The following is a 246804-nucleotide window of genomic DNA, read 5'->3' on the forward strand; positions in this document are numbered from 1 at the left end:
GTTGCCTGGGCAACAGGGGGAGGCGGGAGGAGATTAAGGAGCGTGCCTGTCTCCACCCGGGCTGTGGAGTCTGGGGCGGGCTGGGCTCTATGGTCTACCTCCACTCTAGGAGGTAGCTGGAGTCCAGAGGAGGATCAGAAAGCAAAAGGTCTGGCCCTACGAACCTCCCAGAGGGGGAGAACTGCAACCCCCCGCGTCTACCTGGAGCTGCAGGGGCCAAGCACCAGGTGCACCTCCCCTGGCAGCCCCCTCCTGGGGAGCTGGACTGCCCAGCCCAGTCCCTGGGGGTGCAGGGCAGCGTGATTCTGAGTGCCCAGCAGTCGCTGGGCAACCACCATGGGGCCAGCATCTCGGGTAGAACTTACCAGGCTCCAGCCACCCAAGTCACAGATAACTTCCACACCTCTCATCTGGCATTCCGGACATCAAGACTTTGGGGAGCCTTCACATCAGAATTTGAGTGGCCTGTCCTTTGGGGGAGGGGGTCCTGAGTTTATCAAAACGTGTTGATTTTTCCACGGAGGGAGTAGCTCTGGAGATAAAAATCCTCAGAAATCCTGAAACCCCCCTCCCACCCACTCCTCTTCCTCACGTTATAAATAATTTTGAAAACAAGAGAAGCGCAATGAGTGATGAGCCAACAGGGGGCAGAGCTAGGCTGTAGATGGGAAGCAGTGTCCATTTTGGGATTACATTTGATCCAGTCATGCTCTCTGGTTTAGAAACTTCCAGGAAAATGTACCCCCTGCCTTTCCCCATCTCCACCCCAACTGGTCAAGAACACTAGTTGTATCAATAAAGGTTGGTCATATATGCTAGAGGATTCCATGCCCCCACACAAAGAGGAACCAGTTAACTCCCCCAGGTAAGGTTTCCACAGAACCAAGGAGTTGTTAAGCTTTAATCACAACTCATAATATGTCTACCTTTCTTTCTTTCTTTCTTTCTTTCTTTCTTTTTCTTTCTTCCTTTCTTTCTTTCTTTCTTTCTTTCTTCCTTCCTTTCTTTCTTTTATTCTTCCTTTCTTTCTTTCTGTGCTGGCTAATTACTGTATTCCTCTATAGAATAACAGAAGCAGCAGGACATTGAGATTCACAAAGTCCCAGGCTGGACCATACCCCTCCCAGCCCCCTCCAACTAAAACATTTCCAGCCAGGTAGAACACCAGCTTCTTTCTCAAGATCTCTGAGTCTAGAAAGCCCCAAATCTTCCCTGTTAGGTCTCATTCCAGGGTCTGGTTACTCTTGAGGAACTAACAGTCTTTCTTTGACTAGCTTAGTAACTCACACCCATGTCCTGCAGTTCTGCTTTCTGAAGAAACAGAGAAACTGACCTCTTTTCAAATCAAACCTATGTGTTGAAGATATTAAACTGTCCATTAACCTTCTCAAATTTTCTCCTTTTACTACAATCATTTTTTCTTTTCTTTAACAAAACCCTTATTTAAAGTTACACCAAATACAAGTTTGTGGTATTAACCCTATGTATCTTCTCCAACTAAAATATCATTATCATCAAGTACAATTTCTCTCATACTTTTCTGATTTCTAGATATGAACACCAGGAATTAGACTAATTTTATGATTAAAGTGAACTTTTAAAAATCTACTGTTACCACATTTGTTTGCTTTTTCTATCATTAAATGAAAGAGTAAGAGGTCAACTATATCTAAATGCTTTGACATAATAGATGAAGGAAAAAGAACATGTGTACAATGTATAAATTTGCTCAAAGGATTAAAAAAAATTCTACCCATTCAAAACTGCTTTCAATTGTGACTTTCATAAGTTAAAGTTGAGAGTTCTAAGAAGGTATGCTGTTTGACTCATAAGGTAATTCCAAATAGAATCATGGTATCATTCCCATTTAAAGAAGGATGCGTTTGAGTCCAACCCATTTTATCTATGACAAGGTCATTGAAACAGAAAGATAAGTAACCAGCCCAAGACTGTTACAGATAATGGCTGGGGGTGCCCAGGGCACTTTTAACCCCACTAACCTCTCAGAGGAGCATCTTCTGAGACCACCTCAACCTGCCCTTTACCCACTCTATTCCCACTGCTACAGCTGCTGGATCCATAGCAGAGAGGAGAATTCTTCATCAATTCAACAAATAATCATCAAACACCTGCCACATGTCTGGCAAACTGGACAAAGATCTTCACCTCTACGGAGCTCACTGTTTAATAGAGATACATAGAATGTTTTAAAGAAACCATTAATTTGCCCAACAAATGTTTCTTGAGTACCTAATCAACTACTATGATAAGAGGGGAAATATATCTAAGTAAGATATAACTACTTCCCTCAAAAAGAGAAAACACACACACACAAAAAAAAAAAAAACCACAACAGAGCATAATGCAATTAATTAGAAAATAATATCAATATGGAAAAGTATCATGGAGGTCTAGAGGAGGCATCAGATCATTTTGCCTGGATAGTGCTGTAGAGGTGTCATAAACCAGGCCCTGAAGTAGGAGTTCCCAGCACCTAAATCCGAGCACCTAACAGATGCTCAATAAAGTGTTGTTAAATGAATGAATGATATATTTTCCAAGTAAACAAAGGGAAGATATCAGGTGGAGATATCACAGTATAAACCAAGGCTCCAGGACATATTGTTTAAGGAATGATGAGTGAACAACTCATTATGAGCAAAACAATACAAGAGGAACGGGGAAGATGGAATGCTGGTGTGGAGGCATATGGAGAAGGAACTTGAAAATCATGCCAGGAACGTGGAGTTTGTCGTGAGGACCAATAATTTTTCAACAGCAGAACACTTGTTTTAAACAGCCTCTTACAAGAAATCCAAATTATAATAAAATTGATCCAAGTAGAGCCGTCCTAGTTGAAACAAGGATAGGACCTGATACTCTGCCCCTGGCCACAACCTCACCATCTAGGCACTGCTGGGGAACCTAGTATGTCCCTTGGAACACTGTTTGGAAACCAGTGCCATGAGCAATGGATCATCACTGAACATTATTAGATGTTCAGTGATAGGAAGCAGTCAAGGAGAGCAGTTGGAATGCTTTACAAATTGTCTAAGCACAAAATAATGAGGACTTAAAATAGATCAGTGATATAGGGAGTGAAATGGAAGGCAAAGAGATTTTGAAGATGGAATCCTTAAAATGTATGGTCTTTATGCTTCTGGGAAGATAATTTCCTCTCTGGTACATCTGAATTTGTATATTTTAAAACAAATTGTGCATGATAACGGTTACTATAGTCAACACATTCCCACACTTGTCAAAGCTTATGGGGGGGAAATACAAATTCCTTTGTAAGAATAGCTTAAAATGGCGTGTATGTCAAAATATAGATTTTGGGATTCTGAGATGAGCAAATAAAAGATTTACAAAGATAAGTAAAAGGAGGGCATAGATGAGCGATATCTAATATTTCTTTAATTTACTAACCAGGTGACCAATTTTGGGGCAGTGATCAGAGTTATGTTGATTCTTTCCCTGACCCCCTCAAATGTAAGCATTGAAGTATTTTACTTAAAAGTCACATAAAATTGATCATTGCTCACTTACTTTTAGACACAATTGCCCATTAAAAGTTCCTCCTGGATTGAAAGCTTGTGATTTAAGGAATCCTTGACACTTCTGCACTGGGTAAAACAAAGATATATGCTTACACAAAATAAGCTCATGGAAGAGAGCCAGCAAAGCGGAGCTGGGAAGCTGAGGAAATTCATATGATGAAGATAGCTGGCATTTAGCCAAAAGTGAAAACTATAAATATTAATCAGATGAGAATCAGTGTCACTTTACTGCAAAAATATTCTGTAATTAAAAGGGTGTGTATTGTGTTGTGCATGTTAGCTCAATTGCCGCCAATAATATTGGATGCCAGCAGCTCCCAAATGCTAGAGAGATACATAAGGGTGTCACCCAGCAGAAAGTTTACTACATAAACATCAACCATGGATGGCAAATTCAAATGTTACTTTGAAATAAAGGGGAAAGAAATCCCAGGGTTCAAAATTGTTTCCGTCTTTAAAAGAAAAGGCAAGGAGAAATATTTGTTGGACACACCTATCATATGCCAGGCATTTATGAGACACTTTCCACACATCATGTCACTTATCCCCTACCTCAAACCTTCAGAAAAGGTGTCATCATAACCACATTCCAAAGTTGGCTTTGCCATCCAGGGTGTGACTATGGATGAGTGTGTCTGAAGTGGAAGAGAGGTGAGATGTGCCTGGCGTTGGTAAAGTTACAAGATCATGAGATTAGTGCAAATTATTTTCCCCACTTTATAGATTAGGCAAACTGAGGCATAAGGACATTAAGTAACTTGCTCAAGGTCACACAGCCAATAGGTGATTGGGATTCTATTCACACCCAGCCCATCTGTTGTCAGAAAGAGATGATGTTTATAAAGCGCTCAGCACAGCAGTATATGCCTAATGATCTTTTCACACCAGGGAGTTCTCATGCCATCTTCCGACCTATGCCATTCGGCATTTTGCAACCCTTACCTACCTATGCTCCAATCATGCAATGTTTTGTTTTTTGTTTTTGTTTTTTTGCTGAAAAATCAAGGAGTGGGGAGAGTTACAAGAATTACCTGTAAGGCACCTTATTTCTTCTGGTTAATCGCCATCCAAATGAGAGCTTCAAGGAAAAACCATTTTCCTGGAACATTTCCAAATCTGCCATCTTCAAAGGGAAAAAAAAAATCAATCTGAGCCCCAGAGCCAAGCTTGAACACCTATAGACAGCCTTGAAATGTAATTTAAACAACCACCAAAATAGCTTCTACGTGTTAAATACTGAGGATACTGCCAAAGAAAAGAAAATGGTAAGTCCGTGTGAGTTTCCAAGCCTGAACCAATTTAGCATCAATTCTTAGCTATACTGACCCATTCCCCATTTTTATTCTGAATTTCTGTTTTGAGCAGTGCAACCCAGCAAGCTTACAGAGGTCACACCCATATAGGAATATAAGAAATCCCAACAGAGAAGCTTTCTCTTTTTTCCCCTAAACACATAATAACAATTTCCAGATCCCATTTTATCTTCGACCTTTAGACTTTCTGAACCCAGGGAGTTCTGACATGGAGATACAATTTTCTTAAATCCCCCTGAAGCAATCATTTTATCTGTGACAAAATTACAGGATCACCCTCACGCCCTGGGTTCTTTTCTTTTGTGCTGTAGGCTCAAGAGAGGCCAGATCACAGACATTCAAGAACAGAAAACTTGGACTCGAAATCAATAATATTTTATTTTGCCCCCCTTTTTTAATGGTTGCAATCTGGTTCTTGGTGCATCCTTAATCCCAGCTGCACACACTGCAATTCTCTCTTGTATCCTGTTTATGCACATCAGGTCCAGCCCCGCTTCTACCAAGAGACCACACGCTGTTGGGGTTTCCCAAGCTAGACAGCGGAAGACATGACCTGGTCAATCTGAAAAGCGGTAGAGGTTCCCTCCATGAGGACAGTTATATGAGCAAATACCTTCCCCTCTTTGCTTAAGCCCACCTGTGTTGGGTTTTCTGCTTCTTACAACAGAAAAAAAGTCCTGATTAATTAAAACAGGTTTTATGACCAGCTTTCCCCTCAATAATAATAACAAACAAACAAAAAGAAAAGAAAAGAGAGAAAAAAAAGTTTTACCCTGAGATTAGGAAATGGGGTCTTTCTCTAAGGATGGATTACGGTCTATCTCTGGATCTGAAACACTCTAATTTGGGAAGAAAGTAAGGCCCATTTGAATTAAATGTATTAGCAGAAAGAGTATGCAATTCTTTAACAGGTATTTATTGAGCATCAACTGCATGCCCTACGAGTCAATGTGCCAAGCACAGGACACACCCTGAGCAAGAGGCAGTGTCTGCCTTCGATGCTCACTTTCCAGGGGAGGGAAGCAGAAAATAAACAAGTCCTGTGCCACGTGGTGACATGTGTTTTGGAGAAAAATAAAGCAGGGCGAGGGCATAAAGAGTGGAGGATGTGTTGATAGAGGCCTCTCATCTGAGCAGGAATCAGAAGGTGTGAGAGCCGGGGTGTGAGCAGCTCTGAGGGAAAGGTGTTCCCAGCAGAGCAGCAGGACAAACACCAAAGCTCAGGGCGGGGAGAGTGCACAGGGCAGGGCCAAGGAACAGCCAAGGAGCCAGTGTGGCTGGGCTACAGGGAGGCCGAGTCTGAGCTAAGAGGGAGGCCAGATCCTACAGGGCCCACCAGGAACTGTAAGGACTTGGCCTTGACTCTGAGTGAGGTGGTGGCCACTGAAGGATTTTGAAAAGAGTAGAAATGTGATCTGACATCACTTCAAGGTTCACTCTAGTTGCTGTATAGAAAATAGGTAGGAATTGGGGGAACAAAAACCAAAGCTGAGAGATAGTGTCTCTGGGGAATTCTACACACGCTTTTAGAAGTAAGTAACAGAACATCTCTAAATGCAAATAGTCTGATAGAAGTCTATAATATGCGCCAAAGTGCAGAACTGAGTATTGAAAAACAATTCCCAAATATACACGGAGAGAAAGAGTTCAAAACCGCAGCATGTAAATAGTTATTATTTTCATCCCTCATACATCTAGACCAGGGGTTCTCAATCAGGGGCCATTTTGCCCCCCCAGGAGACATTCGGCAATGTCTAGAGAGCTTTTTGGTTGTCACAACTGGCAGGGAGGAAGAAGGGGAGAAAGTGCTACCAGCATCTGTGGATGGAAGCCAGGGAGGCTGCTAAACATCTATAATGCACAAGACAGCCCACAACAAAGAACTATCCAGCCCCAAGTATCAACATGCTGAGGTTGAAAATCCCTAGTCTAGAGAATGTAAAGATTTATTGTTCTTAGTTTCTGTGTTAATGACGCTCAAACTTGCCATAAATATGAAATCAGAGAAGCACAAACTGAGTTTGATTATTTTTCTCTTCGGCTAATTCTTTGAAAGGCAAAGACTAAGGATGCTGTTTTACATTTAAGAACAACTTTTTTGGGTGAAAAATGAATAGTGGCCTATGCTCTCAAATGGAGCATTGTGGGGGGAGGGGATTGACATAAAAATATTCCTAAATTTGCAACAGGAAGAAGACTTAATTTTTTTTAATATGAAAATGTCATTCCAGGGAAACAGAAGTACCTGGCACAGATTTTGCTTTGGGGAGGAAAATGCCTTTGAAAACCCAACTAGTTGTATAATTAAGTGATAATGAATGCAGAGCTGTACTTTGTATTCCATTCCAGCACATTGGAGTTGAATCTGAGCTTGAAAAGCTAAATCCCTCAGTGCTTTGGCCCCTCATCAGTGAAGTGCAAATCAAGGCCTTTAACTGCTACAGAGGGGGTGGTTCCAAAAAAAAAAAAAAAAAGTGTGAACTACACATATTATGTTTTCAAACTGCCTGTTTTCTAATGATATACTAAGTTGTATATGCAAACTGTATTTAGTAAAAAGAAATGTAGCCTTGGAACAAGAAAGCAAATTATCATATGTGATATGTTATGCACAATGGAATCATAATTTTTTAAGAGAAAAGAGCTGTTTCCATTTTATTTGGAAAACAAAAATGCTTTTTGGATTTTTAGCTCACTGATGATTTCACTTAGAGAAAGATTAAATAATATTTTACATTTGTGCTCTAGTTAACATCATGTATAAAATATGTGGAAGTATATATGTGTGTTGGATTGAGCTTTTCGTTTAGTTATAGAGATACAATAGAGTACAGTTCGTCCTTGGAAAGTTGTTTTAACAAAAGCCAGTGAAACTTAAAAAAAAAAATACTGTAATAAAACCTTAATAGAAGACCTGAAAACATAAGAAATTTATAACTTGATGGGCTACTTAATATTTTATCATCATAATTAAAAGACATAATATAACCATCCTGTGGATAGGCAATCATCCAAAGAAGCTGCTACCATTTGATGTTTTTCTCTTGATGTTTAAGAACAAACAGAAAGTTAGAAGAGATGGAAATTTGTTTTTGTTTCTATACAAATTGACATTTTCTCCAAGAGAGACTAAAACAAAGAATTTATTTGTTCCAGATACAAAGAATTTAAGAGGGAAGCCTGATGGGGAGCAAAACTGACCATCCAATACATGTTCAAGTTCAAGTAGCATTTTTATAAATAGATAGGCTTTAAAGGTCTGAAAAAAAGAGGGCTCTACAATGAGAGAGTAAACAAATGGCAAAAACATACTTATCAGTTCAACGCCAACTGATAACTGCAAGATTTAATAGAGAGGACATGTTCTTGCATGACCACAGGCACAATCCATGTAAGAAACCGTGGGAAGAGAACCAACCAGCCACAGGACTATTGGAAGAACCACCAAGGAAGACCAGGACAGAAGTCAGACAAGGCTGCCTGGACCAGGCTGTCCAATCAGTCCATTCCCTACACAGTGATGACATGATAACAGAAGGAGAAAGTTGGGGCAAACGCTTTTCATCTTTCTCTGTCCTGTGCGAATGTCCTTTAACCCTGGCACTACCTGGTGGACTCCTATTCTTTCTCAAGACCCAGTTTAATGATTGATTGCCTTCTCTGTGAAGCCTTCCTCCCAGGACTAAAGACAGAATAAGTCACTCCCTTCCCAGAGAAAAGATTGTATGCTTCCATCTACTAGTGCAGTGCTCACCTGTCTTCCCTACTAGGCAGCAAACTCCTCCTTTATTTGTCATGTCATGCTTTTCAATGTACTATAGGTTGTAGGCTATGGCACACACAATGCTCCATTAAACCTTCTAGCTCCAGCAGCAAACACAATACATGGTACAGAGACTGTGCTCAACAGACACTGATGAAGGGACCAGCCCTGTCCTTGGTTCTATTTCCCTCTTGGTTATGCTTCATCTCACTAGCTGGGCACCTCTTTTGTTCTACTTCCCATTTTCTTGGCTTACCTTTTTGACCCAACCCTCGCTGTGGCACCAGCTATGCCCGGGAATTACCTGACAATCTTGTACCTCAGCTGTACCCACATCTCTCACATTTCTCCATCACAGCCCCATCCAATCATCTTCATGCATGTGCAAACCTAGAAGGAAAAGGTAGTAAACACCCTATGGGACAACCATTAACCATTGGAAGATGGGAAGATGGGAGCTGGTGAAAAAAGTGTCCCACGTGTTTATGTCTCAGGGGACAATTTTCAGGTACATTCTACCCAGCCCTTAAAAGGTCCCCAAGGGGATTGCATCCCAGTTGCCCTCAGCAGTAACCAGCTAATAATATACCTTTCAACTGGCTTTCACTCCTTCCCAGTTCCATTCTGTTTAGCCACTACCCTACACACATCTTTAAATTACTTCCCAAAATAAACAAGCCTTCATCTCAGGCTCTGATAAAATACAAGTTCACAAAGGTTTTGATTGGAAAGTCCACAGGATGACAAACGTCCACAAAGACCATTCTTCAAATCTCAACAGGTCAGCTTGGAAACAAGTTCGATTGTTAGGGAGATAATGAAAGGAGACAGCAACTAGCAGGCTCTTGTGGCTAGAAAAGCACCAACCTATCAGTCCCAAAGAGGACAACACTACCAATTTTGTAAGGTGTTAGCCTGAAGGAGGCCATCTACATCCAACTTAGCATAGTCTCCAAAGCAAGATAAATTAATCCTCTGTTCTAAAGACGGCCCACCTATAGTTAGAGTTCAATCTTTTCAGATGGTGGCTCCCAGTCACCTGGGGGGTCTGTGGGGCTTTTGTAAAAGCCCATAATAATTTATATAAGCACTGTGCCTTGTCTGCAGAGAGAATAAATGTCTTCTCATTTTCACTTGGCTACCTATGTATATAGATGTGTTGTGATTAATCGAATAGGAATTCATTCAAAATATGTTACTGATTTCAGCCAGTATGCATTTTCGCTGTCAAGAATACACATCCAACCATGAGGGATATCTGCAAATTACTTTAACATTAAAAAGGGATGCCCATATTCCAAGAGTTTAACAACTCCCTATTTTAAGTAATCTATCTATATAAAGAGGAAATATGCAAATTAGGCCGGGACTTTATAATGGGTCACTACCAGACAGGAGGAGGTTGCGAGCACAAGTGAGGCCCAGAGCAGAGACAGAGACAGAGACAGGGGGGCCAGCAAGCCACCACACCGGGCTCGGGCCAGCCGCCCAGAGCCGGAGTGGACATGGACAGGGACAGGGGGGCCGGCCTGCAGCCTCCATGGCCGAGTGCAGGCCCGGAGAAGAGATGGCTGGCCCACCTCCCACGGAAGCAGCGCAGCTCCCAGCGGCGCACTGTGGTTCCCACCGGCTCCCGCGGAAGCGGCAGGTGGCCTACTGCGCGCAATATCGCACGATGGGCTACTAGTATTAATATAAAATAATAATGGCTTCTAGCATTGAGTACCTACATATATTATCCTAACCCTTTCAACAACCCTGTGAGGAAGTATTATTAGTCTCATTTCAAAGGTAAGAAAACAGATTCAGATTGTGTAAGGGACTTGCCTAAAGCCCCAGAAGTAATAAGTGACAAGGCTAAGATCAAAATCCAGGCCTATAAGACCTCATTGCCACCATCATTCATTCACTCGTCCACTCACTGAACAGGCATGTTTGGGGACATGGCCTGTGCTGTATACTTCAGGTAAACAATGTCGTTACCTAACCCCTGCTCCTCAAAACATTTTCCCTCTGCCAATTTAATTCCATTTTCCTGTCTTTCTGTTCGGCTTAGGTAGGTTTAAAGTGTAACAGAATCTGACCTTCTCTCTTTGCTTATTTTTTTGCAGCCCCTAAGAACCATCCTGACTATCCTTTTTCAAGGATTTCTTGCTCTTTTATCATCTGTTTGTTTTCTGGCCTTTCACTCACCTACAAAGAAAGATCAAAGCAGAAACAAGCCCAGTGATTGGAACCTCTCCAGCCACCCCAATTTCTTCCTTTTGCCTGGAAGAAGAGCTTAGGTCTACAGAGTGGAATCAAAAACAGGGCCCCATCATGCTTGCTTGAGGCACAAAGCAGAGGCAAGAGAGAACTGGATGGTTCCATCTTCCAAATGTGTCCCTTTTGTTCCAAAACCAGGGAGGCATGCTTCCCGCATGCATTCACACTAAGTCCTCCCTTAAAACACCACCAGTGAACAAGCCCAGAAAACCCAGGCAGCCATCAACCCTGCCACTTATCAGAATGACTGTCAGCCCAATAACACAATAAGACTGGACCAGGTCAATTTTTATTTATTTGAAATGTATGCTTTGCTAAGTACCTTTATCTGTCACAATGGCCCAGGCTATTCCCTGACAGGGTGTCTCGTGATGAACGGCTGCTCGGGGGAAGAAAGAACAGAAGTTGTTTCCAGATCCATCAACAGACAGGATGTGGGTGAACATAGTGCCAAGGCAGTCACGGGACATCTCCAGGAAATATTTTCAGTGACACTTGGGATGCCACGGTCTCAAGGGAAGCTCAGCATCACAGTACCTGGATCTGGTTTTGATCAGGATTGCCTTCTCCTGAGTCCTAGGGATGCTAATCATAAACTACACCTGAATCAGATGCAAAATTAACTATTATATGTGTTAGATGGAATTCTCAAGTCATAAAGAAGCAGTGTAGCAAATGCTCTTTGACCCAGCAATTCCACTCCTCTCGGAACTCATCTTAATGCATGCAGAGATTGGCACCAAGGATGCTCATCTAAGTGTGATGACGATGATGGTGACAGATCAAGCTTGGCACTGGCCTATGGACTTTGTGTATACTAACTCAGTTTATCTTCATGGCACACCCATCAGGTAAGTGTTATTTTTGTTTCCACTTTACAAGTGAGGAAACATCAAGTAATTAAATAATTTCTCAAAATTATGCAGCCAGTAAGAGACAGAGGTGGGGTTGTGGCCCTGGCAGTCTGGCGCTGAGACTTGTCCCTCAACCAACTACGCTAGCTGCAAGAAACCAGCCACCCTAGCATGCTTCATTTTTCAACTATGCAGAATTTTCAATTGTACATATTTTAGTCCTCAACAAAATTACCAAGCTACCTTTGAGAAAAAAATAATACAATTCTCAGGCAGAATAAAACATAGCTTGCTTTAAAAATATATATTTAAGTTTCTCTGGCTTCCTTGCTTGCAACAGCCACCATCTTGCTGCATCCTCACAAGGTAGAAGGAGGGATCATATTTCTCATGTTTCTCCTTATAGGGGCACTAATCTAACTTATAAAGGCTCCACCCTCATGACCTAGTTACGTACAAAGGCCCCATCTCCTAATAACATCACATTGAGAGTTCGGTCTTTAACATATGAATTTTAGGGGGACACAGCATTCAGTCCACAGCACCAAGACTCAAAGAAGCTAAGAAATGTGTTCAAAGCCACACAGCCAATGAGTGGTAAAGCCAAAGCTCAAATTTTGGGGACTTGATCTTCTTTCTACCATTTAATGTTTTCTAAGGATTATGAGACTATGTACCTTTTAAAAAGCACCAATGCAAACTGAATTTAATATTTTGCCCATCTATAATAATAAAAGCATAATATGCTAATTAGACTGAACATTCTTCCAGATTGACCTTCTGGATGAAGCCCAAGTCCCAGGAGCCTGCTGGCGGCCAGAGGGAAGCCCAGGTCCCAGGTGCCAGAGGGAAGCCGGTGCCGGCAGCTGGGGGAAAGAAGGCCTACTCTTGCACGAATTTCATGCATCGGGCCTCTAGTGATCTTATAAAAACTAATAAATGCCTCTTCTCCAAGCACCTAAGTGCTTACATGAAGGACGCAACCTAAAAAAAAAGATGATTCCTACCCCTTACATATATCTCATTCTAGCAATCCCCATGAAAAATAGATCAAGATTTCAACCCTTGTATTCACTATTTCATTCTTCTCTTTACCACTATTAATAGCCACAAACATTAAGTTCCAGTGGATTTCCTATCATTTCTTTTGATAAGCAAGGGTAGGTTTCCTCGGAATGTAATAGCTGAGCTGTTAGATTGTGTTGATCTGTTCATCAAATGCTATGGTGGCTCAGGGTTGCAGCACCTCACTGCTGACTGCTCTCATGATTCATGAACTGTATCTACTGTGCCTCAGCTCCTTCTCCAGTCTCAGGTGCTGGCTGCCAGGTAAACACCCCATTGTGAACAATACCTCCTTATAAATAGACTGTGCTGACTTAGCACAAGACCCACAGGTCTGGCAGCGGGAGATAGTCAGGGATGGGAGATTTGAGAATCTGAGCTCTACAGAGTGTTGGGTTTTCGTGGCGTGAACAAGAGAGCATGACTTCTGTTCTCAGACCCTGGGAGCTGTAATAAATGTATTGCCCCCGATCACTTCAACCTACAATTAGCAAAACTCTGATTCCTTTTGTGATGTGTGTCTATTTCAATGATGAGGCAAAACCAGTCCTTCACTTCGGTGTTGAATTCCCATCTCTTTTAAACTTCTGGGTTTTCCCCTCTGAAAAGCTATTTTCAAAATTTCCCTTTATGGTCACCCTCCTTCATCAGACTTCATTAGATAGCATGACCCCTCTGACACTCAAAATTGCCCCCAGAGAGCCCTAGAATGAGTCTTAGGGATGTATTTCTTACAACCGCCCTGTCTTCATTTTACTGCAATCAATATGCTTAGGGCACAAGTTGTTAAAATGTATTACTGACTCGACTTTAGGCTTCAAAAATACAAAGACATCTCTTTATACTAGTGGAACTAGTGGAGATACTGAAAATAATAAAGCCTGGAGTAGAAAGTTCTAAACTAAATCCTTGTTCGGAGGCTCCTCTGAAAAGAGAAAGTGAATCACACCAGGAAAGAAAAGTTAGGAAGTGTTTGCAGAGTTTCCCGGAGGCCGAGGCCATCTCTCCTGGAATCTGAACTGTCACCAGCACATGGAGCCTGGCTGACGTTTGAAGAGTGGGACGAGGCACCGCTTAGTATTCTGCAAAGGCAGTGGCGTGTGCTGGGGGCCAGGGGGTGCTGGCGGCTCTGGGCTCTGCCAGGCTTTCACTCCCTCCGGTCGCCCTGCCTCCCAGCAGGAGCTGACCCAGGCTTGGAAAAGGTTAACTAGCACAAACAGCCATCATTTGTGGCGAGTGGGAAAGCCCCATGTGTTGCCCCAGCGTCTCTTTATGAGGCGTGAGGGGTGGCTTCTCTCTGTTGTTCGGGCAGTTGGCACAAGGTAAGTACCCAGCATGCTTCTGCCTTTGGAACTGGAAAGGCCTGTCTCCAGGCAAGTGCTCAGGGGGGCCCCAAAAGGAAGCATCGGAAACCCTACTTCTGCACTGGGGGAGGCGAGGGGGGAAGGGGCAGGGAGACAAGTTGGGGTGGGGTGGGGTGGGGGGTAGGAGCAGAATAGCCCTTCAGTGTGCCCTGAATAAATGCGTTCACCTCGGCCTAATCAGTTCAGATGCTCTGTTTTCAGATCCCATCTGCTTATCTCCAGGAAAGTTTGGGGACCGGCTCCCGTCCCATTGTGAGTCCATCATTTTGCAAATCTATTCCCGTCAGACCTCTCATTATAACAGATGTCAGCAGAGGAATCTGAGCTGTCGGGGAACCACCAACCATGAAAAGGAGGCAGAGGCAACACGCTATGCAAACAAAACCACGGCCCCCGCCACCAACGTCAACAGGCATGTTGTCACAATATTTTCCCACATCGCCTAACAATTCCAGGGGACTTGTTTCTAAAAGAAAAGGGGAAACATCACTGTCACCATAAAGAGGCAGAATCCTTCAAGTTCCTCTCCTCCACGTTGAAAGGTTTGTCACGTATTCCTAAAATCGTCTTTCCCTGCAACAAAAATCAACATATGTCTACTCCTTACAAGAGAGTTTCTTGCTATCATTAAAAAAATGGTGCACCGGCTAACTTTAGTCTGAGTGGCAATGCAAAGAGTTTCAAGTCTTCTCCTTTGTTGTTGATAAGCCCTGCCTCTGCCTGGGTCGTGAGCAGCACGGGACCTAAAACGCTGCACCCTGGAGGAAGGAGAGCACGATTTCTTGCCAGCCCTACCCTATGGTCAGAACATTAGGCAAGCCCACTGGAACAATAGGACATGGTCAAGGGCTGCTGCTCTGGAGAGCAGTGTGTCTAACCTGGGCTTTCTGTTGTCATAGGAAAGCAAGGAGTTGGGTTTTGGAACTGGAGATAGTGGGAACTCCCAGCTCATGATTTCACTGGTTTGAGTGGCAAGTCCCTCTTACCAGATTTTATTTATTTACCGTATTTTCCGGTGTATAAGACAACTTTTTAACCCAGGAAAATCTTCTATATGCCCAGTCGTCTTATACGCCGGAAAATACGGTATTTTTAATATATTTTTTATTGAGTTCAGAGAGGAATGGAGAAGGAGAGAGAGAAACATCAATGATGAGAGAAAATCATTGATTGGCTGCTTCCTGCATGCCCCACACTGGGAATCGAGCCCACAACCCAGGCATGTGCCCTGACCGGGAATCAAACCCTTGACCTCCTGGCTGATAGGTGGACCACTGAGCCATACCAGCCAGGAACTGTTAACAATTAACATTCATCAAAACATTACTTCCTGGAACCTGAGAGACTCCCCTGAATTCCTACCCAGTGTCAAAGCCCATCAGTGATTTTGTTTGAAGATCAGAGCCCTGGCCACATCTACAAATGGGAGCTTCACTTCCTCATTGAAGAGAAAACAACGCTGTAAAGAGCATGCTCGGTCTTTGAAAGTTTGGTTGTAACCTCAACTTTAAGAGCTGTTTTATGAGGCATTGTGGGAATCAAGTTTTGCTATAACTTGGATTGTGATGTTTGATTGGTTTGTTTTTCTACTTTTAAGACCAACCATTAAGGCAAGCTCCAGTGTTATGGCCTATCTGTGAAGCGGTACCACATCCCACATAAAGACACCTTACACAAGAGTCTTATTGTGGGGATCACTCTGTAAGTCATAGAATAAGGCATCACTATGCTGTATTCCTAAAACTAATAAAATATTGTATGTCAGCTGTAATTGAAAAGTTTTTTAATATGTAATTTTTTAAAAGTTTTAAAGAATCCCTTTCTGGCATACCCTGCTCTGTGCACCACAGAAACTCACTTAACTTTCATGAGGTGAGGAAATGGAGGCCCTGAGAGTGCTAAAATTTAAAGCTGCATATTCCAGCCCTAATAACCAGCACCACCTATGAATGAAAAGCCCCATCAATTTTCACACCCATCCGCATCACGGAATTCCATGTAACCACAAAAAAAAAAAAAAACAGGGAAGAGAAGAATATTAAGGTAGAAAATGTTGCACTATATGAAGTGGGAAAATACCAGATACTAGAAGTATGTATAGTATGATAATAATTTGTGTTATAAATAGATTTATTGATGTTCCCAGGTCAAAAAATACTTATAAAACTATACATATATGCATAGCCCATGGACAGAGACAATAGTGTGGTGAAGGCCTGGGTTAGGTGGAAGGGGAAAGTGGGGGGAAATAGGGGACATCTGTAATACTGTCAACAACAAATAAACATAAGTGGAAAAAAAGTTATAAAACTAATCATCGTGATTGTCACAGAATATTGAGAATTTTACATTTTCTATGCTCACTTTGTATTTTAAAACATTTTATACAATAGATTCACAAAATAGTATTTCCTCCTTAGAAAATAATAAACTATTTGATTGGCAGTACTTAGCACAAATCATGTTCTAAATGAAAGGCAATATAATAAGAAAGGGAAATCGCTCTATTTTACTTTGTTCACTTCTCTACGAACTCCTGACACGGTGACATGGAATCTTCTGGATTTTCAGAGCTCTGATCTCCACGCCAAAATCAAACATTGTCATCCGCCGTCAGAATGATATGCTTATTAAACCGTCATTAGGATGGGTGACCTACTAACTGTGATGGGATGCAGCAAAAGGCGGAGGAGGGCACGCCGTCACCATCCAGGCAGCATCTAGGCTTGCCAGCCCCTCTAACAACGGAGCGGGACGCAGCATTGAGTCTTCAAAGAGGTCATATCCAACCACTCCTGCCCCACAGGCAAGGTGAAGTGCAGACCACGGACACAACAGGGAATTGTGTGTCTGCTGGCAGGACAGGAACCAATGCCAATCAAACAGAAGCTCAGCCTGCAGTTCAGCCCTTGACAAGATGTGCTTCCTTTCAGACTGACTGGGTCAGCACAGGGAGCTCCTGGGCGCTTTCTGGCTGCGTTTCAGAACATAATGATGTAAATGCATATTTAGCCTCGAAGATTAGCTCCGAGCAACAATGCGGGTTATGTCCTCTAACTCAGTTAATTGCTGGACTTCTTGAATACTCTGGTGATGTGTCATTGCTGAAAACAGCAAATTCATTTTGGGGAACTTGAATTTTCTTAAATTGTCCCTTCAGATTTCTAGTCAGGAATTCGTCCTGACAGTATAAAGTTTAATATTCATAATGCTCCAGAAGGCCTGTGCAGTTCAGTGTCATCTGCAGCTGCTGGAGTCTCGATCCCTGGTTACTTGCACCGTGCTTTTGGTCCTTGTGGATCTTAGGAAACCTTCCCGCCCTGGTCTCCATTTTCCATGAAAAAACTCCCCTGGATGACCTCAGGGCCTAGGTAAATAGTAAAACTGTGGTGCCGGGCATGGGGTGGGGAACCAACGCACACCCTTAAGTCAAGATACTTCATGCTTCTGAAGCTGCTTTTTTGACATCAACGTTGCTGAGATGATGTGTACGGCACAGAGTTGATGTTGAAACTATGAAACTGAGATCTTGTAGGGCCAAAAGGCTCAGAGATCAGCCATTTGGTTTTGTTCAGGAACACAATACTTGTCAAGCTACAAATTTCCAAGTCACAGGATCAGACACTGATCCGCTCAAAAGGCAGGACGTAGGTTAATAATCTACCACCCTCCTTCTCGGTAAATGGTCATCCTCCAACACTGGCACTTTATGGGCAGAAAGGGGCTTTGTGTGGAGTCACTGCCTAGGTCTGAGCACTAGCCCAGCACTTACTAACAGTGCGGTCATAGACAAGCCTTCATTTCTTTAAACTCAGCAAAATGAGGCTAATGTAGGACCTATCTTTGCAGGGTTTTTATACAAATTAAATAAAGTATATAACTGCTTTGCCCAATGCATGGGCACATAGTGAGTACTCAATGAATTTAATTCTTTCATTCAATCAACAGAAATGTATTAAGGGCCCACCCCCATTCCTTCCAATAGTTTTGTGAACCTCCAATTCCCTGTAATAGATCTCTCACTGCTTGCAATACCTAAAGTGGTTTCTGTTTTTCTGGTCCAAACCTTATTGATACAAAGAAATGGGAGAAGCCAGACAGGAGCAGGACAGTTTGTGGAATGAGAACATGGAGGTAACAGAGATGAGGATGGGATTCAGAGTTTGAGTGAAGAAATGGACCTTAAGAGGTGAAGGAATCCTTCCTTAATTAATGTCAGAAGAGAAGAAATCAAGAATGGGTATGGGTAAATCAGAGTGAAACAGAAGGACAGAGCATCCCAAAGCTTTTTCTCTCTTAGAGGCAATAATAATAACATTTATTGACCTCTAACACAAGTCAAACAATGACCTAAGGCCGTGGTCGGCAAACTACGGCTCGCAAGCCACATGTGGCTCTTTGGCCCCTTGAGTGTGGCTCTTCCACAAAATACTATGGCCTGGGCGAGTCTATTTTGAAGAAGTGGCGTTAGAAGAAGTTTAAGTTTAAAAAATTTGGCTCTCAAAAGAAATTTCAATCGTTGTACTGTTGATATTTGGCTCTGTTGACTAATGAGTTTGCGGACCACTGATCTAAGGACTTTAAATGTATTAGCTCATTTAATGGTCATTATGATGTGATGAGATAAGCAAAATTATTATCAACTCCATATGACAAAGGAGGGGACCAAGGTACAGATATATATATATATATCTGGAGATGGGCTGCCCAAGTTAGGATTCTGGCTCTGCACTAAGTGTGTGTGTGTGTGTGTGTGTGTGTGTGTGTGTGTACACACACACACACAGTGACACACACACACACATAGGTATCAGTATAGGTATAGGTATAGAAATATATATACACACGCACACACACATAGGTATCAGTATAGGTATAGATACTCAGCTGCACAGATCTGGACTAATATTATCCTTGGTTCTTGTTTATTTTCTATTTTAATAAGGAAAAATCAGCTATCTACCCACCATCCAAAACATTTTATACAATAAAGACTATTAACAAGTTACATCTACCTATGTGCTCCCCCAATTCTATTCCCATGACTTGCCCCATCTGAAATGGTCATTATACTGAATTTTGTCTTTATCATACCTTTATTTTTTTGAATACTTATCTTATGGTATATTTGTGTACATATATTAAAGTTAATTTTTCAAAAATATATTTTTATTGATTTTAGAGAGCAGAAGGGATAGGGATAGAGAGATAGAAACATCAATGAAAGAGAAACATCATTGATCACCTGCCTCCTGCATGCCCATACTGGGGATCGAGCCTGAAACCCAGGCAATGTGTCCTGATCAGGAATTGAACCAATGACCTCTTGGTTCATGGTCCAGTGCTCAATCACCGAGCCACACCGGTGGGGCTCATTTTCCTTAATTTTAACAAAAGATGATATGCTAATTGTTGTCTTCTGAGACTTAATTTTCATTTCATATTTTATTAAACATGAGATTATGTATATTATTTGTACTTTATAATTTTTTCATATTATTGACACTTTTGTCTACTTGATCTATCAATTACTGAGAAAGGTTTTCATGTAGTTAAAATTTTTGTTTTATGCATTTTGAGGTTATGTTGCCAGGCAAGTACACAGTTAGAATTTTTATATCTTTCTCATGAATTAAACCTTCCTCATTCTGTAGTAATTTCTATTATTTATCATAGTGTTCTTTGTTTTACAGTCTAAAGTTATTAATATGGAATATTTACCATTTGATTTTTTGCAATGAAAATGTAAATGGCTTTACTTTCATCAACTTATTTTGTACTTTCTGTTTGTTTCCATTTTTGTGGTATGCTTTCTCCTTTCTTGCCTCTTTTGGATTGAATTTTTTCTTTTTTTAAATATATTTTTATTGATTTAAGAAAGGAAGGGAGAGGGAGAAAGAGATAGAAAAATCAATGATGAGAGAGAATCATTGATCCGCTGCCCCCTGCATGCTCTCTATTGGGGATCGAGCCCACAACCCAGGCATGTGCCCTGACAGGGAATTGAACCATGACCTCCTGGTGACCTCCTGGTTCATAGATGGATGCTCAACCACTGAGCAACACCAGCTGGGCTGGATTTAATTTTCGATTGATTTGGAATTTATAATCACATTTCTATTATTCTAAATTCCCATGTAAATTACAGCATGCATATTTAAGTTATTAAAATCTAAAGTTAGTCATATATTTATCTCTTCCTATGCAATACAAAGGCCTTAAAATACTTTAATCCAATCAGCTACTTGCCAATTTGCATGCTGTTGTTGTTCTGTGTATTGAATTCTGTCTTGGCTTATCACCATAAGTGTTTTATAGAATTGATGCTTGTTTTAGATTTATCTGTATGTTTACGACTTTTTCACTAATCATTTCTTCTTGCATCTAAGAACATTCCATCTGGAAACACTTTTATTATTCTTCAAGTACATTCTTCAGTTTGATAGCAAACTGCCTGAGGTTTTAGTCTTCCTTATAATGCCTTTATTTCACTTTGAGTATTAGATTTTTTTGCTGAGAAATTCTAGGTTGACAGTTATTTTCTCTGTACAATCACAAAATCTACTTTATTCTGGCTTTCATTGTTGATATTCAGAAGTCAACTCCATTCAATTGCCATTCTTTCATAAATACTTTATTTTTCTCAGGCTCCTTTTGAAATAATATCTTTCTTCAAAGATTCTAGATTTTGACTGTGAAGTTTCAAAATACGGTGTGTGTTTTATTATTATTATTTACTTGATTGAGGTAGATTAGATTCCTAAACATGAGGACTGGTGCTTTCCATTGGTCCTGAAAAATACTTAGCCATTAATTCTTCAAACATACCCTCTACCTCATATATCACTTCTCTCCTTCTGAAATTCCAAATATTAGACCATCTTGCTCTATTCTTGTTCTCCTAACGTTCCTTAAGTATTTTTCATCTCTTCGTTTCTTCGTATTTCATTCTGAATATTTTCTTCAGATCTACTTTCAATTCATTCATTCTCTCTTTTACTATGTCTAATTTACTATTAAAATCCATCCGATTGTTTTTTCTCTTTTTATCTAATACCAAGGTTCAAGGCAGATCATTTTCATTGCCATTCCTTATTTATGGGGATTGGCAGCTTTATTTTTACTTTACCGATTGGCAGCTTTATTTTTATTTTACCGTTACATACTCAGCCTCTATAGATTGCAGGGTCCCAAATTAGGGTCTCAATTATGTTTCTCACTTAGGGTAGAATCTAGTTTTTCTCCTTTTTCCCATGTAGAAGAGGTCATTACAATAAAAATTCAGTTTCTTGGCACGTTGGTGGAAATGGAGGCTCACTTTGGATCGACACAGATCCAGGCACCAATCAGCAGTATCGATGCCCAGCTGAGTGATGTTCACTGAGTAGCAGACCCCAGCAGCTCATGGAAATCAAGACGCAGCTGGGGCACCTACCACAGCCTGCTGGAGGGCCAAGATGCCTGCTACAACAACCGGCCCAGAACCATGACTGCAAAGGTCCAGCAGCCTCCCACATGTGCACCAGCCAGGGACAGGGATCCAACCTGCAACCCAGGTACGTGCCCTTGACCTGGCATCAAACCCGCAAACCTGCGACCCTTCATGTGCGTAGATGCTCTAACCACTTAGAACACTGGTCAGGCCCAAGCCTGGGATTCTTTGAAATCTTTCTCTCCTGCTCCATCATAAAATGGAGCAGATGAGGTTGGCATCACATGGTTAATGGGATTGAATGTCGTATGAATCTGTATTTTCACATTCCTCCAAAGAAGGAATGTAAATAGACCTGTCTTGGCTGTTTCCTCATTTGTAAAATGAGCAAGTTGGACTACAAGATAATCCTTTGCCATCTCAAAAAGAACATGTTCGAACAACTTCTTTTCTTTTTTTTTTTCATCTGAAAGTATGAGAAAGAAGTAAGGTTTTACTAATCTGGATTGACACCAGGGCCCCACCTGTGTCAGAAGGTCTGTGGTCACATAAGATGCATGAGGAACCTCGAAGGAGGAGCAAGAGCTCCACAGCATGGAGGGACTGCAGCCCTTTTGCCTTGAACGTATGGTGGCAGTTGGGGGCCTGGTTAGTAGATGTATGTGTTATATAAATTAGATAATCAATCCTTCCAAAATGGACAAGCGGTGAAGAAAATTCCGTCAAAGCAAAAGCAGACTGGAGATAATGCAAAGAATGCACCTAGAGGTGAACCACATGAAATGGCCAATATTTCCTCAGTTTTCACATAAGAAAATTCACAATTGAATTTGGTTCAAACGAATGCTTCCAAACAACAAGGAGGTGGCATGATTCCTCGGAGCAGCCAATCAGCCACATTAGAGCAAAAACAATGACCATCTAGTGAGACTTGACAAGAAGTGAGCCCAAAGAAGGTGAAATTATCCATCTCATTTGCAGTATGAACATATACCCACTACCTTACCTGTGAACCTCACTGGGAATATATACACTACACTGCCTTCAGATACTAGCTAATGATAGAAGGAAGACATCAAAGTGACTTATTTACTTTACCTTTATATCATCTTGTAATTCTGTGTGTTGGTGTATTTTATAATGTGCATATGTTAATACCGCAGAGCCAAACGGGGTACACAATCAAAACCATGTAGATGGCTCCTTAATCACCAACCAGGGCCCCTCAGCAGTGACTCTGACTAGATGACTTATGTTCTGCTGCCACCTCGTGGCGAGCATGCTAAGAACACGCCTGTTGGGGCGAGCAGTGGGGAGGACTGGTTTAGACCAGTAACCTCCTAACTTCTGGGGATCCTAGAGCCCAGAGAAAAGAATCTTCATGTCACTGCCACAACACCTGGAAAATTTGGCAACTCAAACAAGTGGCAGATCAGGGTACTGTACCCTTAGGAGGTGACCTCACTTCTTCGGACTCCTTTTCCTTTTCCAGTTCTGAAATGCCTATGATATTCATCAAGTGTCACTCTGCATTTTACTTCCTTCCAAACTCCCATAAGGAGTTGTGACGTCTTAGAGTAGCTCCTCCTCTATCACATCGTGTGCACGGGTGTTGAAATAAACTTCTAGGCCCAGGATGGAGATGCTCTTGCCAGGGTACCACATCGGCAAACCCAAACGTAGGTAGCTTTCAGATCCCTGTCAGAGTTATGCTGGCTGGACCATATATGTGAAGTACTGTATATCCAGTCAGCCGATCCCCAAGGCCAAGCCAACTCTGGATTACCTATTTTATTTCCTTGTTCCTTATTCATTTTCTATTTTTTCTCTTCGTGGTGTTTTTGTGGGGTTTTTGTGTGTGTGTGTTTGTTTGTGTGTGTGGTTTTGTGTTTGTTTGTTTTTCTTATAAAAGCTTCTTGTCTGCTGCTCCATTTAGCAGTTCTCTGACCTCCAAGGCGTGGAGACTGGCTGCTTCATGCAGTTATAAATTGTCCGCTTTAACCATTTTTAACCTGTGTCTGTCTCTTACAATTCTTATTAAGTTGTTGTTTTTTTTAATATATTTTATGGATTTTTTACAGAGAGGAAGGAAGAGGGACAGAGAGCCAGAAACATCGATGAGAGAGAAACATTGATCAGCTGCCTCCTGAACACCTCCCACTGGCAATGTGCCCGCAACCAAGGTACATGCCCTTGACCGGAATCGAACCTGGAACCTTTCAGTCCGCAGGCTGACGCTCTATCCACTGAGCCAAACCGGATAGGGCTAAGTTGTTTTTTAATTTTTGTTTTGCATTGTTTTACTTTTCATTTTGAAACAATTGTAGAATCACAGGAAGTTGGGAGGGGGCTGTACAAGGAGATCCCATGCACACTTCTCACTTCCCCCAGTGGTAGCATCTTATATCACTACAGTGCTCACTCACCTATCTGGGAGTCGGCTACCGGTCAGCTGATCTAGACTGGTTTCAGCTGAGGCTATTGGGGGGACTCATCTCTGCTCCACTTATCTCATCCAGCCGCAGACTAGCCCTGGTGTGTTCTCATGGCAATGGCAGAGGACCAGGAGATGAAGTCCCAGTGCTCAAGGCAATTTCAGGCCTCTGCTTGCATTGCATCTACTAACATCCCATTGGCCAAAGCAAGGCACACCAGAGTTAGCATGAAGCAGTGATGGTCACCACACAGTCACATGGAAAATAGCATGAATGTAAGGAAAAGTGAAGAACAGGCACCAGGTGAAGGCCCCTCCTCCAGACTTCTACCTCATAACAACTGCTTCTGTACAGCTCCGCATTAAAAATAATCCACCGCGTGAGGTTCAATCTCTGGGTGTTGATGTTATAAACAACTAGGAGCCCAATGCACGAAGATTCGTGCTAGAATGGGCTTTCCTTTCCCTGGCTGCCAGCACCGCCTTTCCATTCTGGCCCAGCCCCTTTCTCTCAGGCCCCAGAGCCACCTCTTTCTGCTCTGGGAGCCGCCTCTTTCCACTCCTGCCCCTCCTTCCCTTGCTGCCCAGAGGCCCTGAGAGACCGGGGGTTGGGCAGAACGCCTGTGTGGTCACCATGGCGACAACACAAGCATCCCGCCCCGTCACTCGGCACCTGTGTATGCAAATTAACCGCCATCTTTGCTGGGTTAATTTACATATCACTCTTGATTGGCTGGTGGTGTAGCGGAGGTACGGTCAATTTACATGTTTGTCTATTATTAGGTAAGATTTGCTTTACGCAAGAAACCAGACCCTCTTGCATTTTTCAAGATTTCTCACTCCCATCAGATGGGTGTCACATTCTCCCATTGTTTTTGTCCCAGACACTTCTGTCTGGACACTTCTGTCTGTCCTTTCTGCAAGAACCACACGATAGGAAAACACAGAATGGGTGGTGCAGAGGGAAGCCACGTGGGCTGAAGAAGTTTTTGTTGGTGCATTCGATGTCCTTTTCCCCTTCTAAGTCATCACCTTGGATAGCACCTCTTTATGACTTCCCCCCAAGCCTCGTTCTCGCTTTAGCAATGCTGCATGCTAGGAAAAGTACAGGTTTTGAGCCCAACAGTCCTTGGTTAGCTTCTCGGTTGATTCACTGAGAAGTTATGCTACTTGGGGACAAGTCAGGTCACAGCTCTGAGCCTCAGCTCCCTTGTGTGCAGAGACGGAAGATGGCCTATTTGGAGGGCTGCTGTGAACGTTAAATGATATAATGTGCAGCAAGTGCCCAGTGTGTACCATCAACATTGGGTCCTTTCTCCCCATTCCATCTACTCACCACAAAGAGGGGCTGGGGAAGAAGATTCTAAAATAAGAGGAGTGGATCTGTAAGAAGAGTTTCATTTGCAAGAGACAGAGAACATAAGTCAAAGCAGCTTAAGCAAAAAATTAATTCTGAGCTCAATGAACTAAAAATCTAAGGGCAGAGCCCGTTAAAGACCTTCTTGTTAAGATACAGTATGATTACAGCCCGTTCTCTCCTCCATCTTTCCCCACACTGGCTTCTCTCAGACATGGGTTCTCTTTAAGGTGGCCTCTAGGATTCATCCCCTAGTCACCCCTCACAGTTTCAAGTCTAGTGGAAACCCTGTCACCCAAAGCGCATAGACTCAAAACAGGAAAGACCTGGCTCTCCAGAGGCAGGGTTGCCAAATAAAATATAAGACACCCAGTTTGAGTTAAATTTCAGGTCAACAACATGCTTTTTAAATGTAAGCATGTCCAAAATATTGCATGGGACATACTTATACTAAACATTTATTTGTTGTTTAAATATAAATTTAACTGGGTGTCCTGTATTTTTATTTACTAAATCTGGCTACCATATCCAGAGGTAAATGATAATCCTATCTAATAAAAGAGTAATATGCAAATTGACCATCACTCCAAGACCCAAGATGGCCGCCCCCATGTGGTCAAAGATGGCTGCCCCCATGTGGACACAAGATGGCCACCACAAGATGGCTGGAAGGGGAGGGCAGTTGTGGGCAGTTGGGGGGGACCAGGCCTGCAGGGGAGGGCAGTTGGGTGGGACCAGGACTCCAGGGGAGAGCAGTTGGGGGGTACCAGGCCTGCAGGGGAGGGCAGTTGGGGGGGACCAGGACTCCAGGGGAGGGCATTTGGGGGTACCAGGCCTGCAGGGAGGGCAGTTGAGGGGGACCAGGACAGCAGGGGAGGGCAGTTTGGGGAGACCAGGCCTGCAGGGGTGGGCAGTTGGGGGAGAACAGGACAGCAGGGGAGGGCAGTTTGGGGAGACCAGGCCTGCAGGGGAGGGCAGTTGGGGGGACCAGGCCTGCAGGGGAGGGCAGTTGGGGGGACCAGGCAGGCAGGGGAGGACAGTTGGGCGGGACCAGCCCTGCAGGGGAGGGCAGTTGTGGCCGATCAGGCCAGCAGGGAGGGCAGTAGGGGTGACCGGGCCAGCAGAGGAAGGCAGATGAGGGAGACCAGGCCACCAGGGAGGGCAGTTGGGGTGGACCAGGCCAGCAGGGGAGGGAAGTTGGGGGGAGACCAGGCCAGCAGGGGCGGGCAGTTGGGCGGACCAGGCCTGCAGGGGAGGGCAGTTAGGGGTGACCGGGCCATCAGAGGAGGGCAGGTGGGGGAGACCAGGCCACCAGGGAGGGCAGTTGGGGGGGAGACCAGGCCAGCCAGGGGGAGGGCAGTTGTGGGCGATCAGGGCAGCAGGGAGGGCAGTTAGGGGTGACCGGGCCAGCAAAGGAGGGCAGGTGGGGGAGACCAGGCCACCAGGGAGGGCAGTTGGGGTGGACCAGGCCTGCAGGGGAGGGTAGTTGGGGGGGGACCAGGCCAGCAGGGGAGGGTAGTTGGGGGGGGGACCAGGCCAGCAGGGGAGGGCAGTTGGGGGGGATCAGGCCTGCAGGGGAGGGCAGTTGTGGGCAATCAGGCCAGCAGGGAGGGCAGTTGGTGACGACCAGGCCTGCAGGGGAGGGCAGTTAGGGGCAATCGGGCCGGCCGGGGAGCAGTTAGGCATCAATCAGGCTGGCAGTGGAGTGGTTAGGGGGTGATCAGGCTGGCAGGCAAAAGTGGTTAGGGGCAATCAGGCAGAGGCAGGTGAGTGGTTGGGAGCCAGCAGTCCTGGATTGTGAGAGGGATGTCCGACTGCCCGTTTAGGCCCAATACCAGTGGGATTGGGCCTAAACAGGCAGTCGGACATCCCTCAAGGGGTCCCAGATTGGAGAGGATGCAGGCTGGGCTGAGGGACAACCCCCCCCATGCACGAATTTTGTGCACTGGGCCTCTAGTCCTATATAATAAAACCCTAATATGCAAATCGACCAAATGGCTGAACAATCGTTCACTATGATGCCCACTGACCACCAGGGGCAGACACTCAATGCAGGAGCTGCCCCCTGGTGGTCATTGTGCTCCCACAGGGGGAGTGCCACTCAGCCAGAAGCCTGGCTCACAGCAGCAGTGCTAAGGTCCCCTCGGGGGATGTCTGACTGCGAGAGGGTACAGGCTGGGCTGAGGGACCCTCCCCCCCCCCCCCCCACCAGTGCACGAATGTCATGCACTGGGCCTCTAGTCCTATATAATCCTATATAATAAAAGGATAATATGCAAATTGTCCCCTCAGGAGTTCGACCGGGAGACCAGGAGTTCAATCACTCGCTATAACGTTCACTGACCACCAGGGGGTGGTGTGGACCATGGTGGACCACCAGTGGTGGTAGCGGCAGAGCACTGAGGGAGCAAGGAAAGGAGGAGGCAGGGAGGCGGGGAACCTGATCGCCCCTGATCGCTGGCCAGGCCTAGGGACCCTACCCGTGCATGCATTTCATGCACCTCTAGTACTCTTAATAAAAAGAAAGAGACCTGGCTGGCATGGCTCAATGGTTGAACGTCAACCTATGAACCAGGGGGTCACAGTTCAATTCCTGGTCAGGGCATATGTCTGGGTTGTGAGCTCAATCCCCAGAGAGGGGCGTGCAGGAAGCAGCTGATCAATGATTCTCTCTCATCATTGATGTTTCTATCTCTCTTTCCCTCTCCCTCTCCCTTTCTCTATGAAATCAATAAAAAAAATTTTTTTTTAAAAAAAAAAAAAAGGAAGGAGAATGCATAATGGGTCACACACCAAAAATAGAAAAGAAAGAAAAGAAAAGAAAAACAGGTTTTACTTCTATCTTATATCCCACTTCAATCCCAAAACTTATGGTCATTTTTCAATCCCAGATCTTGATAGGTACAGGAAGATGTGCTTTCACTTCTCTTCATTCTGATTTCTCTATAGCAATACTAAAAGCCATAAAGATTATTCCAGCCAAGCCTGTGTGGCTCAGTGGTTGAGCATCAACCCATGCACCAAGATGTCACCGGCTCCATTCCCGCTCCGGGCATTGAGCAGAGAGAAACCCCTCTCCACCTAACACTAGAAGCAAGCTCCACCAGAAACACCAAATGCATCGCATCCACAAAACAATTTGCTTACGTGGAGGCCAGAGATTTCCTCAACACATGCGCATGACCCAGCACAACCCTAATTTGGGAAGTCCAGGAGAATGTGAGCTCTCAAATTCACACTCAACACCCATGTTGCCCCTGCCCAGGCAGCCTGCCCTGCTCCTGTGCAAACAGACCTTCCTTTTGTTGACCGCAACGGCGCCAGCTGAGCGACTCTTTTTTAGCCACGCAACAAAAAGACACGAAAAGAGACAGCTTTCAGGATTAATCTAGGAGTAAGGCCACACCTCCCAGGCAGGCAGGGTGCCTGTCAGCTGTCCACGGCAGGGCCACGCTAGAGGCTGGAGCAGCAGCCTGTGCCCCGTGCTCAGCGCCACCCCTGCTCGGCCAGATAAAGGCCTGGCTCAGTCCCACAGGCGAGATTCCTCCGCAGAGCAGCTGCGCTCAGGTTTTAACGCGTCCCATTGTCCTGCTGATTTAATGAGGTCTCTTGGGCACTGTGTTTGTAAGTGACAGTCATCAAAATGCCAAAGCACCGGCATTGAGTCCAACAGTCCTTGGTTAAAGGAAATTTTTTTTAATTTAAAAATAAAATACAACCATAGTAAACCCACATTACTGTTTGGAATGTATTAATTTATTCATTCTCCTCTAGCCTGAGCGACTTATCGTGGCGGAATGGTTAGAGCACAAGATTTGGATGCACGAACGAGTCCCACGTCCACACTTGTTAGCTGCGACAAAGTCTTGAACTACTTGGAGCCCAACTTTCTCAGCTATAAAATGGATATAAAAAGCATACTTTCTTTAAAGGGCTTTTGGATGGCCAAGTGAGATAATACACAAATGATGCGTAGCCTAACCTTATAAGAGGTCAACAAATATTAGGTATTATTTATTTTAACAAAACATATGTGATATTGAAAAACAATATCCAAAAGTAATTGTGTTCATATAGGCACACATATGAGAAAGTGAGTTACTTTTGGGAAAGTGAGTACGAGCAGTGACTGGCACATGACAAGTGCTATATAATTGTCAGCTATCATTATTGTTGTGGATCACATTACTGTTATTATTGTTAAATAAGAAACAAAATACAGAACCTTTGGCACCAGAACTCAATTGATTTGACCAAATGACTAACTAATGGGTTTGTCTGCTCTGCAGAGATGAAAAGGGGAGATGAAATATTATAAGGGATGGACAGGGACTCTGGTTAGAAATAGGCTAGAGTGAGAGGGTCAACAAATGATGACCCACAGGGAAAATCCAGCCTTTTTTATTTTTGTAAATAAAGTTTTATTGAAACACAACCCCACTTATTCGTTTATACATTGTCTGTAGTTGCTTTTACATTGCAGTGGCAGGGTTGAGTAGTTGCCAAAGAGACCATATGACCTACAAGGCCTAAAATATTTACTCTCTAGCCCTTTCCAGAGAAAGTTTTCTGACCCCTGAGCTAGAAAGAAGGGAATGGGCCTAGAACAGCATTTGGCACATAGTAGGTCATCAGTAAATAGGTGTTCAGAAAAAAATGAGAGAACCGAATAACTGAATGGGCAGGAAGCGGCTGTTTACTGTTGGTTCTGACCTACCAAGGGCTTCATGAAGTCAGGACCACTTCATAGTGATGTGTCAGCTCTGTTATTGTCCCGGGGAATTATGTGACCTATTGTTGGGAATGAATAGGGCATAAATATCATTTTGCAAATCAGACACATCGGTACTGGGTTCCTGCCAGTCAGTTCCAAGGGTCCCATCCTCTGCCCTAGTCGAGCCAGAGAGGGAAGCTGGTGATAGCAGAAAATGCATGAACTTTACATTGAGATACTATAGAGAACAGAGAGCAAAGGGCAGACTCTGAAACAGCACATTTGTCTCTAGTTGTAGCAAAGGAAAAGGATGCATCTGATTCCTAATCCTGCTGAACTCTACAGAATGTAGTAAGAAAGGCAAACCTCCATATTCAGAGAACAAGGAGCATAGTCATTTTGAAAACAACAAAAAGACACGTGGGAGTATACATAGCTAGAGTTTGGGATGACTAGATTATGGAACACAATTGTCTGCTAAAACGTCTGTCAAAATTCCTAACTTAACTAAAAGTGCCTGGTCTTCCCCATCAGAATGTGGGCTCTGAGCAGGTCCAGGCTCATCTCTGACCTCTGGGTCCACCCACCATGCTTAGCGCATTGCTCTGTGTGTCCCCTTTTGGTTTAAGCCAGTTTGACTTGGGTTTTCCTTTACTTGCTACTTAAATTGTCTGAGATACACCATTATCGTTGGTTATCAATGAACTCTGCTCTCCTCCCCTCTCAAATATGTTGATGGCAAAGAAGTAAAAAGGCAAAAAAAAGAGAGAGAAAGAGGTTAAGAGTTCAGAATCTGCAGCCAAACTACCTGGATTTGAACCCAAACTCTGCCACTTGCCCTTGGGCCCATTATCTCTTTGTGCCTTCATTTCCTCACGGAGAAATGGGGAATAATAATAGTACCTACCTTATAGGATTGTTGGAAATTTGGGAGGTAATTTATGTAAATGCTGACAGTAGTGCATAATGATGAATAAGACATAAAAACACTATCATTATTGCCCTGGTGCTGTGCCAGACCGTGTTGCTCTCTCTGCCCTTGCCTCAAGGAGGCCATAACCCTTGATGATTCCTGGTGCCCCTTCCCTCTCTGTGTCTTTCCCTCCACAGCCACCTCTCCTCCTAACTTAATTGGCATGGACCGTGGGAACCAAACAAATTATTTTACTGCCCAAAACAGATCCACAAGCTCACCCTGGGTGAAATGGATTTTTGGACCCTAGAGGTGTCATATATTAGCAACTAGAGATACACGCGCACACACGGAGATGATCAAAGGCCCAAAGCTGCATTTTCCAGCTATGGTGACTGAAAATCCTCTCTTGAAAGGTGGCGGGTGGGGACCCCAGTACAAAGTCCGAAATGTCACTTTCACGCTGCTGAAATATAAGCCCCATGAACTGTTCCACACACCAGAGGCAACTGTTTATTTTCTCAAATCAGCTCTCAAGGCCCCGTGAATCTTATCTGTCATGAAATCTAGCCTCTCTTTCTAGAATTCTGTGCCATCTCCTTTCTTGATTGTCCACAAACCCCGGGAGAATTGTATAATCCAAAAAGGTTAAGGGGCGTCCCTGTGGTTCCCACACTCAGGCTGTCGTTGCCCCTTGCGGCCACACGGGGTCACTGTTAAAGGCAGATGCTGCAGGTCCCCACAGCCCTGGAGCCCGCTGGTCCCAGTTCCCATGCAGGTGGTGGAGTCCTGGTCTTCCACGGAAGTCCACCCTCACGCTGGGCGTAGCAGGGCCAAAAACATTGGAGTCATCCTTGACCCTTCTCTTCCTTACTGAACCTCCCCCCTCATCCAAACTTTCCACACATTTTGTTGGCCTTCCTTGTGAACTATATCAAGAATCTGACCCCTTCTCACTACCTCACTGCCCCCACCATGGTTCAAGCCATCATCTCCTCTCACCTGGTTGGTTGCAATAGGCCCTTGAGAAGTCTCCTCACCTGCTCCTCCAAGGTCTGTTCTGAAGACAGCAGCTGGGTTGATGGTTTCCTAATAAAATCAAGATCTATTCTCAACACAGCAGCTGAGATGATGGTTTCCTAATAAAATCCAGATTATGTCTTGACTTAAAACCCTCCACTATGTCCCAGAATTCTCACCAAGGCCCTTGATCTTCTATCTCCCATTACCACTTCCAACGAAGGACCTTTGCTGTTTCTGCTCCCTCTACCTGGGATACTCTTAGGTATCCACTTAGAAAATTCCCTCATCTCCTTTAAGTCTTTCTCACATTTCACCTTTTCAGTGAGGATTACCCTGACTGTCCTGTTTACTACGCCTTTCCTCACCCTCCAAAACCCCTTTATAGAGCCCTGCTGAATGTCTTGACATTTTTAATATTTTTTAATAAAGGACCCTGCATATTCATTTTGCAATGGGCCCCACAAGTTATTAGCCAGCCATAAAGATCTCTACTTTCCTCTGTTTTCTGATTTGTAAAACAAAGGTAACAATGGTACCTTTCCCACAGGAATTTTGAGAGGATTAAATAATACATACGTATCAGGCACATAAAACTTATAAATGCATTCAACAAGAATGTATTGTCTACTATGTATCAGATACCATGCTCTCGATCCTGGGAAATGCCCATCAAACATTGTTCTCATGGAGCTTACAGTTCAGTGGGGGAAAGATAGACAGTCACAAACAAGATACCATCACATGGAATAAGTACTATGTGGAGAACTAAAATGCAGTCATGTGACAGAGTGGCCAGATGACCACTGTCACTTGGGTGATCCGGGATGGCTTCTCTGTGAGGTGACATTAAAATGAGACCTGAAAACAAGAAAAAATCAACCATGCAAAAATCAGAGGCAAGAGCATTCCTGGCAGAGGGAGAGTAGTGAATGTGCCCAAGATGGGTACCAACTGAGGTGTCAGAGACCCAGAATAAAGGCAGGGTGGGTGTAGCAGAGGGCAGTAGAGAGCGCTTCCAGACAAAGCCAGAGAGAAGACTGGAGCCCGGATCAAGAAGGACCAAAGCCACAGCAATGGGTAGTGCTTGGTTAAAGGTGTGATGGCAAGTCATTCAAGAGTTTTTAAGCTGGGAACACTTGGTCTTAACTTCCGTGTTTAAAAGTTAACTGTGACCGCTGTTTGAAAAATGGATGTGGGTGGAGGAGCAAGGGAGGAAAGAGAGAGGTCAAGGAGGAAGTTATTTCAGTCATGTAAACAAGAAGTGAGGGTGGCCTGAACCAAGGTGATAGTGGTGGGAATGAGAAGGGGTCAAATTCATGACAGGACAACACCTATTGAAGATAGAATCAATAGGCATTGTTGATGCTGATGGTGAGGAAAAGAGAAGAATCAAAGATGATCCTTGAGCAGTTGGGTGGATAAACATTCACGGCAATCATGTAAATACCAAAGCTCATGAAGTAAATACCAAATGATTAATAACAAGAATGGGTTATTTAATTAATTAATATTGAATCCTAATGAAGAATTGGGATGTTTTCATGGAATAACACCCGAACCAGAAAGGTGCCCTGGGTGTGCTGAGCACTTCAGTGAATGTCGCTTGAGGGAAGGAAGGGGAGAGGGAGGATGCTAAGGGGGAAGAGGAAGGGGAAGCTAAAGAAACTTTGCCAACTTTACAGTTTTGCCTAAAGCAGGACCTGCTGACTAGTCTCCTCAAAGAGGAAAAGCAAAGTCACACACACACAAAAAGAAAGTTTGCTGCACGGGAAGATTTGAACTAACAAAGGAACAGGAAAGGGCCCGGAGGACAGGGACACACGTGTTTGGACACATCCCCCACTTAGGAAAGCTGACTCCGGAGAGGGTCAGGACCTGATGAGTGTGCAGGAAACCCTTTTGCCCTGTCAGTTCCTAACAACAAGCGGGTGCGTGTATTTACCCTCTCAAAGCAAGGCGAGAGGAACCAGGAGGGGTGTCCGGGGCCAGGTAAAGGCAAGGACACTTCCCCATCTGTTCGCCTAGCCCCTTCTGTAGGGCGGGAAGCATTTACAAAGGCAATGCTGTGACCCTAATGTACATGCTACCTGGAGACATCACATTTCAACCAAAACAGATAGTTCCCTGAGTCTAGTATCTTATACCCACAATAATAACCTTCCTAGAAAATTCATTCCCTGAGAAATGGACTAAAGGTCACCTCTCTATGACGATTGAAAGCTTAGAATCTTTTCTAATCATGTATAGTGCTAAGCAGGACCATGTTAGGGTACACTCTAAGAAGTTGCCATTATTAGTCCATTTTTTACCTAAAAGAGTGACCGTTTCATGTGGATCAACATGATATCTGCCTCTGCAGCCTGGTGAAATAGCTTAAGATAAATACCACCATGGCCATGAGTATTAGCTTAATTAAATATATCTCTGACCCTTTCCTCAAAATCATAGAGTGTTCTATATCTTTTGAGAAAGTAATATTAAGGGATTAAAGCAATTTCAGATTACTTTGAGGGAGAAAATAATTTACCTATATTCCTCTAGGATGCACCCAAAATTCAAGCCAACCACTAAAAGACTTAAGTCTTAAAGAAATTTGGAGGGGAAGAAATGTGAAAAGAAATATTTTACAATCCTGAAAATATGGAGAAGCAAAGTGAATATCCATCCCCCTTACTTTATCATAGAACTCAAGGACTTGCTCAAGGTCAAGGTCAGCAGTCAGGGCAGAACTGGAGCCAGACCCTTGTGTGTATAGAAACAACTCTCTTTTCTGAACCAATGCACATTATATATGGAAAGAGTCTGGGATTTTGTGGATAAAAACCACTTCATTTGTAAGAAATAGAAAAATATTTAACACAGGTTACAAGAATTTGATTTCCCAGATATCAAATAATAATCCAGAATAAGATATTTATTAGAAACAAGAGGATTCTAGAATGATCATTTAGAGGAGGATGTTATGGCAGAACTGAATGACCTGATTTTGTAAGTGACTCAGGGAATTTAAAGAAAAAAAGAAGAGTATGTTTCAATAAATGGGTTTTTTTTCTGAGGATGGTGTTATTTTACTTGGATTATTTAACCTGCTCATCTATATAGCTGAGAAATTTTCATGTTCATGAGTTATTCTGTCAATCATTTGTATTCAGTGCTTACTATATATCAAGCATTCTTCCAGATATTTAAGATAAAATCAGTTCACTAAGCAAAAAACAAAAACAACTTGTCCTTAATGAACATATATTATAATTGGGGAACCAGACAACAAACAATAAATATAATAAGCAAGCGAATTGTATGGTGACTTAGAAAGTGACAGATGCCAAGGAAAGGGAACAAGAAGATCAGGATAAGAGGAAGCAGGGGCTGTGGGAGGGATGCATGCGGCTGCTTTCAGCTGAGTGGTCTGCACACGCCTCATAGAGAGGTTGGCTTTGAACAAGGACTTGAAGGAAATGAGTTAGTCAATTGGGGGAAGGTTGTTCCAGGCCTAAACAAGTCACTAAATAGAGGTGGTACTGGAAGGTATATGCTTCATCATGTGCTCTGAAGAGCTGGGATATTGCCTGTTTCTTTGTTTTACATAGAATAGGAAGCCTCAACCTAACCTATTTTCCCATGTTATACTGTGCTGTGATGACAAGACCAGTAGACCTTGCAATGGACCATTGGGAATCAGTGACCCAACACTTTCAGTTCTGGCCCAAGTATGCCTGCGGTTATACGAATCTCAACCATGTTCTTCATATCCATTTCTCAGGGCTTCTGTGTCCATGGCCTTGTCTCAGTGTGAAAACAAATAGACAGTACCCAATGCAGTTCAGCATTTTAATGACTGAATTAGATGAACCACAGATAGTCCATTTAATAGCTTAGGCATAAACTATCAGAATGGTGGTCTACCATTACAGGCAGAGCATGTGAATAGAGTAAGATTACTAATTCTTCTATGGCTAATTCTTACTAACTTATTGACCTGTATGAATCACTCAATTCTTTTATGCCTCAATTTTCACATTTACCAAGTTAATATACATTGCTTTGCCCAGTCTATTTTACAAGGTTTAATAAAATAAAATTAGCTAAAGATTAAGAGTATACTGTAAAATTAATTAAATCAGTTAAATATTATGAGTGGCCTGAATTTGTGCAACAGGAAGAGGGGGAAGAGGGGAAGGAAAAGAAGGAAGAGAAGGAGGAGGAGGAGGAGGAGAGAGGAGGAGGTGTTGGTGATGGTGATAATAGTGAAGATGATGATTCCTCCTTTTGGAATGCTACTCATAGCCCACATGAAATGCTTTATTATTCAAAATCTTGCTAACTGGCATGATGTAGAGAAAGGAGCAGTTAAACACTAACAACCCAGAATCCTGTCACCACAAGTGATGCTCAACAGTGCTACCCAGGAAGTGCCTTAGCCCTTCTTCTTTTTTTTCCAATATGGAAAAGTCTGAAGATTCCAATCATGAAATTAATCCTCTCACCCAAGAGCAAGCTATCACTTCTCACGTTGCCACCACTGAGGGCAGATCACAGGGCAGAGGAGGTGAGTGTGAGTGAAGGAGAACATAGGGGGAAACAGTGGGAAAGCAGAGGGCAGCCTGGATGGAGGAAAGCTATTCCCAGGTCTTCAGTAACTGACAGCAGCACAATTGGTGATAGTGGAGAAAGCTGACTGCCTGAGAAATACAGTTGGTGACAAACTCTTGTCTCAAAACACCTTTGAATGGTTAGAGACAGAGGTTAAACAATCTGCAAAAAGGAATATGAATCACAGTAAAGAAAGTGACACCCCACCCCATGAGGGGCACACAAATCAATAGAACTGGAGCACACGACCAGGACAGAGGAAATCCAGACCCATGTCACAGCTACACTGGACTAGGGGAGAGATTTGTGTAGCTGTTGTCTATGAAAGTGGCATATTTTAATCATGTAATAATAATGGTTAAGAGTGACTGAGTGCCCACTTTGTGCGAGGCACCATTCCAAGCACCTTACTTGATTACAGGTACATTTGGGGAAAACAGTGGCATGGATTTAACAAAATTTGAAGAATCTCTGTTCAAATGATCCTAACAAAAATCCTATATAATAAAAGCCCAGTGGCCATAATGGCAGAATGACCAGAACAACCGCTCGACCAGTCACTATGAGGTGCATTGACCACCTCTTGGTCCCTTTCCCCGGCCAGCAGGCTCCGGTCACCAATGGCCAACAGGGACCGGGGTGGGTGGTGGGGGATGTGGGTGGTGCCAGGCCAAGGCCCCCACCTCGCCGGTCGCCCCATACACAGAGGGCAACCTGCAGCGGGGGTGGGGCCGGCAAGCAGGCAGGAACAGCCGACCTCTCGGTCCCTCTCCTGACCATCAGGCTCCCATCGCCGGATGGCAAATGGGGAACCAGGGTGGGTGGTGGCAGGGGGCAGGGCTGGCTGCCAGCAGCCAGGGAAGATGGTCCTGATTGCAGGCCAGGCCTAGGGACTGTACCCATGCACAATTTTGTGCACTGGGCCTCTAGTAAAATTAATAAAACTACACAGACAATTTCTAAACAAAGTCACATGAGTTATATGTATTTTTTAAGTGTAATTTTTTTAAATCTTCATTCAAGGATATTCTTCCATTGATTCTTAAAGAGAGTGGAAGAGAGAGGGAAAGACAGAGAGAAACATCAATGTGAGAGAAACTCATTGATTGGTTGCCTCCTGCATGAGCCCCAACCAGGGCCTGAGACAGGAAGGAGTCTGCAACAAAGGTATGTGCCCCTAACCAGAATCAAACCTGAGACCCTTCAGTCTGCAGGCCAATGCTCTATCCTCTGAGCCAAACCAGCCAGGGCATATGTATTTTTTAATGCAACTAATTGATAAAGTGTATGAACAAGTCCTGTGGAGTCCCCATGGCCATTGGCAGGCTAGCATTTTCCTAGCAACTTAAAAATAGAATATTAACCCTGCTAAAGTCTAGGACACTATTGCCCTAAGATAGATCAATAGAGCACTAAATCTAGAGGCTAGTTTGCAAAGGGAAAAAGCATCTCTTGGTCTTAGAAATTTGAAAAATACTGCTTTAAGCAAAGTAGAACTGTTTTTCTTTTGTTTTGTTACATTATTTTTTACTGCAAGACTTCTCAGAACCTTTAATAGGCGAATGGACATGGTCAGTCAATAAGAAAGGGAATCAGAGGCAGGCTTTTCCAAATTATCTGATGAGAGAATTCTTCCTTCCCCAGCAATCCCTGCAGCATCTCCCAGAATAATTTAGGAAATGCAAGTATGGGTTCATTTTATTATTTCCCTGGGAATCTAGAACATTCCAAGCCCCAGATATTTATCCAGGTCCCTCAAAGAGAAAAGAATCATAAAGAAGCCCCCAACTACTTTCCCTGGTGTATCCCTTAGGGAGAAACAGCTGTGTAACAGACAAGCCTCCAACCATCATTGGCTTCCCAGAATAATAGTTAATTTTTTTCTCAAGCAATAGTCCTATGCAAGTGGAATTGTCCAGTAAGATTGGAAAAATGCTCCTGTTCTCCACACCCCGAAGTTCTGATTTGATGGTTCTAGAGTAGTTCAGACAGGGAGGAATTTTTTCTAAGCTCCCCCAGGATTCTATATCATGACTGAAACCCACTGAAACAAGGGAAGGGCTTCCCCATCTGGCATCTTCCCATTCACACCTCTGGGTTAGCTTCTGAAGGCCGTCTGTATTGGGAGTTTCTTAGATTCTTGATCAATGTAATGTGATGTTGTTTGAAAAATGCAAAAAGAGAAAGACTTGCCAGAGGAAGAAGTTGTTTTACCAAAACTAGTCTCTCTAACCGAGTCCCCCAGTTAACTCAGTGTCATGAGATGTGCCCTCAGAAGCCCATCTTGTTGATAAGCCCAGACTTTCTCCTTTCTCGCCCTTTCCCAGCACATCAGTGGGACTGGAGCACCGCCTGCTATTTGTTTATGCGTAAAGAGTTATTGTTTTAGACCGTAGAGGGTAGTGGTTAAAAGTATCGGCTCTACAGTTACACAATTTGAAAACTGGTTCCCCACCCACTAGCTGTGTGGCCTGGGGAATGTTGCCTAACCTCTCTGCCTCAGTTTCCTCATCTGTAAACTGCAGAAAATAATTATAATATTTTATGAGGATTAAACAGATTCATCCATGGAAAGGTCTAGAATAATAACTCATAGGAAGGTTTTAACAAATATTGGCTATTATTTGTTTCTATTATTGTCCAATGCAAGTCTCTGCACTCGGCTGTCAAGGGTATATGTCCTCAAGGAATTCACACCTGGGCATGGGAGGCAGACATACAGACAGAGAACTGTGATGGATGTGACTAGGTTTTCATGCCATTATGTGCACAATTCTAGGAGGGTCTCCAAGATGCTATTGGAGGGTCAGGCCCAGAGGAGCTGGCATAAGATCCTTGAAGAAGTGGCCTTGAAGGCTAAGATGAAACCTATAGGCTCCGTCATTTGCTACTGAAGTGACATGGAAGATGAGAAAGGATGAGTCAAAACCCACTGTTGGCATCTGCAAAGAGACATTCCTTTGCGGTAGTTTGCCAACCACACCAGGTAAGGCCACCACTAGTCTTCAAAGTCAAGGACCTGGGCTCCTGCAACATTCCCTGCAGGATATTGTACCCATTTATGGGCACTCCCACCAATACTGCCAGACAGCAAGCTTGGATACAGACAGAAAGGCCTGCAGTTTCCCATGGTGTGGCTCTGGAAATGGTGGTGGGTCTCTGGGTCCAGGAATAGACAGAACCAGAGGCAGAATGGGCAGAGCAGTGGGAGGCGGGAGCTTGTTCCCGGAAGTTTCACAGGCACAAAAATTCAGATCGTGTTTCTGCTCCAGCCCCTTCAGGATATCCTGTCATTCAGCCAGGGCATATATACAGTTGAGAGTGGCCAATGTCACTGCAACCTCTAGATTTACCATTTTTCCTGTCTAGAAGCGGGTCTCACATATCATCTGGTTCAATCCAGGGAAAGGAGAGGGAAGGATTTAAAAACAGACACTAAAATGAGAAAGAATTCACTGGGAGCTCTTCAGACAAAGTTAAAATAGGTAAACAGCTCTGACAGGGGCCTGGCACGGAGAAGGAGCAAATATTTTCTCGCCATGCTACGAAATTCAATCCCTTTCTTTCTTGGATTGGTTGTACAAAATTTCTGCTCCCCACTGGAAACTACAGAGCAGGTAAGATGAGACTTCTATTTTTTTTAAAATGGTTCATTTTCAGGGTGTGTTCAAAAGCTGTTTGCTTTACTATGTTGTCAAGGGTACAGAGTACTATGGGAGCTTCCTAAAATAAAGAGGACGCTGTGGAGACTAGGATATGAGTGGAGATGCATCCTCTTTCATCAGCCCAGTTGGTTCGTTCTGTGCTAAAATGCCATTGTTGGGACTCTCAGAATTTAGTGCTCACATTCCTGGTTTCATTGCGGATTTTGGTATCCTGGGTGTGTTTTGTTTGTTTTAGTAGTCTCATCACTCACTTCCCATTGCGCCATACTGAATATAGAACATAACAATGGCTGTGGAGAGATGTTCTGGGGAATTACAAGTTGAGTGTTATCTGGCTGAGAAATACAGTATTACAAAATGCGTCAGGTATTCACCCTCCACCTTCCCAAGTTGTAGTAAAAGTACCCAGGGCACTTTACACCAGCACGCCAGCCTCTCAAGCAAGATCCCATGCGTTGTCACCTTAGAACAAGTTCAATGTCAGGTCTGCAACAAGGCCAACCAAAAGGAGGGGGTGTGGGAGTCACCCCGAGTGATTTAGTTGAAATGCATTTCGCAAGATATGACTTCCACTCTATGAATAATAAAATACAAATGTGATTCTGCATCTGTGCCGGGAAAGTTTTATCAACGCCAATTTTACTTCAGTTGGCTGTACTCTAATAATATTTTCCCGGAAACATTGAAAATGGCATAAAGGTTACTCACTCCAGCTCTCCAAGTTTGAACTGTGGTTTCATGAGTTTAACAAATATTTCTGAGGATCAGTGACTGCTCCACAGCTTACTAGCTCTTCAACCCTGAACACTTTGGTTCTCCCTTGACAGTGGTCCACACAGCAGAAATTACCATCATCACCATCACTGTCATCAGAATGAGTGGAGAAATCAGGTGTTGACTGATGCTTAAAGCTGAGTTTATCTTCAAGAAGAGATCATATGAGAAGTAGAATGAGCCATTCCATTTGAAAAGGACAAGGGATTTTTGAAAAGAAAATATTCAGCCCTGGTCAGGTGCTGAGTTGGTTAGAGCATCGTCCTGATACACCAAGGTTGCAGGTTGGATCCCTGGTCAGGGTACATACAAGAATCAACCAACAAATGCATAAATAAGTGAAACAATAAATCGATCTACCTCTCTCTCTCTCTCTCTCTCTCTCTCTCTCTCAAATCAAATAAATTTTTTTTAATTGTTTAAAGAGAATATTAACTCTGGCCTACTAAGAAAGAAAAGACAAAGCAATGTCACCCCATATGCTTACCCACAAGGAAAACCCTAATGTAAAAGAAAATTCTGCTTTAAAAAATAGTATCGTGACCATTAACAGAGATTAATTGAAATTATATCTAAGGGTGGTTTTTGTTATGCCATAAATACCATTCCAGCCAGGAAAAAAAAACAACAGAGATTTTGTTTTGCTACCCCATCCCCCACCCCCACTATACAGTGTGCATGGAAGAGAAATGGCCAAGCAAGGAATCAGAAGGCCACTGACTCCCAGTGTGGCCTTAAGCAGGTCACTGGACCTCCCCTCAGCTCAGTTTGCTCCTCTCTAAAATGAGGATGATGACACCTGCCTTACTTACCCTTGGGGTGGTCGAGTTCAAATACATGATGCCTTTGGGGGTATGCATAACCATGAACTGCTCTGTCAATGTAAGGTTTCTTCTGGTGCAGCCTTTACAGATGTCAATAAACTTAGAAGTACTTATGATGTTCCCAAGACCCCTAACCTAGTGCTGGGCCCCTTGAGGTGACAAGAAAAAGTGAGAGTGGTGGTTTTTAAATGGAGAGCCAAGACAACAAATGTGTTCCAACCATAGAGAGAAGCAAGAGAGATGAGTTTCATTTTGTGTATGTGGTGGTGTTAAACAGGGCCTTGAAGATATGACATTTGGGGAGCCATGGAGGGGGGGAAAGAACATTCCCATCAGGAAAGGCAACAAGTAAAACACAGAGGTGGAGATAGAGAAGCGATACAGGAATTAGCACTTTACTGCCTACGATCGCCAGTACGGGGCCAGGCAATTTGCAGGTGGTGCATCATTTAAAGTTCTCAGTGTCCTGGAGAGTGGCTATCAAGATATCCCCCTTATAGATGATGGCAAAGAGGAAGGAATTCATTCCAGATCGTACACTTGGCAAGATGTTGAGCCTGATTCCAAGTTCAGGTCATTGACTCCCAAGTTGCCACTTTTCCTTATATAAAGCTGTTTCTATTTAAGTTTGATGGGGAAATGAAGGAAACTTGAAACAGGTGAGGAAATTCATTTGGGAGGATCAGCGCCAGCATTGGGCAGTGAGGGAGCCTCAGGGCCAAAGTCGATCTGCATCATTCGGCATAACATTCTCTGCTGCCTGCTGTCGCTCATTGTGTCTGGTATACCTGTCTGATTTCCTACAACTCATTAAGCCAATTGACAAATATTTTCTGAGCATGACTCTGTGCCAGACACTGTTCTAGGTGCTTCGGACAAAGCAGCAGAGGACAAAGTAGAAAAATATTGCCGCCCTCACGGAGCCCATATTCTAGCTGTATTGTAATCCAAAGAATACAAATATCTTTGGAGAAGACACTGTATGCTCCACGGCATTTAGCACCCAGACGAGCCTATTCCTGTGGAATTAATGCTGAAAGGATATGCTTGAGATTTGCCGATCTAACCAAAGAACTACATGCATATATGTATAGCCCATGGATACAGACAATAGTGTGATGAAGGCCTGGTGGAGGGCTAGGAGGAGTCAGTGTGGGGGAAAGGGAGACATCTGTAATACTTTCAACAATAAAGATAAATGTTTGTGTGGTGGGGTTTTATTGTTGGTTGTTGTTGTTTTTTAAGAAAAGAGTACTCTACAATATATTTCAGGTTTCCCATTTAGAGAAGTGTATGTCATGAGGTTATCTTACCTTGCTGGACTACAGACTTTAGAGCAGGGATGGCAAACCCGTGGTACAAGCAGCCCTTGCACAGCCAGGCAGACATTGCTTGTCAATCCCAGCACTCTTTCTAGATAAGATTGAAAGCAGGCTGCCAGTCACTACTAATCAACCTTATAACCCTCCTTGTGATTCCATTGACGTAAAGTCAGTGGAGAAGATTGGCCAAGCAAAGCTCAGCTAATGGAAGTTGATTTTTTTTTTATGCTCTCACAGACAAAAAGATGTGATAAGAAGTCTCTGCTTGTCATGAGGACTGAGTGCCAATCCTGCTCGCTCAGCTTTGGAATTGACTGCCCAGATGGTTACACCAAGGTTACCAATGGCTCCATAGGGGTTCGCGATTGCAGGTACTCATTATGAGAAAGTAGTTGTGCTCCAGTCTTGAAATTCAAGGGATTGTGAATCCAAATAGAAACCTGCCGTCTCAAACACTACAAAGCATTGCCATGATTGTCTCTTTCTCTAAGGCCACATTGAGCTCAAACTTAGGTAACTCACAACTATGACCTTGAGTCTAAAAAATGGATTGCATTTTAATACTAAATTGACTACATTATATTGCACATAAATATTCTCTCTTTCTTTTCCCCTTCTTTAGTTAGAAAATCTAAGTTTTGTTTCACTTGGAAAGGGTTCTAGTCAGGACATGTTAAAAAGCCTTGGGTCTGACACTCATCTTACTAACTAGCTATGGATCCTGATACTAATTACAACCCCAATAAGGGAGGCAAATGAATTACAGCTTTGTTGTGTTTTATGTGAGCACTGTATTCCTGAAATCCTTTTATGATTCAACACTCTCATCAGTCAAGGTTAATCCTTGCACAGGATAACAAACTGTTCTACTCACCCGCTAATAGTTACAGCCATGCAGCTCAAATGAAAACACTTTTTTTTTAATTTGTTTAGTTCACTAATTTAAAACTTAGACAGGCCTCAGTGAGTTTTATTTTTAATTCAGGGATGAAAAATTAGTATGATGTCTTACTTTGCGTAAAAAGAAACCTTAAAACTGTTAAATTTTAAATTTGTATTTGCTTGATGTGACTGCACTATATTCTAAACCCAAATCATCATTTTTAACAGAAGTTTCCCAACATTGGCTGGATTGAATTAGCAACCATACGTGGCAGTTGACTACTCAATTGCCAAAGTGGGTGCACATTTGCAATTAGATCCTTTTAGAAAGTATGTCTGAAAGACTTAGGGTTCAAGGTTAAAATCATATAGCAACTTTAGTGAGACCCTGTGCACCACATCACTCATGCTCTTTCTCTTCTTTCATTGGCTGCTGGGACACCCAGTGACAAGTTTGATGTCCATTTCCAGCATGGGCCTAGAACCTAACATCATTTTTCCCGTCTATTAACTTCACTCCGACATCATGCGAGATATTTCACCCCTATTTTCATTGGGCCCTGATGTTTTCATCCATTTCTTACAATTAAAGATAAATCGTGATTACATTTTTTTTCTATCTAGAAAGTAAAATGGTATCTATATATTCTTTTTTTAATGTAGGCAAGCCTAAAGACCTAAAAAAATCTAGGGCAATCCCACTGCCTGAGTTAACACATTGCTCTGATGATGGGTTATGTCCCTCTTTACCCTTGAAGGTATACCTTTATGGTCAGATCATACTCGTTGTCTCTCCCTGGATGCCGCCACATCTGTAGGAAGGACTACCTCCAGCCTCAGTGCTGCCCAGGCCACTGGGGCCCAGACTGCATGGGTAAGTGGCAAACACCCTTCTTGGGTTTGAATACTTGCTTCTCGGTGTCCCATTGGATGGAAAATTGAGAGGAAGGAAACCGAGTAAAAGGAGAATGTCAGCACCTTTTTCTAGAAAGGCGCATTTCTGTCAGTAGGTAGAAAATTGTTCTTGCCCTCTCAGCTTTTCTAAAGAAATCTGCTTTCCTCCAGTCAGAGATCTGTCTTCAAGAGAATTCCTTTACAATTCAGCAAAAGGGATGGTGGAAAGGCTACTTGTTCTTGCAAAAAAAAGGTCACTGACCATAGAGAGGAAGTAAGAATGCTGGGTTCTTATGATCTCAAATTTACTGTAAGAAGAAGTTTTATGACAACATCTCAAAGACTATAGTTATTGTTTGCAACCAAAATAATCATTCAATCTTCTAAAAATTTAAGTTTTAGGATGGAATAGCAAACTCTGTAATGACCATGTTCCACTGTAAGAAACACTACCAGCCAAGTCTGAGTCAATAGTATAGTTAGACTCTCCTGTGATCAAGCACAGCGCTTGTGAGCTGAAATGGAACTTCTATTCTGATTATAGATGTTTACACTCAAGTAGTGACTGCGTCCTTGCTATGACATGCAAACTATATGAGATCCCTTTTTTCTTGGGTAGTGAAAAATAAGGCATTTTAATTCATGACTTTGCCATTTGCTTTCCATCTTCTAAAATGTAATGAAAATATATACACGTAAGGGGAGAGATTAGTTCTCTTTAGTTTGGGGTTGTTTTTTTTTCTGATTAAGATAATATAAACAGACCTGGCTGGTGTTGCTCAGTGGTTAAAGCGCCGGCTCACTCTTAAAAGGGTTGACATTTTGATTCCTGGTCAAGGGCACGTACCTGGGTTGCATGCAGTTGGGATGCCCAGCCTCAGTTAGATCGATGTGTCTCTCTCATATCAATATTTCTCTCTCTCTCCGCCTCCCTCCCTCCCTTCTACTCTCTCTGAAAAAAAAAAAGGAAAAATATATCTTCCAGTGAAGATTAACAACAAAAAAACTAATAATAATAATATAAGCAAATTGTATACAGCTTATAAGGAAAAGTACAAAGAAAGAAAAAATAGCAACTTGTATTATGTCACACATATGAGACCCTAAATATTTTGGCTTATTTCTCTGGTTTTTTATTCCATATGGCTTCTAAATAGTTGTGCCCATATTATATGCATAATGTTGTCCTGTTTCTTTTTTTAATTAATGAAGAATTACTTCCTTTTACTCAGTATCGCTGACATTAGTTGCTAGAGAAATCCGTGGCCGATATTATCTGGTTTCATTCTTAAAACAAATCTTGGAGTTAGACATTTTTATCTCCATTTTGCATATGAGGAATCAGATATTGAAGATGATCTCTTGACAGTTTCCTTTGGGCTTTTAAGTGATCAAGCAAGTTCCAGTTCAGAGCTGCTGGCACCAAACTTGCCAGGGAGAGAGAAAGACGGGGTCTAGGATCTCCCGGCCCTTCTCTCTGTTAACTGCTCTGCTCTCAGCATCACCCCAGCACATTGGCACAGTGTGTTTCTAAGAGATTATTACATCGGAATCAAGAGATTAGCCCAGTTTCTAACAGTTGATTACATCAGAATCAAGCGATTAGCCCAGACTTCCAGATTTCAACAACTTTTTTGGTGTCAAATGTGGTCATATCACATCCTGTTCTTAAAGACATCCTGATATACTAGAAAGAACTCCTAGGTCTGCTTTTCTCTTTCTAACGCACAAAAACTAATATGGTGCTAAGCTATTCATCAGACACACTGAAGACAAGAAAAGGCTTTGTCCAAGATACAGTAACAGAAGTCAGCGTGTTCAACATAATGCATGACAGACCGCAGTGGGTTTTAAGTTTGAATCCAATTCCATCATTACTGCTTTGGGCAAGTTATTTCCTGCGTAGGCTCCAGTCTTTTTAGCTGTCAATGGGGATATAGTAAAAAGTCCTACTTTACAAAAATACAGTTGAGATTTTAAAACGTCGGTACAGGTAAAAGTACTAGGCAAAGTGTACGACACTACGAAGACACTTTTAAAAAGTTGTATGAATAAATGAATGAGTGAATCACGGTCAACATTGACCTCTGATAATGAAAGGCAAATGAAATGGCACCCTTTCTCCGAGGCCTTTTTAAACACTGGGTAACTCATAAAGCATGAACAGGCAAACGGGATTCCAGTCTCTCATGCCATCACACTGTGCTGCGTGCACATGTGGCAAAGCTCACACCTAAGATCGAAGGAGTCTTAGAGGGTTCCTTGGACATTCAGGCATTTTCCTCTGATAGGTCTCGAGGCTGTTGCAGCAAAACCTGTGAAAACCAAGGCGTGAGCGTTCTTTCTGCTGGCCTCTCGTTGGGGCAAAAGTGTGCTCCCCGTTATCTTCATCTTCCGAACATAGTGTCTCCGAGGGCTTCCTTCCTTTGGTTCAGGAAAGAGATAAGTCCTCTGCTGGGCTGTGGCTTTCACCTCTCCCTCACATTCCGCAGTGATGACAAGAGATCTTGCCTATCATTTCACATTTCCGCAAGGAGAAGGCCACTCGGAGCAGCTGACACACACCCATCCTTCTTTCTGAGGCAGTGCGGGCTCTGGAATGGCCTTCTCTCCAAGGCTAGAGCAGCACCCAATTCCTCTTTCGTGCACGGAGAACTGCATCCATACTCAACACCTCTGGGTTGCTTTTTAAATTATGTAACAGTTCCTTTTTCAAGTTAGTTTTCAAGTTAGAACATAACTCTGTGATCCATTCTAAAAACATGGAAAACACAGAAAAGCACAATGAAAAAAAAAATTATTCATCCTCTCCTAAAATTACAGCATAGGGAATATAGTCCATAATATCGCAATAGCAATGCCTGGTGTGAGATGGGTACGAGGCTCATCGGGGTGATCACTTCATAAAGTATGTAAGTGTCTAATCACCAGGGTGTACACCTAAAACTAATATTGTACATCAGCTGTAATTGTTGAAAAATAAACATTATTAAAATGTTTATTCTTCAGAAGTAATGTGTGTCTGCTAAAGAAAATTAGGTGGCACTAATAAGTAAAATAAAGAAAATAAAAATCAATAATCTTCCAAAGATATCCGGTATTAACTGTTGTTGTTATTATTACTATCATTATTACCTTTTGCCAATATTTGTTTGAAATACAAAAATCTGTGTACCTACCCATTGCCTTTATTTAAAATATCATACTTTTAACATACCTTTTGGTAATTTGTCATTTTCACTTAATGGTGTATTGTGAAAATTTTCTATGCCAATAGAAGTGGTTTAGTGACACTTTTTTGAATGACTTTTTAGTAAATACTTCATTGGATGAATGTTCTGTCATTTAGTTCACAAATGCATTATTTGGAACATTTAAGTTATTTCCAATATTCCCTTTGTTAAATAAAACTCTAATAAACATCTTCATAGACCCCACCAAAAAAAAGAAAGAAAAAGAAGGCATGAATTCTCACTTGAGGAAAAAAATATATGTCATCCTGACATAACAAAGGTGTTTCTACCCATATTTCATGTGCTTCTTCCTCACTGAAACTTGTGCTGATTTATCAGATCTGCATATGAAAGTCTTTTCTCATTAGCCAAAAAACATGTTTTTAACCTTGAAACTTAATACATTTAAACAACCAATTTCTATTTTAGATTAAATAGATTTTTTTTATTTGAACATATCAGTTCTCTTTATTTCACCATCAACGTTAACAGATTTGTGCTACAACTCAAAGTAATGGGGAAAGAATGTGGCAAAACAATCTATTTCAAAGGGAAATGACCTTGATTCTTCTTTCTGAAGTCAATGTCATTGAATTATGAGTATTTGCTTTTTGTATCGTTATTTGCATTTTTTTCCTGTTGTATGTTCTTTGCCATTCACTGCACAGGTTGCAAATAACAGACTATGTGGATTTGAAACCACTCATTAGGCATGCCCTTTTTTTTCTTTGATTGACAAGTAATGCTGAGTTTACATAAGGAACCTGTTTTATATCAGTTTCCCAGACAGACAGTTTCAACCAGAGCTGTAAATGCAATACTAGCACATATTCTCTGCCTAGCTGTGAGCCAAGCTTTTATTTTTTTTAATATATTTTTATTGATTTCAGAGAGGAAGGGAGAGGAAGAGAGAGATAGAAACATCAATGATGAGAGAGAATCATTGATCGGCTGTCTCCTGCATGCCCCACACTGGGGATTGAGCTGAAACCCGGGCATGTTCCCTGACCAGGAATCAATCTGTGACCTCCTGGTTCATAGATCAATGCTCAACCACTGAGCCATGCTGGCCGGGCTGTGAGCCAAGCTTTTAAACAAAGGTAGTGACATGGAGGAGGCACCTTGGGAGATAAAGTTACAGGGAGGTCCTTGGCCTCCTACTGGCAGGAAGTTTATTATCTTCCTCTAAAGAAACAGACAGCCCATGATTTGCTGACAGCTTATAACGGGCAAGCCTCCCGCATGAGGGAAGTCACAGTGCAAGGACCACCAGAGTAGCAGGGAGCAAAGGGAAATGTGATAATGACCTAAAATAGCCTTATCAGCTCCCGAGCGTCACAATGCATTAGAAATGTGCCCTCATAGCAAAGTCTGTAATCTCTCTGTCAAGTGTAGTTGCTGAGAATGTCTTTTGTGACAGTCCCAGATGACACTGGGCTGCTGGCCTCCTCTGTGTAACCCCGGGAGACGCCAGCAGAGTCTTCATTTCTTTCTGTGTCCCTGGCAACTAGCACCCTGACTGGCACATAGTAGGTGCTGAATGCATCCTTGCGGAATGTCTGTGCACCATCAAAATGAATGAAGCTGGACCCTTTGCTTCCCTAGAGTGCCCAGGAGGAGCCAGGTCCCCCTGCAGTGGCAGGGGCAGCTGTGACGAAGGCATGGAAGGAAACGGAAGCTGCTCATGCCAAGTAAGTTCCGGAACGTGTTCTCCCTGACTCTGCTCCTTCTCCTTAACTTTTGTCCCTCCTTAAACACACACACACACACACACACACACACACACACACACACACACGATGAGTCTCTAAGAAGCGATACTAGTAAAAAGAATAGACAATCTGCAGCAAAATTACTTATCAGAGGCTTGGAGGCCTTGGAGTGAATCAGTTAACTGCTCAGCCTTAAGTGTGTCCATCCATAAAATGGGTTTGATAGTAATCCTGTGTGATTACATTTGTCGAAAAGTGAAATAAGGTCATAGATGTGATACTTTGTGAAACTGCACAGGGCTATAGAAATTGTTGTTATTGATAATAATCACCACTATTAGCTCTCATCCACACCACTGGTTGTCAAGCACGGGGTCTGCCATTGAAGAATTTCTTTGGTATCCCATGAAAATGACTTTTTGCAATTTTCAAGCCTTTGGTTGAAACACAGAGAAATCCTTCTGAAAATGACTGAGCTGGGCTGTCTTCAGCAATGCAACACTGAAGGAGTTTTCGTTTCGCCCTTGGGTGAAATTATGACGGGGCTGTTACCACTTGCTCGCTATTTATATCTTTGGATTAACAAAGCAGCTTTCTTCTGGACTCACTGTAAAAAAAAATGATGCAGGGATTGAGGTACCCTTATAACACAAAAACAGCAAAGAATAAAGGGAAAACACAAAGAAGGAGCTTCAGAATAAGCACGGCAGGGGGGGTGGAGATATATATGAGAAATAAGCACAGACCACACCACCAGTGAGAAGCCCAGGGCTTCCCGGGTGACACCCATCATGCTGGGTCTAACGGCATCTCCCTGGGGTGTCTTGCAGGAAGGGTTTGGTGGAACAGCCTGTGAAACCTGTGCTGATGACAACTTATTTGGACCCAACTGTACAGGAGGTATGTCTGATTCTTGTGTAGTCTAATGCATTTGGACACATAGAAAGTCAAACAGCTGCAGACCCCAGAAAGACTGTTCCTTGGGGGGGAAACATTGAACAGTTATGTATAACCAAGTCTGCAAAGGCAACGCAAAGAGTTGGTAACAAATCTGATAGAACTCAGTTTTTGAAAAAAAGAGTTTCCTGTGGTTTTTAGCACTTGCAGTCAGCTACTCACCAGTAATGCTTTCTGGCAAACTTGGGGGGCACACAACTCCATCTCTCCAGACTCCAGGATCAGACATCCCCTGCTCTTTGCCTGCCCAGCTTCTCCATGAGCTCTTTCCGGATCCTGGTCTCAGCATTGACCTTCTCCTCGGGGCCTTCACTTCCACCAGAGATCCCACCACATTCTGGTCTGTCCCTTCCTTTCGGGAGTTCACAAAGAAATGCCCGAGGTGAGCAGAGGTGGTTGGCTCCATTTTGCAGGTTAAACAAACAAACAAACAAACCTGACACTGGCTGGTCTAGTCTCTTATTTTTGGTTCCTTCTTTCACCCAGAAGTAGACCCTGAAACAAGGATTCCAATACAAGTAGCATATTTGGGAGGTGACGGCAGAAACACTAAGAAAGTGACACAGAGGCAATAAAGGGTGTGCTGTCAGGCCAGAGAGCAGTGTGATGACTGGTTAATACCCTGGACCTGGGGACTCCGGAATCAGTGCCCAACACTCACCTTGGAGTTATCTCACCCGAGGGGGAGGGAGTCATAGTGCTACAGGCAGAATGAAGGATGCCCCCCCCAAAAAAAATACCCACATCCTCATCCCTTGAACCATAATAGAATTTAAATCATATGTATATATAAAATAGAGAAATATGCTAATTAACCAGGATGCCATAATGGGTTGACCGGACAGGAGGAGGTTGTGCGTGCACAGTGTGCGGGGGGTGGCGGCAGGGATCTCTGCATGCCTGCGCTGGGGGAGGGCCTGATCAGCAGCCGCCGGGGTTGCTTCAAGGGCCAGAGAGGGAGGCAGGGCCAGACCCGCAGTGGCCACGGCTGCTGGGAGGCCTGGGGAGCGAGGCAGGGCCGGACCAGGGACTCGATGGTGGGCGTTGCCACGTGATTTTGAATCGTGCACTGGGGTCCTAGTTTTAAATAAATATTGAGATGGGAAGGAAGAAAGGCAGCATCTAGCATTGCTTGCTTCCCAAGAAAGCAAAGTCAGTGCTTTGGGATGAAAATTTAGAAAGAAGAAGAGTTCATGTTGCCTTCAAGAAACAGGTGTTGGCTGCCAATGAGCACAGATATGCACGGAGCTCCCAAACATTTCTAAATAAAGGGGTATTTCTTCACACTTACTGGTGCGGTGGAGAAAGGGCACGTGAAAGGGAGAGAGTTGGTTTAGAAACCTAAGTTGTTAAGAAAACGAAACCTAAACTGAGAGTCGGGAGGAAAAATTCCAAACCCTGGGTTCCAGTAGAACTTCAGGTGGCGATGGAACTGTTCTGTCTGGGCTGCCCCACAGCGCGCCTGGTCACAGGTGGCCATCGGGGACCTGAGATGGGGCTGGTGCATCTGAGGTGCTGAACCTTACATTTTAGTTCATGTCGCTTAGTTTAAGTTTAAATAGCCGCACGTGGCTAGTGACGACCACACTGGAGAGCTCAGCTCCAGAACAGGCTTTGAAATCAAACTGGCCCGAGTTTGAAATCCACTGCTGTGTGACCTGGGACAAGCTATTTAACCTCTCTGAGCCTTCCTCATCTATAAAGTGGGAATAAGAATACCTGCTCCACAGGGTTGGCAATGTAGCAAAGCTCATAGCACCATAGCATAAGCGCTCAATCAACAGAAGCAAGTACTGAGGACAAAAGCAATACAACAGGAAGGGGAACACTTATTCACCTAGGAATGAATGAATCAATCAATCAATCAATCAATCAATGGCTCAGTGATGGCTGGTCACTTCCCATTGGCAAGGACTAGGGGAACTTGCAAACCTCTTCAGCCAGGCATCCACTGGGTGCCAGTGTTGCTGCATCCAAGGGGGCGTTGGTCTCTCAGAGGAGGCGCGGCTGCTGGAAGTAGGACAGCTCTCTTAGCTGCCGTTTATTTTTAACGCTGGCTTTAACCTGCTGCAGGAACAGCCTCCTACCCGCCTGCTGATTCACTTAGACATGATTTAGAGCTGCATCTGCGAGAGAGTTCATCTCCGTTGCCAAGGCCCTAGCCCACTCAGGGCCTCGCTCCTGGTTGGAGCAGAAGGCAAAGCCCACTTCCTCTAACGTGACCCCCAAGTCAGTCCCACAGTCATGTCTTGTTAATGACAGTAGCTGGCATTTGCTGAGCGCCTGCTGTGTGCCAGGCTGCGTGGGAAGAGGCATCTCTTTGGATGCTCGCAGCAACTCTTCAAGCCAGGTACTGCCTTTTATGAATGAAGAAGCAGAGAGGTTTCCCAAGGTCACGCAACTATTACAGGGCCAGAGGCAGGTCTGGACCCGAGGTGTCTGACTCCAGAGTGTGGGTGCCCAGCCCTGCACCATTCTGCCCCTGGCAAGACCCAACATTAGGCCCCTGACAGGGGATGGGGATCCAAAAAAGGGAGAGATTAGGTCCCCACCCCCAAGGAGCTGGAAACACGGGTGACAATTAGGGTCCAGTGTGCACAGCATCAGGGGGTGCTACAAAAACACGGGGGAGGGAGCAGCTCACTCTGCCAAGGGGCCCAGCACGGGGGGGGGGGGGGTTGTGCACTGTCCCTCTGACCCAAATGGCTGTGGCTTTGACCACTTCAAAGTCACACACCTCAAGCTCTGAGTGTCCCTAGAGATTGGAAACAAATACCAGGGGCTCTTTAAATGGCATCTGGGAATCCCTCTGCCTCATTCCTCCTTCCCAAGGACACTTGGCAGAGGCTGGCAGCCCTGCAGTGCATGTCAGGAGCTCCCCGGAGCTGTACCAGGCCAGTTAACCCAGGACAGAGGCTGCACTGGAAGCCAGAACACGGGGAGAGGCTGGTGCCAGATTCCTGGCCTCACACCAGCCAGCCCCAGGGGGAAGGAGGGGGCGGGGGGGCGGGGGCTTAGCGACAAGGACAGCCCTTGCAGGGAGCATCTAAATCGGAAGCAGGAGCTGAGTCCCATTCAAATTCCCCTTCCACCCCCTCACCCTCCTCCATGCCACATGACAACACTCAGAGAACACCCTCCTCACCCTGCACCTGCCTCACTCTCCTCTCCCTCCTCACCCTGTACCTGCCTCACTCTCCTCACCCTCCTCACCCTGTACCTGACTCACTCTCCTCACCCTGCACCCTGCACCCTGAACCCTGCACCTGCCTCACTCTCCTCACCCCATTCCTGGCCCTGCAGGATGCTGTCTCGATTGAAATCTTAGCTGTGCGGTTGTTGGCATGGTCATGAGCTCTGGAAAAGATGTCATGGGGAAGCACAGGCAGGGAAAGGGGCTCCAATCTAACAGGGGAGAGAAATATACAGATGGAGACAGAGGAAAGCAGCCCCGACAGCCTCGTGGGTCCCAGCCCGGCTGTGGTGTTGCCCTGCTGAGCATGAGCAATTCCTCAGAATATCACCATCAGAGATTCGCTACCTCCGTGTGAAACAAGACAAAAACCAGGCCACTGCGTAACCACGTCTGAACAGAGAAGACACCGTGTCAGTAGGCAGCCAGGAGAACCATCCAGCAGCTGCCTGTCCCAGCAACGCGAGAGGCTCCCACTCTCTCTCCAGTGACCCCTGCCCCTGCAGCTGACCTGGTGTGACCCCTGGCGTGTTCCTGGTGGCCTTTGGCTCGCCGGCATAAACAAAATTCATAGTTGTAGTCGGACGCGATCATGGACACGAAGAACATGCCGCTGGTCCCAGAGCACAGATTCTGCTGGGGGAGCTCTGAGATGGCACCGCAGAGGTGGGGGCCTCGGTTGGCCTTGGAGGATGAGGAGGATTCCCGTTGGCATGTGGGAGGGAGCACAGTGGAGACAAAGGCATGGGGGTGGGACAGCACAGGATGCAGGTCCTGCTTCTTCCAGGCACCACCTTCCCTAGACCGCCCCACCATCTCTTCCCTGACAACTCCCATTGCCATTGACCTATACGTCAGAGCACTTCCCACCCGCACTGTGATGGGCTGTTCTTCTGCCCTTACACTGTGAGCTCTTTGAGGGCAGGACTTTGGGTCATTCATCCTGCGCACAGCACCCTGAACATAATAGTTACTCAATACATGTTTTTAGGAAGGAAGGTCAACTATTGAGTTATCCCATGTGCTAATGTCTAAAATAAAGTGATGGAAGATGAAAATAAAAAATTAAAGAGGTTCAAGTCAGATTGGAGAAAGCCTTGTTTGGCAGAGGAATTTAGATTTCATTTGGTTAACAATTGGGAGTCACTGAGATATTTTGGAGAAAGTCATTATGATACCATTATTGAACAAATACAATAGATGGAATGGAGAGATGAGAAATTGGACTGAATTCAGTTAAAATGGTACTGCAATAATCCAGGCAAAATATGGTAAGGACCTAAATGAGGGCAGTTCCAGTGGAGATAAGAGTAGGGGATCAAGGTGAGACACATAACAACAGTAGAAAGGAGTTGATGGCTTAGTAGATGTTTGGAATACTTTAAACCTTATTGATCTTTGCTTTTCCAGTATTTGGTTAGGTTTTTTAAACAGGTGTGTCTGTAGAAAGCCCATGATGTACACATCATTATCTACATGTTATACATAAATAAATTGAAGCTATTAAAAAGAAAATGAAGTCCAGATTAAGCCAGGGTCTCTAAGACCTCACACCCATGGTTTTTCCTGCATCATCATGCAGATTCTCAATAAACACTATCTGAAGATGTTATCCACCCAGAATCTTTAGGAGATGTCTGTATCAGGGACTAAAAAAAAACCATTTCCTGCCTACAGTGTGCAGCTGTGTGCATGGAGTGTGCAACAGCGGACTAGACGGCAATGGAACCTGCGAGTGCTACTCTGCATACACCGGCCCCCACTGCGACAAGCGTAAGTACCGCCAATTTCCTCAATGCCACACCAGGTCAAAGAGGCACAGGTGTATGCATTTCAGACAGTGCAGGCCAGTGCCCAGCCCAGGGGAATGCTGTTCTGTGCACCTCCTCCTCAGCCCTGTGTGTTCCAATGGCTCTGTAGGACTGGCCATCAGAGGCTGGTCACCTCCCCTTCATCCCGCACAGCTGACCCAGGAAGCCACTGGCCTGACCCACACACAGAAGTCCACTGCACTTCTGAGAGCGTGCCTCTTAGCTTCTGGTCCCAGAACACCAAGTGAGTCCTGACTTTTGGCACCTCCCTGTGGATGGCCTCCCCTAGAGGGAAGATTTCCAGCAAACCTCGCCATCAAGACATTTTAGCACCTTCTCCCCCATCCAGTGGTCAAGGCCAGGCCTTTCCCGGTGACATCAGCAGCTCAGCCCTGGAGGGAGGGCTTAAGTTGGGTACTTACCTCAACCCAAGGGTAGTGGTTGTTTTTTATATTTCTGCTATTCCTTTATTCTTTAGAATTCTAGTTGCGTGTTTTTTTAACTCTCACAAGGAATCCCCAGTACTTTAATTCTCTGTTCATAATTCTTTACACTAAAATTTTCCCTGTTCAAATTATTGTGTGTTTTCTGTCTCGTGCCTGGACCCTACCTAATACATTTCCTACCATTAAACACACACACACACAAACACACACACACACACACACACACACACACACACACACACCTTAGGCTCCCTAAGATCAGAACTCCTCTCCTGTAATAAAATCCATTGCACATTCAGGTATACATCTGGACTCTTTGCATTGCCCCGTGGGAATTGGGGCTTAGAAGACCTGGTGCAAAAATGCTGACATTCTGACTCTTGGTCTTCCTATGAGTAATAAATGATCCTTTATCTCTGACCCAGGAATCTCCTGTCTTCTACCATCATCCATGGAACTGAATCGGCCAACTTGTTAGCTTTGCACGTTGGCTAATATGTCAGACTCTTTATAGTTTTTAACAACCCTCTATGCCCCATCAATATTGTAAAATACTATGCAGTTATTAGACATTAAAGTATATCCTTAGAGACCTCCATAGTACATTGTTAAAAAAACAAGTTTCTAAAGATTTTAAAGGGATTCCATTTGGTTTTAAAAATCAAATAAATAAATATATGTTATTGTTTGTTGATGATGGTTATTTTAGGAGTGAGATGGGATAGTGAAAATAAGAAGACAGTTAATTTTTACTTCATGCATTCTGTATTTTTTGAATTGGTACAGCAAATCTGTGTTACCTTTTTAATAATGGGGAATATTGCTTTTGTGGAGTTTTTTATAACTGGTTTTTCTGCTGATGCAGTTACCTCAACAACCTTCCCTTGCAGCCATCCCTGAATGCGCAGCCTTGCTCTGCCCAGAAAATTCCAGATGCTCACTTTCCAGCGAAGATGAAACAAAGCTAGAATGCAAATGCCTTCCCAATTACAAAGGCGATGGCAAATACTGCGAGCGTGAGTAGAATTTAGATCCTGCAAGTTTATTGGTTGAGATGTCCAGGTTATTCAACAGGAAAAAAGGGGGGAGGGCAACTCACAACCTCCCACTTCTATTTCTCTCTATATTGCTGAATGAAAAATATCAACAATTCTAAGCAAAATGCCCATCATGAAACTGGAGCCAGACTATCTGGGTTCATATCCCAGATCTGCCTATTACTAGCTGGACAAATTCTTTAACCTGCCTGTGCCTCTATTTTCCTATCTATCAAATGGGGATAATAATGGTACCAACTTTAGAGGGTTGTAAAGATTAACTGAATTAATGTTTGGTAAATGCTTAGAACAGAACCCAGCACATATATAAATTCGATAAGCCTTAGTACTTTCCTTCATGTTCTTTTATATTCAAATCAATACATCACATGGCATAATAATATATCAACACAATATTTATAGTTATAATCTTTGATGGCCATATGTAAATCTGTTTGGTAGGTGAGGGGGATCAGGTAAGGTAAGACAAGATATTTCTTACGCCTTCTCTTAAAACTATTGGATTGCCTGTGCAGCTTTGATAAGCTGTGATTGGCAGTCCCTTCACAGTTCAATTGTCCTCCATCCCGGGTTTGGTGACTGCCTCTTCTTTTGTCATTGCCTCTCAAGCCATCAATCCCTGTTCACAAAATGTCTGCCACCCTCACGCTCATTGCACGTTCCTGGGACCAAATCAGCACAGTTGTACCTGCCGAGAAGGCTACCACGGGGATGGCCAGGTGTGCTTACCAGTCGACCCCTGCCAAACCAACTTCGGAAACTGCCCTACGAAGTCCACAGTGTGCAAATATGATGGGCCAGGACAGGTGAGCTGCTGATGCATGGAGCTGATGCAGGTAGAGTAGGACAGCCCCCCGTAGGCAAAATGGCTACAATTTGTCTTCCGTGCCCTTCCCATGCTTCCTTTCAATGTCCAGTTGGGCTTCCTCTCCAGACAGACCTGCACGTGATTAGGAATAAACTTGGCATGTCCCCTCCCCAGTCCGACCTCTACACTCACACTTTCCAAGCTCCCCAGTCAAAACTTCACTGTCCTATATCCTCTTCTATCCTAGTCCTATATGACCATTGACAAATACACTGAGTGGCCAGATTATTATGATCTCTGAACGCATAATAATCTGGCCACTCAATATATATATATATATATATATATATATATATATATATACACACATTAGAGGCCCGGTGGATGAATTCGTGTATGGGTGGGGTCTGGCCAGTCTGGCCAGGGGGAGGGGACATGGGCGGTTGGCCGGCCTGCCTGCTGGTCGAACTCCTGGTTGAGGGGACAATTTGCGTATTAGCCTTTTATTATATAGGATATACACTGAGTGGCCAGATTATTATGTGTTCAGAGATCATAATAATCTGGCCACTCAGTGTATATACACAACTCAAATTCAATCAACAGGTTAACTGTGAGCCAAGTGTTGGATGACTATGTGATGAACTTGTACTGACAATCCTCCAGTCCCTCTCATTTCTTTTCAAGAGAGGACTCTTAGAACCAAAAATACTCTGTCCCAAAGGCACAGCACTGACAGATTGCAGGGAACAGGGAGGAGATTCTGGGGTGAGAACCTGACCCCCTAAATCACATCATGGCTTTGACTGGGAAAAGGCAGCCTGGCCAGGAGATCCTTACTGAGGATTCCAATTGAAAGAGCCTTTTCCTAATATCTCATCCATCTGTCGAATATTTAGCAGTGCCTCTTGCCCCCAGAACTCACACTGAGTGTTCATGGAGGAAATTCATCCATCCGTACACAGGCTATTGCTGCCTGGGTGGGAACCCACACAGTGACGGGTCCCCAGCTGTCTAGTCAGCGCCCCACGGGAATGCTCCTGGCATTCCCTGCACAGAATCTGTGCAACCTTATCTCCTACGAAGAAGAATATATCACACGATGTTTCTACTGTCAATTTCTAAGGCGGGTTTACAAGAAATTTAAAGGGCTGAACTCCCTCCCCGAAATGAGGTCCCCTGTGGGCAAAGTCCTGTTACACCCTGAACCAAGGCCCCAGGACATTGGGAGTGAGGTTTAAAATATGCTTTGTCTCCTAAAAATGTGTCTCAAGGCAGATTTTCCAGCTTAGAAACCCTCCGTGGCTCACACGGCAGCAGTGCATTCAGTATTTCCATTATTCCAGAGCGGGTTCCTCAAACTCAGGATTAATAATGTTTTGGGCTGAATAATTCTTTGTTGGGGGGGAGGGAGCCCCCAGACCATTGTAGGATGTTTAGGAGCATCCCTGACCTCTAGTGACACTGCCCCCTGTCCAGTTGTGAAAATCAGAAATCTCCAGAGATACACCCAATGTCACTTGAGTTGAGTGGCTGAAAACCAGTGTTCTAGAGCAGCAATACTTCCCAGCTGAGCCTCACTCCCTAATCAGCTGCAGACGATCTAAAATCAGGAACTATGAGGCCAGCGAGGCCCAGGGTTAGCACACAAGGAAACTGAAGGGTAAAGAACACACAAGGTGCATGAGTTTCCAAACAGACATGATGTAGACTCAGGGTTTCCAATTCCAGACACTTTGTCAAAGTTGTAGTTTAAGCCCATACTTTGCAACTTCCCCGAGTGGGTTTTTCTGGCACAAGATATGAATTTAAGAAGCATGTTGGCTTTGGTGACTAACTAGAACCCTATTTCTTTGTCTCTCCCCAATCCCCTGAAGTCTCACTGTGAGTGTAAGAAACATTACCATGACTTTGTACCCGGCGTGGGGTGCAGTGTGACCGATATCTGCAAATCTAACAACCCCTGTCACAGGAACGCCAACTGCTCCACCATCGCACCAGGCCAAGCCAAGTAAGTCTTTGCAATTCCACCACCTTCTTTCCAAGTGGTGAACATGGTGGCCAGTCAATGCTGTAAGCGTCTGGAAGGGCAGGAAATATGTCTTATTCCGCCTATATCCACATCACCCCCATAGCACAATGCAAGGAGCATGGTAGTTACTCAATAAATCTTTGTTTAATCGATGAATCGTTCAAAAATTGTTTCCTTCCTAATGGCCAGGAGAACAATCTGAAACACAGACCCGGCCTGCTAACGTGGCATGAGGTGGTCAGCGTGTGGGAGAAGGAAACCACGGTCACTGGGAAAACAAAGGTTGCAATTCCAGAGATTGACCTCTAGTGTATATGCCTGTTTCCGCACCCGTGAAATATTGCTCGTTAGCTGTGCAAAACAAGGCCAGGGAAAGTGAATAAACATAGGGGAGTTTCCTGGACTCCAGGTTTACTGTGGAAGGGGTCTACTCTAAGTAAAAATATTTGTGTGGGAATTCCTGAGGCCGGGGCAGCTTGTGGGGTGGGAAGAAGATAGTGTTTGGAGTTTAAAGATCTGGGTTCGAGTCTCTACTGTAAAATAGCCATGGGGATGCTCCTGGCAGGGGAGAGTCAGGAGGTCAGATAAGGCTGCCTAGAGCAGGCCGCACCTGAGCTATAAGGTGAGGCTGGGAGAGTATTCCTGGCGGGGCAGGTGGCCAGAAGAGCATCCCAGTTTGTTTGTTTTTAAAGCCATTTGGTGGAGCTGGAAATTGCAGTGAATGGCAGGAAGCGGGCCTGGCCAGCCCTGCTAAGCACTTACATCTTATCCTAGAGGTGATGAGAGCCCTGAGAGTTTTAAGCACAGGGATGCCAGATTTCCCTTTTGGACAGACCACACAGGGTGGAGGGATGAAGGACTGATTTGAGGGGAGGAAAACGAAGGGCAGAAAGAGCAGTCAGGAAGTCATTGCAGCAATCCAAGCAAAGGGGTGATAAGATTCTGAGATGTTTGTTCAGCAAACTTGTTGAAAATATACCTATTTGCCACGGGACCAAATTTAAAAACACAACTGGATTGATGGGTGTATAATTGTTCTTTGGAATCCTCTTCTAAACATTAGTTAGATCTGCGAAATGGTATGATCACAGTATCCCTGCATGTCTCTTTTCTGACATGTTCTTCCCTATCTCATGTTTAGTTCCTCACTTACCTCCAGGAGCCTGGTGAACGTCACCTTCCTATGCACCTTGCCAACTTCAGCCAGCTGTCAGCCAACCTTTGCTGAGTGGTGTACTAGTCTCAGGGGTTACTGATTCAGCAGAGCAGATTGTTAAATTTTCAGGATTTTGCAAGCTGGTTGGCATCATCTCGGTAGTTTGAGATTAGCCAAGGTGGAAGTATGAACCATGGAAATTGGCAAATGCTACAAATTAGGGCTCTTCTCATCCCCCACCCCCACCCAGAGACCTGGTCATTCAACTTTGACCAGCACACTACGGCTAGTGCATCATTAATTGCATCTTTAACTCTTTTATGAAACTAAACCATTGTGTAAAGTGTCTGTGACTTTCATTGTGTATGTATTTATTTTAATTCAGTGACTGCTTATTGTACAACTATTAATTAAGTACCTCCTATAGGCCACATCCTGCGCTAGATCCTGGGGTTACAACAGGGAAGGAATAAATACACACATAGCCCTTGCCCTCACTCTCTTCTCAAATTCTATCCTAACCAAATAACCACCCAGTTAGGATAGAATTGCTACTGGACCATGAGAGTACACACTGCGGGGAACCTGGTCTACAATGGGGGGTTGGACAGGGGATGGATAATCGAGGAATATTTCCCTTAGGAAAGGACAGTTGATTGGAGAGCTCAGCTAAGATGGGAGGGGAGGGGAAAGAGTCTTCTAAGCAGATTAGTGGCTCTGCATCTTTATCTGAAGCTTATATTAGTAGCTTATTATGATTCAGTGGTTCTGTGGAGGGGCCCTAGACTCCATATTTATAGTAAGCACTCCATGTGCTTCAGATGTACATGGTCTCTTGATCACACTTTGAAAAAATACTGCGAGTATACAAATATGTCTAGTGTTAATGGTATGCATAATGTATTAACTACCCATTTCTTGTGGGCCTACTCTATGTCAGCCACTGCACTAGGAGTGCTCACTTCTATGTGTGCGTCTCCTCTCTTGGCCTATCCCTGGGCATCGCTTTCCCCATCGTTGCAGACAAGGATCAGATGAGGGAGTTGGATGGTAGGATCTCACCTCTCATTGGCTCTAAGACCCTGCAACTGTGTTTTCACCCTCTCTGTAGATGCACTTGCCAGAAAGGTTACGTGGGTGATGGCTCAACGTGTTATGGAAACATCATGGAGCGACTCAGAGAATTAAACACTGAACCCAGAGGAAAATGGCAAGGAAGACTGACTTCTTTCATCTCACTTCTGGGTACGAAGCTATGGGTGCAGATTCCACATACAGGGCAGCCACCTTTCAGGCAACAGCGACTGTAAGATAAAGTCATTCAAAAAGGGGTGGGCAGGCTAGGCAAGGCTTGTTCTGTTGGGACCAGCCCTTCTAGGAGGGGTCGTGCAGGTGGGAAGGAAAGGACAGGCAGCTGTTTCCAAGGAGATGGCAGTTAGTGGCAGGAGACCCAACAATGCAATAATTAAGAGGCAGAGAACTGAGGACAGGGCAACAGCTAATCTGACTATGGAGGCCATCCTCTTTCCCTTGACTTTATGGGTCCTTCAGGTACAAAACAAGGTTGGCAGGAAATACTGGGCATAGAGAGTGACTAAGCCCATGAGGCAAAGTCTATGTTCCTCAATGGAGGTGCTGTGTGAATTGGGGGAATATTCTTGATTGTGTGTGACCAACTCACGCATTGCTGGATATGTAGCACCATTGGCCCTCCAACCACTAATTGTCCATAGTGACACATTCTCCACTGATCCCCCAGAAAGGGTGACAGCCCAAAACACCCTCCTGCATTTCCAAATGCCCTCTAGGTCATTACCCCAACTACCTTTAGAATCAAATACGATAGCTGATTGCAGCCTTAGGCAAGACTTTTAATAAAACACAACTTTGGCCAATAGACAGAAAATAAAACACAGACTTGACCAATCAACAGAAGCCTTAAAATATCCCTATCTTGAATTTGCCAGTCACCAAAAATGTTTTCCCAGAAAGAGCACAGCCAGAGAAATGTCCTCCATGGGCCAACGCCAATGTTCTTGGCATAAATCTTAATGTACACCCTGTATAAATGCCTTGTTCTTTCTGAGGCATTACTGGCATGCCACAGGGATTGGAGGCAACCTGCCAGGCTTCTCACAGCCTTCTCAAAGGACTCACAATATCAAATGAGAGTGGACTGGAGTGATAGCATGTCCTTTGCAGACCAGGCCCTCAAACGTTTCCCTGGACAGAGTCCAGTCAACCTCTCAGCTGCCCCATTTATGAAGTGTGGGTACACACATTACTTACTGCCTGTGGGAGAGCACAGAGCGCATCTTCTGTCTCAGCTTCCCCAGGGGCATGGAAACAGAACCAGCCATAGAACTTGCAGGGTCCCCTGCAACATGAAAGGCAGAGACCTTTGATTTTTTTAAAAAAGGTTAACCATTTGAAGATGGCAAGCGCAGAGCAGTAAACCACCCATGAGGCTCTTCTGAGCTGGCTCTGGATGGAACAAGGGCTTTGTTCACTGAAACGGTGACAGCTGAGAGAGTCAGGCACAGGGTCAGAGGCCTGCTGAGTGGGGTTGTCTGAGGATTTGGTCACATGACCCTCACAGAACCTCTCATCCTAGGGTGTCCTTGATGCCAAGACCGTGGCTGCAGGAAAAATCACACCATTATGGGGAACCTTTGGGGGCCATGGCACCATGGTGCCTTACATTCTTAGACAGCTTCCCAGTTTACAAAGGGCCTGCGCATGCCACTTAGCACAGAGAAGCTCTTGAGTCAAGGGTGTAAAAGGATCACAAGGCCCATTGCCCAATTTTACTCTGCATGTGCCATTGACCCATTTGTGTTTTCTCTGTGTGTCTCGACTGCTAAGACAAAGCCTACGCCTGGCCACTCAGCAACCTGGGACCATTCACTGTGCTGTTGCCAACAGACAAGGGACTCAAAGGATTCAATGTAAGTATTTAAAATGAGCCTACATCAAGAAGCTGATGCAAAAACATTCTTAGTAGGCAATACCTTCTTTTACTTAAATAGGAAACCCCCATTAAAATAAAAGCTACTGTGATAAGGATGGTGATGTTTTGGTAAACTTCTTCTACTGAAATATAACATCCTGACAGGAAGTTTACAAATTATGAGCGCATGACTCAATGAATTGTCACAAAGTGAAGGCACTTGTGTATCCAGCAAGACCATTACCAGCTCCCTTCAAGACCTTTGATGCCCCTTTCAGTCATTATCTCTTCAAAGTAATCACTGAGGGTCCTTATCTAGAGTCATGTGATACATAACATTTGCATGATGCAAAACTTCTCACTTCCTACAGGAAGAATTAAGCTAATGCACTAGCTAGGTATGTATTTCTTTAGATTTATAAATGATCACAGTGATAGGGGAGACTAGAAAATGGTAGTCTTCCATGTGAGCAACTGTTGTCTGAGATAATGTCATCCGGTGGGAATGAAACTCATAGTGCCTGGTGGAGGTGCCCCATCATGATGCTATCAAACAGTTAGATTTGGTTTCATGTAGATAATGGACATATTGATTTGTATAAAATCGGTTTATCTTACTCTAAGATATTTTGTGGTGATTTTTGCTGCATTGAATAAAATCCCAGTAAGTTCCAGACTCTTCTACCCTACTACGCCACCACCATTAATCCATCAGAGATGAGTCTACCATTAATCTTCAGGGGTGCCCTCCCTTCTCTCCTGTTGGTGGGAGAACTGGTAGCTATTGCATGTCTCTGGGCTGGGCACTTTGCATGTGGTTTCTTGTTTAATCTACAGATTCAGTGTGCACAAAGTTAATTCAAAAATCTCTGTTGGTTGATTATTGATGATATACTGAAAAATGTAGATTAGGTCCGGTGGATTTTAAGCATCTTAATTTTACTGTTCAAGAGCTCCACTGGTCCACTCTACCTGCTCTTTTTACCTACGTCATACTTCATTTCCATCTGCTTCCTGGGCTCCCAGTCATTCCCGGTGCCTGTCTCCCTCCTGGCCCCAGTGCTGTGCTCTCCCCACTGTGTCGGTTTCCAGGCTGGAGCACCTCCCTGGTGGGAGAGAATACTCCGCATCACCTCCCACTCTCCAGCTTCCCACTCCCTTTAGGGCCTGGCCCAGGGCAGCTGCGCTCAGGGAAAGAGCCCAAATGCGAGTGAGGGTGCACTGACTTTGATGTCTTTGATGAACAAGTCAATGTATGAATCACAAGCCTCATTTTCTCCTTCCAACAATGGAAACTGAAGGAACGGCTCTCTTTTCTTAGGTTAAAGAGCTTTTGATGGATAATAAGGCTACTCAGTACTTTGTGAAACTCCACATAATTGCTGGGCAGATGAACACTGAGCGTATGAATAACACAGACACATTCTACACCTTGACGGGGAGGTCAGGGGAAATCTTCAATGGCGATAAGGTAAGAGTTTTTCCGATGTTCACTCCCAGAAGGAAACTGTCCACTGAGTCGGTGCCCACAGCTGGCCCTCCCTTTGTGTTTGTCAAAAAAATTTCCTATATAAGAAGTGGCGAGCAACACCAGAAAGGGTCAGGTAGGAGTGGGGTGGACTGTTATAAACAGGCAGGTATAAAGTGATTGATTTTGCTCTGGTCTGAATTAGTTTTCAAGGCAATCATCATTCAACTGGCAGCAGGAAGGAGGAAGTTTGCAGTCAGCCTGTTCTCTGGAAGTATCAGCATGAAGCCAGATCAGCATTCTTCTTGCAAAAGGAAATGGACTGTGTTTGTTTTAGATTGCTGGAGTTTATCCATCCTCTCCAGCATAATATTCCACCTTTCCTAATGCCATTAGACTGTTTTGTTTTTTAAATAAAACCATCCTACTCCCCTTTCATAAATAGCTCTTTTTATGACTTTACTGAGCTGAGGTACACATGATTAATCAACAGAATGTGCATGTGTGCATTATGGACTATACAGTTATGTTTCACCAAATAGTTGATAGCTGTTACTCTGTGGAAGGAACTAGGGTCAATCTTCATTTACACTAGGTAAGATTTACAGCAACCCTGGGAAGGACATTTTTCCAGAGCCAGGATTCAAGTGCAGGTCTGCCTGATTCCAAAACCTGATTCCTTAACCAATATGTTGTACTATGTGTGTGAGTATAGGTGGGTAGATGGAAGGAGGGAAGGAGGGAAGGAAGGAAGGAAAGGAAGGAAGGAAGGAAGGAAGGAAGGAAGGAAGGAAGGAAGGAAGGAAGGAAGGAAGGGGGGAAGGAGGAAGGAAGGGGGGAGAGAGATAGATAGATAGATAGATAGATAGATAGATAGATAGATAGATAATAGATAGATAGATAGATAGATAGATAGATAGATAGATGATAGATAGATAGATAGATAGATAGATAGATAGATAGATAGATAGATAATAGATGCCTTTCTTTCTCCCAAGGACATGCATGCCTTCATTCATTTATTCATTCAACAAATAACTTATAGGAGCTACATGGGAGGAAGAAGGAATTAGCTTCCCTTACTTACTCAACAAATATTTGTACTGTGTGCCCTCTCTGTACAAGACACTAAAATAGATGATGTGTTCATAGTACATTGAATAGGTTTGCCCTTTTGGAGCTTGCACTCTATTGGGGGAGACTTGCAATGCCTGACTGACATGTAGCATGTGATAGCCATCACTGATTTCACAAGCTATCTCATTTGATCTTCATGAAAAGGCCGTGAAGTCAATCAAGCAGATACCATCCTCCCTATTTTAAGTGAAGTGGCCTATCCATGATCAGGCAGCCAATAAATGGCAGGACCCAAGGACTCGGGACTTCTGACTTCCAGTCCAGCGCTCACCCCTTCGAGGCCACCACACTAACTTTATTTTATTTTCCCTTGGTGTTTTAGGACAATCAACTAAAGCTTAAACTCGATGGAGGAAAAAAGAAGGTAAAAATTATAGAGGGGAACATAGTTGCTTCCAATGGGCTCCTGCACATTCTTGACAGAGCCATGGACAAGATGACGCCCACATTTGAGAGCAACACAGAGGTAAGATATTTCAGCTAAAAGTGACGTCGATTCAAATCCATCTTCCTTTTCACATCCAAAAGAAAAATGCATGCCAGCAGTATATACTTGTCCTTCACTTGTACTAGGACCCCAACCATGGGAAAGATGGGATACTTTGTTTTCAACAGAATTCTGGATACCTCTGCAGAGAGAAAGACCTGCAGTAGGTGTAGGAAAGGTCTTGATTTTGTGACCTCTTTTATGGCCACAACTGACAGTTCAGTCCAGTGACTATTGAAAATATATCCTTCATGCTTGATGGAGGAGGACAGTCTCCCTTCAATAATATTTATTCCCTCTAACCTATTTGATGATGGCTAAATGCTATTGCAGAATGTGCAGGTCTGAACCACTGTTTCAATAACAACAGGAAATATTTATATAATGTTGACCAGGTCTTTATTTTTATCTACCCACACTTACACATAAACTCTGTCATCAGTCTTTTAATGATAGGGTGCCTATTTCCTAAACCACCTTTTTTTTCACTAATTTTTAAACAAAGTGTCTCTTTTTAGCAAACCATAATGACAATGCTACAACCAAGATACAGCAAGTTCAGATCCTTGTTAGAGGTATGTACTTTTCATGGATTTCTGAAAATGTTTTATGCCCAGTCCTTTGTAAAATTAGCTGATGTGTCAATGATAAATGTTGTTTTTTAGTAATTACTCAAATGTTTGTCAGAGATAATTGATGATATAAAATTCTATTTCTTTTTTTTTAAATCTTTATTGTTGAGAGTTTTACATATGTCCCCTTTTTCTCCCATTAACCCCTTCTAGCCCACCCTCATCCCCCACCCCAGGCCTTCACCACCCTATTGTCTAAGTCCATGGGTTATGCATACAAGTTCTTTGGTTGATCTCTCCCCACCCACCCACTCATTCCCACCTTCCCTCTGAGATTGCACCGTCTGTTCCATGCTTCTTGTCTCTGAATCTATTTTTGTTCATCAGTTTATAAAATTTTATTTCTTAATTGCAGAAAACCAACGTGGGACATGCCTTAGATGAAGATGGAGTTGGTGGACCATACACCGTTTTTGTCCCAAATAATGAAGTATGGAGTAACATGAAGGATGGCACTCTCGATTATCTCCTCTCTCCAGAGGTATTGTACCCTACTCACTCTCGTGGTATTATGGCAGCACCACTGCCTCAGTCTGTGTCCATACAGGCTTTGTCTAAACTAGGGATGGCAAATAAATAGCATACATATTACCACCTACCCTCCTACAACCAAGACAGACATCATTAATCAATCACAGTTCTCTGGAACTAAGCCCGGTGTTGCTGTGGCTTAATCCTCCTCAGTAGTGTTCCAAGTAGTCTGATTGACTACCAGACTGAGCATAGGAAATAAGATCTATTTGCAACCCTATATCTAAATGGTTGGTTTGATTTTCCTGGCTCTTCTAATATTACTCAGTAGCAAAATCAATATTTTAAGTTCTCTACAACTCTAAAACCATCTAGAAAATAAAGTCTAATCCAGGCCACTTTGGACCAGGTCTAGGCTAAATTTAAAAGGCATAAATGTTATTTTTAGATGCTCCAGCCTTTCCTTTTTATTGCTTTAACCTCTCTCCATTATAACCCTCTCTCTTTTTTTAATGTTTTTGTTTTTTTTATTGATTTCAGAGAGAAGAAGGGAGAGAGAGATAGAAACATCAATGATGAGAATCATCGATCGGCTGTCTCCTGCACGCCCCCTACTGGGGATCAGGCCCACAATCCAGGCATGTGCCTTGACTGAACCATGATCTCCTGGTTTATAGGTCGACGCTCAACCACTGAGCCACACTGGCCAGGACTATAACCCTCTCTTTATAAACCATAACTTTTCATTCTCTCACATTCTTCTCTAGGAAGGAGATTTTTTTTTACTCCTTCACACTAAGGTGTAAATAACTAAAAGCATTTAAAGTGTTTCCTTTCCCACAAATAACAGCCTCAAGGTGAAGAGAACAACAGCTAGTTATGGAATTTTGTTCATTAGAACATCAACTGGTGGAAGGGCCGCAGCTTTCTTCCAGGGTCCTGAAATCATGCCGCTGTCTTGGCAACGGGGCCAGACTGCCTACAACCTCACACAGTCCAGTGCCGAGTATACACGATGGGGGACCCAGATATTTTAGGTTAATGATTCCCAAACTTTAATGTGGTTAGAAATCACCTATGGAGCTTGTGAAGTAGGAATCATCCAGAACTTTCCCCAAGCATTCTGATTCAATGGTACTGGAATGAAGCCAGAAATAGACATTTTGGGAAGCACCAACTTTAACTCAGACAGCCCAGGCCACACTGTTTCTGGAACCCAGAAATTTGTGTGTATGGTTTAGAGGTCCAGTTGGATACAGCCCTTTCTAGAATATTTTCCTCAGTCTGTGTCCATACAGGCTTTGTCTAAACTAGGGATGGCAAATAAGGGTATCTTACTTTCAGAAAACTTTGGATTAAAAAGATATGCCTCGAGGAGATAAATCAGAAGGTGATCTCCCTTACATTGCAAACAGATGTTCAACATATTAAAGGATGTGCTATAGGTTTGCATTTAAAATGCTATATTTCCAGTGTCTTAAAAATAGGATGTTATTTTACACTTATGATTCACGCTCAAATTTTCTGAAACTTAGCTATTGGAGAGAAAAAAAGTCTGTTATACCTTTCTTTAGAACTCACACTGATACCTAATGTTACAGCTAAAAAAGTAATGTTGCTCCCCTGGGAGATTATTAAAATCCTGAGATTATATGGCCTCTCTGAGTGCATGAGCTTCTGGTACAGGTTTTAAAATAATAATAAAGGAGTTCTCAGACACCTAATCAGGTACACTTAAAATTAAAACAAAACCTTTTAACTAGAATAGGAAAAATAAAAATAAAAACAACCTTCCTGCTTTTCTGTCAGGTACTTTTGCTCAGAAAGGTCTTCTCTTTCTCCTCCCTCCTTCCAGTGGTGCTCTGACCAGGTGACTTGGTTGGAGCATCTTCCCATACACTGAAAAGGCTGCAGGTTCAATTCCCCGTCAGGGCACATAACTCGGTTGCAGGTTCCATTCCTGGTTGGGGCACGTATGGAGCAATGTTTCTTTTTTCTCTTCCTCTCTTTAAAAAAAAAAAAAAAAGCATATCTGAAGCTGGCTCACTCAAGCTCTTGAGAGTAGACTATATGTATCTCTTCCCAGCTCCACCCACTGAGATCACATTGGTAGCTTGAAAACAGCCCAAGGTAGTTTACACCATAGAAATTGGCCAATGCTATAAATCATGGCTTATTTTTTTCTCCATGGAAACAATTTACTAATACACCACTGCTCCTGGCTCTCAGTCTCTTTTCTCTCAAAGGCATTATTTTTCTACCTGCAAAGAATATACAACTTCAATGTCTCTTTGTCCTAAGTCATAAACTGTTTTTCCGCTGAAGTTTCTTGGTGGGGAATAGAACCATTTCTGCCTCTTTCTCAGCTGCAGAGCCCATGTGGGTTAAAATGTCCCCCACCTTTGGCATGCTCCTTCTGTCTCCATCCATCTTAATAGCATCCTTTAGTTGTATCTTCCAAGAAGAACCACAGTGAGAGACAGTGAAAGTCCCATCAGCTACACCAATAAAATGGAAAACACACTGATCTCATTAGAAGAGCGGTTTCCAATTCTCATTTGGGATGCCATGTTCCCTTTCCAGTGTATCCTTCCATTTCTCCTGAAAATAATGTTCAGTCCCCAAATCATCCCATCCCCATAGAGACCACAGCTACTGATGATAAGCCCCAGTGTACGGCTTCATCACTGAACTAGACAGAAACCAAAGCCAAGGGGGCCGAGACTGCCCTTGCCAATTCTCAGACACCTTGAAAGTTAAATGTGGCAAAGGGAAGTGGATATATACAGAGTTCAAGGTCACACAGTTGGATAGAAAACTCTCTTTCTGTCCCTGGCACCAAAAGTTTGGTGGGTTTTGTTGTTGCTTTTGTTACCTAAAGCAGCAGGGAGGAAGTGAGTGTCCTCATAAGGGAAGGAATACACTTCACCAAAAGGCTCTTCCCCAACAGCACCTGCAAGTTTGAGCTGCACTGGGCGGCGGCCCCCAGCCAGATACTGCAGCAGCACACACAGTGGTGGAGCAATGCTGACCAATGCCTTTGTCCCTTTCATTCTCCTATTTCTTGTAGAGGATCCAACACCAATTAATTCTGGAGACTTTAGAAGTGGACTACCCAGTCAATAGCCCTCCATGTGTAATTAAAGGGCTGAAAGGAGTCCATACCAGTCCCTTTGTTTTGCAAGTGCAGCTGAGACTAGAGGAGTTGAGTGGCTTGCTCAAGGTCACCCAGAAGCAGAAACAGGATTAGAACTCAGGGTCCTGCGGTCCAGCTCAGTGCTCTTCCTAGGAACCCTTCCCTCCTCCTTTTAATTTATTGTCATAAACATGTATGCAGGGCCTGGCATGTGCCCCAGACTGTGCTGTTTGGGGACACCATGATTAATAAGCTACAAAGACCCAGTTCCTGCCTTCCAGGAGTTTGCAGTCCAGTTCAGTCTGACATTTCCCCAGTGGTCCCCACTTTTTTCACCCCTTTTGCCACTGAGCATCTCGCTTGTAATAGCATTGCTTCTGCCTGCCAGTCTCACTTCTGGGTACCAGAAAGTAGTGCAAAGGGGAAGTTAAAACCCAGAGGCTAAGCAACACGCTCAAGGTCACATAGTAACAGAACCAGTACTGCAGACAGTGGTCAACTTCAACACTCTTTTTGGTTACCGTGCCCTGCACATAGTGCTATTGACATAGCTATGGTAGCCATGCAATTTATCATTTGCACCAGGACAATTCTTGAGAGTGATTGGGGCTGCCGGGACAATAAGTATAAACCAGGGTGGTACCCGACAAACCAGGATACATGGTCCCTCTACTTACAAGTTGCTTCCCTGGCACAGGGACCAAGGCCAAATGCAGAGAGGAGTCTGGGTGAATAAAACTCTTTTTGATCATGTTCATGCTGTTGGAACATGTCCCTAGACTGATCAGCCTCTTTTGGGGGCATTACTATGATCTTGCTTTGTGATCGTTCACCTAGTGCAGTGGTCGGCAAACTGCGGCTCGCGAGCCACATGCGGCTCTTTGGCCTCTTGAGTGCGGCTCTTCCACAAAATACCACGTGCGGGCGCACACGTACAGTGTGATTGAAACTTCGTGGCCCATGCGCAGAAGTCGGTTTTCGGCTCTCAAAAGAAATTTCAATCGTTGTACTGTTGATATTTGGCTCTGTTGACTAATGAGTTTGCCGACCACTGACCTAGTGACTATGGCTGTGCCACTTAAGAAGCACAAGGGCTGTGAAGCTTGTAACCCCTAACTCTGGCTCAGCTGGGAGATCACGACATTCTGCAACAGACCACCTCCATTGCCACCGCCTCCTTCCCCCAAAGAGAGTGGGCCCCAGGCCCCTCACCTCTATGCTCTCTCCAGGACTCCCTTACGGGGGTGCTCATCCTGTTTATAGCCCAAGACCCTCTTTTTTCTCCACTGTTGCTTCCGTGTCCTGAAGCATGGGAACTTTTGGGAAGGACTTCACAGGAGAAATGCTCATGTACCATTCGAGCTCAGAAGGGCAAGTCCTGACCAGATAATGCAAACAAAGACTGTTTAGTCCTCAGTAACCATCTCATGTGTGATTATGGCAGGAGTGAAACAGAATCATAAACTAAGGCTGTCTTAGAAAATCCAGAAGGTAGCCTTGGGTGTTGAGAGAGGTCAGGAGCAGAGTGACTGAGAGCTTGGGCTAATTCTTAGTCTTATAGCCTAAGTTGGCTCTGTGACCTTGAGCATGACTTTAAAACTCAGTGTTATCACACACAGAAGGGGTCAATAGTAGTCCCCACCTCACAAGGCTGTTGGGAGGATTGAATGAGATGTACATATAGTGTTTTAAGAACAGCTTCTGCTAAAGTAGGAATTCGGTGAAATGTTAAATATCAGGGAGTGGGTATTTTTCTCACCCTGGATTTCCCACTAAAGAGATTATGGGTCACTTATTTTTCTTGACTAAGTGTCCAAAGTCATGTGAGGAGGGTCCTACAAGATGGTGGGTGGGTAGGAAATGTTGTGTATTCTTTATTGACTAAAGAAGTATTTTAATTCCTTCACAGGGATCTTGGAAGCTTCTGGAACTCGTCAGATACCACATTGTCCCCTATACCCAGGTGGGCCCCACTTTTCCTGCCCTTTTCCCCTGCTTTCAAGATATCTGACCTAATCTTAAATTTGCAATATGGATGCTAGAAAATATGTGACAATTGTCCTTTTTCTGTAGTTCTGATCGTTTCCTTAGCCGTGGATAACGAGCCTGCTATCAAAGAAATCTTCAAAGCCACAAAAACACATGACATCCAAGCTCCCATTATTTATTTCATGAACTTGCAGGCTGTGTTTTCCAGTGAGGACGTTATGAAAGCAGGACTCTGTGTGTTGCTCTCAATGTCTCCATCTCTTGTTCTCATTGCAGCTCGAAGTGGCCACCCTCATTTCCACCCTTCGCATTAGGAGCATGGCCAACCAGATCATACAGTTTAACACAACCAGCAATGTAGGTGAAAACTCTACCACTGGTGACTTACATGCGTTTTCGCTCTTCTACTCATTATTCTTCAGGTTATCCTACCTCTTTACTAAATCACAGGCTTAAAACCTTTACGATTATTTCATTCAGGTATTGCCTTTGTCAGCAGATACCTGCTGCGCAGCTACATGTGTGAGAGTCTGAACTAGTTGCCAAGGGTAAAGCAGTTTGGAAAGAGACAGGCTTCCATCCAAGCAAGGAAAAGAAACGTTAACAACTATTAGCAACCAGTTAATTATTTTAATTACAATTGTAATCAGTGCCACCAATTGGAAGTTAAGAGGACTGTGAGAGCATGCAACAGGAGGAGTCTGAACAAGTCTGGGGGCCCAGAGGTTCGTAGTGAGGAGGTGAGGCTTTGGTCAAGATTCAAAAGGTGACTAGATTGGACCTGGGCAGAGAAGAGAGTTCTAGGCAGAAGAGAGAGCATGTGAACAGGCCCTGAGGTGGGAAAAACATGATTGACTTAAGAAACTCAAAGAAGGCAGCATTATTCAGCTAACTCCCTGGGGTAATAATATCAGCAAAAGTCTGGTAGAGATTATGTCTCCTCTTGATTCACTGCTGATATATATTGAGTGCCTACTATGTGCCAGACACTATTTTATGTCCTGAAGGTAAACCAATGATCAGATGAAAGTCCCTGGTTGTGTGGGACCTTCATTCTAGTAAGTAGGAGGATAGGCAATAAACAAATAAGTAAAATATATCATATATGAGAGAATAGGAAGTGCTAAGGCAAAAACCAGCAAAGCAAGGACGGGGAATGGACTGCAGGAATGGGTCTGACATTTTAGATAAAGTGCCCAAGAAATCCTCGTGGAGAAGGAAACATATGAGCAAAGACCTGATGGAAGTGAAGGGAGAAGCAGTGTGACTATTTGGGAAAGAGCATTGCAGAGAGAGGGAGCAGTAAGTGCAAGGAACAAAGCCAGGAGCGTGCCCAACCTGCTTGAGGAAGGGCTGGGTCAGTGTGGCTCTGTCAGAGAGAGCTGAAGGGAGAGAGGTTGGAGAGGAGATCAGTGCAGAAGGAGGGAGAAGGAGAGGCTGGGTCAGGACATGCAGGGCCTAAGCTCTCAAGGTGAGGACATAGGCTCTTACTCTGAATGAGATGAGAAGCCACTGGAGGATTCTGAGCAGTGGAATGACATGATCATCAGACATACATTTTGGGAGACTGGTTAGGAGGCAATTTGCAATAACCCAGAGAAGCATGATGGTGACTCAGACCAGGGAGGTAGCAGGGACGTGATAAGAAGTGGTTAAATTCTCAGGGCATTTTAAAGGTAGACTTAACAAAATGTGCTGATGGATTGGCTGGGAGTAAAGAGAGAAGAAGCCAAGGATGACCCCCGAGGTTTGACTTGAGCAACCACAAAGATAAGTTGCCATGAGCACTGCAGGTGGAGCAGATGTAGGGAAAGGTGGAGATCAGCATTTTCACTAATTTGTTCATTTTCTGCTCCCTTCCCTACAACATAAGCAGGAACTTGCCTAGATTTGTTCACCTAATATATCACAAGGTCAGTAAATGTATCTGAATGAATGGATCACCACAGAGAAGTAAATTAATTTGCCCAAGATGTCATAGCAAATATATTGTAGAGCTGGAATAGTTATACCTCTTCCCTAGTCAAGGACTATTTCTGCAAGGACATCCTTGCCTGGCATCAGTCAAGAATTCATTTAACAGTTCCATCTCTCCCTGTCAGCCAAGCCCTTCTAATAGCAGTCTTCCACTCACTGAAAAGTCAGGTGAAGTTGAAGGTCTCCGGTGAGGTCGCCACCATTCAGACCTGCCAGGGGACCACTGGTGTCCCTGCAGGACAGAATGGAAGATACCACTGCTTCTTTCCAGGGGCAGATTCTGGCAAATGATGTGGCAATGGAAGAACTTGATGTCGCTGCCAAAAATGGCCGAATTTACACACTGACTGGAGTTCTGATTCCTCCCTCCATCGTCCCAATTCTGCCCCACCGATGCGACGAAGCAAAGAGAGAGATGAAACTGGTAAGAAAACTGGGACAGTATAGAAGAACCCCTAACCTGCCCCACAAAGCAGACAACGTTCCCAGCTCTCACCGTTCTGAGGAGCCTCAACTCAGAGGGTTTCTGTCTTCATAGAGAGGCAGGCGTGAACTGTTTCCTTTGGGGGAATTTCCACAGTGATAGATGATGCCTAGGTGTATTAGTTTTCTAGAGCTGCCATAACAAATGACCACAAACTAGGCGGCTTAAAGCAACAGAGATGTGTTCTCTCACAGCTCTGGAGGCCAGAAGTCCGACATCAAAGTATTAGCAGGGCCTCTGAAGGTTTGGGGTTGTGGGGGTGGGGGTCTTCCTTGCCTCTTCCAGTTTCTGGTGCCTCCTGGGGACCCTCAGCATTCCTTGCTTGTAACTGCGTCATTTCAATCTCTGCCTCCGTCTTTGCCTGGCCTTCTTTCCTGTTTGTGTCACTGTGTGCCCTTCTCTTCTTGTAAGGACACAAGTCATTAGATCTAGAGCCCACCCTCATCCATATGGCCTCATCCTAACTAGTTACGTTTGTGAAGACTCAGTTTCCAAATAAGATCACATTCAGAGATTTGGGGAAACATCAATTTTTGGGGGGGAACACTATTCAACCCACCACACTTCAAGGCACTTTAAGAGGGATTTAAAATAGAATTTCTTCTCAGGTGGATGTCTGGCCTAGCCAATCAACCATCTTTCTGTACTTCTTTTCAAATACCAAACTTCCTGTTTGCCTATGAGTTTATGTACCTTCTAATGGCCTTTCCTGTTTCCATAGCAACTTTCTTTGGCTCAGCTGGTTTTAATCAGAGCACCCCAAATGTTAACCTTGCTGTTACATGTGATCTTTCAGTTCCCATGGAAACCACAACCCCAAAGTCACAGCAATAATACGTCTGAGTATTTCTTTTCAGGACACTTCAATAATGCTTCAATGATTGTCCTCACAATATCCTTGGAACATGGGCATTGAACAAGGAATAATGGCCTGTTTTTATAGATTTTATTGTATTGATCCCTCTCCTTATCATGAAGGCTGGAAGTACCTAGATGAGTGCCTGGCACAGACTTGTGGCTGATTCCTTTGGTTCCAGATTTCTTAATTAATATAATGATTCTAATATGTTTTAGTTACTGTGATGGTACTGGTTCCCCATGCCAGTCACATGCCATCTGCGGGATTTAGTTCAACTTTGAACACCACTTTTAAAGAGGCAGAAACTTGGTCACTTTCCCAGCCAGTCCCTGGCAGCAATTTAGGTGTTTGGTTCAATCCTTGAAATAAATATTGGCAGGTGTGTCACCTGGCTTAGGCCAAGATGAAGATCAGAAAAGGACAGATGGAAAGTCTCATCTCCTGACCCAAAGGCAAAAATATTAGGGAAATTGGGCCTCTGCAGAAAAGAATGAATCGGAATTGATAATTAGACTCCTTCGGAGCTTCTCCACCCCAAGCAGCTGCCGTTCAAGTTCAGGGAAGGAATTCTGTGGAGAAAACAAGGGCAGCCATAAGTTCAAGGTTGCCTAATTCCAGGTTGTTCAAAAGTTTGTTCTTCATCTCCCCAACGAACAGAATCAACATGTGGGTTTGAACCGCGGCCTAAAGCATAGATGGGGAAAAGAGCTTCCCATTAGCCACCTTAGAATGGAATCTTCTATTTTCTCTGGGTGTAAAGTCAAATCTATCTGCTCCATGTGATTTAGGGTGGTTTTGATTGTCTATTAAAAGCACAAATGCATTCTCTGGAAGGTATTTATTGCTAGCAGAGAATAGAAGCTGCTGGCACCTTCTAGAAGTCTCAGTTTTCACCAGGATGAACCCATAGCTGCCTTTGGCCATGTACATTTGGGTTTGGGGACATGTATTTTGGATTTTAAAGGCTTAATAAATAGCACTGTGTACTTGACAGGGTCTAGGGTCCCTGCAGGAAACAGAATGTATCCCAAAGGTTCAAATGGAGAGAGTTTAATGAAGAAGCTACTACAGAGAGATGGGCAGGGCTAGGGAAATAAACAAGTTATGCTGGGGCATCCAGGGACAGACAATGACAGGAAATCATTCCCACTCCAAGGCAAAGGAGTCACAGTGGGGGGTCAAGAAGGGGAGTAGGGTTACCTGCACCCAGTGAGAGTGGGAAGAGCGGAGGAAGTGACGCCATCAGGAACTGTAGAAATGGTGCCTAAGTACACAGAGAGCAGGGAAGAAATACCTTGACTTCGCTCTCCTCCAACCGATCAGTATCCTGCCGGTGCCTCCCATTGGCCAAGACCAGTCAGAAGCAGCCAAGGAAGCCCAAGAGACCATCCTCCAAGTTCTACCTGCTGGCGCACAGAGCCCAGTAGAGAACTTCAGAGAATGGATCTGGAAAGATTTGGAGGCACACACCCCTTTCCTTGCTCCTGAATCACTGAAGTGAGCAGCCCAGGAGAATGAAAGGCAGAGTTTCAATGTTCATCCTCATTACTGCTAAGCTCATTGGAGAACAAGGACTTCATCCTAATCCTTCATCCTTGGCACAGATGGCCAACTACAGTGCCCCCTGTGGGTCAGGTGCTTCTCTACTCACAGAGAGTTGATCTGTCTGACCCTAAAGGAAGGAGAGGAAGGCACTGCGCAGGCTCAGTTCCTTCTCCCCAAACCCTCCTGCACCACCTTTACTCCTTTTCTATGGGGAGGAGTCAGAAGGGGGCGGGGAAAGAGGCTGGGAGGGTTACTCTAGTAGAACCCCCTTCTCAGGGAGGAAGCATGAGACCAGACAGGGCAGTCCCCTGCTCCCTCCTGCAGGAGCACCTGTGCTGATCCGCTGACTTTCCTTCCAGGGCACATGTGTGAGCTGTTCCCTCATCTATTGGAGCAAATGTCCTGCCAACTCCGAGCCCACAGTGAGTGTGACAGCCTCATGGAAACGCACATCACCCAGGCAACCCCACTGATGTGGTTTCTCATCCTTTCCACCTTCCTCTGAAAAGATGCTAACTCCAACTGGGGTGAAATGAGATTAGCTCTTAGCCTACTGCCTGTGTTTCAATCCTTGCTCATTAACCCAAAGTAAGTTGCTTAAGCTTTTTAACTCTCATTTTCTTCATCTGTAAATAATAATAATTAATAATAATAATAAACACCATGGAATTATCATGGGTTAAAAACCCAAGCACAATGCCTAAATCAAGTAGCCGTTCAGTAAAGGTTTATTCCTTCTCTACTTTTCCCTCTTAAACAAAATGCAACGTTTGTGTTGGGAAGGCAAAACCTTACCTCCACCCTCTAAGAGTCTCCAGCTGGGCCTCAGAATTAAGCTGACATAAAACAGATTAACAGGAGAAAAGCACACAGATTTCTACGCTTACATGGGAGCCTCCATAGAAGAATGAAGACCCACACAAGTGGCAAAACCCAAGTGCTTATATAGTAGGTTGAACGGAGAATGGCAATTTGGGGAAAGCAACTAAAATGTATGGGGAGGCTAAAGGAAGAGCAATTGTTGTTTTTAATCCTCATCCAAGGATATTATTTCCATTGATTTTGTTTGTTTGTTTGTTTTTAGAAAGAGAGAGTGGAAGGGTGAGGAGGAGGAGGAGAGAGAGAGAGAGAGAGAGAAACATTGATGTGAGAGAGTCACATTGATTGGTTGCCTCCCCCAACCGAAATGGGGATCAAACTGCAACCAAGGAATCAAACCCGAGACCCTTCAATCCACAGTACACTAACCACTGAGCAAAATCAGCCAGGACGAAGAGCAGTTCTTTTTACAAGGTCTGTGTGTACAGATTTTTCTTGGCTTCAACTCCCTGTCGATGGTGACAAGATATTTCTTTTCTCCGGTACAGAGAGAGCATCTTTCACATAGTTTTATCTTCTGACAAAACTTGAGATCACCATTATTGTCCCATTTCACAGATTAGGCAACAAAGGCCCACAGTTTCCAGAAAGAAAAGAGATATCTGCTGTCTTTCAGGTATCTTTAGCTCAAAATAATCCTTATCCCAAAGTGGCATACTTTGGGATGGCATGTTCTGCCACTCTTTATTCATATTTGCTCTTCCCAATTGTCATTCTAGAGAAAAATATTAAGAAAATGATACTAGAAACATCAAAACCTTTTCAAGTTTGATTGAATTCTAAACACATCTACTGAGGTTCATAGTGTTTATTTTGGGGGCAGAAACATGAAAAAGATAGTTTGTTTTATTTTGGTTTTGTCTTGAGAGCTCTGATCTAAAAGGAAAAGAGACTACTGTACAATTCACAATCCATATGCCACGTGTCCTATTGGTGGCAAAAGCCAAATGTTCTAAGGTCAAGTTGATGAGGGAAATTTCTGTCCCTAAATATATCCTAAGAAAGAACTTCCCTGCCCAGCCCGTGTGGCTCGGTGGTTGAGTGTCAACCTGTAAACAGGAGGTCACAGTTTGATTCCTGGTCAGGGCACATGCCCAAGTTGTGGGCTCAATCCCCAGAGTGGGGCATGCAGGAGGCAGCCAATCAATGATTCTCTCTCATCATTGATGTTTCTATCTCTCCATTCATCTCTGGAGTCAATAAAAAATTAAAAAAAACTAAAAAAACTTCCCAACCAGAAGTTTCATTCAACACGAGAATAAATCACTAAGGAGGGTGATGAGCTCTCGGTGCAATCTTATTGTGAAGCATTTCATATAGCAAAACATTAAAATTAAATAGGCACAGGTGTTCGGATATTTATTTTGCTTAATGAAGCCATCAGCCCTGCGTCCTTCAGCGTGCTGTCAACCAGGGAATATGGAGAGAGATGGGGAAGAGGAAACCGTGTTGGCCAGTATCACAGCAACTGCTGGTGCCAGCCATTGTTCTCAAAGCTTTCTGGAGCCTAGGAGGTAGGCATATTATTATCATAACCATCGTGTCACCAGGAAGCTAAGGCAAAGAAATAGCAAACACCTCGCACAAGGTCACTCGGCTGATACGTGGCAGCACCATGAACCCACATTGCCTCAGCCCAAAGGAGGAGGAGGAGGAAGAGAAGAAAAAGAGATGAGACATGTGGGTTGGAGCCGAAAGAGCCTCCAAACTGCCCCTCCCAGGCTCCCAGGATCAGCACCTGGTTAATTATCCTGCGATCCAACCAGAGGACTGAATACTCCTTCCTCAATAAATGTATCTCAGAATTTGGGATTTTATAGTCTGTGGTGTTCTCAATGCTAACTCCTTGAGCAAGAGCCTACGAGGAAGGAGCAAGCTCACAATCAACATTTATCGAACATAAAATCTGAGCCAGGGACTAATGCGTCTGACAAAACTTGAGATCACCATTATTGTCCCATTTCAAGGATCAGGCAGCTGAGGCCCACAGAGACTACATGACTTGCCTGTGATATCCTAAAGTTAGTGCATGGTAAGGCAGGTCCCGTTCTCTGGACCTGCCGCTTCGTAGCAGTGTTCCTTAGGAAAATGGCAACCTATCTGGGCTTCAGCTTCCTTGTCTAGGAAAGAGGGATGAAAAACATCCATGTGGGGTTGAGGACTGATGACCTCATGTATGTAATGTGTCCGGCCCTAGTACATTCTCAATAAATTGTAGTTCTAGATAATCATGAGTGGGCATGGGGTTAGAGAATGAAAGGTGCATTTAAACCTGCCCCCACCTCCAAGAGAAAAACCAGATTGTCACTATTGGGCAGGAAGGGTCTTTCTAAAATTAGAGATAGATTCTTTACTGACTCCAAAATTTCTATGTAAGAGGAGCTTAGGGGTGGCAGTTGGTTGAAAGGGGAGGCTAAGCTGTATCCAGGATACACAGGAAAGTGTTCCCTGATCAATTATCGATGTCTGCCGTGGCACTATAAGGGGCATAAAGATACATGGCCTGCATTGTGCTAACCCTGGCCTGTATTAGGAAACAGTATCTAAAGAGGGTGACCACCCAGAAGGCATGGCTCAGTGGTTGAGCGTCAACCTATGAACCAGGAGGTCACAGGCCCCATCCCCAGTGGGGAGCATGCAGAAGGCAGCTGATCAATTCTTTCAAATCATTGATGTTTCTATCTCTCTCTCTCCCTCTCCCTTCCTCTCTGAAATCAATAAAAATATTTTTTTTAAAGAGAGGTTGACCACACCCTGACAGGGACCCACCTGTGCCCAGTGTGGTCTACAGCATCCCTGACATTGATGGTAAAATGGTAGTAGACCGTCTAGTATATGTAAAAGCTGGGGAATGCCAAGAGGACCTCGAAATGCACACAGCAATGCTTTTTCTCATTGGCTTTCTTCTAGGAACTCTTCACACACAAATGTGTCTACACCGGCAGAACCAGGAGCTTGAAGAGTGGCTGTGCCAGATACTGCAATGCCACCGTGAAGGTGAGGAGGCTGTGTGGCTGGGGCCTTCATCCAGGCCACCGGGGCTCACATGGAAGCCAGCAGGGCTGGGCAGTGCCAAGGCCACGCTCTTGAGCCCCAGGTTCCGTGAGACACAGGTTGCCTTGTAGCCTTGGCCATGTCTCCCTGCAAGGGAATGGAAGGGTGGATTCTCCACATGGCAGCCAGGTCGCCCCCTTCCCTGCATCCACCCCTCCCATGATGCCCTCTGGCTCTCAATATAGAGCTCACACTCTCATTGCCCTCACACAGGCCACGCTCTGCCTCTGACCTGCCTCATGCCTCCCTCAAAGTGTGGGCACTGGCCATTCCCAGCCTCAAAATGCTCTTCCAGGTTTTCTTGGAGCTGAGTTATCTTTCATGTCTCCCTTTAACAGTCACCTCCTCCATCAACACCCAATCCACAGTGACCTCCCCAATCTCCATCACCTCTGCCTCCACCTGCCACCACTTTAGTATGGTCCTCTGTTTTCCCAGTACTGACCATGCTCTGAAATTCCCTTGTTTTTCTCCTCCTTGTCCTCCTCTTCCTTCTCTTCCTCCTCCTCCTTCTCTTACTCATCTTCCTCCTCTTCCTTGTCCTTCTCCTCCTTATTCTCCTCCTCACCTTCTCCTCCTCACCCTCCTTCTTCTTCTTCTCCTCCTCCTCCTCCTCTTCCTTGTTCTCCTTCTTCTGCTCCTCCCCTTCTCCTCCTCCTCCTTCTCCTCTCCCTTATCCTCCTCTTGTCCTCCTCCTCCTTCCTTCTCCTCCTCCTTCTTCTCCTCCTCATCCTCCTCCTCCTTGTCCTCCTTCTTCTTCTCTCCCTACTTTTCCTCCTCTTCCCCCTCCTCCTCCTCCTTCTCCTCTTTTATGTATTGTCTCTTCCTGATTAGATAGAACACAGACCATGAGCACAGCCTTCATCTGCCTTGTCCGTGGTGCCGGTGCCAGGCTGCCCGCCACGGTCAGCCCTCAGTAGATTTGTGGCGAGCAGGTGGCTGAGCACTAGCCATGACATCATCTGCAAAAGAAAAGTGAGCTCATAATGGGGGAGGGAGCTAATGATGTTTATGATAATAACAGGAATTAAAATAGATCTCCTTTGAGGAACGGGCACTCTGCTTGGGTCTTAAAGGGCAACACACATTTTGTCTCTCAGATACCAAAGTGCTGCAAAGGCTTCTACGGGCCCAACTGCAACCAGTGTCCAGGAGGCTTCTTGAACCCATGCTCGGGAAACGGACAGGTGAAAAGGACAGTCCCCAGTGCATGCTTTCCATGAATGCAGAGGCTGACCTTTCTGAAGTCGAGAAATTATCTTTAAAACCACTGAACCTAGAAATGATGCAATGCCAGCCACTATTCCCAGGAAGTAAAAATAAGATAGCTCGGTTACTAAAAGAACAGGTGTCAGCATTGGAAGGAATCTTGCCCCAGAAGGGGACGGTGGGTACAGTGATGTCGCCTCGGATCTTTGCTTTTCTGCTGCATGACCTTGGGCAACTCAGCAAGGCTCTCTGGACCCCACTTTCCTCCCACAGGAGGCAGTAGGGTGGGCTGAATCTTTAAGATTCCTTCCAGGACTAAGATTTTATGAGACTTTAAAAAAACAGCACTGCCCAGTGATTGCTTTTTTTTAACCTACCCCAAAACCTAAGGAAATGTAAAGGCCAAAACTTAACTCTAGCTTGGAGGCCAGAGCTAAACAAACAAAGGTTAAAAAAAAAAAAAAGTAGCTGTGGTTTATATGGAAAACGCATAGATCTGTGCATTTAAGAAATCCACATTTAAAGTATGCTCTTTCAAGGGAAAGGAGAAACTCCGCAATCACGTGTGGGGACACACGCAGGCGAAGAAAGGAGGGCGACACTGGCACTAATTAATTACCACAGCCGGGTATTTGGGAAGGCACCGAGCCCAGCTCTGATGAGCGTTGATCGTTCAAAATCTAGCCTCGAGTTGGCCCGGGAGGTGGGAGGCAAACATATTAACACTGAAGGGAGAAACACTGCAGTGAGAAGCCACAGAGCTGAGCAGGCGAGGACCTGGAGAGAAAGGCCAGCCTTCATTCTGGAGGTCGATGCCTCACCTCGCCGGCCCATAAGCATTGTTTGGAGGTTCCCAGTTCACCTCTGTGACTCCCACTCCCTTGAATGACTTCCCTTAACCCTTTGCACTCGCTTGCTTTTTTTCTCGATTCCTTTATTCTACTCGGGATTTAATTTTTTAAATACCCCAGATTTTACAAAGCGCAGCAGTAGAATAAAAAACTGGAGTTTCTTTTCATACAAACTTATTTATTTGGATTTTTTTATATTTCAAATTATTGATACATTCAAAGAGTAATTTTAACCTCGACATCCGAGTGCAAAAGGTTAAAGTTCTAAATCCAGGCTTGGGACCCCAAGCTTATCCTGCCTGGTACCAAGAAGTCAGGTCATGTGGCGAAGCGGTCGGGGACCCCTTTGGGGGCGGCGGGTGTCGTCCTGACCGTCGGGCCTGCCTCTGCTCCCAGTGCACAGACGGCCTCGGTGGCAACGGAACGTGCATTTGCCAGGATGGCTTCCACGGCTCCCAGTGCCAGTTCTGCTCGGATCCCAACAAGTACGGACCTCGGTGTGACAAACGTAAGTGGCACCTCCAGGGCTTCCCTCCGCTCCTCAGCCAGGCTCCCTGCTGCCCTGCAAGCCCGTGGTGTGGGCCGGCCTGGTGTCCTGGGCCCCTTTGCTTGGTGAATGCCCTCATCACAGGGCGTTTCTTGTTGTTGTTGTTGTTGTTGTTGCTGTTGTTGTTGTTGTTGTTCCAATTTTTTTTTAATTTCTTTATTGATTAAGGTATCACATATTTGTCCTCATCCCCCCATTCCCATCCCAAACCCCTCCCCACGCATGCCCCCACCCCCCTGGGGTCTGTGTCCATTGGTTTGGCTTATATGCATGCAAACAAGTCCTTTGGTTGATCTCTCCCCCTTTCCCCTACCCTCCCCTACCTTCCCTCTGAGGTTTGACAGTCTGATCGATGCTTCCCTGTCTCCGGGTCTGTTTTTGTTCATCAGTTTATGTTGTTCATTATTTCCCCTAGATGAGTGAGATCATGTGATACAAGAAATACACTTATAAGAACTGAAAATGAGACAAGCAAGAATGGTTATGCTGAGAGGCAAATAAATCAGTCTGTAGTGAGTTAACAGCTTGGTTCTGACACTATAGTCCATGCCAGATGGCTGGGCCCCATCCACCAAGTTTCTGAGAAGGTGGGCCTGGGGTGGTATTTGACCATTTGTATTTGCAAAAAAAAATTCCCTGGGAAGGTTGAGAACTGCTAGTCCAAGGACCACAGTTTCAAAGCCAGTCTCTAGGTTTCTCCACATTCTTAAAGTGATGGTGGGCTCCAGATCAAGAAACAGACTCACTACCTGTCTTTCAAGTGGTCCACTTCCATCAGCTCCACCTTTGCCAAATGTGCGACCGTGGGCAAGTTACCACTCCTCTCAAGGACTCAGTATCCTTGTCTATAAAATGGGGCTAATACTACTAACCACCTTGGACAGTTGGTGCAAGTTATAAATGGAAAGCACTTGTCCTGGAACAATGCCTAGCACAGAGTATGCACTACAAATATTCTCTTATTATTCTCTGTTATTGTTGCTACTGTTGCTATTCTCAGTTCAGTGGCATAAATATCAAGAAGCTTAGAGAAAAATGGAGAAAGTTCCACAATAGGCAATGAAAAAATGAGGTTATACAATCTTAGAAAATGCATTGTGTTCTTTAAAATGACGTGATGTGTATATTTAGGTATGTAAATATATTTAGGTACATCCTTCTAAGCTGAGATTAGAATGTAACAAGAATAGAGGGAATGCATCAGAGCTGGCTGTGAAGTCCAGCCCAACTCAAATTAAATCCCCACTGTGCTACTTACTGGCCATAGGGCCTTAGAAAAAGCCTCTCATTCAGCCTCAATTTTCCCATCGATAAAATGAAGGTAGTACTGGTGCCCACCTCACAGGTCATTGATGAAGTTAGATCATAATTTAGGCCTTCAACACAGAGCTTGCACCTAACCCATAACCAGTAAATGAAGCCATTCTTATTGCTGTTCGTACCTTCACTCGTTTGTTACAAAATGCACAACCCTTCCCCTCTCTTGCCTTGTTCTGATCCTCACAACTACCTCTTAAAATGGGCAGGAAGCCAGAGCTCCACCGGCAGGGCTGCTGTCCCTAGTCCCAGGTTCTTTTTGCCCAATAAGATTTCTGAGAAAAGAAAAACAGGGTTGATTCCAAAGCCTGCCAACGTTGACATTTTTATGAGGCCCGCGGGGCCGGCTGTGGAGGCTGGGGCAGGGTCGGCACGGGGCTTCCTGCTGCAATGCCTCTCGTCCCAGGTCTGGGGCTGCCTCGGGCAGGGGGCCTCCTCTCTGGGCTCTTGTTCCTTTTGAATTACGCCCTGATTTGCTTAGAATTTTATGGAAAGTCTTTTTTATTTTAATCCAGCCATGCTTTTCCAGCCCCCTCACTGAGATTCTCTTCTCTTTCATGGATGTTGACTCCAAGCACCCAAACTAATTTCCAATCAATCCCTTCTGAGGGAAAAGTGCAAGTTCCTTCATTTCTGATCAGTTTCAAGTCCCCAAATCCTTGCCATCTGCCTTTGAGAATCATTCACTCCCACATGCATAGGCGCCTGAGTCTGATGGGCTGGCTCATGTTGCAATGTTTAAATGCCTAGAACCCAAAGCGAAGTAAGCAGCTAAAGTTTAAAATGACAACAGGCATGTGGAAATACCAGTGAATATAGCAATCTCCTGTGTTTACACCTGCTCCACGAAGAGAAATGGACTTTGGAGGCCTGTGTTCAAGTCCATGCTTGGGAATGAGCAGCAAGTTGGGCCATTTGCTTCGCCTCTCTGGGCCTCAGTTGTCTCATCTGGAAAATGGGGATGCTAAAAGAACCTACCTCCTGAGGCTGGTGACTGTTCATGAGGTGGTACAGGTTAAATGCTGGCCCAATGCCTAGAACAAGGCTAGTGAAGAAGAAATAGGTAAGCTAGCAGCAGGGGCCAGACCGGCATGAGAAATCACTTCTATTTGTTCCAAAATGTCTCCACAAAAAGGTGAGACATTTCCAGACTAAACCCTCTAACCATGAAGGAGATGACCATCGAGTTCCTCGGGGACTTTCACACCAGCACAACCGTCCCTGGGCCCCACCACACCCCACACATCCTATATAATAAAGAGCTAATATGCTAATTAGACCAGATGGCAAAACGACCTTCCTGAAGGACCAGTGGGCGGGGCCGTGAGGGCCGAGCCCCTTGCACAACTTTTGTGCATCGGGCCTCTAGTGTGGATATAAAAGAGCCCTGGGTCCAAGATGTTCTCATCTTGATGGGACAGTCACCCTCAGCCAGCGCTGTCCCAGGCACGCTGAGAAACACCTGGGACCCTAAGAATCAGCACCCAGAGGCTCCCCTGCTCAGCCCAGGTTCTGCTCTGACAGGAGCGATTGGGGTGAGGAGAGGTGGTCCTGTCTTCCATGCCCCGTGTGTCCTCCAAGCCCTGAGTGCCCCTCTGCCTTCTCTCTCAGAATGCCTGTGCATTGACGGAACGTGCGATAACCGGGTGGACAGTGACGGGGCCTGCCTCCCCGGCACGTGCAGAGAGGGCTCCGCGGGGAGGTTCTGCCACAAGCAGACCTCAGCCTGTGGGCCCTACGTGCAGTTCTGTCACATCCATGCCACCTGTGAATACAGCAATGGGACAGCAAGGTAGGTCTGGGGGAGAGGCGTACCACCCTTAAAGGCCCGTGGCCATTGTGTGACCTGCAGACAGACCCAACCCATACACTGAGGCCTGTTCTCTCCAACAGCCAGTGTGGCTTTTGTGGAGAAAACCTCAGGCTCAGCTGGGTTCCAATAACTGTGCTCCCTCCATTGAAAGTGACCAGCTGTGTGACCTCGGGCAGGTTTCTTAACCTCTCTGAGCCTCACTTTCCTCATCAGTACAATAAGGGTGACGCTACCTACCTTGCAGGGCAGTTGTGGAGATTGTAAATGCACCCAGCACCAGGGCTAGTACATGATAGATGTTGCATCATGGGAACTATAATTCTTATCATCACTCCTGTGAAGGAAATGAAGACTTGTCCACCAGCTTTCCAACCCATGAAAAACACGTTTACTTCCGAAGGCCATTAATAACAACTCCGCTGTTCAAGGCATCTGGCAGGTCCTTGGGTCTTTGGTCATTTGGTTCCTTATTCGTTTCCTTCAAGTTAACATATCCCATGGGCTTGGAGAGAAAATGTCCTCTCCAGGCAGATTTGGTTCAAAGTCAGTAACCACCCCCACAACCTCCTGGGAAATGCAGAGAATGTCGAATGCCTCTAGATTCTTGGCCTTATTTTTACAGCGCTTTTCTTCATTTGTAATTGCATGGTTATATGCTTACCTGTTTATGGTCTGTCTCCCCCTCTGGACTGTAGGCAGCGTGCTGAGCCTGTCCTCTCTCTTCCACAGTCCACGGCAGAAATGCATCTTCCTGTGAGTTAGGGTCTGTCTACATTGGTGCATGAGGCAGAAAACACTAGTAATCCCTACCCTTAAAACCTCTTCCGTCACCCACAGAGGACTACAGACGTGGGTCTGTCTATACCATATAAGCTTAGTCAGCGTTGGAATACATTAGACTATGTCTTTGTTGGGGCACCAGATAAAGCATTTAGTTCCTCTAGGGGCCTTGATACATGAAAAACATTATTTTATTTTCTGTGAAGCACACAATTTGCAGTAGGAACATGGGGGTGTGATGGAGCCGCATGGTGTCCCAGCACCTGCCACGGGGCACTTGATAAATATTGGGTGAACCAATGGCCCTGTGCTTACTAGTGACAGTGTCACGGTGGAGCATGTTGGGAGGGTGGGAGGGTCAGGAAGCTATTTCAACTCACGGAATGAGGCACCTGAGAATGTTGTGTTTGGCGGGGGGGCGGGGGGGGCGGGGGGTAGGGAGAGGACAACTACACCTGAGGGACTAGAAAAGGGAGAGGGGGGAGGTTTCATGTGACCTGTTGCTATGCATGAGCCAGGAGGTCAAGGTTTGATTTCCAGTCAGGACACAAGCCTGGGTTGCGGGCTTGATCCCCAGTAGGGGGCATGCAGGAGGCAGTCGATGGAGGATTCTCTCTCATCATTGATGTTTCTATCTCTCTCTCAATCTCCCCCTTCCTCTCTGAAATCAGTAAAAATATATTTAAAAAAAAAAATAAGAGCTGTAGCATAGAATAGAGGGAAGAGTTGATCTCTGTGAAACCAGAGGTAGTACCTAGAATTGTAAAGAGGCAGATTCCAGCCCAGAATGAGCAGAAAAGATACCAGATGTTGAGCCTTTTAAGGTGTCAGTGCCCTGCTAAATGCTCCACATGCATTAGCTCATTTAATCTTCACTGCAGCCTTAGGCGGGGAGCAGTATGATTATACCCATTTTCCAGATGAGGAAACAAGGTCTCCCAGAGGTTACGGGACTCCTGCAGGGTCACACGACTGCTGAGAGGTGGGGCCTGGATTCCCACCTAGTTCTGTCTGACTGCAGACCCCAGGAGTGCCCGTGACCACCTGGTGCACAGGTCAAGCCCTGACCCCCTGGCTGGCCCACCGTCTTCGGGTGGTGGGTGCCGGTATCTCTGGGGCTGATGGGTGAACTCCTCTTCTTGGCAGCTGTGTTTGCAAAGCCGGATATGAAGGGGACGGAAGCCTCTGTTCAGAGATGGATCCTTGCACGGGATTAACCGCAGGGGGCTGCAGCCGCAACGTGAGTGGTGGATTTTATTTCCAAACTGCCCGGTTTTGTAGGAAATCCTGAGGGAAGGCCGTCCAGCAGGCAGGGTCTGATGGCTTTTCATCGCATGAAGCACATTTGTTTGAACCTTGAATTTGAAAGATGGTGCCGGGACCTTCCGGGAGGCCCCACTTCCTCAATCCACATGAATGGGGGACGTGGGCTCTAAAACCACAGCCTGAGAATCAGATACTGAGATCATTCGTATGAAACTCCTGATTCAGAGGCTACAGCTTCCTAGCAACTTTCCTGTATGCAATTCCACTTGCTCTCCCACCAACCCAATGAAGCGATTTTGTTAGCCCCATCTTCCTGATTGGGAAACTGAGGCTTGGGGATGTTAGTGACTTGCCCTAAGTTCTATTATTGTCAGGTTGTGCCAAAGCCACCATTGCTTTTACTGATGCCTTTTGTTTGGTTTTTTTGTTTTGGTTTGGTGGTGTGTGTTTTTTAATATGTTTTTATTGATTTCAGGAAGAGGAAGGGAGAGGAAGAGAGAGAAACATCAATGATGAGAGCGAGTTATTGATGGGCTGTCTCTTGCATGCCCCCTATTGGGGATGGAGCCCACAACCAGGGTGCCCTGACCTGGTTCATAGGTCAACGCTGAACCACTGAGCAACACCAGCCAGGCTCACTGATGCCTTTTGAATATCTCCACCACCATCTGGCCCCAGTCACCTTCATCCCTTACCCACCACCGTTTAATAACCGGCCTCCCTGTGCCTCTCTTGACCACCCACAGTACAGTCCTCGTCCACCCGCAGCCAGAGAGGCCCGAAGTGGATCAGATCATGCTTCTCCCATGCCGAAAGCCCCTCAGTGACTCCCCCTGGCTCTGAGGGTGGAGTCAGACGCAAATGCCTTGCCCAGCCCTCGAGACTCCCCTTGGATGCGTCCCACCCACTCAGCAGCCTCATCGCAACAACTTACCTTGCACCTCTCTCCCGCTCCCCACGTCCTTCGACCTCCTGGTGTGGTCCTCCTAAGAAAAAGGACAGTGATGAGGAATGCGGGCTTCAGCATCATGTAGACCTGGGCCTGTGCCTCTTTGTAGCTGTGTGACCTTGGGCAAGTTACTTAACTCCTCTGAGCCTCCGTTTATCTGCAATAACAATACCTTCCTCAGGATAGCAGCTCACACCTACAAAATATTAGGAACAGTCCCTGGCACAAGAAAATAACAGGGATGTTCGTGGTGGCCATTACCTGGCCAACTCCAAGGACTTTTCTTTTTAAACCATCTTCTTGAACTCCATGCAAATGCGTTTCTAGACTGGACCTCTGAAAACCCTCTTTGGCTTTCGGAATCAAGTAGCTGGGCTGAGGTTTCTGAAGTTTTGCTCTTTCCCCTTCTGCAGGCAGAATGCATCAGAACTGGCGTGGGGACCCACACCTGCGTGTGCCAGCCGGGCTGGACCGGCGACGGAAGAGACTGCTCAGAGGTCAACAACTGCCTGCTGCCCAGCGCTGGTGGCTGCCATGACAACGCAACCTGTCTGTACCTGGGCCCCGGGCAGGTAGGTGTGACATGGTAGAGGGCAAAGGGGAAGCAAGATTCCTGGGATGGCTTTTTTCCCTCAGACCAAGCATGTCAAACTCACGGCCCGCGGGCCACATGCAGCCCACGATGAATATTTTTGCAGCCCAGCCAACATAACGGTACGTAAGAAACATTTTAATGAAAATTTCATAACTTAATTTTTACACTATCCTATTGGAATTATTAATAACGAACTACAACGTTTGCTAATGACTAATTACTGTAATCGCGTTGTATTCACTTCCCTTACGCGCCTTATGCGCAGGCGCACCATTTCTCTCCACTAATATTAGCAGCGAATATTTTAGCAGCCGATTGCCACGTCATTCGTCTTGTCCTGACTTGTTTGGTGTGCGCAACAGGAAATATTTCACTTTCGGAGAACAAGAAAAATAGGTTTATTTGCGCTATGCTTATTAACCCTTTGCACTCGCTTGCTTTTTTCTCGATTCCTTTATTCTACTCGGGATTTAATTTTTTAAATACCCCAGATTTTACAAACCGCGGCAGTAGAATAAAAAACTGGAGTTTATTTTCATACAAACTTATTTATTTGGATTTTTTTATATTTCAAATTATTGATACATTCAAAGAGTAATTTTAATCTCTATAATTTTTCATGGTGTGACATTTTTTGAAACATTCACCCACATGAAGACCTGGTTTACATTCACATGTTTCGCAAATATAAATCGTCTCTCTTCCTCCTTTGATTTTTCTGTTAGAACAAACAACACAATCTTTGTGTTTTTGTTAGGGTGAGGTGTGATTATATGGAGCTTTCCATCTAAACGTTGCTCTAAGTTAGTGGATAATAATCTACCCCTGGAAGTTAGTGTACCATCTCTGAATTCTCCAACAAGATCATGTACTAGTTTCCTAATAAATTTCACATGCGTTATCGGTTTTTCATTTTTTCTTTTTTGGCATCAGTTGAGACGGCATTGACATTTTACTTGTCCTTTCATGCTAATGAAAACAAGAAAAGATACTGGAAAAATAGACAAAAATCTCCCTTCCCCCCGCGGTGAAACTACGTGTCGAGTGTGGCTCAACATACGAGCTGCTACCGATGCTAACCGTGTCGAGTCACACTCGACATCCGAGTGCAAAAGGTTAATTTGTGCAGTTATTCAGTGTTTGGTAAGTTAATGTTCAAGAAAAAATATTAATTTTTATTAAAGTGTTCCATTATTTTATGTTAACAATGACTCATTTATTTCAGCCCTTTGTATTCAGCATGTCTCTATGGAAATAAACCTACGTTTCTATGAAAATTGAAGCTTTTGTTTTTTGTGGCCCACATAAACTTAAACCTTGTTTATTTGGCCCGTTGTTAGCCTTTGAGTTTGACATGCTTGCTCTAGACATAGAAGTACCTCTGGAAATCACCCATCTGTTCACTGTTTCTATGAGCTTGGTTTAGGGTGGGGCTTTGTTTGTTTGTTTATGGGGTGTGTTTTTTTTTTATTGATTTCAGAGGAGAAGGGAGACGGAGAGAGAGATAGAAACATCAATGATGAGCGAGAATCATTGATTGGCTGCTTCCTGCAAGATCAGGGAACGATTCCGAAACCCAGGCATGTACCCTGACCAGAATTGAACTGTGACCTCCTGGTTCATAGGTCAACACTCAACCACTGAGCCACCGCAGCTGGCCTGTTTGTTTTTTAGATTTCACATATAAGTAAGATCATACAATATTTGTCTTTCTTTCTCTAACTTATTTTACTTAGCACTCAAGGTCCATCCATGACAGGGAAGGCAGCTGCTTCCCATAACCCCCTGTGCCTCTGTTCTTGGAATTGCAGAGTGAGTGTGAGTGCAAGACTGGATTTCGAGGCAATGGCTTTGAATGTGAACCAATAACCTCCTGCTTGGAACAAACTGGGAAATGTCATCCCCTGGTGAGTTTCTGGATTTCTTTTATCCTTACACAAAAAAAATAAAATACTTTTTTTGAGAAAGTTAGGTTATTTCTTACCTGAGCCAAGAAATGAGCAAAATCTCTCTTACTCCCAAAGGGTGTCCCTAAGCAGAATGGGAGTCGTTACTATAACTTACACTCCATTATTCCAAAGCTTGGAAGAACCAACATCTGATTGCCAGATACAAGACAGGACTCTGCGTTTCAGATACACAATGAATCCTTTTCCAGCACAAGTTTGCCCTCAAATGCAGCATGGGCCATACTTAGACTAAAACACATTTGTGTATCTGAAATTCCAATGAGCTGTGTGTCCTTGCTTGTACTTGCTAAATCCGGCAGAGATGTCAAGAGAGACTAAGTAAGAGCTGCACCGGACATGCAGACCGGGGCCTTTCATTGCAACATGGGAGGGTCTGCAGGTTACTCCCACCGTCCTTCTACCCCAAATTTGCAGTTCTGCCTTAGATGAAGCCCATGTCTCAGAGATGTAGCTCATTTCTAACTCTTCAGCTAGGGAACCAAACCCTTGTTTCCCATCTCCGTTCCATCAGGCAGCCTGTCAGCTCACTTCCGGCGTCTGGAGCTGTGTTTGTGGAGAGGGCTATGAAGGCGACGGCTTTCTGTGCTATGGGAGCGCGGCCGTGGTAAGTCCGCTGAGATGAACCCTGGTAGAGCATGACCAAGACACAGCGCTTTGTAAGTGCTCTTAGCTGGGATGCAAACCGAGTGATTTTATAGGAAATCCCAGGAGGTTTTAGAGGGAGCAGGCTGCTCCTCCCAGATGGTATGGGTGCCTCACGGGTCACACGTTTCCTGCAGGCTGAAGGTTGCTAGCTTTTATTTGACCCCTGCTGTGTACCAAGCGGTCCTGGCTTCTCTTTCTGGTTATTCTACCTCTTGCCATCTGCAAACGTCCCAAATGGACAACTCACCGGCCTCTGCTGAGGTCTCAGTGCACTCCTGTCTGGTTTGAATGCCCCCTGTTGGTACCCAGAGCACTCTGCACTGACCACATCTGGCGGCGGAGGGGGGGTGCACGCGCCTGCGCATGTGTGTGAACGCCTTCTGTATACCAGGCGTCTTAACATGCAGGCACCCCATTTAAAACTCACAACAGCCTCTGAGGTTGCTGCCATTCTTATGCCCATTTTATAGAGGAGGAAACTGAGAGGCTAAGAAAACTTGCCGCAGGCCCCTCAACTGCTAAGTGAGGAATTGCCGTTTGCATGGCATTTGATATTTTAAAATGCTCTCCCATACATTAGTGCATAGAATATTTATGATCCCAGGTGCAAGCCATCACCACAGTCGTTGTTCAGATTAGACGTGAGTTTTCAGAGCAGTGCAGCGCTTGCCCAAGATCACACAGCTAGGAAATGGCCGGCTCAGGGAAAGAACCCGGTCTTTTTTAACTCCAAGTCCAGAGCTTTCTTTACTCTATCACCATCCAGTGTACTGACCTGCTGGCCCTGTTGATATCTTTCCAAGTCTTCACTTCCCCAGGACAAATGCAGAAGCCGTCTCTTCCCTTCCGTATCCCATACCCTCTGTGCATTCCATCCTGGTACCAGTCATGGTGGTTCAATATATATGTTCATTAATAAATACCCTGGGATACATTACAAAGAAGCATGTCCTGCGTGCCAGCCTCTATTCTAAGCCTCTATTGAAAACATTAACTCCTCCAATTCACACATCGGCCCTATGAGTTGGGGCTTTCCTTATCCCCATTTTACAGATGAGAACATTGAGGCCCAGAAAAATGAAGTCACCTGCCTAAGGAACTTTGGCTCCATGTTCTAAGCCACTACTCAACATTGTCTCTGAAAGGGGGGGTCTTTACTGAGCTCTGTGACCTTCCTTAGGGTTGGGTGGCCATTTTCTTCTAGACCAGTGGTTCTCAACCTCCTAATGCAGCAACCCTTTAATACAGTTCCTCATGTTGTGGTGACCCCCAACCATAAAATTATTTTCGTTGCTACTTCATAACTGTAATTTTGCTACTGTTATGAATCGTAATGTAAATATCTGTGTTTTCCAATGGTCCTAGGCGACCCTGCTAGCGGTTCTCAACCTGTGGGTCGTGACCCACAGGTTAAGAACTGCTGCTGTAGAGCCTAAGACCATCGGAAAACACAGAAATCCGATGGTCTTATCAGATATTTACATAACGATTCATAACAGTAGCAAAATTACAGTTATGAAGTAGCAACGAAAATAATTTTATGGTAGGGGGTCACCACAACATGAGGAACTGTATTAAAGGGTCGCGGCATTAGGAAGGTTGAGAACCACTGCTCTAGACCTTCAGGCTGTTGTTCCATTTGGAGTTTCTAGAATTACTTCTCTGCCTCAGATAGAGAGGACGACAGAACCACTGAGCCTGAAAGAAATGAGCAGCTCTGCCAACACGGAGATTCAACTAGCTGGGGCCCCTTTCTGTCGGGTCAAGGAGGCTGGCAGGGAAAGGGAGCCCAGCCCGGGAAGGCTTGGTGCTGGCTTCCCAGAAATGTGCTGTGATTGTGCTTCTCATTGTTCCTTCTCTCGTGTTCTCCCTCATCTCTCCCTCCCTCCCTCGCACGAAATGAATAAGGAATTGTCATTTCTCTCCGCGGCAGCTAAATTTAACCAGTGGATAAATGTGAGTACCTTTGTTGGAACGTGTATAATTTTAGATATGTGGGATGCATACAATGGAACACTGAAAATGCAGCTAGTAGGAGGAGGGCGGGCCATTGTCTAGAGCAGAGGTTCCTAACCCTGGCTGCCCTTTTGTAAATAGCCATCCCCTCCCCCCCAATCCCAGATACTCTGATTTGATTGGTCAGAGGTATGCCCTGACATAGGTGTATTCTGAAAGCTTCCCAGGTGATTCTAACATGAAACCAGGGCTAAGAACTTCTGGTCTAGGATCAGCTTGGGTGGTCAACTTTTCAACCAATTCAAATATATACGTGTAGCTTCACTCATCCCAGAGGTCTTTTTTTTAAAAAGTCAGTGTAATTCATCACTGTAACTCACCAAATTAGAGTTGGGACTTGAATTTTTTATTTTATTGATTTGAGAGAGAGAGAGAAAGACAGACAGACAGAGACAAAGACACTTCTGTTTGTTGTTCCACTTACTTACTTACGTACTCATTGGTTGTTTCTTCTATGTGCCCTGACTGGGGATCAAACCCACAACCTTGGCATATTGGGACAATGCTCTAACCGACTGAGCTACCAGTCTGGGCCAGAGTTGGGATGTATAGTTGCAATCTGGAAAACTTCCTGTGTGCTTAGCTCTCAGCCCAGCATGCCTGCGGGAGCATTCCCTCCCCCTGGAAAGTTCTATTACCAAGAATCTCTGCCATCTGTGCCTGAGGGGTCCAGGGTGACCGGCCCAGCCAGCCAGCACACAAGTGGTTTCTCCCCTTGGAACAGACACGTGCAATGACAGGTAGTGCGTGGTCAGCACCCACTGCAGGACAGCTGCCCATTGCTTCTTCCTGGGGCCCTCTGGCCCTTCACCTGGAGAATCACGACTGAGAGTCCTGTGGTCCATGTTGATTTCCACATAGACCAGCCCCATATGCAGAAGCTTGCCCAGGGGTGCTCTGGACCCAGCTCATCCCAGCTCACGAGAGCACACCCTTCCCAGCTCCACTGTCCTGTTGGTAGCTTGAATTCAGCCACGGTGGGAATATTTACCCCACAGAAATCAGCGAACACTAAGAACCAGGGCAGTTTGTTTGCTTGTTTATCCTGGAGAGCTGATTGTTAAACATAAGCCCACCACTGCTTTTATCCACTAGCTCTGGGGAAGAATGAAAAGTAGGTCAAGTTTAATTTCAGGCCTCTGGTCTCTCTCTCTCTCTCTCAGGCTGAAACTGTTCCTGTAATCTTCCCACCACCCTATTCCAAAGGTTCCAAGGATTCTCAAGGTTCTCTGCACATACACATGCACACACGTGTACACACATGCACACACATGCATAATCCTGCCAAGACTATTTTCTGACTCTTCATTTAAGTGAATGGGTAAATGACTGGTAACGACTCCAAGTGTGACTGGATCGGAAAACTTGCCTTTTGACTGGGCTCACACAATTAAATAAAAGGAAGGATTTGGGAAAGCGGTCCCTAGGACCACCCCAGTGTCCCTGGAATTACATCCAAGGGAACTGGTCATCTCCGCCAAGCATTAAATCAGCCCTGGTCTGTCTGCTAATATGAGCCAGGCCCTTTGTTTTCCTTCTGTAATTCAGAACGCCTCTCTGCATCCCATGCTGTCAGCCGCCTCCAACCTCACTGTCCTCGTGCCTTCCCAACAAGCTATTGAGGACATGGACCAAGAGGAGAAAGCCTTTTGGTTGTCCAAGAGCAATATTCCAGCCCTGATAAAGTAGGTATTATGCATTTTATTCTTCATGATATCTTACTGGCATCAGTGTGAATAAGTGCAATGGAGGGAAGCCACATGGTCCTTCAGATTCATGGCACTAAACATGTTCTAGAACTCCCCTCCCCCCAGGGTGGGAATAGTTAGCATTATTGACAGCCCACTCTGGGCTAACTGCTTATATGTAACCCAGTTCATCTTCCCAACAACCCAATGAGATAGGAATTATAGTTATTCCCCTTTTACAGATGTGGAAACTGAGGCACAGGGTGATTCAGTAACTAACCGAAGGGTGCTATGGCTGATCATTGCAGGGGTAGATTTGAATCTGGCAGTCTGGATCCAGAACCATTTTTTAATTACCTAGTGAAATTGCCGGGTGCACTGGTATTCATTATGGCTCTGTGGACTGTTGTTTCAGATACCATACACTCCTAGGCACGTACGGGGTGGCAGATCTGCAGGCTCTGTCATCTTCTGATATGCTGGCCACGTCTTTGCAGGGCAACTTCCTTCACCTGGCAAAGGCAGATGGGGTAAGAGAGTACTGTCATTTGTCTGGGTAGTGGAAACATGTCCATTACATTCATATTGTACTTTTAATTTTTTTGTGTTGTGGAAATTTCCAAACATGAGCAAAAGTAGAGCAAGAATAGAACTCCTGACATCCATGTTGGCATCACAACTTCAATAATTATCAACATATATTTATACACACACACACATACACACAGTTACTCTATGGTGGTGATCCTATAAAATGTGGCCCTCTGCCCACTGGTTAGCCACATCTGACAGACCACAGATGAGAATGAAGATTCTAGAGGAGAGTGAGAGCTGCTACATCCATGGACCATGGGCCACAGTCAAAATGTTTCAGAATGACTGCTCAAAAGCACCTCTACCTTTCTGCTCACCAGTGTGAACTCTATGAAAAGACTCATCCAGAGAGTCAGATCTGTCTATTCTTCTGGGTGAAGGTTGTACGGTTTCGCCACTTTGAGTTATATGTAGGTTAACCAAGAGCTGGTTACTGTAACCTGCTGATTGAGTCAATACAGGTTACTAAAATTTTATATTGAGTGAGGGTCAGTCAGGCAACAAATATTTATTGAGCACCTGCTATTCTCCAGGAACTGGTTAAAGTGCTGGAGTTAGGGCAGTGCCCAAGGAAGAACCAAGCCCTATCAATGCTCACCTTCTGGCTACAATATGTCAAGGACTTGGATTTAGTCTTCCCTGAGGATGTCTGGATGCCCTACTGCATGTGGCAGAGCCTTAAAACTCTTTCTATGAATCCCACAAGATGAGAATGAAGGTTCTACCGGAGAGTGAGAACTGCTCTAAGGCATCTCTACCTTTCTATTCATCAGTATGAGCTCTATGAAAACCTCTATGACTAGTATTACTTAGATGTATGTGCTTCATCAGATAATTCCTTTTAGGCAGCAGTAAAGAATTACATATGATCCCATGGGTATGTGTGTGTATATATATATATATATATATATATATATATATATATATATATACTAGCTTTCCCGTTGCAGGAAAAATCCTGCAATAGGATTTCTTGCTGCACTCTACCCCGCCTCCGTTCCTCCCCCGGCCTGCCTTCTCCTCCAGCCCGCCCGCATTTCCCTTTGCCCCCGACCCCGCCTCCGCTCCGCCCTTGCCGCCTGCCTCGCCTTCTCCTCCAGCCCACCTTCGTTTCCCTTCGCCCACGGCCCTGACTTCGCTCCTCCCTTCTCCTCCCCCCGCCCCCCTGGCTTGCTTGCTTCTTCGAAGCTTTACTCCCCTTTGCAGCTCTTGGCTTCTTTCGACACTGTCTTGATATGCAAATTAGCCGCCATCTTTGTTGGGGTAATTTGCCTACTCGTCCTGATTGGTTGGTGGGCGTGGCTTGGCTGGTGGGCGTGGCTTAGGTGTAGCGAAGGTGCGGTCAATTTGCATATTTGTCTATTATTAGATTAGATATATATATATGTCTAAGCAACCGTTATGACCAAACAACCGTAACGCCCAGAATGACCAGTTGACCAGTTGCTATAATGCACACTGACCACCAGGGGGCAGATGCTCAATACAGGAGCTGCCTCTGGTGGTCAGTGCGCTCCCACAGCCACCTCCCATGGCCAGCCAACCTCCCATGGTCCCTGCCCCTGTCCAGCAGCCAGCAGGCCTCCAGGCCCCAGCCAAACTGGCCCCAATTGGAACCAGACAAGACAGCCCCAATAGGCCCTGACTGCCAGCCAGGCCTAGGGACCCCACCCATGCACGAATTTCGTGCCCCAGGCCTCTAGTATAATTATAATTCTAGTGTATTACATGCAATATCAGATTTGGGGGTTCTTTTCTATCAGTGTTTTAAATCACTGATTCTCTTGGCAAGCATTAAGGGGACACCCAGCCTGGTCATGCTTATCCCAGGCTCTATAGATTCAAAGATAAATCAACCAAGACCTCTGATCGAGAGGATCTAACCATCAAAGACACATTTTTAATGAGTTTATTCCTTTGTCTGAAGTAAATGTTTCCCTTTAACCAAAAGAGATATGTGAGGTGGCCAGGAATGTTTTCTTCGGGGCCTCTGCGAATGTGACTTTGGAGCTGCTCAGGGTGACACCGGTCCCCTCTGTACCCAAAGTGCCCAGGGGGAATTCCACAGGAAGGGTAATGGTGGAGATGAGGAGAGGACACGAGAGAAACCAGAGAGGGTGGAACCCCGTTGTCATGGTTGGTTGGTGGCCAGGTGGGTGGCTAGGTTGGTTTTTACTTGGCTCCATTCCCCTTGTAATTATTCTTCTTGAAAAATAGCTGGATGCTGACCAGGAAAGGCAGTTGCTGTCTGTATGCGTTTGCAAGAGCTGCTACAACAGACTGGGTGGCTCAAGCAACAGACATGTTTGTCTCACATTTCTGGAGGCTGGAAGTGCAAGGTCAAAGGGAGGGGAGAACTGACTCCTTCTGAGAGCTGGGGAAGGAGCTGCTCCAGGCTGTCCTGTAGATGACTGTCCTCGTGCTCACAGGGCATCCCCCTGCAGAGCTACATCCAAATCCCCTCTTTTTATAAGGACACCAGCCATGTTAGATTAGGGCCCATTCTAATGCCCTTTTAACCCAATTACCTCTGCAAAGATCTTAGCTCCAAATAAGGTCATATGCTGACGTACTGGGGGTTAGGACTCCAACTTATGAATTTTGGGGGAGGGAGGGAAGACAATCCAACCCACAACATTGTCTACAGTATTTTTCAAACAGCAGGGTCACTTTAGTGACCTCAGCCAGCACTTTAAAAAAATATTTTTTTCTTGATTTCTGAGAAGGAGGAAGAGGGAGAAAGAGATAGAATCATCAATGATGAGAGAGAATCATGAATCAGCTGCCTCCTGCATGCCCCACACTGGGGATGGAGCCCACAACCCAGGCATGTGCCCTGACTGGGAATCGTACCCTGATCTCCTATTTCATAGGTTGATACTCAACCCTGAGCCACACCAACCGGGCTGCCAGCACTTTTTTAATGAAAGAGAATGGAATAGAGTAAAAATCAATGATGAGCTGCCTCCCACATAGTAGAGGAAAGTACTATTTCATTTTGATTGTGTGTGTGTGTGTGTGTGTGTGTGTGTGTGTGTGTGTGTGATGTCTAATGGAGCACAGTTTAATGATATTTCTAACTGTGAGTCATGGCCCAAAAGGTTGAAGGTCACTGCTTCTCAGAAAGTGGAAAAGAGCAGAAATAACACTGATCCCTAGGTGTACGCAAAGGAGACTCACCTTCCCAGTGTGGTTTGCATTTACAGAACATCACAATTGAAGGAGCGTCCATCGTTGATGGTGACAACGCAGCCACAAACGGAGTGATACACATCATCAACAAGGTACAAGTCCATCCTCCCGCCCAGGCAGCTTCTCTTCTTTCATTTACCCTCCTGGACAGTATCTCTCCTTTTGGGGGGAGCGCGGGGGTAAATACTTAACCTTAACATAAAAGTAACCTGTATTGTGCCTCATTACTTTTATTTTAAAACCACTTAGAGGCTCTACTCATTCAATCAGACTCAGTTACTGTTTACTCAGCCCCTGTTCTACAATGGGCCCTATACAATGTGACCACATAGAGCATATTTCTTACTTATGGGAACATCTCACAAGGCCCACAGAACGTTGGCCTTTTTTTAAATCTGCAGAGGCACTCTCAGGACTGGCAGTAGCCCTGACAATTGCAAGTGTATGTGCCATGAGCACATGTGTCACAAAGCAGCAAGTCCTGCCAGCACCTGCTAACAGAATTTGGGGGCTTCCTTTCTCAGGTTCTGATTCCCCAAAGAGGTCTAACTGGCTCCTTACCAAATCTGCTCACCCGGCTGGACCAGATGCCTGACTACTCCATCTTCCGGGGCTACCTCATTGCAAGTACCACATTCTCAGCATGACTCCCTTGCTCAGGTGACCGGGGAACAGAAATCCCTCATGCACGCTTGTCTCTTTCCATCACAGCAATATAACCTGGTGAACGCAATCGAGGCTGCCGATGCTTACACAGTGTTTGCTCCAAACAACGACGCCATTGAGAATTACATCCGGGAAAAGAAGGTCACCACTCTAGTAGGTATCGGGCACGAGAAGCAGGGAAATCAACTTCTGGAAATTCAGACGCTTGACATTTGACAAAACTCCCTTTCCATAGCCAGATACTTAATGTAAAGTCCTGAGGAGACGCTCTGATACACACTCCTCCCCCATATGCATGCGGAGCTGCCCACTTGCTGTACTTAGTTTCCAGCCCTGGAAGCACACATTTGGGCCCCAGGACCTGGATGTGTGTCCACAGGACACAAGTGTTCACGTGTCCCAAGCCAGTACCAGGAGTGCAGGGAGCCCAGTGCAGGGACACCTCCTCACTCCACAGGATGGGCCAGCTGCCAGCAGTGCCTGGCAGGAGATTGCTCAGGCCTGAGTGAGACCCCAGTGACAGGCCACTCTCTCTGCAGGGGACACAGATCAAGCTCTTTAATTTTTTTAAATATATTTGTATTGATTTCAGAGAGAAAGGGAGAGGGAGAGAGAGATAGAAATATCAGTGATGAGAGAGAATCATTGATCAGCTGCCTCCTGCACACCCCACACTGGGGATCAAACCCACAACCGGGGCATGTGGCCTGACTGGAAATCGAACCATGACCTCCCGATTCAGAGGTCAATACTCAACCACTGAGCCATGCCAGCTGGGCAGATAAAGCTCTTTAAAACATCCCATCAGACTTCTCGTGACCCTGGACGTGAAAGGTAGGCTGGGAGGTGGAGACCCTCTCTTCCCAGCAGTTCTTTAAAAAAAATCATCTTTAAAATCCTCTCCCAACCTTCCATACCCTCATTCTGGGTTTTAGAATCACCTGATGAGTTGTTGAGCATCGCAGGTGGAAAACTTGCACTTTCTTCAAGGCGATCTGTCTCCGATTTAATATTTAATGTCTATTGTGCCCGGTCAAAACCTCCGGTTCAACAAGCTGTTGCCCCTGCAATGCCCACAGTGCCCGACACATCGGAGTAGACGATGTGGTAAGTGACTGGGCCCTGGCTGGCCTATTTCAATTCTGTGTGTTGACCAGGAGGAAGACATACTCAGATACCACGTGGTCTTGGAGGAGAAACTGCTGAAGAATGACCTGCACAACGGCATGCACCGAGAGTCCATGCTGGGCTCCTCCTACCTCCTCGGCTTCTTTCTCCGCAACGACCAGGTGAGGGCCTTTCCCTCCAAACCAGGCAGTGGGTGTCTTAGCTCCGGTCACCCGTCATCACTTCCACACTGGACTCACCAGTGCTTCCTTTTTTTTTTTTTTAAACTGATTTCAGAGAGGATCAGAGAGGGAGAGAGAGAAAAAAACATCAGTGATGAGAGATAATCATTGATTGGCTTCCTCCTGCACACCCCCCACTGGGGATCGAGCCTGCAAGCCAGGCAGGTACCCTAGACCGGAATAGAACCTGGGCCAGTCCTCAGGCCAGCGCTCTATCCACTCAGCTACACTGGCTAGGGTACTCACAGCGCTTCCTAAACCTTATCAACAAAAGACAGCGGTCTGTGTTTCCCCATATAGGAATGACTATGCCAGACTGTCAAGCTCCCACTCACTGTCCCTGTCCCCAGCCTTCAGTTAACCAGTGTGGCCGACTAATCGCGGTCCTGGAATCCCAACAGTCACAGGTGCCCTATCAAACCCAGCAGGCAGTCCCCAAGCAATCTCCCAGGTAGAAGGGAACCTGCCAGAAAAATCTAACTCCCAGGAGATGGCACAGGCTCCTGGCCATAAGGAGCCTAATGACATAAGCAGGATCCAGGAGCCAGATGAGTTAACATTATCATTGCTTGACTATAGAGACTGTGGTCCTAGGACTAATTGACCTCCACACCGGTATTTCAGTATTTATCTCACACAACTCCTAAATATTTAAGTGTTTAGCATTCATTTTAAAAAAGAATTAGTGAGACTAAATATTTAACCCTTTGCACTCGCTTGCTTTTTTCTTGATTCCTTTATTCTACTCGGGATTTAATGCTAACCGTGTCGAGTCACACTCGACATCCAAATGCAAAAGGTTAATATATTTCAAATATAAAATCTCATTCACATATGTCAAACATCAAGTAAGATCAATCAAGTATCAAAGTAAGAAAATTCAACAAGAAACTCACAACATTACTCAAGTATAGATTCTCATGAGGAAAAAAATAATAAAAACAAAATTGTTAAGACAACTTATTTCATTATTTTTATTAAGCACTAAATTAAAATAAAGGTTAATCATTGGCCAAGCTCCACAGAGGTATTCCAGGGCCTGTGTAATTGGAAAAAGTAGTGGGAAACCTTACTATGGTGTCAAATTGTGTCTACAACACACATTTCTAGAATTCCAAGATGCCAAGCTATTTTAAAATATCAAAATGGCAGAACTCCTGATGCTATAATACTGTTGATTTGACATTAAAAAGTGAATAATATGCATAGCCCATGGACATAGACAACAGTGTGGTGAAGACCTGGAGGGGTCAGAGGTGAAAGGGGTCAATCAATAGTATTATTTGGTTCTCTTTAAAAAGGACAGTCTTACAAACAATCTTCTCAATGGTATCAGCGTTGAATCACAAGTGAATTTTGTGTACATATTTTTTAATCTGCTTGGGTAGAAGAGAATTTTTCTGACTCTTCATTACTTAGGGAATAATCGAACTTCAAATATTTTTCTCTGACTCCTACAAACATCTCACCTATTGTGTAATAACTTTGAGGAAATCCTTTTAAATACATTTTCTTATTTTTTCAGGAAAAGCAATTTTTATAATTAAAGAACCTACATTTTTATGTATGTCATCTTTTACTTCATCGTGTAGAATGACTTCTAACACAGTTAATTGAATCAATTTCAATTTTGTCATGTTTATTTCCCACTTATTCAGATCTTAAAAACAGAGGTTTTATCTCACAATAAACAATTGGTTCTATCTTACAATCGAAGTTTTACTTTTATCAATAACTCACTTTCTCTTAGGACAATGTAGATGCAGAAAAATGTTCTCTACATGAGTAAAGTTGTGTCCAACTCAAAATTTTAATACAACACAAAATTCACAATAAAAATTATGAGTCAGTGGAAGTTCAAATGTAAGCACTTAGTAGAGTCATTTTAATATCGCTACTATGAGAGTTCAGGCAATGTTATTAAGCATTTGTAAGATCTTATTAGATATGAAGTTGACATTTGCTTAGTACAATAAAGAATTCCCCCTTTTCCCAACCTCAGATCTACCACATCTACACAAAGAGAGAGAGAGACACATACACACACCACCCCAATTTTTCAAAGAACCGTTTGTTTCCAATTATATTACTTATTTTAATGAATGAATTAATAGATTTACTTATTTTTGTTAATCAGTCATTAAGGGACCCTCTCCTTTAAAAAAAATCAGAAGAAAACAAATTTCAAGTTCAAGTTGAATTTGTGTTGGCAACATATAGGTACTGACTTAGTACCCATGTTTGGATGCTTATGAACACACTAGGCAAAGATGGATGCAAACATTCCATAAACTCCAAAGAAACGCCAAGGGAAACACTGGGTAATGCTGACCTCTGAGCTGTCTCCACACACTGGGAAATGATGCTTCTTACAAAAGAGAACAATGGGATTCAGAGAGGAAAAGCAAGTGGCCCAAGGTCACACAGCTCGGTGACCAGATGCAGCACTGTTCTCAGACTCCTAGGCCAGAGCTCTCCCTCTCCAGTGTGCTGCCTTTGGGGTGAACATTGGAATACCTTTTAGGCTGATGTCATATTGATATCCTCCAATCCCCATCTCTCTTACTCCCCTTAAAGTCACTACAATAAGAAATTTACATTTGACCCTCTTGTTCACAGCTCTACGTAAATGATGCTCCGATAAACTACACCAATGTAGCCACTGACAAGGGAGTGATCCATGGCTTGGGGAAAGTTCTGGAAATTCAGAAGAATCGATGTGATAATAACGACACGACTATTGTACGAGTAAGTTATATGCAAGGCTAACGATGCAGCTGAAGAGTGTTGTAGGGTTTTTTTTTAAGCATAAGATTCATCTATTAGGATATCTCAATTCAGTTCAAAACACACTGAGTGAGCATCTCTGATGTACATAGGAACGTACCCAGCTTCAGTTCTATGAAGATAAGTAAGACATGACCTCTGCCCTCGATGGGCTCACAATCTAGTGCAGTGAGTTGTACCTTGGATGCCTGGGAGAGGCTACCTGGAGGTTTGTGTTGAGCAGGATTTTGAAGCCATGGTCTTCCTCAAAGGGAAAATGTGTCATGCCTGCCATAGGCACAGGGAGGGGACTGTGGTACTTGGCAGGTACTGGCCACGCCTGGTCTACCAGGAGAGAAAATATGGAAGTGGATTATTTCAGTATTGGAGACTTTTCACTCCAGTCCATTGGATGGCGTAGCATCTTTCAGTAATAGTAATAGCTGCTGACATTTATTAGGCACTTATGTGCCAGGCCCTGCTCTAAAACATTTTACTTATATTAACTCACAGAATTCTCACAGCACCCTACAGAGTAGGTGCTATTACTGTCCCCATTTTATTGATGGGGAAAATGAGCCATGGAGAAGCTGAGTCACGCACCAGGTTCACAGAGCTAACAGATGGCAGAGAAGGTGTTCAAATCCGGGCAGTGTGGCCCCAGAGCCCGGACTGCACACTGTACTCTCCGGTGGGGGCTGAGCGAGAGCTGGGCACATTGACCTCCTCTTGTTTTAGGAACATGTCACACTTAAGAGTCTGTCATTCTTAAGTTGTGCCCTTTGTTTTGTAATCATGTGTATATTACCTCCACCCTGATCCCTCACCTGGACTGTGGGCTCCCAAGACTGGTCACCAAATCTGGCCCAATTCACTCAACAATGGGTTACCAATAAGTGAGGGTTGTTGTTAAAGAAATTCAGATTCTAATGAGATCAGACCTCCACACCTTAAAGGGTTATCAGCATCAGAAGAATATGGTGGGGAAAAGAGGTGATCAAATACCCAAGACCTGAAGTAGTTGAAGTGCTTGTCTCTAAGAATATTAAAGAGGTTGACCAGAGGAGCTTCCCTCATATCTTTCTGATTTTCAGTTCTATATCCTAAAACCCTCAGCTCTTAGGTCTGGGAAATATTGGCAGCCTCGCTTTGCACTAAAAGCAATAACCATGAAATGTTCTCTTTGCCTCTGTGTTCTGTCAAGGGAAAGTGTGGGAACTGTCCCCAGCCACCCATCTGCCCACTTGGAAGTAAACCGCTAGTGAGTATTTTTTCTGCTTTCATAAAGTAGTTTCTGATCCCAGCAAGGTCCAAATTAGAAAATGACTCTCAAGCATCCTCCATTTTTCACTCCCTTCATTCCTTCATTGTTGTATGCATCTTTCTAAAGTCTTGAATCCAAATTTTAATTAATAAATAAATAGAGACAGGGGTTCATCTCAACCAACGCACAACGCAGAGAGAGATTTCTCACTTTCTATTATTCCGGGAGCCAGAGGAGGCCGGAGCAAGACATCTTATCTGAGAAGGCAGCTTCCATATGCAAAACCAAATCCCGCCCAGATGAGCTCCCCCTGCCAGAGTTCCCTTTACAGTTGGAGATAACAACTAATTTTCTCTAAGAAACAGATGGCAAACTTGGGGGAAGTAGGCCTGTCTTTGAATCAACTACCAACCTGTGTTTCTCATAGCTCTTTATTGTAAAAGCTGATTCTGATCATGCTCCAACCATTAGAAAGAATAAACACCCATGCACCTTCCAGGGCACAGTAATCCTATGTAATAAAGAGGTGATATGCAAATTGACCATCATTCCAACACACAAGATGGCCAGCAGGGGAGGACAGTTAGGGGTGACGGGGCCAGCAAAGGAGGCCAATTGGGGGGACCCAGGCCTGCAGGGGAGGGAAGTTGCGGGGGACCAGGCCTGTAGGGGAGGGCAGTTGGGAGGGACAAGGCCTGCAGGGGAGGGCAGTTGAGGGTGACCAGGCCTGTAGGGGAGGACAGTTAGAGGTGACCAGGACAGCAGAGGAGGGCAGTTAGGGGTGACCAGGCTGGCAGGGGAGGGAAATTAGGGGCAATCAGGCTGGCAGGGGAGCAGTTAGGCATCAATATGGCTGGCAGGGGAGTGGTTAGGGGGTGATCAGGCTGGCAGGCAAAAGCGGTTGGGGCAATCAGGCAGACAGGCAGGCAGGCAGGCAAGTGGTTGGGAGCCAGCAGTCCTGGATTGTGAGAGGGATATCCCAGATTGGAGAGGGTGCAGGCTGGGCTGAGGGACACCCCCAATGCACGAATTTCATGCACCAGGCCTCTAGTAATCATTTATAATGGACACGATGCTGATTCTCTCACTTGAGTCTTAATATAATCTTTGTGTATGAGAGGTCTTAGTAAGAAGCCTGAATCCATTCTCAGACCAAGGAAGAATAGAAATCAATAAGTAGATAGAAATCAAGGCTCAGATCCACCGATGTGTAGTGCTGGTAGTACATTTTTGTCTGGCTTACTCTGTGATTCTTGCTAGCTTGAGTTAGTCTTATCGGGAAAAGTTCTTTTCACAGAGTACTACCTGACAGCATAACTCCTTGGGTTTTGCCACCTGGTGTTATGACAGCCAACGCTGTTTGAGTGCCTTCTTTCTTGTGAAGCAGCTCTGAGCAACCATCCTGTCCCTTCCCAGAGCATTTCAGTCCCAGAGACAGCCACATGTCACCCACCTTCTTCTTTTGGAGGCTGGAAAACAGTTTCCCAGCTAACACCCTGATATAATCATTGCTATTTCATAGGGCAGCGAGACGAGGAAATGTCTCTATACCATTTATTTCATGGGCAAGCGATCCGTGTTCATTGGGTGCCAGCCAAAATGTGTGAAAACTGTCATTGTGAGTATCACAGTTTAACCATTCTTCTAACTATAGCGGTAGCATTGAGAAATTTAATCGTATGTTATATTTTTCTTTATTTTTTTAAATACATTTTTATTAATTTCAGAGAGGAAGGGGGAGGGAGAGAGAGATATAACCATCAGTGATGAGAGAGAATCTTTGATCAGCTGAATCCTGCACTCCCCACACTGGGGGGGGTCAAGTGCCCCGACCGGGAATCGAACCCAACCCATGACCTCCTGGTTCATAGGTTGACACTCAACCACTGAGCCACACCGGCCAGGCAACATTATTCTTTACTTAGTCCCTGCTGCCCTCCTTCTCTCTCACTTGGCTCCTTCCTCCTCTCTTACACCTGTTTCCTTTCCCTCTTTCTGACCTCCTTGGCGGAGATCTCTGTCTGTTCCTGGCACCCCTGGAAATTGCTTAAGCTCCCTAGTTCTCAGGGGTTCCTGCAACCCCTCACGGTGGGGTCCAAGCTCAGGGCACTCAGCCAGCCCGACCATGGAATTCTGCACTGTGGCTGGACAAAACCAGGACATGGAAGTGGAGGCCCAGCCTCGGCCTCTCATTTCAGACGAGAGAATGCTGTGCGGGCTTCTTCGGCCCCCAGTGCCAGCCCTGCCCCGGGAAAGCCGAGAACGTCTGCTTTGGAAACGGCATCTGCCTGGACGGGATGAACGGCACGGGCGTGTGCGAGTGTGGAGAGGGCTTCAACGGCACCGCCTGCGAGACCTGCACGGAGGGCAAGTACGGCGTCCACTGTGACCAAGGTGCGCACCCCTCTCCTCCAGGTCCAAATGCCAGAGGAGGGGACCTCGTCTGTCTCCCAGGCAGGCCGGATCCTACCGCTCAGATCATGTGAATTATAAGCTCATTTGTGTTGTGTAGTTTGCATAGGCCAGTGGTCGGCAAACTGCGGCTTGCGAGCCACATGCGGCTCTTTGGCCCCTTGAGTGTGACTCTTGCACAAAATACCACGTGCGGGCACGCACGTACAGTGCAATTGAAACTTTGTGGCCCATGCGCAGAAGTCGGTTTTCGGCTCTCAAAAGAAATTCCAATTGTTGTACTGTTGATATTTGGCTCTGTTGACTAATGAGTTTGCCGACCACTGACCTAGACCTACCAACCCACCCACCCCCATCTGTTCATTGTCATCCCATCCTCATGGTCTTCATATCACACTCTCAGTTTTGGACAGTGCTTGATAGTTTGAAAGGCAGATTTGTGCACATTATCTCATTTAATCCACACAGGAACTTTATATACTTATGTATGGCCATGCCCATTTTACAGATGGGGATATTAAGGCAAAGAGGTTGAATGACTTCCTTCCAGGTCACACCTGAAAGAGGCAGAGCTGAGATTTGAATGCACACTGCTTGTCTCCAAGGCTCTGCTCTTGGATGATGTTGTCTTTATATGAAGATCACACTATTGATTCACCCTCAGGAAGCCACATGCTTTAATTTGTTTACACACGCACGCGCGCGCACACACACACACACACACACACACACACACAAAATGTGCCCTTTTGAACCAAGTTACCTGCATTCTCTCACCCTGGCATTCTTGTGCCCAGGGACACACACTTGAGTGACTTGGGAGGAGGGGTTTCCTAATGCATGACGAGAACACAAAGCATCTGTTTTCCCTTGTACTAGAAAACACAAATTTGGCCTGACTAACACTGTTTTACCATCAGCTGGTCCAAAGCAAGGCAAAATCAATGTGTAGCTGACTCATTGCGACTGGGCCATAGAATATAGAATTGACATTACCGTGCTGCTTTTTTCTATGTTACGTGGAAGATTGTCTGCTTGGGTTTGTGCAGGAGTTCCCAACCTGGGACCCATAGTGACCCTCATGGGCTGAGTGCTTTTCGCTGGGGAGGGCATCCCTAGCTTTCATCCGGTTCTCAAAGAGACTCACGATGCTGCCGTATAACAAAGGAATCGGCGTTTCCATGTTGTTGAAGAGGGCAGTGCCTCACCAGGTTTATATAAACCCAGTATCAAATGGGCTTCTTTTAAAGCCCACTCTCAGGGACCCCCAGGGGGCCCCGTAACCTTGGATCCTCAGATAACCTTGGCTGAGGACACTCCCACTGCTCGGGTGGCTGCCCCACATGGTCCCCAGTCCCCAAATTGTGGTCCATGTTGAGGCCTGACCTGACGCACCTGTTCGCCCGCTCAGTTCTACCTGCCCTTCCTGTGCATGTAGCCTCCGTTCAAGATGACGGTTCTCTAAAACTGGGTGCAGATGTGAGCCTTTGCAGTAAGTGGCCAGTGAGTTACTGAGCCCAGCTCGGAGGTCTGACGATGTGTGGGCGTTTCTCACCTAGTGTGTTCTTGTGTGCATGGGAGATGCAGCCAAGGGCCGGCGGGCGATGGCTCCTGCGAATGCGACGTTGGCTGGCGAGGAGTGAAATGTGACTCTGGTAAGTGCCAGCCCCTCCCTACTTAGGATCCCTCCTCAGCCTCCCTTCTCAGCAGCTACACGTGTGTTTTTTCTTTCCAAAATAGAAGGGACATCTTTATTTCTTCCTTGAGCAATCAAAGTAATTCCTCCTTGCAGCAAAATGTTTATAAAATAAAGAAAAACAGAGAGGAGAAGATAAAACTTACCCATACTCCCAAGGCAGGAAAAAGCTATCACTGATATTCTGTATTATCCTCCCTACATTTTTATAGGCACGCAAATGTGTGTATAGCGCCATACTCTACACACTGTTTTGTCGTCTACATTTTCACTTCCCAATGTATAGCAGATATCTTTCCATGTGAATAAATACAGTAAATATCATTATTTTCTTAACTTCCATAATATACTGTTACACGATTGTACCAAGCTTTTTGAAACCAATTTTCTGCTATCACAAACAATGCTGCAGTGAGCATCTCCTACACACCAGTACATCTCTGTGCATTTGTCTTCTCCCTCCCTCCTGCTTCTCCTCTCACCAGTCGTCTTGTCATACGTCTCGTTGCCTCCTGTTCTATTTCCCTCCATTCCACACCCCACGCTGCTGCCAGAGAGAACTTTCTGAAGCATAGATGTCTTAGTCTGTTCAGGCTGCTACAGCGAAGTCTCAGAGACGGGGTAGCTTATACACAGACATTGATATCGCCCAGTTCTGGAGGCTGGAAGTCCAAGTTCATGGTCGGGTCCTGATGAGGGCCCTCTCCTGGGTTGTAGACTGCCATTCCTCGTGTTGTGGCAAGAGAGGCAAGGGAGCTCTCTGGGGTCTCTTTCATGAGGGACTAATCCCTCATGACCTAATCACCTCCCAGGGACCCCCACCTCCACGTACCGTCACCCTGGGGATTAATCTCAGCGTTAGACTGGGAGAGGCACAAGCATTCAGTCTGCAGAGTCCCACAGTTTTTCCATAGTAAACATGATGCGTATCATTTACAATAGGAAAGTAAATCTTTTCCTGGCACCAAGCACTAACTGAAAGGTCTTGAGGGAGGTTTAATAAAAGTGGGCTGGCAAAGCAATTGTTTGAGTTTGGTTTTTTGTTTGTGCGTGTGTTTTTCAGAGATCACAAAAGACAACTGCAATGGGACCTGCCACACCAGCGCCAAGTAGGTCCCCCTGGGCCTCCCCTGGGGACAATGCCAAGGGGATTCTTTCTTAAGAGTGTACATCCCAGGCCCTGTCCTTAGGGGAGTATTTTCCTGAGACCGTTTCTGAGGATTTAGGATACATTTCATGTGAAACTAGACGTATTTCTGAAGAGGCCGCCATCCACTTGCCAGATCCAGCCTTTGGCACAAGCTGCCAGCGGAGTTACCTGGCACATTGGCAAAATGCCCGTCCTTGCCCCCAGTTCAAGCCACAGGGACACCTTCACAGAGGCCGAGGGTAGCCCAGTGGGCCTCTCGCTTTCATCAAAGCTTATTTCCAACTCACAGCCAAGATTTGCTTCTTCACTCTTCGACTTCATGCTCCTAACTCCCAGCGGGGCTTAATGGGTTAATGAATGACGAGCCTCGTAGCTGGAGTTAGACATGAATTCAAATCAGCCTCTGTCATTGACCTTGACTCAATGATTTGATGCCTCTAAGCCTCAGTTTCTTCATCTGTAAATGGGAATAATAATAATACCTACGCGTCAGGGCTACTGGATGTTGTGTAAGTGACATGAAGTCATGTGTGAAGCACAGCCCCTAACACAGGTACCTCTCTGAAAACAGGTAGCCCCTCCCCCATCCCAGGGCCCATAGCCACATACACATTCTAGTTTGCCTAATAATGATTGCAATTTTAGTCGCCTGTGGCCAAGCTAGGAAGGGACTTTCTCACTGAGCCCTTAGGCAGGACCAGTGAGGGCCTCCTAGGGTGGGAGTGGGGGGTGGGGCGTGGATCCATGGCCATATAGGGGTGGGTATTATGTGTTTTTCTACAAACAGCCTTTGCCCTTTCTCCTGGCAGCTGCCTTCCCAATCCAGATGGCACAGCCTCGTGCAAATGCGCGGCAGGATTCCAGGGGAACGGGACAGTCTGCACAGGCAAGTGAAGAAGGAAGAATTTGCTCCCAGGAGATAAGACCAGCAAGAGCCTTGGAGAGCTCTCTGCTCCTGCAGGCTGGATGGGCATCTGCCACCAGCCATTGCTGGTGAACAGGGTGGAACAGGGCAGCTGACTGCCTGGGGGCAGGAAACCATTGTTGAGGGATTGCCACCCATTTCCTCCAAACTGTGGTTCACAGCCTAGGTCACAATTGGAGAACTTTCAGAGCCACTGATCTGATTGGCCTAGGGTGTGGCCTGGGCGTGGGGACTCGGGAGTGGGGCAGAAAGGGCCTGAGCCCCGCCCTGGTTCTTCCTCCTACTCCTGTGTGGCCTTGGGTGGGTGTCTTCCCTGCTCTGAGCCCCCTTGGCTCATTGTAAAGGAAACAAAACTATCTCCCTTGCAGAGTTGGTTTGGGGATGAAATGACCTGTCTGTGTACAATGACAGAGTGATGCAGCTCTCCTCTAGAAAGTCCCCTCTATTCCTAGTCTGTTGAGTATTTTTATCCTTAAAGGTGTTGAATTTTGTCAAATCCTTTTTGCTCCTTCTGTTGAGATGATCATGTGGTTTTTGTCTTTAATTCTACCGAAATGCTGTATTACATTAATTGATTTTTGGACGTTAAACCACATTGTGTTTTCTGTGTGACTCCCACTTGCTTGTGGTGTAGAGTAGCCCCCTTTATTCATAGTTTCACTTTCCAGTTTCAGTTACCATGGTCACCACAGTCTGAAAACAGTGAATGGACCAATGGACAGAGACAGCAGGGGGGTGAGGGCATGTACGGGAGTGGGGGGGAGGGGGGCAATGGGGGATTTGGACACATATGTAATACCTTAATCAATTTAAAAAAAATAGTAAGTGGAAAATTCCAGGTATTTTGAGAGAGAGAGAGAGATCACATTCACATAACTTTTATTACAGTACATTGTTATAATTGCTCTATTTTATTATTAATTATTGCTGTTAATCTCTTACTGTGCCTAATTTATAAATTAAACTGTATCGTAGGTATGTATGTATAGGAAAAAAGAATATTCATAGGGTTTGATATTACCCACAGTTTCAGCCATCCACTGGGAGTCTTGGAACATATCCCCATGAATAAGGGGGACTATTGTATAATCCTTTTTATGCATTGCTGAATTTGACTTGTGGTATATGTTCTTGAGGATTTTTTGTGTTTATATTTATAAAGAATATTGGGTTTTTGTTTTCTTGTGATGGCTTTATCTGGCATCATAAAATGAATTGAGAAGTCTTCCCTTCTAATTTTTGGAAGAGTTTGTGAAAATTTGGTATTTATTCTTCTTTTAATGTTTGGTAGACTTCACCAGTGAAGATATTTGATACTTTGCATCCTTTTGAATTATCCATATTTGATCCAATGTCTGCTGTTCTGAAGTATTTCCATTTCTCAATGACAAGTAAAAGTGCATCAATGTTTTTCTCCCCTCTCCCCACCCCTCTCTGCTCTGTGTCATCTCTCTCTTCCACAGCGATCAATGCCTGTGAGATCAGCAATGGAGGTTGCTCTGCCAAGGCTGACTGTAAAAGAACCACCCCAGGAAACCGGGTGTGCGTGTGCAAGGCAGGCTATGCGGGCGATGGCATTGTGTGCCTAGGTACGTGCCATCCCTCATCTGTCCAGGGGCAGTGGTTTAAGAGTCAGAGGCCTGTTGTAGGATCCTGATGTGTGAATGATGTTGGACCATCTTTCAGTTTCTCTGGGAAGGTCTGAAGATGAGGAAATGTGACCATTGAGAATATTGCCTTTATCCTTAAATGCTTGAGTGTATTTGGGAATAAGGGTCGACTCTTACATAACTACAGCAATTATCAGCTTCAGTACATTTATTTTTTATATAATACTTTTGTCTAATTACCATTTATATTCTAAGTTTTTCAACTGACCCCAATAATGTCCTTTTCTGACACTTTTTCCTCCTACTGCAGGATCCAGTCTAAGGTTGGGAACTGCATGTAGTTATCATGTTTCTCGTCTCCTGTGACCTGGAATGGTTCCTCAGCCTTGCTTTGTCTTTGATGACATTGACATTTTGGAATATTGTTCACCACCCAACTTTTTTTTCCTAGCATGTCCTTCCTTTGGGGTTTGTCTGATGTTTCTTCATGATTATATTCCGGTTCTGCATTCCAGGCCCACTATCACACGAGTGACATTGCATCCTTCTCAGGGTATCACACTGGAACCTTGTGATTTCCAACTGCCTCTTGTTTGTGGTGTTAATTTTGACCACTGGTCCGGTGCTGTCTGACTTCTCCACTCATACAGCTACCTTTTCCCCTTTGCTGCTAATAAGCAATCAGTGGGGAGATGCTTTAACACCAAGCAAATCCCCTGCTCCTCGTGGAAATATCACCTAAAATTAGCATTTACTGAAGACTCTCTCCTGAACCAATTATATTATGATGATTGCAGTGATTTTTTAAATTCCTAAATCGTTCATAGCCTGTTGGACTGGACTCTAGGATCCTATTATTTCAAGTTCTTGGCTGCAAACACTTGGATCCACTCAGCAGAGGGGATATCCATGCCCACAGACTATATGCCTGTGCTCCCACGGCCCCACCCCCGAAAGTCGCTTTGAGAACCCATGTCTGGTAGGCTCCCTGTCAGGTCACTGCTGCCCTGAGTTGTCAGAAAACTGAATCACACTTTGACACCTGCTCTCCTCGCTGGCCCAAGATGCCTTTCCTTGAGAATGAGGTTCAATTCTCATGCCAGGTGTCGGCTTTTTGTTTTAAAGAGATCAACCCATGTTTGGAGAACCACGGTGGCTGTCACAGGCACGCAGAGTGCACACAGACGGGACCCAACCAGGTGAGCTCCGCCTCCCGGAGGGGCTAAGGGTCTTTAGACCCAAGCCTGAGACAAGGGGGCTGAGCAGAGAGCTCAGCAGAAAACAAATACTTTAGGGGAAATTCTGAAAGCATTCAAAAGAGGCCATTCTTGGGGAAGGAGGAGAAATGGGAGGGGAGACAAAGGGTACTTAGGAGAGAGGCTTTCCTAGAATGGGAGGAGTCGGCTTCTCCATACACCGTGTGGTTCCAGAAGCATCTAGAAGGTCGCCAACAACATCTCCCTTTCTTTCAGCTTTCTGATTCCCAGATTCCCACAATTTTTCTTTGGCTTGAGGCTCTGAAATGCATGCACCACCATGAAAGCTAACATTTTTAGGCCACATGTCAGCCTTCTGTTCCCTAGCACAGTGGACCTTGCAGGGCCTCCCTGATGAGCATGTTTGGGCAGGTGGGAAAATCTCAGGGTTCCAAAGGAGAGGAAAGGTCATGGGAGGGGGGGGCGGAGGTGAGAAGAGGCCGAAAAGCTGTGGCTCAGGAACCCATTCTCCGCCTCCCTCAGTCTCTGTCACATTAGGAACAGCCCAGTGGTCAGCAGGAGATTACATACATCAGGAACTGGATGATGAGGTCAGGTTCCCCAGGAGAATGATCTACTGACCTTGTTGAGCCGTTTGGAGAACTCAGTGCCAGGTTTACCCATGGGCAGATCAAGCAAGTGCCTAAAGCACCCAAAAATAAGAAAAATACTGTTTATTTTGAAAGAATCATCTTTGTGTGTGTTTCCATGTATAGTCATAGGGAAAACCAGAACAGTCAATATGGCTCTACCTTGCACATATTTGGGGATTCGATAGAGCTCTTATTTCTACATATGGGATGGGGAAACCCTATAACTTTTTGATGCTCTGGGCCTCTAAAAGTCCTCCTCTGACCTAGAAGGCAACCTAGACGCAGGGTTGATCTCTGAGACAGGAGCGCTGGCTGGTGGGCATCTTGGTAAAGGTTGGAGCCCAGGTCAGGGCCTGTAATGAAGTTGAGGAGGAGGAGCAGTGAAAACCAGCCCTTTGGTCCTGGCTGGCCGACCAGTGAGTTCAAGTTCTAACAAGTAGATGCCAGACCAGAGCCACCTCTCCTGTGTAGGAGGCTTTCATGTGAATTAGAAAAGCCATCCCTTGGGGACAACCATCAGGAGCAGGTACTCCTTCTTCTGGACACAGAGGTTGGTAAATAGGACAGAGCTGGGTTTCAGCCCCACTCACCCCTGTGCCCAGGAGCTCCTGAGCAGGGCACATGGGACACGGGGGTGAACTAGACAGTCCCCAACTTCCCATAGACAGTGTCCCCTCCCTCATCTTGAAATCCCCAACCAACTTCGTTGGTCAAACAGTAGGATTGACCTCCTAGTGCTGGTGCCTGGGGGGGAGAGCCCAGAGGGAGATAAGCAAGAACTGAGTATGAATGGGAGTGGGCGAGAGCTTAGCTTCCTTGCAACTGAGCCTTTACCCACTGGAAAGAGAGAAGAGCTGAGTGCCCAGAACAAGGGACCAAATAATATAACAAAGTTTTTAAAAAATAAATAAAGTCTCTTGGTAGCAAAGATAGGATAGGTAGGCGATCCCAGGGCTAGAGAGAAGTGTGTCAAAGGTGCTAAATGTAAGATGACAGTTGTCATTATAGAACAGGTCTCACCAAGATAGAATCTTCTAACATTACCATTACCCATTACTGTTACCGCTCTGGGGTCTCAGTGTGAGAGCCAGAGGAATCCCTCTGAGAAATGGCCCGTGTCCCTCTCCTCCTGCACAGGCTGTCTGCAACTGCTTGCCGAAATACACTGGGGATGGGAAGGTCTGCACGCTCATCAACACCTGCTTAACCGTGAGTCCAGCTCTGGGGCCCAGGCCCTCCAAGGTTAGGCAGGGGTGCCTCCTACCCGGCTTCCAGGAGATGGGTTTTGGGGTGATCTCCTCTGAGCTGTTTTGGGCTTGAGGATCTTTTCTCCCTCATGTTCCAGTGGTTTGTTGGGGAAACTCTGGTTTCAGCACAATGGACATTTGGTCAGTGAGCATTCCCTAGATCCCAGGCACTGGGAAGTCACTGTGAGTTCAGGCTCAGGCAGGTGGTGAACCACAGAATTTCAGAGAGAGGAAAGGAGAGGGAGAGGGAGATACAGAAACATCGATGATGAGAGAGAATCGGGGACTGGCTGCCTCCTGCACGCCCCATACTGGGGATTGAGCCTGCATCCTGGGCATGTGCCCTGACCAGGATTCAAACCATGACTCCTGGTTCATAGGTCCACGCTCAACCACTGAGCCACACTGGCAAGGCAGGAGTCAGTTTCCTTAAGCAGCTCACTGAGCTGTGTCAGTGAGGCAGGAATCTGGGTGGTAGGTCACTCCTGGGCTGAAATATCATGTCCACAAATACTTTTGGAATGGGGATTGGGAGGGGAGATTTTGCAGCTGGCCTTGAAGACTGGTGACCTTCCCTGTTCAGCCTCATCGGATTTGTTTTTCTGGAGCTTTCCATTGTTCCCCCTCTTAGGAACTCTGCTTAGGCTCTCAGAGCCCTTCTTGGTGTTCCCATGGATGTCGGCTTTGGACTGCACTTCGCTTTGTCCATAGCTTAGGCCTCTGCCCCGTCTTCCTCAGTTTATAAGCTCTCTGTAGCCAAGGACAATGTTTGGCATCATTTTATACCTACTGCCTTCTATCTGGTGACTGCTGCCTTTGCTATGGTGGGATCAGAGTTTAACCTAAAGATGGGAGGAGTCAACCAAGATCGGGGCCTTTCTAGTTAAGCCCCAGGTGCCGAGAAATTCCCACTGGGCAATTGTGGGCTTATCAATATAGAGCTGGAGGCCTGCTCAGATGGACCTGCCGCCTTGGGATACAAGGCTGGGGAGGAAGGCAGCCTCTACAGCTGTAGGGGATTGGAAGGCAAGGTCAGGAAAAGGGCAGATACTGCAAACCGGTCAGAGAGGAGGCAAAAGATAAACTTTAATACAGGAGTGCTTTGTGATCATTGGCACAACTGGCAAACTTCCTGATCTGACTCCAATCCCCCATCCCTTGGAAATCTTACCAGAGAAACGGCGGCTGTAGTGAATTTGCCATCTGCAACCACACGGGCGAAGAAGAGAGGACCTGTACTTGCAAGCCGAACTACATCGGGGATGGGTTCACCTGCCGCGGCAACATCCATCAGGTAACGCAAGTCATGTTCCGTGAAGTCAACTTTGCTTCCCTCACCGCGCCGAGGCCCAGGTTGCTAAGGGACATGCAGGAGTTGTATAACGTGGGAAGCTCTCTAACCATGGGAATGACTGCCTTGACATTACTTGGCAGTGAAAACAAATGTGATCTATCCACGGGAATTCATTTGGCCTGTAATGTAGTGATTCAGATGGACGGTTCTAGAGTCAGAAGCCTCTGGGTTTGGATTCAGCTCTGCCAGTTTAGTGATGTGACTTTGGGCAGATTGCATCACCTCTCTGTGCATTCATTTTCTAATGTGTAAAAGAAAATAATGGTACCGGCCACATCAGGTTGTCGTAAGTATTAAATGAGATGATGTGTGCAACAGGCAGAGAGAACACAGTGACTCGAAGGCATGAGCATGCTGCACGGGGCATGGAGATGAGGCCGTAGGACATGTGTAGATTTCTACCTGTTACAATGTGAACAGCCGTTATTTGATTTAAAGACAGGCTAGAGCATTTCGTCTGACCCAAAATCCATGTTAATAGAGAAACTAAAACTGCCATAAATCTAGAACTCATTTTTTTTAAAAAGATACTTGAACTTTAACACGCAAAAAGAGACCCAGGGACATACACACAGAGGAAAGGCCATGTGAGGGCACAGTAAGAAGACCACGGTGATCTGCAAGCCAAGGAGGGAGGCCTCAGAAGAAGCCAGACCTACTGACACCTTGATCTTGGACTTCCAGCCTCCAGAACTGTGAAAAAACAAATGTCTGTTGTTTAAAAAAATAATAATAATATTTGAACTTTTAAAAAATACTCCTAAAGCTCAGATGTTTCTGGAAATGGCTGAATCAGGTAGAGACTCCAGAAAGGTCTTGGAACTTACAGTGTGTCCACATAGTCATCCTGAACATCAGCTGTAGGTGGAGCTGGAAAAGGGCCCATAGTAGCACAGTCCCAGCTGACAGGATGGTAGATGCTCTCGATCTTAGAGGAACCGCCCTGCAATAACCCTGTGTTGTTCTTGTATATAGTTCTCAGACACTAAGTGAACTGCCCTCTCTCTGTTTCCAGGAGCTTCCCAGGAACCCCAAAACTTCCCAGTATTTCTTCCAGCTGCTGGTAAGAATGTGCGTGTGTGTGTGTGTGTGTGTGTGTGTGTGTGTGTGTGTGTGACTGTAAGAGCTGAGTCTCAGGCCAGATACAGGATTAACCTGTAGCCTCTGGATTGGGTGCAGGTAGAAGAAAGCCTGGAAACCTGGATTTCTGGAGGGGACTCTGTGTTGGTCATTTATGAACTTTTCATGCCTCAGTGGGCAGCATGAAAGAGTGAAAAACTGTCACACTGCCTGTTCTACACATAAAAATTAGGTATATGAAAAAATTGTCATCATACGGTGGAGAAAAGAAGCATTCCTGGGATAATTGGTTAACTCTTTGGGTGAACATATTATGGTAGATCTTTCTGCACATTATACAGCTGAATAAGTTCTAGCTATATAAGAATGAAAGATAAAAATCCAGAGACATAAAATCATAAAATCTAAAAGAAAATACAACCATAGAATGTTAGTATTGGCAACAAGACCATTAGAACCATTCAGTAAATCATCCTATGTCCTACATTTGTATTATATCCCAAATATGTAAAACATGTACATGTGGAAGAGACACTGAAAAAGAATACCTGAAAATAGCAGGGGATTATGGGTAGCTATTTTCTTCTTTATACTGTACTTTCAAATATTTAATACAATGAGCATATGTTATTTGAAGAACCAGATAAAAAATAAGCATTATTTCATTGACAAGGGAGCTGAATGAACTTGAATCTGAGACTAAATGAAGCACAGATCTCCCCATCCGTGTCCACCCCGCTCTGCCACCCCCATCTGCTCCCTCTGCCCTTGGAGCCTGCCTGTATTTATGTTCCGTTCACATGTCGCCCCCACCTTGCTTCCCACAGGAGCATTCTGTGCGAGACCTGGCTGGTCCAGGCCCCTTCACCGTTTTTGCACCTTTGTCGGCAGCCTTTGATGATGACCTTCGGGTAAGCGTGGAGCTTAGGCCGATGGAAGAGGCCTGGGACTAGAACACAGTGTCACCCCAGAACCAACAATGGATACATTTGTGGGAGGGAGATTTAAGGTCAGCTGGAGTTGACCAGTAATGGAAAAGGCTGCCTCTCAGCAGTGGGACCCCTTATCAGGGGAAGCATTCAAGTGGATTTGGGGTAACCACTGGCCAGAGACCCTCTAAAGGACATTCCTGAATACATTACAAGGTTGGAATAGATCAGCAATTCTTAAATGATCCAAACTTCCCATAGGCAAAAAAAAAAAAAAGGAATGTTGGATTAAAGGGATTTAAATAGGTTGTGTGGGCAGGGGGACGGGATGTGGGATTTTTTTGCAGGATTTATCAGAGCCTTTAATGTTCTGACATTCACTAGGACTCTTCATGCTGGGTTGCCCATTAATATATTATAAGGTAGCAAACATTTATGGAGTGTACCATATTCTGTTTCCAGTGCCTTATGTAGATTAATTCATTTAGTCTTCATGACAACCATGTGATGAAGTGCTATTATTATCCCCATTTTACAGTCCAGGACACTGAGAGGAGTAACTTCCCCAAGGTCACCACCTGACTAGACAATGGTGGTACAAGGACTCAAACATGCCCCAGAGTCTGTGTTATTAACCACCGCACACATGGCCTCTCTAAGCATATATTTTAGACACCAGCAAAGCAGGGACACAAAAAACAATTTTTGGAAAAAAAATCGACATCTGATAGATTTTTTTAAAGCATCAGAGGAGTTATCATCATAAAACGGTGAGAACCATGTGGGCTTATATTACACCTACTTTATGGGTCATTTTGTTTGCATTTTGATTCACAAATGGAGAAGCATCGTGATCTCGCCCATCTTAAAGGTTTAAATCTGGCCCGGGCACCTCTCCGAGAGGGGGAGCAGATGCAGTGTTTCCCAGTACCTTTCACAAGAAAACTCTTTTTTAAGTATCATCTCACAGGACTTGGGGTCCTTGCCACGTGTTGTAAAATGCTGGACCAAAGGAACCCCAAGTTCCCTTCCAACCAGAGATCCCAAATGGAAGCAGGACAAGAATCAGGGCCACGCTCTCCCTCTTGCCCGAACAGTCTCTGACCTGAACACAAGCCAACCCTGACTCCCACTTCCCAGGGCCCGGGTCGGGAGAGAGAAGTGGGGGAGCCCATGGAGTACAGGACAGTGACAGGGAAAGTGGGGGCGAAGGCTCCTGGCTTCCACAGGAACCCTCTGACCTTCCATTACAGATTAAGGACTGGGACCGACAGGGCCTGATGTCCCAGGTTCTTCGGTATCATGTGGTCGCCTGCCACCAGCTGCTCCTGGAAAACCTGAAATTGATCCCAAATGTTACTTCTCTTCAGGGGGAGTCAATTGTCATCTCCGCCTCTCAGGTAAGAAAGGCCACCTCAGGAAGGTGCCCATTTTCCTCACATTAATACCAGGAATAATAAAAATAATGGCAACAACAATAACGAACACATATTGTGATTTCTATATGCCAGCTACTAAGTGTCCATGTGTACGAACTCATAGACTCCTCAAAATAATTCCACAATATAGATATTGTTATTTTTCTCAATTTATAAATTAAGAAACTGAGCTCAGAGAAGTTAAGTAACTTTTCCAAGGTCACACAGTAAGTAAATAGGAGAGCTGGCAAGGCATCTTCAGGTGGTCAACAGAACTGCTTTTGGAAGCATTACTCAGAAGCTGGAGAGGGATGAAAGCTTTGGATGGAAGCCACTTGACCAGGCTGGGCCACTCCCCGCACCACACACACAAATGGTGGCTGTCGAATTCATTGCAAAAGGGGGGAAAGTGTGTGGTGGGCAGAGGGGAGGGTTGGTGATATAGACAGCACATGTGAACCAGATGCCAATTTTGATTCACTTGTTATTTCATATTTGAGAATCACAGTGAAATGACTGTTTGGGTTGATTATTTGCTATTCACTTCTCCAGGTGCAAAATACATTCTGATCTTCGTTTCCTCTTTATAATCATAATAAAAAATGTGCTAAACTCGGATCTTCAGCTTTTGCCCACAGATCTCCTTAAACATTCACTCGTATGTCAATTTAACATGGTGAGCATTCAGAAAGAAGCAATGTTTGTGTCTATTTCTATTTGTGCTCATTTCTTTTCTCTTTTTTGGTTGGTTTCAGGACACGATGTATATAAATAATAAAGCCAGGATCATATCCAGTGATATCATCAGTACCAATGGAGTCATCCACATCATAGACAAATTGCTGTCTCCCAAAAACCTGCTTATCACCCCCAGAGATGCCGCTGGGAGGATTCTGGTGGGTGAACTCACTGTCATGCTCTCAGCACAATGACTCAGTGTGCTAATAATTTACTCTCTCCATTTCGATTTGGAGGCATCGTTTTGAGACATTTTAATTTTACTGCTTCAATCTCAAGCAAGTATTAAAAGCCTAGTAAATATTATTCTTAGTAAAAAGCAAATAAGTGAGTCTATTTTAAATAAGTATCAGTTTTCTTCAGTGCATAGATATAGAAGGTGGAGAAATTACAGATAGATAGATAGATAGATAGATAGATAGATAGATATCACTAAACTAGACCTGGAGCAAGACTCCTCAATTGACAGAAAAGACAATTTTAGCTTTTATTGTTATTCATTCATTTTGATCAGGGTTCTTCATTGCAGACAACAGAATCCACTACGCCTAACTTAAACAAAAAGGGGTTTCTTAAGAAATTGACATCCCCAAATCTCTGGAAAGCCAGGGAGCCTAATCCAGATGCTGCACAGCTGGGCACACCACAGCCCAGGACACCTGCAGAGGGAGAACCCCTGACTTCCCCTGTAACAACTCTGCCAGTGCCACCTGTCCCAGCCTCACCACCTAGGGTACCGGAGTCTGGCACCAGAGGCCTTCACCGTGTGCTTGTAAGAAAATCTGGTCTCCCTGCCAGCGGCCACTGCCACCTCCTGTTGTTCCTTTCCACCAATAAGTCTTATACAAGCGCTTCTCCTTGGAGAACCCTATGTCACATGGGGCTCTAGCTGCAAGGCAGTCTGGGAAATGCAGTGCTTAGCCTTCTAGCCTCTGTAACGCAGAAAGTCAAGGGCAGAATGGAGCTGGGGTGGGTGCCAAGAGCCAATCCACGGAACCTGCCGTATTATCTTACCCTCATTGCATCCAGTTGAGTTTTTGTTAAAGTGCTTTGTGAACTGCATGAGAAAAGGTCTCATTCCCATTCTTACCATCTTTGCAGCAAAATCTTACGACACTGGCAATGAACCACGGCTACACCAAATTTAGCAACTTAATACAGGTAAACACCTAAGACAAGAGTTACCCAGGGAGTAACTGGACTAAAGGAGTTTGGTGTTTGGAGGGTGTGTGTGTGTGTGTGTGTGTGTGTGTGTGTTGCGGGGAGGGGGTGCTGTTGGTTTGGTTTTCTGTCTTTTTGTTTGTTTGGGGCACACCCCAGCTGTCCTGGGATCTGTATGGGGAAGTCGTAATTTTCCAGAGAACAAAGTCTTTCTCTGCCACTCCATTCCCAAAACGTTGTATGGTTTGTTCAGCTCTACGGTATATACATGGGCCGAGTTAGAAATTGAAGGGTATGAGGCTGAGCGAGGAAAGGAATGAGGGTGCACCAGCCCCTGACCCAGGTGATTCATGTCTGGAATTACCACCTGCATGGTAGTGATGGAGAAGCTGGGGTGGAGTCGGGGAATCTATGCCCATGAGACAGGTAGAACTTGCATTTCAAACTATACCCTTCTGACTTCAGAGGCTGTTCCCACGAATTGAGTAGAAAAACGTCTTGTTCAAACAAATATTGCAGAGGATCCTCAGGAGGGATCAGGTTCGCCAAGGCTCCCTCTCCTCCTGCTCCCAGAAGCCCCAGGAGGGCTCTAAGAACCCCAGCTCCTTCTTCTCTTCTCTCCCTCCCCCTCCCCCACCCCAGCACAGTCTACGAATCTCTGTATCTCCCAGTAATTTTCAAAATGGTCTGGGGCTCAGACTCTCTGGGCAGCTTTGAAGAAATGGAGATTCCAAATGGTGTTCAAAATGAGAATCTCCAGGGATGTTACAGACAAGTCGTCTTGGCCCGCCCACCCACTCCCCAAACCTTATGGTCCCCCGACACCTGAGCATCAGGTCTGGTTGAACACGGGCTTTTATAGCAAGTTAGGAGAACTCTTTGGGGCTCAATGAAAGGGGTTAATAAAACCTACTCCCCAGGGTTGTTGGAAAAATTGTAAGGAAAAATGTGTGCAATGCACCGAGGTTATAGAAGGCTCTCAAAATGACCTCTCCCCATTCATCTGGAAATTTATTTTTTTTTTATCTATGTGACCTAGAAATCTTAGAAATACACAGCAGTATATCAGTATTGGATAGGTTTCATTTTTTAAAAAATGAAATACGAGACAAGTGCTAAATGGGTCTTCCAGAAAATAAAATATTTGGGCAAGAAAAGGAAAAACAAAATTTTTGAAGATACTCACTAAAGTTTATTTTTCTCTTAACAAAAGCCTAGAATTTGACTTCCTGTTTTGCTTTCTAAGAAAATGTGGGTCCAATAAAAGAAAAAGGAAAGAAAAGAAAGGAGGATTCAAATGGCTGGAGTGTGGGCCTCTAGTTTCTGGCTGTGCCACAGGGTGGGCGCGGAGGGAACCCCAGCTGCCTTTAGTCCGCACCGCGGGGTTTGGCTGAGCATGTGACCGACCCTGTGTTTCAGGATGCTGGTTTGCTGAGCCTCATCACGGATCCCATCCACACCCCGGTCACTCTCTTCTGGCCCTCCGACCAAGCCCTCCAAGCCCTACCCCGGGAACAGCAGGACTTCCTGTTCAGCCAGGACAACCAGGACAAGCTGAAGGAGTATCTGAAGTTCCACGTGATCCGAGACGCCAAGGTATTTTGTTTTCATGCAGACACGAGTGCAGGGCAGCCCCGGGAGTGGTGCGACCCAGGAATCGTGAGCAGCCCCTGCCCCACTGTGTCCTCTGACTGGTCATCAACTGGCCCTGCAGTTTACCACACCTCGGCCTGTTGCTCCAACCTGCCTTTTATTTTCTAACTTTCACCAATACCCAGCGGCAGCCTTCCTGTCTTGTACAGCAGATCAGCTTTCTCGCCTCCATCATTCACATGGCAGGATGGCTGCAGATGGCAGTCCCCACATCTCTCCAGATGACTCTTTCTCTCCTGACTCCAAAGTTTCTAGGCAAAGGACTGACTCATTCAGCTGCGATCAGTTCTTCATTCCTGAACCCGTCCACTGTGCTCAGGGAGTTGAGATCTTGCTAAAACCCTCGACCAGGACCCATGTTCCTCTCCGGGAGTAAACCTGTCCAATCCCAAAAAGGCAGATGTCCAAACTGTGGTTAATTCATAAGATCTGTTTGTTTCCTGGGGCTGGCATAACAAGTTACCACCAACTGGGGGGGGGGGGGTGGGGGCGGCGCTTGAAACAACAGAAATGTATTGTCTCAGAGTTCTGGAGGCTGGAAATCCAGAGTCAAGTCTGGAAGCTCCTCTTCCAAGCTCTAAGGAAGAAGCTGGTCCATGCTTTTCTCCTGGCTTCTGGTGGTTGCTGGCAATCCTTGGCATTCCTTGGCTTGTGGGCGCATCCCGCACATCTCTGCCTCTGTTGTCACAAAGCTGTCTTCTCCCTGTTTCTGTCTTCACTTGGCGTTCTCTCCTCTCTTCTTATAAGGACTCCAGTCATATTGGATTAGAGGCCCACTCTACTCCAGTATGACCTCATCTTAGCTAATTACATCTGCAACGACCTTATTTCTAAGTAAGGTCACATTCTAAAGTAATCCACTCTGTTGACTAATGAGTTTGCTGACCACTGGACTAGACTAAATGTTACCATGTAGTTGGAAGCTGTGAGGATTAGGCAATTGTGGCATATTGTGTGCAAAGAGGTAAAGGGTAGTATATACAGTGGTCGGCAAACTCATTAGTCAACGGAGTGGCAAACCGCGGTTCGCAAGCCGCATGTGGCTCGAGAGCCTTGGTTTGCCAACCACTGCTAACCCACCCAATGCTGCCATTGGCTTCATACACCAATGTGCATCTTCCATGGACTCCACACATAGTCGGGAGATGGGAGGGTGACTGAACCCTGTCCCACTGGTGAGACCTTCCCTACAGAGAGCATGTCCAAGTTCCTAGAGGGCCTGTAATTATTAGTCCTTTTTATTATACCTACTGTCATTTTAAAGCTGGAGTTATTAGAACTCTTAGAAAAACTTGCATCTGAATTTGGTTTGTTGGCAAAGCTCCTTTGGGCCCTTCCTCAGCCCAAATTTGGGGCATTCATGTGGCATCCTGGCTGCTACAGGTTCTGTCGGTGGATCTGCCCAGGTCTGCTGCCTGGAAGACCCTGCAAGGCTCCGAGCTGAGTGTGCGGTGTGGCGCTGACAGTGACATCGTGAGTATCCTTGCACAGGTGGGGGTTGGCAACACATTATCAGCGTTCCCCAGCCACTGCCCTGTCAAAGAGACAGCAAGCTCTTTTTCTCGCCGCCTTGAGTGCTATCTCCCCTGAGAGTAAGTAAGCGGGTATGAGGACCCTGATAAATCCTGGCCCACCTAAGCCCTGGGAGCAGGTGTCAGGGAGCCCCCTTCCTCTTACATGTGTGGAGCAGCTTTTAGGTTGGTTGGTTGGTTGGTTAGTTAGTTAGTTAGTTAGTTAGTTAGTTAGTTAGTGGTGGAGCACTTCCCTGGAGCAGGAAAATATGTTGTCATTCCTTTCCCTTCCTTCCTAGCCCCAAGGTGACCTCTTGTCTAGGCCTCCTTAGTGATCAGAACGAGCTCTGGGCTATAGCTTCTTAAATGAGCCAACAGAGAGAAAGTTTGCCATTTTCACCTTTCCTGGCTAGTTCCTCAACAAACTTACCTTCCTATAACTCCATATGATGAATGGATATGATAGGATAATAGTAGCTACACTTACAACCTGCACATAAAGGTAAACCCAAAATGACAGTGACTTAAATATACAAGGGCTTATCGCTCTTATAAAGGAAATCAGGAGGTGGCTCCTCGAGAGCTAGTATGATGGCTCCATGAGGGAGCTCCTCCTGTCTTTCTGTTCTTCAGCACATGCTTCCAGCCTTAAAGTGACCTCAAGGTCCATCATGGCTGCTGGAGCTCCAGCCATCACGTCCACTTTCCAGGCAGTAAGAAGGACAAATGGCAAAGGGATGCAGCTCCCATATGAGTTGATTCCATTCAAGGAGCCTTCTGAGAAGTCCCATACAACTTTCTGTTTACAAGGGATGACCAGCCAGAATCCCTTTGGTATTTGGATTGGAATTGCATTGACTTTATAACTGAATATGGGAAATGTGAGCACCTTTACAATCCAAATTACAGAAAGTTACACTCCAGATCAGCTGTACTATCTCCACAGACCAAACTGGATGCCTATCAAAGAAATATAAAAAGAATGCCCACTGCTCATTCTCTGTGCTGATACAGCTTTCAGAGAATTTTGTAATGTATGGTTTAGTCTGATCTCTATAACAACCCTATGCAGTGGAATCATTAACCCTACTTACCTGGTGAGGAAAATTAAACCTCAGAGCAGTCCACTGACAAGTAGAAGTGGTGGGATTTAACCACAGTTTTCCAGTGTTCTTTCCACTGAATTACCTTGTGTCCATCTCATCATAGATGCTGAAATTTATCTTTTTTCTTATCATAGAATTTTCTAAAAAAACATTTTGCTCCCTGGGGGGTGAGGGGAAAGGGTTGTATCCATCAACTTTGCTGGGTGGACCTTAGCAAAGAAAAGTGCTAGGATTGCCCTAGTCCATTTGGCTCAGTGGATAGAGCATCGGCCTGCAGATCAAAGAGCCCAGGGTTCGATTCCAGTCAAGGGCTTGTACCTTGGTTGCAGGCTTCTCCCTGGCTCAGGCCCTGGTCAGGGCTCATGCAGGAGGCAACCAATCGATGTGTTTTTTTCACATCGATGTTTCTATCTTTCCTTCTCTCCTCCACTCTCCCTTAAAAAGTCAATGGAAAAATGTCCTCGGGTAAGGATTAACAAAAAAAGGAAAAGAAAAGTACTAGGATTGTTGTAGCATAAAACAAAACAATGTATCTAAAGCACAAATTACCCAATGCCTAATACATGTGAAAACGGAAGTGGTTGTTATCACTGTAAAGGAAAAGCCATCACTTGTATGCCCTAGGAAGACAGTTGTGTCAGGTACTTTGCTGGGTGCTGGCACTAAGTAAGGAATCGGGGTTACTGCACATGACGTGGCCGTGTCAGCAAAGTTTATCCTGAACGTCAGCCAGGCCGCCCCTGCTCCATCCTGTTACCCCCGCAGCCACTGTTCTACTTTGACAGAGATGGTGTTGCCGAGTGGCCAACTGTGTGGGCTCCGAGGCTGGCTGCCTGGTGTGAATGCTTGCACCACCATTGACTGGCTGAGTGACCTTGGGCAAGCTGTGTAACCTCTCACTGCCTCAGTTTCCTCAGCTGTAAATGGGAATACTAGCAATAGTAGCTTCATCCTAGAGTCATGAGGAATAAAAAAATTGGCACAGGTAAAGCACATAGAACAATACTTGGCACTTAATACATGCTGAGTGTTTGATATATCTAAGTATGTATCTCAGTTCTTTCTGAGTCTTGCAAGTGCTGGCTACATTATATGGCCTAGGAAGTCTAAGAAGGATTATTGATCTCTCTCTCTCTCTCTCTCTCTCTCTCTCTTTCTCTCTCTCTCAGGGCGAACTCTTCCTGAACAGTCAAACGTGCAGGATTATACAACGGGAGCTCTTATTTGACCTGGGTGTGGCCTATGGCATTGACTGTCTACTCATTGACCCCACCCTGGGGGGCCGCTGTGACACTTTTACTACCTTCAATGTCTCGGTCAGTCCTAAAAACACTACTCTTATTGTGGTAAGGGAATGTTGAGCCTAAGAATGGTCTCATGACCCTGCATGGGCTCAGCTGTCAAACTACTGAGGGCTGTTCTCTTCAGATTCACAATGAACAAGCATCTCCCTACGCCTGCACAGGCCTTGCACATTTCCATTTATCCACCTGCCCACCTGTCTGTTCATTCCCTCGCCATCAGGGAAACAGTTGTTGGGATCAACCATGTGCCCTGCCAGTCATGTTCAAAGCCACCCATCCATTCAGTCATTCACTCATTCATTCAACAAGCATGTTTGAGCTTCTGCTATTTTAAACCATATGAAATTGCCATACCTGACAGGCTGTGACTACAAACATGGCAATTTCACATGGTTCAATCTAATATTTTATGCTACCCACACCTCCATTCATTTGTTCATTTATTAAGAACATGGGTTAAGCTTCCTTCCTAGGCCCTTCACTGTATGAGGCATTTTCCTATTTCCCACTTAACCATCTACCCAGTACCATTCACTGAGTTTGGTTCGATACTCATCTTATCCCTACAATAATCCAATAATAGAAGTAGTTATCATCAATTCTATTATATAGACTTGGAAATTGCGTCTTAAAGAGGTGAAGTGACTTACATGGAAAACTCGGTCACCAGTTGATTTGGGGATCTGGCAACTTATAGGCATTTGATAAATATCCCAAATTATTAGAATACCCATCAGTCAAAGTAGGAGATGAAAACCCAGTTAGCCTTTCTGCTACAGAGGTGGTGGCCTTCTTAATTTCCAATGTATATTCACACACATTTTTTCAGTTAATCATTTTTCCTTACCCACCCCCTGAAGGACAATAATTATTATGCCTACCTTATAGATCAGAAAACTAAGCACCAAAGAAGGTGACTGGCCGAAAGTACCCCAGTTGATTTGTAGTGGTATTGACACCTGCATCCACGTTTCCCGCTGGTATACCATATGCCTGCATGACGCTACGCTGGTCCACCTCTGTGGGACAGGGAACTGTTCATCGCTGAGAACTAAACCAAGAAGCTGAGGTCCAAGACAGACCTTCAGAATTCTCCGTGGCAAAGCTGACATGTGTTTGCTGTTATATTCTTGATCATAGTCAGAATCGTAATCAAGATTCAGTTCTTAGTCAACTCATCAAGACATTCACTAGGGACATTTCCTTGTGCTTCCTAATAGTCTTGATTTTTAAGTTGTTTCTTTTCTTGACTACTAGGGGGATTGTGGGAGCTGTACCTATACTCCCAGCTGCCCGAGGTGGACGAAACCAAAGGTAAGTATGAACGCAGCAATAACATTCAGAGAGCAATAGGTTTATTTCATTATCAGACCCTAATCTTCTAGTTAGCATAAGTAAGCGTGCAAGTGTGTGCATCGGTGGGTGTGTTGCATAACTGTAATTTATGCCATTCTTTCAACAACCAGGCCCATCGGGTGAAAGATGAACATGCTTAACCCAGGCAACCTGTAAACCCACTGCCCAGCTTCTAGGAACTGTCTAGAAAAGTCATGGGAGTGTAGACCTAGATCATTATAATGATAAAAATAATAGCTGGATTTTATTGGCTGTTGTTCATGTCCCTGGAGCTACACTGAGTTCTTAGACATTATCCCTATTCCTCATTATAACACTCATAAGAAGCTATTATTACCTCCACTTATGAAAAATATGAGTGTCAGAGAGGGTAAGCAATCAGCCAAGGTCACACAACTGGTAAGGAGCAAAGAAAGCCATGTAAAAGCAATGGTTAAGCCAATGAAATTTGGAGTTCATAGATATGGGGTCAAATCCCAGTGGGCAATCTTGGGCAAATCACATAGTCTATACCAGGGGTCCTCAAACTTTTTAAACAGGGAGCCAGTTCACTGTCCCTCAGACCGTTGGAGGGCCGGACTATAGTTTAAAAAAAAACTATGAACAAATTCCTATGCACACTGCACATATCTTATTTTGAAGTAAAAAAAAACAAAACGCAAAAACACCCACATGTGGCCCGCAGGCCGTAGTTTGAGGACGCCTGGTCTATACATTTTTTGACTCTGTAAAAAGGAGCTAATAACTATTCAGTGTGTGGCTGTTCGAATGTAAGTTTTAAAATGCAAATTACAGAGGCTGCCACATAGTAAGCGTTCCTTAAATATTGGTTTTATTACTTATTCCAAAGCCAAGTTCTTTCTATTCTACTAGGAAACTATCTTAACAAAAACATCCCTGCAAAACAAAATGTAACTCAGACCCTTCCTTCTGATGATATGGGGGCCTTGCCATGATGGAAAGCTACCTCTTCCCCACCTCTCACCCGGCACGCTTTGCAAACACGCTCGGGGTCTTAAGGCTGGAGAGGAATCTTTCCAGCACTGGGCTCTCCCCCACTCATTTGCCTATCTAAGCCCCAAGAATTCCCTGTAAAGGCCATTGAGTCCCATTTTCGACTTGGGCAGTACCCGGCTCCCCCACTGGGAGCGGGCTAGAGCCTAAAGCCCAAGTCGGGCAGCAGACAGCGGAGGGCTGTTCACTCTCTTCCTTCAGGGCGTGAAGCAGAAGTGTCTGTACAACCTGTCCTTCAAGAGGAACCTGGAGGGCTGCCGGCAGCAGTGCGCCCTGGTGATCCCACTGCCCAGGTGCTGCAAGGGCTACTTCGGGAGAGACTGCCAGGGTGAGGGCGCCTCTCATCGCCTTGAGGTTCCGACACGATTGCACAATCGCTGTGCTGCATTTGGAAGGACTGAAATCATCAAGTGTGTGTTTTGGGGGAGGGAGTCCATCCTCCTCATGACTCTACTAAGAAAAGATCCCAACGCAACCGTGCTGCAGAGTTGTGTAGCTTTCCTTAGACTTCTTCTCTTGTCCCGTTTTGGTTTTGACAGAGCTGAGTCTAGTGCATGGAGTGTGATTGTGTATCATGCACTTGTGCTTACTAGTATGGCATAAGACCTTTCCCATGGCGCTAGAAATACCATGTTTCACTTTTTACTCTAGTCCGTGATCCTGACAAGTGCATGAGTTTAAAGGCATCTAATAGAATTCTACCCTGGCAGGTGCTAGACAAACATGGGCCATTATTTAGTAAAAAACAAACAAACAAAAACCTGTTACTGGATATACAACATCGTCCTCCCTTTCTTCACCAGGAAAGGGCTCCTTGTCAAAGGGCATTTGGGCCCATCCTGAAACCCCTGTGTCTAGATACAATAATACGGCAGCAGAGCAAATGCAAGGCACTTCCTATCGGCCACGCATGGGTGCTACGTCCCATATACATCATTATATTTAAACCTCAAAACCCCTAAGAAGTAGATAACATTGCTATCCCAATTTTACAGGTGAGAACATGGAGGCACAGAGAGAGAATAAGAAGCAAGCCCAAGGTCCATTTATCCTGGTTCAGTTGAGAGAATTCTGGGCTGGGAGTCCACGCATTCACCCAGCCTCCACGCTCCATCACTAAAGTGTGGACCGTTCTATTTGCTCAGTGCTTTATAGTTTCAAAATGTTCTAAGTTATAGTACCTCATTGGATCTTCATGTCACAATGTGGCATAGGGGATTATTCATCATCATCATCATCATCATCATCTAGAGCTAAGAGAACTGAACCTTAGAGCATGTTCATTATTCAACCCAGATCTATTCACGCCAGGTCTCCTGATCCCCAAATACAGCACACAGTTCAGGGTATCACCCTGCCAAGGTAGAACCCCATCAGATACATTTAGGTTTAGTGTCTTGCCCTAAACATTGAGACATTGTGTGGGTAGGTCCCCAGGGCCACAGTCCCTCTGGGCTAATGGAGCTCGGGACCCACAGCTGCGGACGGGTTAGCAGCGCATTTACAAATGCTGGGGAGGCTGTTGAGTCCCTGCTATTTCATCTCTTCCAGCCTGCCCCGGAGGACCAGATGCCCCGTGTAATAACCGGGGTGTCTGCCTTGACCAGTACTCTGCCACGGGAGAGTGTAAATGCAACACTGGCTTCAACGGGACGGCGTGCGAGCTGTGCTGGCCAGGGAGATTCGGGCCTGACTGTCAGCGTAGGTGGCACCCACGCGCCTGCTCAGCCTCTTGTGCTGCTGAGTGCTCCCTGCCCTGATCCACACCAGTCTCCTGCCCTGGAAGCATGCGTCTTCCCCTCTCCCAGCCACACCCCCGCCCCCCATCTGCCTCCCCCTACGTGCTTTTCCCCCTCGGATGTGTGCGCATTTCCATCCACTGAAAGAGCTGCATCTCTAAAAGGGAGCTCACATCCCCTGCAGCCACCAAGACAAGCTGTGGCTGAACAACATTCATTCATTCAGTTATTTAACCAACATGTATTATTCAGTCCTTACGAATATTGATAGCTAATAGTTTATGGAGTGCCTACTATGTGCCAGGCAGATATGTTTTACCATGTAATCCTCACAACAACACTTTGAGGTAGATACTGTTGTTATTCCCACTTAGCAGAAGAGGAAACTGAGGCACTTAGCAGAAGAGGAAACTGAGGCTCAAAAGCCAGGAATTGTTCTAAGTTGTAAGGACACAGTGGTGTAGGAGGGGGCAAAGCCCCAGCTCTCAAAGACTGTGTATTCAAAGGGAGAAAACCAATAAAAGCTGCAGAAACAACAATAGTTATAAAGGTACAAATATAAAGAAGCAGGTGAGGGGGATGGTAAAAGAGAGATGAGCCAGTGCAAAGGCCCTGTGGCAGGAGCAGGCTTGCCATGAAACAAGCAGCAAAGAGGCCCGGGTGGCTGAGCAGAGTGAGCACATGAGAAGAAGAAAGGAAGGCATGAAATCTGCAGGTCTCCAGGGGCCCGGTCACACAGGAGCATCTCAGCCCGAGAAAGATCTATGGCCTCTGCTCTGCGTGTGATGGTGGCCAGAAGAAGGTTAGGAAGGGAGGAGCATCATGAGCAGATTAGAAAGGATGGCTCAGCTGCCCTGTGGAGAAGACACTGCCAGAGAGAAGCACAGAATCAGGGACACCTTTAGGGAAGCTAATGCCTAGGTGAGAGCTAGTATTGTCTTGGGCTGTGGTGGTGCTGGGGGTGGCGAGAAGTGGAAGAATTGGTACATGTTTTAAAGATTTTACTGTTAAATAGATTTCTCTGTTTGGGGGTCCCAGATAAGATTCTCTCCCTCTTCTGTTCTGTTTTCTGGTGTAACCTCATTGCCCAGTCATGTCTGCCCCATGATAGCTACTGAATAAGTTTTATTTTGAATGTCTGGATGGATGAGTGAGTGAGTGAGTAACTATGGCACAAACAGGGTGCCTCCCACATGGACAACGCAGCCAACGGGTGGCGGGTGAGCTGGTTGATTGGATTTCAGTCCCTGATGACTGACCACTGATCACAATTTGCTTTACAGCCTGTGGCTGCTCGGACCACGGACAGTGTGATGAGGGGATCACGGGCTCTGGACAGTGCCTCTGTGAAGCTGGGTGGACCGGCCGCTTCTGCGACAAGCAGGCAGGTCTGTCATGGGTGTGATTAGCCACCAGGAACCCTGGCAGGGGCCAGGAACCCTGCCCTGAGCGTCCAAGTCAGGTTGGGTCTGAGCAGCACCTGAAAAAAAAAAAAAAAAGGCAACACAGCAGGTGCGCCCTTGACCACGTGAACAGCTGACTTGGATATGTGGCCCCAGGCCTCAGGAGGTGTGGCGACTTGAAGGAAACGTAGATGAAAATATTTCATGCAAACCCATGAAACCAGCATGCAGTCCTGTGCAATCACAGAGGACCCACCTCAGGCAAAGAATACAGGATCGGGCAGGGAGGGACCCCTTGTTTTGGTCCTGGGCCCCGAGGCTGAGTGCTTCCATAGGAAATACAGTCTGGAATCCCAGATCTGATTCCAGATTCTATTTACCAGACCAGTGGCCCGCTCTGAGCCTTGATGCGCTCATCCTTTGAAAAGAAGTGTGTGTGTTACACATTTTGCAGCAGGGAGGGTTATTGTGAGGGCCGGAGATCATGGTTTTGAAGTGCCCGGTGCACGTGGGCTCTTAAAAACAGTAGCTGCCATTATCATTGTCATCGTTATCAAGTCATCATTATCTTGATCCTTACTGAGCAGTTTTCTGAGCCTCCTCGTGCCCAGGGCCCTATTGCTGGCAGAAGGTCTGAGATATAAAGGTTAAATTATCTCATGTGAATCACTGCCATTTCATCCCTCCCCGCCCCCGTCCCCAGCCCTTCCCCCACTCCATGGCCGGGGTCTGAAGGGCGGACCAAGCTCTTACCGCTGGGCTTTGGCAACCTGAAGTTCCAGAATTCCAACAGGACTTTTCACTTCCGTTCCTCCTTCTCCTCCTCCTGCTCCGGATCCTGACTGCCACCTGGCTTCCTGCAGCCTGTGGATGCTGCAGCCCCATCCAATCACCAAAGCCCCTCAGAATTTTTCCTCCAATTCAATATATTTTTATTCATTTCAGGGAGGAAGGGAGAGGGAGAGAGAGAGAAACATCAGTGATAAGAGAAAATCATTGGTCAGCTGCCTTCTGCACACCCCCTACTGGGGATCGAGCCCACAACCAGGGCATGTGCCCAGACTGGGAATCCAACCATGACCTCCTGGTTCATAGGTCAACACTCAACCACTGAGCCACACCAGCTGGGCTCTCCTCCAATCTAACCATTTCCATCCGGAACCCCATGCCCTTAGGACCAGAGAGTTAATCTGCCAAATTCACATCTGCTAGCAAATTTGGACATAGAAAGTTTTAATTGGTTGCTCCCAAAGGTAACATATTTGCATTAAATCTGATTAACATCGCAGAGATAATGTCTTAATATAAAAGAGTAATTCCAGAATCTCAGGATCCCCAGGCTAGAAGGGACCTTAGCAAATCACCCCATTCCTCCGCTATGAGGGGACACTTTTGAAACACAGTGGCAACTCAGAGGGGAGTCTTGGGGAGACAGCTTAAGTGGAGACAGCTTAAGTCTTGGGGAGACAGCTTAAACTTCTCACCATGACACAGGATGAATGTTGACCTTTTTCTTTGCAGCTTTGCCCCCAGTGTGCACACCTCCTTGTTCTGCTCACGCTACCTGTAAGGAGAACAACACGTGTGAGTGTAACCTGAATTATGAAGGCGACGGAATAACGTGCACAGGTGGGTCCCATTTGTGCATGTGTGAAACAGTCATAGTCTGGGCTCCCTCCTGGCCCTTCTACCTCCTACCTGGGCCACTTGGCAATACCTACCCCCTCTGTGACTCAGTTTCCTTAGTGGGTTTGCTTACACCTGACCTGCCCACCTCCCAGGTCATGGTTTGAAATTGCTTTGCAAACTGTGTTGCACTTTATTTTATAGTGTTTTTCAAACTCTATGAGTATTCCAGTCTTACTTCAAAAAATTCAGAAGATACACTATAGTATTTTTAAAAAATAGTTAAAACTACACATACTCTCACTATTCAATAAGAACCACTCTGAACATTGCAAGGTCTGTATTTAGTAATGAGGATATGGGTTCAGCCACACGGAGACCCAAAGGAACAGTGGCGTAAATATGGCTGATGTTTAGATGTTTATTTTCATCTCATAGAACAGTTTGGATGGAGGTATCCATGGCTAACATGAGGTATCACTCTGAAAGGTCATCGGGGAGCCCAGGCTCCTTCTATCTTGTTGCTGTGCCATCATTCAGTTGCCTGACCTGAGATAGCCACCACCGTAAACACATCCCAGGCAGCAGGAGGGAGAGGGAGAGGGAGAGGAAGGAGATTTAAGGGCACACCTAGTAGTTGCTAAAATCCTGTCTGCTCCTATCCCATTGGTTGGACCCTCATTATCTAACACATGTAGCAGCAAGGAAGCCTGGGAAATGCAGTCTTTCATTAGGCAACCATGAGCCCAGTTAAAAATCTATAGATAAAGGAGACAATAGGTACTAGGGGAAATGAAAAGTCTTGGCCACAGTACTTTCTTTTTTCACGAATAATTATTCACAGAGATATAGACTTTCCCTACAAAAATGAGATCTCACTATGCCTGCTGTTTTGTTTTGTTTTGTTTTATAAATTTTTATTGATTTCAGAGAGGAAGGGAAAGGGAGAGAGAGATAGAAACATCAATGATGAGAGAGTATCATTGATTGGCTACCTCCTGTATGCCCCCTACTGGGGGATGGAGCCTGCAACCCGAGCATGTGCCCTTGACCAGAATCAAACCTGAGGCCTTCCAGTCCGGAGTCCGATGCTCTATCCACTGAGCCAAACCAACTAGGGTTATGCCTGCTCTTTTGTAATCTGCCACAAGGCAGTCCAGAAATGGTGCAGCACTCAACAATGGCAGCAAAGTCCCAGGTCTGTCTTTCTACCCCACCATCCTTAGGGTGAGGCCTTTTGTCCTAATGTCCATTCTCTCAGGGTCTCAAGTGGCTGCAACAACTCCAGGCAAAAAGGCAGGTAAGGGATACCAGATGGCTTTCCAGCTACTCCTGAGGCTAGAGCTAATCTATGACGGGGTTGAAATTTGGGGGATTGTGCAAACAAAGGTGCTAAGAGGCAGCACAACAGTGGGGACAGCACAGGTTTCGGAGTCAAACCAACCTGGGTTTAAATCCCAGCCCCGCCACGTTCTAGCTCTTTTGCCTTCACCAGATCCGTGAAGCTCTCTGAGTTTCCGTGTGCTCATCTGTAGAATGGGGTCATGTCTATCTCACACGTCCTCCGTAGTGGGCTAACTCTACACACACATATACACGCATAACTGTCCTAATATTACTAGTAAACACCCAAACTCATGCAGAAAAGTGCTTGCCCAAGTGGAGGCCAGCAGTATGGGACAAAGGGGCAGAGGTGGACTGATGTCTTCAGGCCTGGTCTATGAGAGGATTCGCCGCAGGTTGTTAGTGTTTGCAAAGGCTAACACAGAGGGTCTGGGGAGAGGGCGCCAACATGTTGGGACCACGGGTCCCGAGGTGACCCGTAGCCCAATCTGAAGCCCGTTGCACAGACAGTGGCTCATGAGCCCTCTCTCCCCGCTCTTGCAGTGGTGGATTTCTGCAAACAGAACAACGGGGGCTGCGCGAAGGTCGCCAGGTGCTCCCAGAAGGGCACCAAGGTCTCCTGCAGCTGCCCCAAGGGCTACAAGGGGGACGGCCGCAGCTGCTCGGAGGTAGACCCGTGTGCGGACGGCCTCAACGGGGGGTGTCATGAGCATGCCACCTGCAGGATGACTGGCCCGGTGAGTCTGTCTCCCCAGGATCAGCTGCTGGGGCCTCCCTCGGCCTCTTCTCCCCTCTGCTTCCCGTTCGGCCTCTTTCTAAGCGTTCTTCCTACCTCCGTCTGCTTCTTGTGAAGTTGGTGAGCCAAGGGCAAGGTGGCATCCTAAGCCAGAAAAGGACCTTCGTGGAAAAACTGGTGAACTCCACAGAAAGTCTATTGTTTAGTTCATAGTGATGGACCAGCGCTGATTTCTTAGCTCTGGCACGTGTACTATGGTGACGTAAGATGTTAACATTCGGGGAGACGGGGTGGAGGGCAGATGGGACGAACTCTCTCTGCTATCTTTGCAACTTTCCTGTACATCTAAAATTATCCAAACTCAAAAGTTTACTAAAACGAAAAGAGTTGGTAAGAGGTGGCGGGAAAGTGCAGGTTTGGGCACTCCCTTGAGCCTTTTTATTTATTTATTTTATTTTTTTAAACAACAGGCCACCTTCTCTTTTTTTCTCTCTCTCTCTCTTTTTAATATATTTTTATTGATTTCAGAGAGGAAGGGAGAGGGAGAGAGGGATAGAAATATCAATGATGAAAGAGAATCACTGATTGGCTGCCTCCTACACGCCCCCTATTGAGGATCGAGCCCACAATCTGGGCATGTGACCTTGACCGGAATCGAACCTGGGACCCTTTGGTCCAAAGGCTGATGCTCTATCCACTGAACCAAACTGGGTAGGCCCTCAAGTCTTTTTAGAATGGAACCAGCGCCTGGAGCCCTGTTTATCTGGTGGGAAGAGAAGATGGTGGGAGATAATGTCCACAGTGGTTATAACGTGAACTCAGAGTCAGACAGCCTTTAAGTCTCAGCTCCTGGACTTACAGTAAACACTGTGTGGCCTGGGGCTGGCTACTTAACCTCTCTGAGCCTCTGTTTCCTCATTTGCAAAGTGGGCCTAATAATAATGCAGATCTCACAGGGTTGTTGTGGGATCAAATGAGATCATTCACTGATTCAACAAATGGTCATCAAGCACCTACTATGTGCTGTTGCAGGTGCCAGGGATGTCGCAATAAAGCGCTTGTATTCGAGCAGAGGGAGGGGCGATGCTCAGTGCAGAACTCACGCACAAGACACTCTCGGAGAGCCCCGAGGGTCAGGAAGGACGTGACCCGGCCAGTGTGGCAGAGGCATGGGGAGCTGCCTTATTTAGGGGTGAGGGAGGCTCCCCTGAGCTGAGATGTCAAGGACAGCATTTCATCATGACCCTGGACAAACACCACGTGGCAGTTACTTCTTTCCCACTGGACAGGAGAGGCATATATTCTCGATCCTTCTGAACATTTCCTGTGCTGGATGGTGGGCCACAGAGCGCTAGGGGGTGCTAGCCAGGGGGCTTTTTCACCTTTCCGTTCTCCCCACAGGGCAGGCACAAGTGTGAGTGTAAAAGTCATTACGTAGGAGACGGGGTGGACTGTGAGCCGGAGCAGCTGCCCATCGACCGCTGCCTGCAGGACAACGGACAGTGCCACGCCGATGCCCACTGTGCCGACCTCCACTTCCAGGGTCAGTGTGGCGAGGGGCTGCGGGCCCAAGCACCTGGTCTTCAGGCGTGGGAGGAGGGGGGATCTGTGTAAGAGAAAAAGAAAAACAACTTAACTTTTAAAAAGTAAAAATTTTAATTGCATTAAATTCTACAACTTGCCCTGGCCGGTTTGGCTCAGTGGTTGGAGTGTCAATTCCCAATCAAGAGCGCATTCCTCGGTTACAGGTTCCAGCCCCAGGTGTGCACAGGAGGCAACCAGTTGATGTGTTTCTCTCCTGTTGATATCTCTCTCTCCCCCTCCCTCCTTCCTTCCCTTCTACTCTCTCTGGAAATCAATAGAAAAAAATATCCTCTGGGGAGGATTTTTAAAAATTGGCAAGTTAATGAACCTTTTAAAATACAAAAAAAAAAATCGGGGGCCAAACAGCCCGTGCATAGCCCTGAGTGGAGGGGCAAGTAACTGAGAATTGTACCCTGAGCCTTGAGAATGAGACGGGAGCTCAAAGGTCCCCTACCGTGAATTTTCCTGATACTTGCTTTCCTCCAGTTGCTTAGCAATCCCTGCCACCCTTAATTGGAAAGGAGCATAATTAAGGGTTTAAATAACGAAGAGGAAGTGGCTGCCAGGAGCAGAAGCAATGTCTTTGCAGTCGTGTGGATAGTAGCACATGGATTGGCACAGGCTCGCCTACTTCCAAGGCTGATGTGGATGGCTTATAATAACCCCACAGGGATCGTAAAACTAAGTACAGAGGTGCAGCTGACAGGGCATCTTGAAACCTGATGGAGGAAAGCCATAAAGGGCCCACAAACGAGTTCTGAGCCAGGGCAAGGAGGGCTCGGTCTCAGAAGGTGAAACAGACGTCTCAGACGGGTTCGGCTTGCGTTAGTGAGGCAGTTCTTAGCATCTCAATAATAACTATCTATGGAAGACCTGTTATGTACTGTCCTAGTCCATTCGAGCTGCTACAACAAAGTACCATAGACGGGGTGGCTCATTAACAACAAGAAATTGATTCCTCCCAGTTCTAGAGGAGGAAGTCCAAGGTCAGGGTGCCAGCCAGCACAGTAGGTTCTAGTTAAGGACCCTCTTCCGGGCTGCAGACGGCCAACTTCTCCTTGTGTCCTCACAAGGCAGAAAGGACCATGGAGCTCTCTGTGGTCCTTTTCATAAAGGCCCGCCCATTCATGCGGGCTCCACCCCCATGACCTACTTACCTCCCAAAGGCCCCACCTTCTAATAGCATCATATTGAGGTTAAGGTTTCAATGTAGGAATTTGAGGAGGACACAAACATTCAGTCCATAACATAAATTAAGCCCTAAGACCCCATTGGGGGTCTCCTATGCGTCAGGCACCATGAGGGGTGGTTTGTTGACATTACTGTCCATCCTATGACATCATTTGGGCATGCATGAGCTAGAGGGTGCATATAAGCAGGGAAAACACATAGGATAATGACATTATCTACTTAGAAGGACATTCTAAGTGAGAAATTCAAAAATTTCTAAAATTTTTTGGGGGAAAAAAATTTAATTCATAAGACCAGGGGAAAAAAAAAAGCTAATAAGACAGAAGACAGTAATTTATCACATGCTGATGATCCAATTGAAATGAGAGGAAGAATAGAGAAAAACTGAAACCAGAGACTCAAATAGATATCTGTCCACCCATGTTCACAGCAGCATTATTCACAATACCCAAATGCCCATCCACAAATGAATGGGTAAACAAAATGTAGTCTATCCCTACAGCGGGGTTAGTATTCAGCTTTGAAAAGGAATGAAACTCTGATACGTGCTATAACATGATCACACCTTGAAAACATGCTACATGAAATAAGCCAGACACAAAAGGACAAATGGGTGATTCCACATATAGACACTCGGTAGCTGGCCTTCTGCTTTGAACGTTCTTCAAAGTTCTTTGCAGGAAATACTGACCTGGGCGGTTCCTCTCTTTCCCTCTCTAGATGCCACCGTTGGGGTGTTCCATCTCCGCTCCCCACTGGGCCAGTATAAACTGACCTTTGACAAAGCCAAAGAGGCCTGTGCCAATGAAGCTGCAACCATGGCAACCTACAACCAGCTCTCCTATGCTCAGAAGGTGGGTCCCCAGTTGGTGGGTACCATGCCGGCAGGGTCTGCTGGGGAGGAGCTACAGGCTCTTCTTAACATGGGGACACTTTGGCTGTTGCCTTCTTGGAGGGGAGTGCAGGAAGCTCCTGGAGCCATAATAACAATGTGTCACAGCCATTGGGGGTCTACTATGTGTCAGGCACTGTGAGGGGAGGTTCATTGACATTACTGTCCATCCTTACAACATGCCTGGGGATACAGGTAGGGCAAGTGAGGTTCTGAAAGGTTAAGTAATGTGTCCAGTGTCACCTAGCCAGGAAGTGGAAGATCCAGTGGTCAAATGTAGCCCTGACTTCAAAAGTCTGTTCTTGACCATGACATTCAACTGCCCCAGCAGAGGCACAGACTGGGAGTGCATACCTCACAGCTGGAGCCCAGGAAGACATCAATGACCACAAGCCTGGCATCTCCCTGAATCCATAAAGCAGTCCCATTTCTCTGGATTAGCTGGATTTCCCTGTGTCTGAAGGGGCTGAGAAGGAGGTGAATGAGGATGGCCTAGCTCTCAGCCACAGCCAGGTGGGAAGTGGAGCCCTGGCCTTAAAAACCAGAAGCCTGCACATTTGGAAAGGCCAGCACCTTGGAGTTACCTAGTGATTGCTCAGTGGGAGCAAAGGAGGTGACTGCCTACACGGAATAATATTAGAACTCTTCCTCCAACCTCCATCACTACCCATCTCTCTGCCTTTCCTCAGACCTGACAAAGCCTTTGATGCCAGGACACAGCATCTTGGAGGGTCTGAATTTCTGCTGTCCTGCTTGCTGGTTGTGTGGCCTTGATCAAGCCATTGAAACCTCTGTCCTACTTGGCATGTTTGTATAAGGATTAAAGGTGAAATGGCACAGTGACTGGCATACAGTAGGAACTCAGCTTTTAAAATTAAGAGCTCTGGAGGAGGGGAGGAGGGGAGGAGGCTGCCTGGGTGTGCAGCTCAGCTCTGCTATTTGCTGGCTGTAGGACTTGGAGCAAGTCATTATTCCTTTTTGCCTCCATTTTCTCAGTTATGTGATAGGGAACTTTTTTTAAATATATTTTTTAATAATTTCAGAGAAGAAGGTAGAGGGCGAGAGATAGAAATATCAATGATGAGAGAGGATCATTGATCAGCTGCCTCGTGATCAGCTGCATGCTCCACACGGGGGATTCTGCCCATAACCCGGGCATGTGCCCTGACCGGAAATCAAACCGTGACTTCCTGGTTCATAGGCCAATGCTCAAGCACTGAACCACACTGGCTGGGAAATATAGGGACATTTTTAAACTTCTCTCAAAGATGTGAGGGTTAAAGGTGTTGATGCATGAAAAGCCCTTGCAACAGAACCTGGCCCAGAATAAGCTCTCATTGGATGATGATGATGATGATGATGATGATGGTGATGATGAAGATGATGATGGTGATGGTGATGGTGATGGTGATGGTGATGGTGATGATGATGGTGATGGTGATGATGAAGATGATGATGGTGATGGTGATGGTGATGATGATGGTGGTGATAATAATGGTGATGATGAAGGTGATAACAGTGATGTTGAACATGGTAAGGATGATGATGATGATGATGTTGATGATGATGATGATAGATGATAGATGATGATGATGATGATGATGATGATGATGATAGTGATGATGGTGGTGATGATCAGTTAGAGTTCTGCCAATCCGTAAGCAGAAGAATTTTCACTAGGAGTAAATGGCTAAGAGCAAATCCTTTCTCAAGAGCAGAGAAAAGGAAAATGAGGGTGAAGGACTCAGGCACCTACAAGAAAGAGAGGGCACCACTTTTGTCTATACAATGGGACAATCAACAAAAACTTAACGAGCATCTACTACGTTACAGGCAGAGGGGTACAACAGGCAAAATGAGCCATGACCCCTGACTCCCTAGAGTTCACAGTCTGATGCGGGGATCAGGCATTAACCAAAGGACTCCACAACAAATATGAAGTTGCAGCTGACCCATAGCCACATCTGTGTCCCTACAGGCCAACTACCACATCTGTTCAGCAGGCTGGCTTGAGAGTGGGCGGGTTGCCTACCCCACAGCTTACGCCTCCCAGAACTGTGGCTCCGGTGTTGTTGGGATAGTGGACTATGGACCAAGAAACAACAAGAGTGAAATGTGGGATGTCTTCTGCTACCGGGTGAAAGGTAATCCTCCCAGCTGCCCTTCCGATTCCAGGCCACACAGCTGGTGAGCCATCCTCAGCCTGGCCAGCCAATCTTCAAGGGTGAGGTTGGCAGCTGAGGTCCCTGCCATGTGCCCCTGCCTTCCAGATGTGAACTGCACCTGCAAGGTGGGCTACGTGGGAGATGGCTTCTCGTGCAGTGGAAATCTACTGCAGGTCCTGATGTCCTTCCCTTCACTCACAAACTTCCTGACGGTAGGTACCGTGTCTGCTCGTTTTCACTCAGGGAAGGAGGGGTTGCCTCAAAGCAGAAGGCAAAGGCTCACAGTCATGGTTAGGACCATGGGCACTGGACCACATTGCCTGAATTTGAAGCTTGGGTTTGCCACTTGTTGCATCTCCTTAAAGTTACTTTCTTCTCTGGGCCTCAGTTTTCTCATCTGTAAAATGGAAATAATAAAAGCACCAACTTAAGGTCATTGTGATAATTAAATGTGTTCATATTTGTGAAGCACTTAGACCTGAGGCCATCACATGTGCATCTGGAGCCATCTTGAGAGTCTGATCTTCAGGGACAGGACAGGACATAGTGAACTAAGCCTGCCTGGTGATCACACAGTGAGCCAAACTATCCACATGGTGTCAACTTGTATTTTGCACTGAACTTAAAGTCATTTGAATCATCCACACGTTATGTCCAATGAAGAGAAAGCCTCCATTGGAGAAGGGTTTGAGGTTGACTGATCAAAAGTCTGAGCTAATAATAACAACAACAATACCAAGAAAGCTAATATTCCCTGAGAATTTACTCTGCACTGAGCCCTTTCACTAATTGTGCAGAATGTAAGCTCTGTAAGGGGAAGGATTTTCTCTGCCTTGTGACTTGCGTGGAGCAGGTGCTCAATAAGTCATTGTTAGAAGGAATAAATCTTCACGCAACTTTATGAGCTCACTTCTGCTATTATTCCCACTTTGTAGACAAAGAAACTGAGGCTGAGCAAGGTCATGGACACAGCCAAGGAGAGTAGACTATGCATAAATATGGGGCTTTCAGAATCAGGGCAGAAGTTAATCTAAGCACCCCTAAATGGTGAATCTTTGTACATAGACCAACGGTATCTATCTAACTAACTGGTCTAAAAATCAGGGTTACCATAAGTACTCTAAGATAATCGCCCAATCCAACATTTCTGTTCTCTGGGAGCTTGGCTCGTGACCACATTTCAGAGAAAAGACAGTGTCAAAATAAAACCCACTGGCTATGTGCCCTACAGCAAACTAATTTATCTGGGCAGTAGTAGTCCCGTCTGCACAGTGGCTAAGTTGAACTGGGTAGTGTGATTGCTCATAATTTGTTCAGTGCGTATTTATTGAGCACTTACTATGTGCTTGAGCTATATTAGTGAAGAAAATACACAAACATAATAAACAAACAGAGTAAACAAGTAAATCCTATTGACTGCTAGAAGGTGATATGGAGGCGGGGGAGTGAGTAGAACAGGGAGGTGAGGTGGAGAGGGGAACCACAGGGTTTCCATTTTGCATAGAGAGATGAGGAAGGTGACATTTGAGACATGCAGATTTGGAGGAGACGGTTCCATGAAGAAGGAACTGCCAGGCACAGGATGAAAGCTGGAGTATGCCAGGCAGGTTGGAGCAGCAGGAAAGCCAGTGTGGCTGGAGCAGAGTGAGCTAGAGGAAGCTGGGTATGGGGTCCGAGGAGCCACAGTGTCCAGGTTTGGCCTTCATGGGTCATTGTAAGGACTTTGACTTTTCCTCTGAGTGAAGTGGGGGCCCTTGCAGGGTTTTGACCACAGAAGACTCAAGATTTGACTTAACGTTTCTGAGGACTGTGCAGTCCGCCACGTTGAGAATGGTCTGTGGTGTGGCTGTGATTTAGGACCACAGCATTCACTGAAGAAAAGGAATGTGCTCCTGAAACTCTGCCAAGCTGCAGGCAGATGAGCAAGCGGCAGCCTGAGTTGGGCTCACAACGGGAATATTCCCAGATGGCGATGTGGTCCTCTCCTTCTGATCACTCCCTTCTCCTCCCCAGGAAGTGCTGGCCTACTCCAACAGCTCGGCCAGAGGCCGGGCATTCCTGAACCGCCTGACTGACCTGGCGATCCGTGGCACCCTCTTCGTGCCACAGAACAGCGGGCTGGGGGGAAATGAGGTGAGTCAGGTCCCTGGTGTCTGTGCTGTAGACCTAATTCTTCTAGACAGTATCAGTTCTCCATCCACACGAGAGAGCCAGGCACAGATGACCCCAAAACTCAGTAGCTACGCATTTATTCAGCTCTCACATCTGCAGATCAGCTGGCAGTCCTGGTCTTGGCCAGGCCTGCTCATGTGTCTGAGATGGGCTGGCTAGTGGAGGATCTAGGTGGGCAGTCTGCAGCTCAGCCGCTCAGGGCTCTCACCCTCCAGCTGGCTAGCCCAGGCATGCTTTCCTGGAGACAGCAGGACATGGTGAGAGCAAGTCTGGTCCTGCTAGCACTTTGCAAGCCCCAGTCTGATCACTTTGCTAACATGCCACTGGCCCAATTAAATCACACAGCTGAGCCCAAAGTCGGAGTGGGAGGCCCTCACATTTACATGACAAAGAGCAAGGATACAGGGAGGGGTGAAGAACCAGGACCACTTATGCAACCAATCCACCACACTAAACGTCACCATCCCATGACACACAGAGGGACTGGCAATGTTCATTCAGCCCTCCCACAGTTGGCTGTCCTGCAGGCTCTGACAGCCCCAGGCCCTTCCCACCCCCCAGGGCTGAGTGGGGCAACACCTCTGCCCACTCAAGACCCACTATTCCCAGGATGCCATTGGGAAGCTCCACTTAGATTATAAAGATGGCTCTCAATGCCACATCCTCGCTAGAGGGCAACCTCTGGCAGAGCCCAGACAACCAAAGCCTGTGAAAAATGAATTTTCCTGATCACCACGTGAGGCAGAAAAGCCAAGGCCATGGGAAGTGATACTTTTTTCTGTGTCATTATCATTAAAAAGAAAAAATATTGCTTGGCCTTTAAATACCATTCTTGCATTTCTCCTTTCTCTCAGACTCTGTCTGGGCGGGACATCGAGCACCACTTCGCCAATGTCAGCATGCTTTTTTACAATGACCTTGTCAACGGTACCCTCCTGCGGACGAGGCTGGGAAGCCAGCTGCTCATCACCTCCAGCCAGGACCAGCGCCAACCGGTATGAAAAGTCTTCTGGGCTTATTAGAAGAACTGGAGATAATACATGCAAAGCTCCTAGCATACAGTATGTGCTTAATAGATGGCAACTATTCTAATGTGAAAGTATACCCTAAATCTGCAGTGAGGGGATGGTATTAGCTGCACACCATAGCACACCACACTGACTGGTCGGCCACCCCTACCCCTTGGGAAATAAGCCGTTGGTGACTACCGGCCTCAGAAGCAGGTAATGAGGAACTATAAATGAAACCACTTTAAATGCTGTCTGATCACCACCTTCGTTTCTGTCAGATTGTCAGCCTACCCCCGGCGTCAAAGTAAAATGAGAGCCTACTATGATAACTACTTCTGCCACTTGCTAGCTGTAGGAACTTAGACAAGTCATCCAACTTCAGTGTGTCCCAATCTCCTCATATGAAAAATGGGGATGATGGGATGTGTTGGTGATGGTGATGGTGATATTATTTTGTCAATGGCGATCATGGTGATGGTGCTGAGATGAGGTATTGATGTTAATGATGATGGTGGTGGTGATGATATTAATGGTAATGGTGATGGCTATGATGATGATGATGATGATGATGATGATGGTGGTGGTGGTGGTGGTGATATGGTGGTGATGGTGATGAGGTAATGGTATTGATGTTGATGATGATGGTGGTGGTGATGATATTAATGGTAATGGTGATGGCTATGTTGATGATGATGATGATGATGATGATGATGGTGGTGGTGGTGGTGGTAATGATGACCAGGATACCCATGATGTCAAATCATAGGCTTTTGTGGGGATTCAGTGATTCAAGGCTTGTGATGTGTGAGAATAGTGCCTGACATGTAGCAAATGTGAAATAAGTATGATTTTTAATTTTTACCTAATAAAAGATTTCTATTATCGAAGATCAGTAGTTTAGACCAGTGCTTCTCACATTTTAACTGGCATTTAAACTACTTGCCGGTTTATTAAAATGCAGGGTGTAATCCAACAGCTGGAGTCTGGGCCTCAGCCTCTGCATTTCCAGTGAACTCCAGGGTGATGGCCCACACCACAAGCCAAGGGATCACACTCTGATCAGCAAGGGATAAGATCACTTAAACATTACTTCTCCACAGTGTGGTGTGATGCTCAGAGCAATGGATCCCTGGAGACCAGAGGCATGAGGTTTGCCACTTACTAGCTGGGTGATCTTGGACAAACCATTTTCCTCCTGCACCCTCACCTATCAGACAAGTGGGCTGGACAGATGACCCCTCAGGTTCTCTGCAGCTCTTGATCAAGTTATTTGCACAAGGGCAGCTAATTGTTCTGGGCTGGCCAGGTGGTGAGCGGAGTCCTGTGCTGCCTATTGATGAAGATACGCCTGAAACCTAGGCTTCCAGATCTTGGGCAAAATGAACAACTTCCTTCCATAGAAGGGCCACCATGTGAGGAGAACCAGTCAGGTGACCATCGATCTCCATCAACCCTCTTCTCATTTCCCTAGGAGACCAGGTTTGTCGATGGAAGAGCCATTCTGCAGTGGGACATCTTTGCCTCCAATGGGATCATTCATGTCATTTCCAGGCCTTTAAAAGCACCTCCTGCCCCAGTGGTGAGTACCCAGGGTTCCCGGAGAGGGGCCAGGAGAAGCCCAATGTCCACTCTCCAAGAGGCAAAGTGTTGTTGGAAGCCCACACATCCGCCTCCCCTGGAGACTGGAGGAGTCTCCCCCAATCATGGCAGCTGTCCTCAGGGATGCCTGGCCCTCGTTTATCCCACCCCCACTCCTGTGCATTAGAAACACACCTGTCACCATTAATATTTGTTGAATGAAAGAGACAGGATGGGCCAATGGAGAAACTACTGGGAGGAGAGTGAGAAATCCTAAGCCCCTCCACTTCATAGCTGTGTGACCTTGGACAAGTCCCAGAACACCTCTGAACCCCATTTTTCTTACCTGCAAAATGGGGGTTATAACGCCTTCCTCTCTGGGTTCTTGGGAGGACTATGAGTGAATGTAACATAATGAGGCTAGCCCCTGTCACCTAGTACATATTGTGTAACAGTCTGGTGGTTGGTGTTAGTATCCTAACTTTGTTCAAAATGTGAGGGAGGGTGAGCACAGCTGGATGCTAGGAAGTTCCATAGCACAGCAGTTAAGTGCATGAGCTCCAAATCCCAGCTCTACTGTTATCAGTGGAAGTGAAGTTCTTGGGGCCTCGAGGAAAAGAATTCCTGAGGCCCCTCTGGGAGGATAGGGTTTCATGGAAAGCTTTATTGATGATGTCAACTTAAGGGGGTTCCCTTCCAAGGTCCCATCTATGTCCATCTCGCTATGGAAAGAAGTCCAGTCTTGTCTTCAGCAGGTCCATAGTGTCTGCTCCATATTAAAGTACAGTCCAATCCAGCATCTTGCTGTGGAGTCGGCACGGCCATGGGCCATGCGGCTGCTACGGCCATGTGGCTGTGGAGAGAGAATAGGCAAACTCGGGTCACAGAGCCAGAGAAAACAAGAGGCAGGGAACTCTTTGGGGATTTTTAACCAGGAGTTTCTACAAACTAACCAATTAACTTTCCGTGATTTTGTGCACTTCTGATGGGGTCCACCCCCTAGCCAATCCATTGTTCCCCAGGCTAGACTGACAGGCAAGCACCTCCCCACACGCCCCCCCAACTTCTGCGCATGTGCCTATCTCCCTTTTTTCCCCCAACAATCCAGTACTGGGTGGGGGAAGGGAGAGGCTTAAGTCCCCTTGGAGGAACAATGCTTTGTGAAGCTATAGCTTCCTGGTGAAGTATCCCAGGTGACCATGCTTACCATGTCTGACTCCCCTTTGCTTTCTTTCTTTTATTAATAAATTAATGCCAGGTGCACGAAATTCATGCTTGGGGGGAGGGGGGGTGTCCCTCAGCCCGGCCTGCACCCTCTCCAATCTGGAACCACTCAGGGGATGTCCAACTGCCACTTTAGGCCCGATCCAGCCTGCTCCCCCAACTGCCCCCGCCCCCCTGCTGGCCTGTTCTCCCCCAACTGGCCCCCCCTGCCAGCCTGCTCACCCCCAACTGCCTCCCCCCACCAGCCTGATCACCCCCAACTGCCCTCCCCTCCTGGCCTGATCACCCCTACCGCCTCTGCCTCGGCCCCACCACCATGGCTTTGTCCGAAAGGACATCTGGAAAGTCTCCTGGAAGGTCTCACGGTCTAATTAGCATATTACCCTTTTATTAGTATAGACTAGCTAATTACAAAGATAACACTACCGCTCGTTGGCTGTATGATATTAGGGGCAAGTGCTTAACCTCTCTGTGCCTCAGTTCCCCCTAGTAAAAATGAAAACAAGACCCTAGCTGGCTTGGCTCAGTGAATAGAGCGTCGGCCCTCAAACTGAAGGGTCCCAGGTTTTATTCTGATCAAGGGCACGTACCTCAGTTGCAGGTTCGATCCCCAGCTCTGGTCAGGGCACATATGGGAGGCAAACAATCGATGTGTCTCTCTCACATGGATGTTTCTCTCTCTATCTCTCCCCCTCTCTTCCACTCTCTCTAAAAATCAATGGAAAGAATATCCTCAGGTCCTAACCAGTTTGGCTCAGTGGATAGAGCATTGGCCAGCGGACTGAAGGGTCCCAGGTTTGATTCTGGTCAAGGGCATGTACCTTGGTTGCGGGCACATCCCCAGTGGGGGGTGTACAGGAGGCAGCTGATCAATGTTTCTCTCTCATTGATGTTTCTAACTCTCTATCTCTCTCCCTTCCTCTCTGTAAAAAATCAATGAAATATACTTTTTTTAAAAAATATATTTTATTGATTTTTTACAGAGAGGAAGGGAGAGGGATAGAGAGCTAGAAACGTCGATGAGAGAGAAACATCGACCAGCTGCCTCCTGCACATCCCCCACTGGAGACGTGCCCGCAACCAATGTACATGCCCTTGACCGGAATAAACCTGGGACCCTTCAGTCCGCAACGCTCTATCCACTGAGCCAAACCGGTTTCGGCGAAATATACTTTTTAAAAAAAAAAAAAAAAGAATATCCTCAGGTGAGGAGTAACAAAAAAATAAATAAAAATGTTATTTAAAAAATGGAAACAAGAATGATTATCCCTGTTTCTCTGGGCTACTATACGTTTAAATGGGTTATCTCACGTAAAGGACTGAGAACAGACTCTGGCAGCAGTAAGGGCAGATACGTGTTAACCATTTTATCACTAATTCTATTCCAACGTGCTCCAAGACGCCCAGGCCAGCAGGAATGGGGTGGGCTCCAGAACACGCCTCTTTTGGGAAGACACCAGATTTCATACCGACCCCTCCCCTTTCTGTGTGCAGACTGCAGCCCACACTGGCTTGGGAACAGGGATATTCTTTGCCGTCACCCTGGTCCTCGGAGCCATCGCTTTGGCTGCATATTCTTACTTCCGACTAAACCGGAGAACAATTGGCTTCCAGCATTTCGAGGTAAGAATGAGAAAAATGGGAACACGGGGCTGGGGGTCCTCTCTGCAGCCCAGCCCCTGGCTCTGGGCTCCTTCAGCTCCCTGGCTGCTTCCCAGAGCTCACCAGCAGGTGGGTGCTGGGCACACACTTCCCGCCGCCAGGCTGGGGTGTCTGCCCCTAAGAGCGGCAGCAGCAGGAGCTCCCAGCCCCTCTTCCTGGCTGAGACCCGGTTTGGTGAGAGGGTGATGGGCCGCCAATAGCACAGACACTTCGAGCTTCTAGCCAGGGGTCTGGCGTGGGAGCAAATTCACCAGGGCCCAGGAGGCGCGCTCCCCTTGGAGGGTTCACGAGACAGGCACCCGCCAGGCTTGGCTTGGGCTTCAAGGCTGAGTCTGAGGCGGGAGACAGGGCTGGTGACCCGCGTGGTGGGGCCTCTTACTGCAGCCAGTGAAACACATTTCACCCTATTTTTTAAAAAATATATTTTTTAGCCCGGCCGGCGTAGCTCAGTGGTTGAGCATCAACCCATTAACCGGAAGGTCACGGTTCAATTCCCGGTCTGGGCACATGCCCAGGTTGTGGGCTCTACCCCAGTGTGGGGCGTACAGGAGGCAGCCGATCAATGATTCTCTCTCATTGTTGATGTTTCTCTCTCTTCCTCTCCCTTCCCCTCTGAAATCAATAAAAATGTGTTTAACTATATATATGACCAGGAATCAGACTGTGATCTCCTGGTTCATGAGTCGACACTCAACCACTGAGCCACGTTTCACCCTATTTTAACTTGTCAGTGGATCTTGGCTGACCTTGGGGTGACCCTGGGGACTGGGTTCAGCAGCAGCCCAGCAGGAGAGCACCCTCCCTTCTGAGCTTCCTACCCGTCCTGGCCTGTCCTCCCCTCCCCCATTGCCTCCTCCAGACATGCCCAGTGAAGCCTACGGCATCCCCGGGCAGTTCACTTCCTTCTAGCAGATCACCTGCCTCTGTATGAGCTCCGGGGACAAAGTTCAAAAACATCATATTTAGCACAAGTGTACACGCTGTGAGAATCCTTTCAAATTCAGTTCAAGGGCAGACAATTCCACTCCAGGGTGATGGAGATCAGGACATGTTATGCTGGGGGGATTTCATACTGGGGGTGTGGGGGGCGAGAGGCCTGAGAGCACTTTCTGGGGGGATGGAAATGCCCTATATGCTGATTTGGGGGTGGTCCCCCCTGGATGGGCATATTAAGAAGTCTGTGAGCTGAACACCTAGGATTGGTGCGTGTCACCGTGTGAGCTGAACACTTAGGGTTGGTGCGTGTTACCGTGTGAGCTGAACACCTAGGATTGGTGCGTGTCACCGTGTGAGCTGAACACTTAGGGTTGGTGCGTGTTACCGTGTGAGCTGAACACTTAGGATTGGTGCATGTTACGGTGTGAGCTGAACACCTAGGATTGGTGCGTGTCACCGTGTGAGCTGAACACTTAGGGTTGGTGCGTGTTACCGTGTGAGCCCCAGATGTCTATGAAAACACCCTTAACAAGGAAAAGGCGGAGGTGGGGGCAGGGCTTGCTTTACCTGCCAGCTGGGAGGAGGCGCTCCGGCCCTGGGACATCTGCCTCTCAGCCCCGGACTGGTCTTTCCGAGTAGTGTGAAGAGGATTTCGATGTCACAGCTCTTGACAAGCAGCTGCCTAAGAATATCTCGAACCCCATGTATGACAGCGCCACCTCGGCTCCCCCAGAACCTTCCTACGACCCCTTCATGGTGAGTTGGCCTGATTTCTCTAGGAACAGGTTCCACTTGGGGTGGGGGGGGGTGATGATGTCTTTCAGCAAGTCTCAGGGGAACGCTTCCCACCGAGAAAAGCTAGCCTCCACAGCGCATCTGGGGCAGCCGGCCTAAAAGCAGGCCTCGGGGGCGGAGGGGAGCCATGTGGTGGTCAGTGTCCCGGGGTGCCTCTGGGTGGATTGCAGAAGCCCTGACAGTTAGAAGTAAGGGAGGACCAGAGTTGGCCCACACCAGCCTCACCATCAGGTGACAAGGGGAAGAAATAGGCTAGTTCTGCACAAACATTTCTGAGGTTGCTGCTGCAAAATATGATATAAAGCCTTTAAGGCAGTGGTCACCAACCTTTCGGACCTCACGGACCACCAGTGGTCCGCGGACCACCAATTGGCGACCCCTGCTTTAAAGCCTTTAAAAGGTATGTGTATATGTTGTTGTCCGAGATTGTTCTGCCTGCTGTCAGAGCTGCTTCTGGCTTGTGGGGCTTCCTTCCTTCGATGAGGTCCTTTGTATTTAGGGGAGCTTGCTCTGCTCTGGGTTTCCATTTGTTTCTAGAGTTGGCGATCCTTGACCTCACTGGGGCCGCCACTAACCTCTACCCAGGGGGACCCCACGCACACTGAAGGTGGAAGGTACACCCTCCCTGTATTACCAGGTCTGGATTGAGAAACTGGGATAACACTTAATTCCTCCTTTATCTATATATATAAAAGCCTAAGCGACCATTCAATCGTTCAACCATTCAACTGTTCAACTGGTAGCTATGACACGCACTGACCATCAGGGGGAAGATGCTCAATGCACAGGCATGGAAACAAGGAACAGACTGATGAATCTCAGAAGGAAGGGAGAAGGGGGAAGGGTGGGAAGAGATTAACCATAAATCTTATATGCATACTAGAGGCCCGGTGCACAGATTCGTGCACCGGTGGGGTCCCTCAGCATGGCCTGCAGGGATTGTGCCAAATCCATGCACCGGGCCTCTGACATCCCCCGAGGGGTCCTGGATTGCAAGAGGGCGCAGGCCAGGCCGAGGGACCCCACCAGTGCATGAATCCGGGCACCATGCCTCTAGTATAAAGAAAAACTGCCAGCTGTCTGCTGAATGAATGGCCTTTTGTATCTCAGCAGTCTGAGCTGATGGCCTTACTCGGGTCCAGGGAAATACTTGAATCTTGGCTTGTTTGGGTCTAGAACCCTCCTGCAATCATAACCAAAGCCAGCTGCCGTCATTGTTTCTTGCGTGGACATATGCTGTCCCTTCTCCCAAGACTATATATATTATGATGGTTGTTGAATTTTTGTAAATTGCACTGAAACATTACAAAAATATTTTATTGTACCATTTGAAGCTTGTACAGTGCAACAGATGTTCTTCTTCTGCAGTGAACCCAATGTAAATGCCATGTGGTTCTGAGTGCCTGTGGCAGCAGATGTACTGTAGTTGCAATAGGTTGAAAAATATCCTGAGGGAGAATCATTGATCAGCTGCCTCCTGCACACCCCCTTCTGGGGATTGTGTCAGCACCTCGGGCATGTGCCCTGACTAGGAATGGAACCGTGACCTCCTGGTCCATAGGCGGACACCCAACCACTGAGCCACACTGACCAGGCCTTATTTTGTTTTTTCATCAAACCCATGTAAGGGTTTCTAGTCCAAACTGCAAGGGTAACAGCTAGATTGCATTTATTAACATTTTATTTCTGCAAACATTATGTTGAAATCAACCTCATTTAAAAAGCAGAGAGGACAAGTAATCAATCCTGTTCATCGTCTCCATGCCTTCTCAGCTGAGGGCTCACTCAGCACTGTGCCGGAGATGCACCTGAGGCAGGTGAGAGCCTCCTAGAGACAGGATTCAGCTAAACCGTCTCATCAGGCCAGGGGGCAAAACCGTTCCAGTACCAGGAATCCTAAGCCAAGGGTACCATCCCAAATGTGACGTGCTGGAATCTCATGCCTTTTATATTGGGAGGGGAGAAGGTGACCTATTGAATACCTGTAGCCAACCCAGACATCTTGAACATATCCATTATGCTAATTAACAATTTGAGTGCTGATCGGGGCTAGAGACAGCGATAAGCTTGGGGTGGCTGCCTCTTGAGTATGGCTTCTGATGGACTCTCTCAGATGATATCTTTTTGTTGTTGTTATTAATCCTCCCCCGAGGATATTTTTTCCATTGGTTTTTAGATAAAGTGGAAGGAAAGAGTAGAGATTGAGAGAGACACATCAATTGGTTGCCTCCCTCATATGCCCTGACCAGGTTCTGAATTGAGCCTACAACTGAAGTATGTGCCCTTGACCAGAATGGAACCTTTGGCCCTTCAGCCTGCAGGCTGATGCTCTAACCACTGAGATAAACTGGCCAGGGCTTAGACGATGAATTTTCAATCTAAAAGGAGTTTTATGGTCATCATATGAATAGCCACCATCTGTGAGGTGCTTATACCTTCCTTCACATGGCGGCTGATTTAATCCTCACACCTGTTAGGACTCTTTATAGACGAGGAAACTACCGCAGAGCTTAAATGATTTGTCCAGGGCACACAAGCTTCAAACAGCAGCGACTATCCCCAGAATGGGGCCCTAACTACCACACATCCTGCCTCCCAGCATGAGACAGGAGACGGCCACGTGCAGGAATGTTCCCACCACGTGTGTCCACAGGGAACCTGGGGAAGAATCGTAGTTCAGGCTGCAGGGGAGGGAACAGTTTTCAGCAACCCTCTCAGGTTCCCTGTCTGGTCTGACAAATAAACCCACAAAGGCGAGTTCACACGAGAGAAAAGCATATACATGGTATTGAATGTTCACATGTCAATGGGAGGCTTCACAGGAGAATGAAGACTGAAGAAGTGACCAGCACAGGAAGTTCTTATACCCTTTAGACAAAGAAATGATACACTTGTGAAGAATTGTCGAGACAGAGGTCTGGGCTGGGGAGTAAACGGTGAAGAAGTAAGTGGGGCGATAAGGTCAGTTTAACCGGTTTGTACAGGTTTCCTGGCCCCAAATTTCTCATCTCTGCTGATGAGTGTCTTCCTTCCTCCTGATACACTGAGGGCCCTTCACCTGGGGGTTTTATGACCTGTTTCAGGGGAGATGGGAAGGGAGAGGAGGGCAGAGTGACCTTCCTGCTTCTGCTGGTTTTTTTGTGGGATTTTTTGTTCCTTCAGCTTAAGATATGTAATATGCCAACGTGTCATATTTCGGGGTAGTGTGTCCTGAACCCCATCTACACCCCAGACCAGTGGCCAAAAGAAACGCTCAACCTGGAGAGGTTTGATAAGCGGCAGGTGCAGGGCTCTCTCCACGCGCTCACAGACCTCTTCTTTTCCAGGACTCTGAGGACCAGCTGCTGGAGGGCAGTGACCCCCTGGGGGCGCTGTGAGGGCCGGACCCGCTGCAGCCAGCGAGCCCCACAGCCACCTGGGCCCCCAGCCTCCTCACAACTGCTGTGAACTGTGAATCCTCGGCCCCAGTTGCCTCTGGGGAACATAAGGTCCTTGAACAATTGGAAGTGTGTCTGAAGCACGCAAGTCGTACCTCATCTCCTTGGTTCATCTGGGGGATTCTTTTGTTTCTGTGGGTGAGGAATGATGTGAACTCCACCCATCAACTCAGGGGACTTCCCCCACCTCTGACCTTTGGCTGTCCTTCCTGTGTGTCACCTTCAGTACTTAGATGGCACTTCCTACATCCGACCCAACTCGACAGTAACTGTGACCTCCTCTTATTTTCCTACTAGATTGTAAGCTCCCACAGGCAGGGACTCGCCTCATTCGTCGTGTATCTGAGCACTTAGCACAGTGTCTGGAACATGAAAGGGGCTCAATAAATGTTTATGGGACAGAAATAAAGTCAGTGGGACAATCTAGTGTTCTGAGAACCAAAAATACTGTTCGCCACAGAAGGGGGTCAAGCTTTGAAGGTAAAATCCACTTATTAGACCTAACTAGGATCTTTTCAGTAGCCAACATCTGCCTAGAATTATTTCTTAATTCTGTTTTGTGTGTGTGTATTTATTAAGAAGACATGATAACCACAATGAGACATCACTTCCCAATCACTAGGATGGCTATAACCCAACAGGCTGATAATAGCAAGTGCTGGCGAGGATGTGGAGAGATAAGAACCCTCATACATTGCTGCTGGGATTGCAAAATGGTGCAGCCATGGTGGACAAGTTTGGCAGATCCTTAAAAAGTTAAACACTGAGTTGCCATAAGAACCAGAAACTTCACTCCAGGTATATACCCAAGAGAGATGAAAACGTGTCCACACAAAAACAAACATGTGCACGTTCAAAGAACATTATTCATAACTAGAGGCCCGATGCACGAAGATTCATGCAAGAATAGGCCTTCCTTACCCTGGCTGCTGGCACTGGCTTCCCTCCGGCACCCAAGACCTGGGCCTTCGCTCTGGCTGCCACCTTCCGCCTTCGCTCTGGCCCTGCCGCTCTCCTGTAGCTCCCTCCACCCCTTGCGCCCCCCCCCCCCCGCTCATAGCAGGCATCCCACCCCGCCCTGGCTGCTCAGAGGCCCAGAGTGGCCAGGGTGGGGCAGAACGCCTGCGTCATCACTATGGTGATGATGGAAGCATCCTGGCCCGGCCACCGCCATCTTTGTTGCATCAATTTGCATATTCCCTCCTTATTGGCTGTGGGCACCGCCATCTTTGTCGTGGAGTGATGGTCAATTTCCATATTCCGTCTTTATTAGATAGGATACCCCAAAATGGAAGCAACCCAAATGCCCATCAAACTGTGGTATCTCCATATAATGACATGTCATTCCACCATACAAGGGGCCTAAGCATTGAAGCAGGCAACAGCATGGATGGACCTTGGACACATGCTGAGTGAAAGAAGGCAGGCACGAAGGGCCACATATTGTAAAATGCCACGTGTATGAAATTTCCAGAAGAGGCACATTCAGAAGCTGGAAGTAATTAGTGGTTCCGGGCCTAGGGAACTAACTGCTGAGAGGTGTGGGACTCCTTTCTCCGTGGTGGGACGTTCTGGAATTTTAGTGCAGATGTGCAGGTGGACCGTGCAAGGCAGAAGGTCCACCACACCAGGTCCCTGCCCTCTCAAGGCCCGAAGTGCCCCCCTCTACTGTGACAACCAGACACCCTCCAACCCACCCACCACCCATTTCCAAATCGTCCCCGATTAGTACTGGCTGAGTGTTTGAACCTCTGCGGGGACAGAGCAATGAAAGGCTGGGTCGAGATCTCAGGCTTTCCTCTCTGTTGCCCTCACAGCCCACATAACTTTGCCCCACATCATCGGGGTTTTGCTGAGGCAAGTCCAAAGTTCCGGAAGCTTTTCACTTCTCCAGGAAAGGGAAGAAGTCCAGTTTCAGGCACAGAACAGCTTACCATCTCCTCTAGGAGGACACGCCACGGTGGGAGGAAATCGCTCCCCAGTAAGAACATGGGTCCACCAATCCCACCATCACAGGTACCTACAGGCACTGACCAAAAAGAAACACAGCTATCGGTGGGAAAGGGAATGAGATCAAGGTCCCGGCACAATGAGGGATCAAGGATTTCAAGGTGTTTAAATACAGACACACACGTGTTCACCCTCATGCTTAAACAGTTAAAAAAAAAAAAAAAAAGCTCATTTACAATAGCTAAGATTTGGAAACAACCTAAGTGCTCATCAGCAGAGGAGTGGATTAAAAAACGGTGGTACATCTACACAATGGAATACTACGCCGCTATTAAAAAAGAAGGAACTTTTACCATTTGCAACAGCATGGATGGAACTGGAGAGCATTATGCTAAGTGAAATAAACCAGTTGGAGAAAGATAAATATCACATGATCTCACTCATATGTGGGATATAATGATCAACATAATTTGATGAACAAAAATAGATCCAGAGACAAATGGCAGGGGAGGTGGGGTGGGGGGAGGTTAGAGAGCAACCCAAGGACTTGTGTGCATGCATATTAGCATAACCAATGGACACAGACACTGGGGCGGTGGGGGCTTGCCCTTGGGAGTGGGAGTGGTTGTGGCGGGGGGGGGGGGGGAGGGTCAATCGGGGAAAAAGGAGACAAATGTAAAACTTTAGACAATAAAAAAAAAACACCTCTTCAACATATTTCAATTTATCTAAAACCCAGTAGTGATTTGACTTCGTAGCGCTCACTCCTAATTCAGGATTATTCAGTGTTTTCTTCCCTTAAAACACTGCTTCCAATCTCCAGCTTTCACAGTAATTTGATGGCAGACAAACCCGTGGACCACCATCTTCTCCCTGTTCTCAGGGAGGGAACTGTCTGTGGGAGGAAAGGAATTCCAGGTGGGTTTGGCTGCTGCCCACCTACGGCTAAGTTCACACCCGTTTCCCAGCTTCAATACACAGTCTACAAGCTCTGAAAACAAGCACGCGTGCTTTGCTGGGCGTGATGGGACGTGGGTGGTGAGAAATGAACCCTACATCTCTCACCCTCCCCTCTCACAGGGATATTCTCATTTGGTTATATTAGAATTTGTTACGGCTTTGCCACTAACTTAAGCACACAAAAAAACGATGACTTGCAATAAACTGGATGATACAATTCTTTTTATTTGGCAATAAATTCCGTATCTGGTAACGTAAGCTCAACATTCAGAATAAATAGCAAATTCACATTCAGAATAAATAGTAGGTGAACCTAGTTTGCATTTACTGTGCCTGCGATCGTACAGGCACAATTAGTCATTCTACTACATGATTAGAAAACAGTTTCCGACGTCAGCTTCGGGCCACGGTGCCGGGAAAGAGCAGAGGGCTGCTGTGGGCGGGGGCTCCCCGGGAAGCAGACGCGCTGAGACGGAGGTTCACGGGCAGGGAGTTTACAGGGTGTGCTCTGGGGCCCACACCTGGGGAGGGAAGGGAGGTGAAGGGGAGGGAAGGGAGGTGAAGGAAGGGAGTTGCTCAGAGGATGGGTGTGACCTCGCCCATCCGAGACAGGGCTTCTCAGCAGGGCCCACAGCTGAAGGGTTACGTGGGAAGCCATGCCATCCCCCAAGACGAGCACAGTCACAGACCACTACAATAAGAGGTATATTCAACTAGTGCTAGTGGCCGAGCCCGGCAGCTGGGACACCCCACGATGCCGTGCTGGGAACACAGTATGTCACCACTGGCCACAGGAGTGCATATGCCCCGCGCCAGCTCCGAGGGGACAGAGCGCACTTTCCTGCTGCCCGTGCCACTACCAGGCTGTTCGTCTGCACGCTTTCTTAGTTACAGGAGGGCTTGCGAACTACGGCCCGAGGGCCAACGGCAGCCTGCAGCTGATTTTATAAACCACGTTGTAATAGGACAGAGCTGCGTCCATGCCTAGAGTAGTGGCAACAGAAGATGGCCCGCGAAGCTGAAAATCTGTTTGGTGACCCCGCATTAAAGAATCTTCCCTCCCTTTCCTTCCCTTAACCCATTTAGGGTGTCAGAGGTTAGCTGGCCTTGGAGCTAGGCTCCCAAATGCTAAGGAAAATAAAAGAGGAAAGAAGGAAATTGGCACACAAGGAAACTGGTAAGAGGGCAAAACACACGCTCCCCAGGAGTTGAACAGGGCAGTCAGGGCACGCTGCCTCTGGCCACATTCGGTCTCAGAGCACTCTAGACGAGGGCCCCCCAGTGGGTCTTTGGCAGCCAATGAGCACTGGGCCGAGTGGAACTCAATGCGATATTGAGCACAGCTCTCGACTGCGTCAAGGGCCTTTGGGGAGGAAGAGAGAGGAAAAGCCATTTAGTTCATCCAAAGCTAAATTAGTAGGAGGAAAGATTCCTTTCCATTTCTCCTCCGCAATAATGAAGAGGGCCGATGCAGTCAAAGCAACTAGTAATTTAATCTGAGCCGGCCCCAGTCAGTAACAGGTGGTTTATGTTACGCGGCACTAATGGCCTCAGCAGGAAATGAAGCTGAAGAGCATATGAGAGAGAGAGAGAGAGAGAGAGAGAGAGAGAGAGAGAGAGAGAGAGAGAGAGAGAGGCTATGTTAGGAGGAAAGTGGGAGCTCTGAGCCAAACTCCTAAAATACTTTAAAAACAAAAGCTAGGTTTCCTTATAGAAGCAATTCTGGAAAAGCAACGGTGCAGGTCCCCTCCAAGGCGACCTGCTGCGGGTCCCCTGCGCCCCGCGTCCAGCTGGCATGGACTGCCCCTGGACTATGAATTTTTGTGCACCTCATTCTTAGAAAATCAGTCTAACCCATGCTACACGTGAGAATATTTTTTAAACGTGCAAACTAATTTTATTCTGTTCGCTTTCCAAATGGCTACTTTTGAAGGGTGCAAAACAGACCCACTTCCCTTGGACCAACAGGCTTTCACCAGGGTGAGCCCCGGAGGACAAAAGGGAAAGAACAGAATGCCCCGTGCAGTGTGCCCAGGCCCGGCTGAGTCATGACGACGACGGAGCACAGACCCGGAGGCTGCCCTACCCCTGCTGCTGGCCCGGGAGCGCATGGGTCTGCCAGGCACACGCTCGGGGGCCCTGCTGAGACAGATGCCAGGCCTCTGGCACGTGGCAGATCTCAGCACGGCCATGTCTGATGGCCCACAGACCGAAACCTTAATTGGTAATAAATTGTGAAATTCATAATTCATACCCAGCAAATGTGTTTCTCCCCTGAGGCTTGGCTCACCCAGCCTAGACATCCACGAAAGCAGGATTTACAAGTCTACTTCATTCTGGAGTACACAAACACCTGTGACTGGCCCCACGAGACAGCCGATGAACACCTGATTAGACAGACACTAAGAGATTTTTAAAAACAGTAGTAACTACTTCCTCACTCAGCTCCCCGAAGTGAAGCCGAAAGCACCAGCGCGTCCTTGGAGGCCCCAACACGAGCAGCTCCGGGCCTCCACCTGCACCCCCTAAATGCCAGTCAATTCTGATGCTTAAAGCACCTGGGAGCTAACAAACAGTAAACAAAAGGCCTACCCACCCCCACAAAGAAACGGACCACTGTGTTTATAATGAAATTTAGCCGGAAAAAAAGGGGCCTAGCTGATGGGGCCTCCTGGGTCTACGGGGTCACCGTCACTATCATAGTTAAACACAAGGAAATGCCACAGTAAAATCCCACCCTAACAAGCAGCATTGCAAAGCACGCTCCAGAACTCGTGTGCTCCCTGCATTCTGGCAGGCAGCTGTGGCATGCCAAGCTAGCCTTTGGTCAATAGCTGGGTCTGCTATTCACTGCCATAAAAACGCTGTTAGTAAGCACTCTCCGCAAGCCCCTCCCTGCACCTGCCGTGCATCAGGTTTAAAACGTATCCTTACAAAGACATGAGAAATACTCAGTTACCCAAGTCATTTCTAACCCCTTTTCTCTTAGTTTCAATGCCCTTTATGCTCCCCCACCTTAAATACAGACACCTAAAAAAAACGCCCCCCCCCCCCCAAGTCCACAATAGCCCGCACGCACGCACACACAGGCAGCAGGAAAGGAAGAAAGCTAAGGGGAGCAGAGGGTGGGAGCCAGCCAGGCGGTGAGGCCACCGCCCCCTCCCCTGATGGATGCAAGCCCCCACCTCCCCGATAATCCAGGGGGAGGCAGCATGTCTGTTGCCTCAAGAAAGGGATGGTTTCTGATAATGCCTACATTTTAGCAACACAACCCAGGGAGGGGACCGGCATTTCACCGCAAGGACTTTTTTGTTTGTTTGTTTCGTTTTTCTGTCCTCCAATGAGCACCTCAAACCAACACTCGGGTGGCATTTTCAGAGGACCCACCCCCAAGCGTTGGCTCTGAGCGCTTGTTGCTCACAGCCTTACCCCACAGTCTGTTCTGCCAGCTGGACATGTGACCAGGCGCCCTTCTCGCCTTCTCCGGGGAAAGGAGCGAGCCCCCCATCACCTGTGGCGCCTGTCCTTCCCCGGGATGGGATGGGGCACAGGAAGCGGAGACGGAGGACAAGCCAGGGCGAAGGACTTGCACCTTCCCTTGTTCTTTCTCTTTTCTTCCAACGGATGCACCGGAACGCCAAAGCCCTGGGACCAAAGGGCTGGGGGATCCCGCTGTCTGGGGGTCATCTCTGCCACTTATGCTGCTGCAGAGGCCACTACACCATCTGCTTTCTGGGAGCAGTGTCGCTGCACACCACAGATCGGCGCCCTTCATTCCCGATGCACCCTGGGAATGCTCCCTGTTTTCCAGGGAAGAGGCCGGGAGTTTCTCCTGCTGGAAATGGGAGATGGCATCGGAAGTCCCCCCTGGCCCAGGAAAACCGACACCAGTGACAGCACCTCGGTCAACGAGAGGACTGATCACCGTTTCCCGTGAAGCCTGCCACTCGGCCCGAGGGGAGCAGGAAGGGGGACGGGGACACGCTGGCTTCCGTCTCGACCACCCGGGGTGTATCCTCCGGAAGGTCCGAAATCAATATCAAGAGGCGACTCTGTGTCTTTTCCAAAAGCAACACTCGTATCCACGCAAGGCCAGCCCCTTGGTGTCCCCCGGGGCTGGGCCGGGGCCGGGGCCGTGTGTGGCCTTGTCCCCAGGAGGGCACGGTCACTTGGCCTGGGCCGCCTGCAGGAGGGGCAGCCTGCAGGTGGGGGGCCCGGCCGACCAGGCGGGAAGCTCGTGCTGCAGCGGAGTCCTCCTGGGGTAGAACGTGTGGCTGACGTCGTAGTTCAGCAGGCAGCTCAGGGACGCCATGTAGATGTCGGCAAACCGCGACAGGCGCCTCAGGAAGTAGGTGGGGTTCTGGTCTGTGCGGAACAAGCTTCCGAAGTGGGCGTTGAAGAAACCTTTGTTCATTTCTCTGAAGAAGCGAGAAGAGAGGGGTGCGGCAGACAATGATTCAGAAGAGTTCCAAGGTACTGAAACCAAAATCACCGTTCCATAGGACTCACTTGGGAGGAAAACCGTCTGTCCACCCGTCCATCCAAATGACGACCACACCTCCCCCTGAGGCCCCCGAGAGCACGGTTTGAGGCTGCAGGGTTCCTGTGTCTGCCCCTCTACACCTACACACCACACTCGCAGACAGAAGGAGAAAAGCAGGAACTGCTTCTAAAGCTACACAGAGAGACGTGGAATGTTCCAGTCTCCAAAACGCCCTCATCTATAGAATGGGATCAAGACCCCCCTTTTTACAAGGTTACAGCAAAAACTGGGTCAGGTAAGAAAAACAGCCCTAGCCGGTTTGGCTCAGTGGGTAGAGCGTTGGCCTGCGGACCGAAGGGTCCCGGGTTCGATTCCGGTCAAGGGCACATACCTCGGTTGCAGGTTTCTCCCCGGCCCGGGCCCTGGTCGGGGCTCGTGCAGGAGGCAACCAATCGATGTGTTTCTCTCACATCGATGTTTCTCTCTGTCTTTCCCTCTCTCTTCCACTCTCCCTAAAAAAATAGATGGAAAAATGTCCTCAGGTGAGGATTAAAAAAAAAGAAAAGACAGAAAAATAAAAGCGTACTGTAAACTCTGAAGTACTTTTGATGCTTAGGAAATGAAGAATTCTTTTGTAGTGATGTAAGGAAGTCTCCACCATCCCTTACTCGGCTTCAAACACCTCACTGCCTCCTGGAAGCCTAGGTCGGTGGTCAGCAAACTCATTAGTCAACAGAGCCAAATATCAACAGTACAACGATTGAAATTTCTTTTGACAGCCAAATTTTTTTAAACTTAAACTATATAGGTAGGTACACTGTTATTAACTTAATTAGGGTATGTGGTATTTTGTGGAAGAGCCACACTCAAGGGGCCAAAGAGCCGCATGTGGCTCTCGAGCCGCAGTTTGCCAACCACTGGCCTAGGTGACAAGCATTTTGCAAGGTTGTTCACCCCACCCCAGGCTCTAAGCCCCTGCAGGTGGACACATGTGCATGTGTGTGTAAATCAACACGCATCACACGTCCACAGAATAAGCACACTGTCTGATGGCTGGGACCCCTGGACACAGAATATTCCAGCAAAATGGCTAAATACCATTCGACTGTTAATCAGTTGCAGAAACAGCAAAAAATATAATCATTTACACAACGGTGTGATAAAGGCCACTGGCTGGTCATAGCGGTCTGTCCTCAACCAGTGACAGAGGTTGACAACCAAAAAGCAGAAAATTAAAAGAACTCAACTAGGTCTGTGGGTGGAGTGACATAAATATTTAACTTTTACTTAAAAAATCTCATTGAGCCCTAGCCAGTTTGGCTCAGTGGAAAGAGTGTCAGCTGAGGGCTGAAGGTTCCCCGGCTCGATTCCAGTCAAGGGCATGTGCCTGGGTTGCAGGCTCCAGGAGGGGCCTGCAGGAGGCAGCTAATCAATGATTCTCTCTCATCATTGATGTTTCTTTCTCCCTCTCCCTTTCCTTTCCTCTCTGAAAGCAATAAAAATATATATCTATTTTTTTTAAATCTCATTGAGATGTAAAGTTGTTAGAAACTCAAAATCAAAGCAATAATTTCTGGCGGATGAAATGGTTCCTTTATCTAATAATCAGGTCCCTGGAGTGCAGGGGACAAGGGGCCCAGAATCAAATCACAGTACTTGCCCATCACCCTCTCACCCAACACTTTTCCCCCCAATGTTAGATAATTGAATTCGAATATGCCAAGCCCCTGAGAGGGATGAGTCAGTACACCCAGGCTTCGGTAGCCCGAGGGAGGGGCTCCGTCCCTCTCCGTGCCCAGGCAGGGACTGCTCCTTCCAGCCTTAGAGGCAGACAGCTGCGCCCAGGGCAGGGGCGGCCACGCACAGAGCAGAAGTGAGCCTGTAACCAGTGTCCACACAGCACATCCTCCAGGGGCCTCCTGAATAACCATCCCCTGAAGACACACACCCGCCAAACTTTCCCGGGAGCAGGCGGGCATTCACCAGTCAACACAACCACACTGAGTGCGGGCACATCCCGGAAACAGCCATGGTTACGGATGAGCGCCAGGGCTGGACGGGCCCCAGGAATTCACCGTGGTGCCGGGCCCGCCTCCAACACTGTCCCGGGAGCCACGCTGTGCGGCCAGCATCACCAACACGGGGCCCCCGGCTGCCCACATGGGAAAGCCAAGCAGGCGGGTTGGCAAGGCAGGCTCCTCCTCCCCGGGCCTTCACATCAGATGGGGCCTGGCAGGGAAGGTGGAATCAAGATACGGACGTCTGTTTAGGTGAGAGACGTAAGAGCACGTTTGTTCGGTTTTAAAAAAAAAGAAACAAAAAAATGCAAGGGCAGGAGGTGTGCGGGAGGTCACTGCTGTCACACATCACTCACGGACAGCGGAGGGGTGGGTGGCTCTGGCCACGGGCGGTCAGTCATGCCTGGGAGCTAAAAAGGGCGTCTGGAAGTATGCCTGGGCCAGGGGTGGGCGTGTCCAGGTGGCGGACGCCCTATGTTCAGGACGGGGTGCTCTTACCTCATCTCCTTCCTCTCCCTTTTCCACTCCTGCAAAACCAGCTGGGACTCCGCATCTCTGTGCACCTGCAGGACACAAGCCAATTACTGAGAATGTTCTGGATGCAAATAAACTCAGTAGGTAATAAGAATTTTTAGTGGGCAGCTTTCCTCGTGGCCAAATTTTACTCAAATCTGAGAGATGGGCACTTGCATGAAATAATACATTTTCAGACTTCCCAGTTGCAGCCCTCCCTTCTTTACCAAAATAGTTTTGAATGTCCAACAACAGAAACCTGGTTTAACAAATGAAACTGGATATTATGAAGATATTAAACAAGGCCTCTATTAAAGTAGATAGTATTGTTAAAGGCTATGTATAAACATGCGCATGTAACTACATAAAGTCTATGTGTATACTGTAATTATGTGTATACTGTATATATGTGTATATTATATATATGTGTATACTGTATATATGTATATACTATATATATGTGTAATGTATTCATTACACATGTTGTTTTTTAATCCTCCCCCAAGGATATTTTTTCCATTGGTATTTTTTTTGTTTGTTTGTTTGTTTGTTTAGAGAAAGTGAAGGGAAGGGAGGATGGGCAGAGAAACATCAATGGGAAACACATCAATTGGTTGCCTGCTGCATGTACCCCAACTGGGGCCAGGGATCAGCCTGCAACCAAGGTACATGCTCTTGACTGGGAATTGAACCCATGACCCTTCGGTCTGCGGGCTGATTGTCTAAACACTGAGCCAAAACCAGCCAGGGCCATTACACATATGCATTACCTATATGAACATACTTAATACACACCACCTATCACATGATGTACATATTATGCACATACATCAACATAAAAATGGCAGGTAAGTGGAAATAACAGGTATATCCACTAATTGGAAGCACCTGAAAATATGTGCATATATTAAGAAATTAACATAAAATATTTCCTTTAATTGATACAAGGGTAGTAGAATTATAATTTGTTTTACGCTGCTGTCTTCCTTAATATTGTATTATTTTTTTAAATGTTTAATGGAAAATAATGTTTTTGTAAAAGGCAAAAAGGTAAAGCACCTCAACCAGATGGAAAAGCAGAGAATTCTCTGGTTGGGCTGAAATAGGAGCAAAGGCACCAAGAACATGGCAACTGCCCACAACCTAACAATGGAATCTCTCAAGTCTCCCTGCGAGGCTCCTGTGGCCGAACAGGAACGCTCAGCCAGAATCAGAGGCGCGTGTGACCGCAGGGGACAGGTGGCTCCCTGCCCTTCACAGTCACGGGGCAGCCTCAGGGCCCGGAGGAAAAGACCAAACAAACCATCTGCTTCTGACGTGGGAGCCAAGGCCCTTCTGTTTACCACGTCTGCCCAGCTCACCAGCTTGGCCAGCAGGCACCCGCTCAGGGTCTCTGCCACTCAGACAAAACCCTGAGCTTGCAATCTGGGTTTCTTGCCCAACACCACTGCCTACACCAGCAGGAAGCAGCTACACTGAATGACCACTGGCCGTGTCCCTGGAGACCGGAAGGCTGGCCCGGCACTTCTGGGGGTGTTAATGGTTTTGTGAGAATAGTTTTGATTAGCTTTCACATTTTAATTAACAAATTACTCACTATAGAATTTAAACTCTACAACGTACGTGACTAGATCAAAAATCTGTAGAGTGTCACAAGTAATTTATTTAGACATATACATATACTAGAGGCCTGGTGCATGAAAATTCATGCACTAGAGTGGGGTGTCTAGAGCCTACCCCCTCTCATAGTCCAGGAACCCTCAGGGGCAGGAGGCAACCTGGTGATCAGGGGAAGGCGATGCTCCCATCACACCTCTGCTGCTGCCACTGCCAGCAGCGCAAGCCTCAGCCCGGCCCTGGTTACCTGTGCCTTGGGTGGCCCTGGGCAGCTGGGCAGCTGCCATCGAGGTTTGCCTGCGCCTCGGGCTGGCCCTGGGCAGCTGAGGGGCTGAGGGGACTGGGGGACTCCAGAGGCAGGCCTGGGTGCAGGACCAGCCTTGCTGCATGCCTGCCACCCTGGTGGGGCTGAGGGGACTGGGCACAGCCATTTGTGGCAGTGGGCGCTGCCATCATTGAGGGTGGGGCAGTCAATTAGCATATTCCCTCCTTATTGGCTGTGGGCACCATCATCTTTGAGGGTGGGGCAGTCAATTAGCATATTCCCTCCTTATTGGCTGTGGGCACAGCCATCTTTGAGGGCGGGGCAGTCAATTAGCATATTCCCTCCTTATTGGCTGTGGGCACAGCCATCTTTGAGGGCGGGGCAATTAGCATATTCCCTCCTTACTGGCTGTGGGCACAGCCATCTTTGAGGGTGGGCAGTCAATTAGCATATTCCCTCCTTATTGGCTGTGGGCGCCATCATCTTTGCAACGGCATTAGGGTCAATTAGCATATTCCCTCTTTATTAGATAGGATCTGTATATACACATGCATATACATACATATATGTATACGTACACATGCATATTACTGTATGACCTTTGCACAGACTTGAGGCTACATTAACCTAGAATCGATGCCTTTTGTTTTTAGAAAACCATCTCACAGACAAGCACGGGCAGGAAACAGAATGAGTCCTTGTCAGAGAAGAGTCAAGAACCAATGGAGCCGGAGCACGGGGAAGCAGGACCGAGCAGTGCGGGCCGCGTGCTCTGCAATGTGGGCACCCTGGAGTGAGGGCCTGGCCTGCCACCTCTCGCAGCTCTGCCTGAGCTCACACAGGCTGCCAGCTGGGCCAGGCAAGACAGTTCCCTGGCCATTTCCAAAGCGGGCTGGCAGGCCGCGGGCAGAGGCTGCAGGTACGTTAGCCAAGAGAGCAGCATCCATGCCCCTTATCCTGAAAGAGTCGGCCCTCACGCTGAGAGGGCTGAAGGCCTGGCCAGCAGAACCAAGCGAGAAAGCGAGGTGCCTCATGAGCTGGGAGGGGCGTCTTCACAGGCCAGGAAATCACCACGAAAAACAACAAAGCTGAGTATGTGACTTATGGGAAGAAAAAACCAGCGCTGCTCTCCAGTGAGCCAGCCAATTGTAGGTATTATCTTCAAAAGCAAGTGGAGACTGCACCCAGGGGCCCTGACTCTTGCTTTGAGACGTTCCAGTAAGCTGTGGTGCCTCGCCTGAGTGTTCATTCCACAGGACCTTTCATTATACAGAAAAGGAAACTGAGGCCCAGGCGGAGAAGACCACTGCAGGCTAATGGCAGAAGCAGGACCAGACCCAAACGAAGGCAGAGGCTCTCAAGTCCCACCCCCACAGGACATCTCCCAAAGCGGCTGCGGTGGGAGTGAGGCCCCTGGAACTCCAGACAGAGGAACGTAAATGAAGGCCTTTTTCTCCAAATGGCTTTGGGGGCGTTGAGAAAGGTCTCTTCGGGGAAACTGGCAAAACTCTTAGGGGCAAAAAAATCCCGGTAATTATGCTGCAGGATGACTTATGCCTCATACTTTATAACCACAATTAAATAGAGACTATCTAAAGAAACACTGGCCAAGTGCACCAACTTCAGGCTTACCGAAAAAGGAGGAGAGAAAGAAATCTCAAACCTGCATTCGCTCCAGTAACCCGGTCAGCGTCTGCAGCCAGGTCATGGTCTGGATGTACTGTTCCGTGTTCATGATTCTGAGCTCAGACCGTAACTCTGGGATGATGGCACCAGTCCTCCAGCCGTGCTTCAGGGTCAAGTCCTGCTCGCAAAGATCACAGAGAGTCAACATTCATCTCGCTGGACTTTAAGTCATGGCATGCCCTGTCCCAGACACAACAGGCGCTCAGTGAATTACTTTTTAATTGTAATGGTTAGTTATTAACCAAGCCCAATTCAATGAATTACATGCCATTAAACCCAAGTTAGCCTAGGGCTTTGATCATTTCACCCCAAGAAAATTTCTGTTCTGGAAATAACTGCTGTAAGTCACAGCCCTTGCAGACACTCAGGGTCTGGAATCATTATCCACGGCCTGTAAAACCACTATTAGGTCGGGGCAGAAAGAGGCTGGGCCACGACACTATTCATCCACAGACGGCGGGGGAACACCCCCTGGGCGCCAGGCCTAGCGGGTCATGGGGAACCGTGGAATACCCGACTTGGAATGATCACACAACATACACACACGTGACCACAGTTTTCATCCAAATATTATAACCCTATGAGCTGACAATAGGCCAAGCGACCTGATGTCAGTGATGTCCCAGAAAACCTAAGATACGCAATCGCTGTGCTAAAAGGTCATTCATTTTCTCATCTGGCAAATATTTATCAAGGACTATGTGCCAGGCCCAGTTCTACAAACTGAGGATAACACAATGAGCAAAAACTGACACATCCCTGCCCTCCTCGTGGGAAATACAAATGACAAGTAAGCAAGTAAATGCACAATGCCAAGTGGTCTTAGTAAATTCTGAAAGGCTGAAATCGTAAAAAAAAAAAAAAAAAAGCATCTTTTCTGCTCAGAAGGAATGAAACTACAACTCAACAGCAGAAGAAAGAACTGGAAAATTCACAACCACGTGGAAATTGAACAACACTCTCAATCAATGGGTCAAAGAAGAGATCACAAGGGAGATTAGAAAATATCTCGAGGCAAATCAAGATGCAAACACCCAGACCTACGGGTGCTGCAAAGGCCATGCTGAGGCTGAGATCTGCAGCTATAAACACCGACATTAAAGAAGGCCTCAAATCACCTAACTGTGTATCTTAGGGAACTAGGAAAAGTAAACTAAAAGTTAGCAGAAGGAAAAAATAAAGATTAGATCAGAGATAGAAAATGGAAAAAAAAAAAATCAACAAAACCAAGAGTTGGTTCTTCAAAAAGATCAACAGAATTGACAAACCTTTAGCATAACGAAGAAAAAAGAGAGGAAACTCAACTTAGTAAAATCAGAAATTTAAGTGGTGCCATTACTACTGATTCTACAGAAATAAACAGGTTTAAAAAGAGTACTCTGAGCTACTGTATGCCAACAACTTTTGGATAACCTAGATCAGTGGTCGGCAAACTCAGTCAAGAGAGCGGCAAACGGCGACCACTGACCTAGATGAACGGACATTCCTAGAAACACACACCTGCGAAGACTGAATCACTGGGAAACGGGAAATCTGACAGGCCTCTAACTAGTAAGGAGACTGGATTAGTAATCCAAACACTTCCAACCAAGCCAAGCCCACCAGATGGCTTCCCTGGTGAATTCTACCAAACACTTGAAGATGAGTTAACATCATCCCTCTCCAACTCTCTCCACAACCAAAGAGGAGGAAGTACTTCCTAACTCGCTCTGAAGGGCAGTATACAGTATCTCATCAGGGCCCGAAGACCCCACCTAGCAAGAGGCAAACACCCGTGATGATGCCATGTCACACGGCTAGACATTCTGGGAGTGCGGACATCCTGATAGTAACACTTTATACTTCTAGTTTATTAAGCACTTTTATACACATTAATCTTCGTTCCCTTTTTACAAATGAGGAGCTTGAGGGCAGTGTTCAAGGTCACACAGCTAGTAAACAGTAGAACTGGGGTAAAAACTACCGTCTTCTAATCTGAGCCCAAGGTTCCTTCCACTAGACCTCAACCCACAGACAGAGGGGACTACGCAGGTGTGTGCAGGAGGCACCTGGGAAGGTTTCACTACACTCACAGGCGCTGGGACCGACCCGTCTAGCTCCAATTACATATTGTTCCAACTACAGGTTCAAGCACAGTTCAAGGCCTGCAATCTCCTCTAGTCGTTCCAATGGCACGAGAAGCCTCGTTTTCACTTCAGGGCTGTTTCCAGGAAAGGTGGGTTTTTAACGCCTCCAAAGCGACAGGCTGGCAACGGAGCCCTGACTGATGTCTCAGGCCTTTATGCTGCAGTTGTGTGGTTCTGACACATGGATAAATTGAAAAGGAAAGAGCACTGGCATTTATTTCTTACCATTACTTAAATGGAAAGATTTTCTGATTAAACTCTGAGTCAACTGCTAACTTCCATCATTTCCCCCCCAAAAAAAATGTGTCTTTTTCATGACTGATCCATCCTGTTCTATAAAATGTAAGACATTAAAAATGTGACCTACTCCTCGCTTTAAGAAAGCATAAAAATGGTCTTAACCAAAAGAGAAATTCCTTAGTAAGTGGGACTAACACGTCTGTCCCCCAATGAAGAAATAGAAAAAAAAGGCTCCTCTCACCGCCAGGTCACTGTATATATGGTCACCAAAATACAACACTTTGGATCCTCTCCATCCAGTAAGCTTCAAAAATTCATACAAATTGCCCTGCAATAAGGAAAATACAGATATTATCTCCTGTGACAGGTAGAAGCCCTTGTATAACCCATGGCCCAAAATACCTTTTTTTTTTTAACTTCAAACAAGTTATTTTGCTTTTATAACTTATTTTAAATAACAGAATAGAAAGATAAAAACATCTTAGTGTGAAACCTTTCAGGCCTTTCTTCTAAGTCAGATGTGCTTTTCAAAAAGGGTTCATATTGTATATGCCTCTTTGGGACCATCTATTTACACTTAGCAGGCTATGACTGTCTTCCCAGGTCAAATATTGACCTGCCAGGTAATTCCATTCCTGAGAAGCACCACAATCCATTTTACAAATTCCCTGGTATCATTTACTTTGCTATCTATTTTGTATGTAATTTCATTCTGATAGTAGAGTTTTAGCTACATCGTAATCATTTTCTTGGGCTAACTCCCTAGAAGTGGAATGGCTTTATCAAAGCTGAGTTTTCAAGGCCTACAAAATACACTTAATGCCAAGGCTGTTCTAAACCCACCAGGAATGTATCAATACATAAAAAAAAACTTACTTCAGTAACACAATAATAGTCAGCAAGTCAATCATTTATTCAAACATTTGCAAGCCTTATATAATACCAAAATATATCAAAACTGTAGAATAAGACATAGCTTGTCACGAAGTAATTACTAATCTGGGCAAATAATGTGCCATGTGATTAAAAGCTTCTTAAGGAGACATTTCCAAGTTTTGCTACCGATATCTTAATTGTTATTTACTATGAAACGTAATGCTTTACACTTCGTTTTAAGAAACTGTTCAATTCTGAGTTGATTTAGATATTGACTTAAGCTTCAATTCTGCCACCAAGTCATGAACAGTCCACCGGGCGGAGCACTGAGCACTGCCGGCCCCGAGTGAGCCTCGGTGAACGTCCGCTGTCATCATTACTGACCACGCGCAGCAAAGCAGCCAAAGGGATAAACTGGTCGTGAGGTACCTGCTTGTAAATCTGGCCCTTCTGCAACTTGTAGATTTTATCCCAGAGTAAGACACCTTTCTCATTCACCTTTCGGAAAGGTCTAAGAACAGAAACGGGAGACGTTATGAGGGGGGTGGCTGTGCAGGCTGTCTGCTGTGTGAAACACCACATGGTTACCCACTGGGAACAGAAGGGGCTGCCCGAACCCGAGAAAGCCCTGAAAACAACTCCGGCATTCCCCTTCCCAGGGCAAGGTCTCCTGAACTGGGCCCCCGCCCCCCCCCCCACTGCCCACCCCCCACCCCTGGGTCCGAGGACTTGTAGTAGAGAAAGAACTCCAGGGCCAGATATACAATGACTCCCCTGTTTCCCAAGGCTACTGGGGCAGAAAGACATTCTATAAGCCTTGGTAGAAGTTTATCCCACCTGATGTAAAACCCGTGTTGCAGAGAGTTTTGCAAAATCCAACTGCAATTTTAAAGGTACCATTTACAGCTCTCCTTAAAGAGCTACCCACCAGGTGGTTTGTTGCGGCCGTTGTGTTATACTTCACCATACATCTGCATCAGGAGATCTAATACACTACGTAAGAGTAAGTCTGCATTTTTCATTGTTACCCATCAATTTCTTAAAGCCTGACCAATAGGACTGAAGCGGCCCGAGGTGAACTGAGATCCATTTTGAGGCGTGTACGGTGTCTGCTATGCACCAATCTCACTCTCCTCACAAGTACTTGCTAGACGACGACTTCGAAATCAAAGGCTTTGATGGCAGATGCTTGTGATTTCCGACCGGATTTCACCAAGACACGCTCCCTCGTAAGTATTCACAGCGGCGAATGAGGAAAACCCAGTCCCCTGGAGAGGCAGGCACTCACCTCCGCTTGTCGTTAAAGAAGCTCGGCTTCTCGGCCTGAACGATGACCACGTCAAACAGGTCCCGCCAGTCCTTTCCAACGATATAGCTCATCCCTTTGTCCCTAAACAACACGCCGGGCCAGGTTAGTCTAGCACTGAAGGGGTTAACTGTTTTTGCCACTTTTTCTTGCAAACTTCCTCCCGTGACATGCAATCCAAGAACTGAGCTGGAAGCCGGCCGGCCAGGAAACTCGGGACTTACACAAAGCTGCTGGGGCTGTTGGTGATGAGGAACATCTTCTTGCCGTGGTCAGCCAGTTTGGCCAGCACCGCGCGGGTCTGCTCAGCGTAGCAGATGTACTTATCTAAGAGCAGGGGAACAGTTCACACACAGATTCAGCGCGAGGCCCCCCCAATCCCCAGGCTTGCTGACTGGTGCCTGCGGGCCCCGCGCTGTCCAGGGCACGTGGGGGAAGAGGAAGAAGTCTTAAGGGAGCCTGGGTCAGGGTGGTCTATCAGTGTCCGGTGCATCAGTAGCCAAGACCCTGATAGACCGCACGGGGGCGGGGGGAGGGGGGAGGGAATGAAGGGGCTGCAGCTGCCAGCACCTCGCCTTCTGAGTCAGGATTAGGCAAAGGGGAGGGAGAAGACAGCTGAGAGGCGGGGATGCAGGACCCTTCCCAGTCAGAAAGGCGCTACAGCCTCGGCTCAGCACCTTCGGCGAAATAAGATGCCTGGAGGGGGCCATGGGGAAGGGGCAGCCTGGACCGACTTCGTGGCAATGCCAAACACGTACCAATGTCGGCTTCGATGGCTCGGTACATGATTCCTTTGATGTGCACGTCTCGGATCGAATCCTGTCAAAAGATACGTTTTCAATCAGTGAGCGTACTGGCCTGAGTAGCCATACAAGTGGAAGGGCACTCTGCCGTGAGGAGCCTGCAACCCCAGCACTAAATGAAACCTAAATTCTGGCCCATTTATCAGAGGTGGCCCCTGTGGGGGAAACGTGAGTTTCCATGGTGATAGTGGCAGTTTTCAATGCAATATGCAGGAGGGTCACTGGGAGGAGCTCATTTGTGTGGATAATTCTGAAAAGAAAGAAAAAAAAGCCTCGCATAATAAGCCATAATTTATATGCAGTATCGTGAACAAATGATTCCAGGCCATCCGGGCAAAGGGCATTATTGTTCTTTTCATCTCTGCACCCGCCCCTAGATCCCAACAGCAGGTTCAGTGGTCCAGAAAAAGAGGCAGAGACAAGAGAAGAGACCTGCCTCGCTTCAGTGCTACCGACGAGGGGAGACCTGCCAGTGGGGATGGTGACTCAGGCAGAGATGTGGTCCAGCCCTCGGACACGAGGAGGAGGAAGCAGCTGACCCCTTGCAGGCCCAGGAGTGTGGCGGGCTGATGCCTGGCAGGTGTCCGAGCACAGCCCCACTCTCACGGGGCACTGAGGAGGCCCTCGACACAGGTGGCACCTGCACACTCTCAGAGCCGGTGACAGGAGACTGGACCGTGGACACACTGGGCCGTGAGCCTTAAAAAATCGCAGATTTCTGTCAAGCGTGAGCACCCTGGACTGTAAATTCAACCTCGATCCCCTCCCAGTACAGGCTTATTTCGACATCACATCGGCAGAAGGCAATGGTTCAGAGCAAGCCAGAACCAAACTTCCCGGCTTCAAATCTAGACTCTGCTATTGACTAGCTGTGTGACCATGGGCAAGTTACTCAGCCTCTCTGTGCCTCAATTCATCTATAAAATGAGGGTGACAATAACAGTTTCTACTTCAAGGCATTATTCTGAGGGTTTAATTAGTTAATATGCATAAAGCACTAAGAAGAACAGAGCCTGGAACACAGAAAACTCGGCACATGTGTTCACTGTTGGTGGTCGTCTGAACCGAACTTTTAAATAAACATGTCTCCTCACAAGTGCAAGGGGTTATATAACTATAAGTGATTCTTAAAGATTCTTACAAATGAAGTATTTGTGTTCACGAAAAGGAGATTAGAAACTAAATATTTAAATTCAGTTCACAGAACACCAGATTGATATTGAGAAACGATAATTCATCTTTTATCTCCCTAAAACCCAAGATTCAGGGCGGTCAAAATTTAAAATTAGTCATAAACATATAATAAAAAAATATTGTAGGAATGAATATGGATCTTTTAAAAATACATATATTTCAATAAATATGTATTATGTACAAATTATATTTTATATATATTTCTATCACATGCTTAGAACTATATAAGGAAAACATATTAAATAACACAAACATTTTTAAGTACTGAGAAAAGTTCAGTTTAAAGAATATTAAACACGTGACTACGAATTAAAATATATAAATGCAGAGCTATATAAAGAGGTGTGTATACGCACATAAATATTTATGTTGCTCTCTCTCCCCCTCCGAACGGATTTCCACAGCTGCTGCAGGGCCTCGGGGAGCCTGCACGGCACCTCTGTGTGCCAGAGACCACGGCGCCTCCTGGGGCCGCTGCATCCCTGGGCCACAGCCTGAGACTCAAATGCCCGTCTTTGTGTAGAGCCACCCAGCCGCTGGCCAGGCTCAGGGACGAGCCGGGTACAGCGGGACCTCAGTCACCACTCGCCCCTCTGGCCTCAGAAAGAATTAAGAAATCCAGGTAACAACATGGGCACCCTCTTCTTTTAACCACCAATGTGACCGATTTCCAGTTCTCCTAACGGAACGTCTTACAACGTTCAGGGACAAACCACAAATACAAGCGCTGCCAGGCGAAGGCTATGTCAGGCCCCCAACCTTCGCAGGAGCCTCCGGATTCTGCTAGTTCGGCGGGAAAGCGCCAGGGGTGGGAACCCGGGACCTCCCCCTGCCCGCCCGACCTTGACGTCTTTGTACAGGTGGACCGGCTCATAGTCGATGTTGTTCTTCAGAAAGTACTCGTTCACGCAGGACAGCAGGCTCATCTCGGGCAGGGAGAAGATGTCCATGAACTGCTTCATGGTGTTCCCGTGGGAGCTCTGCGGGCAGGGGGCGCAGTTAGAATCCGAGGCCCACACACAGCAGGGCCAGACCCGGCCTTTCCTGAGGGGGGTGCTGGTCACCCTGATCCCTCTCCACGAGGAAAGCAACTCTCTAACAATACAGACTAGGAAAGGTTCGCCTTGTTCTTCTCACCCAGGCAGTGCTGGCGTCTCACTCTAAGCATAAGTGGCACATCCAAGGAAATCCCCCCCAAAAGTCTAACCGCCCTCCCCTCCACTCCCCTCTGTCCAACCCCCAGCTCACAGACTCATCAAGCTCAGAGGAGAGCGGGAAGTTACACCCTTGGAAAGGCAGAAAAAGCCACTTGACTCGCCCGAGTCTGAGCACCTCCCAAGCCTCGGTGTGAGCTTGACAAAGAGCCTTTCTCTGAATGGCTGCAAATTTTTTTTAACAGCTTACCAGCGGATGGGACATCTGCCATTGCACTTGGACAATGCAAGTAAGACAACGCATCTAATAAGAAGCAAAAATGCGGGGGGCAAGGAGAACCACAAAAGTTAGAAAAACAGAGGTTTCCCTTCAGGCACAGGGTAACCTGCTGCCCTCAGTCTCAGGGGAGGCGACAGCTGATGCACTGCCAGCCCCCAAGGTCTTCATCCAGAAGGTGGGGACACCTCAGGGGGTGGTGGCAAACAGGGGCAGGTACCAGAAAGGCTAAGGAGCCTTCGTCAGGTAAGGAGGAAAGGCCTAAGAAAGGAGAATCAGCCCTAACCGGTTTGGCTCAGTGGATAGAGCGTCGGCCTGCAGACTCAAGGGTCTCAGGTTCGATTCCGGTCAAGGGCAGCTGATTGATGTTTCTCTCTCATCAATGTTTCTAACTCTCTCTCCTTCTCCCTTCCTCTCTGTAAAAAAAATCAATAAAATATTTTTTTTTTTTTAAAAAAAAGAAAGGAGAATCACGAAAGAACCTATGGAACCTGTACCATACTAATGTCTCTCAAACCTTGGGTCTTTCAAAACACAACCCCAAAGTTCCCTGTCAGTTCCCTATGCGCAGTCCCAGAGCCCAGGAATCCAAGCTCCTAAATGTCCCAGGCCATGTTTTGAGGAGGAAAAAGACAGTCTACTTTACCTAAATACAGCATTTCTCATTACCTTGCCATAAAAGTCGCTCATCTGCTCCAGAGGCACGTGGGACCCCTCGTACATCTCAATGACTTCTTCATCAGGGACCACGCTGAGGCCTCTGGGAGAAAAAAAACAAGCAGCACAGTTCAAGAGCTTGGCCAGCGAGAGCAAGGACTGTCACACCTCTGGCAAGTGCTGGGGTTTTTCAAGCAAGGTGTGAGGCGTCACAAGGAGGCACGAGGTGCCACTAGTAACTGCTGCGAGTGACAGGCAAGGTGCTACTACTGTTCCTCCTGCTGCCACGCCCCAGGTGACAAGAGCAGAAAGAGAAGAGCTCGTATTACATGGCCCCTGCGATCCGCCAGATCTGAGCTCCACACAGGCCTTCGCTTAGTTCCCTGCAGTCCTAGGCGAAAGGCACTAGCAGGCCCCCCTTTTCCCAGCAGAGGCGACTGAGGCACAGAGAGGTCGTGTGCCTTCCCCCAGGTCAGTCAGGTAGAAAGAGGTGGGTCAGGACCGGGTCCAAGGGCTCTGTGGGTCTTCAAGCTCTACGCCACACTGCCTCCCTCAACCAGGTCCAAGGCCTAGTGCCTTACTTGGAGGTGAGCTGTTTTGTGGTGTGTGTTTTTTTAATGATTTTAATGCATTCGGGAGAGAAAGGCTGGCTGTCTCCACCATCCCTGTGCCCTCTGAGACGCTCCCCTAAGGTCAGCGCCGAGATGGAAAAAGGCATGCACGAGGCTCCGTGGACTAAACCCCGTGACTCAAGGCAGGCGCCTGGGCAGCATCTCCAGGAGGGGTGACCCGAATGCTACGTGACAGTGAAGGCCAGTTTCCGCATCTGGACACGCCGCCGAGGCAACGCCCGCCACCGGCCTGCCTCCGGAGCGGCGGGAGAATCTGCAGATGAATCCAGCGCCTCCGCACGCAGGAAAAAATTAGTCCTGGAGTCAGAGCGGCTGGGTTTCGGCCCTGCCTCTGCCACCGGCGCCGGGAGCAGATGCCAGCGCCCAGGGCTCAGCGGTCTCAAGTTTCCTCACCCGGAGTCTCCCGCTCTAGGGAGTCACAGGGGGGAATGTCAGCTCCTCTGCCCCCTTCTCCCGAAGAGAAGGTGCTTGAGAAGCAGACGCGGTGAGGAGGGGCCAGAGAATGAGTGGTGGGAGCACCCCACAGCGCTGCAACAGGGGTAACCCGTGGGTCAGTAAGAATTTTAGCTACTGACACAAATAGGTGTTGCTTAAAATGCCAAGTCACTTGGCCAATATTAAAATACGTCCAAAAACAATTTACGTTTGATATGTGACTCTAAAGCAAGTTCAATTTCAGCCTCTTTCCTCCTTTCTCCACCCCCCCCCCCCCCCGTGTGACTTCTAAAAACATCCGAGTGGACTCATTAACATTTTGCCTCCGATCTTGATTAACTTGTTACAAGTACCAGCTTTGAAAACAAAAGAGGCAATGTACGTCCGCCTATCTCGGCTCCAGAAATCAGATACGACGCTGGTGCCAAGCCAGATCCCTCCAGGCAGTGACCTTGGGAAACAGCGCTCGCTAAGGTAGCAGCAGTCAAGTGTGCACACCTGCAAGGTTTGAACACTTGGAAAGAAAATACAAAAAGTGAAAGGATTCTGCCGGGCGGGTTCCCGGCCTCCACACTAGGCCCGCCCCGGTCCTTCGGAAGCCACTCCTGCCTCTGAGCACGGACACGGGAACCTGGGCACACAAGCTGCATCCTTAAGGCCCCGGTAACCAAATGCCAGCTCAAAAGCAGCCGAGGAATCAGCCTAACTAACAGGGTGTGTAAACCAGCACTGAAAACTACGTTACACACCCCGTGTGGTTATGAGAAATATAAGGGTTAGGAGCACGGATCTGAACCAGTCTGCCTGGGGTTCAACTCCCACCTCCCTTAATTACCCACCAGGGGTATCACCTAGACAAGGAGTTTAACTCTTTGGGTCTCGGTGTCATTTTAAAACTGGAAACAGTAACAGTACCTACCTCCTAGTGTTACTGAGAAGACTCAACGAGTTACTATAGACGAACAGTAATTGGTACACGACAAGGGACGGTGATGGGAACAACCCTAGCGTTTCACAAAGGTTCCAGTTAAGAAGTGAAACCTTGGGTGCAAAATGGGACTGCCGTGGAGAGCAGTCTGCCGCCTCCCCTGCCCAGCGGCACTCACTCCCACGGCCCACGACATAAACTTCAACCTGACGCGGCAACCGCGGTGCCCTGGCAGGTGTCTGGTCTCAGGCCTCGGAAACGAGCGAGGCTGAGGTGGAAGCATTCTTCCCGGCCACTCACTCATTCACGACCCCTTTTGAGGGGAAAGGGAAGAGAAGTGGTATCGGTGCCTAGAGTGCTTTGGGCACCGTTCAAGCATGCTTCAGTCTGCATGCCAAGCCGCCCCTAAGGAGGGAACCATGCCCATTTGACAGAGGAGCAAACCAAGGCTTTGAGACAGTCGAGAGCTTGCTCAAAGCCACACACCTACGTGGTGGGGTCTGAGTTTCCACTCAGGAAGTGTGACTCCGGAGCCCACACCGGCACCCCTGCTGGTTCAGCCACAACCCTCTCAGCACTTGGCCGCAGAGACCTTTCCAGGACCTACAGCTGGACACTCCTGCCTGGCCCCGCCCATACACCTTAACACGATGGCTTATTTATCTACGGAAGAAACAAGACGATTAGAAGCCAAGAGCAAAGAAAAGGACCATTTCAGGCTGAGGGGTGGGGAGAGGCCTGAAGGAGGGCTGGGATTTCAAGGAGCAGAAGGGAAGGAAAACCATCCTGGTGGGATGGCCGCCAGCATGAACAGATGTTGCAGGGAGAAAAGAGAACTCGGAGGAGAGGAATACACGTGTTGTTTGTCCCTGCCCAGCATCCGCTCCCTCTAAGACTGACTGAAACTGTAGGGAAGAGAAACTGCCCTTCTCTCGAGCTGGGGGGATGGAATTCCAGGGGTCCCCACACGGAGGGCCTGCCCAGAGAGAACTTACCCAGAGAGCAAGAGAGAGCCAAGAGTTCTGACAACATCAGTTTGGGCCCTGGAACCAGCCACACCTGCGACTGGCCTCACAATTAGTGAGCCAGTACTGTGTTTTCGTTTGAGTTGGGGTCCAGTCACTTGCAATAAGAGTCTTAACCAACCCAGTAAGTAAAGGAGCTGTGCGTGCAAAAAGGGGAAGCTAAGGGTTTGGAGGTCGACAGAAAACCGAAGAGGTGTGGGGAGCCTCCCGGATTTTAGGAGAGGAGGGGGTGGCTGAGGAAAGTGCTTTAGGTACATCAGTTGAGCAACAATGTCCAGGATGGACGCCTCTGCAGAAAACTCAGAGTCCAGGGGAGAAGGGGTAATGGGTGTCTGAGCCAGGGAGCTTACTCTTACCTGTAGACAGTCCCCAGCTGGATGTAATGAAAAGCATCAATCTTCATCAATACTGCCTTCAAAAACATAAACACAGGTAAATAATGCACAACAATCTGCACACTGAATGAGAACCCCGGGTGTCGTCATAAATCCTATCGACATTAAGCTGTTACAACAAGGAAGCAGCTGTATGTTTCTGAAAGCGTTGCTTACTGATTAAAGCAGTGTGCAACTCATTAAAGACATGGCCCAGCCTGGCTGGTGTGGCCCAGTGGTTGAACGTCGACCTATGAACCAGGAGATCAAGGTTTGATTCCTGGTCAGGGCACATGCCCAGGTTGTGGGCTCAATCCCCAGTCGGAGGGGTGCAGGAGGCAGCCAATGATTCTCTCTCATCTCTCATCACTGATGTTTCTATCTCTCCCTCTCCCTTCCTCTCTGAAATCAATAAAAGTATTATAAAGAAAGACACGGCCTGTCTGCAAGAAAAGGTATGACAAACAGCTCCTCCTCGCACCAACGAAGACTACTGGAAATAAACGGCATGTCCCACATTGCTGAATGCATTCATGCTTTTCTAATACATGGTCTCTTAAAAAAGCCTTTATCCAAAGACGTTTTGAAGAATTCAATGCTGTGGCCCCGAAGAACATGAATTTAAAATCAATGTATGTGTTGAGCGAAGAAAAGCACCAGGAGTACATTGTATCCAAACACCGTTAAACGAGAAAAACATGAGGGTTAAACCTACCCGCTGCACATCATAATGAAGTCCACGAATTGCAAAATTTGGGTCGTATTCATACTTCCTGATTTCCGCGGGATACTAAGAAAAAAGAAAGAAACTAGTTTTAGCTGATAAGGCACTAGCGGGGGGTTCCAGGTAGTGTCCATTTTGGTCCTTGTACAAAGGCCGAGGTGGCTGACGCACTCTGGTAGGAAGGCAGGGTCAGAGGGCACGAATCGCACCCATCCCTCTGCTTCTGGAACCAGGACTTCCGGCCCCAGAGCCCTCCACAGGTGGGGTCTCATCCCTCCAACTTCTCTGGTCTTCACTGCCCTCCCCTCCTTCCCTCTGTCCCTAGACTCCCAGACCCCTGAGACCCCAGGCACCCATCTGCTTCTACCTCCCTTAACACACTGTCAACCATCCATTCTGCTCAGACTGGAGCACCTCCATGTCACAGCCCTCGGATGGCCCATTACCAGGTTTCATGAAGAGACCCCAGCTGCAATGTAGCTCCCATTGCCTCTCTCATCTGGTCAGCAGGTCACTCAATGCTCACCTTCCCTGGGCTGGAGAGACCCCAGTGTCAGTGCAGCGTCCGCCCCTCTCAGGCTCAGAGGGGCCCTTCTCAGCACGTGGCTCCCAGGTACCACTCCAATGCTCTGATTCAGAACAAATGTGGCTTTTGGAGGTAGCTCAGGTCCCCTGGTATTTCCTGGTTATTAAACTATTCCTCTCAGCTCCCCCCTTATCGAAGTCCTTCCCTCCTGCCCAGTCTCAGAACTGGACCAGCTACCCCACTGACAGCACCAATGTACCGAGCACCGCGGGCCCTGCCATTCCCATTTCACAGATGGGACATCAGAGGCACCAGATGAAACCACCTGGCCTGGACCACACAGCTGGGGTGTGGTGGGCGGGAAGTCAAGCTCGGCCTCTGCTCCCCCGACACTCTCCTCCCTCAGAGCACAGACCTGCAGGATAGAACAGGTATTCTTGAGTCTAGAGAGGCTGTGTCACCAGGATCTTCCAATCCCTATGTAAACTGCTTAAATAAAAAACAAAAATGCTTGCGGCCACAAGGAACACCTCCAGACTATACTTCCCACAATGCCCTAGGGCAACAAAGACTACAAACAGTCCCTCTCCTTGGGAAGAAATGTGGGTTCATTACACCTAGTACAGGCATTAAAATTTCCAGAATCCTGGAGGAGAAAATAATCCATAGACACGTCATTCTGGAGCCAAAATGTCTTAAAAAAAGCAGAGCTCTGGCGGACTGAGGGCCAGGCAGGCACAAACATTTCTTCAACTACACAGAACTTGTGAAAAATGGCATAAACAGAGCCACTTCAAATGGAGTTGGAGCCACCATCCCAGAAGAACTGCCTTGCATGTCTTGCTCCTTGAACATCTGGATTATTTGACTTGGGCAAGATAACCTTTGGACCAGCCCAAACCAACACTGTCTCCTATACAACTGTCAGGAAAGCAAACCTTCTGACCGCAATAACAGAATCATGGACATTCTTTAGAATCAGTACTGTGTATAGCTCAAGAATAACAGCTTAATACAACCAGTGAAATGGAAGCAGTCAGCAAAAAACTCCCAACCAAGAAAAGTCCTGGGCCGGAGGGCTTCATAGGTGAATTTTACCAAACATTCAAAGAAGAATGAACACCTATCCTTCTCAAACTATTCCAAAAAAAGCCAAGAGGAGGAAAAATTCCCGAGCTCACTTTACAATATTCTAATTCCAAAACCAGATCAAGACACTACAAGGAAAGAAAATTACAGGACAATATCCATGATAAACATAGGGATACTGTTCATCAATATCCTCAACAAAATATTAGCAAACCAGATCCAATAATACATTAAAAAGATCATACACCATGATCAAGTGGAATTTATCCCAGGGATACAAGGTTGGTACAATATCTGCAAATCAATCAATGGGATACACCACATAAACAAAATGAAGGGTAAAAACCACACCATCTTATCAACCGGTGCAGAGAAAAGGATTTGATAAAATCCAGCACCCATTTATGATAAAATCTCTCAGCAAAGTGGGACTAAAGAGTACATACCTCAGTATTATAAAGGCCATATATGACAGACTCACAGCCAACATCATATACTCAATGGGAAAAAACTAAAAGCATTTCCCTTAAGATCAGGAACAAGACAGGGATGTCCACTTTCACCACTCTGATTCAACATAGTACTGGAAGCCCTAGCCACAGCAATCAGACAAGAAGAAGAAATAAAAGGCATCCAATTTGGAGAGGAGGAAGTAAAACGGTCATTCTCAGATGACATATTGTATATAGAAAACCCTCAAAACTCCACCAAAAAGCTATTAGATCTAATAAATGAATTTGGCAAAGTAGCAAGATACAAAATTAATATTCAGAAATTAGTGGCATTTCTATACACTAATAATAAGCTATCAGAAAGAGAAACTAAGAAAACCATCCCAGCCCTAGCTGGTTTGGCTCAGTGGATAGAGCATGAGCCTGTGGACTAAAGGGTCCCAGGTTTGATTCCAGTAGAGGGTACATGCCTGGATTGCTGGCTCGATCTCTGGTAGGGGGCGTGCAGAAGGCAGCTGATAGATGACTCTCTCGCATCACTGTTGTTTCTATTTCTCTCTCCCTCTCCCTTCCTCTCTGACATTAATCTATACTAATAAAAGCGTAGGTGGCCCTCACACCCTTGGCGACACCCTCACGTCATCACAAAATGGCCACCCCCATGTTGTCACAAGATAGCCACCCCCACACCACCACAAGATGGCCAGCAGGGGAGGGCAGCTGTGAGCAATCAGGCCAGCAGGGGAGGGCAGTTAGCGGTGACTGGGCCAGCAGGGGAGGGCAGTTGCGGGCGACCGGGACGGCAGGGGAGGGCAGTTGGGGGCCATCGGGCCGGCAGGGGAGTGGTCAGGGGGCAATCAGGCTGGCATGCAGAAGTGGTTAGGGGAAATCAGGCAGGCAGGCAGGTAAGTGGTTAGGAGTCAGCAGTCCCAGATTGTGAGAGGAATGTCCGACTGAGTGGCAGTTGGACATTCCTCGAGGGGTGCCAGATTGGAGAGGGTGCAGGCTGGGCTGAGGGACAATCCCCTCCCACCCCTTGCACAAATTTCGTGCACTGGGCCTCTAGTAAAAATATATTTAAAGAACAATAACAAAAACAAAAAAAGCTTCTGCACAGCAGAAGAAACCATCAACAATATATATGCATAACCCATAGACACACATAGCAGTATGGTGATGACCAGAGGGAAGTGGGGAGGAGAATGGGTGGAGGTGGGTAAAGGGGGTAAGATGGGGACATCTATAATAGAGTCAACAGTAAAATTAAAGAAAAAACAAAGAATAACAGCTTCTTATCACGAATAGAATTTTCTTTCTCTATTCATGTAATTATTTCCCTTCCCTTCTCACAAATCCCCTTGCCTTCACATCACAATAGAAACACTATTTGGGTTTCTGCCTGAATCGGTGCTTCCGGTATAGCAATTCTTTCTTCTCAAAAAAAAAATGCTTGTTGCCTCTCAAACAAAACACACAAAAAACTAGGCAGTGATCAAGAAACCTCTTTGCAAGGCTGCACTGCTAACTTTTCGGGGCCAAAGTCACGTTGGCGTGAGAACATTTCCCGGTCCCACCAGGCTGAGCCACATGCAGCAAGTTTTCAATTCAAGCTGCACAAAGCGCTGACTCAAATATCACATTTAGGCTCATTTATCTAACACCTGCCACGCGTGCCAAGAAATCACTACGTGATAGTTCCACTCATGGGCGTTCCCAAGAATTCAGAACACTATGCACAGTTCATACACACACACCCAGCACCCCGCACACACACCATAGTCCTGCTAAACCCAAGAGAGGCAACAGGAATCCACGCCGCCGCAGTCTTCCTTTAACTCGGGAGGGACAAATAAGGGACAGGCGGGAGGTATCTAACTTGTTACTAAGAGGGGGGCTCTTACTGAGCCATGTGCCACACTGTTCTAGACGCTTTCTGCGACCTGATTTCATTCACTCGCCCGGATGAAGGGCACCTCGTGTCCGTTTTCCTGTTGAATAATCGGATGAGCCTGCTCAGGCTCACACAGATAAACAGAGGTCAGGCCAGGTCCACCCCAACTACCTCACCATCGGTTCTGAACCAACCTCTAGACGCTGGTGACAGCAGACCTGCCACCTCAGAGGCGCAGTGAGTTTGCGGAGAGGACTCGCGGTGACGAGGGGGTGCTGTCTGTTTTAGCTGAGAGGTGCGTGAATGAGGGAGTGTGTACTCTGTACGTGCACTGCTCCAAAGTCTGGCGGCTCCTTTCTGAAACGAGGCTGAGCTGGGCTCCCTCGGTCACTCGCTCACCTGGGCCTGTCTGTCACTTTGGCTGTTTTCTGGGAGCTACTTCTGACAGGGGCACAATGGTTTCCCAATGGTCCGGAGACCAGTCAACGACTGGAGAACTGGCAGACGCAGCAGAAGGAGCCTCCGCAGGACAACATCGGATGAAGAACACAGGCCCCTGCGCTGAGGGACCGGGTGTCACATTCTAGTCCTATGGTGTGCTACCTGTGTGACCTTGGGCAAGGTCATCCGTCTCTAAGCTTCGACTTTCTCATGTCTAAGGTAAGGATAACAAGAGTCTCACCCACGGGAAAGCAGAGAGGACTAAGTCCAAAGATGCCTGTGTGGGGTCGGGACAGCCTCCTCCCGCACAGAGCAAGTGCTCAAGAAAACTGACTTGTTTCACAGGATGGGGAACCAGGAGGCCTGGGCTCTGAGGCCCACCCACTCCACTAGCCTCTGCAGCTCTCCTGGAGGACTCTGGGTGAGCCACAACCTCTCCAGGCCTTTTCCTTCATATGGAAAACGAAATGGTGGGACTGGATGGTTCCACTCCTGCCCTAAACTGTAATTCCCCACACAAGCGGCCAAGTCCCAAATGTCCCCATGATGGGCCCCTTTCTCTCTCTCTCACACACACACACACACACACACACACACATGCACATAAACACACACCATGCACACACACGCACACTCACACACATGCACACACGTGCACACATGCACGCACACACATATGCAGCATCTCTAGGAATAACCCGGTCACGGCAATATCCGGTCAAGGAAGCCAAAGCCGCTCACATGAGCTGGAAGGTCACATTCTCTCCAATGGCCTATGGCTAGATTTTCTGGACTCTTCAGTTTAGAAACTTTCCATCATCCTGAAAAACAGGACTCCCCCAACCTGTCATGAAGATTACTGGTATCCCGAAAAGCAGGAAGAAAAATAAAAGATAAAAGACTTTCACTTGGGATTTTCATTAAGACATCTTATTTAGGGCCAGTCTGGTTTCCTTCAGTGCCTGGATTTGTTCCAAATTCGGGTGCAATCTGGGCAGGTTGGTGTGTGCAGATAGAGAAAGGTCAAGGTTTACCCCCTGAAAATGCTCCAGAAATGCCCCCTCCAGCTTTGAGGAAAGTTAAGACTAAAACCCTGCGGAGGACCCAGGAGTGCCCGCAGGTGCCATTCCTACGAATCTGCAGCTGGGCCACGTGCCCTTCCTGGCTAATCACTGAGCTCTGGCTGCAGCCAGTGACCTCGACGTCACAACACTGCCCGTGAGTTCCTGAGGGCCAGATGCCTATATGTAGGGCCAGATGCCTATACGTGCATCCACCTTTCGGCGGTCTCAGTTTGCTCTTTACAGGAGCCTAAGTTCTGAGTCTAATTAGAGGCAGGGCAGAAGGGCATAAAAGCAAAGCTCTCCAAAATCCACACAAAACAGGCGAGGGCAAATGACCTGCATCAGAAGGGCAGTTCCACACCAAGCGTGGCACTCTGGCGTAACTGTGGAATTCCACAACGACGTCAACTATTTACTGAGCACGTACTTTGTGCCAGGGCCTGGGAATACAGCCGTGAGCCCAACCAACACAGTCTCTGCCACTAAGAAGTTTCCAAATAAGCAAACACATACAATACCGGCCTGGTGGTGGTAAATACTACAAGGAAAATGCAGTTCAAGGGTTCAGAGATCTGAAAAGAAAAAAAGATGAGAAGCCAGGGCTCAGGCTGCCTGGGCCAGGACTGACTTCCAAAGCAGAGGCCATGTCAAGTACAAAGGCCCCAAGACAGGAACGTGTCTGAGAGTTTGGGGAGCAGCAAGCAGGCTGGTGTGACTGGAGCAGAGTGAGGGCAGACGGCAGGAGAGGCTGGCGAGGAGGCCGAGGAAGCGGGAGCCCTGGAGGCCTTCTGTGTCATTCCAAGGGGGGGGTTGAGCCCAGGAATGACGTGGTTAATATTTAACGATTCATTCTTGCTCCCAAATGGAGATCAGTCTAAGGAGAAGAACAGAGAAGCAGGGAGACCAGCCAGAAAGCCACTGCACCGTGGGGCGGAGGTGAGGGTGGTGGCCGTGGGAGAGGTGAGAAGTGGGTGCAGTCAGGACACACGTTGAATGAGTATCTTCTGAACGAGTGAAAAGAGAGGTCACAGCTGCACAGAGTGACAGCCTCCCAAAGGGCACATGGGAAGGATGGGAAGGATGAGAAGGATGGGAAGGGGGAACAGTGCAGAGACATGGAAGCACGACCTCCATCAAGGGGTCAAGGTCAACATCACAGGTAAGTCATGTTGGTGGCCTGCACCCTGGGTAAGATGTGACGACAATGGCACTTTACCTCTGTGGTCTTCCTCCCCCAAACTCCTAACCCCATCTAACCATAAGAAAAACACCTGACAAATCTCAAGAAAAACATCAGATAAATCCCAAGAGAAGGGCATCCTAAAAATTACCCAACTGGTACTCTTCAAAACTGTGAAGGTCATCAACAACAAGGAAAGCCTAACTGTCAAAGCCAAGAGGAGCCTGAGGAGCCATGAGAACTAACTGTGACGTGGGGTCCTGGATGGGATCCTAGAGCAGAAGGACATTAGGGAACAACTAAGGAAGTCTGAATCAAGTAGAGACTTCAGTTAATAATAATCATTTATTAATACTGGGTCTTCGCGTGTGATAAATGTACCGTGGAAATGTAACACGTTAACATTAAGGGAAACCAGGTATGGGGTATACAGTCAGGAGCTCTCTGTATTACCTTTGCAACTTTTCTGTAAACCTAAAACATTTCTAAAATTGAAAGATTATTTTTAAAAAACTAAAGAGAAAGAGAGAAAGAGAGAAAGAGAGAGAGAGAGAGAGAGAGAGAGAGAGAGAGAGAGAGAGAGAGGACCTGCAGCATTTGCTGCAGAAATCAGATGTGAACTACAGAATGCCAGGGGTCACGGCCAATGTTAAGTTTTAGACTGAAAAACTGGGTGAACGTCAGTGCCAATTACTGATTGGGAAACACAGATGAGGGTGCAAATTTAGGAGATGAAATCAAGAACTCTGACACTCCCCTCCTATCCCTCCCTCATGGACTGGGAATATGAAGGTACAATTATTACCCAATCTTTTTTATTTCTATCTTTGTGGGGGTTTTTGTTGTTAAAAAAAAAGAAGAAGAAGAAGAAGAGAGAGAGAAAGAAAAAGGGTAATTAAGGAGCTGAAACTTTTACATTTGCTTTTCGGGAAGATGCTGAATTGCCCACTTCCTGTCTATTACTGTGCACTCAAGCGCAGATGTCTCTCCAACTCTACAAGCACACATAGTCTTTGGCAGGAACAACAGCACCAAAGCCGATGCTTCCAACAGCATCTCAGAAGAATCATTTTCAAGTCCAAAGCAAAAGAGAAAAATCTGTATAAGCATAACTAACTGACTCTATCAATACGCCTGATATAATTAGTGTTATATTTCCTTTATCCAAGCAACAAACATACATAATAGGAGTGAAATTTCATGATCTTAAATCTAGAAGCTTTTCTTAATCATAATCATTGCAACTTTTTTCCCACTATTTCAACTCTCTTTTCCCCCAAATTTCATAAATTTTTTATTTTCCTAAATTCTTCATCTTCCTGAATATTCTATTTTCCTGTGAACAATAAACCCATGGAGTAGAAATGACAGGTGTTATTAATCCCACAAGGGGCAACATGGCCTAAAGGAGAGGGCATTTGCACCTCGGAAATGGACAGATCTAAGCCCAAATCCTGGTTCTGCCCCGCACTGGTCTCCTGGCCTTGACCTACTGGCTTAACTCCATCAGCCTCAGTTTCCTCAACAGGAAAACAGAGACAGTATCTATATGCAGGGCCGTCATGCAGATTAGAAGTGATAAAGCCAGGCTCTGAACCCCAGCAGTCAAGTTCTGGAACCTGGGCTTTTGGTATCCAGCAGACAAGCAGCAGACGGTGCTGTTAGCAATGGCCTAGGTTTTGTGAGTGACATCAGAGTCACAGCCTATGGCCTGGGAGTAGAACGCCAGCACCCAGCCACACCCCTTCAGCTCCATCTCCCAGTGGGGTACCAGAGAGGTGGTGTAGGGGGACAGACGGGAGAGCAAGGGCAGGGCCACACAGTTCTCATTCAGCTTCCATCCTCGCAGTCCAGGGAAAGGACTTCGGGTTAGACCAGAGAGAGTTTCTTGAACAAATGGAGAAATGTTATTGCATGGCAAGTGGCTAGATGGGCTGACATCTGGTAAGGTGGCCATAACTAAAGAAAGATGGCCGGTGGCTGAGTGGCAGAGATCAAGTTATTTTTGGCAAGTACCATTTCTGCATTTTAAAATAGGACAAGATGAGTTGCTTATTAAATGCACTGATAACCAAAAGCTGAAGGGAATATACTGCATCAAATGGTGAGGATTCAAAGCTGATAGAAACTTCGGCAGTATTAATAAAGGTATGGTATCCAGAATCAGGGAGGTGATCGTCTCCCTCTGTTCCACATTATCAGACCCCACCTGCAGTAACATCTCCAGTTCAGGGCCTCCCATCTGAGAAAAATAAAACAGAGCACACACAGAAGGGTGACCAAGATGATAAAAAGAACCCATGGAAGAATCTCCCCCAAATCAGAACTGTCTCCCGGAGTAATGGTGATATGAGTGGTACTTCACGGGATGCCATGGGGGTTCTCCAAGGACATGAACCCAAATGACCTCTGAGGATGCTTCTCATCATGGTTCCTGAAATGTGTACTCAAACTAGACCAGAGAAACACATGCTAGGTTTTGAGTGTGTGTTTTTTTCCTTCCTTATTCTAAGATCTCAACAATACTATGCATCAGAAGACATTCAAATCCTATCTAACAAAGAGAGGATATGCAAATTGACCATCGTGCCGTCACAAAGATGGCGGCGCCCATAGCCACAAGATGGCGGCGCCTAGTCCCCTCAGCCCTGCGGAGTCCCCGAGTCCTTTCAGCCCAGCTGGGGGGGCGGCAGGTGCACAGTGTGGCCAGACCCGCCCTCAGCCCCCTACCCGCCCAGGACGGGCCCAAGGCGCAGACAAGCCTCAGATGGCAGCTGCCCAGCCGCCCAGGGCCGCCCGAGGCTCAGGTAACCAGGGTCAGCTGAGGCTTGTGCTGCCAGCAGTGGCAGCAGCTGAGGTGTGATGGGGGCATCGCCTTCCCCTGATCGCCGGGTCGCCTCCTGCCCTTGAGGGCTCCTGGACTGTGAGAGGGGCAGGCCAGGCTGAGGGACTCCCCCCCCCCCCCGTCCAGTGCATGAATTTTCATGCACCAAGCCTCTAGTATTCTTTATAAAAGAACACAATTCAATCAGTGATGAGGGTAAAAAATTGTGTAGTATAAGCCCTGGCAGTTCTCTTTCTTTTTTGTAATGCAAGTGCCTGACTTAAGGTTTGACTTACAAGTCACCCATTTTAAAGAGGCATCCTCTTCAAATCTGGAATAAACACACCACCAGCCACAGGCTCAAGAGCCAGGCTGCCTCCCCTTACAGCATTTTCTTTGTTTTAGAGATCATGGTTGATTTCTATAAATGACCATTTGGGTTACTTGCTTGTGTTCTCTTACCCTGCTTTAAAATCGGCTCTTATATTTTAGATTCACCACTACAAAGTGAGCCCAGGACACTCTAGCCCCCCCTACCCTCGACCCAAATAAAAGCAGAACCCAGGTCCATGCACACATGCCCACTCTCTGCCCCCCCCCCCCACCTTGCTGTGGGACCCCAGGTGTGCCGTATAATTTCCAGGTCTTGTAAATAATAAAGCTGTATCTCTTAGAAGTTTCCTAATGGCTATTGCTGAAGGGTATCTTGCAAGTTTAATAACCATAAGGCTGGTTCAGGCACAACATTGGTTGTGGATAGGCTGGGACCAGAACAAAATGCAATGCCTCTCCTTTGAAGAATTCCTTCTAACCAGAACTCAGCATCCTGCCACATCCTCAGACTTCAGGAGAAGCTATGTCTCTGCTTCGCAAGAAATGAGAGCTCAAACATCTGCAGGTGAGTCTCCACTCACAGACACATAAAGGTTTGAGTATACAAAGTTTCAATTATGCAAGGTAAGTTCCAAAAACCTATTATGCAGCATGGTACCCACAGCAAACAATATTGTACTATATACTCAAGAACTGCTAAGAGGGCAGACCTTATGTGAAGTGTCCCTACCACACACTCACAAATTACAATCCTATATAATAAAAGCCTAATATGCTAAGTGTCCAGTCGTCCGGTCGGCCGTCCAACCAATCAAAGCATAGTATGCTAATGATATGCTAAGGCCGCTCAACCGCTCGCTATGACGTGCACTGACCAAAAGGGGGCAGATGCTCCAACCAATAGGTTAGCTTGCTGCTGAGGTCCAACCGATCGGGACTGCGCGAGATGGGCCAGACACACCCTGGAGCCCTCCCGCGGTCTCTCCCTGGCTCTGATCGTGCACTGGTGGGGTCCCTCGGCCTGGCCTGCGTCCTTTCGAAATCCAGGACCCCTCAGGGGATGTCAGACAGCCAGTTTTGTTCCGATCTCTCAGGCCACGCCAAGGGACCCCACTGGTGCACGAATTCGTGCACTGGACCTCTAGTAATAATAAAGGGGGCAGGAGGAAACTTGGGGAGGTGATGGAGTTTATGGCCTTGATGCGGGTGTGGGTTTCATAAGTATATACTTATCCCCAAACTCATGGGAATGTGTACATTAAATATGTACAGTTTTTTACATGTCAATCATACCTCAATGAAGTGGTTAATGGAATACAACAATATCTATTCATTCATTTGGCCACAATTTTCTAAGTGACACCTGTGTGCCAGGCACCAGGTCAGGTCAGCCACGGCTGTTCTTCACACATCTAAAGGCCGGGGAGGAAGAACGACATGTCCCTGTGCTCTTACCCGGTGTTCATTGATGAGAAGGTCCCGAGCAGCGTTGAATATCAGTGTGTGGAGGTGCTTTGAATAAAACACCAAGGTGTAGTCATAATCAAAGCCATAGATCTCGATGTCCGACAGGCTCATCTCGTTGTTGGAGAAAATGGCATCCGGATTCAGCAAATTGCTCATGATTGAAGGCACCAATTCTAGAAGTAAAGAAAAAAGAAATGCATTACGCCATGTGGTAAACAAGGGTTAGTTTCTAAATGAAATGAGCAAACAGAGTGACCCGGCTTCACCTCAAAGACATGACTCTGAGTGAACGAAGCCGGTCACAAAGGACCACATGTGTGTGATTCCATTCACAGGAAATGTCTAGCACAGGCAAATCCATAGAGAAACTAGTGGATGCCTAGAACTGTGGGATGGGGAGAAATACAGTGACTGCTAATGGGTGTACAGAGTTCCTTTCTGGAGTGATGAAAATGTTCTAAAATTGATTATGGTGGTAGTTGAAGAGATGTTGTGAATACTAGAAACCTGAATGGGAGACAGTAAGTGGGTGAATTGTATGGTATGTAAATAATATCTTAACAAAACTGCTCTTAAGACAGAATATTAGCTTCAAAGTCATAAAAAGATTTGTTGTGTATAAAATAACTAGAGGCCCGGTACACAAAATTCGTGCGGGGGGGAGTCCCCTTAGCCTGGCCGGCACCCTCTCCAATCCGGGATCCCTCTCGCAATCCGGAACCACTGGCTCCTAACCGCTCACCTGCCTGTTGCCCCTAACTGCTCCTCTGCCAGCCTGATCTCCCTAACTGCTCTCCCCTGCTGGCCTGATCCCCCTAACTGCCTATCTGCTCTCCCCTCCTGGTCTGATCCCCCTAACTGCCTATCAGCTCTCCCCTCCTGGCCTGATCCCCCTAACTGCCTATCTGCTCTCCCCTCCTGGCCTGATCCCCCTAACTGCCTATCTGCTCTCCCTTCCTCTCTGAGCCCTTCAGCTTCCGGCACACTGAGAGCTCTCCACCATGGCCCCGTCCCCATCCTGATTGGTCGTTACATGACGGCGTCCCAGAAAATTTGCATATTCCTCTATTATTAGTATAGATACAGGCCAGGTACAGATTTTAGAAAATAAACAAACAGATAATTAAATTTAAATATCACAAATCATGTCATCACCCAGAAAAAAAAAAATTAACATCTTATGTATTTGCTGCCAATATGGTTGTAAGTATATATTTTACATAGTTGACTTTCACACTGTGTATAAAGCTCTGTATTCTGCTCTCTAAATTTAATGTTCCGTCATGACTGTACTCTCCTATATTACAGACTTTCTGAGAATATAACATTAAATCATTACAAAAGATTTGGGTATACTGTGCCAAATCAACCTATTATTCTATGTTACACATTTAGGCTTTTTCTATTTTAAGAAAATAACACTGGAGTAAGTATCTTCATATGTTAATCTTAACCATTCAGATTAGTTTCTTCATATGGCTAATTAGAAATGTGATTAACCCCAGGGTCCCCTGCATCCAACAATACTTTAGAGCTCATTTTCTGAGCAGTTCTACCTCGGTAAGGATATTCATGACTTTTACACTTTCTTGGAGCTTTTCCAAAAAAGTCATTTTACCTTACAATTTCCACAAGTCCACCAGTCCCTTTTAAAAAGCAAAAATGCAATATGGGATGTTTAGTGATCTTATTTTCCCAAAATCTTAAAACATCTTGCTATTTTATCACTGTAGAAGTTATTCATCATTACCTATCGATTACCCCCACCTATGACTTTAAAAATGACTACATTAAGAAAGGAGAATGACAGGTGGTTGTCTGAGATGGTACAATCCTATATAATAAAAGGCTAATATGCAAATCAACTGAACAGCAGAATGATCGGTTGCTATGACACGCACTGACCACCAGGGCGCATACGCTCAACGCAGGAGTTTCCCCCTGGTTGCCAGTGCGCTCCCACAGGGGGAGCACCGCTCAGCCCAAAGCCAGGCTCACAACAAGCAAGTGCAGTGGCGGTGGCGGGAGTCTCTCCCACCTCCATGGTACCACTAAGGCGGCTTAGGCCCGCCCACCCCCCCTGAGGGCTCCTGGACTGCAAAAGGGCGCAGGCTGGGCTGAAAGACCCCCCCCCCCCCACAAGTGCATGAATTTTGTGCATCAGGTCTCTAGTAGTGAATTAAATTCCATTATAACGTCAGCCTTCAGTTTCCTCTGCATGGCCCAAAGTATTACATCATCTTCAAGAAGTCTGAAGATACCATCTTTGCAATGGAGGACAGTGCCTTTTTTTTTTTTTTTTTCCAAAAAATAAAATGAATTCAAGCCTTCATAATTTCAATGCTTTAGAGTCCACGGTGCTTCCCTTTTCCTTTCTGCTCACTTCTTTCTGACTAGCAATGGCCCACCTTACCCACTTGCGTTCCAAGAGCCACCTGAAATACTCCAAAGGTACTCATCTAGCAGGGTGACCGCTCCACTGGGGACAGTCCAGCAGCAATTCTGAGCATCCCAGAAGGCTCCTTGCAGCTTTGCGGCTTGGATCCCTTAGAAAACCTAACAGAAGCTATAGAATCTTCTCCCCAGAAAAATGCACACAGATTTTGCAGAAAATTTTAGGGAGATTGACCCCTGAAGCCTATTCATGGTCTCCAATTAAGCTGCCACATTATACTAACTTCAAACCAAGCCTTTACATCCCCACACAGAATTTCCAGGCTAACGAAGGCAAGTGTATGAATGCGTGAGTGAGTGAGTGAATGAATGAATGAATGAACGAAGGAACGAGTGAATGAATTGCCCATTGATAATTTAGATGTGGCTGACTCTACTGAAAACCCAAACAGTCAAGATTAACTAATTCCATTTCTTTATTAATTTTGATAAAGAAACGAATGAGACAATAACCTTAGTGTTTTTTGTGGTTTTTTTTGTTTGTTTGTTTTCTTTGCAAATAAAACCAGTGTGAGGACAGGAAACAGTAACATTTTAGAAACCTGAGGGTTGCCAGTTGGCATGAATTAGTCCTGAGGAAGGGAGAAGCCAGCAGTCCCACGCTCTTGGGCATCTAACACCCAAGACCTCTGGCCTTACTTAATCAGATGATGCTATTTTCTGAACATGGCCACGTGACACTGTCCGCACGAAGCAAGTAAAGCGGGGATCACTTACACAGCGTGCCTAAAAGCTCTACCTTGGCAAATCAACTTTCCAAGGGAAGTTCTAACAGCCTGTTTAAATAACAAGTTTATCTTTAGAAATGGCCTTGGCAATGAAGCCCCTCTCCCTTTCTACTACCTGAGAAGACTATGTAAAGCTCTCAAGGAAACTCAACCCCGGTGGAAAATCACTAATAGCCAGCACATCTCCGAAAGCTGCTCTGGAATCCACCCCCTCCCCGCCCCTGCTGGACTGCAAGTGTATTACTCACATGAACATCATCACCAGAAAGAACACTTGGACGTTTAATTTATCAGCACTCGAAATAAACGGAGGAACATCAGGAGGCTAAAAGGGATCACAACACGCCCTGCAACCCCCTAAAGAAGTGCTAAGAATAAAACCCATACTTACAAGGCAAGAGAAAAGCAGGCCAATCCCTCACACAGAGAATGAGGAGACTAAACTGTAGACTCTAAAATATAAATCAAGGCTCTGGACTCGTCAGTTATGCACTTTCCCAAAGAGGAAACGAGAGTGGATAAGAATTCAGAAAGTGAATTCCTTTTGCACCTAATGGATGAGGACAGCAAGACTGTACAACGGCACGAAGAAATGGAGAGACAGCTCAGTTGCTCTGGCCAGAGCCGGGCTCCCATGCAGCCACCCTGAGCGGGAAGCTGAGAGCCTTTCAGGGGACAGTGTAGCCGGTGGGACACCCACTGGCACACGCCCGTCAGCTTCCAGTCTTTCATCTACTCCTCCCACGGAATGCTGGGAAACGTGGTGACCAACCTATAGCAAAACACGGAAGCTGTCTGGGGGGGTTTTGTTTACTCATTTTTATTGTAGTCAAATTACGTAAAATAAAATAACCAATTTTAAGTATACGGTTCAGACCTTAATTAAGTTCATTCATATTGCTGTGCAACCGTCAGCACACCGGTCTCCGAGAACTCTCTTCATCCTGCAAAACTGAAACTCCACACCCATTAAATTACAACTCCCCATCCCCCCACAGCTTCAGCCCCTGGTAACCACCACTCTACTTTCTATGAATTTGTTCCAGGTGCATCATAAAAAGGAAATCATCATGTGTGTTTTTTTCTGGCCTATTTTATTTAGCATAATGTCCTCAAGGTTAACCCATGTCATAGCATGTGTCAGAATTCTTTCCTTTTGCAGGCAATGGAATAATAATATTCCATTGTATGTATATACCATATTTTGTTTGTCTATTCATCCATCAGTGATGGACACTTGGGTTATTTCCACCTCCTGGCTACTGTGAATGCTGCTGCTATGCACATATGTGTACATGTATCTCTCTGAGCCCCTGCTTTCACTTCCTCAGAGTATATACCCAAAAGTGGAATTGCCGGATCATATAGTAATTTTTTAAAATACATTTTTATTGATTTCAGAGAGAGAGGGAGAGACAGAAACATCAATGATGAGAGAGAACCATCCATCAGCTGCCTCCTGCACACACCCTACTGAGGATCATGCCCGAAACACAGGCATGTGCCCCAACCGGGAATCAAACTGTGACCTCCTGGTTCACAGGTCAACACTCAACCACTGAGCCATGCAGGCCAGGCTGAAGTTCAATGTTTTTGGTAAGGCAAACCACAGTCCCAGAGACACATTTCATGAATATTCACATTTCATGAAGTATTCAAAAAAGATTATGAATTAGTGTATATTTACTAAAGATGCTTTAAATTCTCTTTTAAAAGTCCGCATGTAGATTGAAAATAAGGTCTCAACGTTTCTTTTAAAAGTATATAAATTAAAAATATATGAGGGGAAAAAGTATAGGAACTTTGGTTTCTAAGGTGAAGCAGTATCTACATTTCAACGGCTGTCTCTGTGACACGTAAACTCAAGGTTCAATATCCAAATCTGAAACATTTCAACTTCTCATCTGTAACTGCCAAGGAAGAGACAACCCCACTTGAGGTGGTTTTCTCTCAGAAAACATCACACATTACAACTTCCTTCTGTCAGGAAGGACTTGGGCGAAGGCCAGTTTTGCTACTGCCACTTGCCTGAAAAGTGTGAGTTTGTTCTGATGCAACTGATATGTTAGGGAACAGTTTGACCATAACACAAATTTCATGTTTATATTTAGAATGTTACGTTTCCTGCCAACCAATGTTACTTGGTATGGTTGTGTCCATTCAATATCCTTTCTGCTAATAATTAGTTACAGGAAGGGAAATCAAGACGAGCAGAAAGTGTGACCTGAGATACAGACAACTCCTAAGAGTGTGCTACTGTAAGACCTTAGAGATTTATTTGGGGTTTTGGGTGTGTTTTTTTTCCTTTTTGTTGTATTTATTGGAATGGCATTGGTTAACAAAATTATATGGGTTTCAGGTGCACAATTCCACAACACATCATCTGTATTATGTGTTCAGCACTCTCCCAAGTCAAGTCTCCCTCCATCACCATTTATCCCCCAGACCTTAGAGATTTAAATACAACTATTCTTAGCCAGAAACTGTTTTCTCCAGCATCTCCAATAGCCATTCAGTTGTAAATCACTTTTACTTCTGCAATCGTCCCACAATAGATGTCCAATGTCCAAGGTGCCCTTTTCTCTGTGAAGGTGAACATCTATGGGGTCATCTGCCCAACACACCCCAACCCTTAGACAAGAAATGACCCTTTGCCACCTCTAAGAACACAAATTCTGGGCTCTTCTGGGACCCTAACCCGTCCCTCCATCCCTAGTCCTTGGTCCAGAACAGAACACGTGACTCATGCTGGACCACTCCTAGGGTCCTACCTCCTGGGTACTGCCTTAGTCCAGGCTAAACCAGAGTCCATCCATTATTTCTGTGTCTCTCCTTTATAACTTTATGGAGGTATCAATGATGCTAACAAATCACACACAGAGTATAAACTTAGATGAGGTTTGACATATGTATATACCAGTGAAGCCATCATCCCAATAAAGATAATGAGCATATCTAATGTCCTCAAACATTTCCTTGCACCCCTTGGAATTCTACCCCTCCCTCTCTCCTGCACCCCTGCCCAACCCCAGGCAACTGCAGTTCATTTTATCAGATTTGCATTTTCTAGGATTTTATATAAATGAAACCATACAGCGTGTAGTATTTTGATAAACTAAAACTCTCGGGAATTTTTGCAATAAGCCTTACTGCACACCTACTCTGTGTCAGACACTGTATGGGGCACGGTGCAGAGATTATAAATAAAAATAATGGCAAAGCACAAAATGTAATGAGCAACATCACATCACAGGCAGTGAGAGACCAGGAAATGGCACTCTGACAGGTGGAAATAAGCGGAACTAACTCAGGGCTGGGCGTGCCCCCAGAGAAGGTGGCAATTCAAAAGCCACATTTATTGCATTTATCAATCTAAAAAGAAGCCTGCCCTTTTTTCACTAGGTTAGATATTTTGCATCATCTCCAGGGGAAATCAATCCACGACAAAAAGAATTACTTTTCTGAATAATGAATAATGCATATGACAGTTATACTACTCCCACCAAAAGTTAAAATTATAACTCTTACTACTCTGTAAGTAATACCTGTAATTGACTGTTCTGCAGAAATTCATTATGCTTCCCAAAGTTCCAAAAATAAAACTACATGCAACTACATTTGAAATGAAATTCTATATAGTAATGGTTTCATGATAACTTAATCTTAAGAATAGCCATCTAATAAAATAAATAAATAAAAAATAAATAAATAAAAAACTTGCCCTAGCTTGTTTGGCTAAGTGGATAGAGCGACAGCCTACGGACCAGAAGGGCTAGGGTTCGATTCCGGTCAAAGGCACATGCACGGGTTGCAGGCTGGATCCCCAGTGGGGGGCATGCAGGAGGCAGCCAATCAATGATTTTCATCACTGATGTTTCTGTCTCTCTCTCCCTTCCTCTCTGAAGTCAATAAAAATACTTTAAAATAAAATAAATAAAGCTTAACTGCTCAAAAGGAAAACTTAGAAAAAGGAAAGTTAGCCCTATCAAAAGATCACACACCAGGCAAACTATCAAGAATTTGCCATCGAGGTGTAGAGGACACAGAAGAGGACCAAACAAATATCAGTGCCTTCCACATGCCACGCACTGGACACTTCTCATGTGTTATCTCAGTTAATGTCCCAGAAATTCCATGAGGTGAATACACACAGGGCAGGCCAGGGAGTAGGCTGGAAGATGCACACAGCATGCGGCGTAACAGAAAATAACAGGCCACATGCAAATACATCCATCCCTTTAAATGATGATTGCCCATGATTTCGCAGAATTCATCATTTTAGAACAAGTTTTCTCAGTCTTGGTACAACTGACATTTGGGGCTGTGTAATCTTTGCTGTGGGTGGCTATAGGATAGCGGCATCCTTGGCCTCCACCCACTAGAGGCCAGCAGCCTCCCTGTTCTCCCAGAAAAGGTCTCCAAACATTGCCAAGTGTCCTGGGGGGCAAAATGCCCCCCACCTTCAACTCTGGTTGGTAACCACAGGTCTACAGGAAATTTCTGCTAAAGGTTATAAACCAAAGTTTCTTTTCCTAAAAATACAAAGAACCTTTTCTTGAGCTGAACTGTATACAGGGTGCATAAATATCACACTTCTAAAAATCTCAAGCTTAAAAAAAAGAAATTCCAAATGAGGGGCCTTCTACAATGTGACCAGCACTCACCTGCAGGCACCACTCTGAACACCTTTCATGGATGGACTCACTCACTCCCGGACACAACCCTATGACGACGGTGCTACTGCCAGCATCCCATTTTACAGATGAGGAAATGGAGGCTTCGTGGCATCCCCAGGGTCCCACCGCCTACAAGCAAGTGGCACGCCTCACCCACAAAATAAGGATGACAAAATTCTTGCCCGGTTTCTTATAAAACCAAACATAGAATTACCATGCAACCATGCAATGACATGGCTTTTGGAGAAATGAACACACATGTTCTTTCACGCAAAAAACTTGGACCCAGATTTTACAGCAGCTTTACTGTAACAGTAAAAAACTGGGAGCAACCCAGAGGTTCTTCAGTGAGTGGACTGTGGTTCAGCAAGGTTAAGCTGAGGTACATCCATACCATGGTGTGCTTCTCAGCAATGCCACACAACCTGGATGAATCTCCATGGAATGATGCTTAGTGGGGGGAAAAGCCAATTCCAAAAGGTTACATACTGTATAATCCCATCTAGAGAACATTTTTGAAGTGACAAAATCTTAGAAATGGAGACTGGAGAATGCCCCTGGAATTAGAGAGAGCATAAGGAAGGATTGGGTATAGTTATAAAGATGAGGGATGCTGGTCGTACACTGTTCCTTATCTTGACTGTGGTGCAAGAAATAAGAACCTACAAGTGCTAAGACTGTATAGAGCTAAATACACACACATAAGTACAAGTAAAACTAGGGGACTCTGAACAAGAGCTGAGAAATGTATCAATAGCGATATACTGGTTGTGATGCTGTACTACTGATTGTTTTCGCACAATGTTACTATTGGGAGAAACGAGGCAAAGGATATGCCAAATCTCACTGTATGAATGCTTACAACTGTACATTGTAAATATACAATTCCTCCAATTAAAGAGTTTCCATTTGAAAGTCTTCCCTGCCCAAAAGCGGGGCTCCATGATCTACATTTCTTTCCCTGAAAGGCTGCAATTTCCAGTATCTCCAAAGCCAGTCCTCTGTCCACCATAGCACACAACCACTTCAAAAACCACTGCAAAATTAACTCTGAGCAAAGGAAAACTAAGAAAATGTGCCCCGGTGCATAGCATTCTGCATTGCTGGCCACTTTTGAGTTCCCTCGGAAAAGTATCCCAATTGATTTCTTTCATTAAATTGCCTTCTAGCCAAAAAGTGGAAAATAATGATTCTACAAAATGTTCTCTCCCACCAAATAATCTCTCCTTATCTCTATGTGCCCTTTCTACTCCCCTCCTCAAAAAAAAATGTTCAAACTTGCAATGCTAAATCTCTCTTGAAAGAAGCAGCACCAATTATCACTGGCCCTTGGCACCAGTTCCCAAATGGTCAGCTACTACCGCCAGGCAGAGCAACAATGCAGGAAATCAGACAGTGGAGTGGGTTAGGGGCTGAGGCAGATCCGAGTCAAGGTTAAGCTGCGGTACATCCATACCATGGTGTGCTTACTGTATAATTCCATCTATAGAACATTGTTTAATGTGGCCAGGTTCCTTACATTTCAGTCTCACCTTTCCCATCTATAGAATGGGGATGTGGCACCTCCCTCGGGGTAGGTACAAGGAAGAATTCAGGGAGACAGTCCATGTAGCTGGCACTAATATTTCCTTCTCTCTCTCTCTCTCTCTCTCTCTCTCCTCTCTCTCTCTCTCTCTCTCTCTCTCTCTCTCTCTCTCTCTCTCTCTCTCTCTCTCTCTCTCTCTCTCTCTCCCCATTTCCCTTGGTAACCACGGAACCAGGCTACGGTTAAGTTCACGAGGCCACAACGCAGTCACTCCCCGGGAGCCCCTCCCCGCCGAGGTTAGCAGACAGCCCAGAACACAGCCAACCTGCCTCCCCTCCTCTTCCCAACACAGCGAACCCAGCCCGTCCCCTAAAACAAAGAAGGAAGCTAGATTAGCCTCGGGACACTGTCACCTGCCCAGCAGTCGCGCTCCAAAGTAATGTGCCGTCTGTCGGACTGCGGCTGTGGCTATTCTTAGTGTCTGTTCCTAACAATACCTAACGGTGCGTGGGGGTGACCGTCCCCCGGGCGATGTCGGTGACACCCCCGGGGGAGCCCAAAGCGCTTCCGATGCAGATTTCTGGCTAAACATCCCAAGCATTTACAAAAGAGCTTTCCAAATGGGAGAAAGGCAAGAGTTGTAAAGTTTCCGGAGGCGCATTTTTCCGCGTTTCCCTGAATAGTAATGAGGAGGTGATGTTGCCCGCCGTCGGGGGCGACCGGGGCGGCTGAGGGTCACGAATGGGGATCCCGTCGATCAGCAGCGGGTCCTGGACGGGTCCGAGGCTACACGCTTCCCGGCTGACCGTGTGGGAGGAGACCTGGCGCCCCAGCCCCGCGGGGAGGGTCCCCACAGCTGCAGGGGCCCCGGGGGCGGGAGGGCGGTCGCACTCACCCTCGGTGCTCCTCTTCGCCTCCCGGTAGCGCTCCCACAGGTAGCGCTTCTGGTCGGGAGCGGTTCCAGGCGCTGTGCACAAGGGCCGTGCGTGGCCCGCGCGCAGCCGCCCCCGGGCCGCAGTCCCGCAAACGCTCCGCAGGGCTGCCGCCGCCGTCCTCGTCCGGGCCCCATGGGCCATCCCTGCCGCCGCCGCCGCGGTGGCCATGCTTGCAGCCGCTGGGCTACGACGGGCACCGCGGGACTGGAGCTCCGCCCGCGCTCAGCCCCGCGGGCGGGCAGCACCCTGCGTCTGAGCATGTGGCGGCGCGGCCCAGCCCCGCGGCCGTGGTGGGGGCGGAGCCTGGGGGCGGGCCTGTGCGTGTGGTGGGCGGGGCCTGGACCGGCCTTAGGAGGAGGGTGGGGGCGGCCCTGTGCGTGTGGTGGGCGGGGCCTGGTCCGGCCTTAGGAGGAGGGCGGGGGCGGGGCCTGAGGGCGGGCCTGGGCGTGTGGTGGGCGGGGCCTGGTCCGGCCTTAGGAGGAGGACGGGGGCGGGGCCTGGGCAGCAGGGGCCACGCGCCTAGTAGACTGCAGTCACTGCTTGACCCGGCGGCGCCCCGAAGTGGCGGTGCAGTTGGGCGGACGCAGGGTCAGACTGAGGTCACAAGGAAAGGGATGACTTCTTGCCGACCCTCGGCCACTGAACGTGACCCCGGCGCCGCCCGTCCAGCTCCGCAGCATCTTCCTCCCGCAGTCGGCGCCTGTCCCCTCACTCTGGCTGCACCGGCAGTGCCTCTGGCCCCCACTTCCAGGAGGTGACCTCTCTCCGCATGAATGGCCTCTGCGTTCTGGATCTCCCCCGGATTGCGGGGGTGAGTCTAGAATGTCCCCGGATCCTTCCAGTGCTGCCCGGGAGAGGGCCGCTGGGCCGAGGCCCCACCCCTGGGCTGGTGTGTTTGAGGGACACTCCCCGCTGCACAGCCTAGAAGGCCATTGCCCCACGAGAGATTGCTGCCTCCCTAGGGAGGCCCTCCGGACACTGCCACCCTGTCCTGCTCCTGCCCACATTCACCTGCCTGGTGCACCTGTTCTCTCTGACCTTTTAGGCTGCACCTGTTCTGCCTATTGTGGTTCCACCAAAGTCAAATAAACAGGAATGGGACATTTCTGTGGGCCTGAGTCAGTCTTGGCTCCTGTGGGAAAGACGGATGCGGCCCACCCAGGACCTGACGGAGAACTGCTGAACTGCAAGGACTTCCCAAGCTGTTACTGTGGCCACTGTTGAGCAGGGCTGGGTGAAGTCAGGAATTACTCTTGAGTGTCTAAGTTCTTAATCTACAGAAGCCAGAATTAGAAATTGTGGGTAAGGCATTCTGAGAAAGATGACATTTAATACCAACCAGAGGACCCATTTAAAAATAAAAAAACTGATTCTAAATTTAAAATTGGGGGGAAATAACTACGCTTATGTGTTTAAGTTAAAAAAATTAAAATGCAAATTTTGTCTATATCACTTACCTGACTTTTTGGATTAAGGGACCTCCTGCCATAGAGCAGAGGTCTCTGGCTGAGCCAAGCATTTTGAGGCGAAAAGTCACCCACTAGAGCCTTTGTTTAACGTCTTCCCTCTACATGGACTGAGATGCTTGGCGTTTCTTTTTTTACAAGAACCCCAGGGAGAGGGAAGTCACATAATGTTCACCTACCATACTTCACCCAAAATAAGCAATTCAATACTGAGGCTGGATGAAATAGGATATGAAACCCACAGTTCTGGTTTTTCCTCCCGCTGAAATGGTTTCTCAATAGGCAGATTTAAATCAAATATCAGAGAAGGAGAATAATAAGACCTCTCTGTGTCAGAGGTGGCTTGGAACATAAATCACAAAAGCCTCTTTCATAGTCAGGATTAGTACTGAAATCTCTAGAATTAAGAGTTTTATTAAGGTTTGTTCTTGAAACCAAATCGAAGTGGAGATGAGATGAGCTATAAAGGATCTATTAAACAGAAAGATTTCATCTTTGAATAAGTGCATCACAAAACTGTGATCAGAAGAAGAAACAAGCCCAGCCGTGTGACTCAGTGACTGAGCATCGACCTATGAATCAGGAGGTCATGGTTCGATTCCCAATCAGGGTACGTGCCAGGGTTGCAGGCTCCATCCCAATATGGGGCGTGGAAGAGGCAGCCAATCAAAGGTTACCTCTCATCATTGATGTTCCTATCTCCCTCTCCCTTCCTTTCTGAAATCAATATCCTATATAATAAAAGCGTAGTATGCTTTTATTACATAGGATATTGGGAGTTCATCTGGGAGTTTGACCAGGGGGCGGGGCTGGGCCGGGGAAAGGAGGGAGTACCCAGCCAGCAGCCAGCAGTCACTAGGGAACCTACCAGTGCACAATTTCATGCACTGTGCCTCTAGTGTATATATTAGAAACAAAATGTAGGTTTTAACACCCTCTCACAATTCCATCCTTTTAACATGTGCTTACTATAATCTCATGCATAAAAAATGTTATGAGTGTAACTAAAATCTGAGTTATCATTGCTGGAAGCCCACTATTCTCATACCCCTTGGAGGATTACACTGCTTTCAACATGTTGATCGAATGTAATGATACAAGACTAAGGAAAGTCCCAAGACTTTTCAAGCTAGCAATTATCATCATTAATCTATAATCCAAACAGAAATCTGAAAAATCAACTAAAGATTATTGTTTCCAATAGGTTAAAATAGTTCAGGCCATTTCTTTCAATGCTGTTAGGCTGGGCACAGCCAACACTTCTGTTGAAAACCCAGGCACATGGTGTAAGTACCCAGAAAGGACCTGTTTATCCACTCCCTCCCCCTTCCTGCATTGACGGAACACCATTTCTGATGCTTTGAAGAAATGAAGAATGAATTACAAGGCCCCTGTTCAGTCTGTTTGAGAGATCAAGATGCCCACATTGGAAATAGAAAATGAGTGTCATAAAAGGGTCCTTCAAACTCTTTTGTGACTCTGGACCCTTAATCCAGAGTGTGTCCCAAAAACATGTATACACACACTGAATAATTATAAAGGCAGTGTTTATTAAAATATATTTCATTTTCAAAACTGAGCTATCAGCTGTTACAGTATTTATACCTTTTTGGAGGGCAGCCTGTATTTTAGAAATCCTTTGTGATGACTGGAGATGTGACTCTGAGGTATGTGGGTTATTTACAGCTCAAGGCAATTGAGACCTTTCAGACTCAAGAGAAACTTCTGCATTCTGTGCCCCTCCCCCACACACTCACACATCCTTAACTACCTAGAAAAATTTAAATTAGGAGCCTTGCCCATAATAAGAGATTATCAGAGATAACCTTTTGAGCTGTTAATAGGGCCGGCCAGCTGCTCTTATCATCCTGCAATGACCCTCTTCCCCTTTGAAGCCCCAAGGTACTTATAGAAAACCAGAGGCCCGATGCACCAATATTCGTGCAAGAATAGGCCTTCCTTCCCCTGGCTGCCTGCACCGGCTTGACCCGGGCCTTCTCTCTGGCTGCCGCCTTCCGCCTTCGCTCCAGCTGGAGTTGCCTTCTGCCTTCACTCCAGCCCTGCCGCCCTCCTGTAGTCCTTCCACCCCCACCCCCCCAACCCCTCACTCATAGCAGGCATCCCGCCCCACCCTGGCCGCTCTGCACCTGCACACGCACGCTACCCAGAGGCCCAGACCGCCATCTTTGTCACATCAATTTGCATATTCCCTCTTTATTGGCTGTGGGCGCCACAATCTTTGTCTTGGAGTGACGGTCAATTTGCATATTCCATCTTTATTAGACAGGACAATATTTCTTGTATAGCCCACTAGAAGAAATAAACAAAGCTGTCCAAGGGCTCAGAGGTCTCTATTTGGCACACCAGTAACCCACGCATCAGAGGGTTGGGAGGCACTGCCCTGTGAGACGCACACCTCTGACTACCCCCACCTCATTCTCCAGCTGTGGCCTGTCTCCAGCTTACTGTCCCAACATTATTTGCAGCCTCCAATTCAACTCTCCATTCTCCTCAATTCCCAAGTTTGGCAGCAACATTCCAGGTATTGAGTAGCCACTATCTGCAGAATAAGCTAATGGCCTGCTGGGCCAAATAAGTACTGAGGTCATAAAAGATAAGGTCCAGCCACTCTGGTCCTGGCAGTAGCAGAGCCTGGAGCATAGCCCTGTCTCCCAGGAGGCCTCTGAGGAGTTCTTTAACAGTGACCTTGGAAGACCACCCTTACAATGCGAATAAATCCACCGAACTGCACTAGTACCAGTGAAGAAGAAACCGAACCTTCACTATAAACCATGGGTGATAATATCAACATTCCGGCGGGAAAAAACTCCAGGGAAACCGTGGGAACTCCTACCAGGAAGGGGAGCAAAACAGTACTAACAGAACCAACAAGTAGCAAGAGGAGTGGATGGACCCAACTTCCCCTCCTAGTAAGATTTTGGACCAAATTTTTAAATTCAGTGTTTAACTTTAATATCATTTTAAGTTTCTAAGTTCTTATCTTTAATCAGAAAGTACCTTCAAATCTCTGGGCCAGGTCTGAGGCACTAAGTCGTACATTCCATAAGTAAAATCCAAGGTGGGCCCGTGTGAAGAGCCATTTGTTACTTCAGGTCATGTGTTACTTAGTGTCATGGTTATTCATGAAAAGGCTCTTCCTACACAAAGTGTCTTAAACAGAATTTGAAGAATGGTGCTCTGCCTACAAAAGAATGAGAAATGGGATGGAAAAGACTTTTAAAAGGTATCTTTCTGTGATGGACTAAATGTTTGTTTCCCCCCTAAAATTCTTATGTTGAAATCTTAACACCTGTGATGATAGGAGGTGTGTCCTTTGGGAGGTGATTAGATTGGGAGGGTGGGGCCTCCCTGAATGGGATTAGTGCACTTATAAAAGAGACCCCCAAATTGCTCTCGGCCCCTTTCTTCCACCATGTGAGAACACAGCGAGAAAAGAACAATCTGTGAACCAGGAACTGGGCTCCCACCTGACACTGAATCTGCTGGTGCCTTGATCTTGGACTTCCCAGCCTACAAAACTTGAGAAATAAATTTCTGTTGTTTAAGCCCCCCAGTCTATGGTGTTCTGTTGGAGCAGCCTGAGCAAATGAAGACACTTTCCTAATGAGGGAAGGTAAAGAGGTAGCAAAAAAAAATTGAGAGTATGTGAAACAGTTGCTTACTTCAAAAACGAAGACGTTTTTTTCCAGAGAGGAAGGAAGAAGGATAGAGAGATAGAAACATCAATGATGAGAGAGAATCATTGATCAGCTGCCTCCTGGATGGCCCACACTGGGGATTGAGCCCACAACTGAGGCATATAGTAGAACTGTGACCTCCTGGTTCATAGGTCGAGGCTCAGCCAGTGAGCCACTCAGGCCAGGCTGAAGACATATTTTAAATAAGCAAAGTATGCAGGTGAAACAATGGGGAAAGTCATTTGCTTCTGACAGAGTTAGATCAGAGCAATACCTAATTTACAATAGGCATCATTTAGGTTGGTGCTCAGCTGCTTCCTGACGCGTGAAGAGTTGGCCAGAGTGCTTGCATTTTCCTTTATTTTTATCACTTGTTTATAATATTCAATTCCTGGAAGGGCACATGCCCGGGTTGTGGGTTCCATTCCCAGTGTGGGGCATGCAGGAGGCAGCTGATCAATGATTCTCTCTCATCATTGATGTTTCTATCTCTCTCTCCCTCTCCCTGCCTTTCTGAAATCAATAAAAATAAATTTAAAAAAAAATCCTGCTGGGTCAGCGTAGCCATCCTCGCTATCTGATACTCATCACACACATAGTCCTGTTCCTCATCCCCCAGCCCCGCGTGTCAGGCAGCCTGGCCTGCCTTCAGCAAGAATCCTGTTCCTCGGTTTAGCCACGGTCCCCCTGTTTACCCTGATGTTTCCTCTTCCCACCCCACTTTTCCCTGTATTCCGAACTGAGTCTAATTTCTCTCCCCCTCTGCAAAACCCCTTTACAGTGGCCCTGCCCCTGTCACAAAGGGTTTGGACAAAGGCTGCCTTGCCTTTCTGTAACACAGGTCACGAATAATCTTGTCTAACAGCTTTAACGATGCTTGTGTGGGGAGCGGAGCAAAGCCAAGAGGACTTCGCCAGCCAGGAGAGGTCGCAGGAAAGCAAGGCCAGAGATCCTGCAGGCCCTGGCCTAGGTCCTGCAGAAGACAGACCCGCGGGCTGTGGGTACCGGAGACCACGGGCTGAGGCCTGCCCAGAGGCCTGCGGTGGGTACATCATCCTCACAAGGCCTGTGAGTGAGGCAGGAAACATCGGACTCCTTTGTACTTTTCCTACTGCCGAAACCTCTGCACGTCTGTGGGCTAAGAGCTCCTTGCAAACACATTATGGTCAGGACAAAACTCTAAGACACGGCGAGTCCCTCCAAGGCTGGAGTCAGAGGTGAGTCACCCCTGATGGGGAGCCCCAGACCTCCCTGCCATCGCGAAGAGGAGGAGAAGGAGATACACTACTTGAAACATGTCATAAAAACTTACCTTTCACTATCCCTTAATGGATAATCAGTAAATCTGCTAAAAATTCCATAATTTCTCCAACGAGGATGTTTTTCTCCCCCAAACACTTCTCCTGATATTTAAGCAGTCTCAAAATTTCGTGTTTGCAAGAGAATTGTTTCCAGCAGCAAATCTGAAAATAAAACAGGCGCGTGTTATTTACTGGGCATGATCAACGTTGGCTACATTCGTTGTGCTACCAAAAATAATTCTCCTAAACACGCTGCGTGTTGTATGGGAAGATACAAGACAGCAGAGCGGTTCATAATCAAAGAGCTTCAAGGCCTTCCACGTGATTTATAAGATGTTTGTGCATCTTGATAAGAAACTAGGGCACCATTCTCAACCCCAGCACTACTGACATTCCGGGCTGGATAATTTGTTGTGGGGACGGTCCTGTGTGTTGTAGCATGTTTAGTGACATCCTTGGCCTCTACCCACTACATACCAAAAACACACACACACACACACACATACACACACCCTAGACATGACGGCCAAAAATGTCTCCAGACATGGGCAAAGGTCCCCTGGGGGGCAAGATTGCCCCTGGTTGAGAACCACTGGACCCCAGGATGGAAAGACTTAAGTTCAGCATTTCTTACCCCAATAATCAGAGGTGGGGATGGATTCACAAGTGTGGGTTCAGCATATTAATCCTAACAACAAAAGCTAGTACAGGAAACCAAAATGTGTCAAGAAAAGACACGTTTACATCAGAACACCTTCGGTGTATTTCATGGCAGCGTGGCCACAGGGGTGGCTGGCCAGTGAGCTGGACATTCCAGTAGCACATTCCAAACTGTGGCTTCCTGTAAAGTACTCCTTGGATGCTGACGTGGCCAGGTTGTTCAGGCCTCTGCCTGCAGGGAAGGAATTTTGGCCAAAAAGTGATACTTAAGGTTTTCTTTTCCACAAAAGAAGTAAGGCAGGGGTCCTCAAACTTTTTAAACAGGGGGCCAGTTCCCTGTCCCTCAGACCGTCGGAGGGCCGGACTATAGTTTAAAAAAAACTATGAACAAATTCCTATGCACACTGCACATATCTTATTTTGAAGTAAAAAAACAAAACGGCAAAAACACCCGCACGTGGCCCGCGGGCCGTAGTTTGAGGACGCCTGAAGTAAGGTGACAATAGGCAGAATATGTAATACCATTTCTTCATCACAACCAATAGTTTGTTTGTTTTTTCTTAGTAAAACAATGACTGACCCACGCTGCGTGGGGCTTGGTTTTCAGACAACGTATTTGTGTGTGCACGGCCATTATTGGGCCACAGATCTAAGAAAAAAGATTGAAACCAAATTCTGGCTCTGTTTTACAAAGGAACGGGTCAGACACGGAGTGAGAGTAGAGATGTCACGTGGTAACGAGTCCTAAGAGGAGGCCAGTGGAATAAGGAGCAATAAATGGTCCAGCCGTGTAATAACAGGCACATGCCTCAGCCCCATAAATCCAATTCGTCAGTAACGGGCTCTACCTGGACACACACCACCTTGAGAATGTCCCTCTGCCGCGGCCCAACATTTTGCTCCCTTATTGAGAGCTATATATTCTGACAATAATATAGACTTCTACAAAGTATGAAGTATTTTCAAAGCCATGCTTTTTTCAGAAGAGGGGAAAACCATAATAATGTTCTCAGAGGTGTTGTTACAGCATTGCTAGTAGTTAAAAAAAAAAAAAAAGGCAGATTTAGCTCTCTGTGCTATGAATTCAGTCTTTTTTTAAATATATTTTATTGATTTTTTTTTTTTTTTTACAGAGAGGATGGGAGAGGGATAGAGAGTTAGAAACATTGATGAGAGAGAAACATCAACCAGCTGCCTCCTGCACACCCCCTACTAGGAATGTGCCCGAAACCAAGGTACATGCCCTTGACCAGAATTGAACCTGGGATCTTTCAGTCCGCAGGCCGACACTCTATCCACTGAGCCAAACCGGTTAGGGCTGAATTCAGTCTTGATTACGAAGGACTGAAGTGGGATGTTCTCTTTGAACGTCTAAGCTTTGGCATGCCTCCCATGAAGCCAGCCTCATCCCTTCACAACCAATGTGTTTCACAGGTCATGCTTCAACACAGATTCGATGTTGGCAGGGACTTCCAGCGAGACTGGGAGACTCACGAGGTCAGAAGCTAAGCCTGTGGCCTCGTATCTATTACCCCAACTCCTGGCACAGTGTGCTGGCCAGGCACAGTCCTCAGGGAACATCGGCTGAGGGAATGAGTGAGTGAATGAATGAATGAATGAATGAAGCTACACCAGACACTCAATGATTGCCTAACAAACAACGTGCTTTCCAGACAGGCACATCAGTGATGGAAATCTGGACCTCGCAGGAAAAAAATCACCTGGTAGAGGATAAAATCCCACAATCACAATAAGACACCAGAGAAACATTGGGCTCTACTCTGAAAGATGAAAGAGTGGGCAAAATAGCTTAAATCAAACTCTCTTATTATTTATAACCGAGGCCTCAATTACTTTATAACCCACAGACGGGAATAACAAAATAGCTACCAGTTCTGACCATCTCACTAGGTGCCACACGTTGTGTGAAGTGCTTTGTGCGCTGTCTCAGTTAAGCCTGGTAACGACTCCAAGAGACAGAGAGAATCCTCAAAGGCGCTGAGTCAGAGGTGAACATTCTTGCCGAGGTCACAGCAGTGAGTGGCACAGAACTTTCCATTGGGTCAGCCTGCAAACAGCCCCCGCTCCGCTGCTCACTACTCCACGCTGCCTTCTAAGGGCACCAAGTACTTGCAGATACACAGAGTCACTGAGTCACTTAGGACGTTTCTTAAGTCCCCAAAGGCTGTACTATGCCATGGAGGATACAGATATTGGTGGATGAGAATGGTCTCTGCCATAAAGGGACTTGGAATGTTGAATCTTAAAGATCTGCCCTAACCGGTTTGGCTCAGTGGATAGAGCGTCAGCCTTCGGACTCAAGGGTCCCAGGTTTGATTCCTGTCAAGGGCATGTACCTTGCTTGCAGGCACATACCCAGTAGGGGGTGTGCAGGAGGCAGCTGATTGATGTTTTTCTCTCATCGATGTTTCTAACTCTCTATCCCTCTGCCTTCCTCTCTGTAAAAAATAAAAAATAAAAAATTTTTTTAAAGAATCTTAAAAATCTCTTTAGATAGAATTCCTTCTATAGAGATGTGTGTCAATGGGTGAGAGGCAGTCTTTTATGAAAATCGGAAGATGTTTGCTTTAAAATAAAGACAGCTTGGTCTTGGGTTAGACTATCTTTGGTCCACAACTTATACTGAAGTCAGTGAAAGTTTATAATTTTCTTAAAGGGCAGTTAAATGGCATCCTAAGCATGGCTAACAGTTATATGTTATGAGTGAAACTTTCATTGTATTCCACAAAGCCACCGTTTGTATTTCAGAAGTAAATCAATACAGACAAGATCATCAAACAACCTTCCCCAACATCTTTATGAAAAGTATGACCAAGTCTGTAACCAGCCTTTCATTAGTTCACTTCCATCCATTACTCAGCTTCCCTTTTTTGCTTTATGAACGTTCCTTCCCCCTCCAAAAAATGACACCTATTAGTATTCATTCATTCCATATTGACTCCCATCTATTTACTGCTTCTTGTCATTAATATACAGTTCGGGGCATGGATTAAAATCATTGCTTCCTCCTTGATGAACATAATTAATCGATTTCTCCATTTTTGGACTAAATTGTCAAGGAACCAAGGTGAACAATATCCAAAAACATCTAACAAAATACTGAAAGGAGGAATGCTTGAAGGGTTTCCAATTCTGTCCCACGTTACCTGCACTAACATGTCCTCAGCACTTAAGACAACTCTTCTGCTTCTTCGGTCTTGCCCACAAGCTTCAAAAATCTCTCGATGAAGAACATTAACCAGCATTTGTCAGTGGCAGTAACCTCCAGGGGCCTGCATCCCAGCACGAGAATGGAAAGAAGAGCAAATAATCTAAATCATGCTTATAAAAGGCACAAAGAATCCCCGTCCCTGAACTTGATACTGGAGTTAAGTACATTGTCCATATTTTAGTGTTTCTCAAGGGATCAGCACTTTGCTTTTATTAAGATTTACATACATTACCAAGTATTTTAAACAATGACATAAAAAATAACTCTCATGGCTTTAAATAACCTGTACATTTTGAAAACCAGAGGGTCCAAGGAGAGTATTTCTATAGTTCAATCTGTATATTGCTGTAATTTGTATTTGGGGGGACTTTCAGGCAAGAAGAAAAAAAAAGTGTTTCAATGTCTTGCACAACTCTGCCCTCTGTTGCAACTATCTTGAATTACTGGCTTTAACAGAAAGAACAGATGCTACAAAACAAAATAAGGAGCATACCGTGTGTGAGTGTGTGTATGTGCACGTGTGTATGATTATATTCTACTCCACACAAATGAAAACATACAGAATTTGTAATTTGAGGACCCTATTTAATACATAGTACCCCAAAGTAATCCTTTTCAGAATTTCTCCTTCCAAATGTTCCAGCATCTAAATGTCTACATTTTTCCACCCGTTGCATTTCAAATTATTACACTGAACGTGTTTGACACAAATATGTTCCTTGTTCCTCATCCGTGCCTTTGCTCATGCTGTAGGCTACCCAGACCTGAGTACCCTCCTTGCTTTCTGTCTGCCAACTTTGCTGTGGATCACCATTCCTGCACGGAGTAAATATTTACTGAGCATCTGTGTGTGAGACAGCATCCCAGGCTCATCAGGATAGCAGATGAGCCTGCAGCCCTCAGCCTGCAGGGAGGCTTTGAACCAGAGCTACGGTGCCTCAAGTTGGAGAGCAAAAAGGAAATCCGAGCCAAGGGAGAGAGAGCACTGAGCGTCCGAGACGTTTGTCCACTGTGACTGTCCGAGCAAAGGGGCCTGAGGTGGGTATGACAGGGACCCTAAGGGACAGGGACCCTAAGAGCTATAAGCAGCTGCTCAGAGCAGGCAGACAAGGGTGGGCTAGACAAACAGCCGAGGGATGGGCTCCTGCCCGGGCGGGACTTTTGCCCATTCCAGGAGGATTATTGGGTCCAGATTCCTGTCCAGGGCTCAGGTTGGAATGGACAATGTCCACCACTCTGTTTAATACTCAATTCAGCAATCCATGTGCTCAAAGAAATATGCCTTCATGAACCCTGCCTCCCACTGACCACATCCTCATGTTCAGTCACTTAGCACCAAAATGTGGTTGGAACAGGTAAGAAAGTAATTTTCCTCATTATAAAACTAATATGTGGCCCACCTGGTGTGGCTCAGTGGCTGACCCATGAACCAAGAGGTCCTCAGTTCGATTCCCAGTTAGTGCACATGCCCGGGTTGAGTGAGGGCTTGAACCCTAGTTGGGGGTGTGTAGAAGGCAGCAATTAATGTCTCTTTCTCATCGATGTTTCCATCTCTCCATTCCCTCTTCCTCCCTCTCTCTCTAAAAAAACACACACACACACACAATAAAAACATATATTTTAAAAGCTAATTATATGTACATTATAGAAAATTGAAAAATATAGAAAAGTATAAGAAAAACTCCTCATAACTGCACCATTCAAAGATAGTAGTAATCTCTGTCAATGTAACTGCTCTATGTATTTTTTTATCTTTTGTGTGTACCCACATTCATTTTTAAAAATTAAAGTTGGGATCATCCTATATATAATGTTTAATGCCTAACTTTTTACTTCCATATTCAACAAATATTGATAAGTCAGTACTATGCTGGATGGTGAATATACTATATTGAACATAATAGCCATGGTTCTTGCCCTCATGTAACTTATAAGCTATTAGGAAAACATATTATATTGTAAAGATTTTTTCATGTCCTTAAAAATTATTTGGGAACACACATATTTATGACTGAATTATATTCCATTTTACAGATTAGCATTAGTCAATGTTTCAGTATTATAAAACATCACCGAGTGGGAATTACTGGCAGAAATCTTTTTTTAAATATACTTTGATTGATTTCAAAGAGGAAGGGAGGGAGAGAGATAGAAACATCAATGATGAGAGAGAATCATTGATCAGCTGACTCCTGCATGCCCCACTCTGGGGATCAAGCCCGCAACCCGGGCATGTGCCCTGACCAGGAATTGAACCGTGACCTCCTGGTTCATAGGTCACCATTCAACCACTGAGCCATGCCGGCTGGGGAGCAGAAGTCTTTTCAAACCTCCCTGAGTACTTTCTTAGAGCAACTGTTAGAAATATTAATATTTTTAAGGCTTTGGATACACATTGCCAAATTGCTGTCCGGAATGACTGTCCCAATATAAACTCTCCCTGTAGCATGGAAAACTACGTATTTCCTCACACCTTTACCAATATTATTATTGTTTTTAAAATTCATTATACAAAAAAATCATTGTCTGTTTGGTACCTGGAAAATAGCAACTTGTCTTAATTTGCACTTATTTGATTACTAGTGAAACAGAATATTGTCTTTATTAACGATTTTTTAAAAAAATAGCAGCTTGCCCTAGCCGGTTTGGCTCAGTGGATAGAGCATCGGCCTGCAGACTGAAGGGTCCCGGGTTCTATTCCAGTCAAGGGCACATACCCGGGCTGCGGGCTTGATCCCCTGTGTGTGGCATGCAGGAGGCAGCCAATCAATGATTCTCTCTCATCATTGATGTTTCTATCTCTCTCTCCTTCTCCCTTCCTCTCTGAAATCAATAAAAACATATTTTTAAAAAACAATTTACATGTTCTTCTTTGATTCTAAATGCCATTAAATCTACATGCATCCCTATTTCAGAAATGTTAAGTTTCAAGAAAGCCTGCTTCTTACAACCAGTGAAATCCGGTATTTATTCTTCAGTAAATTCATTCTTCAACAACCATTCACTGAGCACCGTGAGTACCTGCTATTGCCAGGCACTGTCCTGGGTGCAGTAAAGGATGAACCCAAACAGACCTGGGCCCTGCAGCTGGGCTGTCAGAAGCAAGGGCGGGTAGGGGGGCGCTGACCACCACATGATCATACAAGTGAGTATGAATTCAAACTATGGAAAGAACCATGAAAGAGATGGTGATGTGAACTGGAGAAAGTTTTCCATGTATTAGAAATTGATCTGATAGTTTAAAAAAAAGCGAAGAAGGCAAATGAGGGAGGGAGGGTGCGGGACATTCTGGACAGAGTAAAGAACACCTCTGGAGGCGGGAGGGCAGGAAAGCGCGTGGCACTTAGAGAACTGGAAGGTGGAGACCGAAGAGCAGAGAGAGCAAGGCGTTTGGTTCAAGGTCAGGAAGGGGCCACTCGGCATCCACCATGCCTGGTGCTGCTCCCGGCACTGGGGAGACTGTATGAACATGAGGGGCAGAGTCCTGCTCTCAAGCAGCTCACATTCCAGTGTCTGGGAGGGTAGTGGGCAGGGGTGAGAGGAGCAAGACAGATAATTTTAAAAAAAAAAAAAGAAGAAGAAGAAGAAGAAGAAGAAGACCCAAGTCAGGTAGCAGCAAAAGCTATGCCAAGAGCTAAAACGCACTAACAAGATATAGAATGACTAGGTATAGCATAGCTTGAGAGGCCACTCGGAGAAAGTGACACGTCAGCTGAGATCTAGACATGTGACCAGAAAGAACTGGTATGATAAATGAGTAGGAAGAGCCTTCCTGGCAGAGGGAGCAGCTGGTGTCAAATGCACAAGGAAGAATGTACTTGGAGGACAGAAAGTAGACCAGGGTAGCTGACATCTCGAGATCAAGAGGAAGAATCTGACAAAATGATGCTACCCAGACATGCAGATGTCATGTAAGGCCCTGTAGGCTAAGCTGAGGAATTTGGATTTTAGAATAAAATCTGGGAAGTGACATCATTTGGTTTACATTCTTAAAAGCTTATCCTGGCTATTTAGCAAACAATAGAATTTATAGGGGGGAAAAATTGAAAGGAGCAAGACCAGTTTAGAGGCTTGGGCTCACTAGAGTGATGCCAGTGAAAAGCTGAAGTCAGGATATCCCCTCTCACCACTCTTATTCATCATCCTACAAGGAGTCCTAGCTAGCGCAATAAGACAGAAAAAGGAAATAAAGTTATATTGGGCTCAGTGGTTTAGCATCAGCCTATCAACCAGCAAGTCATGATTCAATTTCTGGTCAGGGCACATGCCTGGGTTGTGGGATCAATCCCCAGTAAGGGGTGTGCAGGAGGCAGCCGATCAATGATTCTCTCTCATCATTGATGTTTCTATCTCTCTCTCCCTCTCCCTTCCTCGCTGAAGCAAAAAAAAAAAATATTTTAAAAAGATATACTGGGAAAGAAAAAAAATACAACGGTCTTTGTCTGTAAATGATATGATTGTCTATGTAGAAAATCCAAAAAAAATCAACAAGATTAAAGGATACAAGGTTAATACACAAAAGCCAATTGCTCTATGTACCAGCAATGCACATTAGAATTAGAAATTTAAAACACAACATCATTTATCGTAGCACTCCAAAAATGAAATACTCAGGTATGAATCTAACAAAATATGTACATGGCCTATATGCAAAATCTACAAAACTGTGGTGGAAGATATCAAAGAAGGTTTAAATAAATAGAGAAATGTTCCATTTTGATGGATTGGAAAACTCAACATTGTTAAGACTCTTGGCCTACAGATTCAATGCAATCTCAATAAAAAATCTTCTGTAGACATCCAGTTGATCTTTGAGAAAGTAGCAAAGACAATTCAATGGAGATAGTTCTGTAACAATTAGACATCCATATATTTTTTTAAAAAAATAATCGAGACAGATATTTTACCTTTCACTCAAAAATTACTCAAAATGAAACCATTATCCAAATATAAAATGAAATACTAAAAACTTTTAGAAGAAACACAGAAGAAAAATCTATGTGACCTTTGATTGGGCAATGACTTGTTAAATAAAACATCAAAAGCATAATCCATGAAAGAAAATATTAAGTTAGACTTTATTAAAATTCAAAACTTCTGCTTTGTGAAAGTCACTGTTATAATAAAAAAAATCATGATAATGTATTTGTAAAGTACATTATCATGAAAAGCTGCTCATGTCCCATTTACTACATCCTTCCAGCATTTACCCTTTGCCCTGATAAGAAAGTCTTGTCCTCAAAGAAAAGATGATTTTCCCTATCCCACCACATCCACCAGCCATCTGTCAAGGTGGAACCACGCTGGGGACCCATCCTTCTGCCACATCTACTCTTATTCTCTCTCTTCTCGTCTTTAACATTGTCCAAAAAATGTGACTGCAGCCAGAAATGGGTTTCTTCACTTTTATGTGGCTCAGGGCTCCAGCCCAAAACAAGAGCAGCCTGTCTCAGATCATCTATAAAAGCTGATTCGACCATAGGAGGTGTCCTCAAGGCTCTAAGACCTCTCGACTGGCCACGGATCAGAGCTGCAGCCTCCCCAGGTGCGTCAGGCAGGAGGGGCAAACTCAGGAGCCAACAAGCTTCCGGAAGAAGCGAGCTTTAGGTTCTGAACTTGGCGTCTTTCCGTCACCCTAAGTTAAGCGGCTTGTTCTCCTTGCAGCCACGAGGGGGCGCCGAACCACACGGTCCAGAGGGAGGGACTGGGAAACCGGGCGGGCGCTCCCTGCTGTACCTACAGCCTCCTGCCCCTGGAGCCACATCCCTCCGCCAGCAAACGGAACAGACTGGCCACCCTGGAAACTCACTGCATTTCCAGAAGCAGGCGGGGGTCAGAAGTGTAAGTGGCCTATTTACCTGTCGGAACAAAATGGAGATAACGAAGAATGAGCCTGGAAAAGGGAATTCCGACTCATCTCGCGTGTGGGGAGGGAGGCGAGGCACTATGCTTGGGAGGAGGGGTCCTCAAACTTTTCAAACAGGGGGCCAGTTCTCTGTCCCTCAGACCATTGGAGGGCCAGACTATAGTTTTAAAAAAAAACTATGAACAAATTGCTATGCACACTGCACATATCTTATTTTGAAGTAAAAAAAACAAAACGGCAAAAACACCCGCATGTGGCCCGCGGGCCGTAGTTTGAGGACGCCTGGTTGGGAGGATGCTCTGCTGTCCTCAGAAGAGGCCTGGCCCTCGCGTCCTCGAGCCCCTTCTTCCCGCTGGTGGAGTTGGGGAAAGGAATCTGTCCTGTATCCACTCCCTGCAGGCCAGTCCTGCCTCCGATGATGGCTGGCTCACCTGTGCCAGGTACCTGTGCACCCTACCTCCTGCTCACACCTGGGCCCCTCCACCCACCTGGGCCCTCATCCTGCCTGGGCCCCTCCACCCACCTGGGCTTGCGCTTCCAGTGCTGACTTCCTGGGGCTGCTTGCTGCCCCTCTCTGATCCACACTGCCTTACATGTGGAACAATTGTGGGTTCTTCCTCGTGCCCCCCAACAATTTGTAGCAGACTTTTACTAAAAATGTGGGGGCATCAGAGGAGAGTTTCCACCCAGCACTTGCCTTCTTTACGGTTGGCCCCTGAGCATAAGTGGGCCCTGGCGGGGTCTTCCCCAGCCGCGGATAATACGTGCCCCGATTGAAGGAGGGGCAGCCTTGTCCGGAAGCTCGGGCCTCGGATCTCTGGTGGAAAGTCTGATACTTGTAACACAATGTAGCAAGTCATTCGAGTATTTCGTGCATCGAAGGGAGCTAGTCTTCCATTTACATTCCATAAGCCTATTCATCGAGGTCTTCACTAATATTATGACTTGGGTGGGTCCACAGGTAAATAGGAGCCTGTCACCTTCAGCAGTCAGACCAATGCCATTCAGACCAATGCCACTCATCTGCCCAGGGGGCCCCTCCTCTGAGAGGGCTCCCAGAACCCGGAACCATCAGGCAGAGCCAGCCCCGCCCTCTTCCCAGCTTGCACAGCTCTGGGGGTTGCCCTGGCGAGGCCTCACATGCAGTTCCCCCCGCGGGGAGCAGTTCTCTGGCTGCACATCTTCCCCCACTGTGTGCGTGGAACGCACCTAAGGACTCGGGGCTGTGTCCCAGTCACTCATGCATCCCCCAGAGCTACCACAGCGTGGGAGACAGAGGGGGTAATGATAGATGTTTGCAGAAGGAATGCGTAAGAGGACAAGAAGGAAGGGGAAGGGAAGGGGAGGAGAGGGGAGAGGAGGGGAAGGGAAGGGAGGGGAGGGGAGGGGAGGGGAGGGGAGGGGGGAGGGGAAGGGAAGGAGAGGCCAGGGGCAGAGATGAGGTGGAGAAAGGAAGGGAGGAGGGTCTAGCAGGAGAACATGGCCAATCCTGTATCCCTGCCCAACTACAAATCCTCCTCTCTCCAGAATGCCTTTTATTTTTTATTTTTTTGACAAGACATTGATTACCACATGCTCTGACATCAGAGTCAACTGGGTTCACATTTAAAAACATCAAATGGAGCAACCCTGGGGATCCATCAGCTACTAATGTTGATACCATAGGATGGTCCCTCCGAATGAATGAATGAATGAATGGGAACTATGAGTCACTAAATGCTAAATACACCAAACACGGTATAAAAATGATGCAACTTACCTAGGACTTGGGAGAAAGATGCACAAATGCCCCTAGGAGCCGCTCATTTTGAAATGCCAGGCCAGCTTCGTACACTCTCCAGAAAGCGAGTTGCTGTTGAAACTTCTGACCAAGATTCGCTGAAAATGTGTTTTCTTATGATTCGCTGGATTCTGAAAGGCATGTGGACTGCTTTCTCGGACGGGGTGATTACACCTATTTGAAATATGAATTATAGTCTAACTAGAGGCCCAATGCACGAAATCCATGCAAGAGTAGGCCTTCGCAGCCGCCGCGGCTGCCTCGATCCCGCAGCTGCAGCCCAGGCTTCAGTCTGGAAGGACATCTGGATGGCCATTCGGTCGATTTTCATGTTATGCTTTTATTATTAGAGATGCATCTGACCTTTTAGTAAATGAAAACATCATCGAAAACAGATTGACAGCTCTGTGGCCATAATTAGAGAAAACAAGGTAGTTTGAAAAAAAAAAAAACACTAAACACTACATTTTAATAAATGTATATCCTTACAAATCAGTCTGAATTTGCCAAAACATTAGTTACAGTTATGATCCCTGACATAGAATCTGAGAAGCGTGTGAGCATGCTGATTTTCATATTGTCTTCCCCTCCCCTAAGGAAATATTCGTGACCTACTTTTCTATTTTAAATATACACCATGGTTACTGCTTAAATAAGCACTTTCACATATTTGAGGGCCTGCATTTAGGAGAAGTTAATCCGCTGCCTGGATCTCATATAGGCCAATGGGGTGCTGAGCAAACTAATAGCAAATTGAATGTTGGAGTCAAAACGATTGTCTCTTCACTTCCAAAGGGAAGTGGTTCCAACGGATCCATTTTAAGTTTCTGCTTGACACTGTTTCTTACAAGATGAATGGGTCACACAGCTGGAGAGCAGACCAAGCCCAGCTCTTCATAAGATGTACAGCGAGCCCTAGCTCGGTGGATAGAGCGTCAGCCTGTGGACTGAAGGGTCCCAGGTTCGATTCCGGTCAAGGGCATATGCCTGGGTTGCGGGTTCAGTCCCCAGTAGGTGGCGTGCAGGAGGCAGCCAAGCAATGATTCTCTCTCATCATTGATGTTACTCTCTCTCTCCCTCTCCCTTCCTCTCTGAAATCAATAAAAATATTTTTTTTAAAAAAAAGAGCTACAGCAAAAGGGGAGCCCATTGTTCAAATACCCACCGTTCGTTTCTGATGACGTGATTTCCATATTATCTACCCATTTGGAGAGACTCCGTGCTAGCTGGTCTGAAGTGTGCAATCTGCCCAGGCGGCATGTGCAGTGCTTAGGAAACCCACAGGAGGAAAAGAAAACTCCCCTCCCCACTGTGTGTAGCTCAGGCATTGTTGTGGGTCTAAATTGGGAAGGTGAGGTGGGGAATGAGAGAGAAAGGGAGCTGCGACAAATATTACCTTGAGTCCAAGATTTGGAGCGTTAAACACGATGCTTAAAGAGTGCAAAACATTTTCGCTCCGGTTGGTGTCCCCAATGGTTAGAGCGTTGGCACGTGCACAGAAGGGTCTCAGGTTCGATTCCCAGAAAAGGGAATTGTCACTTTGTTCAGCGATACTACCTTAAGTTAAATGGTTTTACTTTGCAATAAAATAAACACCTAAGAAGATCTTTCTAAATTCCTTTGGCATCCTTTCTCACCCCTTTGTCTAACAATAGCAACTATCGTATACTCACCGCTTGCTCTGAGCCGCACTCTGTGTGGAGTGTGTCCACAGGTACTAACTGTATTAGGTATGGATTTTATTTTCTCTATCTCATGATGTTTTGACATCTGTTGGGGGTCTGATAGATCCAGAGAAAGACGGCTCCTCCCAAGGCCGGTTAATTCCTAGGGGTGGTGGACAGCTTGCCTGGATCAGGCCTTTCATACCCAGACCAGCCATTCCAAGGCCACACCCTGACCCGCCTTCTTATCTAACGCTCACTCACCAAGCCAGCATTTCATCCCAGGGCGGGTACCAGACAGCCACAGAGGGACAGCATCCCAGGGCGGGTACCAGACAGCCACAGAGGGACAGCATCCCAGGGCGGGTACCAATCAGCCACAGAGGGACAGCATCCCAGGGCGGGTACCAGACAGCCACAGAGGGACAGCATCCCAGGGCGGGTACCAGGCAGCCACAGAGGGACAGCATCCCAGGGCGGGTACCAGACAGCCACAGAGGGACAGCCTCTATGCCACAAAGCCCGTCGGAATTATTCAAACTGTCCACCCCTAAACTGCTTACTCTGCTCTGCCTGCTTTTCTTATGGAAACTCCAATAAAGGCTTTGGCCTCGGCTTTTCTCTGGCTCCTGGCTCCTGCCTCCTGACCACCCTGATCCTTCCCGTGGGGCCCTGTGTGGAGTGGCATGTCTCCTTCTCACAGGAGAAGTAAATCAATGATTCCCTTGACATTTGGCTTCTTCATACCACCACTCAGTCCCTCCTCTATAAGTTAAATCCCGGGCACACATTTAATACACTAACTCATCCAGGCCTCCTAACCACCCCCTAGGAAGCAGAGGAAGAAACTGAAGCACAGAGAGGCTAAATGTCTTCTCAGGGGGGATCAATGGTGATGGAAGGAGCATTTTACTACACACGACTCCATCTGCTTTTATGTTTCAAAAGCAATATTCTCTGTAGAAACTTGAGCATATTAGAATCTAAAAAACCAAGTTACCCAAAGAAGCTTTAAAGGATTAAGTCTCTCAAATGCATTAACTTGGGATGGTAAACACTCGATATAATGCATTGACTTGGGATGGTAAACACTCAATACAATATACAGATGATGTATTAGAGAATTATACACCTGAAACCTCTGTAATTTTAGTAACCAATGTCACCCCAATAAATTCAATAAAATAATAAAAATAAAAATAAATACTAATTGTCTTATCTGATTCGTTCTGACAGTAAGTAGAGCTGGTATTTAAGCTGAGGGTCTGGCTCCAGAGGCATGTTCCTAACCACTGCACCACACTGCTCAGGTGACTGCCTGGACAGCCCCTCCTCCTGCAGAGCTCTGGTCACTCTTTCTCCAGGAAGCTGTCCCCCGAGGTCAAGTCCCTTCATCAGAGGCTCTCACGACACTGCATACTGATCTTTGGCCGCACTTGTGTCAGTTGCAATTTTATGCTTATGTGTGTGAAGATATTAATATCTGCCATCTCCTTCTAGAACAAAAGCTCCATTGCTTTGCTGGAACCATGTCCCTCTCTGCTTATAGTGCCTTTCCCATAGTAAGTGGTCAACAATTATTGGTTGAATGTGTGGTGGTTGCCATGTATTAAATTATAAAGCAAATTATAGCCCTGGCCGGTGGTTGTGTGTTTGATTCCTGTTGATGTTCTCTCTCACCTCTCTCTCTCTCTCTCTATCTCTCTCTCTCTCTCTCTCTCTCTCTCCTTCTCACTAACTCACTCACTTACTTCCCCTCTCTCTAAAATCAATAAGCATATTCTCAGGTGAAGATTTTTTTAAATAAGCAAATTACAAAACAATGTGGTGTGTAACGTCATTTACCTAAGCATATGTGTGTGTGTGTGTATATATGTGTGTGTGTGTGTGTGTGTGTGTGTGTGTATGTGTGTGTGTGTATGTGTGTGTGTGTGCGCGTGCGCGCGCGCGCGCGCATCCATAGGAAAAAGAGGGCTGTACAAGTTTAACAGTGATAAGACTGTGAGTATATTTAATTTCCTATTTTCTTCTTCTTTACATATTTTCTACGAGAAACATGTATTACTTACATAATTGATAACTATATATATTTTAAAGTTTTAGAGAAAATGCTTCACAAAGTAATGATTGATACTAAAAAGTATTAGAGGTTCCACTACTCTAACATTACTTCAAACGGGGAAAACTACAGATAGTAACTAACCAATGGGATTTGGTAAGTGCAAAAGCAGTGTGGATGAGGCAGATCAAAACATACAACATACAAAACACAACAGGCACCAAATAAATGCCTGACTTACGTATAAAACGGGGCAGAGCCCGACAGGCCACTGTTTCCAGAACCAGAGGTCCCATGTCTGGATTCCAAGTCCACCACGACCTTAGGCCTTCGACAGCCACCTTACATCCCCGTGCGCAGTCCCCTCTGGGTAAACAGGGAGATGGTCACAGTCTTTCTTCCATAGGGTTATTGGGAGAAGTAAATGTGTTCAGATTTCGTAAGTTCTTAGAATGGTGCCTGGCCCATTGTAAGTGCTATATAAGTATTTGTTCCCTAACATAGACAGCAGTAACTGTAAGCGGTGCTGGCTACAGCTATCCTGGTAGATATGCAATATAATGCAAAGGTGTTATGTGCATGCTAGATCACCGGGTTTTCTTCTTATGAAATAGGTATTATTTTAAAAAAGAGATTACCTTAGGGCCTGAAAGCCCATAAATGCCAATCAATTCTTGTGTTCCATCCAGTACAAGTGCACATGGCTTTAAACTGACGGAAGCAATGAACACTTCTACCAAAGCGAAAAGACCAAGACATGTGAGTCTTCATTAAGAATGTCAGTTTCAAGCGGAGTACCTATAGCATAGAAACGTGCTTTCATTAGGTGGAAATGATCCCATCATTTGCTAGAATATGTAAATGGGATGGGGAAGCAGAAGGGGTTGGGAGCAATGGGTGCTAATAATCACAGTGGTACAGCTGGCACATATATGTATATGTGTGCTTAGCAGACTCCAAATATTCACCCCTAAGAGATAATGGTATTTACCACCAGATGTCTCCTATACATTTTCAGGGTGTTATATAAAAAATATTTTGTATGATCCAACGTATTACTCTCGCTTTCCAAAATGAAAAAATTGAGTTGGATGGGAAGAAGAGAAGTCAGGCGGTCATGATCTGTAAAGTGTCTGCAGCCCGTTAACACTGGGTGCCTGTTTAGAGGTCACGGTCACCACCCCGGGTGGCCCAACAGTGCATACATATGGCATCTCCCACCCACTGCTTAGTCTCTTTGGTCCTAGCCCATCTTCAACCCAACATAACCAATCCGAAACTCCTCTGCCCACGATATTGGACCCCAGCTCTTGGATTCTGAAAGTCACCAGGGAGAATTACGTTATGAGCCAGCCAAAGGTCCAGGAAGTGATTTGAGACCAACTTTCAAACTGTGATGAAGTGACACAGTAGCAGCAACCCAACCTTATCATCAACTGCCTAATATCCTGAGAGCATTTTACTTCACACGACTCCATCTGCTTTTATGTTTCAAAAGCAATATTCTCTGTAGAAACTTGGACATATTAGAATCTAGGAAATCAAGTTACCCAAAGAACCTTTAACGGATTAAGTCTCTCAGATGTATTAAGATTCAGTTAAGAGTCACTTGGAGCAATTATGGTTGACAAATATTTACTGGTTGCCTATTATGTGAAAGGTTCTGTGCCAGATGACTAGGAGATAGAGGAGAGAAAATGATCCATAAGATAAAGTCAAGGAGTTAAGGGAAGAGGAAATGGGTCCCCTAGACAAATAACCACTTCTCAAGGTGGAATAGGAGCCCGGAGTTGGATGTAGAACCAGCACCATGAAGAAGAGCTTCATACAGAGGACACTTGAGCTGAGCCTTGAGGAAGAAATGAGCACAGGCAGAAATGAGAGCAAGGCTATCTCAAGCTGGACAAGGCGTGGGTGAAGGGCTGGAGGTGGGGAAGGAAAGGAGCATTTGGAAAACAGGAAGCTGTTGGCGGTGGAACTCAACAGGGGTGTTCCAAGGGCTCTAGACATCCTGCAACACAGGACAGTCCCATACAATGAAGCTCTGTCCCTACCTACCTGACTTTCAAATGTTCTGCAAGTCACAGAATTGGGGGGGGGGGTACTTTATAAATTACCTAGCCTAGACACCAACTCTATTTTACATGTGAATGTATTTTTTTTTGAATGGGTTAAAAACACACTGAATTTTCTAGGAATGCAACTGCCAATTAAAATGATAGATTATATAGTATTTAATCTTAAATGATACCAAGATTTCTTCACCGTTTCATAAAAATCACAACCCTGATAGCGGTATTGCGCATGATGGTTGAGCCTTGAATACATCACCCCTATATCGGCATATACTTACAGCTATCACTTTCATGGTTGTTTTCCGTAGAGAGGCAGGCACCTGCCTACTTCACTGTGCCTTCCATTGAAATCAGGTCTAGCATTTACATGTTGACATACATATTATTTTATCACAAACTAGTAGCCTGGTGCACGAAATTCGTGCACGGGGTGGGGGGGGGAGGGTGTCCCTCAGCCCAGTCTGCACCCTCTCCAATCTGGGACCCCTCAGGGGATAACCGGCAGTTGGACATCCCTCTCACAATCCAGAACTGCTGGCTCCTAACCGCTCGCCTGCCTGCCTGATTGCTCCTAACTGCTCCCCTGCTAGCTTGATTGTCCCTAACCACCTCTGCCTCGGCCCCACATCCGGGACCCAGGATTCCCTCCTCTGGCCCACCACAGGCACCCAGGATCCGGGCTTCCCTCCCTCTGGTCAGCCATAGGCGTCCAGGCCGGCTGCAGCCGCAGGGGATGGTGCGCAGGTGGTTTCACCTGGGCTGCAGCTGCAAGTGCTGGCACCCAAGACCAGGGGGTGGGCAGCTTCTCCATCTCCTGGGCCATAGCCAGCTGCAGGTACTGGTGTCTGGGACTGCGGGGTGGGCAGCTTCTCCGTCTACCAGGCTATAGCCAGCTGCAGGTGCTGGCGCCTGGACTGCAGGCGGGTGGCTTCTCCGTCTTCCTTGGGATGCAGTGGGGGCGATTTCTCCGGCTGGCTGTGGCTTGGGATCATGGGGCAGGCGGCTTCTTCGTCTCCTGGGCTGCAGCCAGCCTCAGGCACTGGGGTTCAGTTTCTCTGTCTCCCCCAGGACGTGGGGCAGGCGGACATGAGGCTTCTGCTGCTGGCTGCGGCCTGGGATCACGGGGCAGGTGGCTTCTTGGTCTCCCTGGCTGCAGCCAGCCTCAGGCGCTGGCGCCCGACTCCCACAGGCCCAGAGCGACTGGGGGATGGGATTGCCGCCATCTTTTCAGGTTAATTTGCATATTCACTCTGATTGGCTGTTGGGCGTAGCGGAGTGATGGTAATTTGCATGTTTCTCTTTCATTAGTGTAGATTACTTTCTCTATCTCATCTTTTATGTTATAGTAGAGGGTTGTATTGACTATTATAGGTATTTTTATATCATAAAATAACATAAAATCAATGTCTTGAAAGTTATATATAAATGTGAAACATAAAGGAAAAGAAAGTATCAAAAAAATAGTTTGAGCTTGTGTCACACAATAAAAACTGTGTTTCAAGAAGAAGAGAAAAATTAAACCTGATGCTTCATCTTTTGAGGTTTTTTAAAAAATATATTTTTATTGATTTCAGAGAGGGAGAGAGAATCACTGATAGGCTACCTCCTGCATGCGCCACACTAGGGATCAAGCCCAAAACCCAGGCAAGTGACCTGACTGGAAATCAAACTGTGACCTCCTGGTTCATAGGTCGATGCTCAACCACTGAGCCATGCTGGCAGGGCCATCCTTTGAAATTTTTTTAAAAAATCTTTAACCTGTCAGAATGGCAATAATCAGCAAATCAACAAACGACAAGTGCTGGTGAGGAAGCGGAGAAAAAGGAACCCTTGTGCACTGCTGGTGGGAATGCAGACTGGTGCAGCCACTGTGGAGAACAGTATGGAATTTCCTTAAAAAACTAAAAATGGAACTCCCATTTGACCCAGTAATCCCACTTCTAGGAATATATCCCAAGAATCACCAATCAGAAAGGTTGTATGCACCCCTATGTTCATAGCAGCACAATTCACCACAGCTAAGATTTGGAAACAGCCTAAGTGCCCATCAGCAGATGAGTGGATTAGAAAACTATGGTACATCTACACAATGGAATACTACACTGCAGTAAAAAAGAAGGAGTTCTTACCATTTGCAACAACATGGATGGAGATGGAGAGCATTATGTTAAGTGAAATAAGCCAAGCAATGAAAGAAAAATACCACATGATCTCACTCATTTATGGAAAATAAAGAACATTATAACCTGATGAACAAAAAGATAGATACAGAGGCAGTAAAGCACCAAACAGACTGGCAAATTACAGTGGGAAGGCTGGGGAGCGTTAGGGACGGGGGAAGAGATCAACCAAAGGATTTGTATGCATGCATATAAGCACGGCCAATGGACGCAAGACACTGGGAGGGGTGGGATGAGGGCATGCGATAGAGGATGGGGGAGACTAGGGGAAGGTCAATGGGGAAAAAAAAGGAGATATATGTACTACTATATGTAATACTTTAAACAATAAAAAAATAAAATAACCTAAAAATTAAAAAAAATCTTTAAAATATGGGCAATGCCGAGATTTCAGGCCTTAAATGACAGAATTCTAAATCAGAAGGGGTTCTTGGACATCATCTAGTCTAGTCCAAAGCCCTCATTTTGTAGATGAGGAAACTGAGGCCTAAAGAGGTAAAGGGACTTGAGCACATAGCTAAGAGCTTTAAGACACTTATTTTTTCTAATAGTTTTTCCTCAAGAGTGCATTCTGAGCTGTGTGTGTCACCATTTCTTGGTGTTGATGGTTCGTCAGCAGTCACATCTGGGAGGCATGGATTGCTCAGCTTTCCCGCAGCTGGTGTAGAGGTTAAGTGGCAAAACAAATGTGAATGAACCTCAAAAAGTACACACAGCCTAACAATCCTAAAGCACAATCTCACTAATAATCATCATCAAAAAATAATCCTGCGCCAAGAAAAAAAATACTCAAGGATTGATGCTGGTGGATTTATATCTTGGAAAACATACGTTCAGTATTTCTAAAATCATATGTTGGGTGATTAGAATCATTTTTCCTCAAAATTATGTTGACGATAAGGTCAGCATTATTAGTATTGGAAAATAATCTCAAACATTTCTCTTTATTCTGGCAGGACTAACTGTCTCTACTGAATGACAATGGCCTATTACCTAATTACAATGGTAACTTCTCAAGTATTTAAACACCCAGTTGGACAGGTAAACTTATGGAGAGAGGAAAACAGTTAATTGATGTCATTCCATGATACGTTGTAACAAAATGACTTAGTGATTGACCAACTTTTTCACTTTTTGGCAGTGTTGTCTCCGATCAACCCAGATTTATTGAAAACTTTCTATGTCAGGCACTGAGTATGACAATGGCCAATAATATAGGCATTGTTCCTTGAGAGGGAGACAATAAAATGAATGACAGGTTCATGTGTAAGTCACCTGAGGGACCACAGAGGCAAGCTCACAGTATTTGAGGGAGACTCCCATACAAGCTAGAATACAATGGGACTGGCCCTATCCTTGCCCCTGGTCAAAGTTGGGGGTGAGGGAGGGAGGCACCCATCAGCTCCTCTTATGGAGAGCGTGACCTTTAACTAGGGCCTTAAGGGATCTGAGAAAATGGAAGAGCATTCCAGAAGGGAACTCAGTGGACAGACATGGGGCATGGAAGTGACTGGCTGCTCCGAGGAGACCAGAGCCGCGGAGCAAAGGGAGAGAGACACTAGAGAAGTCAGCCTGGCCCAACCCTGCCAAGAATTCCCGCTAGAATTTCTGCCCATTGCTCATCACTAAGTGCAAGCTCTCCGAGAGCCAATGGTGGGAGAGGACCTGGGGGAAATCCTCCAAAAGAGCCAGCGGAGGCAAGTCAGTGAGTAATGAGGCCCAGGGGCTTCCGGCCCAGCAGGGCCTGAGCTGAAACTCGCTGCTCCGCCCACGTGCAGGTGTGTGACCATCTCCTCACTGGGTCTGAGGTGCTGGGCGTTGAGAGCCTTACACGACATGATGATAAAACCCTTGGCACGTCACCTGGCGCCAGAAAGCCAGTTCAGTAAGTGGAAGTCATTATTCAGGGCTGCCACAAGGGTCTGGGGGTAACAGGGCGAGGAAACGTGTAAAAGTCAGTTGTTCTACGGACCTTCTGTGAAGCGTGTTGCAAAAGGGACACCAGCTGTCCATAAGGCAGGTGAGGGGCATGGGAGTGGTGAATGCTGGCTACAGGCAGCTCCCATCTGCAAGATCCCCTTACCCAAGCAGGGGTGAGGACAGAGGAGCAAAAATGTGGGCTCTCCACAGGGGCTTCCGCTGGGGGGAAGAGGGGTTGCAGCTGCAGACAGCTGAGGCAGCCCCAAGAAAACGCTCTCTGCAAGAAAGCTGACTACCTCCAAGTACGTGGCTTCTCAGGCCCAGCTGTGTTCTCAGGTGCAGCGCCTCTCAGCTGCCCACATCCACCTCACCCAGGGGAGAGCCAGCTTCCCTGCAGAGGCAGCGGGGCTCAGAGGCCCCGGGCCCAGCCTACCGGGGTCCCCGGTGGCTTCCTCCTCGGGCTGCTGAGGTGACACAAACTCTCTTCCTGCTTTGCCATCCTCCTCTCCCAGTCTAGCTAATGAAAGGGAGTTTCTGTTTCCCTTAGCGGTCTCCCTCTCCCTGCCTCTCTTTCTGGCTCAGTGAGGAAGAAGAAGAAGAAATAATAAAAACATCCATAATCTCATTCATTTGTTGAATGAAAAATTATAATTTTTAAATTAGAAAAGCATAATTAAATATTTATCAGACCTGGAGAGGACTTTCAAAACTTACAAGTTGTAAAAGAAATCACAAAAGAAAAGTTGGACCGATATAGTTGCATTTTTAAAAAACTTAAAAGGCAAACTGGCTATAAAAAAATATATATTTGCCACAAATAAATTTATCTTTATTCCAAGAAAAATACTGACACCCTAGTACACTAATAAGCAAAATATACAAATAGAGAAAAAACAATACAAGAATACATATAAAGGCATATTCAATGCCCTGGCTGGTGTGGCTCAGTTGGTTGGAACGTCGTCCCATACACCAAAAGGTTGTGGGTTTGATTACTGGTCAGGACACATTCCCTGGTCATGAGCGCAAGCAGGAGGCAACCGATCAACGTTTCACTCTCACATCAATGTTTCTCTCTGTCTCTAAAGTCAAATTTTTTTAAAGCATATTCAACATTTCTAGAATTCAAAGAAATTTAAAAATAAGCAATATTATAGATTTTTTTCAAGTATAGCTATCTAAATATTGGTGAAACATATCTCAGATAATTTTGGAAAGCTATTGGAAGGTATATTTGGAAACTAAATGGCGATATACTTCAAAATATATTGGAGTGTTCATAATTTTTGACTCAACAATCCTACTTTCTGGGAATCACTCCAATAAAAATAATGAAAAGTTATGGCCAAGATATTCATTGCATTCTGTACAATAGAAAAAATAGTAAAAGAAAGAAAGCAAACCAGTCTTCACTAAGGGAATAACTAAGAGATTAAAAGCACCACCTCTGATGGCAGGTCGTGCATCTATTACAGAGACAGTTAGGGACTTCCACTTCCATCTGCTTGCCTACCCTCTTCAAAAAATTAGAAAACTGGACAAAATATATGAAATAGCTATTTTCAAACATTAGACAATACAGGAGTGATCCCCGAGAGAAGTAAACTAGAGGAGCTATATTATTATCAGAAAAGGTGGACTTCAGAACAAGAGTGCTACTCGGACTAAGAGTGGCATCACATAAAGTAGTCCACCAAGAAGTTTTAACAATCCTAAGAGTATGCACCTAACAATAGCACTTCAAAATATACAATGCAAAAACTGGCAGAGATTAAAGGAGAAACAGACAAACCAGTAATATCGTTAGAGATTTTAGCATTCCTCTCCCAGTAATTAATGGTAGACCTATAGTCATCAAGTATATAAAAGATCTGAGAAACACTACCTTACTGGCATTTCTGGAACATTCCACCCAATGACAACAGAATACAGATTCTTTTCAAGGGCCCACAGAACAAGGACCATATTCTCAGCCAGGGGTTAGCAAACTACAGCCTGATGGCTAAAGCCCACCTGTCCGCTATTTTCATAAAGAATAATTTATTGGAACACAGTCACTCCCATTCATATTATGAATTTCATACTACATCAGCAAAGTTGACAGAGATCAAATAGCCCACAAAGCCTAAAATAGTTTCCATCCAGCCCTTTAAAACAATAAATTTCCAACCTCCATTCTAGGCCATAAATCAAAAACTCAACAGATCTGAAAAAAAAAATTGGAATCATATAAATTATATTCTCTAACCACAATGGAATTAAATTAGAAACAGATTATAGAAAGATACCCAAAAAATTCACAAATTTTGGAAACTAAACATACATTTCTAAATAACTCATAGGTTAAAGAGGAAGTCAAAAGAAATATTAAAATAGTGACAGAAGGATAAGGGAAGAAATAACTGGGAAGGGTCACAGGGGAACTTTTTAGCGTGATGGGATGTTCTCTTAATTATAGTGGTGGTGATGTGTAGGCATTCATCAAAACTTATCAACTGAACACTTAAAATGAGTGCATTTTATTTTATGAAAATTATACCGAAATAAAGTTAATTAGTAAAAATATTTAAGAACTACATAGCAAGAGAAAAACATAAGTAAGGGTTAAGTGAAAAGGAGAAAAATACATAAAGGCCATAATAACAATAGGGTTAATAAAACACAGCTAAATATGGGAAACAGCACAGGTGGGTACTAGAAATATCGGGGAACACTTTGTAAAGTATATGATTTCCAGGCAACTTAAAGACAAGTATTCCCTCCACTATAAAGGTGAAAAGTACAAGCTCAGAAGATTCAAGTGCTTACAGTAAGTTTCTTAAATTCACAGTGCCTCAGTTTCTTTATCTGCAAAACAGAGATAACAGTATCTATATCATAAAATGGTTAATGAAGTTAAATAAGTTATTAGATGCAAAGTTCTAAGAATAGTGTCTATTAAAATTCAATGAATGTTGACCATCATGATTAGAACAAATGCACATGAGGAAAAAACAGAAAAGAAAAACGATATATAGTAGCTGTGTTGGAGTGATGAGATTATGGCACAACTGTTTTTCAAAGTGACTTTAAACTATAGCTACATTATTTCATAATTAAATTTTTAAATTAAAAAAATAATAATTGCCATACCTTGCTCCACAACAGCTCATAAAGAACCTCTAGCTTTTGAAGAAAGAGAGGATTAACTGTGGGAAAAACAGAAAACACAGCAGACTTAAATGGAAGAAGGAGTTGTTTTTGAGAGGAAAGAAGATACAGAAAAGTAGGACACGCCTTTTTATTTTTCTTTAAAACAATTGAAGTCAAAAAATTAACTGGAAACTTTTCTTTATTACCATAAGTGGCAAACCCTTCTCATATGCCACAAATAGATAGTAGTCATAAAAATAAATGCATTAGAAAGCAAACAGTGTGAATAAATTCTCATTAGATACAGTTCTCTTATTGAAAACAGATTGACATGTACTTATTACAGAGACATTTAAGACAAACTTGTACCAAACTGACTTTCTCTTGGCATAATTAGAAATATTGAAACAGAACTGAAAGGATCCAACATCCCACAAGGGAATCAAAGTCATTGAAGTCTGTCCCTGGCCCACCTGATTGCAGCGAGTAGCATCACAGAGGCACCTCCCCCATGGTCGGTACACTCCCCGCGGCTGAGCCTGGCTTTGGAGTCATATAAACCCTGCCTCAAGGCCTGACACTTCCTGCAGCTGGAAATCTAGAAACAATGACTGCACCCATGTGGCAGGACTTAATGAGACTTTGCATAATAGGCTCCTAATAAACGTATTAAATAAAAATTTGTTTTCTTTTAATACTGCTAAGGTAACTTCTCATCAAGAAATATCCTTCCCAACGGATTTCTTAAGCAAGTTATCCCTGTTTAATTTATATTTCAGAATCTGCAATTAGGTACATGCTAAGCCCTCAGTGAATGTTTGCCATCCCTATTGTTATTGTCAATGTTAATATTACCTCTACTGCAAATGTGTGCAGCCTCAGTGATATCACTGTGTTTATTACTGAACTTTATAACTAAAAGTTATGAGAATACCTATTAACTGGTCAAATGTTCCTCTGAACTTTTTCAGAAATTTCTCTCAATAGTTTAAGGCTTAGAAATTTCTATATTCAACTGCCACACCTCCCACCCCTAGCCCCAATGACCACAGCATCTAACTTGAGTGATTTTTACTGACAGCCCAAAACTGTACTTTTTCTTTGCCTTTCTTTTTAAAGCTTTTTATACTTAAAATGCAAATCAGTGGGAATTGGTACAACTTTCCTTGAGGGCAATTTGTGAAGGTATATCAAAAGCCTTTTCAAACGCCCAGCTATGTGGCTCAATGGTTAAGTGTCAACCTATGAACTAGGTGGTTACTGTTCAATTCCTGGTCAGGGGTGCAAGAGGCAGCCGATCAATGATTCTCTCTAATCATTGATGTTTTATCTCTCTCTCTCTCTCTCTCTCTGAAATCAATAAAAAAAATATTTTTTAAAAAGCATTTTCAAACTAGTCATACATTTTTGCCAAGCATTCTAATTTTAAGAATTTATTCTATTTGTCTATAAGGATTTATCTCTGAGGAAGCATTGTGGAACTACATGGTTTCTAAGATTCCTTCCAGTTCTAAAACACTGTGAAGTCCCTATTGTCAGTTATCATTAACATGGCTGATTTGATCATACAAAATATCAAATTTATCTCCACAATTTAAAATTTAATAAATCCCTTATTTGAAACTAGAGGCCTGATGCACAAAATTTGTGCATGGGTAGGGTTCCTAGGCCTGGCCGGCAATCAGGGCCGATCTGTGGGGCGACCCACAGGGCAACTGGGGGACCCCCGCTGGCACCCGCCCTGGCCGGCCTAGTGCCGCCCCGCTCCCCGCTCCCCGCCACCACAGGTCACTTCCCTCTGCGGGGCGACTGGCGGGGTGATCAGGGGGCCCCACTGGCACCGCCTTGGCTGACCCGGGGCCTGTGGGCTGGGGGCAGCTCCTACATTGATCGTCTGCCCCCTGATGGTCAGTGCACGTCATAGCAAACGGTCGTTCTGCTGTTCAGTCGATTTGCATTTTAGGCTTTTATTCTATAGGATTCAATTAAGGCAGACTCTAGGGAGATGTTTGTTTTTAATTAACAGAAAATAAAATGCAAACTACAAGGCTAGGGGGATGAATTTAATTTATAACAGCTCTAAACTTTCTGACTACATGTAAGAGAATCACAGCACCCAGGGATTTTATTAGCAAAAGCAGGTAACCATTTTACAAATTCAAAGTCAATTCTGTGAACAAAAAGGGGCCACATGCTAACCTGACAAGCTCAGAGAAGGCCTGTGTGGCAGCATTACAAACTCAGAGACCTAAAATAACCTAAATTAAAACTTTTTAACTCAAAGCAGTGTAGGGCAGGTAGTCATGTCCTAGGCTAGAACCTTCCAGGACAAAGTTTTACTGTGACAGAGCCTGTCTATTGCCTTTTGCATCTAAGATAACATACCTTTGGAATGTCTGAGTAATATCCCTTTTCCGACCCCTCAGGGCACAACCGATGCACCAGAACAGAAACTACAAACCCTCTTGTTATTTTTTATTGTGTTAATTGTTGACTATGAACTATCCTGTACCCACCAATGTAAAAGATGTACACGTCTATCATTTTACTTTTTATCCCATCCCAGACGTTTGCTTTCTGCCACTTCCCTAATGTATCGCCAAGGATTTTCAGGTAACCGACTTCTCTTTTGATTGTAATATATAATATAAGGTGCAAAACTGCCATTGTCGACAGTTTGACTCAAATAAACTCAGGAAAGTTCTTTATAGGTTTGAGTGTTTCTTACCTCGACAATTCTCAGGCAGGATAAATTGGTGTGAGTTGGGGCAACGGATAAGAAGATCACAAAGAATCCAAAATTGCAAATAAAACTAGTCAAAAAGAAGATATGTGTAAACTCCAACTACAGTTACATTAAATATCTAGAAACACATTTGTTATTTTATAGCCAAAAATAATACAAGTCTCATAGTTTGGAAACATTTAAACATCATATAAATTGCTTGATGAAAAGCCACCAAAAGGTTAACATGAGAAAATAATTGTGGTTGTTTAATGTCTTAGCTGAAATCTTCATATTTTTGAAACATTAAAATAGGACCAAGGGCTCCTACTATTATGTAGATCTACATTCTTCAATTGACCCTTGAACAACACAGGTTTGAACCGCATGGGTCCACTTATATGCAGATTTTTTTTTCAATAAATATGTCCAGTGCTGTGAATACATTTCCTCTTTCTTTGATATGATACCGTTGTAATAACCTGGTTATTATTTAACAGAAAAGGAGGAAAGGAAAGACTAGATATAGGCGTACCATTTACACACCTTTGCCAAAAAGCTGCATTTAACATTCTCCGAGTTTATTTCCCGCTGATTGATGGGGGAAGGGGCTTGACAAAGGCAATTTAGACGCATGCCCAGTAAGGTCTGAGTGACGTAAGGAAATATTTGACTGTCAATCACACCTGGAAACAGGTAATTGGCTAGGATGGGTGTGGCCACTGCAAACAAGAAACCTAACTATTTAAACTTCTAAACAAAGAAGTGATTGCGTTTTCTCTCTCTCTCTCTCTCTCTCTCTCTCTCTCACTCACACACACACACACACACACACACACACACACACACACACACACGGACATGGACATAGCACACATGGACTAATGGACTATAACTACTTGAATGCTGAACCACACCAGCTGCAGCATGGCATGGAAGCTCTGGGCGCTGGCCCTCTTTCTGGCTCCGCTGAACTCCCAGCTACCCCTTTCAGGGCTGGCTTGGGGGAAATGGGACATGGCCACCTGAGAAATGTAACTCTGTGCCAATAAAGCTTTCTTCCACATCCCATCCTCCCATGGGGCTTCTGAAAATGCTTCTTTTAGCAGCACCCCCACAGCCTCACTCCCACTCGTGTCTGGGAAGTCTGGCCCATTAATTTCTCCGGCATCAGATTTTCTTAATAACATTTTCTCTAGCTTGCTTTATTGCAAGAATACAGTATGTGCTACATACAACATACAAAATGTGTTAATAGACTGTTTATGTTATTGGCAAGACTTCCGGTCAGCAAAGGCTCTTAGTAGTTAAGTTTTGGGGGAGTCAAAAGGTATGGACAGAGTTTTATGCGCATGGGATTAGTGCCCCAACGCCATGCTGTTCAAAGGTCAACTGTACTATGATGGACAATTTGAAGCAGACTAACCCTCCTGTCAAAATAACTAGGGAAAGTGGATAAGATACTTGAGAATGTATTTAAAGGCATCAGACAGCTACCCAGGCCACCAGGATTTGAGGAGACCTAGGCAACATGCGTTGAGGAAACAAGATTCCAGAGAGAAGGCAAAATTAGAGAAGTGAGCTCTACATTCTCTGTTGCTTTTTGCCTGCAAGGACTTACTGATTCCTGTGCCACAAAGAACCAATGATCTTAGAAGAGGGTGGCAGGCTGATAAGCTAAGCAAAGCTCAGCAGCCTCATAAGGCTAGTGCCCAAAATACAAAATTGGAGTTCAAGGCCCATCAAGGAGGAGGCCTGGTAAGCCTAGGCTGTCCATTGTATTTTCTGGATGCTGAATCTTGGTTAAGAAGATCTCTCTAATCCCTAGTGTGTACTCACAGGCTCTCTTACTTTCTTCTAAGCTGGTTTTATTTTCTATATGGTGCAAGACAGGAGTCAACTTTATTCTTCTAGAGATGGGTAACCAGTCAAAGCCAGCATCATTTATGAAGCAAACCATCCTTTCCCTTCTAAATTGAAATGTCACTTTTGTCACGTATTAAATTGAAACTATTTCTGAATCTCTCTTGGGTTGTACTGATCTCTTTGCATATTCAAACATAGTGGACATTTATTATTATTCTTGACTCTGCAGCATCCGAATCCCCTTCCTGGATTTGGGGAGATCCCCACCTTATGATTCTTATCCCCAACTTATGAGCCCATCCTTCACGAAAGAAGCTGAAAATGTCAGACCTTTTCTCTTAATAAAGTGAAGGTCTGACCCTAACTGGTTTGGCTCAGTGGATAGCGCATCGGCCCCTGGACTAAAGGGTCCCGGGTTCTATTCCAGTCAAGGGCACGTACCTTGGTTGCAGGCTGGAGTCCCAGTAGGAGGCATGCAGAAGGCAGCTGATGGTGTTTCTCTCATGGATGTTTCTAACTCTCCTTCTCCCTTCCTCTCTGTAAAAATCAATTAAAAATGTATTTTAAAAAATTAAATAAATAAAGCGAGTGTGCGGGCAGCAGTCCGCTTCTAAAAAGGCCTGTGATCTCTGACGGCTGGTATTCACATGCGTGTGTAACCCCTTCTCTCACTGAGTAGGGTTATTGCGGAAATGATGGTTTTATGATTTCTAAGGTTGGTCATGAGTTACTACCGCTCCCGCCTCGTTTCTGGCTTGGATCAGCACTCACTCTGGGGAAAGCCAGCTGCCATCCCATGAGCACACTCTCAAGCGGCCCTATGGAGGGGGCCGTGTGGCAAGGACCTGAGCCCTCCTGCCAATAGCTATCTGAGTGAGCCGTGATGGAAGCACATGCTCCAGCCCAGTCAAGACTTGGATGACTCTGGCCTCTTGAGAGACCCCTGAGCCAGAACCATTCAGCGAAGTGCTCCTGGATTCCTGACCTACACATACTGTGTGAGGTAATGAATGTTTGTTGTTTAACCTGCATAGTTTTGGGGTAATTTGTTACAAGTTTTAGGGTAATTTGTTACACAGCGATAGATAATATGTAGGGTATGGTACTTGACCCAAGTTCTCCATTTGTTTTATATCCTTTTTAATATTTTTTAATCCTCATCTGAGGATATGTTTATTGATTTTTAGAGAGGAAGGGAGAGAGACTGACACATCGATGTGAGAGAGAAACATCAGCTGGTTGCCTCCTGTATGTACCCCAACCAAGGATCGAACCCGCAACCTAGGTAAGTGCTCTGATCAGAAATTGAACTCACAACCTTTTTGGGGCATGGGATGATACCCCAACCAATTGATTCACTCAGCCAGGGCTGTTTTATATTCTTTAATAAGATTTTATCACTTTTTTCATATAGGAGCTGTCTTTCCTGTCAAGTTTATTCATAAGTATTTGATAGGTTTTATCTCTAATATGAATGAAACTTATTTAAAGTTCTACTTATGTGTTTTTGCAAGATTAGAGCAAGGCTTGATGTTTATATATTTATCATATCAATAATTTAACAGGTTCTCGTATTTATGCTGTGTGTGTGTGTGTGTGTGTGTGTGTGTGTGTGTGTGTGTGTGTGTTTCTAACTAGAATCTCTTGGGTTTCTGGGATATACAATCATTTCACCAGTAAGAAGGAATTTCAAAATAAAAGACTTCAACTTTTCTAAAATCACTTCATTTTCTTGTCATACTGTTAGACGCTCTTAAGCAGTATGGGACAATACTGACAACAGCAGATGTCTCTGGTTCCTGATTCCTACTAATATGGGTTTTAGTGTTTTGTTGTTTAGAATGATAGTTGCTTTTAGTTTGGTTTTTTGTTGTTGTTCTTGTTTGAGGCATAATTTACATATCAGAAAATTCACTCGTTAAAATGTACAGTTTGATGAGTTTTAACCACCACCAACATCAAGATCAAGAGCATTTCCATCACCCCAAAAAAGTTCCCTCATAATCTTATGCAATCATTCTTTTATACCTTTGCTTTAGTTTAAATAAGATACATGCACTTATGATGCAACTCCCACTGCTAATATTTGTTCAAGCTCTGTATGAATAGAGACCATATCCATATTGCTTACCCCTACACTGCCAGCACCTTGCATAATACCAGATCTCCAACACATACTGAGCTAATGAATGAATGAATGAACGAATGAATGAATGAGTGAACCAATCAACCAACCAACAAATTCACCCTGGTGCTCAGCCCCATTCCTTCATGCTCCGATACCAACTTCTTTCCTGCCATGATCTCCTGCATTCTCCCTGCCTCCTCACTGCCGATTACACCTGTATACCAGGTGAACCATCCACCGTCCCTAATGGCACCCCTTTGCCTATCTGGTTTTTCCTTCCAAGAAGCTTAACAACAATAGCAAAACAACAAAGGGAGCTGTCTCCAGTAATGTCCATGGATATATAGTGTCAAAAGGGACAAATTAAAATTAGGAAGCAATGGAATCAGATCTAAAGGTATTCAATTTTAATATTCAACCTGGAATGTAAGTTCTGAAGAAACTATGCGAGGATGGGAACTGACGAGCACGGCCAGCGAGGCTCAGTGGTTGAGCGTCAATCTATGAACCAGGAGGTCAAGGTTCAATTCCCAGTCAGAGCACATGCCCAGGTTGTGAGCTCAATCCCCAGTGTGGGGTGTGCAAGAGGCAGCCGATCAACGATTCTCATCATTGATGTTTCTATCTCTCTCTCCCCCTTCCTCTCTAAAATCAATAAAAATATATTTTTTTAAAAAGGATAGGAACTGACGATAAAATAAAGAGTCAGAAGAGGTGGAGAGAACAGGTGAGAAACAGGAAGGCTGGGAACTGAGTAAGCTGCCCATTTCTTTTACAGGATGTTCAGCTAGGGATCCTGTCTTAAAGGGGCAGAGCTGAGCCAGACAATAGCTGGCCATCTTCTTCTGCCAGTCTACTGTCTTGTGTTGTCTGCCTCATAAATTCCCACCATCACCTGCAGAAAAGTATAGCTTCAAACAATGGATCTATTTGGAGGGCATGTCTCATTCTCAGTTCCCTTCAGGTGCAACACGAACTACCCACTGAACGTTACAATGGAATTTGCAGTTTCAGAACTGGTTGCTTACTTGTTCAGAGCTAGAGAAAAACGTAAAGAAGTTGAGCTGTGAAATGTAGAAAAGTGAAGAAACTCATCTTTTTTTCAAAATACAAAAAGTAAACAAGAGGGAGCCCCTTTGAATTGCAAGATGAGAGATGCTACCCAATTCATGAATTGCTTAATAAAGCCAATTAAATCTTCAAAAAAATTAAAAATAAACAAGTGTTAAAACATACAAAAATGCAATTCTGAGATTTCTGAATGTAATTCACATCCTAGTATCCTCTTTAAAAAAAAAAAAAAGATGCAAGCACAGAGGCATTTTAAAAAGCTTTGTAAACTACCTTTTGCTTACTAATAATAAACGTAGGTAATTTGGGCAGATGTAAATAAGGCACCACCACAATGTGTAAACACCAACCACAGAAGTAAGACTGGCAAACCTAAATAAGGGAAGTTATAAAAGATTATGATAGACTATCACTGAAAAGCTTGTCTTCAGGAATTTGGATGATTATCTGAAAACAAATTCGAAGTCCAATTTTCCTAGCAATAAGGAAGGGAGTGTTTTTGTTGGAAACGGAGAGAGAGGGGGTGGGTGAGGGGTACCTAAAGACTAGGTTAAAGAGACAGAAAATAAGTCCAGAGGCGCAAGCTGAGTGCGAGGGACTTCCCTCACAGGAAAGACACCTGGTGTTGTATGTCCTTCTGGACGCTGACTGGGTATTTCTATGAAGTTACAAAGTTACACTCCGTTTCTCATTTGCAGCCCCACGGGTTTTGCTTTCAAATACCTGCAGGTGTATCCTCCTTTAAACTAAGAGGTTTTTGTTTTTTTCTTTCCTGTGCTAGACCGGACTTCGTGACCATTCTCCTGATTTACAGCAGATTAGGGCCAACTTTAGGAGCAAGTCCAGGGCATCAAAGTAGCTCGCAATTTCCATTAAAAAAAAAAAAAAAGCCTCACTACCCTCTTCTGTAAACCAAATTAGGGAGGCTTCGGGATTCCGGCAGCGGAAAAGGCAGAGGAAGTGAAGACTCAGGCTGCCCAAGTGACTCACGAGAAGTCACTTTTCGGAAACGTGCGTCTCCGAGTCAGAAGCAAAATCCACACCCAGCCAGAGAGGCCGACTCGCCTAACACCAGGTGGCCTTAGCCCAGGCATGGCGGCTTTTTAGTCCCGCTTCTTAAAGCTGTCAGCTTCTGCAACCAGAACAAAATATAAGTTCTAAATCACGCAGCGCAGACTTCACCT

The 246804-nt window shown here is 45.9% G+C and overlaps 2 protein-coding genes and 1 long non-coding RNA gene across 3 annotated transcripts; 1 reads left to right on the forward strand and 2 right to left on the reverse strand.

Annotated features, from left to right (window-relative positions):
• The first annotated feature begins 40189 nt into the window (after positions 1 to 40189).
• STAB2 (stabilin 2) lies at positions 40190 to 159392 on the forward strand. The gene is made up of 69 exons (XM_008144744.3): positions 40190 to 40267; positions 43473 to 43606; positions 44876 to 44991; positions 49850 to 49935; positions 50787 to 50856; positions 55784 to 55879; positions 57254 to 57379; positions 58031 to 58227; positions 60107 to 60240; positions 62529 to 62662; positions 64283 to 64365; positions 65689 to 65838; positions 67295 to 67438; positions 67978 to 68034; positions 68447 to 68572; positions 73608 to 73661; positions 73964 to 74044; positions 75936 to 76088; positions 78912 to 78974; positions 82342 to 82428; positions 83586 to 83672; positions 84942 to 85053; positions 88021 to 88201; positions 90149 to 90242; positions 91631 to 91789; positions 93624 to 93719; positions 94294 to 94386; positions 96336 to 96383; positions 97992 to 98128; positions 98547 to 98661; positions 101932 to 102009; positions 102442 to 102540; positions 102629 to 102736; positions 103741 to 103872; positions 106552 to 106680; positions 107903 to 107959; positions 109485 to 109580; positions 110161 to 110356; positions 111934 to 112029; positions 113134 to 113179; positions 114030 to 114106; positions 115609 to 115734; positions 116881 to 116954; positions 118742 to 118813; positions 120026 to 120145; positions 121221 to 121268; positions 122113 to 122196; positions 123468 to 123614; positions 124388 to 124528; positions 125472 to 125531; positions 126951 to 127127; positions 128568 to 128657; positions 130971 to 131117; positions 132363 to 132419; positions 133677 to 133803; positions 135027 to 135176; positions 136498 to 136602; positions 138139 to 138246; positions 140131 to 140324; positions 141725 to 141866; positions 143819 to 143952; positions 145969 to 146134; positions 146261 to 146367; positions 148169 to 148288; positions 149182 to 149322; positions 150809 to 150916; positions 153634 to 153762; positions 155377 to 155493; positions 158859 to 159392. The coding sequence occupies exons 1-69, from the start codon at positions 40190 to 40192 to the stop codon at positions 158907 to 158909; spliced, it is 7647 nt and encodes a 2548-aa protein (XP_008142966.2). The 3' UTR covers positions 158910 to 159392.
• A 5553-nt stretch (positions 159393 to 164945) lies between these two features.
• Positions 164946 to 207029, reverse strand: NT5DC3 (5'-nucleotidase domain containing 3). Its single transcript, XM_054719412.1, has 14 exons — positions 206758 to 207029; positions 196468 to 196652; positions 185204 to 185278; positions 184471 to 184526; positions 181107 to 181197; positions 179849 to 179986; positions 177768 to 177828; positions 177234 to 177336; positions 176992 to 177093; positions 176133 to 176214; positions 175069 to 175155; positions 172439 to 172579; positions 168879 to 168943; positions 164946 to 166297 (listed from the first exon to the last, which is right to left on the reverse strand). The coding sequence occupies exons 1-14, from the start codon at positions 206963 to 206965 to the stop codon at positions 166045 to 166047; spliced, it is 1647 nt and encodes a 548-aa protein (XP_054575387.1). The 5' UTR covers positions 206966 to 207029; the 3' UTR covers positions 164946 to 166044.
• A 17879-nt stretch (positions 207030 to 224908) lies between these two features.
• On the reverse strand, positions 224909 to 237887 carry LOC129149704 (uncharacterized). The gene is made up of 3 exons (XR_008556553.1): positions 237831 to 237887; positions 237507 to 237545; positions 224909 to 224974 (listed from the first exon to the last, which is right to left on the reverse strand). It is a non-coding gene; the product is annotated as an uncharacterized LOC129149704 (long non-coding RNA).
• Between the last annotated feature and the right edge of the window lie 8917 nt (positions 237888 to 246804).

This window comes from Eptesicus fuscus, chromosome 7 (assembly GCF_027574615.1).
Source record: "Eptesicus fuscus isolate TK198812 chromosome 7, DD_ASM_mEF_20220401, whole genome shotgun sequence".
Taxonomy (NCBI): domain Eukaryota; kingdom Metazoa; phylum Chordata; class Mammalia; order Chiroptera; family Vespertilionidae; genus Eptesicus; species Eptesicus fuscus.

Bases quoted from the DNA above. Each gene is read 5' to 3' on its own strand.
- STAB2 (XM_008144744.3), top strand. From the start codon at position 40,190: ATGCTACGAAATTCAATCCCTTTCTTTCTTGGATTGGTTGTACAAAAT. The intron at 55,880-57,253 runs GTAAGTACCGCC...CTTCCCTTGCAG, and splicing joins CGGCCCCCACTGCGACAAGC to CCATCCCTGAATGCGCAGCC. The intron at 94,387-96,335 runs GTAAGTCCGCTG...GAAATGAATAAG, and splicing joins GCTATGGGAGCGCGGCCGTG to GAATTGTCATTTCTCTCCGC.
- NT5DC3 (XM_054719412.1), bottom strand. From the start codon at position 206,965: ATGGCCACCGCGGCGGCGGCGGCAGGGATGGCCCATGGGGCCCGGACG. The intron at 179,987-181,106 runs GTAATGAGAAAT...CCCTGCCCGCAG, and splicing joins TGAGCGACTTTTATGGCAAG to AGCTCCCACGGGAACACCAT. The intron at 177,094-177,233 runs GTAAGTCCCGAG...CGTGTTGTTTAG, and splicing joins AACAGCCCCAGCAGCTTTGT to GGACAAAGGGATGAGCTATA.